The sequence below is a fragment of the Anabrus simplex genome, chromosome 5 (assembly GCF_040414725.1).
Source record: "Anabrus simplex isolate iqAnaSimp1 chromosome 5, ASM4041472v1, whole genome shotgun sequence".
NCBI lineage: Eukaryota > Metazoa > Arthropoda > Insecta > Orthoptera > Tettigoniidae > Anabrus > Anabrus simplex.
The window spans coordinates 120,976,203-121,264,560 of NC_090269.1; the positions used below are offsets into that span (position 1 = coordinate 120,976,203).

General features: G+C 40.3%; 1 protein-coding gene across 1 annotated transcript; it reads right to left on the reverse strand.

Moving 5' to 3' along the window:
- Nucleotides 1–6,231: 6,231 nt before the first annotated feature.
- Nucleotides 6,232–151,256, reverse strand: LOC136874390 (uncharacterized). Its single transcript, XM_068227783.1, has 6 exons — nucleotides 151,088–151,256; nucleotides 138,359–138,496; nucleotides 123,304–123,422; nucleotides 95,596–95,727; nucleotides 53,573–53,790; nucleotides 6,232–6,439 (listed from the first exon to the last, which is right to left on the reverse strand). Exons 1-6 carry the CDS (start codon nucleotides 151,254–151,256, stop codon nucleotides 6,232–6,234), a joined length of 984 nt encoding a protein of 327 aa, XP_068083884.1.
- Nucleotides 151,257–288,358: the final 137,102 nt, after the last annotated feature.

The following is a 288,358-nucleotide window of genomic DNA, read 5'->3' on the forward strand; positions in this document are numbered from 1 at the left end:
TTTCTCTCCGGGTACTCCGGTTTTCGCTGTCACCTTTCGTTCCAGCAACACTCTTCAATATTATTTCATTTCATCTGTCAGTCATTGCCCCAGAGGAATGAGACAGGCTTCGGCAGTCAGCACAATTCCTATCCTCACCACTAGAAGGGGACTTCATTCCATTCCTGACCTGTCGAGTGACTGGAAACAGGGTGTGGATTTTCACCAGATAGTGCACTGAAAAAACTACATCTCACCGGCAAACAGCAAATAGTTACTTTACCCATTATTCCATTAAATCTTGGCTGATTTCTTTAGTAACAACTCTGGTCCTTCAATCTGCCTACTCTTAATGCATGTTAGTTCTCAGGTTGTCCTTTGTTGGCATCCCATACATACAGGAAGTTGATGGTTTTAATAAATCATATTTCTCTCTAAGAAATGATAAGAATAATGTCATATAAGAAGAGACAGGAACTTGTATAGGAACACACATTAGGATAAACACAATAAGAGGTAAGCATGGGAATAGGGAGCAACAGAAAGAGGAGGCAATGTGTTTACAGTCATAATGTTTATCTTAATATATGTTCCTATCCACCACCACTACCACCACCACCACCACCATCACCACCACCACCACCATCATCATCATCATCATCATCATCATCACTATTTTACAGTTTCATTTTTCCGGGTACTGTTGGTGAGCCTCTTCCATTCTGTCTTATTGAGATATGTTCTGTTGTTAATGACATCCTCCAGGGTCCTTCCCCGATCTGCAATGTCCATCTTTACGATGTCCATCCAGAGAGTTCTTGGTCTTCCCACCAGCCATTTTCCTGCCATATGTCTCTCCAAGTTAACATATGATGTCCTTGTTGGCTCCATCCTCATTACATGCCCAAACCACCTCAATCTGAACATCCTGTCCTGATCTAACAATGTCATCTCAATCCCAGCTTCCTTTGCAATAGCAACTGCAATCACTTCCAACACTTATACAAGCCTCAGATATTTCTATCCGTATTGGAGGGTATATGTCACTGATATTTGTTTTTAATGGGAATAACTTACGATTATTGCAGTCCATTGGCTTGTTCTTAATGAATATGAAAGCCGTACATTCTCAACTGTTTTCAAATCTTAAAAGTTCCTGGCATCTGCATTGGTTTGTCACTTATTTGCTCCTTCCTTTAGCTATATTGGCCCAATGGGTTCCTTTACGCCTTCTGTGTTTGTCCTGTATCCCTAGTGTTCAACCACCTGAAATCATTTTATCCTTCTTTTCTGTTCCCTTTCCTTGTGTTTATTCATCACTCTTCTTATACTCCCTTTCTCCATCAAAAATGAAGATCTGTTGAGATGGCCTTCAAAACTATTGTTGATAGTTGAAACATTAAGAACCATGAAGTGGTATGTTGCGAGCTGTCAGTGGGGAGATGGCGTGGAATGACACTAGTAGATGAATAAGTTTGAGTGGTGTCTTTAAAAGTAGGAAAGATCACAGTATGAAGATAAAGCTGGACAAATTTGGGCAAATATTTGTTTATAGGAAGGGGAGTTAGGGAATGGAATAACTTACCAAGGGAGTTCAATAAATTTCCAATTTCTTTGCAATCACTTAAGAAATGGCTAGGAAAACAACAGATAGGGAATCTGCCACCTGGGTGACTGCCCTAAATGCAGGTCAGTATTGATCGAGTGATTGAGTAGCAATATTATGTCTACAGCATACAAGAAATGAATGAAGAATAATGTCATATAAGAAAAGATAGGAACTTGGATAGGAACACGTATTAGGATAAACACAATAAGAGGTCAGTATGGGAATAGAGAGTAATGGAAAGAGGAGGCAATTTGTTTACAGTCATAATGTAATCTGAACTTTAAAAAAAAGAAATTGATGATAATAATAATAATAATAATAATAATAATAATAATAATAATAATAATAATAATAATAATAATAATAATAATAATAATAATAATAATAATAATAATAATAATAATAATAATAATAACCGGGTGAGTTGGTTGTGTGGTTGCATCTGGGAGATAGTGGGTTCCAATCCCACTGTTGGCAGCCCTGAAGATGGTTTTCTTTGGTTTCCCATTTTCACACCAGGCTTCCTTCCCACTCCTAGCCCATTCCTATCCCATCATCACCATAAGACCTATCTGTGTTGGTGCGATGTAAAGCCACTAGCAAAGGAAAAAATAAATAATAATAATCACATGACCTCAGCTACCATGTGCCAGCATTTTAATTTGATGCCATATGGATGCTTGCTTGTCAATTTTGACATTCTGTTTTACTCTAGGCCTACTAGATGGCAGAGTAAACCAAATCTCTATTGGGTGGTGTCTATGGCTGAGTTTTAATTAATTTTATCAGGTTAACATCAAATGTGTTAACAGAAATCTTTTACATGCTGACATTGTAGGACATAGAGTGTTGAATGGACCTTTTTTCTGCCCTTCAAAAATCCAACTACCTCTGCTGGGTTTGAACCCACTATCTTGGGATTCAGAGGCCAGCACTCTATCAATGATGCACAGAGGGAGAAATTGATAAAGAAAGATTATTGAGGGGAGCCCATCTGTTTGAAGATGGCAGTGTACCAAGATGCAGAGATTGCCCATGCCCTGTTATGTTTTCATGTTTGTCACCGTCTACTCTTTCTGTTGCTCCCTCTTTCCATACTGATCTGCCATTGTGTTTATCCTGCTATAACTTTCTGTTCTGGCCTGAAAATTGAATGGATTCAGAATGTCTCACTCATAAGTTGGAGGAGGCAAGATATCAGGGCTCAGTCCATCAAGGTTCAGTGCTTATGAGATGTATGTAGCAAATAGGGTGCTTCCACTTACTTGCGCCAAGCTCTACTCTTCATCCTTCTGATCCTAATTTCCTTGGTCAACACTTGTTATTTTACAACACTGGCAGTATTGGATTTAGAAAGTTTAAGGTGTTTTCTATTTTTCTACCTTTAACTTCTCATCAAACTTACATAATCCACCCCGATAATTTTTTTAAATTGAAGCATTTATGGAGAAGGAAGTGGACAAGCTTGCTCTTATGTACCTGCCTCTCTCATTCTTTTGCTCTCCCTGCCATTTACAAAACTAAGGCCACTGAAACACTCATACTTGTGACAATGACTGCTCGCTTTAAGCCTGCTAGATAAGGTTCCAGGTTTTCAAGGCTGCCTTCCCTGACTTCACACACACATTATGCTAATTTTTTATGTCCAAGCTCTGTGACCACCCAGACAGCAATACTGCCATAGTTCAGACAACTGCATTACTAAGCACTGTCCTGCCATTTGGTGTAATTTTACAGTATTGCAGTCAAGGGTCGATTCAAGGTTACAGGGTACCTGTAATTTTCTCTAGTTAATTCTGTTGTTCATTATAATTACAATCTCAGACTTGAAACTTTCAGGATGAAGTTTGTACATTAACTTTCAATTTCTGGTACTGGTCTTATTTGTTCTGGAGATTTATTTTCTATTGGATTGAATTTTGTCAAGAATCTGAAGCTCTGTTTAAATCTATAGATGACATAAATTGCATCAAAATTTAAAAAAATTATTTCAATGACTCTTTGTATAAATTATGCTGCTATCCTTTATTCTGTTCCATTTGTAAATATAAGAACATTATGATTTTCTCTCTGTATACTGAGTAGCTATTATCCATTTTAAATAATATAATTATGCCTGGATGTATTTTAACTAAACTTTGTATTTATATTATATCTATTCAGGTAGAACATTTTGAGTTCATTGAAAAAGTAAAACAGTTAACTAATGAATATTTCTCAACTGATGGCAGAAGGACATTGCATGCATGCATAAAATGTGATGGAAAAGCCAGAAATCTAGTGATACTGGAGAAGGATACAAGCTCAATCTAGTGATACTGGAGAAGGATACAAGCCCATTTGCCATGGAACAAACAACTTAAATACTCCAAAAACCATAAAAGTAGTTAGTGGGACGTAAAGCAAAAAAAAAAAAAAAAAAAACCATGATTATTATTATTATTATTATTATTATTATTATTATTATTATTATTATTATTATTATTATTATTATTATTATTATTATTATTATTGTTGTTATTATAATTATTATTATTATTATTATTATTCATCGGCTGTAACTCGATCTGAGTATATATGGCTTCTTCCTGCATAAAGTAAGCAGTTCAACTCAATTTATGGATGTGTTTGCGATGACTAAACAGACCAATCTTGGCAGAATACATACGCCCACACAAATCACACTGAATGGATGCAGGAGGGCAGGGTTGTGATTGATGGAGCTTTCTTGCTTGTTGCTTGGCCTCTTGATGTCTACAGCATTCTCTATCGAACAAGTTGACAGCAGTGGATGTACACAAGTATGAAGGATGAGTTTTCCACCTAATCAATACTTTATTTTACAAAATGTTTAGAATTACTTACATTAAAAAACAGTACCAGTTTCGACCTGTAAATAGGTCATCATCAGCTGTTGATGAACCTGCTTAATAGTGATTGTACATAATAAAACAGTACTAAAAATTAATTAAACAAGAATGTAATATAATACTAATGTTAAGAGCTGATAGATTATAGCAGTGGATGTAGTGTTCCACCACAGTGAACGATCCACAGCACATTATTCCCATGTCTGTATATGTATACCAGTTGTCATCATGATGTGCTTCAGCTGGTCCTTAAAACGCTTAAGAGGGGCTCCACAAGGTCTACTGCCGGAGCATAGTTCACCATAAAGAATTTGGCGAGGAAGCCTGGTATCACTCATGCGGTAAACATGGCCTAACTATCTCTGTTGATGAGCAATGATTGTTGCCTCAATGCTATTTAGCTGTGCTTTGTCGAGAACTGCAGTGTTGATTACATAATCCTCCCATTTAATATTTAAGATGTATCTCATTTTTTGTTCGAAGCGCTCAAGTTTTTTTTATATCACGGCGATAGAGTGTTCAAGTTTCACAGCCATACAGTAGCGTGGAAATGACAACAGCTTTGTACACCATGAGTTTGCTATGCAGTTTTAGGTCATTATTCATGAAGACTCTGTGCATTAATCATCCAAATGCTGCATGAGCCCCAATTCTTTTATCAACGTCTTGTTCACAGGTACACCGTTTAGACAAGATGCTTCCAAGATATGAAAAGTAAAAGTGATCATCTTGCTCCAGTGTTGTGTCTAAGATGGGGCAGGTTGTGCAAGTACCTTTTTTTTTTTTTTTATGCATTAATGGCAAGACCAAAGCAGTCACTGGCTGTGATGACGATATAGAGAAAGCAGGTTTGGCAAAATCTCCGAGGTCACATCTTGACGTACCCAGAGGAAGACAGTCTACTCATCTGTGGTGTCTTTAATAATAATGTTATTGGAGTTACATCCCACTAATTACTTTTATGGTTTTTGGAGACGCCAAGATGCCGGAATTTAGTACCGCAGGAGTTCTCTGGTAAATCTACCGACATGAGGCTGACGTATTTGAGCACCTTCAAATACCACCGGACTGAGCCAGGATCGAACCTGCCAACTTTGGGTCAGCAGGCCAGCGCCTCAACTGTCTGAGCCACTCAGCCAGCAGTGGTGTCTTTAATGGGCACATTGAACAAAATAAGGATGGCTATAGATACCGTATGGAGTAAAGGCTGTGATACTCAAACTGATAACAGACATCATATCCTGAACTTTATGTAGGCAAATGACCTAGTCGCTGGCAACACTTCCTTTGGGTAGCAAAGTGGTCTCCTCACTACCTACACTAGTGGTGCTAGTAGAAGGCAGAATGATCTCATCCTAGTATGACACCGTAATTTTCAAGTAGTTACCTGTGAAGATCATACAATTAGACTATGTTACACCCCAGCATAAACTATTATATCACCGAGCTCAATAGCTGCAGTCGCTTAAGTGCGGCCAGTATCCAGTAATTGGGAGATAGTGGGTTCGAGCCCCACTGTCGGCAGCCCTGAAGATGATTTTCCGTGGTTTCCCATTTTAACACCAGGCAAATGCCGGAGCTGTACCTTAATTAAGGCCACGGCCACTTCCTTCCAATTCCTAGGCCTTCCCTACCCCATCGTCGCCATAAGACATATCTGTGTCAGTGCGACGTAAAGCAAATAGCAAAAAAAAAAAAAAAACCTATTATATCTGCCAACTTGAGGATCAGCAAACCCAGAAAAGGTGTATGTGCAGATGGGTCCAGAGAAGATCAAGTGGGGGAAATTATGAGACCAGAAGGCAGTCTCGGTGAGCAATATCGCATTTCCCCCAGTGAATTCAGATTCAGTTGACACTGCATGAACCAATCTCTGAAAATTTGTCGCTGCCACTGGTGGAGAAATCTTGGGCACATGAAAACCTGGGCACGACCAAATGGATGAGCAGACTTGGTTGTATGGCTCAGATACAGCAAAAATCTAGGAAGAGAAGCATGCATACAAAGACTGATTTGCTCTGAGATGAATGAGAACAGAGAATGATACATCATACCAATATAAATAGTCCATTATTGGACATTATGAATTTTCCAGCTAACTCATTCCTGGGGCGAAACCCTGGCAATCAGGAATTAGTTAGCTGGAAAATTTATAATGTTCAATAACAGACCATTTATATTGGTATTATAAATTTACTCATTCGGGACAAATATTTCAGGTTCCCTATGGGAATCAACATCTATATCAAATGATACTCATACATCACTATTAAACAAGAGGCAAGGAGGATTGTTGCTGAAACCAAAGCCGATCTACCTTAAAATGGATACCAAAGATATGAGAAAAATTATCTGCTGTCTGGCCAAAGCTGTAGCAAGATCATGAAACTCTGGCAACAGCACTTTGATGAGATATTGAATATAGAGTTGCACATCCACCATTCCCAGAAGGTGCTCAAACAAAAGACTTCACCCAACATATTTCAGCTGAGGAAGTTTCCAGGGTGTTAACATACTAGCGGCCATTCCTGTAGATTCTACGGGCTTCGATTCTTTCAAAATTGTCAAAGGTCATAACTTCTGTAGGCTTAAGCATAAGATATAATTTAAAATCCTTGTCCCCAGTATTTACGGGCTTGAAGATAGCTACATGTTCATAGTACTTAGTAAAAAATTCCATTACTAGATGACACTTGAGAGGAGTTTTCATTATATTTTTACAAAATGAGGATGCAGTGCAGAGAAGTGAAAGAAAATATATTAGGCCTATCTATGATTGTAGTAGCCAGCCCTGTGGTGTACGGGTAGCGTGCCTGCCTCTTACCTGGAGGCCCCGGGTTCGATTCCCGGCCAGGTCAGGGATTTTTACCTGGACCTGAGGGCTGGTTCGAGGTCCACTCAGCCTACGTGATTAGAACTGAGGAGCTATCTGAGGTGAGATGGCGACCCCAGTCTAGAAAGCCAAGAATAACGGCCGAGAGGATTCATTGTGCTGACCACATGACACCTTGTAATCTGCAGGCCTTCGGGCTGAGCAGCGGTTGCTTGGTAAGCCAAGGTCCTTCAAGGGCTGTAGTGCCTTGGGGGGAGGGGGCATGATTGTAGTAAAGATGATGCAAATAAACAATAGGAGAAGATGTTGAGCTAGTTAATGCAGAAAGTGAGAGAGATAACCCTGATAGTGAAATAGATGAAAAGGGAGTAAATCATAATAATTCGAATAATGACATGAGAGACAATAAAATAGACACAGATGACCCTGGTAGTGAAATAGATAAATTGTGACATACTACTAGTGTGTTTAAAGGTTATATATCGTAAATAATTTTGAGTACCAGTAGGCCTAAATTGTAATGTTTCATAAGGCTTCATAATGAAAATGTCAATGAACGGCACAATTTACCACTCCAAGAAACAATATGATAGCTTCTGAATTGGTGGATGAGATAAATTTTTTAATATGTAGCTTGTATCACTTTTATAATTTGTATTTAACAATAACAGAACAACAAATAGGTTGAAATTACTTGTTATTTTTTGGTTTATATTTTGATAGAGAGCACTGCAATATTTTCATACTATTCAGAATATTTGAATGCAGTATGTGAGATATAAATGTAGAAGATAAGACTTTTCAGTGTCACAAGTTAAGATCCATTGAGTAGTTAGAGAGGGGGAATTTTTTTAATATCGCCAAAGTTCCCTGGTTTCTGTGGACAGGTACAAAATATGGACTTGCTCCTGAGAGTGTAAAATGCATGAGAAATCGGAAATTGTTTGGACCACACAGCCTATCAGTAAACGTTTTGAAACTATGGGAACTTCATAGTACTACAATCAACTGGTTGATTGCTTTTTTCAATGCTACACTGGGCTCTGGCTACATCCCTTTTGATTGGACTATGAGCATTACTGTGCCAGTCTTCAAGAACAAGAGAAACCCAGCAGAATGCTCTGTCACCCAAACCACCTGCTCTCTCGTACAAAGAAAATCCTCAGTCAACACTTCTGTGAAATCAACAGAATCAGCATCAACAAATGTGAATACGTCCAGAGGACTTAAATTACTGATGCCATTTTTGTAGGACAAATGCCTATGGAGAAGTATCCAGAAAAAATAAAGCCATTGCACACTGAAATCTTCGACCCTGAGAAGGACTTCGACTGAGTTCCAACCCATTTTCATACAAACACCAGGAGTAGAGTAGGTATGTTCTGCTATTGACACTTTGGAAGGCTTTCCTGTGAATGTCAGCACCGACTAAGGCTTCGGATTGTCACAATTTTCTTTGTTTTCATTATGGACACCGTCACTCACAGCTTGCAACAGAGTATTCCTTGGACTCTTCTGTATGCAGATGATGTTGCACTTGCAGATGTAACCCAAACAAAACTGTGAAAGAACGGATCAACTGCCTCTCCCATCTTCTCCCAAGACCAGTGATACTTACAAATGAAACTTTTAGATAATTTTAGACTTCCTATTGACGCAGATTTTATCACAAAATTGTATTATTTAAATTTAGAAATGAGCCGTCTTAAACTTAGAATAAGTAGTGTCAAACATTGTAATATAGAAATCAAAAGAGTGTTAAAGGAACATCAAGACCAATGAACTATTAGATCATTTTAGACTTTTACAATTCTCATTAACGCATGTTTTATCACAACAATGTATCATTTAAACTTAGAAATAAGTTGTCCTAAACTTAGAATAAGTAGTGTTTAACATTGTGTGTTATTTTAACAAAAATCAAGGTTCTTCAGTAGCTGAAGAAGGCCTATTATAAAAGCCAAAACCAGTACTGAAAAATGTATTAAGTACTGTAATATAAATAAAAGTATTGATTAGGTGGGAAAATCCAGCTTTATAATTGTGATTATTGGAATCATCAATGCAGGACATGAAGCTAATAAACTATGACCTCCATCTGAATATCAAGCATGAAATGTCTAGAGACAGATCAAAATGATGCTAACATTGAAATCATAGGAGGGAACTTAATTAAGATGGAAAGGTTCTCATATCTTGGATGTTATCTGAAGAGCAATGGCAGCATCAGTAATGAAGTGACAAAAAGGATAAAGGTGTGCTAGATGGAGGTCATTAATGACAAAAGAATGCCGCGTTGCCTCAAGTGAAAAATATATAGGAGAGCGGTACAGCCAATTGTGGTTTGTGGAGTTGAATGTAAACCAGCTGACATAATCACTACATGCCATACAAATGAGAATGCTCCACTAGGTAATGGGGGTTTCCATTATCAACCACATCTGAAACCACACAATTCGGCAACAGATGGACATTTTGTCAACTATAGAAAAAATGAGAGAGAAGCACCTCTGATAGTACGACTACATTCAGTGTGCAGCATCTGGTACAGATGACACCTCCGTACTACATTTCGATGTCAAAGGACAATGCTCTAGAGGACCAAAGCAGTAATGGCAGGATTCAATGAACTTGGATTTAAAGATCATCAATCTGAACCTAGCAATGCACAAAATGATGTAAAATGGTGTTCATTGATCTGCAAAGTGTACCCTGTATCAGTGGAGCAGTGCTAAAAAGAAGATGTGAATGGTTTTTAAATTATGTGTTCATTGCCTTTCCCAGGATATAAAGAAGTCCAAGCAAGTTATCTGCATGGTAAAGGCCATCTAGTGGTACAGGTGTATCTCTTACATTCCTAGTCCATTCCAATCCCACAGCCACCAAAATCCTGTATATATAGAAGAGTGGCACAGCCAATTGTGGTGTGTTTGCACTCATATTAGTTACATGCATTATGTATTTTGTTTTCATCCCTGCTGGCTGCAAATACTTATATTCTGTGTTGTTAAATAAATAGCAGAAAAGAAAAGAGAGAGAGAGAGAGAAAGTGTATGGCAAAAGAAATAAAGAATGTAAACTGGCCTGTTCACAACTTGTGAAACATGTTTATTTTGTCCTATGCAAAGATCTGTATGAAGCCTCCATGGCTCAGGCGGCAGTGCGCCGACCTCTCACCACCGGATACCATGGTTCAAATCCTGGTCACGTGGTTTCCCATTTTCACACCAGGCAAATGCTGGGGCTGTACCTTAATTAAGGCCACGGCCGCTTCCTTCCAACTCCTAGGCCTTTCCTATCCCATCGTCGCCATAAGACCTATCTGTGTCGGTGTGACGTAAAGCCCATAGCAAAAAAAAAAAAAAATCCTGGTCATTCCATGTGAGACAAAGAGGAGGCGGGACAGGTATTTCTCCAGGTACCCTGGCTGGTTTTCCCTGTCATCTTTCATTCCAGCAACTCTCTCCATTAAAATTTCATTTCATCTGTCACTTATTTATTTGCCCCAGAAGAGTGCAACAAGCTTCGGCAGTCGGCACATTTCCTATCCTCACCGCTAGATGGGGGCTTTGTTCATTCCATTCCTGACTCAATCAAATGACTGGAAACAGGCTGTGGATTTTCAGTTTCAAAGATCTGTATATTTTTTAATTGACCAGAAATGAATCTATTACAAGACGATTTTATATATACAATTATGTGCCAATAGACAAAGACTGGTGAGAAAGGAAAAGACATGATATTTTTTGCAAGCTGTTTATGGGATGTGCCAGCCCTGTGGTGTAGGGGTAGCATGCCTGTCTCTTACCTGGAGGACCCGGGTTTGATTCCCGGCCAGGTCAGGGATTTGTCGTGCTGACCACACGACATCTCGTAATCTGCAAGCCTTCGAGCTGAGCAGTGGTCGCTTGATATGCCAAGGCCCTTCAAGTGCTGTAGTGCCATGGGGTTTGGTTTTTTGTTTATGGGATAAACTATCTTAGGGAGAGAGCTCTTTTCTCTCTGAACATACATTTTGTTTTGAAACAGACAATATAAATGCATTTTAATTATGTTATATAAATATATTTTATTTACATATACTCAAAATACATAACTGATACACAAATTTATCTGTTTACACTCACATTAGTTACATGCATTGTATATTTTGTTTTCATCCCTACTGGCTGCAAATACTTATGTACAGCTGTCAAAAAAAAAAGTGGCCGCTCTTAAACAGTGAATATATTCTAAGTTCCACTTCAGATCCCAGTGCTGTTACATGATGCATGTGCTTGTACAGTAGATGTGCAGCAGAAGCACTGTGAACTGTGCTGAACTATGGTGCTTAAGAAAGAGTTATTTGATATCTGCTTCTTGTGGAACAGCAGTAAATTACTCAGTGATTCGAAGTTTGCAAGTTTTGAGTCTTATTCAAGTAATAATTTTTATTGTATTATCATTCTTTAGTGGTACTGTATAAATAATTTAAATGTTAGGTCTGGAACAATACAGCTGCATAATATTAGTGGTAGTTTCTTCTTTTTCTTATATTATTACATTTTACTATCCTGTAAGGAAATAAGATGATACGTATGCTTGTAGATGCACAGTATCACTGTGAATGATGCTGAACTATGGTGTTTAAGAAGGAGTCATTTGATATTGGCTTCTTGTGGAGCAGCCACGAAGCTATAACTAAATGATTCAAAGGTTGTAAGTTTCAGCCTTTTGAAGTTATCATTTTCATTTAGTTATTACCCTTTAGCAATGTAAATAATACAAAGACACTAGACCAAATTCCCTGGGATTTGGTGATGATGTGCTGAATACAGAAGCTGAAATACAGAAAAAACTGACTGAATGGAACAATATGTTGAGTAACATTTAGCTGAAGATGAGTGAAACAAAGACCATACCAATGACCATCAACAGGAAAGGAACAACCTCAAACCTCATTTTGGAAGAAATAAAATTAGAATCAGTTTCTCACTTCATGTGCCTTGAAGCACTATCTTGAACGACAACACTGTCAAGCAAGAAATACTCAGCAAGACACATAAAAGCATCAAACGTTTACAATCAAGTCAGAAACCTAATGTGGGACTGCAAAATATCACAAAAAGCAAAAACAACAACCTTATACCACACCTACTTTGTACCAATTCTCACATATGGTTTAGAGGCTAAATAAAGACTATAGCAGAATTCAGGCAACAAATATGAGATTCATTAGAACTATGAATCAAACTATTCAAAAGGACAAAATCAGGAATGAAGTAAATAGGAGGGTATTTGGCATTGAGTTTCCTATTACCAGTGTAACAAAGAAAGGTAGACTTCAGTGGTATGGGCACATAATGAGAATCATGAATGAGAGATTTGCCAGAAAATACTTTGACTTTACTGTCCAAAAATACCAATGGGAAGGCCAAGGAAACACTGGATAGAGACAGTGAAATCAGATGTGGAGGAGAGAGGTCTCGGATGGGAATATGTCCTAGAAAAGAAGATGTATGCAGACAGGCAAAGATGGCAATTCCTTATACACCACGCACAGGAAACTGGAGTTGGAAAAATGATGATGATGATGATGATAACTTTCTTTTAAATCTTTGGAATTTATGCCTGCAAATAATATAGTAATTAATAAGACTCCAAATGTATTTATATCATTGATTTTTAAGTATAATAGTCTGTAACTGAGATTTTCAGCATCCGAAGCAGCTAGGCATATCCATGTTTCAGAAAGGACAACTTGGAGATGGGTGCAAAATTATCAGTGTTCAGGTATTTTTGCATGAAAATACAGGAGTATTAGAGGGAAAATTCAGCACCACAACAGGATGCCAGATTAGTGGCAGATGTTGAAAGGAATCCCTTTCATACTGCTGCTGCTTCGAAGGCAGATGTCAATTTGCCTGGTTACGACCAGACCATGAGAAATAGTTTAAGGGCCACCAATTTGAGATGTTGATGGTGCCATTCCTAGGGAAGTTCTTAAGGAGGAGCACATAGACAAGCATTTAGTGGGAAATTATGATCAGGATTGGAAAAGGGTAATATTTCCTGATGAATTCACTTTTTCTATAACAAAGGAAGGACCAACAGGATATTGAATTGATGGACTGGCCTCATTGATCTCTGAACTTGAACCCAATTGAGAATATGTGGTCACAAATAAAGAAGCATATGTGGAACAACTGGCCCATCCCTCTCCAAGATATTCTGATTACTGTATTTGCAGAAGTTCATCCAGGATGCCTGGGATGCCGTGGCTGAGAACAGTTGTTATTTGAAAGGACTAGTTGACTTCATGTCCACTCGACCGTAAGGTGAGATTGAGATGGGAGGAAGATGGATTAAATATTCAATTGTGGCTTTGTTTTTGTTTTGTTTTTATTTTAGTACCAGTACTTCCAATTGTTTGAAATGTCTAAGTTTTTGTTTATGCCACAAAATATATTTTTGTTGAGAGTTTAAAAAAGCCAAAATGCCACAATAAATAATGATAATGAATTCATGAACCTGGTGTTAATTACAAAAACAATCATAAATAAAAGACAGGAGCATTTATATATTTTCTCTCTTAATAAACATAACAAGCAGTAGGTTGTGTTCGAACATTTGACCTTGTGAATACCAGTCCAACTCGTTGCCAATAAGGCACAATAGTAGCATGTAGAACTGGTCCATCATATCAGGCCATATCAGACTATGGTCCAACAGCATGTAACGTTGCTTGTCTCTGAATAGTATTGAAGGGCCCTGAAGGGGACTTACATTCAAGAGAGCGGCCACTTTCTTTTTTGACAGCTGTACAGGACACATAAAGAATCAAAATACTGAATCATGAAGGGTTGACATGATCTGTGCACTATTCTTCAAGTTAAAAAGTTGAAGAGTTGTTTCTGTCACCTTATAAGAAATGTTTCTTCATATTGTTATCACAACCTTATTTTTGCCACAATCCTGTATTTACACGATACTTTCACCTTACTGTAACTTATCTTCTCTAGTTCCAACTAATAGAACTTCATCTGTCACTCTTCCAAATCTAGTAAATGTATTCCTACAAAGAATACATAAGTAAGGGCTCCTAAAACTGCTCCAATATGAGGCCCCAAAAGTGCAATCCAATATATGAACCTGTACCTGTAATGAAAGGAATAGTGTTTGGTAAGTCTGCAATCTCCATTAAGATGTACTGTACTGTCAGAAAACTGAGATGTCCAATTAAGTCCAAATTATTTAATACAACTACACAAAAGATAGTTACAGTTCCTAAGACAACATTTCGTTCTTATCTGATATTCAAAGACAAAAGGGAAATGTTAGACAATAAAATGTCATTTTTGGTAATTACTGAACCATTCTTCCATTTACTAGATGCCTGACTACATTTGTTCTCCATGTTAGTAGATTGAATTTTTGATGAGAATTGCTCCAGTTAGATTAATTATCATCAAACAGATTAAGCTGTGCAATTTTATAGAAGCAGTAATTAAAATAAGGCAAATTTTGTAAGTAGAAATCTATTTCTCAATACTCTATATGAAACTGATATTCCTAATAATTCATAAATACTTAGATAATATGCATATGAGACAGATGTAGAACAAGAACTTACTTGCTAAGCATGCGCACATACAGTATCTAAGAAAATACCACATATCCAAAATATTCAGCTGCAGTCTCCATTAGCAGATGGTAGAGAAAGGATGGCAGTGATAATTGTTGAAACCTAGACTATTACAGGGTAAAGACAGAGAAAGAAGAGAATGGGGAAAAAGAGCGCTTATCCCATGTTAAGGCTAGGATTCATATACATCCAGTGAAGTACAGGATTATTGCTTTTCTCAAAAGTCTATTCTGTTCTCCCAAAAACTTGGTTAGGATACCAAAATGTCCCATATTTTGTTAGGCAGGTGAAAATTTACTGCCATTTTCAATTTTGCACACTGCGACTTTAAAATAACCATTATTCAATTCTGAAAATGGAAGCCAATTGCAGGGAGGCTGGCAGTTATGCCACCAAGACACAACAATCACAGGGCAGAGGAGACAATGTGGACAGGGCCGGCAACAGGCAAACGGTTGAATTCCACAATACAGAAACTTGTAGAAGGTAGAAGCTGATTAACAATGGACCAGGTGCCTAGATTGATATGTAAAGCAAGAAATTCTAGAATCTTCCAAAAAGAGCACAACTAATAATAATGTTATTTGCTTTATGTCCACTAACTACTTTTTTACGGTTTTTGGAGACACCGAGGTGCCGGAATTTAGTCCCGCAGGAGTTATTTTATGTGCCAGTAAATCTACTGACATGAGGTTGACGTATTTTAGCACCTTCAAATACCACCGAACTGAGCCATGATGGAACCTGCCAAGTTGGGGTCAGAAGGCCAGCGCCTCAACCGTCTAAGCCACGCAGCCCAGCAAGAGCACAACTGGTGCACGCCAGTCAGTCTCGAATTTGCCAGTAACAATTCATCTTCAACAGACGACCACGAGTCAGTGATGAGTCATTCATTTAGTTGGTTACGCCGAGTTCAACAAGATTTCTATTGTGGACTGTTCTTGAAAGACAGTGCGTCGTGAGAAGCCGTATCCATGACCAGGAGATTGATGCACTGGTGTGCAGTGTGATTAGTCAAGTGTAATGGTTAGCACTATTAGCTGCCATCCTCGGTGGCCTGGGTTCAATTCCCGGTACTGCCAGAAATTTAAGAATGACAGGAGGGCTGGTATGTGTTTCAAATGGTACATTCAGCTTACCTCCATTGGGGGTGTGCCTGAAAAGAGATGCACTACCTCAGGATGAGAATACAAGCTTACTTTATCACTTTATCACTCAAGTGAGTGTGTTATTGTGTGTTATGGTCATGAGTAAAAACTGTGTGTAAAGCCAGGTCTTCTGCAATTTGTTTAAGGTTGTGTACTAAGTGTATTCAAGTTTATCTGTGATTTTTATTTTTTCAGTTGCTTTTTGGTAATTTTCATTGTTGATTAACTGGGTAGGATCTATTTTTCTTTTAGTTTATGGGCTTGCTTTTGTTGTCTCCTCTGGGAAGTGAGTTTAAATTTTATTTTAACTACATAGTGATCTGAACCTGTGTCTATTCCTCGGAGGACTTTGACGTTATAGATCTCTTTGTGGTGGTATTTGTCCATGCAGATGTGATCCAGTTGCCATTCTTCTTTAGTGTAGTCAGGATGTTTCCATGTTTTGAGTTTTTGAGGTTTTCTCTTAAAACATGTAGATTTTGAGATTAAATTATGGTTTCTACACAGGTCAACTAGTCTCTCTCTATTTTTATTTGTTTTCTTGTGTGCTGGCCATTTTCTGATGATATCACTGTATTTTCTTTATCTGCCTAGTTGAGCATTGAAGTCACCTATTGGGGATGTTATCTATGGTCTGGTCCAATAGGTCCCAAAATTCTTCTGTTTCTTCATGGTCTTCTGAGGAGTTGTTTTTAACATTAGTGGGAGCATGGGCATTTATTATAGTATAGATTTTATTAGATGCCTTTAAGGTGAGGGTTGAGAGTTGTGGAGACTGTGATTTGAATTCTTGAACTGAGTTTATTATTTTAAGGCTGACCAAATCCTGTTCAAAATTGTGGGACATTCTTCATAACTCTCTTCCCGGGTATACCTTTATAAAGTCTGTACCCTTGAGATGCCAAGGCATCCTGGTCAGTGTTTCTAATTTCTTGTAATCCCATGTTAAGAATTTTGTGTTGGTCCATTATGTCGGTGATCACTTTTAGTTTACTGGTTTGCATGAGTGAGTTTATATTGTTTGTAGAGAAGTAGGTTATCTGCTTTGGTTTGATTCATGACTTTGTCTCGTTTGTATATGTGGTACTGGGATATTTCCGTGCCTCTGACTTCATGGTATCTTTTAAGTGGTAGCCCACCATATCCGAATGCTGCCTTCTCTGAACTCTTGGTTCAACCGGTGGAGTATTTCTCAAAAGCCCTTCCATGGTTGACTGTCAAGGTGTCACCTGTATGGGACTAGGTCCCGAATTACAACTCTGGATGTGATCCAGTGAGGTGATAATGAGTACAGACGCCTTGTGCAGCTGCCCCTAACCTGGAGAACAGACGCTGCATAATCGATTCCAGTGGCATTTCCTCCACTGTGGGGACCATCACTCCACCTAAAGGGGCTCATTCACCCGAAGCCGTTGGCCCCCTTAGGGAGTCAGGTTATTTCCTGCCACCCAAAACTCGGCATTGGCACTTTTACAGCTGGGTGCCAGACTAGTAAACCCTTCTCCTTTCTCATTCCGGACTTGGGACCGGACAATGGCAGAGTTCAAATATTTCCTCTATTTATACATTTCTTTCAAACCCATATTGTAAGGCAGAAAGGATTTATCATACCAATATCACCAATAAAATTAGGTGGTGGGATTTTTATTTTAACAAGAAAGGACAGACACGTCAGCTCTTCGTAAGAATAATTATTGTGGGAGAAATAAAAAGCCTGGTGGTGGTGGTTATTATTTTAAGAGGAAGTACAGCTGGGCAACAGTCCTCTCTTAACTCTAATAATATGACAAAGTGGAGGAGATCTAACCTTTTGAATAATGAGGGTGTTGGCAAAAGAAAGGGAAGGGCTGTGAAAGGCATGAAAATGAGACATGCTACACTTCCTAAATCTGCCAGGGTTGGAAGAGAATGAGAATTGACCAACAAAGGTTGAATAGGAAGGATGAAAGTGAGGAGCTCAGTACAAGTAAATGGAAGCATTGCCAGACTGAACTAGTGGACTTATGGTTACCAACCTGCCGGCTCCATGGTACAGGGATAGTGTGCCTGCCTCTTGCCTGTGGGCCCTGGGTTCAGTTCCTGGCCAGGTCAGAGATTTTTACCTGGACCTAAGAGCTGGTTTGAGGTCCATTCAGCCTACATGATTGCAATTGAAGAGCTATCTGATGGTGAGATAATGGCCCCAATGTAGAGAGCCAAGAATAATGGCCAAGAAGATTCATCATGCTGACCACACCACACCTCGCAATTTGCAGTCCTTCAGACTGAGCAGTGCTCACTTGGTAGGCCAAAGCCCTTTGGGACTGTTGAGCTTTCTTTTGCCAACACCCTCATTATTCAAAAGGTTAGATCTCTTCCACTTTCGCATATTATTAGAGTTAAGAGAGGACTGTTGCCCAGTTGTACTTCCTCTTAAAACAATAACCACCACCACCAGGCTTTTTATTTCTCCCACAATAATTATTCTTACGAAGAGCTGACGTATCTGTCCTTTCTTGTTTTTGCTTTTTGGTGGTTATCATCCTATGCTACCAACTTGAGATCCCCTGGAGGTTACCCCCTTTAGTTACTTCTTAAAATAGACAGAAGATACCACCCCTACCCACATGGGAGAAGAAGACTTCCAATGCATCAAAGAATGAGGATATCAGCTAATGAAAGGGAAGGACCATGAAAGCTGTGAACATGAAATTTTCCCTAGGACTTACAAACCTAACACTGTAAGAATTTGAATGGAGCAAGAGTTGATGAAAGGAAGTTGAATATGAAATATGAAAGAGATGGACCTGGATTGAGCAAGTAGAAGTAAATCCAGACTCTGCTTTATTTAATCGTGTCAGAAACATATATTATATCTTACAATAACATCAGGATAATAACAAACCTGGTAATATAACCATTAATTATTTCTGATGATGGCAGGTAACAATGTTATTGAGCTCTGATTTGGCAGTGGCATATTGCCCGCACCCCATCTGACAGTATGTAAGCTGCCCGTTACCAGTGCAGAAGAAACTATAGTACATGGTATTCAGCTACCTTTAGCCCAGATCCATCTCTGGAAAGATTTATTTGTTTAAAGTAAATTATATATTCAGGTATGGACTAGAATAAGCTTGTTATTTTCATCAGTCACCCTCAGTCCCATCTTAAACTGTACCGGGCGGTACACCTCCACACCGCTAATTCAAAATGTGCGCCAGTTGAAACTCCTCTGTTGGAGGAAGTCTGAACGTTATCTACGCTACTAATTCTCTACTTTCTCTGAAGATGTCACCACATGGAAAACTTTGAGTTTTTGAACTGTGTCATTTTTGATGTGTTTTTGTTTCGCTTGAAGTAAGAAGTGTGAACTTTCTCTTCTAGAGGACACTACTGAAGATCAACAATAGTGCAACCTAGTGCGGAGTCAAAGAACTATTTTGTTGGAGAAATTTTTATTTCAAATGTTTGTTCTTTGCTAAATTTCTTTCTGTTATTGTTTAAGTTGGCTATATACCCCTCTTTTTCCCCTTGTTTTAGATTTATCCAATCCCGAATTTCTTTGAGTTATTTCCGACCAATCCGATGTATCTTCCCCCAACTTGGATATGTTTCTGTACCCTAGCCAATAAAGAGTTTGTGGGAGGGTGTTTTCATTCCCCTAACCCCTAGAACCTTCCGCGAGAGGATATAAACTGCTGATTTTAGGGTCTCCGGGCCACTTCTGTTCCATCTTTCAGTGTGTAAAGTACATAGCAGGGGGCGGGAAGCGCCTCTTTCTTCTCCAGCTGTTCAACACCAGGTAATGGCCTCTTAATAACTTCTTTTCTTGCTAGGTTGGCAGTTTAACTCTCGGAGCGGGTTCGAAGCGTTTCCACCATGTAACCTTTTCCTAAAAATGTAACCAATCTTTTCATCTATTCTCTTTTAAGCTGCATATTGGGATAGAGAGTGCTAACCCTCTCGAGCTCCCACTCACATTGTTTTGAGGTGAACTTATTTTCTCAACCTATTCTTCGTTAATGTAAAATCAATTGCTCTTTTCTAAAGTCACCTCTGTAGTATGGGATTAGCCCTTGCATTAGTGGCCTAGAGCCAGATTAGGTTTTAAAAACAAGTGTATTAGGAGTGCAAGATCTCCTCCTCTCAAATTGTTATTTTAGAGGTCATGTAATTGCCCCTTTTCATTTAATAGACCTCAGTAGGTTGGGTATTTTACCCCTGTGCCTGTGTCCAGTGAGGACAACTTGAAGGTGGAGTTTGGTGTGGCCTGGGCGAGGCTTAAATTTGAGAGCGAGTGGCTCTTTTGAAAATTGAGTGTTGTATGCCTCGAGGAGGCTTTTCAGTGTAATTTGGAGCAAGGGCTCCTAGGCATGAATGGGGTTTTCTGCCCCTCTGTTGAAACTTGTGTTTGGGGTAAAACTGAGCTGATTGCCCAAGCAGTGTACAGTCAGGGCGCGAAGCCCTAATCCTGTAAATATTGTAACTACCCTTTTGATTTACTACTTTGTACCTGCCATGCTTGTTATTTCTTTGTTTTTGAAAAGAAAATATAACCTTGTTAAATTTTACATTAACTTTGATTCCGTAGTTTGAGACCCGTTCACGCCCGCACCTTCTTTCACCTCTACCTACCACTAAAACACGGTAACAAGTGGTAGCAGAGCGTGGTTGAATGGGTCTCAATTTAGCCCCTTTTGACGGCTAAACATTGTTTTGTTCCGAACTCTAACAATTTTCTCAGTTGCTGGAATTTTTTTTTTTTTTGACTTTTTCAAAATTGTTCTGTCATCATGCCCGGCCCTCGCGATGTTCTCCATCTTAACTATTTGCGCAAGGAGGAGTTGATCTACGAATTGACTATTAGAAATGTGCAATCTGGAGGCACGGTTGCAGTAGATACAAATAAGCTTAGAGAGTCCCTTGATCTGCCCATTTCCATCCCCACATTGGGAGAGAAAGATATTGACGACTCTCTTTCCACGATCGTCGAGAATATTACTGGGCTAGCTTCTGTAGTTAGTTTTTTTGATGAAAATGATCCCTCTCCTAATCAAATTAAGCGTGTGCAAGCTAGGCTATATCATTTTTCGAATAGGGTTAACGATCTGTTGTCTCTAAAACTGAATGACGTTCAGAGGAAGGAAGCTAGTACGCTCCTGGAAAATATTTCCGAATTATCTAGTAAGGTCACTCAATTGTTAACTGGGGAAGTTCCTCCCAAATCTGATCAACCCACCATAGTGAATGTAGGTAGCGAGGAAGAACCTCCTAAGGGAGAAGTAAATAGGAAAACCATCGCTGCTCAAACTATCTCTGCCCCATTGGACAACGAGTCTGAACGCCATGCATCGTTGAGTAACATCCGTTCTGAATTAACTTCCTTGCCATTGAAACCTTTACCTACTATGTCACCCGGGTTTAGCAGCTTGCCTCATCCATTGGCAATGTTGCTCAGAGGAATCTCTAAGTTTTCTGTTAATACCACCAGTGATGTAATTTCATTTTTAAGATTTCTAGTTGAATTTCAGGATCAGGCACTTGTGTTTTCTCTTTCTCCATGTCAAATTTTGCAAATTATCTATCCGTATGCTATTGGTATTCTCTCAGATAAAATCGTAAGAGCCATTGCCGAGCAATCATCTATTGAGGATTTCCATGCCCATTTGCTAGCTAACTTCATCCCGGCTAGGGCCAGATCTTCCCTTATTCAGAAGTACTATTACCGTGTACAACGCTTGGATGAAAACTTGGCTGATTTCATACAGGACATTAAGTTTTATACTAGGGTGTTTGCTCTGCACTTCCCTGAGGACCAGATTGTACAGGCTATTGTAGAAGGCATTTCACCATCTTATAGGTCGTACTTGTGTTTCGCGGCGTGCCCGCAAACTTTCTCTGAACTTGAAGCGTTGGCCGTCTCAGCGGAAGGAGTTAGGTACGCTGACTCTTTGCATGTGGCAAAAGAACCTCCTCCGTCGTTTAGTAATACTCGGCCTCCACCTCGCCGACCAGTCACACCCCGTAAATGTTATGCTTGCGGGTCGCCTGACCATCTTCGCAATAAATGTCCATTGGTCAAAACTAGTAGGGCAAATAATGGAGCTGGTTCAGCACAAGGCTGTTTTAAATGTGGGGCTTTCTCACATATCGCCAAGAATTGCCCAAACTCGATTAGCACCCCCTCCTGCTCAACTTCTGGTGCAAATTCTACCTATGCCAATAATAAAAAGTGACTAGTGGCTTCAGCTGAGTCGACTAATCCATCTTCCCGAGACTCAGCCCCTAGTAAACAGGTTGTAAATTCAGGGAACGAGCAATTTTCAAATTTATCTTTTGAAGGCCCCAGAGAGTGTCTTAGGATTGCGGCGGATTCCCCCGCTCCGGTTCCTTTTCTTAAGATTGAGTTAAATAACGAGCCTATAACAGCTCTCTTAGATTCAGGCAGTGTTTGTTCGGTTATTTCGGCTGAATGGTATTCTAAATTGAAATCTGTTTGTGAACTACCTGACTATGTCTCATCTCCTGTTCAATATGTTTCGGCTAATTCATCCCCATTAGAAATTCTAGGTTCCTTATTGGTCAAAATTCGTATTTTTAAATTCACATGGAAAGTTAAATTGTTTGTGGCCAAGTTCTTGTCTTGCCCCATTATATTGGGAGCGGACTTTATTTCTCACACTGGTCTTGTGCTCGATCTTCAGAGTAGGTCTTGCACTTTCAAATTTGCCTCTAATTGTAATATCCCTCTACTAAAGTGTAATTCTGCATCATGTTCTTCTATTTCGCCTACCCAGGATGAGATGTTGTTAGACCTTAGACATCTACCTGAGGAGCTGGCTGATAGTATTCGTAAGCTGTGTCAGTCGTTTCCAGAGGTGTTTTCTGATACTCTTGGTGTTACTGACCTGATCGAATACAAAATTGAGGTCACGGATTCGATTCCTGTCCGTTTTCCACCGTATAGGCTATCTCCACCTAAAATGAAGGCTCTGAAAGAAATTATCGATCAGATGTTGAAGGATGGTATCATTAGGCCCTCTAAGTCGGCGTATTCTTCGCCTATTTTTCTAGTTCCGAAACCCCAAGGAGGCTTCAGGCCTGTCATTGATTATAGGGCTCTCAATCGGAAGGTGGTGTTGCAATCTGTGCCCCTTCCTGACCTTCATTCTTGTTTTTCATGGTTTCGTAAGGCCAAGTTCTTTACTATCTTGGACTTGAATCAGGCCTATAATCAAATTCCCCTTGCCGAAGAGTCTAAACACCTTACAGTGTTTGCCACGGACTGGAATTTATATGAATACAACCGCGTGCCTTTCGGGCTCCCCACGGGAGCAGCTGTACTCACTAGGCTACTAGATAGGGTCTTCTCCGACATCAAATTTGAGTACTTATATCACTACTTGGATGATGTCGTCGTATTTTCAGAGACTTTTGAAGAACATCTAGATCATCTGCGAGAAGTTCTCGATCGCCTTCGTAAGGCTGGGTTAACTGTTAAGTTGTCCAAGGTTGCCTTTGCTAAGCCCTCTATGTCTTTCCTAGGGCATATTGTGTCACCTGATGGTGTAGCCGTCGATCATTCTAGAACACAGGCCATCCGTGATTTTAAACCTCCCAAGGACATCAAAGGCATCGCCAGGTTCATTGGTATGGTGAATTTCTTCAGGAAGTTTATTCCTAACTTCGCTAATAGAGCGGCGCCCTTAAACCTTCTTCGTAGGAAAGGCGTCAAATTTGAGTGGGGACCTTCTCAACAAGCCGCTTTCGAAGACCTTAAATTAGCTCTTTGTAATGCCCCTGTACTTGCTATGCCTGATTTCTCGAAGAAATTCATTGTCCAAACCGACGCATCGTCGTCAGCAGTAGCTGCAGTCCTTCTTCAAGAGACTGAACTAGGGAGGCGACCCATCGCCTATGCGTCTAGGACATTGTCGGCTCAAGAAGCCAAGTATTCCATCTATGAGCTCGAAGGTTTGGCAGTCTTATTCGCCTTAGAGAAGTTCTGTCTCTATCTGGAACATGTTAAATTCGACCTGGAGACAGATAATCAAGCCTTAAGCTGGGTCTTAGGTAGGCCGCGTCGTACTGGTCGTATAGCCCGCTGGGCCATTCGTATTTCTGCCTTCCAGTTTGATGTTAGACATATCAGAGGTACCGAAAATGTTGTTGCTGATGGACTCAGCCGTATGTTTTCTAACGACGTCGAGACCCATGAACCGGTCGACAGTTCATCACCTTCCGAGTCCATACTATCTGAGGTTAACGCCATCCTAACAGATGCTCCCATGCTCTTTAGGGATATCGAGAAATACCAACGTGAAGATCCGACGCTGGCTCCGATAATGGAAACCCTTTCTTCTGGGGAACATGTTGTCCCTTATGTTCTGAGGAATGGTGTTCTATGTTGCCCTTCAAGGCATGATAAGATGATGAAAGTTGTTGTTCCAGTGGTTCTTGTACCTATGATCTTCAAGTATTATCATGAGACCCCATTAGGAGGGCATCTTGGTATCTTTAAAACTCGTGAAAAGATTCGTGAAATGTTCATCTGGAAAGGTATGGACGGTGAAATCCGTGAACTAGTAAAGGCTTGTAAATCCTGTTTGCTTAGTAAACCGACCATGTCCACCAAGGTAGGCCTCTTGTCTTCTCAGCAAGCGTCGCGCCCCATGGAACGCCTGTATATTGATTATGTAGGACCCTTCCCCCAGTCAAAGGGTAATGCTAACAAGTTCATCTTTGTATGCGTAGATGGTTTTACCAGATTTTCTTGGTTATTTCCGACTAAGCTGGCTACCGCTCAGTCCACCATTACTTGCCTAAATTCTATTTTTGCTTCTTTTGGTCCGTGCCAATATATTGTGTCTGATAATGCTAAGGCGTTCACATCAAATCTTTTTCGTAAATTCTGTTTTGACTTATCCATCTCTCATGTAACTACTTCTGCTTATTACCCTCAACCATCTCTGGCTGAACGGGTTAATCGTAATCTCAGGTCCGCACTTATTGCCTATCATCATGAAGATCATTCTAGGTGGGACACGTCCCTGCATTGGTTAGCTTTTGCTTTGAATTCGGCGGTTCATGAATCTCATAAGTTCACTCCAGCTTCCTTGATGTTCAAGTTTGTTCCCAACACGCCGCTCTCTAACCTCTGGTCTCTGAGTGACATTCTACCTGAGACAATAGATCCGGATAACATTAAAGATCTTTGGAAGAAGGCTAAAGCCAATCTTAAGGTATCTCATGAAAAGGTTAGGGAAAGGTATGATCGTGGACGGAGACCCACCACTTTGAAAGTAGGTGACCAGGTGATGGTCAAGAACTTTGTTCCCGCGGGCAAGCTTGCCCCCAGATTTCATGGGCCTTGTATCATTCTCGATTTTCTTACGCCAGTTACGTTGTTAGTAAGCAATCCAGCCACCGAGAGGATATTTAGGGTTCACCTGTCACAGGTGAAACCGGTGTAATTTCTGTGTTAACTTGCTTCATATTATTTTGAAAGGAATATGAAGGTTATATTTTTTTTTTGGAGTTTCACTTTTAAGGCTTTCTGCCCCTTCTATAAGATTTTGTTTTATATGTAAGCATTTGTGTGAAACCTCCCCCGATTTGTTAAACTGCCATCCTGTCCTTGCCTCGGCCATTACCACGCTCCCGTCTCCTGCTCCAATACACACTGTGGCTGAATTATATTAAATGCCATGGACATCTGCACGCCGCTGACCCCTCAACCTCTTCACCAAGCCTGTGCCCTCAAAAAGATGATGGTCCAACACAATTCTGTCGCCTAGCTTTAATGTTTCAGTGCCCCCGCTGCCGCGTGGCGCCGTGCAGCAACTGGGGCAGAGGACGGGCCCCCTCTTCTCCAGCGAGGACGTCAGGTGCACGGCGAGCCGGAGCTCTCCTCCCGGCCAAGGCTGATGTGCGGCGCACGACCTGCTACTTGCCCGCAGCCTGTATATGTTCACCGCGGGCGCGGCGTGTTTCAACACCTCTGCTCCCCTCATAGTGCGGGCGAGCGGTATCTCTGGGTACTTGAGGGGTCCGAGCGGCCTCCTTTGGACGCAAGCTGCAACGGCCGGTCTGGCCATCCAACTTCATCAACATCAACTACATGAACAGTTACTATAAGCAATGACTACACTTGGGAATTCAACAGCAATATTTGGTGGACATTGCAAAATTTTTCATCACTTTTGAGTATTAAAAGTTTATCTTCAGAATTCTACTTCTACAAACTTAAAGACTATACTTCACCTGCAACAACAAAATTTTGAAACTGAATCAAACCAAATTAAGAAAATCTTATACATTTTTTTTGGCAATTAATCTCCATATCTACATCAAATCTTGGACCTTGTTTTCAAACATTTCATGTGTCACCCCGGGAGGTACTTTTGGGGGGGGAGGTCTGTACCGGGCGGTACACCTCCACACCGCTAATTCAAAATGTGCGCCAGTTGAAACTCCTCTGTTGGAGGAAGTCTGAACGTTATCTACGCTACTAATTCTCTACTTTCTCTGAAGATGTCACCACATGGAAAACTTTGAGTTTTTGAACTGTGTCATTTTTGATGTGTTTTTGTTTCGCTTGAAGTAAGAAGTGTGAACTTTCTCTTCTAGAGGACACTACTGAAGATCAACAATAGTGCAACCTAGTGCGGAGTCAAAGAACTATTTTGTTGGAGAAATTTTTATTTCAAATGTTTGTTCTTTGCTAAATTTCTTTCTGTTATTGTTTAAGTTGGCTATATACCCCTCTTTTTCCCCTTGTTTTAGATTTATCCAATCCCGAATTTCTTTGAGTTATTTCCGACCAATCCGATGTATCTTCCCCCAACTTGGATATGTTTCTGTACCCTAGCCAATAAAGAGTTTGTGGGCGGGTGTTTTCATTCCCCTAACCCCTAGAACCTTCCGCGAGAGGATATAAACTGCTGATTTTAGAGTCTCCGGGCCACTTCTGTTCCATCTTTCAGTGTGTAAAGTACATAGCAGGGGGCGGGAAGCGCCTCTTTCTTCTCCAGCTGTTCAACACCAGGTAATGGCCTCTTAATAACTTCTTTTCTTGCTAGGTTGGCAGTTTAACTCTCGGAGCGGGTTCGAAGCGTTTCCACCATGTAACCTTTTCCTAAAAATGTAACCAATCTTTTCATCTATTCTCTTTTAAGCTGCATATTGGGATAGAGAGTGCTAACCCTCTCGAGCTCCCACTCACATTGTTTTGAGGTGAACTTATTTTCTCAACCTATTCTTCGTTAATGTAAAATCAATTGCTCTTTTCTAAAGTCACCTCTGTAGTATGGGATTAGCCCTTGCATTAGTGGCCTAGAGCCAGATTAGGTTTTAAAAACAAGTGTATTAGGAGTGCAAGATCTCCTCCTCTCAAATTGTTATTTTAGAGGTCATGTAATTGCCCCTTTTCATTTAATAGACCTCAGTAGGTTGGGTATTTTACCCCTGTGCCTGTGTCCAGTGAGGACAACTTGAAGGTGGAGTTTGGTGTGGCCTGGGCGAGGCTTAAATTTGAGAGCGAGTGGCTCTTTTGAAAATTGAGTGTTGTATGCCTCGAGGAGGCTTTTCAGTGTAATTTGGAGCAAGGGCTCCTAGGCATGAATGGGGTTTTCTGCCCCTCTGTTGAAACTTGTGTTTGGGGTAAAACTGAGCTGATTGCCCAAGCAGTGTAAAGTCAGGGCGCGAAGCCCAAATCCTGTAAATATTGTAACTACCCTTTTGATTTGCTACTTTGTACCTGCCATGCTTGTTATTTCTTTGTTTTTGAAAAGAAAATATAACCTTGTTAAATTTTACATTAACTTTGATTCCGTAGTTTGAGACCCGTTCACGCCCGCACCTTCTTTCACCTCTACCTACCACTAAAACACGGTAACATAAACTTTCACAATACAAACTAACTGGGGTATGAGTTATGTTAGTAGTACCATTCCTTATTCAGCCAGCTGCTGTGACATATGGAGTGTAGCTCTGGTTGGTGACTACAGTGTAATGGATTTGGTAGACTGATGTGTAAAAATACCTACTGGCTAGGTGAGGAAGGCAACAAGCAATTATTTAGCTCCTTATTTCCTGAGTTGGTCTCTTCAGTGATGTCTGGATTTTTCTATGACAGCTGATGGTAGAACTGTTGCTGATAGAACCAGGAAGTTGATCACAAATACAGTATATATATTTTACATAGTACAATTTCCTCCATTAGAGGCTGCCTGCAACACACACACACACACACACACACACACATGCGCGCGCGCGCGCGCGCGCGCGCACACACTGGTGGTGAAAAGACAACATTTTGGATGAACTGATGGGAACTTTCATTCATGAACTTTTGAACTTTGAAGAGTTGTTTCTATTTCATAAATGTAGACTTACCGAGCTCGATAGCTGCAGTTGCTTAAGTGCGGCCAGTATCCAGTAATCGGGAGATAGTGGGTTCGAACCCCACTGTCGGCAGCCCTGAAGATGGTTTTCCATGGTTTCCCATTTTCACACCAGGCAAATGCTGGGACTGTACCTTAATTAAGGCCACGGCCACTTCCTACCCATTCCTAGGCCTTTCCTATCCTATCGTCGCTATAAGACCTATCTGTGTCGGTGCGACGTAAAGCAAATATCAAGAAAAAAAAAAAAAAGGGACTTATCTAGAATGTTTTCAATTGACTGTTTTAAAAAGAAACTCTTATTCATTTGATTGTATGTAAATTTTATTTGGATCTTGTACAAAATTTTATCTGTTGATTTGAAGTTTCGGACTTTGGGAATGTGAAGTAGTTTGGCAAGAGTTGCTTCTGATTTCATAAGCTTGAACTTTTCTAGAACATTTCATTCTCATGGGGTCAGCAAGAAAGCAAAAATTTGATTGGAGAAAATAAAAATGTTTTTAATTGGTGAATGTTAGATCCAAAGGTTAATTCCGTATTCTGATTGGTTTCATTTTGTAGTTGCACCATTTCTTGTTTCTCGAACTTCATGGCTCCTTTAATGGGAGCTGAGTAGTGTTCATGTCTTTATCTTCTGATCACCTTAGCAAATTGACCTGCTTGGGCCAAGCTCCCCACTTGGAAGCCTGGCTCTCAGGATAAGAACCATTCCTTCCTTCAGGTTTGATTATAAAGAAACTTAAAATTTAAATGTAAAATTTGTCTTTACTATGCAGGAGTTCGCCCTTGGATTTCACCTTCATCGCTAATTTTTAACATTGCAATGACGGATTTTCAGCTAAGATCATTTACATTTTTGTTGGAGGGAAACCTTTTTAAAACTTTTCATTTATATTAATTCTAACTTATCCATTTGGTTTGCCTTCCTTTACTCTGTATAACCCAAGTTAAGTAATTATTTTCATGAATTCATACACATAAAGTGTTTTAGTGATGACACAGTTTGCGATTACCTCTTGATTGGTGTACATTTTTATAGAATGGAATTTGTATAGAATGGGACTAGCTCTTATTTTTATGGACGTGCATTGTCCAAGTATGGACAAGGCACCGGTATGTGTTAAAATTTTCTTCGCGTGTCATGAACATGCCCAGGTATGTCTAAGAACCTTTAATGTTTAATTTTTTGTACTTGTGTTTATTCAATCTCTTTAAGTTTTCAAACATGTTTATTTTAAAATAAATCTTTCCAAAATTTTATTTTGCAATAACAATACATTTTACTACCTTGCAGGGTTCCATGCCGCTTCCCTTATCCTTTCCGTAGATGTTGTGTTTCCTTACCTTGCTTTAAAAAAAAAAAAATTGTGTTGTGATGCATTCCAAAGATTCTAAAGTTATTCTCATGTATCAATGTTCTTTCAACATAATTGTGTTGTGTTAACTGCTCTCGAGAGGTTTCACATCTATACAAGTATCCCAAGAACTTCTCAATGTCTTGCTAACAAGACTTTTGAAAAGAGTAAGCACTCTTCTGATGTCACATGTTACATTGAGAGTGATATAATGCTATAACATCTTGGTGAACCAGATTTACGTATCAGGAGGCTGTTTGGGCTTCTAATCACAGTGGGTGTTTGTACAGCAGGAACAACCCATGAGGCAGATAGTACAATTTGTAATTTCATTTGAGTCTTTGATTTATGGTGGATTGGAAAAATCTGAACCCTTCTGATCAGACTTTATTGAATAATATTTTTAGCTACCAAACAGCAAACTACCCCCCCCCCCTTCCTCATTTCCTAGTTCACCTCATTAGTGACAACTGGTAGTATTAAACAGGTCTCAGAAAATAAAATGCAATTCCAATGTAATATTTGTTCCCAGTATATTAGGAATTGAAACCAGGAAGAAATTTGTTAAAACTTTTGTTTGGAATATGCTAACTTACGGTTGTGAGACCTGGACTTTGGGAAAACAAGCACATTCAAGACTAGAAGCTGCAGAAATGTGGCTCTAGAGAAGACTGATAGGGACGAGTTGTACAGAAAAGAACACTAATATCTAGGGATCTGAAAAATTAGCATCTATTTGTTTCAACATCAGCAACTATTTTTTCCAAAAAAAGCAAAATTTAAAATAATTACATGGTATTATTAATTTTAACAATTCCAAGTTTATGAAGTGCAGTTATTGTCCTTGGTTCACACACAATACAAATTCATTGTTGAAACGAAAGCATTGTCAGTACTTCATCATTGCTTTTTTGAAATTGCACCGTCTGTCTGTAACCACTGTGTTTTAATGAGACAACACGTGCTCGATATCTACATTGTTCATTGGGGTCCACAACAACTCAAGACAGTATTTAGAAAATATGCTGAACTCTGTCCGAACTGCAGTTAATGCAAGCATGACATCACATTTTTCACTTTCTTTCACCTGGGTTTGAATTGCATGTTTCAGAGAACAGTAACCAGACAAGATATCATTTCATGAGAGATCTGTTACTCCAAACAATTTCTCAAGCTCATCTAATTTATCAGTGCTATTCAAAAGTATATTTTTTGGATGCAAAGCTTGAGAAATTGACACAAAATGCTTATGGTTGGGGTCTTTAGCTTTCAGTGTGGCTAGCTTGCACTGTGAAGAATGAGCAGCTTTGACAAATGTGTCTCTACATGCAGCCTGCTGTAGAGGAGTGAGCTTAATCAAAGCATCATCAGTTGCAGCAGAAAAATTCCCCTCACAAATGAAGGTAAAACTGGTGTCAAGGTTATGCAGTTTGGGTAAAGGAGATGAGAGGTAGGATACAGAGACCCTTCAAGTTCAGTAAGGAGGTCAATCAATACAGCTGCATGATCTGTGACAAAAATCATGTGGGAGTGAAGCCTATTCACTTCTCGGTCACTCAGATCAGTCAGGTACTTAATACCACAGTTGTTGATGTCTTTCATGTCAGACATCTTGAAAAATGTAACATCAGTAAAGTAAACACTCAAATAGAAGACAGCCTGAAACCAGCTATTCCATCGGGTTATGACAGGTGCAGGAAAAAGCTTTGCTTCCTTTGAAGCACCATACTTTGATGTTAAGAATTGTAAATAATTATATTTTCGCTTTCTTGTGTTAAAAAATGCAGAATTTACCATCACAACCACATGATTTAAATCTGTCATCAGTGCAACCCAACTATTGCCAACCAAGCTGATCTCATGTGCCCAGCACTGTACATGCATTAAATGATCCCCTATGACCACACTTAATGTTTCATAACACCGGGTCATGTACGGGGCACTGTCACTAACAAATACTTTAACTGCATCATATGGTACACTATAACTGTCCAGAGCTTCTAAAACAGCACGAGGACAGTTTGTAGCATTTCTTGCATCAAGATAGTTCACAGAAACAACGTGCAGCTCTTCTTTCGATCCGGCTGGGACATGGAATATGATGATAAAAGCACAATGGCCCATTCTATCTGTAGTTTCATCACAGAGTATGTTGATGTTCTTCCCCACTAGAGCCTCTGCTGTTCTTTTCTGGTGGTCAGATGCAACTTCTAGAAAGGAAGAAAGATCTCAAATTATAACAAAAATTACTGGATCAATTGGGTACGGGTAAGATAGTTCGATACGGAAATCACACTCAAATCTGGTATCCTTCAATTTTGCACATGGTTTCGATGTCATAATACCTAAATCGTATCCGATCAATGAAATCAAAACTTACCTGGTAAATATACTTCACGTAGAGTTCTCACACATGGCAGCTCTTCATTTGAAAACTCAGTAATCCAGGCTCTTAGCTCTTTGCTTTCCAACTTTTCCAGAGGTATATTTGCTTTGGCAAATACTTCAACTGTGCGTTTCGAGAAGTTGCCTTTGGAAATTTTTCGTCTTTTACAACTATCTACCTTTGTAAGTATAGAAGATTGCTTTCTTTGAGACGTACTAGCAGCAGGGGTTGAACTTTCGTTATCGCGTTGCTTACCCACATGTTTTTCAGATTAAAATGTTTGACAATGCTATCTCTTTTTTCCCACCTAACTTGGCAATTACAATGCTTGCAAAACACTGTCACTGAATCTGTGGCATATAAACCATCCTTTGCATATTGCTGAGCCCTTTCATGCACAGTTTTTGTTGTGCGCCCCATAACCTAAACGACTGCTCGACTTTCTGCTCTTCACCACTAGTTTCAGTTTTGAACAACAGGAAAACAAAGCTGCATCTATCTCATTATTTCTGTGACACTCGATTTACATTTTGATAATAATCGATACAATCTTATTCCCCTTGCTGTTGCCATTGTAAATATCGATTAAAGTCAGCAAGCAGCAATCGATCGGCTACTTTTCTTCATAGATCGGAACGGTTAAAAGATTTATGTATCATATTTTGAGTATTTCTGACGATTTTGCCTAAATATGTTGTTTTTGCCAGTAAAATAGCACATTTTTGCAGAATTTGAACCAAAATAGCATATTCATATTAATTTTGCATTTTGGGTCACAATTTGCATTTTGTTGCACCTCTATTTATGCATAAAAATGATTTCATTCTGCATTAGAATTACCGTAGGCTTGGATTCAGTACAAGATTCAAAATATTCTCATTTATCGCAAATGCAATTTTTTCAGGTCCGTACTAATATCCAAATCTTGAATGACGATAATGAGAAACAGACCTTAATTTATTCAGCAGAGCAGAGGAAAGCTAATTTTCTTGGACACATGACACCTTTCTCCAGAATATCTTTGAAGGCTAGGTCCTTGTACCTTAGGAACATAATCACTCAGCTAGGTTTTGCTTCCTATATCACAATGAAAAGGACTGCTGAAGACTGTGGGATGTGGCTGCAGTGACAAGGCTTAGCCTTTGGATAATGGATGGAGTATATTAGTTTCAAAAGCAAGAATATACCGGACACGATTCGCCATTTGAAGAGTTGTGAGACATTTCAAGGCAACCTGGCATCAGCTAGTAACTCTTCTACTTCGTAGGCTGTGTTTGTAGCTTAAACTATGTTCTATTTTTCTTCATTTCTTTTTTGCAGAAAATTAGTTTCAATATTTCATTTAAATGTAAGAAAATCAGGAGAAAGCACAATTTTAAGTATTAACAACACTAAATTTTTATTTAATTGGAAATAACTTTCCATCTATTTTTAAGTGTTTCTAAATTGGGTTTTGCTCTATTTAATTTCTTTACGTAAATTAGTAATTTTGCTTATATTAACAAACAAAGAAGATCTACTATACAATACTCTCAGGGCAAGAAATTCTAAGCAGATGTTGCACATGTGTTGGAACAGATTAACTGAAAATGTGACCCTTTAAAACAATTTGAGTCCCGTGCTTCAAGAGGGAAAATTTACAATACATCCTAATTTACACACGCATGCAGAGAATGCAGTACTATTCACTCTGACTTGAGAGGTGTTGCAAGATTCTCAAAGTTTTGGTTGCTGGCTTTGAGACTCTTGGACAAGAAAAATTCCCATCGCTAATACGTATATAGGTTGCTTCAGAAGAATTATTACCTTAGATTGCATAAGGATATTTCAGTTGCTTTAATAATGAATACTGCAATGTATTCAAAATATTCTACCTGTAACATATTGTACATAAAGCTCCAACACAGGCCAAAATAATCAATATTCAGTTTTTGTTGTTTGTTTCAACGCAAAATTGGGAAGCAAGTTTGACTTTGAAAAATGTTTGTTCCAGCATTTGTCTTGAATCAAAATAGGGACTTGCAGAAAATCATGTCAAGGCTGACACTATTCAAGATTCTAAGAGCATTCACATTGGCAAACAGCACTTTTAACATACTGAGCTATTCTATTTGGTATTTTGTTGGAGTTCATTCATTCATATCCTAAAGGCAAGCCTTGTCGCTGCAACCACGTTTGTCTTTCATCTGCTGAGCGTTTCAGATCAACATATTTTTTTCAAATTCAGCCTGTCCATCACGGAACCCAGATACTTCTTCCTTGGTCTTCCTCTTCCCTTCTTACCCAGAACTTTTCCTTCCATCAGAGTCATGAGAAATGTGTTATGTCGAAGTATGTGGCCAAGGAATTTGGTTTTCCTCTTTTCTACAGTGTTGATCAATTCCCTTGTTTCGTTTATTTCCTTAAGGACCCTATTGTTTGATTTTTTCTCTGTCCAACTAATTTTCAGCATCTTGGTGGAGTGGTTGATCAAAAACTTAAATCCTCATTGGAATATCACAAACCATTTGATGATGAAATTCCTCTCTATTTCAATGTTTTGTCAAACACAGTATAATGAAAATCCACAGCCTGTTTTCAGTCATTCGACTGGGTCAGGAATTGAATGAATGAATGAATGAATGAATGAATGAATGAATGAATGAATGAATGAATGGAGCTCCTATCTAGTGGTGAGGATAGGCTGCCAAAGCCTGTCACACTCCTCTGGGAAAATGATTGATGACTGACAGATGAAATGAAATGATATTGGAAAGTGTTGCTGGAATGAAAGATGACAGGGAAAACTGGAGTACCCAGAGAAAAACCTGTCCTACCTCTGCTTGGTCCAACACAAATCTCACATGGTATTTAAACCGCGGAACCAGTGGTTAGAGGCCAGTACACTGCCGCCTGAGCCACGGAGGCTCTTCAAACATTGTATAATGAAGGCAAAACAAAGTTTCAGTTTAAACTTCATCATCCCATTTTACTTCCACAAGTCCTATCCTTCATCCATGTCATGGGAGATGGGCAATGGCATGAAGATGAGGGTTGCCTGTAAGGGCAAAGTACAGTGGGGATTATATGCTTTGTGACCACTATGGTAGCTCGGAAGGTCCTACAGAAACCCTGAAAAGTGTCAGTAATGGGACTCTGGCGAAGCCATGTTAGGCATAGGTGGCCAACGGTCGGCTGGGTATGCTTTCAAAAATATGAGCCTCAGATCAAAGAACTCAAGACAACAACAATGACAGATAGATGTGTATGACAGTTTAAGAAAAGGGACTTGAACAAGAGTGATGGTGGTGGTGATGGTGGTGGTGGTGATGGTGGTGGTGGTAGTGGTGATTGTTGTTTTAAGAGTATAACTGGGCAACCATCCTCTATATAACACTAATCAGAGGGGAAAAAATGGAAGGGATCCGAAACCTCAAAAAATGGAGGCAACGGCCCAAAAAAGACAAAGGCCATAAAGGGCAGGAAATTGAAACACTCCCTAGGCCTCGAGTGCTCTAATACCGCCAGGGTCGGAAAAGAACAAGCGTTGGCCAAGGAAGGTCAGACAGGATAGATGAAAGTAAGGAGCCCGGGGCACAAGTATGTGGAAGCAATGCCAGGACCAAGCCAAGGGCCCTATGGCTGCCAACCCACGCTCCCAAATTCAGAACCCCTGGGGCCCCCAAGGCAGAAAGGTTGGCTAGACAGGAAGAGGAATGAAATTCAAGAAGGTGAGAATAGAAGGGTAGAAATAGTAATGAAGAATAAAGAGCTCAGACACCTTGTTAGTCTGGCCCTACACTGAGGTCAATCCAGCATGGGTGTGGTGGCACAGCCCTCAGGATCAACAAGCACACCATCTCCCACACCAATGTCAAGTTTTTGGTGTCTGTAGAGGTGTGTGTGGTGGTGGTGGTGGTGGTGGGGGGGGGGGGGGGGTCGCACAAGATCACACAATATAGTTAGGACAATAAATATGGAGCTCACCGCCAACCAAGAAGTTTGGGAGGTTGTGAGTGATGTAAAAGAAATCCCCAGTGAAAAATAGGATGGAGACCATAGGCTGTTAGCTGCAAATATCACAAAGAGAATACCTCCTCCACGAACCTATTACGCTGGCGTAGCACGGGGAGAGGTGATAACCCCACGTGACGCGTCCCAGGTGACGGATAAGGGGGTCCTACCGGCTTGCTGGTAGACTTGAGCAAAATAAAATAACTCTTGCAGACCAAACACACAACCCTCTGTGGGTGGGGGACGCAGATGAAGAATACACCCACGGTATCCCCTGCCTGTTGTAAGGGGCGACCAAGGGATTGTCGAATTAGAACCATGAGACTACTTGTAATTAGTACCATCATGCAGGGAACACCATGGTTCACTTTTACTTGTGCTTAGTACCACTATATTAGGTACATAATAGGTTTGTGATTAGTAGCGACAGTGAGTGATTCAGGGTGGGTTTTACAGTACCTGTGATTTATAACACTATATGAGCGGCACCATGGGTCTGCCTTGCCAGTGATTAATACCCACTATGTGAGGAACACCATAGGTTTGCATTGCTTGTAAATGGTGCCGCAATGTGAGAAACACCATATGTTTGTGTTACATGTGCACATTACATTACCTGGTACTAACCATAATGTGTGGAATATTGTGAGTCTATGCTACTTTTGATTAGTACCACATGATAAATACCATGGTTCTACTTTCCTAGCAATAAGTACCATTATGAGGGGCCGATGACCTGGATTTTGGACCCCTTGAGACTACAAGCATCATCGATTCAGTATTGTGCTTTAGGAGCAGTCCCTTGGTCAGTAATACTATTGTTTAATGCTATTTCTCAGAATGTAGGGCATTGTGGGTCAGATCCACAGATTGTTTTAAATTCATACTCATTCATACATTCTTTGTCATCACGTTTTGAATTCTGGTCAGGGGATGATTTTGGACTTTTAAATTGTCATTACATTTCATCTCATTTCGTACCATTAAGGGCTGATGACCTAGATGATAGGCCACTGTAAACAACAAGCATCATCATCATCAGAATACCTCCTAAAGTCCAGATCACCAAAAATAAAAACTTGAAGTCTTTCTGAACCAAGAGCGAAGGGAATGTTTCAAGAGAATGTTTGAAGATGTTACCGAAAGAAGTTCTGAGATCTGCAAATGAGGAATGGTGTGATTTGACAAGAGCATTCGTGAAGACAGCTGAAAGAGTATGTGGATGACAAAGGCAAAGAAAAAAATCCAAAGCAACAGCAAGGTGGAATGATGACATAAAAACTGCTATCAAAGCCAAAATTGGTGCAAGAAGAGCTTCGTATCATGACGGAATGCTAAGAAATCCAAGTAAAATTAAGGATAAACTTATTTCACAGAGAAAAATTTATAGATCAAAAGAATACCCGGTAGTTGATATAGTTGAGAAAAAGAAATGCAAAGATCATCTTGCAAACAGAATAGAGCAAGGCAAACACAAGAAACTCCTGTATAGCATTGTTAAAAATGAAATTACCTCCTTTGGGTTGGGGGACGCAGCTGAGGAATACACCCACAGTATCCCCTGCCTGCCGTGAGAGGTGACTAAAAGGGGCGACCAAGGGATGATCAAATTAGAACCATGAGCCTACTTGTAATTAGTACCACCACGCGGGGAACACCATGAGTCACTTTTACTTGTGCTAAGTACCACTATGTCAGGTACTAAATAGGTTTATGATTAGTAGTAACGGAGTGCACTGCCGGCTTTTACAGTACCTGTGATTAGTACCACTATATGAGCGACACCATGGTTCTGGCTTGCCTATGATTAGTACGCACTATATGAGGAACACCACAGGATAGTACGAATCCCTGTGGTTAGTACACTTTTGTGATGAACACCATAGGTTTGCGATGCCTGTAAATGGTGCTGCAATGTGCAAAACACCATAGTCTGTATTACATGTGTGAATTTTATTACCTGTGAGTAGTACCATAATGTGTGGAATACTGCAAGTCTACGCTACTTTTGATTAATATCGCAACGTGACAAATACCTTGGTTCTACTTTCCTAGTGATAAGTACCATTATGAGGGGCCAGTGACTTGGAGTTTGAACCCCTTTAGACTACAAGTATCATCAGTTCAGTATTATGTTATAGAAACAGTTCCTTGGTCAGTAATACTGTTGTTTTATGTCAGTTTCTGTGAATGTTAGGCATTGCAGATCGAATCCACTTATTGTTAAAAATTCATATTCATCCATTCATTCTTTGTCCTCATGTTTTGAATTCTGATTTGTCATTACATTTCATCTCATTTCGTACCATGAGGGGCTGATGACCTGGATGTTAGGTCCCTTTAAACAACAAAAATCATCAGTACTATCATCACAGTCATCATCATCATCCTTTCCCTTCATTCAGCTCTTGCCGGATCAGAGCATTTACGGTACTTCTTCAAATTTCTCTCTCCTTCCACCATTCGTCTTCCATTATTTTGTCCCAGTCCAGCTTTCTTCTTCTTCTTGCACTCCTTTTTATTGAATCATTCCACCTAGTTCTAGGTCTCCCCCTCACTCTCTTTCTATTTAACTTTATTTCCATCATCTGTTTTGGTATTCTTTTCTCCTCCATCCTCTTTGCATGTCCGGAACATCTTAGTTTGCTCATCTATTTTCTCATTTAAGCTTTCTGTTACAACCTCCTTTCTTACATCTTAGTTTCTCAGTCTGCCTTTCCTTGTCTTTCTTATAGTACTTCTTAGGTATTTAATTTTGCTAGCTTGAATTCTACTCTCCTCCCTACTTGTCATTGTCTAGATCTCTGCTGCCTAAGTCAATATGGGTACATAACACATTTTGTTCATTATCTCTTCACACTTTTTGGTACTTCCTTATTCCAGACAAGGTTTCTTAATTTTGGTAGAATGCATTGTCATGTTGCACCCTATTGCTAATTTCCATGTCCACCCTTGTATTCTGCATTAATTCACTTCCTAGGTAGAGCTTCCAAATGGAGACATAACTAGAAATGAAAGTGAAATATTACAGAATTTCAGCAGATATTTCAGTCTTACTGAACTGTAATACAAATGATGACCCACAAGATGACCATCCAAACCCCATTAAAATATAATGCAGGAATTTTGACATGGGTGGAAATCGAGACAGGAATATGTAAAATGATGAACAAGTCTGCAGGAATGGATGAATTTAGTCAGCTATAGAGCTATAACCCTCGGGTTAAATACAAGTCCATACGGGAGAGAAACATTAGAAAATTTGTTGAACCTAAACTTCATGGGAAACTATTTGAAAAATATTTAGATAAGAATAAAATGGTTATAGTTGTATTCTTGGATACCAATAAGACATACTATCACATACCATATGGGAATGTTTAAGACATAAAGAACTGCTAGATGAGAGTAAAACAACTACCGTATATCAAGAGATGAAGAGCTATGTGCAAATTCAAGGAGGCAGGTCAAGTATTTTCTAAACAAAGAGCAGAGTCCAACAAGGAAGTTGTCTATCATCAACTCTCTTCATTATTCTAACGAATGGGGTTATAAAAGCAATAAAACAACATATCCACTTGTATTTATTTATTTATTTATTTATTTATTTATTTATTTATTTATTTATTTACCGTATGTCTTTTACTGCAAGGAGTGTTCAAGGACATGGTGCACGTCTTTCTATTTGACACCTACGTCGTCCTGCACGTCTGGATGCAGGATGATGATAATGAGCTAGAGAGAGGGTGAAATCTGATGTTGGCACATAGCCTACTCCTGTTGAATAACACAAAGGGGTCTGCTCAAGGCTTAACATCGCTATCTGACAGATGAATTGCCTCATTCTACATGAACACTGTGGGGAGATTTGGAACTGAATCGAATCTCTCTGCAGTGTTCGTGTGGATCATCAATATTCATCAATGATCAATGATCATCAGCTGAACTAAAGCCGTTGGTTTAGTGATGAGTCAAAATCTCAAAGCAGTCACTTCAGGGACATGCACTAGCGCGTCATGGTATTGCAATGGATGTGGCTGCAATCAGTGCAGTGGGATGGTAGTCACCTGAAACAGGAAATATTTTGATCCCATTTTTGTTTCCAAATTATTCAAATGAAACAGTAAAAACATTTTTTCGTTTTTACCTTTTGCTCTCAGGATCTCAAAGTGTCTTCATCACGGCTATCATTCATTCCATTTGTAGTCACTAGGCTGGTTTGAATTCTGATTGTTGTACTTTTCATTCCCAAAGAGATGTCATATAAGACTGAAGAGAATCTAAATTATCAAAAAATGTGTTCTTGTCTATATTGGAAGTGATTAGTCCCAATATATTTATGACCCATCAGTAACAAATTTAAATTTTTTGTTTAATCTGATGACCTTTTGTTTGTCATGTGAGCATTATTAACTATTCATTTTGTTGATGTATTTGTCCAATGGCAGAAAAATAAAATAAGGCATACTGGAAGAATAGGTGGATTGCTTTGTGACATTCATTTCTTTTTTAACAGCATCTGATAAGAGAGTGCAGAGCAGTTGAATGTGAACTTAGATTTCTGCTTTGATTTGAACTTCCGGAGCCTTATTCTACAATCACTAATCAGGCTTTCATTACATTTGACTCCATCTATCATTACTGTTCTATGATGTGAATCCCCTTTGAAAATTCACTTTTTTAAAAAAAAATTTATTTTTGCAGTATTTTCCCTTTAAATTTGCTGTTTGTGCTACAATGGTAGAAGCACCGTAGTTATGGGCAGTACAAAGAAAGTTTTAGTCTAAACAGCACTGCTGAATTGTGAAAGGTTCCTCCAGATGATTGTTCATAAAGGGTGCATTTTCATCACTTGTCTGTTTATTAATAATGTTATTGGTTTTATGCCCCATCTAACTACTTTTACAGTTTTTGTAGATATCACTTGTCTGTTTCTTAGTAGAAAAGCACTGGAACTGTAACATTCCCTTTGGTACATGAACTGCCCAATTTTGACTCATTTTAAATTGTACCCTTGTGATAACTAAGTTCTGCATTAATTGATAAGCTTTGAATTTCAGTCTTTGATGCATTACATTATGACCTTGTCTCCTTTTTCCTGTGACCTGCTCTAACACTTTTCTTCCTTATCAGCAGTCCCATACATTACTTTCTTCAAGCTACATAAATATTTATCATCTTCCTTCACTGTTGATTTTGGCCTTTGTTTTCACCAATAATGGTTGCACATCAGGCACGGTGCGTCTATGTTTGCCATGTTAGCCATCTAAAATGAAAATTCAATGAATACAACTACATAATGTTATGGCATATAAATTGTTTATTTAACACGTTGAGTGCCGAGCTGATTGTAGCACACTATTCCACTGGTGCCAGGCATGTATTTGAATAGTATTCTGCTGGTGCCAAAGCAATTGTACGCGTTGTAGGCTGTTTATATAATCTTGGGATGTATTCATATGATGTACTAAGTAAATTTTATCTCACCATACCAAGGTCATGTGTGACGCCATATGGTGTCACATAAATTTTTACGAAAGATGGAATATAGTGTGACGCCATATGGTGTCACAATTTTTTTGACATGGAATGTGCAATACAAATTTCAAATACGGGAGATTTATTTGCTAATTCAAATTAACACAATATTTATGGAAACCTAGTAAAATGCAGAACAAGTACTTGTATTACATTACCTATTGTTGTGAACAGTTTTCTGATAACTCTAAACAGTGAAAATATGAGTCTCGGCACGATTGGCAGGCAGTGACACTCGCGTTGCAACATAAGCATTAGACTTTCAACAACAATTAACCTTCAGTCACTCTTTGCTGTGAAATGATTCAAAGCACTTCAGACAAAGGAAAGGTGTGTCAGGACAGGTTGTACAGACAGTTGACACCCTTTTGCAGCAGAAGCAGCAGCCTTTCTGCCCAAGACCTTGCATAGTTGCTGATAGCAGCTTTGACACTGACCTCGAGCTTTCCTGCAATATTGAAAGGAAGAAATAAAAAAATAATTTTATAATTAGTAATTGACATCCTTCAGAAGTGCAATAATGTTGAACTTGATAACACTTACCTGGTACTTTTCTGTCCTTCCGTCTTGTTGGTTTCTCCAAGGTAGTGGTTCTCTTTCTTAGGAGTACGTCTAACAGGGTTGTTAGTTAGACAAAGTAGAGTGCTGACCACGTTCCTTCGAAACTCCGCAAGAGACATTTTCCGATGTCCAGTAACCCGCGTCTTATTGTACGGAAGCAGAGAATTTACAACAGCAGTACCAAAAAGAATGTCATCTGCAACTTTGTGGTACCATCAGATGGTTTTCCTCATTGCAGTGTGATACGAAGAAAGAGTGTCTGCAATATCTATTCCTTCTTTCATTTTATTGTACGTTATTACCATTTTCGGTTTAACCATATCTTCGTGTTTCCTGTTCTTTTTTCCTGTAGCAATTACATCATTAGAACATTTGGTTGACATAATCAGCACGTCCCTCTGATCTCTCCCCTTCATCACTGTCAATCTATTTTCATTCTCCATTGCAATGAGTTCTCCCTTCTTAAGCTTTGCATTTAAAATATCCTTTGGTAATCCTTTCTGATTTTTCCTAAGTGTGCCAGTGAAATGTGTTTTATGATCCAGTAGCACCTCAGCTAACTCAATTGATGAGTAATAATTGTCGGTGCAGAGAAAGCGACCACTGTCCAGATACGGGTGCATAAGTTGCATTACAACTTGAGTAGCCATGCTCAGTGTATTCTGAGCATTCAAGGTACCTTTACCAGCATATACTTTAGTTTTGTAGGTGTAGCCCATGTCATCGCACAGCTTAAATTGTTTAACACCGTACCTGTGTGCCTTACCAGGCATAAATTGCCAGAATGATAAATCACCCCTCCACGGAATCATTGATTCATCAACTACGAGGTTTTCACCTGGAGTTTTGATACTCATGAAGTTCATATGCATTATATCTAACAGTGGCTGAATCTTGTGCAACGTTCCAGCTAAAGCATCGTTTTGACCAAAGTGCCAGAATTGAAGTAGTAACTGAAAATGATTTCTTGGCATTGCCTTACCAGCTACACTATTTCCATACACAGAAAACTGGCTCCAGTAATTTGATAATGAAGGCATTCTTACAAGACCCATCCACAATCTCAAACCTATAATAACTTTCATTTCCTCCTTTGTAGTATCTACCCACTGCTTCAAATGACTAGACTGCTTAATATGCATAGACAATAGTGTTTGAGTTGCATTGATATTAGTTTGTAGTACCATCAAATCAAGAACTTCTTCTGTTAGGAACAGTCGGTAGAAGTAGAAGTTGTAGAAGTATCAATTTGAAGATTTAGGTGCTCCTGGCTTGTAAATGGAATAGCTTTCTGTGCCCCTACACAAGGACCCCAGGGGTCATTGTTCACATGATTGTCTACACCATTTGCACCAGCACCGTCCCTTGTGCCATCGTCTTCCGCATCACTCCATACATCTGTCATGCTGTCACTGTCACTGCACCCATCATCACTAGTGTTATATTCACTGCCATCAACACTTACATCTTCCTCTCCATCAGAATCCGTCAGTAATTCACAAATATCCACTACACTAATTCTCTTCTTTGCAAGTCGCTTACCATTTCTACTAAGATTATTACCAGTATCTTCCATTTTTTATATTTTTGCACAACTATACAAACCGAGTGATAATGCGTACGTAAACGAGGAATAAACAATGCCTGGCACGCTTTCACTTGTGACAATGACCACTGGCCAGTCAGTGACTTCGGAAGAATACTGTGGCACCATATGGTGGCACACAGTAGAAATACATAGCTGGAATAGACCCTGAAGTTCGCTCTTCACGTAGTACCAATTTTACGCACATAGATGTCACAGGTGATGATCTACGGCGCATCGCCTGAAACTCTACTGTGCCGCCATATGGCGTCATGTCAACTCTGATTTCAAGAACGGTGTGCCACCATATGGCGTCACGCCATCCCAAATTTGAAGATCAGCGTGACGCCATATGGCGGCATGTGGCACCCAACATGTCAATACCGCATAATGTATTATAACAACAATAAAGCCCAATTCTCTTATGCAAAAATATCACTTTAAGTGACAGAAGCTTTGCATCTGTCGAATGATGAAGATATGCCAACAGGGCGCTCTGTTTTCCATTTCACAGAAGCAAACATGAGGAGTTTGAATTTAGTCGGGGCACGCTTGCACATTCGATACACTCAGTAAAACAGCACAGAGCTTTCTTGTTGGCCTTGGAGCTGACAATGCTCGGAACTAGGCTCACGTGTTTGCCCCAGTCGAGAGGCTACTTTAACAGTAATCGCTTGCAGTGTTCAGTGGTGATCGTTTTGAGCGTGTTTTGTGCCTGCAATGGCTTTGTTTTTGTTGTTGTTGTTGTTGTTAAAGGGAGATTCAGTTATGATGAAGAACAAATGCTGCTCTGTTACTGAGGACATTAAAATACATTCCCTTACTGAACTGTTGCTGCTAAAATACAAATCATAGACAGTGGGAGACCCACTCCCAGTATATCAGTTATGGAAAGGGGAAAAATAGGCAAAGTGCATTGTTTTAATGATTCCTGGTACATAATTGATAAATGACTGTGTGGCTGAAGAAAATTGTATTCTTTGTAATGCTAGACTTACTTTTTGTTCTCAACAGACACAATGTTTGGACAATAAACAGAGTTAGTAAATTTAATTTCGTGTGGCTATTTCTAGCCGAGTGCAGTCCTTGTAAGGCAGACCCTCCATGAGGGTGGGCGGCATCTGCCGTGTGTAGGTAACTGCGTGTTATTGTGGTGGAGGATAGTGTTATGTGTGGTGTGTGAGTTGCAGGAATGTTGGGGACAGCACAAACACCCAGCCCCCGGGCCATTCGAATTAACCAATGAAGGTTAAAATCCCCGACCCGGCCGGGAATTGAACCCGGGACCCTCTGAACCGAAGGCCAGTACGCTGACCATTCAGCCAACGAGTCGGACAACAGAGTTAGTGATATCAACAGTTACTATATTCGTTCGTTCTTAATCTGTTTTCCCTCCAGGGTTGGTTTTTCCCTCGGACTCAGCGAGGGATCCCACCTCTACCTCCACATTTAAGGACAGTGTCCTGGAGCTTCAGACTCTGGGTCTGGGGATACAACTGGGGAGGATGACCAGTACCTCGCCCAGGCAGCCTCACCTGCTATACTGAACAGGGGCCTTGTTGGGGATGGGAAGTTTGGAAGGGATAGACAAGGAAGAGGGAAGGAAGCGGCCGTGGCCTTAAGTTAGGTACCATCCCGGCATTTGCCTGGAGGAGAAGTGGGAAACTACGGAAACTCACTTGCAGGATGGCTGAGGAGGGAATCGAACCCCCCTCTACTCTGTTGACCTCCCGAGGCTGAGTGGACACGGTTCCAGTCCTCGTACCACTTTTCAAATTTCGTGGCAGAGCCGGGAATCGAACCTGGGCCTCTGGGGGTGGCAGCTAATCACACTAACCACTACACCACAGAGGCAGACAACAGTTTTTATGTACTAAATAAAAGACCTACACAGTATGTAGACCATGTTAATTCCAAAATAGCTTTACTGAAGTTCAGTAACATTAGAATAGAGAAATCCCTAAATCTTGCCTTCAAAATCAATCGGGACAAACATATTGAAAAAAAATAAAGCAAACTGTTATATAGGGTCTACAGTAGTTAATTGTCTTATAGATGCTGTTTATATCGTGGTAAAGCAAGAGCTGGCTTTTCGCAGCCAAGCAAAAATCTAATTCAGCATTTTGCAAACCAACGTTAATGACTTAAGATATTGTGCTCTCAAAGTCGATGATATAAAGATATTTCTGAATTACAAACGTGATAAATTTTATTTGTTTTGGAAGCAGTGCACAGACGAACATTCATAAGTTTCACCAAATGAAGCTGAAGTTAAAATTCAGTAAATAGGTGATGTGGAAATTGAAAAACAGAAATCATAGTGCAGACTGTATTGTGAAGTACTTGATACAATAGTTCATTATATAACCTACCATTTTTCCCGAACTCAATAAGCTTGAATTTCTTTCTCTTTTGGATTTTGACTTGTTTGTAACATACATTGACTCTTTCCCTTCTCAGCCACACAAGTCTCAGGTTAGATCATATGGTAGCTGCTTCAACGTATTCCTCTTTCTGACAGTATATAACATGTTAGTTCCATCTCTTGATGAACGTCTGAAGTACATACTCAAATATACTCGCGCTCGGCTCCACGGCTGCGAGCCGTCAAACTTTGTTACATCCTGTGAACAATCGCACAGCTAGGAGCCATCAATATATGCCAATGAGTTAAGAGGTATCAGAAAAATTGATTATTATTTATTTATTTTGGCTCAGTTGTAACTTTAGACTTCGTTTCTTTCTTTACTTCACACCGATACAGATAGGTCTTATGGTGACGATGGTACAGAAAAGGCCTAGGAGTGGAAAGGAAGCGGCCATGGCCTTAATTAAGGTACAATCCCAGCATTTGACTAGTGTGAAAATGGGAAACCACAGAAAACCATCTTCAGGGCTGCCGACAGTGGGGTTCGAACCCATTATCTCCAGGATGCAAGCTCACAGCTGTGTGCCCCTAACTGCACAGCCAACTTGCCCGGTACTTTAGACTTCTAAACTATTTCTAAACACTTTTTAAACATATACTAGAAACTGGTAGAAATTTTTAACTTCTAAGTAGCAAGAGATGTTTTCTGATCATTAAACACAAGGACAGAGAAATATTCCCACAGCTATGACCGGTTTTATTTAAGATATGTTTTTTGATCATTAAACACATGGACAGAGAAATTTTCTCGTTGGTATGACCAGTTATATTTAAAATAAAATATGCATAATTTGACTTCATGTTCACATGAAAGTAAAAAATTAAGAGATTTTATATATAGTAGATAATGGCATTCATCCTAAATTAACAATTTCAAAGATAAAGTTCAGGGGAGAAATATCAAATGATGTTACAATAAATACAGGCCTCAAACAAGGTGGCTCTAGATTACATCATGAAAATTTGGCAAAAAGAAAACCCACCCAAAATCAAAATTGGAGCAAAACCCTCAATAAGGACAAACTGCCTAGGGTTTGCAGATGATTCTCTCTTAGCCCTTGACATGGAAGAAGCCTATGCTCAAATCACCAGTCTCCAGAAAATTGCATTAAAAATAGGATTACAAATATCCTTTGAGAAAAATGAGATCATACCAATGAAACCCCTTGACATAATTGAATTCATCATAAATGATTTTAAAAAAAAGCATAGTCCTACAATTTAAATATCTTGGAGAAATCATTATGCACAACTTAAGCAAAAAAGCAACATGGCTAAATAGAACCAACAATATGAAGAAAGCACAATTTCTAACCTGGTCAACTTATAACAAAAAATGCTTGTCAATAGCCACTAAGATCCAACACTACAAAACTGTAACTTTTCCTGAAGCCAGTTATGCTTGTGAAACCTTGTTCCAAATTAAAAATGAAAGAAGAACTGATCAGCTCCTCAAAAATGAAAGAAGAATTATCACAACTTGCATAAATAAAAAGTACCAGGTTGAAGGAGCCAGAGAATCCTCCCCAATGAAGCATCTATCAAGAGATTGACCCAGTTACCAGTATGATGAAAAAGAAAAGAATCTCTTATTTTTTCCCCATCTTACGATTAACAGAAAACAGGATTTTATGACAAATAGTGATGAAAAATCTGGGAAAGAAGACAGGAGGGCATTGGATCAAAGAAATTTAAGAGGATCAAGCTATGTTACATCCCGTGAACAATCGCACGGCTGGGAGCCATCAGTATATGCCAATGAGTTAAGAGGCATCAGAAAATTTATTTATTTATTTATTTATTTATTTATTTATTATTTATTTATTTATTTATTTTTATTTATTTACTTTGGCTCAGTTGTAACAATTGTTGTAACTTTAGACTTTGTTTTTTTCCTTTACGTCACGCCGATACAGATAGGTCTTATGACAATGATGGAATAGGAAAGGCCTATCAGTGGGAAGGAAGTGGCCGTGGCCTCAATTAAGGTACAGACCCAGCATTTGCCTGGTGTGAAAATGGGAAACCATGGAAAACCATCTTCAGGACTGTCGACAGTGGGGTTCGAACCCACTATCTCATGGATGCAAACTCACAGCAGTGCTCCCCTAACCGCATGGCCAACTCGCCTGGTAGTTTATAGTTACAAAATTATGGTGGAACACAATGAAGGTGCATTAATGACTTGTCATTATAAAAACAATGATACAAGTGAATTATAGATCTGTTGGTTCTACAATTATGTCTCTGAATGTTTATTTAATTTATTGTCTGTTTCTGTTTGTAAAAATTCCACGGGGTGGGGGTTCTATCTTCTAGTAATCCCCCACCAGCTATACCTCTAAAAAGAAGGTTGTGAACTAGTATAGCGGGAAGCACGTGCTGCATTCGATACACAGGCACTAGGTACGAAGTGCACAGACTGATAGAATGTTGTGTGTTGTTCAGTGTGTTACAGTAGCTATTTGTTAAACTGTTAAACTGTGTGTTATCAACCACATTGTTAGACATTATGAATATATTAAATATTGCAAACATGGTTGTCACCTGATTGGAAGAGGAAGGCTATGAAACTTCTAGTGTTTCAGAAACAGAAAGGGAAACTGCTGATGAAGTGTAAGATTTGTTAAAACGCTACATGTCGGAAAACATTGAAAGAGAAATAACTCGTTGGCTGAATCACAATAAGATGAAGATGAAGAGGGTGAAGTAAATGAAGACTCACCGGCGAAATCACCTACCAAAGGCCAGCAGAGTGGTTCTTAACATCAGTTATTGTATGCTCCTTAACAAATGAATGACAGTTGAACAAAATGAAGGAATTTATTGAACAGGAACAGAATTTTACAGAATTCCTAAAGTGGCATATAGTGAATCAAATTGTGAAAGAATTCTTTTTTTTCTACCGCTTTTCCCACACCTGTGGGGTCGCGGGTGCGAACTGTGTCGCACATATGGATTTGGCCCTGTTTTACGGCTGGATGCCCTTCCTGACGCCAACCCTGCATGGAGGGATGTAATCGCTATTGCGTGTTTCTGTGGTGGTTGGTAGTGTAGTATGTTGTCTGAATATGATGAGGAGAGTGTTGGGACGGACACATACACCCAGTCCCCGAGCCAGAAGAATTAATCACAAGCGATTAAAATCCCCGACCCAGCCGGGAATCGAACCCGGGACTCTCAGAACCGAAGGCCAGTACGCTGACCATTCAGCCAACGAGTCGGACAAATTGTGAAAGAATGTAACTTGCAAAAATTTGTGACATTAAAAGTGCACAAATTACAAATTGACAAAAACAAATTAAAGGCTAGTTCATCTTGGCTGCATTGTTTTAAAAAGTACTGTAATACTGTAAGCCATAAAATAGCATCATTTACAACAACATGGCAAATTTGAGATGAATTCCATCAAGAGCAAATAATACACACTTTTAAAAATGATCACAAATTTATTCTGGAGTCATATACTGAGAACCAGGTTTATAATGCCAACGAGTGTGTTTTTAGTAAAGAAATGCCCATGGAGAAAACTTAGAGTCTGTCTGATTAAAGAGAGCAGTGAATTGAAAAGGGGCAACCACACATTTGTATACAGCCATGCCTATCAGGGAAGGTAATGACAAAATTACTTGTGATTTTATACAAACCAACTGGCCTAAGTAACCACGCTCTGCCACCATCTGCACACATCCACACATGCAGGGGATACACACACTCTCTCTGCTACCGAAGACACATACGCACATACGCACACACATACGCACACACACTCTCACGTACATACACCGACAGGTCCGTGGGTACTTACCTACTTACCTTATATAATAGGCCGTGGATGGGCTGAAACAGACTAAAACAGCCTGGAGCTGAACTCGAGCCTGATTAGAGTAAGGGGAGGAACGGGAATGGAAAGAACCCAGAACCCCAACCCAGCAAAAGAGGTTTCTTTGCTAGTTGTTTTACGTCGCACCGACACAAATAGGTCTTACGGCGACGATGGGACAGGAAAGGGCTAGGAGTGGGAAGGAAGCGGTCGTGGCCTTAATTAAGGTACAGCCCCAACATTTGCCTGGTTGTGAAAATGGAAAACCACAGAAAACCATTTTCAGGGCTGCCGACAGTGGGGTTCGAACCTACTATCTCCCGAATACTGGATACTGGCTGCACTTAAGCGACTGCAGCTATCGAGCTCGGTAGCCCAGCAAAAGAAAGAACGGGATCAAAAATATGGGGGTTTATTGATAAACATAAGGCAAAACAAAATAGATTAAAAGAAAATGAATAGGAACAAATGTTACTCACTGAGGTTTACGTCAGGTGTCTATCTCATACATCCAATTGATACCAAGAGGCTCATCAAACACAAATCAAACACGGCCACATTCGCCTCTTACAATGCCAAATATCTCCCAACGTACGGTTGGATTGCCCCACCTTATTTCGTATGCGTGACATATGATGCGTCGCTCCCCACAGTGAAATAATAAAACGCACATACTCTAAAGGAACTTCACACACATCAAAAACATTAGATACATCCAGATCACGATTCAAATATCTCCGCATATAAGAATGAGCATCACCTGAGACGCAGTTCATCACAATAATCCCCCATCTCGAATACACAGCATCTCAGAGAACAAAAGAAGGATAAAAGATGGTTGCCATAGTTACGAGGCGAGTAAACAAATCTAACAATGAAAGAAAACACATTCAAAGGAACACAACAAACGTTACTAAATAATTAGGCCAGCAAATAGCCCAAAGAATGAAAATAAAGCAAATGTAAATAAAAATAAAAATGACACCGTGAGAAACGGAGAATGTTATTAATCAGGCAGACAGACAGCACAACCACACATGCACACGCACCATAGAGACTCAAGAGAAGTGTACGTAAATCAGAATAATCAGTATGTCCAGACACAAAACGAATATACAGTAATCCACATAGCAAGACATGTGCTTTCATGGACTCATGAGCTCAATACAAGATGCATAAGAATGATAAAGGATTGCCGCGTTGAGGTAAGGCATATCCCAACATAAATCACCGCAACATCATCATAACCAGCGCGCCCACGACCATCCATATCGCCTCGCCATGGACGAACATGAATACCAGTCATAGCGTCAAAACACAGCATCACTCATCCAAAGCTCGGCCATGAAAGAAATCGACGAATGATAAAAAGTAGTAGGTCTCAAGCATCATATCACATGCACGCAAATCACACAACAGACCAATATCATCCTCCATCCTCACAGGTTTATATGACACGAAAAATAGAGCACACAAAAATCAATGGAAACCTACAGTAAAATGAAACGTGAAATTAGCAGAAGAAATATATAACTAATATGCCCACGCAACCATAGCAAGCCAAGAAATGAAAATTACCTGAATAATCGGGCGGAGTGCAGTGCCTTTAGGTAGTCACAAAATAGCAACTCAAAGTAAGAGTCGGGCAATTGAGTGGATAAATCCATGGCAGGAAAAGCAAACGACACAGGTAAAATATTTCACATCTCAAGATGCTCATTGTTTTATAGACCGCCATGTTGTCTTCACCGTCTAATGATCTCATTCCAAAGAAAGTGAGCACAAGACTGCTGGGAGACACTTCAGCTGATGGCCGGAAGCGCTCTCTGTCAAGGAGAAAACAAGTCATACGTCACGTCCAGGGAATAGATCGACAAAAATGTCGATAGCGGATAAAGAATGTGGTATGTACTAAGAAGTGCGTCACCAAGGCAAACTTGGTGCGGCACACTGTACAGGGAGAATTTGGATGATAAGGAAATCTCATGACCTGTACCAACACTCAGAGAAAATCTCAGACATGTTTAGGAAAATATGTTTGAAATTTTATGGACATATTCTCAGAATGAGTAATCAGAGATTGACCAAAAGAATTCTGAACCTTGCTCTGTCAATAAAAGCAAAAACAATTGTTCTGCTTGAAGTTGTAAAAGATCTTCAGGAAACAGGCAGCACAGATGACAATGTGTTAGACAGGTCTAAGTTCAGAAAATTAGTCGACATCACCACTTTAAACATCATCCAAGCACTACCACCAACAAAACCTGGTCAGAAGATTGCAAGAAAAGCCACAGCAAGAGGAGATGAAGAGATTTTGGGAGAAGAAAAAGGGATTGACATCAGCTAAATAAGTTCAATAGCGGTTCTTAGTTAGGCACATCGAAGAAAATAAAAAAATTTAAAAAAAAAATAATAATAAGCATCATCATCATCATCATCATCATCATATGCAGTTTCCAGCTGTTGCCAGGGTGGCAATTTTCTAATTGAGAATACTAAAATATCTGTTCTAACAGCTAGATTCTTAGATACAAGTCCATTAGCCATGATGATGGGCTGTTTACTATTTTCATTCGGTTACTCCGCATCTCATAGGTGAATGTGTTCTGTGTCCAGCATGATGACTCCATTTTATGTGTTGTGTAGTGTGATGATGATGAGGAGGAGGTAGGAAGAGGGTGAAACCTTACGTTGCGCATAGCCTACTCCTGTCGAATTACACCAAGAGGTCTGCTCAGTAGTTAACATCCCCATCCAATGGACAGATCACCGTCAACAGCATCTGTTCTATATGAACATTGTGGAGAGGTCTTAGAATTGAATCCAGGCTATCAGCATGCAATCTCATGATCAGGATTTGTATACAACCACCTTTACTACCCTGCTGGCCAACATTCTAATGATGAAACTTTTTTCCACCATTGGGACTTAAACCAGCAAACCATGGTTACAGACAGTTAAGACTTGACACTTGATGGTCCTGTTTACCATGTGGGCTCGTTAATATCTTAAACAGTAAAACTCTAACAAGTTTAGCAAGTCATCATTATTATAGTGCAGTAAGTTTAAACAGTTAGAACATACAATTACTAGCTTGTTTCAGATTATTAAAATCCTATTTACTCTACCTTTTATTTCTGATATAACAGTCTCCTAATTATTCTTATAAACATTGTATGATGTATGTTACATAACTAGACTGGGATACTGGCCTGTCATTTTCAGTAACTGAGTAACATTAAATACTTATTAATGATTTAGCAAGCATTACCATAAATATCCATTAATTAAAGGACTAAGGAACATGATAACACACCATGAATAACATTAAAAAAATTATTCATATCATACATACTGACTTGGCACATTCTTTGCACTATAAATATAGACAAACATTAAGTCTGGAAATTGAATATCATATGGATAACTTCTTTATAACTAATTCAACACTTACGTGAATGGTGCATGTCCATAGCCAGCTACTGAGAGAAAGATCCTGGGAGCAAAGTCTCTTGCTGGATTAAGGGGAAAGTCATTATTAAATCCAAGAGACATGCCTAAGGCAGCAAATGTGAGACCAGTATATAAGGCATACAGGCTTCGATGGACCTCCATATTGCGTCTGTCCGTAACGGCGCACACAACCACCATAAGAACAAATGAACCCATTATCTGTGGACAAGCATGGATATCACACCAGTGTCTCAATCTTCAATATATTATAAAATGGGGTAATAAGGGGTATATAAAAATAAATTTGATTTACATAATAGGCTCGAGTTAATATCATCTGTTTACTTAATCCTAAGAGGTCATTGCTTCAAGGGTTTTAAAAAGTTATTTAGACTGCTTGCCGTTTGTTGCTTAATAAAGAACAATCTGTTTAAATCAACTTAAAATTACTTAATTTTATTGTACTCTTGTTTTTACAGGGAAAAGAAAAACAGACCAGCAATATGAATGTCAGGAAAGGGAAAATATTTTTAGCAAAAGAAGAAAATACATAAACATAAAGTATACAGCAATATGTCATGGGAAAGATACAAAATTATTTTCTAGACAGAAAGACACCACTGATTAAGATGACATGGAAGATGCAATTCTGAGATCAGAATTTGACAGGTGAATAGATCTGAGTAGGAACAAGTTACCTGGAACTGATTATATATGTTAACTGCTATCATCCAAATTGGAGTATGGTTCCAATGTATGGGACTCTTACCAGGGTTACTTGATTCAAGAACTAGAAAATTTCAGCAAGGTTTGTTCTGGGCAATTTCGAACAAAACAGTAGTTTAATGAAAATATTCCAAACTTTGGGCTGGGAAGACTTTGGAGTAAGGAGACGAGCTGCTCAACTAAACTGTCAGTGGAGAGATGGCATGGAATTACATTAGTAGATAGATAAGCGGTAATGGAATTTTTAAAAGTAGGAAAAATAATAATAAAGCTGGAATTCAAGAGGACAAATTGGGGCAAATATTCATTTACAGGAAGAGGAATTGGGATTACAATGGTTTACCAAGGGACATGTTCAATAAATTTCCAACTTCTTTGATATTATTTAAGATTAGGTAAACAAATGATAGAGAATCTTCCACCTGGGCTGCAGCCGTAAAGGCAGATCAGTGGTTATTGATGATTGATGATACCTGTAGGTTGTCTTGCGAGAAAAGAGCCATGACAAAGCTAATCTGACACATTAAAATAAAACAAAGCGAGGAAGATTACAGACAAAATTATTGAACTATATAAAGAGGAAAAAGGATGGTAAATTGAGGAGAAGAGGTACTTTTTTGTTTGTTTTTTTGCTGTTGGCTTTACGTCACACTGACACAGACAGGTCTTACGGCGACGATGGGATAGGAAAGGGCTAGGAGTGGGAAGGAAGCCACCGTGGCCTTAATTGAGGTACAGCCTCAGCATTTGCCTGGTGTGAAAATGGGAAACCACGACAGTGGGATTCGAACCCACTAGCTTCCAGATGCAAGCTCACAGCTAACCATACAGCCAGCTCGCCCGGTGAGAAGAGGTACTTGCCTATGTAAATATATGAGAGACACAGAAATATTCCCAAATTATCTACATTTCATCAGTCAGAGATAGGACTGTAGACAGAAAAAGAATGATTTTAGTGACCAAAGGGAAGATGGAAAGTTAGATAGTGATGGTAATTATGCATTTTCCAGGGAAGTACTATCATGCAATTATACCATCTTGACCCTAATCAGAAGGAAAAGAGGAAAGGGTCTGACTTTTTGAATGAAGATTGAAGATTTGGTAAAAGGAAGGGAAGGGACGTGAAGGGAATGGAAATGACACTCCCTAGGAAAGTGAAAATCCACAAACCTGTTTCCAGTCGTTCGACCGGGTCAGGAATGGAATGAATGAAGCCCCATCTAGCAGCGAGGATTGGAATTGGCTGCCAAGCCTGTTGCATTCTTCTGGGGCAATGATTAATGAGTGGCAGATGAAAAAAAATGATATTGGAGAATGTTGCTGGAATAAAAAATGACAGAGAAAACTGGAGTACCCAGAGAAAAACCTGTCCCACCTCTGCTTTGTCCAGCACAAATCTCACATGGAGTGACCGGGATTTAAACCACGGAAGTCGGTGAGCTTCCACCTGAGCCATGGAAGCTCTAAACTCCCTAAGACTCACAAGCAATATCATCAGGGCTGGAAGAGAATAAGTATTGACTGTGGGAGGGTGGATAGGATAGCTGAAAATGAGGAGTCTGCTTCAAGCAAGTGGAATCAATAACAGACTCAGATAAAGACTCTGTGGTTACCAATTCAGGCCCCCAAGTTGAAAGTCCCTAGGAGATGGAAAGAGGTATCCATGGAGGGTTTATCTAATGTCCATTGTTCTGTCCTACCGAGCGAGTTGGTCATGTGGTTTTATGATATTATCAGTAAAAAGTTCCACCTTTACAATACCACAATAATTTTAATCTTCAAAACAAAGTTAAAGGAACATGTTGTCCAGGAATTGAACCCATACCTCCAGGTGAGAGGCATGCCAGCTATCCCTACATCATTAGGCCAGCTGAAGGAATATGATACCTACATGAATATAGGATCCAAACATGAGAACAAGATAAGTAAACAAAGAAAAATATAAGCTAGGCAAAGAAAAAGTGCGTGTGACGCATGCGAGCACGCATAACCACCCATGAACACAAGAGTCAAAGTGTGTTCAAGCATTGTATTCATCATGTGCTGATTTATTTATGTTTGGCAGTCTTTTTGTGAGAAGGAAGTGTATATTTAGTGTACCGGGCGGTACACCTCTACTCTGTTTATTTAAAAGTTGCGCCAGTTGAAACTCCTCTTCTGGAGGAAGGTTGAACTTTATCTATTCTATTAATTCTCTACTTTCTCAGAAGATGTCACCACGTGGAAAATTTTGAGTTTTTGAACTGTGTCACTTTTGATGTGTTTTTGTTTCGCTTGAAGTAAGAAGTGTGAACTTTCTCTTCTAGAGGACACTACTGAAGAATTACAATAGTGCAACCTAGTGCGAAATCAAAGAACTATTTTGTTGGAGAAATTTTTATTTCAAAAGTTTGTTTCTTGTTAAATTTCTTTCTGTTATTGTTTAAGTTGGCTGTATACCCCTCTTTTTCCCCTTAGTTTGGATCTAGCCAATCCCGAATTTCTTTAATTAATTTTCCACCAATAATGTGTTTCTTTTTCCTCTATGTAGGGGTTTCTTTTCCCGAACCAATAAAGATTTTGTGGGAGGGTGTTTTATTTCCCCTAACGCCTAGAATCTTCCGCGAGAGGATATAAACTGCTGATTTTGGGGTCTCCGGGCCACTTCTGTTCCATCTTTCAGTGTATTAAGTACATTGCAGGAGGCGGGAAGCGCCTCTTTCCTCGGCAGCGATCTACTACCAGGTAATGGCCTATTAATATCTTCTTTTCTTGCTAGGTCGGCAGTTTAACTCTCGCGGCGGGTTCGAAGCGTTTTCCATCATGTAACCTTTTCCTAAAATGTAACTACTCTTTTCTTCTTTTCTTGTAAAGTACATATTGGGATAGAGAGTGCTAACCCTCTCGAGCTCCCACTCACATTTGTTTTGAGGTGAACTTATTTTCTCAAACTTTTCTTCGTTTATGTAATGTAAAGTGTTCTTCTCTAAGTCACCTCTGTAGTATGGGATTAGCCCTTGCGTTAGTGGCCCAGAGCCAGATTAGGTTTTAAAAGCAAAGTGTATTAGGAGTGCAAGTTCGCCTCCTCTCAAGTTGTATTTTAGAGGTCATGTATTAATCTTTTCTCACCTAATAGGCCTCAGTAGGTTGGGTATTTTACCCCTGTGTATATGTCCTTTGAGGACGACTTGAAAGTTGAGTTTGGTGTGGCCTGGGAGAGGCTTAACTTTAAGAGCGAGTGGCTCTTTTCTAAAACTGAGAGTTGTATGCCTCGAGGAGGCTTTGCTGTGTAATTTGGAGCAAGGGCTCCAGGGTTTGAGTGGGGTCTTCTGCCCCTTTTGTTGAAATTGGTATATCGTAAAGTTGAGCTAGTTGCTCAAGAATTGTACTTTCAGGGCTCGAAGCCCAAATTCTTTAATCCCTGTAATTGTACATTTCAAGTTGTATTTCGGCTACTAAGTACCTGTTCTATTTGTTGTTACCTAATTTTGAAAAAAAATATAACCTTGTTAAATTTTAAAATTTAATTTCTCTTTAGTAGCTTGAGACCTATTCACCACCCAGCACCTTCTTTCATGCTTAACTACCACAAAAACGCGGTAACAAGTGGTAGCAGAGCGTGGTTGAATGGGTCTCAATTTAGCCCCTTTTGACGGCTAAACATTGCTTTGATTCGAACTCTAACAATTTTCTCAGTTGCTGGAATTTTTTGAGTTTTTCAAAATTGTTCTGTCATCATGCCCGGCCCTCGCGATGTTCTCCTCCTTAACTACTTGCGCAAAGAGGAGTTGATATATGAGTTAACTATCAGAAACGTTCAATCTGGAGGCACGGTTGCAATAGACACTAACAAGCTTAGAGAGTCCCTTGATTTGCCCATTTCCATCCCCAATTTGGGAGAGAAAGAAATTGACGACTCTCTTTCCACGATTGTCGAGAATATTACTGGGCTAGCATCGGTAGTCAGCTTTTTTGATGAAAACGATCCATCTCCTAATCAAATTAAGCGTGTGCAAGGCAGGCTGTATCACTTTGCAAATAGAGTTAATGATCTATTGTCTCTAAAGGTGAATGACGTTCAGAGGAAGCAAGCTAATACGCTCCTTGAAACTATTTCTGAATTGTCTAATAAGGTCACTCAATTGCTAACCGGCGAAGCTCCTCCCAAAACTGATCAACCCGCCACGGTGAATGTAGGTAACGAGGAAGAGCCTCCTCAGGGAGAAGTCAATAGGATAACCGTTGCTGCTCAAACTATCTCTGCCCCATCGAACAACGAATCTGAACGCCGTGCGTCATTGAGTAACATCCGCTCTGAATTAACTTCCTTGCCCTTGAAACCTTTAACGACTATGACACCTGGGTTCAGCAGCTTGCCTCATCCATTGGCAATGTTGCTTAGAGGTATCTCTAAGTTTTCCGTCAACACCACCAGTGACGTAATTTCATTTTTAAGATTTCTAGTGGAATTTCAGGATCATGCCCTTGTGTTTTCTCTTTCCCCATGTCAAATTTTGCAAATTATCTATCCTTATGCTATTGGTGTTCTATCTGACAAAATAGTTAGAGCCATTGCCGAGCAATCTTCTATTGAGGATTTCCACGCCCATTTGCTAGCTAACTTCATCCCGGCTAGGGCCAGGTCCTCCCTTATTCAGAAATACTATTATCGGGTACAGCGCTTGGATGAAAACCTGGCAGACTTCATCCAAGATATTAAGTTTTATACTAGGGTGTTTGCTCTCCACTTCCCTGAGGATCAGATCGTGCAAGCTATTGTTGAAGGGATTTCACCACCCTACAGGTCATATTTGTGTTTCGCGGCGTGCCCGCAAACCTTCTCTGAACTGGAAGCATTAGCCGTCTCTGCGGAAGGAGTTAGGTATGCCGATTCCTTGCGTGTGGCGAAAGAACCCCCGCCTTCCTTTAGTAACACTCGGCCTCCACCTCGCCGACCAGTCAATCCCCGTAAATGTTATGCTTGTGGGTCGCCTGACCATCTGCGGAATAAGTGTCCTCTGATCAAGTCAAGTCAAGGAATGGAGTAGGGTCATCACAAGGCTGTTTTAAGTGTGGGGCCTTCTCACATATCGCCAAGAATTGCCCAAACTCAAATAGCACCCCCTCCTGCTCAACTTCTGGTGCAAATTCCAGCTATTCCAATAATAAAAAGTGACTAGTGGCGTCGGCTGAGCCGACTAATCCATCTTCCCGAGACTTAGCCCCTAGTAAACAGGTTGTAAATGCAGAGAACGACCAGCCTTCAAATTCATCTTTTGAATGCCCTAAAGAGTGTCTTAGGATTGCGGCGGATACCCCCGCACCTGTTCCTTTTCTTAAGATTGAGTTAAATAACGAGCCTATAACAGCTCTCTTAGATTCAGGCAGTGTTTGTTCCATTATTTCGGCTGATTGGTATTCTAAATTGAAATCTGTTTGTAAACTCCCTGACTATGTCTCTTCTCCTGTTCAATATGTTTCGGCTAATTCATCTCCATTAGAAATTATAGGTTCCATACATGTCAAAATTCGGGTTTTTAAGTTTACATGGAAGATCAAATTGTTTGTGGCCAAGCGTTTGTCTTGCCCCATCATATTGGGAGCGGACTTCATTTCTCACACTGGTCTTGTGCTCGATCTCCAGTGTAGGTCGTGCATATTCAAATTTGCGTCCAATTGTAGAATTCCCTTGTTAAAGTGTAATTCTGTATCATGTTCATCTATTTCGCCTACCCAGGATGAGATGTTGTTAGACCTTAGACATCTACCTGAGGAGCAGGCTGATAGTATTCGGAAACTGTGTCAGTCGTTTCCCGAGGTGTTCTCTGATACTCTTGGTGTTACTGACCTTATTGAATACAAAATTGAGGTCACGGATTCAATTCCTGTCCGTTTTCCACCGTATAGGCTATCTCCACCTAAAATGAAGGCTCTGAAAGAAATCATCGATCAGATGTTGAAGGATGGTATTATTAGGCCCTCTAAGTCAGCGTATTCTTCGCCTATTTTTCTAGTCCCGAAACCCCAAGGAGGCTTCAGGCCGGTCATTGATTACAGGGCTCTCAATCGGAAGGTGGTGTTGCAATCTGTGCCCCTTCCCGACCTTCATTCTTGCTTTTCATGGTTTCGTAAGGCCAAGTTCTTCACCATCTTGGACTTGAATCAGGCCTATAATCAAATTCCCCTTGCCGAAGAGTCTAAACATCTTACAGCGTTTGCCACGGACTGGAATTTATATGAATACAACCGCGTGCCTTTCGGGCTCCCCACGGGGGCAGCTGTGCTCACTAGGCTACTAGATAGGGTCTTTTCCGACATCAAATTTGAGTACTTATATCACTACTTGGATGATGTCGTCGTATTTTCCGAAACCTTTGAAGAACATCTAGATCATTTGCGAGAAGTTCTCAATCGCCTTCGTAAGGCTGGGTTAACTGTTAAGTTGTCCAAGGTTGCCTTTGCTAAGCCCTCTATGTCATTCCTAGGGCATATTGTGTCACCTGATGGTGTAGCAGTCGATCATTCTAGAACACAGGCCATCCGTGATTTTAAACCTCCTAAGGACATCAAAGGTATCGCTAGATTCATTGGTATGGTGAATTTCTTCAGGAAGTTTATTCCTAACTTCGCTAATAGAGCGGCGCCCTTAAACCTTCTTCGTAGGAAAGGCATCAAATTCGAGTGGGGACCTTCTCAACAAGCCGCTTTCGAAGATCTTAAATTAGCTCTCTGTAATGCCCCTGTACTTGCTATGCCTGATTTCTCGAAGAAATTCATCGTCCAAACGGACGCGTCGTCGTCAGCTGTAGCTGCAGTCCTTCTTCAAGAGACTGAACTAGGGAGGCGTCCCATCGCCTATGCATCTAGGACTCTATCGGTTCAAGAAGCCAAGTATTCCATCTATGAGCTCGAAGGGTTGGCAGTCTTATTCGCCTTAGAAAAGTTCCGTCTCTATCTGGAACATGTCAAATTCGACCTGGAGACAGATAATCAAGCCTTAAGCTGGGTCTTAGGTAGGCCGCGTCGTACTGGTCATATAGCCCGTTGGGCCATCCGTATTTCTGCCTTCCAATTTGATGTACGACATATCAGAGGTACCGAAAATGTTGTTGCTGATGGACTCAGCCGTATGTTTCATAACGACGTCGAGACCCACGAACCGGTCGATAGTTCATCACCTTCCGAGTCCATACTATCTGGTGTTAATGCCATCTTAACAGGTGCTCCCATGCTTTTTAGGGATATTGAGAAATACCAACGTGAAGATCCGACGCTGGCTCCTATAATGGAAACCCTTTCTTCTGGGGAACATGTTGTCCCTTATGTTCTGAGGAATGGTGTTCTATGTTGCCCTTCGAGGCATGATAAGTTGATGAAAGTTGTTGTTCCAGCGGTTCTTGTACCTATGATCTTCAAATACTATCATGAGACCCCATTGGGGGGGCATCTTGGAATCTTTAAAACTCGTGAAAAGATTCGTGAAATGTTCATATGGAAAGGTATGGACGGTGAAATTCGAGAACTTGTAAAAGCTTGTAAATCTTGTTTGATCAGTAAACCCACCATGTCCACTAAAGTAGGCCTTTTGTCTTCTCATCAAGCGTCGCGCCCCATGGAACGCCTGTATATCGATTATGTGGGACCCTTCCCCCAGTCAAAGGGTAATGCCAACAAGTTCATCTTTGTGTGTGTAGATGGTTTTACAAGATTTTCCTGGTTATTTCCGACTAAGCTGGCTACCGCTCAGTCCACCATTACTTGCCTAAATTCTATTTTTGCTTCTTTTGGTCCGTGCCAATACATTGTATCTGATAATGCTAAAGCTTTTACATCAAATCTGTTTCGTAAATTCTGTTTTGACTTGTCCATCTCTCATGTAACTACATCTGCTTATTACCCTCAACCATCTCTGGCTGAACGGGTTAACCGCAATCTCAGGTCCGCACTTATTGCCTATCATCATGAAGATCATTCTAGGTGGGACACGTCCCTGCATTGGTTAGCTTTTGCTTTGAATTCGGCGGTTCATGAATCTCACAAATTTACTCCAGCTTCTTTGATGTTTAAGTTCGTTCCCAACACGCCGCTCTCTAACCTCTGGTCTCTGAATGACATTCTGCCCGAGACAATAGATCCGGACAACATTAAAGATCTTTGGAAGAAGGCTAAAGCTAATCTTAAAGCGTCTCATGAAAAGGTTAGGGAAAGGTATGATCGTGGACGGAGACCCACCACTTTGAAGGTAGGTGACCAGGTTATGGTCAAAAATTTTGTTCCCGCGGGCAAGCTTGCCCCCAGATTTCATGGGCCTTGTATCATTCTCGATTTTCTTACGCCGGTTACCTTATTGCTAAGTAATCCAGCCACCGAGAGGATATTTAGGGTTCACCTGTCCCAGGTGAAACCGGTGTAATTTCTGTGTTAACTTGCTCCATATTATTTTGAAAGGATATGAAGGTTATATTTTTTTTGAGTTTCACTTTTAAGGCATTCTGCCCCTTCTGTAATATTTTGGTTTTAGATGTAAGCCTTATGCAAAACCTGCCCCGACCCGTTAAACTGCCATCCTGTTCTTGCCACGGCCATTACCACGCTCCCGTCTCCTGCTCCACTCTACACAGTGGCTTAATGAATACCATGAATATCTGCACGCCGCTGGCCCCTCACTCTCTCTACAAGCCTGTACCCTCAAAGAAAATAATTGTCCAACACAATTCTGCCGCCTAGCTTTAATGTTTCAGCGCCCCCGCAGCCGCGCAGCGCCGCGCAGCGACTGGGGAGGGGGATGGGCCCCCTCCTCTCCAGCGAGGACGACATGTGCACGGCGAGCCGGAGCTCACCTCCCGGCCAAGGCTGATGTGCGGCGCACGACCTGCTACATGCCCGCAGCCTGTATCTGTTCACCGCGGGCGCGGCGTACTTCAACACCTCTGCTCCCCTCATAGTGCGGGCGAGCGGTATCTCAGGGTACTTGAGGGGTCCGAGCGGCCTCCGTTGGACGCAAGCTGCAACGGCCGGTCTGGCCATCCGACTCAATCTACATCAACTACATGGACAGTCACCATAAGCAATAATTACATTTGGGAATTTAACAACAATATTTGGTGGACATTGCAAAAACTTTTCTTCACCTTTTAAGCATTAAAGGTTTATCTTCAGAAATTCAACTTCTACAAACATAAAAACTTTACTGCACCGGCAACAACAAATTTTGAAATTGCAACCAACCAAATTACTAAAATCTTATAAATGCTTCCGCAATTAATCTTAATATCAACATCAAAACTTGGACCTTATTTTGGAAACAAAGCTTATGTTCTTCTGTGTTACCCCTTGGAGGAACTTTTGGGGGGGGGAGGTCTGTACCGGGCGGTACACCTCTACTCTGTTTATTTAAAAGTTGCGCCAGTTGAAACTCCTCTTCTGGAGGAAGGTTGAACTTTATCTATTCTATTAATTCTCTACTTTCTCAGAAGATGTCACCACGTGGAAAATTTTGAGTTTTTGAACTGTGTCACTTTTGATGTGTTTTTGTTTCGCTTGAAGTAAGAAGTGTGAACTTTCTCTTCTAGAGGACACTACTGAAGAATTACAATAGTGCAACCTAGTGCGAAATCAAAGAACTATTTTGTTGGAGAAATTTTTATTTCAAAAGTTTGTTTCTTGTTAAATTTCTTTCTGTTATTGTTTAAGTTGGCTGTATACCCCTCTTTTTCCCCTTAGTTTGGATCTAGCCAATCCCGAATTTCTTTAATTAATTTTCCACCAATAATGTGTTTCTTTTTCCTCTATGTAGGGGTTTCTTTTCCCGAACCAATAAAGATTTTGTGGGAGGGTGTTTTATTTCCCCTAACGCCTAGAATCTTCCGCGAGAGGATATAAACTGCTGATTTTGGGGTCTCCGGGCCACTTCTGTTCCATCTTTCAGTGTATTAAGTACATTGCAGGAGGCGGGAAGCGCCTCTTTCCTCGGCAGCGATCTACTACCAGGTAATGGCCTATTAATATCTTCTTTTCTTGCTAGGTCGGCAGTTTAACTCTCGCGGCGGGTTCGAAGCGTTTTCCATCATGTAACCTTTTCCTAAAATGTAACTACTCTTTTCTTCTTTTCTTGTAAAGTACATATTGGGATAGAGAGTGCTAACCCTCTCGAGCTCCCACTCACATTTGTTTTGAGGTGAACTTATTTTCTCAAACTTTTCTTCGTTTATGTAATGTAAAGTGTTCTTCTCTAAGTCACCTCTGTAGTATGGGATTAGCCCTTGCGTTAGTGGCCCAGAGCCAGATTAGGTTTTAAAAGCAAAGTGTATTAGGAGTGCAAGTTCGCCTCCTCTCAAGTTGTATTTTAGAGGTCATGTATTAATCTTTTCTCACCTAATAGGCCTCAGTAGGTTGGGTATTTTACCCCTGTGTATATGTCCTTTGAGGACGACTTGAAAGTTGAGTTTGGTGTGGCCTGGGAGAGGCTTAACTTTAAGAGCGAGTGGCTCTTTTCTAAAACTGAGAGTTGTATGCCTCGAGGAGGCTTTGCTGTGTAATTTGGAGCAAGGGCTCCAGGGTTTGAGTGGGGTCTTCTGCCCCTTTTGTTGAAATTGGTATATCGTAAAGTTGAGCTAGTTGCTCAAGAATTGTACTTTCAGGGCTCGAAGCCCAAATTCTTTAATCCCTGTAATTGTACATTTCAAGTTGTATTTCGGCTACTAAGTACCTGTTCTATTTGTTGTTACCTAATTTTGAAAAAAAATATAACCTTGTTAAATTTTAAAATTTAATTTCTCTTTAGTAGCTTGAGACCTATTCACCACCCAGCACCTTCTTTCATGCTTAACTACCACAAAAACGCGGTAACATTTAGTATTAGGTCTTTAGGATCATCAATCCAGTAAAAGATTGAATGCGACTAATTAAGCATTAAAATCATGCTCCCAATCTGTTTCCACTGATGGAAGCAGTCCTGTTTGGCAATTTATGGGGTCACTTATAGTTCCTCTTATTTCAGTTTGTCTTCAGTTAACTGAAATTGTTGGCCATTCAGAGTGAATTTCAGTGTGGGGAATAGAAAAGAATCTGTCAGGGCTAAATTGGGTGAGCAGGGTGGATGAAGCAGCACAGTTGTCATAGTATTCATCAAAAATTCATGAATCAAGAGCTGGTGTATTTCATGGCTGAGACAACCAAAAGTTGTTTCACCACAAGTGTGGTCTTTTTCTCCTGCCCTTTTCTCTCAATGACCAGGCAGAAATTCATGGGATACACCACTGTTGATATCAAAATTCATCACCAACAACATTTTTACATTAGACCTATTCTAGCCACACTTCCTTTGGTCTCGGAGAGTTATTTCCATGCCTCTGTGATGATTGCATTTGTGTTTTGATATTGTATCCATAATCCCATGTTTCATCAGATCAATCACCTATTATGATTGTCTTTATAAAGTTCTCATATTCATTAGCACAATCCAGAACTTTCTAACAGCTGAAAACATGAAGGTTTCTCTGGTCCTCAGTCAGGGGACGTGGAATGGGCTTTATAGCTCTTCAATGCATTTCTCACTTTTTGATGAGAATTTCATGGCGTGATCCTGTCTAGATGTTACATTCTTCTGCTACCTCCCAAACTGTGGAAACACTATTAGAATGCTCAACTTCACCAATTTGTGCAACACAAGTGTCGGGACATGACACTGCGGGCTATCCTAAATGTGGGCCACCGTCTGTCAACTCTCCTTGCAGTAACTAACAGCTACTAAGTGACAGCTAGACCTAATTGTTTCTGAAATATGTGGCAAATAGCTATTTTCTTAGGAAGAACACTACTCTACAGCACGACTTAATGTAAATTTCTAAGACCTTGCATTTGCACAGTATTTTCAAAGTTCGGTTATCTTTTGAACAGGCTTTGTAATTCATAGCTCTTCTTTTTCTTTTCTAGTGTTTAGTGCTGCACTGGTGCAGGGTCTATTTTTAAATATGCCATCCTCCACTTCCTGCAGTTGCCTAGCTTTACTTCCTCTTAAAACAATAATCACCACCACCACCACCACTTCCTGCGGTCAAGGGCGTCAACATCAGTGATGTCTACAAGATGCATGTCTTCCTTGATGCAGTTGTACCTTCACTTCTTGGAATGACCTTGGGATCGAGAACCTGCAGGATTGAATTGGAGGGCAGTATGTATCATTGAGTCCGCAGGACTTTGGACAACATGACCGTACCATATAAGTCATGCTTCTTGCATCTTCTCTGGGATAGGTGCCACTCCCAATTGCCATCTTCATTTCTGCCATGGTCCAGTCTTGTAAGACCCAGTGACCAACATAACATTTTCATCTCCATACCATATAGAATCTGCTCATGCTTTTTAGTTGTAGTCCAGCATTCCAACCCATAGGGTGCAACTGGTCGGACCATGGATTTGTAGACTTTTCCTTTAAGGTGGGTGGGAATTTTCTTGTCACCTGACACCACTTCAGCCATGTAGCATTTACTTGTGCTTGGATGTCTGGTAATGTATTTCCATCTGAGGTGATGAGTGATCCAAGGTATTGAAATTGGTTGGCTTGAGATAGGTCTTGCCCATCGATGTGAATAGTATCAGCAATCTGCAAGTCACATTGCACATACTCAATTTTAGTGATGTTAAGGTGCAAGCCATATTCCCCTAAATGGTCTTTCCAAATGTTCAGGAGATTTTCCAGATTCCTCCAGGACTGATCCACAAAGAAAACATAGTTAGCATATAAGATGGTCCCTGGGTATGGTGTCTAGATATCAGATGTGACTGTATCCATGCATAGGATACATAAGAGAGGTGAGAGTGCTGAACCCTGATAAACCTCAACATTGATAAGAAATGAGGGTGAGATCCCTATCGGAGAGCGAACTACACTGGTGACTTTGTCATAGAAAAGTTTGGTCCATCAGACATAGGCTTCTGGAACATTACGGGATCACAGGGCTTTCCAAGTAAGCTTATATGGTATCCGGTCAGAAGCCTTCTCTAAGTCCTAAAAGGCTAGGCGTAGAGGTTTGTTTCTCTCTCTCTATGTTTCTCCGCCAGGAGATGGGCTGTATGAATAGTGTCAGTTGTACTGACCCCTTTGAACAAAGCCGCATAGGTTTGTAGAAATTTGTACGACGTTGCGTGACGATCAAGATTATGTTAAAAAATCTTCCTCGTCTGAAACTAAACATATTGGTCAGTAATTGATGCATCACCAACATCATCTTTGCCTTTCCAGATGGGAACAGTAGTGCTGACCAACCAAATTGCAGGTATGCTACCATCATGGAGAATTCTGTTAAACAGCTTCATGAAAATCTCAGCTCCATGCTCTCCAAGGATCTTCCAGATCACAAATGGTATATCGTCTGGTCCTGGTGCTTTGTTATTTTTCATGTTTTGCATAGCCCCTTAGACTTCTTAAATGTTAATGGCTGGTATAAGTCCATAAACTGGGCATTCACATACTATTGTTGGATGGAGAAATTCCACATTACTCAAACCCATGAAGTAATCCCTCCACCTGTGAAGGATGGTGGTCTGGTCACGTAGGGTTGTTTGATTGTTGTCTTTGATGTTTTTGACATGACCAACATCTTGGGTCGCTCTATGATGGGATTTGGCAAGGCGATAAATCTTGTTTGCTCCATCTGATGTATCCAACTGATTGTAATTGTCTATGTAATAGTAGTTCTTTGCAGTAGCGACTGCATGTTTAGCAGCTGATCTGATCATTTTATACTGCTGGAGATCCTTGCTAAGTCTTGTTTGTTCCCAGGTCTTAAAAGCTTCCCTTTTTGCTTTGATGGCTAGCTGAACATCCTCGTTCCACCACCAAGTTCTGCTTATCAATGAACCATTTCCTTGGCTTGGTCTTGCCAAGTGTTTCAGCTGCTGCTCGATGGTTTTGATCATTGATTTTATTCCACATGGTCACTGTTGGCTGGTCAGTATTTATGTCAAATGTACTTAGCTTTGGTATCAGTTGCTCTCTCTGCTGTGTTAGTTTCCACCATATTATCTTGTCTGGACCAATCATATAGACCTTTGTTGAATGTAGCTGCCTCATAGTTTTCACATCAAGAACAAGCAGGCAATGTTGTTGGGCTACATTATCAGACGAAATTACCTTGGCATTTGTTACTATCATGAGGTTTGCCTATGCATTGGCCAATAATCAATCTGAGTGGACTGTTCTCCACTGGTATAAGTTATGAGGTGAGTAGGTCTTTTCTTAAAGTATGTTTTGGCTATAAATAGGTCATGGGCTTCAGTGCAGTCTAGAAGTATCCTATAGCCATCATCATTTCTACTTCCATAGTCATAGTCACCGTGACACTGGGTGTACCCATCCTTGGCTTCTCCCATGTGTCCATTTAGGTCGTCACTAATCAACAGATGCTCCTCAGAGGGGACTGCTTGGATGTAAGTGCCAAGTTGTTCCCAGAAATCATCTTTATCTTCAATGAGGCATCCAGTTTGTGGAGCGAAGTAGGAGATTATTCACATATTCATTATTGGAGAGTCGATCCTAATTGACATCATTCAATCTGATGTACGATCAGCTCGAATCACATAGTCTCACAGCTTTTGACCAACAACTATTGTAACACCGTTCTAAGTTGAACTTGTGCCATGGTAGTTTGCCTTGTAACCTTCGACAATTTCTCTTGATTTTGAACCTTTCCATTTTGTTTCCTGAATGTAGGCAAAGTCTACATGTCGGTTCTTCAGCATTTCTGCGAGTTCACGGCTTCTTCTGGTGAGCAGTCCAACATTGATGATCGCTAGTCAGAGATGATGGACTCACTTCTTCAGCCCACTCCGTCCACGAGTGGGTAGGCCGTGCCCATTTTTTACGTTATTCAGGTGAGAACGATGTGAATTGCTTGAAATGGGGGGTACCCTAGCATTTGATCCATTTGGTATGGCCATTGTTTCACTGAAGCAACAAAAAACACTCCAACCGATGTGCCCCTTCACTTGTCACTGGAGACATTTTAGAGCTACTGCTGGCAAATCATTTGGCCACCCCTAACATGGAGTACAGACATCATTTGTTGCCACCTGATCCAGAAGAGACTCTATGACTGCTATCTGTCCCTTAATTGGGACAGATACCTTTAACTCAGTTCATCCTGAGCCCTGGGCTGCCATTTCTACAATCTACACTGTGCCAAAGACTTTCATCTCCACTGCAGATGCCATTGAGGTCTTTACTTATTACCCTGAGCTGGGGCCCTCCATATTTATGACACCTGGAGAGAGGGTGTCCCAGTATTATTAAGCCCCCAGGAATTGGGCTGCCTGTAGGTCCATGGGTTCATTTCTGGGGTGGCTGAATCAGTCCCCATTTCCGTGGGCCCGCTATCCACCACCTGGGGACGCACCCTCTAGAGGTTAACGGCTCTAATATTATAATTTTAAGAAATACAATTAACTTGAAAATGATCAAAATTGAGGTTGATGCCATGAAAACCAATCACAAATGAATATTAAAAATAACCTTAATCTTATAGCAACCGGGCGAGTTGGCCGTGCGCGTAGAGGCGCGCGGCTGTGAGCTTGCATCCGGGAGATAGTAGGTTCGAATCCCACTATCGGCAGCCCTGAAGATGGTTTTCCGTGGTTTCCCATTTTCACACCAGGCAAATGCTGGGGCTGTACCTTAATTAAGGCCACGGCCGCTTCCTTCCAACTCCTAGGCCTTTCCCATCCCATCGTCGCCATAAGACCTATCTGTGTCGGTGCGACGTAAAGCCCCTAGCAAAAAAAAAAATCTTATAGCAAGTAATAGCTTAGAATTTACATAACAAACCCCATGGCACTACAACCCTTGAAGGGCATTGGCCTACCAAGCGACCGCTGCTCAGCCTGAAGGCCTGCAGATTACGAGGTGTCGTGTGGTCAGCATGACGAATCCTCTCGGCCGTTATTCTTGGCTTTCTAGACCAGAGCCGCTATCTCACCGTCAGACAGCTCCTCAATTCTAATCACGTAGGCTGAGTGGACCTCGAACCAGCCTTCAGGTCCAGATAATAATCCGTGACCTGGCCGGGAATCGAACCCGGGGCTTCCGGGTGAGAGGCAGGCATGCTATCCCTACACCACGGGGCCAGCTAGAATTTACCGAGGTGGGTGAAAAATGTGTAAGATTATCCAGTCTTTTACAGTACCAAATGGTAATGGTGAAAATGTAAGACTGCTGAGAAAGTAGAATCCTCAATGGATATGAGAAGAAGTAAGTATTTTACAGGAGTGTAATAGCCAAGTAATATCATCACAAGCTTTATGCAAGACAGCCATGGTTCAAATCCAGGCCAATGCATATGAGATTTTTAAAATGAGAAGTCGTGTTCCTGTGGTTTATGTTCCATATAAAAACTAGAGGTCCCCTGGCTATCATCATGTAATCGATAATCACATCAAATTACAAGCTTGTTGCTTTAAGAAATTCATGAACATTTATGACATTTTACTTTAAGCAGTTTTGGAGTATAAGACATAATGAGTATAAAAAATCAGAAAATAACAAAGACTTGGAAGAAAATAATAGCAGCATATTTTAAGTATGATCACTGATAGTGTGTTTTGTAAATTAAAATCAATATAGATGAAAATATCACTGCAGATCTTTTTTTTTTTTTTTCATCCACATCTCTAATACAGACAAATTTTAGGGTAGCAAGTCTTCCCAAGTCTTAGATTAACCACAAAGGTGCCAGAGCCAGTGGCAAAGCATGCTAGTATCCACTGTTACCACTGGTAACAGTTTGAAAATATAAAAATAGAATATTCTTTAATATTAATATTTAATATTTTTGTTTCTTCGCCAGGATTTGTTGTGAGAACTCTATTGCATCAGATTGCCACCATCAAAGCTGAGCAAAAAGCTCTTACCACTCCATGCAGTGGTTACACTTTGAACCTTTTCTAACAGCTAGGCGAGTAATACTGCACTTGTGCCAAGCAAAGCCCCTCTCCCCTCGACACTGAGATGTATCCTGCAATGTTCTCCAGTTGTGTCACCACAGTGGAAAGTGAAAACAAAAGCTTATAACATAGAGCTTGGCTGTTCTGACCTTTCTTTCTGCTGCACCCAACAGTGCATTGTTACATTATTATGTTATTGTTTTCTATTATAATATGATGTGACTTCTCTTGTTAAAGTGTGAATTAATATTTAATTTATGTTAGGTAAGGATAGCCTGTAGGAATGCAAAACGTATTAAACATTAAAATGAGTGCTGTCACTTCATCATCATCATCATCATCATCATCATCATTTTTTCACTCCAGCAAGCTGGGTGCGGTTGTGTACGAGCTTCCTCCAGTTTGTCCTATCCATCCACAGATGCTGCTCATATATGCGTCGCTAGTTCACATCTCTAATGTCAAGGCCCTTCAATATCTGTTTTTCCCAAACATCACGAGGTCTTCCTCTTTCCAGGAACATTGTGGTCAAAGTATGTTCGAGGAGTCCTGTGAGGGTACATTCTTTTTATGTGACCATACCATTGCAATCTCTTCACTTCTAGAGTCTCCAGCAAGCTTCTTTCCAATCCAAGCTGTTGCTGGATATCCACATTCCTTATTTTCTCCATTTTTGTTTTTTTGTAGACAAGAACGGAGGAACTTCATTTCTGTTTCCTGAAGACGACTCTTTGTTGGTCCAGCAAGTGTTGCTACTTCTAGGCCATACGTCAGTATAGGTACTAGATATATTTTGTACGGAAATATTTCATCCCAAAGTATTTGATGAACAGCGTGATAGAATTTGGAAGCTTTCTGTATTCTGTTGCTAATCTCTTGATATATGGTATTGTCTGATGACAAAACACTACCTAAATACTGGAAGTTGTCTACAACATCCATCTCCTCATCTCCAATTCGTAGATGAACAGTTGGAGAGTTTCTACTCATCACCAAGCCAACTGCCTTCGTTTTGCTGATTTTGAGACCTGAGGTTTAAAAGCTTCATGCCAGAGATCTAGTCTAGTTTGTACTTCCGCTTCTGTCTCACCTCATACCATTCCAAAAAACCAGGGCATTAGTTGTTGGATCCTTTCTTTTATCTGCTTTTAAAACTTCATTCATTATAATTATGAAGAGAAATGGTGAAAGACAACTTCCTTGCTGGACTCCACTCTTCATTTCAAGCCAACCTGACCTTCCATCCTGGACCTGGACACAACACTTGAATTCATCATATAATCGTTGTACTCGTGCTATGATGCCATTAGGCACTTTCTCATGTCTCAAACATTCCCACATATGCCTGCGTGGTACATGGTCATATGTTTTCTTGATGTCCAGTAAAACAGTTGTAAGTGTTTTACCTTTCTCCGAGTACTTCTCATAGAGCATTCTGGTGGCAAAAATGAGGTCTATTGTTGATCTATGAGGTCTAAATCCATGTTGCTCCTCCTCAAGTGTAGGTTCAACATATTTTCTAATCCTGCTCTCAAGGATGGATTTGTAGATTTGGAGGCCATGTGACAGCAGGGTTTCACCTCTGTAGTTGGTACATTCCTTTCTATCACCTTTTTTCACAATGAGATGATGACTCCTTGCTTCCAGTCATTGTGGTATTATATTCTCTTTCCAGATTATATTTAGTACTCTGTACATCCATTGTTGTCCAACTTCTCCCTAGTGCTTTGATCATCTCAACACTTAATTCATCTGATCCAGTTGATGTGTTGTTTTTCAGCTTAGATATTGCTGTCTCTACTTCCAACCATGTTAGACTAGTGGTATTTGTGCTGCCAAAATCATAAGGTTAGTCATCTAATGGAGTGACATTTTCATAACAGTTCAGCAAAGTTTCAATGTGCCTTTGGAACTCCTGTAATATTTTGGTCTTATCCCTAGTCACCTCACCATTAGGAAGTTCTACAGATTGGATAGATTCATTTTGAGTTCTTGTATTCTTAACAATACTGTATAACAGTTTTTTTTAATTTCCATCCTGTGTTATTTTGGTAGCCAGATCTTCCTTGCATTTCTGCTTTCCAGCTACAACTAACTGTTTGACCTGTAATTTTTTCCTTCTGTAAAGTGATAGCTTCTCCTCTATTTCATGCTGATCTCCCCACATTCTTGCTTGATATAAGGATCTTCTTGCATGGTTTCTGTGATTGATAGCCTTTTTTAGTATCATCATTCCACCAGGCAGTTTCTTTAGGTTTTCTTATTTGGCTCTGCCGTCCACATACTTTTTCTGCTGTACCAACCACAACCTTCTTTAGAGTATCCAGTGCTGTTACTTCCACCTCGAAAATAAGTGAGTTGGTGGGCCCAGAATGTTCATGTATAATAGAAATCTTATTGAACATCCCATCTTCGTTAAGAAATTTGGAAGGAAAAGAAAAACATAATTGAAAAAGGTAGACACATGCCTTCTGTTAAAAATGTAAACAAGGAATTGAAAAGAACAATACAATATTTTCATGACTCGTGGTACATAAATCTCGACTGGTTGTGTGGTTGTGCAAAAGTGAATAAACTGTACTGTTGGCCATGTATTCTATTTTCCTCAGAAAATAATGCTTGAAATAAAGATGGTGTGGATAATTTAGGTAGTTTCAGAGTTTTAAAGAGACGCCACGAGGTGTCTCAAGCACACATTAACGCTGTTGCTGATATGATGAAAATGCTGCGGTGTGAGCGACAGTGTACTCTCAGAAGGAGTGTGATAACACTTTTCAAAACGTCATGCGTCGCCACTGACCAGAGCCATTGTCCAGATGCTCAGCAAGCAAAGCAAACATGTAGTTTTACGTGACCTTTGATATCATGATGCTGGCCATCCGGTTTTATATGGAATTCTTCTTGTGTCCTAGGGTGTGGTATCAAATTTACTGAGGTCAAAAGAACTGTGGATATTTGAGACAGGAATACCTTAAGATTACAATGTTATTAAGGAATCCTTATGTATACATTAGGAGTCCATAACCTAAATAGGTTAATTCTATCTTTTCTTTGTACAAAGAGTTTTAGATTTCACTTCTTGGATCACTGACTGGAGTACTGATTTTAGTGATGGAGAAACTAAAACTCAAGTTACCCGTGCGAAATCAACAGAAAGGATTTTCAGTCAAAAGCTGAAGCTAGTCGTTGTTATGTACATTTATTATTATTATTATTATTATTATTATTATTATTATTATTATTATTATTATTATTATTATTATTATTATTATTATTATTATTAATATCATGACTTTAACATATTGTTTTGGCCTCTTAGGACCATGATTAACACTTCTCAACCTTTCTGATTTCCAGTACTCCTTCATCTTGATGAAGAATGCAGTTCTTTGCTCTTCAGACCACTTTACGTCAGATCATCTACTCCCTCTTTCCGGAAGATCCCTTAACCCTTGTACCCTGTCCTGAACTTACTTCTTTCTTGAACCAATGTCTCAGAGACATCAGCCATATCCTGCAGGAGCAGTTGTCCATGGAGCGGTAGGTACATTTCCAAGTCTCAAGAAGATCAAGAATCCTTTGAGATATCCTAGTGTTAGGCATTTGAGTCCGATTACCATAAAACCTCATAACACATTAGAGTATTGCCCTGCATTTAACCTCAGGTGATATTTGCCCTCAGAATTTTCATGTGGACTGAAAATCTTTCGTAAGAATTTCCTCTCTTTCATTTGGATCCCCTCCATCTCACTGTGGCAAGTGAGGGCCAAGAGTTCAGCAGCATATAAGGCTTCAGGACATACTATTATGATGTAGCAGCATGGGGGTGGTTGAAGTATCCAACTGTTTATGGTCATTATCTTTGGTACAGTTAAAGAAGAAGAAGAAGAAGAAAAATCATCTCTATTACTGCATCAATTATGGGAAGCTGAATGGTGTCACCAGAGAGGACTGCTTTCCATTACTCCAAATAGAAGACACCTTATCTGGAGCCAAGTAGTTCTCATCCCTGGACCTGGAGTTGGGATATTGGCAGGTCATACTGTACCCAGAGGACAAGGCTAAGACAGAAAGAGAGTCCACCAATCTGGAAAAGCTAGAAGTCATGAAAGACTGGCCTGTGCTGAAGGACAAATAAAAACTGAGGAGTTTCCTCAGCTTGTGAACCTACTACTGAAGGTACATTGCCAAGCTTTGCCAATATCTCAGAACTACTCGTGCAGCTGATACAGGAGAAGAACCCATTTTGATGGTCACTGGAGGCAGAGGCCGCATTCTGGTCACACAAGGAGTCCCTGTGCTCAGCATCTATCATGGTTATCTCAAACCTGGTGAGAAGTTCACCATTGACATTCATACCAGCAATGTGGTGGTTAGTGGGGGTGCTATCACAGATTCAGAACAGACAGGTAAAGGTGACAGAAAACTACAGCAAGACATTGTCCAAGAGGAACTACTGACTGACTTGCTGTGAATTAATGGCTATCGTAAAGATCTTGGAGCACTTTCACAAATACCTGTTTGGTCAACAGTTCCGTTTGTGCATCATCTATTCTGCCTTGGCATGGCTTCTTAATTTTTAAAATCTAGAAGATCAGACTGCTCGGTATGTGCAACACCTACTGAAGAATGACTTCACTGCCAAACACAAACAGGGAAAGAAACATTGCAACACAAATGCCCTGTTCAGGAGACCATGCCCTGTGAACTGCAGTCAGAATGTTGAGAGGCAGGCCAGTATAGTGGACATCTGCACCATGAGTGCCGTGGCAGCAGAATACTGAGTCCATAACCTAAATAGGTTAATTCTATCTTTTATTTGTAGGAATAAACAACTTGCAACTTGAGGAGGAAGCAACTTGCGAGCAACAACATTGGACAGACCCTGCAAGAAGTTGATTCTGCACAGTTACCAGGGCAGGAACTTCAAATTGATACTAATGAAGGAAGTTCTGCAGCGTCTCGGTGTACCAGACCTGAACGACACCTCTCCATTCAAAGTGAACAGTGTGGTAGAATGGTTCGTTAAGACAATTGAGGTGGTGTCGGCATCCCAGAGGGACTGGGATGAAAGGATGCCTTTCTTCCCGATGGGTTAACATGCATCCACTTACGAGATGACAGGCATGACATCTGCCAACATGGTCTTTGGAAGGGAGCTATGTCTGCCACGTGACCGAATGTGTTCAGGATGGCTCTGGTGAAACAATAACAGGAAACAGGCTATGCATGGTGCATCAGCTTAACAACATTCACAAATATGCCTAATGACACCTGAAGGTAGCTAGCGACTGGATGAAGGTCTGATGTAACCTATAGGTGAACTAGGCAGAATTTCAAAAAAGTGACCAAGTATGGATGTACCAACCCATTGGAGGGAGACGTCACTAAGGAACGGTCTCTACACTGTTATCGCCAGGATTTAGGATGTGGTCTCAGCTTGCATTCAGGAGATAGTCGGTTCAAACCCCACTGTGGACAGCCTTGAAGAGGGTCTTCCATGGTTTCTCCTTTTTCACACCAGAAAAATGCTGGGGCTGTTCCTTAATTAAGGCCATGGCCACCTCCTTCCTATTCCTAGCCCTTTCCTATACCATCGTCACCATAAGACCTGTCTGTGTTGCTGCGAATAAATCAAATTGTGAAAAATTATGACGTGGGGTACAGGATTCAGCAGCCTCCTCAAGAAAAATTTATGATAGTCCAGTTACACCAGATTGCACCTTAATCATGGAGCTACTCAGGATGAACAGCTTTAAAGTGGAAGCATTGTGACAATGAAGGCTGACTCAAGACTGTTGGTAAGAATGCTAGCTTGAGGAAGTAATTGCGGCACAATGATGACAATGTGGACAAGGCCAAAAGCAAGCGCAACAATAATGCCAGTGAATTGTAGAAGCTCACAGTGAAGCTCCTGACAGAAGCTGGAAGCTGATTAAAGATGGGAGAGGCACCCAGAATAACCTGGAGGTAGAAATTACTAGAATCCCCCGCTTGCCTATATAAAAGCGCAACTGTGGGAGTGCAGACTCAGTTAGTCTGCAGTCGATCTCAAGTGAGGCTGTTTAGAGTGCGTTGATGGCAAGTGAGTGTAAGCAGTACAAGATGGTCATGAGTGAGTGATGAATCATTCATCAAGAGCAAGTCCGTTAGATATCAATGCAGAGTTCAACGAAGCTTGCTAATTGTGAATTGTTCTGGAAGGACACTGTGCTGTGAGAAGCCATGTGGAGGACAGGAGTTTGACGTGCTAGGGGTCGGGTGTGTGTTAGTGTATGTTATGAACCTGAGTAAAAACTGTGTTGAGTGGATGACTCAAATGCAAGTGAACTGGTGATTAAGTAGTAGTTCAACAAATTGAGTGGATAATAAAACACACTAATAATAATAATAATAACGTTATTGGCTTTACGTCCTACCAACCACTCTATTGGTTTTCGAAGATGCTGAGGTGCCGGAATTTTGTCTTGCAGGAGTTCTTTTGCATGCCAGTAAACGTACCGACATGAGGCTGATGTATTTGAGCACCTTCAAGTACCACCGGACTGAGCCAGGATTGAACCTACCAGTTTGGGGTCAGATGGCCAGTGCCTAAACCGTCTGAGCCACTCAGCCCAGCATAAAACACACTACCTCTCTACATACAGTAGTAGTTTTAGTTTTAAGGACCCCAATAACTTTGAGGAAGATGAAGAATCTGCCCCTTCAAATAATGAGGCTGTCAGCTAAAAAAATGAGAGAAGACTTTTTTGGAAGAAAGAAGAGACTGTAATACACTTGGAATAATTTATCAACAATTAATTTCATGATAATTACATTTCAGTATGGTACATCAATTTCATTTTTCACTATATATACTGCAGCACATCACTTGCAACTCTTGTTTATACTGATAATTGATAATTACTTGCTCATGCTTATCAGTTTTCGAATTGCATATTTTCTAAGAATGGTGTCCTTATAGTTCAGAACATAGCTGAAGATTGCAAGTGGTCTTTTAGCATTCCAAATATTTTTTCTGCGTTTCAGCATACCAGTAGGTTTATTTTCTGTTGTTAGGGAGTTTAGGATTCTTTCTAAAAGCATTCCTTATTCCTTATTTTCTGTTAGACTCTTTAGTCTTTTCTTGGTAACACATCTTCTTCCAGAAACGCTACCACCTGAAAAACAAATTTTACTGACTGGATAAATTAGAAATATCTTAAATTTGTGACTTTATAAGAATTTTCTTTAAAGGAAAACAAAAACAGGAATTTTCTGAACTAGTTAATAAAGTTGTGTAAAGGAAAGTGGTGATTTTTGTTTTAAGGTGTAAAATACAAAGAATATCAGCATTTTGTTACATTCCTATACTTTGAGGAAGACAAAAAATCTACCCCTTCAAAGAATGAGGCTATCAGCTAAAAAAAAAAAAGAAAAAAAGAAGGGCATGAAATGAAAGGCTCCAGTTGCTTTGCAAAATACTGTTTTTGGGTAAGAAAAGAAAAGGGCAGGAAATATTAGACTCTGTTGGCTTTGTGAATTACCATTGTGATTGGAAACTCAACTGAGATCCTATAATTACCATATACAGTATATCTCATAAGCTGTGAGCCCTTGGGAAGTTTACAAAGAAAAATAACCTCTTAAAGTGGGAAGCAATAAAGAGCTTGCTTGATGCTGAAGAGATAATACCGATGTCAAAGAACTATGATTGATGAGTGGTGAGCCCATTCATCGATGCAAGAGTAATGGACTAGTATAACTTGGAAACAATTCTCTAACCCATGGGTAAATAGTGGAAATATCAAGCTCAGTTTGTAGGTATTATTATTATTATTATTATTATTATTATTATTATTATTATTATTATTATTATTATTATTATTATTATTATTATTATTATTACGGAGTTATCCGTGGTAGTTAGAGGTGAAAGAAGGCGCTGGGATGAATAGGTCTCAATCTACGAAATTAAAGTTAATTTAAAATTTAACAAGGTTATATTTTCTTTTTAAGATCAAGAAATAACAAATATAACAGGTACTCAGTAGCCTAGCAACAAATCGAGCATGTACAATTACAATGTTACAGGATTTGGACTCCGAGAGCCAGACACATAATTCTTGAGCAATTAGCCCAACTTTAGCCAGATACCAGGTTTGACAAAGGGGCAGAAAACCCCAATCATGCCCAGGAGCTCTTGCTCCCAATTACACAGTAAAGCCTCCTCGACGCATGCAGAAACAAGTTTTTTGGGAAGAGCAACCCGCTCTAAAAGTTCCAGCCTATCAAAGGCCACACCAAACTCCACCTTCAAGTTGACCTCCAAGCACATGAAAACAGGGGTAAAAATACCCAACCTACTGAGGCCTACTCAATAAAGAAACAGGACAATTACATGGCCTCCAAAATACCAACTTGAGAGGAGGCGTCCTTGCACTCCTAATACACTTTATTTAAAACCTATTTGGCACTAGGCCGCGTATGCAAGGGCTAATCCCATACTAAAGAGGTGACACGATAGGAAAACTTATTACATTACGAAACAAAGAAAAATGGTTGAGAAGACGTAGTCACCTCAAAAACAATATGAAAGGGAGCTCGAGAGGGTTAGGCACTCTCTATCCCAATTTGTAGTTTAAAGAGATAGAATTTATACCAAGAGTCTTTTACATTTTAGAGGAAAGTTACATGGTATGAGGTATCGAACCTGCCCCGAGAGTTAAACTGCTGAGCTAGCAAGAAAAGAAGTTATTAAAAGGCCATTACCTTATTGAAGAACTGCTTCCCGACGAAAGAGGCGCTTCCCGCCCCCTGCTACATAATTTACACAATGATAGATGTTACTGAAGTGGCGCAGAGACCCGAAAATCAGCAGTTTATATACCCTCGCAGAACATTCGAGACCTTTCATGAATGATAACACCCGCCCACAAGCATTTTATTGGACGGCCAAAAGATTACAAGTCAAAACTGAAGAAGACATCTAGGATTGGTGGAAAATTAATTACAAAAATTTATGATTGGCCAATTTCAAAACTGGCAGAAAGAAAGGGTTAACGTTGCCAACTTAAAAAATGGCAGAAAGAAATGTAATAAAGAACAAACTTATAAATACTAAATTTCTTCAAAAAAAAAAAAAAAAAAGGTTCCTACACTTCGCACTAGAGTGCACAATTGTAGTTCATGAGAGGTGCCATCTAGAAGAGAATGTTCACACTTCTTGCTACAGGGAAAACAAAAATACATCGAAAACGACACAGTTCAGAACACTTCAAAATTTACAAGTAGGGACATCTTCTGAGAAACTTGAGACTTAACACGGTAGTTAAAGTTCAGGCTTCAAGCCTTGAAATTATGTTAAAGTTCAGGCTTGAACATAATTTCAAGGCTTGAAGCCTGAACTTTAACTACCGTGTTAAGTCTCAAGTTTCTCAGAAGATGTCCCTACTTGTAAATTTTGAAGTGTTCTGAACTGTGTCGTTTTCGATGTATTTTTGTTTTCCCTGTAGCAAGAAGTGTGAACATTCTCTTCTAGATGGCACTACTTAAGAACTACAATTGTGCACCCTAGTGCGAAGTGAAGGAACTTTTTTGAAGAAATTTTGTAGTCATAAGTTTGTTCTTTGTTAAATTTCTTTCAGTTATTTTTTGGGTTGGCAGTATAACCCTTCTCTTTCCGCTTGTTTTGAATTTAGCCAATCCCGAATTTCTCTAATTAATTTTTGACCAATAACGTATGTCTTCTCCGATATGGAGATGTTGCTTTATGCTACCCAATAAAATTGAGGGGGGTGTGGGTTCTCATTCTTGAAAGGTCCCGAATGTTCCACAAGGGTATTTAAACTGCTGATTTTCTGGTCTCCGGGCCACTTCAGTAACATCTATCCTAGGTGATTATGTAGCAGGGGGCGGGAAGCGCCTCTTTCTTCGGGCAGCAGTTCATCCATAAGGTAATGGCCTTTTAATAACTTCTTTTCTCGCTAGCTCAGCAGTTTAACCCTCAGGGCAGGTTCGAAACTTTTATCATGTAACTTTCCTTTAAAATGTAAAAGACACTTGGTATAAATTCTGTCTCTCTAACTACAAATTGGGATAGAGAGTGCCTAACCCTCTTGAGCTCCCACTCATATTGTTTTGAGGTGACCACGTTTTCATAACAGTTTCCCTTCTCTTCGTAATGTAATAAAGTTTTCCTATTGTGTCACCTGCGTAGTATGGGATTAGCCCTTGCATAAGCGGCCTAGTGCCAAATAGGTTTTAAAAAAGTGTATTAGGAGTGCAAGTTACGCCTCCACTCAAGTTGGTATTTTGGGACCATGTAATTGTCCTGTTTCTTTACTGAATAGGCCTAAGTAGGTTGGGTATTTTTACCCCTGTTTTTGTGTGCCTGGAGGGCAGCTTGAAGGTGGAGTTTGGTGTGACCTTTGAATAGGCTTGAACTTTGAGAGCGGGTTGCTCTTTCTTAAATTTGGTTTCTGTGTGCCTCGAGCAGGCTTAACTGGGTAATTGGGAGCTAGTGCTCCTTGGCATGATTGGGGTTTTCTGCCCCTTTGTTGAACTTTGTACATAGGTAAAGTTGGGCTCATTGCTCAAGGATTGCATGTCTGGGGGCTCGAAGCCCAAATCCATGAACAAATTGCAATTGTACATTCTTAATTTGTTGATATGCTACTGAGTACCTGTTATACTTGTTATTTCTTGATCTTGAAAAGAAAATATAACCTTTGTTAAATTTTAAATTAACTTTAATTTCGTAAGTTGAGACCTATTCATCCCAGCACCTTCTTTCACCTCTGCCAGTCCACAAAACATCGTAACAATTATTATTATTATTATTATTATTATTATTATTATTATTCACGTAGTTGTGTATGGACTTTACTTGGTATAAATCGTAGTTGTATCATTTATTATTTGTGCATATTTGCGTGTTGTATGATCTGTCTTTTGTAACAAAACATGTGAGGTTATGTCACGACATGTCTGCTGTACACATAATTAATAGTATATAATTTATTATTACCTGTAAGTATGATGCATAAATCTGATATAATGTTGTGCAACACCACACCTTTGTAACTAGAGGTTTATTGAATGTTCAATCCATTTGTACATAGGTTATTGGAGACATGAGAAAATGCGAGAAAACATGTTGTTTCATGCTTTTCTAGAAGTCTGGCCAGGCAATGTATATAAAGAGGCAGTCTTGGGAGTTGGAGTTGAGTTGTTAACGAGAGTTGCTAGTCAAAGTCGTGAACTCATGTTGTGATTTTCTTGTGTTGTTTGTTGGTTGACATGCTAATGTTGCAGTCTTCCTCTTCTGCTCCTTCGTAGAAGTGTTTTGTTCAAAATGGTGGATTATTAATGTGTGTGTATAATATGTATATAATTTGTAAATAAACCAGTGTACACAATTGACAGTATCGCGTAGTTGTAGTTACAACACCATAAAGATGGCACAGTGTGAAGATGTAGAATTTGTCTTTGTCCTTTTGTGTTTTCATGTTTGTCTTTTTTTTTCCTTTCTGTTGTTCCCTGTGCCCACACTAGCCTGTCATTATGTTTATACATTTGCATGTTCATATCCTCCTTCCTGTAGTTTCTTCCTTTTTTACACATGCTCAGTAGGTTGATTTTGGAAAGGAGTACCTCTCACCTGGAATTTCCATTTTTCCATAATGGCATCAGGAAGAAGAGGTTAATTGAGAAATGTGTTTGCGGAGGACAATCGTGGCTGGTGGCCATAATTATTAAGTTGTCAAGTCTGCAGGGTCTGACACCGTGGTTAGATGGTTCGAGTCCCGTTTGTCAAAAAGAAATTTCACCATTGAAATGATGGCTGGCACTAGACTGCGTGCTAAAAGCGGGGATTAAATTCCAAACCTCTCTGCAGTGTTCATATGGAGTGAGGGCATATGATGCTGTTGATAGTGATTCATCCATCGGATGGGGACATAAAGCCTTGAGCACACCATCTGGTGCTATTCGACAGGAGTAACCTGTGTGCCAACACCAGGTTTCACCTTCTCCCTTCCTAATAATATCATATATAACGTCATTAATTTCATCTCATTAACTCCTCTGATGAGGTTGATGTCAGAAAGGGCACCCGGTCATGAAACCCTGCTATGAAGATCATCTCCCTTCATACCGAACCCCATAGAGAAACGGGACAAGGGATGGACAGACAATCGTAGCTGGATGGCCATAGGTGACACTGATTTTACTTAGGAAGAGTTCCTTTATTGTCTTCTGCGACCTTTTGTGAGGCCTCTGGCAAGCAGTTTGCAAGGTATAGTGTTCCAAAATTGATTCTGTAGCATATTCTCAGCTATAACCTAGCACCTTGCTGCTTGCAGTTTCAGCTATAGTTTATCTGATCACAGTAGAAGTGGCAATGAGAACATGGGGTCGGTACCGTCACATACTCAGCAGCTCCATGAAATCTCAGAAAAAATTGGTATGTGATAAATTTTAGAACAATCTAATAAGAAAATTGCTTTCATTTCAGGGCAAAATTTATTTCCTACCTGATATATATTACTCATGCACTATATGACAATGAAACTGATGGTATAGCTAGTGACTATAAAGAAAACATCACTGCACCACCTTTTGCTACAGCAAGTTACCACACTGAAACACAGTTCACATTCTAACAATAATTAAACACAGTGTGGTAGATCTTAAAACACTCGCCTTCATGCAATGGCACCTTACATTTATCATATTCATAATAGGATACACCCCTGTTCTTTCATTTGGGATTTTTCCCACAGCAGTTGTGGCAGACCTTGCACCTTTTAGAGGATGATGCCTTGCTTGATGTTGGTATTAATTCAATAGGAAAGTGATTCCAATGCTTGCCTTGTAAACTCACTGGTGTACTTCCTGCACTGGGCTAGCCTCTGGTTGGGTATCAGGCAGAATAACATCCTCCAAAATTTGCTCTGCAACATCAACCCTGCAACTGGAAAAGCTGGTCCTTCTTTTTCCAAGGTTTAGCATGTGATGAGCGACACTAGCATTTTGCATTGTCATATCAAGTACATAGAAATACTTGTATATTTTCTTGTATCTTTTGGCATATCATTTCAATAGGGGGTATGATGCAAGGCATTGATCATGTGAATCAACACCCCCCACAACCATGTTTCATTTCAGAACAAGTTTGTCCCTTTTGTTTCTAGTTTTCACAAAATTTGGACTTTCATGTACTGTCGAGAGAAGATGAACATTTTTTTTTTTAATCCACCCATTTTTGTGGCCAAGATTCCATTGCTGAGGCAGAAGTCATTTCCCCCTTCCTAAGGTTGTTGCTGCAAAATTGAGTGGCATGAAAATTTGAATTTCCTGTTTGGACATACAGTTCCAATGGCATTGGTATTTCCAAGTAGCAAGTCCCTGAAAAGAGTAGATAACTATACTATTTGTCCATATAAATAGTCTTCCATGATCCCAGCACTTCATCACACAGTTCAAGAACAACTGCCTTGCTACCCAGCAGTGTTCTGGCATCACCTATCCCATCCACATACCAATGTTATTTATCAACATATATACAAAACTTCCAGCAGGAGTTTGTGTCAGAGCAACAAATTTTATAGAATCTTATTCCAAAATAAGCTCTTTTTGAAGGGTTGAACTGCACAAAAGATAAGCGCCCCCTGAACTTCATCAAACTTTCACCATAATCATTATTTTTGCCAGGCACATGACACCTTCTGCAGCTTGTCCAACAGTAGCTGGAAAACAGGCCTGACTTTCCAGACCTTATCACACAGGGTTTCTAGAAAATCAAAGGCAAAACGCAAATATCTAGATATGATACTGAATTGTCTATGAGACATAGTTTCCAAATAAATTGATGTTTCTCTAACCCTTCTCTTGGTCCAATATTCTTGAACCGAAGACTTTTCATAAAGCAATATGAGCCTTTAGTTCATCTTTTATGACAGTAAACCAGTTCTCCTCATCATACGTTTTCTTTTTTGTAGGGTTACTTTAAGTTATGTGGAGAAATATGTTGCATTAGTGTTAGTTTCATTCTTGACATGTTCCCAAAATTCGTCAGTTAAAAACTCACCTTGCACTTCATCCTTCCCTGCATTCTTGCCTAATCTTTTTGCTACTACAACATTCAGTTCTCCATCTATATTACACCGCATATTATTTGGTACATTGTTTGTTTGTGTCCACTTCCAGTCTTCGAGGTTATGCACATGCCCACCTGCATCCCCTTCTTCATTTTCTTCAATAATGTTATGTACTGTCATTCTTCAGAATTCCTACTGCTAACATAACTCAAATGTCTTTCATAAGACACATCATCACTGACACACTTTCCTCTAAGAAATGTAATATTCTATCTTCATCCGACTCGGCCATGATGTTGACTTCATTTTTGTCAGATTTTTATGCAGCAATTGACTCGAACAAGTTTCCACTGACATGTGTAAACTCTTTGATGGTGAAATACGTAGCAGGTGTCAGGAAAAAATCAAGGTGGAAAAGTTTTTTAACAGGATGGAGGAAACTAAATGAGAAGGTTTGGACCTGTTAAGAGGATGAAAGAGAGAAGGACACCAAAGTGGATGATGAAGGCTAAGACTTTCAAGAAGGAGGAAAAGAGATAGACATAAACTAAAGGCATCTGGACTCTATCAAGAACAGCATAATATGTGGTGGTGGTGGTGGTGGTGGTGGTGGTGGTGGTGGTGGTGGTGGTTATTGTTTTAAGAGGAAGTACAAATGAAAATGAAAGACCCCGTCTAGTCGGGGTTGGAAAAGAATAAGAGTTAACCAAGGTAGGTCGGATAGGATAGATGAAAGTGAAGAGTCTGGCACAACAAAGTGAAAGCAGTACTATGATTTAGGTAAGGGCCCCGTAGTTGCCAACCCATTAGTACCATTATGTGAGAAAAACCACAGGTCTGGGCATTGCCTGTGATTAGCACTACTATATGAGCCGCACCGTGAGTGTGCGTTGCCTGTGATTAGTATCCACTGTATGAGGAACACCACCGAATTGTATGGGTCTCTATGATTAGTACCACTATGTGAGGAACACCATGGGTTTGCATTGCCTATGAGTGGTGCTACACAAATTTCTTATTGGCATTACACATTGTTGTCAAATAAATGTGTGACAAGCGTTACATGTTCTACAAAATTTTTGGGCAATACCATCTCAGGTGCACTACACAGCAAGAAAGTAACATTTTGTAGCTGAAATATGATATTTTGGTATCAGTTTTCATTGCTGTAATTATTTTTCAATAATTTGGTGCAGGTCATTTATGAGGAGTGTGTTGCAGTGTAGTGAGAGACAGTAAGGGCAAGCATTTGTTTACGGCTGTGGCATGTTACACTCAACACAATAAACTGCTGCTATTCAATCAAGTGTCAATTGCTCTGCATAGTACAAATTGTAAAAACAAACTATGTCGACTGATTCTACAAAATCGACCTGATCATTTCCGTGCTGAGTGACACTAGGCTAGATATATATAATTTCTCTTTTTGCGCGAGGAGTCTGTGGGGCCCCTTAAAGGCCCGGGCTTGCCTGCATTGCAGACCCTCCAGGCCCTAACGTTATGCCCCTGATTGTTTGGAAGAAAAAGATAGTCGCCATGACTTACAAATAAACCCCCTTAGTAGTAGTAATCTTAATAATCTTTCAATTGCTATCATAACCACGATACACGATCTGGCTCCTCTTTAACCATATCTCTCAGGGCTTACAAACCTTCCTTTGTAGTTATTGCCGCTTCTTCTTTCTTTTTCTTTTCTAGCCTATTTCAGTCTACTGCTGGATGCAGGCCTCTTCCATGTGCTTCCATCATCTTTGGTCTTGAGACTCTTGGAGCCATTGTGTTCCAGCCAACAGCTCTATGTCATCGAGCCATCTCTTCTGGGGTCTTCCAATGCTTCTCTTGTGTTCCCAGGGTCTCCAGTGAACAATCCTAGAGGTCCACCTGTTGTAGTCTTGTTGAGCTATGTGTCCTACCCATTGCCATTTTGGTCTTGCTACTCTCTCCAGGATGTCTGTTACATTCGTTCTTCTCCTGTTGTCCTCTGAATGGATCTTATCCCTAAGGCTGATCCCTAGCATCTGTCGCTCCATGGCTTGTTGTGTTTGCTGAAGCTTGCGAGCACTTGCCTTAGTAAGAGTCATTGTTTCCAGACCATAAGTAGTAACTGGCAGCACGTACGTATTATAAACCTTAGTCTTTAGTTTAATTGGAACAACCTTGTTGGTCAGGACGAATCTTAGTTTTCGGAATGCTATCCAACTCATACTTATTCTATTGCCGCTAGACTGTGGAATACCCTCCCTGCTACCATTAGGGATTTGCGTTCTCATAGGAGATTTAAGATGGATTGCCGAAATCACTTGCTGATTACTTCTAGCTGACTTGTATGATGAGTGAAGTTTGAATGAGTGCGTGAATGAGCATATTTTCATAAAAATTAGAAATGTATTTGCTAGCTATAGATTTTTACTGTTTCCTTTTTATTATTAATACTATTGTTAGTTTTATAATTATTATTATCATGTTAATTTATATTGTCATGTTGTACATTCTATAATTGTTTATTTTATTACTATCTCCATATTTGTTATTAATACTATATTATTTAAAAAAAGATTTGTTGTATTTAAAAAAATTATTTCTGTTAATTATTTTAAATGTTGTGATTAAGTGTAAGAAAAGGCCTTGAGTCCTAACTTCATCATGAAGGTACTTACTTACTTACTTACTTACTTACTTACTTACTATAGATTTGAGGAGACACTGGGATGCATGAATTCTGTCTACAAGGAGTTCCATAACATTTTGAAAGCCAGTGGCACAGCATTGCCATGTTTAAACATTCTCAAATGCCACTGGTCTGGGCCAAAATTGAATCTGTTTTCTTAGAAACAGAACAGCTTATATATTGAATATTCACACACTTACATATTGAAATAACAAAGGTTAAGTTAGCTTACCAGTTTTGATTTCTTCAGTGGCAGGATATGTAAAACAAACTTTCTGATTTAATTTAAAGGCACCTCATTCATACTACTAATTTATACTAAATCCAACTCCATGAATTCCATCTTCTGTGTACCCATAATGAAGTGTCACTGAAACATCTCAGTGTCATGATAAAATATAAAAATATGGAGTTGTAAACTGAGATTTTGGAGCTATGATGGTTAAGTGATATCATCACTAGTTTTTCAATAAGATGGCCATAGTTTAAATCTTGAATGTGGGTTTTAAAAATGAAAGGTCACATTCATGTCATTCTGCATAAAACTTAAGATCAAGATCCTGTAACTAATGATCACAAGATTAGCAGTCCCAGAAAACTTATATGTTTTGTCACCTTGTACTTTACAAACTTCCATCCATAGTACTTTCTCTCTCAAGTTCCTGCAGTTCTCAGCAGCAAAGCACTCTCACACTTGGATTCACACAAAATAATGTTACTAGAAGACATCCTGAAGTGTTTTGAAATTCGTCTCTGAGGACTGACAGATCTTTAAAAGTTACGTGTTTGTTTATAGATTAACTAGAATATTACTTCACTTTACACATTCTTACCTTTACTGAAAAATACAGAGACTATAAGGTTTTGAAATTATTCTGAACAATGTTCACCTCCCATTTTCTCATCTCTAATGTTTCATGTCTTTTCTTATTCAAACTGTTGACTAGAATATTGCTGATATGATCTAGCTTCTCAGAATTTTGACATCTTAACTAATAATGTTGTTTATAGTAAGTCAGGCTATTGTGTGACATCCTAAATTGCTGCTCATCAGCTGTACTCATTACAGATCACAACACTGTTCATTGGTCTAAATCATGTGATTCTCTCTTGGAGTATAACATTTATTTTTAGCTTCCCACACCAAAATAATCTATCTAGTGTTATTGCTAAGTTACATAGGCATAAATTTGTCATGATTCTTTTGGGAGATTTGAAAAAATACAGAGCTGGGGAGTGAGGCCCTCTTCATCACCCCATTACTTTTTAATTATTTATTGCCGGGCTGAGTGGCTCAGACGGTTGAGGCGCTGGCCTTCTGACCCCAACGTGGCAGGTTCGATCCTGGCTCAGTCTGGTGGTATTTGAAGGTATTCAAATACGTCAGCCTTGTGTCGGTAGATTTACTGGCACGTAAAAGAACTCCTGCAGGACTAAATTCCGGCACCTCGACGTCTCCGAAAACCGTAAAAGAGTAGTTAGTGGGATGTTAAGTAAATAACATTATTATTATCATTTAATTATTTATTCAAGAGAGACATGAAAATTGTTTGAACACAAACAGTCTATATTTCCATTCTCCCACTGTTTTCTAAATAGTTTCATATTTTAACACTTTATAATGATCCTTCTAAATTAAAAAGAGCAGCAATACAGAAAGGAGTGAGACAAGCCTGCAGTTTGGCCACCCTCCTTTTCAATGTTAACTTAGAACAGGCGCTAAAGCCAATCAAAGAGGAATTTGATAAAGGCATCACAATCCAAGGAGGGAAAATCAAAACTCTGAGATTTGCTAATGATATTGTTATTTTATCCGAGTCTGCAGATGATCTAGTGAAATTGCTGTATGGTATGGACAGAGTATTGAAGATGGAGTACAAAATTAAAAATAAATAAATCCAAAACAAAAGTAATGGAGTGCAGTTGAATGAAGTCAGGTGATGCAGGAAATATTCAAAGCCTTAAAGGAAGTAGATGAATATTGTTACTTGGGCAGTAAAATAACTAATGATGGCAGAAGTAAGGAGGACATAAAATGCAGACTGGCACAAGCAAGGAAGGCCTTTCTTAAGAAAAGAACTTGGCTCACTTCGAACATTGGTGTAGTAACTGCAGTGGCGTATACTGAAGGCTACCAAGGCTATCGGTGAAGCCCAAACCTCAATTGAGAATGATGGAAGTCTAAAGCACATTATAGTGTAAGCATCTGACACATTGTTCCATTTACAAAACTTAAAAGCACTGAGAAAAAACATCGCACACATTTCTGAGAGCTAAGCATCGGAGACTGCTATCGCAGCCCAGACTCTCGTCCCTCTCCCCTAGACCCAATTCACGCAGCTTGCTGACGTATGTCCGATAGGTGCTGGGACCGGGGTGATAGCTGTGCTAGGCTTCGTTCCACCAGATCACCACTGCTAACTGTCAACCATGCGTTACTCATCGTATATACTTCCTCACCTCCATATGTCTGGCATAATAATATAGATAACAGAGTGCCAGTATTTCACTCCCGTTTACTTCTACATCCTTGTAGGAAGACACTGCAGGGCTCCTGTTATAGGAGTAATATACAGTAGTTTTCTTTTTATAGGTAGATCCGCTAAAATGAAATGCATTCTTTCAGGCTTAGTGTTCTCGTTTGTTGGTTGGAATCAAACCCGTGATCGTGGGTGGGACACCACCACTGATCTCCTGAGGAAGCTAATAAACCAGTGAATGATGGGTACTGTAAAATTCAACATGTTTATTTATAATAATAATAATAATAATAATAATAATAATAATAATAATAATAATAATAATAATAATAATAATAATAATAATAATAATAATAATAATAATAATAATAATAATAATAATAATAATAATAATAATAATAATAATAATAATAATAATAATAATAATAATAATAATAATAATAATAATAATAATAATAATAATAATAATAATTGTACCGGTTGGTTCACCTATACGCCGCACATTTGAATTTTCCGCCTTAAATTACTCCTCTACACCTGAAACTCTGAACTTTAAAACTGAATTAATTCAACCGTTTATCTGAAGATGTCACTGTGTTACTTTCAAATTATTTTTGTTTACTAATTATCAAGAAGTGTGGACGTTCTCTCACAGATGTCTCTACCAAAAACTATGATTAGGCACCCTGGTGCGAAGTGAAGGAATAGGGGATAGAGAGTGCTTTACCCTCTCAAGCTCCCCTTCATTTCGACTTGAGGTGACTATGTTTTCGTAACTGATTTTCTAATCTTTCCTAATGTGCTAAAATTTTCTTATACAAGTCACCTATATAGTGTGGGAATAGCCCCTGTGTATTGGCTTAGCGCCACTTAGGTTTTAACAAGCTTTCATGTAAGAGTGCAATTACTCGCCTCCATTCAATCTTGTATTTTGGGCCATTAATTTAACCTGTTTTTGTTTTCCTTCCTGCGTAGGCCCAGTAGATTGGGTATGAGGAACCCCTATTCCATTATAAGTTGTGCCTTGATGGCAGTTAAGTGTAATTAGCTGTTATTGCCTTTAATAGGCTTGGACGATTGAGAGCGGGTCAGCTCTTTCTGGTATTTTGAAAGGTGCCTCTACGAGGCTTGACATTACGAGGTGGGAGCAAATGCTCCGTGTAATTAGGGGTTTTCTGCCCTTTGGTGATTTGTGGTTGTGAGCTGAGAGCTCAGAAATTGTTAAACTTTGGGGCTCGTAGCCCAGAATTGTAAAAACCTCTTAACTTGTGCTTTCGTTTGTAAAGTTGCATTGTACCTGATTTTTCTTTGTTATTTCACCTAGTGAAAATTGTTAAATCTTGTTATCAGTTGAAAATATAACCTTTATTTAAATTTTAAATTCATCTTTCGGACTTGTAGTTGACCCATTCCAGCCCGCACCTTCTTTCACCTCTGCTGATCCACCAAAACATGGTAATAATAATAATAATAATAATAATAATAATAATAATAATAATAATAATAATAATAATAATAATAATAATAATAGTACCGAGCGGTACACCTCTACGCCACACATTTGAATTTCCACCTTAAAGTACTCCTCTACAGGAGAAACTCTGAACTTTAACAACTGTATCAACTCATAAGTTTCTCAGAAGATATCACTACCATAAATTTTGTGATTACGAAGTTGTCAGTACTATGTGGAGTTCAACTTGTTTTGTTTTCTATTGATCAAGAAGTGTGGACATTCTCTGATAGATGTCTCTACAAAGAACTATGACCATGCACCCTGGTGCAAAGTGGAAGAACTTTATTTGAAGAAATTTTGCATTCATAAGTTTGTTCTTTACTAAATTTCGTTCTTTCATTTGTGGGTTGACAATATAAGTCTTTTCTTTCCGCCAGTTTTGAAGTTAGCCAATCAATTATTTCTGTAATTAATTTTTGACTAATCGTGTCTTTCTTCTTCAATTTTGATGTGTAACTTTTAGCCAGCCAATAAACGACTGTGGGTGTGTCTTAATTATTCATGAAAGGTCTCGAATCTTCCCCGAGAGTATAAAAACTGCTGATTTTTGTCTCTCGGCGACTCGAACAACATCTAGCCTAGTGTATGGAAGCGTAGCAGGAGGCGGGAAGCGCCGCTTTCATCCGGCAGCAGCTCTTCAACAAGGTAATGGCCACTTAACATCTTTATTTCTCGCTAGCTCAGCAGTCTAAACCGCAGGGAAGGTCCGAAACCTTTACTATGTAACCTATCTTGAAACATGTAATTTGCCATCGCTTTTGTAAAACTTCACATATCTTTAACTGTAAAACGGGGATAGAGAGTGCTTTAACCTCTTAGCTCCCCTTTATTTTTGGTTTGAGGTGACTACGTTTTGTAACTGTTTCTTCCCTTCTGTAATGTCTTAAAGTTTTCTCATACGAGTCACCTCCATAGTTTGGGATTAGCCACTGTTTCTTTGGCCTAGTGCCTTTTAGATTTTAAAAAGGTTTCATTTAGGAGTGCTAGTACACGCCTCCATTCTGTTTTGCATTTTGGGCCATTTACTTAACCTATTCTTTTTCAACGAAGTCCCAGAAGGTTGGGTGCCTTGAGGGCTGTTGATAGTAATGTTTGTTGTTGCCTTTGATAGGCTCAGAAATTTGAGAGCGGGTCAGCTCTTTCTTGTGTTTGGAAAGTGCCTCTGGGAGGCTTGAGGTTAAAAGTGGGGAGTAAGTGCTCTTTGAATAAAGGGGTTTTCTGCCCTTTGAACGAATGTATGCCTGGGTAACCTGGGCTAGTAGCTCAAGAATTGTAAATTGGGGCTCGAAACCCAGAACTCGTTAAGATCCCTGAACTTGTGCTTTCACTTGTAAAAAGTATACCTTGTACCTGATTTTTCATTGTTATTTCACCTAGTGAAAATGTGTTAAATCTTGTTGTCTATTGAGAATATAATCTTCGGTTAAATTTTAAGTTTTGTTTTCATATTCTGGATAGACCCATTCCAGCCCACACCTTCTTTCACCTCTGCATTCCACAGGTAACTCCATAACAATAAAAAATAATAATAATAATAATAATAATAATAATAATAATAATAATAATAACAACAACAATAACAATAACATCTGTATAGGCTTGGTGGTGACCTAAGGAGGAATGGCGAAGACATCATAAATACCCAGTCCACAAGCCAGGGGAACTAATAGTGTGAGGGGTTGATTCTGAAAATTGAACTGGGGCCATCGGACCAAAGGTAAGCACTCTGTCTATTTAGCCACAAAGCCGGACTTTAATTTGCTAAACCTTAGGATTCCATCTCCATTTATCAGGTGTTGAGTAATGACAGTAGCAGAGGCCAGGGCAGTAGCTCGTGAAGCTGCCTTCACAACACAACAGGCTTCTTCGTTGGCTATTGGCTCCAGCTCAAAATGTTGAAGGCTTCATGTTCACTAAACCAACTATAGAAAAGGGGTAACCTAAGTCAAGTGTTAGCCCACGTCTTGATCCCAGCATACGCCACTGAGTAACTGGAAAGAGATTTTTGAAGACTTTCATCTGGAGCATGGCATTGTGTGGAGTGAAACATGGCTGATAAGTAGCTCAGAAAGTGGTGGTGGTGGTGATTATTGTTTTAAGAGGAAGTACAACTAGGCAACCATCCTCTATATAACACCAGAGAGAAAAAATGGAAGGAATCCGACACTGAGAAATGAAGATATCAGCCAAAGAAAGACAAGGGGCACGAAGGGTGTCAAAATGAAGGACTCCCTAGCCCTCGAATGCTCTAATAGTATTGGGCTCAGAAAAGAACAAGAGTTGACCAAGGTAGGTCGGATAGGATAGATGAAATTGAGGAACCTGGTACAAGTAAGTGGAACCATTGCTGAGACTCAGCTAAGAGCTCCATGGTCGCCAACCCACGCTTCTTACAGAAGAATGCCGAAGCTGAGATTGGTTGATTGAATCACAAATGAAGATACTGAATTGAATCAGTGAGAAGAGAATGATTTGGCGAAATTTGACCTGAAGAAGAGATCTCTAACAGACTTCAGAAAATTGAAAGGAGGACAGCAAGAACCAGCATCAACAAAAAATACCAGAAAGATGGACAGTGGCGGATAATACCTAACAAAGTCATGTACAAAGAGCTAGAACCCATTACAGATAATATGCATAAGAGGAGACTGGGATTCTTTGGATATATCATGAGGATGCAGGATTCGAGACTTCTGAAACAACTAGTACAACACAAAAAAATACCACAACAGGATGTAAATGGATCAGAGGAGTAAGACAGAATCTAAAGTAAATAGGCCTTACAACAGAAGACACCACAAATAAGATAAAATTTAATACAAAACTCAAGAATACAAACTTCCGTTTTACCGTTACATGAACCAAATCAACAACGTGCACATTTTCAATCAAGGAAAGGACACAGAGATCGGAGTGTCTGAAGGAGTTTTGGGAGAACCACAAAGCCCGAACAATCCCTTCAAAGAGACTTGAACAATGGTCTGACTAAAGTGATCCAATGCAGTCATAAAACAAGAAGAAGAAGAACAAGAAGAGATAGAATGATAGGACTCATCTTAAGACACCCAGGACTTATTTAGATAGTTTATGAAGGAAGTGTAGGCAGTAGGCAGTAAAAATGGCAGGGGTGGATCAAGGTATGAATATGACAAACAGATTAGAGTAGATGTAGGATGTAACAGTTACGTAGAAATTAAAAGGTGAGCACAGGATAGGGTGGCATGGAAGGCTTCATCAAACCAGTCTATGGACTGATGATCCAAACTCTCCCTCTCTCTCTCTCTCCGATCCTTCAGCAAATTGTTTTCAGATTCTAGTATTAGAGAAAGCTAAATCATGAGAAAATTTGTTGATTTAGTGTCTTAAATTTGTGATATCAACAATTGAGCTAATCAATCAGAATGAGTGGTTATCTACTCCTAACATTTGTAGTCAATAAAAAATTATAATTATAAGAAATCATGGTTATTAATTAATAGGCCTACCTTTGACTATTACTTGCCTCATATAAGATTTAACAAGGTGTACTTATTTGTTAGATTGTTTCTAAAGTAGGCTAGCATTATGAAATGGCTTAAGGCATATTATGAACACTTGTCTACTGTTCTTCAGCACAAGTTGATTGGAATTACTCACTGTCAACTGCTGAGAAAACTTGTCTTCTCTGGAAAATTTCCCCTCATTTCTTACATTAATATATTTTATGCTTTTCTGCTTGCTTATTTCAATGAACTTATATTTTTCCTCTATTTCTTTGCTGCATTCCATCTGAAAAATATTGTATTGAAAATGTAGTAAATAGCCTATGTGTATAAAATAGAAATATAAAACTGAATAAAACAAATAAAATAATTTTATAAATGAGTAGGTGAATTTCAAAACTCTCCTTTTCCAAAATGTAAATTAATTAGCTGTCTAATATGATTGAGATGCACTTCCTACAGCTATAAATGACCATAATATATTTCAAAACTTTTATCCAATACAAATGGCTTGTGAAGTATGCATGTTCATTTTAAAACTATCATTATCCAAGCCAGTTTTTCAACAGTAATTTCCTTTTCCACCTGAAATGTATATATTTTCAAAGCTTTCATTATTCCAACATTACTCTTGATCAGACAACACTGTTGTTCAGAACCAGCCTTATCCAAAAGAATACTGTTTTGTTAAATTACCTTAGATTTTGTGGATTGGATGCTTCTTTTGAGAAATGTAAAAGGAAAATTTCATTTTGTTATTTTTTGTATATTGTTTGAGGCTTCCTGCCATTTTCACTATCAGCTGTGAACATGTGGTGTAGTGGTTAGTGTGATTAGCTGCCACCCCTGGAGGTCCGGGTTCGATTCCTGGCTCCGCCACAAAATTTGAGAAGTGGTACAAGGGCTGGAACAGGGTCCACTCGGCCTCGGGAGGTCAACTGAGTAAAGGGGGGGGGGGGTGTTTCAATCTCCTCCTCAGCCATCCTCGAAGTGATTTTCCGTGGTTTCCCACTTCTCCTCCAGACAAGTGTCGGGATGGTACCTAACTTAAGGCCACGGCCGCTTCCTTCCCTCTTCCTTGTCTATCCCTTCCAATATTCCCATCCCTCAGCAAGGCCCCTGTTCAGCATAGCATTTGAGGCCGCCTGGGTGAGGTACTGTTTCTCCTCCTCAGTTGTATCCCCCGACCTAAAGTCTCCCGCGCCAGGACACTACCCTCGAGGCGGTAGAGTTGGGATCCCTCGCTGAGTCCGAGGGAAAAGCCAACCCTGGAGGGTAAATGGGTTAAGAAAGAAAAGAAAAGCTGTGAACATCATATTGTGAGAAGCTAATCTGTTTGTCCTCATTTATACAGTATTTTATCAAATCTTGTGAGAAAATCAACAGAACCATTTTGTTCTATGTCCATATTTCCTATTAATTTCCAGACCCATACTGTTCCATGTCCAAGAATCACAGTACCAGTGTAACATCAGACACATGTCCATTGCCTTAATTATTTTTTTGGAAAGTGTCAACCATAACATAACCATTATAAAATATAAATACCAAGAACCTGGTCATAGGGGGTTGAATTCATATATCCTATTGTAGGTCATTCCTTCCTCCTAACAGTGTGTTTAAGAGAATAGAGAAAGTAATTAGGCACGAAGGGATAATACATATTCCTGACAAATACACTAAAAATCAATTTTTCAAGAGTTTGGGAAAACGAAGAAGCTAGGTTCAAACTTGCTTCTCTATGACTGGCGAAGGAGTAATCAAAAATGCAGGACAGTGGCACTTTAAATCTTTTTGTGAAAGGCTGTATTAAATGAAAAAAACAAATGGACATGTTTTGGTGTGAAGTGTGAGGTGTGAGGTGAAGTCCACTACAGATGTGACAATGGAGTTCCAAGATCAATTTTTGAGGAGAAACAAGAGTCTAAACAATATAACACTGGTTCAACCAGACAACAAAGTTCCAATTAAACATGTCAAAATGGATGTTGCTTATCTTCTTACAAAACATTTTGGAGGCTTTTTTGGTTTCATCTTCTGATGTAACTTTGATTGACCGTGAGAGATCCAGGATCTAGTTTGGTCACCTACTTGTGTAGACTATCAGCCGTCCTGCAAAAGCAGTCCGTTGCTCAGGGTACTCCATGAGGAGGTTATCTACACATCGCTCAACGTTGTGTTCTGCCAACAAAGAATTAAACGTAATTTCAACCCCAAGTATCTTGGCATCACCTTAGACCGTTCTTTAACATACAAAAAACACCTGGAAAATACAAGTCAGAAACTTAAGTCAAGAAACAACATCATGAAGAAACTAGCTGGTACGACATGGGGAGCTGATGCATCCACACTACTGGTTTATCCAGTGGCTGAATATTGTGACCCGGTGTGGCAATGTAGCGCTCATACTAGGAAGATCGATGTCCATTTGAACGAATGTATGAGAACGATAACAGCGCACTAAAATCCACCCCGATCCCGTGGCTACATACTATCAGTAACATACAACCTCCAGACGTGAGACGACAGGAAGCAACTATACGCGAGTGGAAAATGTTACACCATCCTGATCATCCACAGAATCTCCTAATCCATGAGGTCCTTACTGACCTACCTCCTTCTCGTCTTAAATCAAGGAACCCAATATGGCATGACATAACTGGCTTCAATATCCAGGAAAAATGGCATCAGAGCTGGAGCTCTGCATGTGTAAAACACCAAGGCATCCACGACCTCACAACTGGACTCCCAGGATTTCACCTGAAGAGACACCAATGGTTTAAACTCAACCGTTTAAAAACAGGCCATGCTAGATATAATGCCATGCTACATAAGTGGGGACTTCAAGATTTCCCTACCTGTGACTGTGGAGCCCCTTTCCAGTCAGTGCAGCACATTATTTAGGAGTGCCCTCTGAGGAAGTATGGTGGACCAGCCCAAGGTGTCATCAGTGCTACACCCCCCTTCTTATAATGGCTACAGCAACTTGACATTGATTTGTAAATGTGAACGCTACCAACATTCTTGTCCTTGTATATAGTGTAAATTTTCTTTTTCTTTTGTATACTTGCCATACGATAAATAAAAAATAAATAATTTTGGAGGCAACTGTAGAGATTGTGATGATCTTGTCTACTACAAAGCCATGATAGATGATGAAGAAAAATGTGAAGTTTCAGAAGAAATTGAGGATTTGACTATTGACAATGTTGATGTAGTACAAGAACTAGTTGTTTAAGATTTGTATAAGGCAAACTATCCTGTATTTTGTTAACACCTAGACACTCAGTAGTATTTTTCTATTTTGTTATATTATTTATTCAGTAGGCATGTAGAAGTAAAGTTTAAGAACTCTTCCAATTAAATATTTTTCTTCAAAAATATTCTTAACAAAACTATTTTATGTAAGAAAAGGAAGAATCCCATGACAGATATTTTCCAACCTAGGTTTTCTACTTAACACTAAATGTAATCAATATCAGGAATGAACATTTTTCTTAAGAACTGCTAATTATTATGCATGGTGGGAGTTCTTTACACTTTCCCACAAATGAGTTATGGTGGATAAGGAGAGTTTTGAAATTCACCTGCTCAAATGTTAGAATATCATCTGTGATTTCAATTCATTGTTACCAATAGCTATTGTTCTTTCTTAATCTGTTTACCCTCCAGGGTTGGTTTTTCCCTCGGACTTAGAGCGAGGGATCCCACCTCTACCACTTCAAGGGCAGTGTCCTGGAGCGTGAGACTTTGGGTCTGGGGATACAACTGGGGAGGATGACCAGTACCTTGCCAAGGGAGCCTCACCTGCTATGCTGAACAGGGGCCTTGTCAGAGGATGGGAAGATTGGAAGGAAGGAATCAAACCTCCCTTTACTCAGTTTAGCTCCCAAGGCTGAGTGGACCCCGTTCCAGCCCTCGAACCACTTTTCAAATTTCGTGGCAGAGCCACGAATTGAAGCTGGGCCTCCAGGAGTAGCAGCCAATTACACTAGCCACTACACAACAGAGGCGGACAATAGCTATTTTTATCTTGTATTTTTTTAAATGTACAAAAATAAAATGTCAAATCTTTTTTTCTAAAGAAAACTGATACAATTAAAATTTCATATAAATTAAAGCATATAATTTATTTGCTTTGGCATACCATATGCTTTTGCAGTTTCCATCTTCTCACTGATTTTTTTTTCTTACTATTTGCTCTTTTCACTTCCCTGAAAGCCAATGATAACAACTGCAAGTAACATAAGCCAAACCACTTATTTAATCTGTCAGTAAGTAGGCTAATAATTTCGGAGAATATTAACAATGGGACCTAATAATACAACATTGCTTTTATTTATTTTGTAAGTGAATTACTACCTGGCATGTTTTTGATGCTAATTTTCAGTAGCCTTGCAACCTAGAAATCAGCTATATGTAGGAAAATTCACAAGGTCTGCTAATATATATAAGCATCAATACTAATAACGATACAACTAACAGTTTTATTAGCACAATTAATTAATTTTACAAAGATGATTTGAAATAAGATTGTTATTTATATTTAGATAGCTTTATGTAGGTAAATATAAAGAAAAGTAATCTTACCTCTTCATCACAAATGCTGCTGAATACTGTCCAACTCTTCTATTATGTAGCACTTGTTTTTTAAATTGTTCACCCAACTCCTTAGTTTTGAATTCAAGGAAGAATTCTCTCTTGATCTTCAAGTCAAATATCTTAAAAGGTCAGTAAATATATTTTGCCTGACACTTCCTTCACCTTGAATAGTGGCACTAAATGGGCAGAATGAAGCCATGGGCAGTACTTATATCATTTTCTGATACAAGGTAGCAAGGAAAATGTCAACAAGCCTATCCAAAATCCAAGGTCAAGACAAAGTTTGCCACTTTAGGATGTAAAACACCTTACTCTAAGAAAAGTTGCAGTTTTCTACATTTTTTTTGATTAATTATCCTTCACTAGTGATGAAAATGCCTAGTTCAACCTCCACTGGTGATGGTGGTGATGGTGGCGGTAGTTAGAGAGAGACAATTAACTCTCAAGATAATCATGGAAAAAGGCAAATTGAATGTGACAATGGAGATTGTTGTTTTAGGGTGCAGAAAAATGGGATTATCATCTGTAGAAGGGGACACATAGGAGAGCCAGTAATAAATAAATTCTTCTGGATTTTGCCAACATTGCAGTCATTAAACGCGCTTTTTATGGATATGGGTTGCATGAAAATGAAAGACTCCCTAGCCCTCAAATGCTCTAATAGCATCAGGGTCGGAATAGAACAAGAGCTGATGAACGGCGGTCGGATGGGACAGATGAAAGTGAGGAGTCTGGCTCAAGTGAAAGGAATACCAAGACAGCTAAGGGCCCCATGGTTGCCAACCTATGCTCCCAAGTTGAGAGCCCCTGAGGCCCCTTTTAGTTGCCTCTTATGACAGGCAGGGGATACCGTGAGTGTTCTTCTACTGCCCCCACCCACAGGGGGAGGAAAGGAAGAAGAAAGTGGTGGTGGTGGTAGTGGTGTATATACAGGTAACAGGTATTGTTCACAAGAGAAACAGCAGGATATTTGGTGAATGCTTAATCAATACTGTGCAGAACTTGGAATAGAGTCCTCGGTGTGAGATGAAGCTGACAGAAAGGTAATGGCATGCTTCAAATGACTATAAATCTAGTGGGTTTGCTTTCTTGGAAGATCTTGGGTTATATAACCACCAACATGTGAAAGAATATCAAGTCAGACACTTACATCTGAATAGTTCTATGCTCAATTCTGTCTTAGGAAAAATATTTCCATCATTTTACTTGCATTATATTAGCCTACTCTTAATAGGACTAAGTATAGGTTAATTTTTAATCATTCTAATACTAACAACTATACTAACAAGTATTTTTGGGAAAGATGTAAGCATATTCTGATCTGGAAAGTTTACAAAAGCTATTAAAATTAAAAAGGATCACATTACTTAAACATTAATATTCAAGAAATAAATAATACTCTCATATCCGACACATGAACAAACTGGAAGAGTGTTAGAATTCATTTTCCTTTCAGTTTATTCTAAGAGAACAGTTATGAGCAGTCATGGCTCCTATCCGCACAGCATGAACCCCAAATAATACTGTGATTGTTTTTCTGAGCTGTGAAAGCATCAATTGAATTATTGGAAGAGTATTTTGCACTCTCATCTATATATCTTACTCATTTCAGGAATCTGTATTGTTGAGATTACAATTCAGAGTTCTTTGGATTATTCTTGTTTCGCACCAATATGGGTTGATTATTTTCGATATATTGTCTCTGTGCCTTGACAAAGTGCTATGTGACATTTTGGCTGAAAATGCAAATGCAGCAGAAATTTGTTAGAAACTGTCTCTTACAATACAATATGCGAATACTCAATGGTTTCCTATAAAAGGGAAAAATAAAAACCACTGTGTACAATAACGTTAGGAATGATCCTCTAATCAACTATGTGAACAAAGCTGCACATATTGGACTTTCCAGTCAATACCGCCATACAACCACTGCACGTCATGTTGACACATAGCACTTTTCCAACAAATGAAGTGTGCCTTCACTGCATTATTAGTGAGGGCAGCAAAGCATCTTCTTAGTAATACCACAAAGTCTCCGTCAATAATGAAATTCTGCTGTTTACAACAGCTATGAACTATCAGGCCTTCAGTACTGCACAATGTACAGCAGAGGAAAGAAGCTGGTGTAGTTGGCACTTGAGGCTACGAGGATTAATGAAGGACCGAGCAAGTCGGCTGTGCGGTTAGGGGCGCACAGCTGTGAACTTGCACTTGGGAGATAGCGGGTTCGAACTCCAATGTCAGCAGCCTTGAAGATGGTTTCCTTTGATTTCCCATTTTCACACCAGGCAAATGCTGGCGATGTACCTTAATTAAATCCACGGCCACTTCCAATTCCTAGAGCTCTGTGCCATCCCATTGTCATCATAAGACCTATCTATGTCGGTGCGACGTAAAGCAATATGTAAACATAGAATAATAATGAAGGCTTGAATGATATTACATTGGGCATGCATTTTCATCATTTTCAGCCATCTCATTTATACTTTACTAGCATTTACGTGCAGCTTCGCTCACGTGGATTTTGTAATTTGTTAATTGTTCTTCGGTACTGTACTAAGACATTATATGAAAATCATAAAGTATAAAAACTCACAGAAAAATTTTCATTTACCCCAGAAACTCTTTGTAAACCACGTCTGTGGTATTGCCCTTTGGGGCTAAGATGACCATGTGACATAGAGCTGTACATGTGAGAAAGATCAAGTCAAAAAATAAATTAAAAAAAAATAAAGCTTCTTTATTTTAAAACGAGATTCCAAATACCTATTTCCACATCTGTAACATCTTCAGTTTTTGAGATATAAGTATTCCCATAAAAATAATTCAACCTCTTTATCAGTTCCCTGGAGACAGGGTACGAAATCAAATTGATTTTAACTTGATCAGAAGTCGTTGGAAGTCATCTGTTTTAAACAGCAGAAGTTACCCTGGTGCTGAATGTGGTTCAGACCATATCCTCGTCATCATGAGAATGCGACTAAAACTCAAAACCACAACAAAGGTACGGGAAATGAAAGTTGATGATAGAGCTCTATGTAGCTTCAGTGAGGCTATTCTTCACAAACTACAATCATTAGGAATAAATCCCACTGACACTGCAGATTCAGTATGGAACAACTTGAAGACTGCTGTGAGTAGTGCAAGCAAGGAAATACATGGGCAGAATTCATTTCCTAGGAAGCCATGGTTAAGCACCAAAACTTTGAGCCTAATAGAGGAAAGGAAACAGCTGAAAGGAAACAATTATGAAACTGATGAATATTTTAAAATGCACGCATCACTATCTCGGAAAATTCAAAAGCAGTACAGATTTGATAAGGCAAACCAGATTCATGAAATCTGTGAAGAGATTGAACTGCATAAGCAGCACTGTCTACCTCGTGATCTCTTTATGAAGGTAAAGAAAATTACCCGTGACTTCAAGCCCCGTTCATGGGTTGTGGAAGATGAAGATGGCATCCTCATTGGAGAGAAACAACTGGCCATTGAAATGTGGAAAAGATACTGTGAAAATCTATATGCAGATGCGACCACCAGGAATATTTGCAAAAAGTACAACCCTCATCAATCTAACTCTGAACCAGAGCCTTCAATATTAAGGAGTGAAGTAGAAGATGCAATTAAACACCTGAAGAATCATAAAGCACCAGGAAGTGATGGTATCACTGGGGAAATTATTAAGGAAATGGGAGAAGAAGGGGTACGTTTAATGCACTTCATCTGTTACAAGATATGGGACAGTGGTGTATGGCCACGAGACCGGCTCATTTCCATCTTCATTCCACTTCACACAAAAGGATCAACAAGGAACTGCGGGAATTATCGAACCATCTCACTAATATCATATGCAAGTAAAATATTATTGCATATCATAAATGAACGTTTGAAACCTTACATTAGATATCAGCTTCCGTCAGAACAGGCTGGCTTTGTCAAGGGAAGAGGAACTAGCGAACAGACTCTAAATATACGTCAGTTGGTTGAAAAGGCACATGAATTCAACATTCCTTTGTTTCTGTGCTTCATTGACTACCAAAAGGCCTTCAATTGTGTTTTGTGGCCGAAGTTATGGTGTGTTCTAGAGGAAATGGGAATTCCATCTCATCTCATTTCACTTATAAAAGGCTTATACGATAACAACTTGGCCAAAGTCAGAGTTGATGGTGATCTATCATCAAGTTTCAAAGTCTCCAAAGGTGTGAGACAAGGATGCATCTTATCACCTCAACTGTTTAACATCTCTGGTGAATATATCATGAGACATACCCTCGACAGTTGGGAAGGAGGATTTTTGATTGGTGGGAAGAGAATTAATAACCTCCGTTTTGCAGATGACACCACACTTGTAGCCAGCAGTATACAGCAGCTTGTCGAGATAATGGATCGTGTACAACAGGAAAGTCACAAACTTGGCATGGAAATTAATTGGAACAAGACAAAACTAATGATTGTCAATAAAGGTGCAGAAATTCAGCTGCCACAGCACCTTAACAATCTCCAAAGAGTCTGTCAGTTTCCTTATCTTGGTTCAATAATCGAGGATAAAAGTAGCTGCGAAAAAGAAATCAAACATCGCATCATTCTAGGACGTACAGCTATGGCAAAATTAAAGAAGATCTGACAAGATAGAGCAATATCTATGAATACGAAAAAAAGATTAGTCCATTCACTTGTGTTCTCGATCTTCCTGTATGGATGCGAAACTTGGACCATAAAAGCTAAAGACAGGAACTGAATCAACGCCTTTGAAATGTGGTGCTGGAGAAGGATGTTGCAAATACCGTGGAAATTGGAATACAAGAAAATTTATGCCAAGTTGTGTACCAGAGAATCCTGCAATTCTTTGGTCACATTATGAGAAGAGAGGATGACAACCTGGAAAAATTAATTGTCCAAGGAAAAATTTCTGGCACAAGGATACAAGGACAGGTTGCAAAAAGATGGGTTGAACAAGTAAGAGAGATCATGGATTTACCATGGAGAATTACTATCCGGAAAATACAAGTACGTACAGAATGGTATCAGCTTATAAAAGAAACAACAAAGTCCTTGGGTTACAATACTCAGTCATGAGTGGAACGACTGGAGAGAGAGATCAGTCCTTCCCCACCCTCACCTAAGTGGATTTTGCAAAAAATAAATACATGTTTCTTTATTTTTAAAGGAGATTCCATATACCAATTTTCATGTCTGTAACATCTTCAGATATAAGCATCCTCATAAAATAGAATTCAACTCTTTTTTCACTTCATCTCACCCCTGTCAAGTGCCTGTTCCAAAAAAAAAAATACATATTCCTGTATTTTTAAAGGACTTTCCAAATACTAAATTTCATGTCTGTAACATATTAAGTTTTGACATATACTGTAGATATACCAGTACTCATTTTCAAAATTCACCCGCTTTTTTACTTCTTTTCACCCCTCCCCAAGTTGATTTTCCCCCAAAAATGCGTGTTTCTTTATTTTTAAAGGAGATCCCAGATATCAATTTTCATGTCTGTAACATCTTTAGTTTTTTTAGAAATAAGTATCCTCATACAAATAATTCAACTAATTTTTCAATTCTTTCACCCCTCTTAGGTGAATTTTCAAGAAACAAAAGAATACACGTTTCTTTATTTTTAACGGAGATTCCAAATGCTAATTTTCATGTCTGCAACATCTTTAGTTTTTGATATATAAGTATCCTCTTACAAAGAATTCAAATAATTTTTCAATTCTTTCAGCCCCTTAAATGGATTTTCCTTTCTTATTTATTTATTTTTGAAGAAGACTCCAAATACCAATTTTCACCACTGTAACATCTTCAGTTTTTGAGATATCACTATCCTAATCACCCATCCATTATTATTATTATTATTATTATTATTATTATTACTATCCTAATAAAAAGAAAACAAAAAATGTTTGTTTATTTTTAAAAGAGATTAAAAATACCAATTTTCAATGCCTGTAACATGTTAAGTTTATGAAATGTTCTGTAGATATTCCCATTTGAAATATGTACTCCCTTTTTCAGTTCCCATGAAGTGGATTTTCTGAAAATAAATTATCTATATTTCTTTACTTTTTACAGGAGATTCCTATTACCAATTTTCACATCTGTAACAATTTACATTCTGAGATATACTGTAGATAGTCTTTTTCTAAATTCACCCACTTTGTCACTTCTGTTCATCCCCCATTAACTGGATTTTCCAAAAACAAAAATATACGTGTTTCTTTATTTTTAAAGGAGATTCCAAATACCAATTTTCATGTCTGTAACATCTTTAGTTTTTCAGATATAAGTATCCTCGTAAAAGATATTCAACCTCTTTTTCACCTTTCTCACCCCCCTTGAGGGGATTTTCCAAAAACAAAAACAAAATATGTTTATTTTTAAAGGGTATTCTAAATACCAATTTTTACATCTGTAAACTTTTAAGTTTTTGAGATATAGATTTGCTCATTTAAACAATTCACCCCCCTTTTCACCCCCTTAGCAATGGGATATCCAAATACCCTCTTTTAGTGAGCATCTTCACTGTGTAGGTATTCTCTTAGTGAATTGTTTAAAGGAGTATATCTATATCTCTGGGGCAAAAGATCTATATGGGTCTACGCCCCAAACAAATGGCATTTTTAATAAAAAAATTAAAAATATCTATATCTCAAAAACTTAACAGTTTAGAGAAGTAAAAATTGTTATTTAGAATCTCCATTAAAATTAAAGAAATGCATATTTTTTCGTTTTCTGAAAATCCTCTTACTGGGAGTGAAAAGAGGTAAAAAACGGATTCCATTCTTATTATGACGATGCTTATATGTAAAAAACTGTAAACTGAATATATTAGAGACATGAAAATTGGTATTTGGAATTTCATTTAAAAATAAAGAAACACATATTTTTTTGTTTTTGGAAAATCCATTTAAGGGGGATGAAAAGAAGTAAAAAGGGGTAAATTTTTGAAATGAATAAATTTACAGTTTATCTCAAAAACTGAAGATGTTAGATGTGAAAATTGGTATTTAAAGTCTTTAAAAATAAAGAAACACTTATCTTTTTGTTTTTGTAATATTCACTTAAGGTGGGCAGGGCGGGGGGGGGGGGGGGCAAAAAAGGACTGGAAAAGGAGCTGATTTACTTTTATAAGGATACTTATATCTTACAAACTGGAGATGTTACAGACATGAAAATTGACATTTTGAATCGCTTTTAAAAATAAAGAAACACATATATTTTTGGTCTATGAAAATCCACTTAAGGGGAAGTGAAGAAGGAGATGAATTTTTTTTTTTTTTTTTGTAGAAAACTTAAATTTCCAAAACTGAAGATGTTACAGACATGAAAATTGGTGTGTGTGTGTGTGTATGTATACATAAATAAGGCAATAGGCAGCCACTAAGGAAGAGTTTCAAAAACATTCCACCCCTAAGAGGATGAAACTGGGGTAAAATCCTAAAAACAATAATATTCATTCCTCCGAAAGCATTGACAAAGCAAAATTGAAATCGCACTCAGTGATTGCTTCTTTATGTACCAGATGTTAAATACAACAAGTTTAGAAATAAATTCAGCCCTTAAAGGTAAAATGGGGGTTCATACCTGAAAACAAATACAATGTATTCCTTTTTCTATGAAACCGTTTGACATACGAGGTTGAAATTTAACATGATGGTTCCTCCTGTATGTGTTATATATTTTCAATAAAAGTCTTAAAAATAATACACCCCTAAGGGTTTTTGGACTGGGAGTGGGGGCTAACAACATACATATTAATTTTTTGCCAACCGTTTGGGACATATGGGCTTGAAATTTCACATGATGGCTGTCCTATATGTCTTAGATTTTGAATAAGAAGTGGTTTTAAACAATACACCCCTAAGGGGATGGGGGTTGACTAGGGGGTGAGGTCTTGGCCACATAAATATTCATTTCTCTCAAACCACTCAGCATACGAGTTTGAAATTTCATATGACGGTTGTTCCTATATATCTTGGATTTTAAACAAAAAGCAGTCTTAAAATAATACACTTCTAAGATGTTTTGGCTGGGGGGTTGATGACTCGTTTTACATATAGATTTCTTCCATTAATATAGGTCTATGATAATGAATGTTAAATTCCAGATGACAGCTGCATTGTCCTTCCTGTGTACCCAGATCCAGTACCTACACCTGATAACCGAAGATACTGTGCTATACGGAAATCGTATTCGTGTCAGAGATCCTTCTGATTGTTCACATATTATTCCATCTTCTATACATCTACATCTATCCGGACAATAAAATGTAACAATCTACAAAATCCTGTTGTCATCTGTGGTGGAGACCAATGTGACATGCACATACTGGCATGTGAAATACCTTCTAATGTAAATGGAGATTCAGCCAATAAGCTATCAGATTCTTCTGCCATTTTGAGCAGCAGAATTGTGAGGTCTCAACAAGAGAAACTGCACATAATTTTGCTGGAAACTCAAGAGAAACCATTGAAGAAAGAGAAGAAGAAAATGAGAAAAATTATGAAGAAGACATCTTACATAAGAAGAATTCTGATAAACTGAACAAACTTCTGAGACTCCACGGGAAAAAATACCAGGGTAAAAGACTTGAAGATAACAAAAACGTTTTAGCCGAGCGTACAGAGCATAAATTACTTCTGGCAATGTGCTCACACAAGGAAGGTAAAACATTAAGTGAGTACAGTTTTAGTTGATGAAAATTAGAGAGCAATGATTCAACTCGTGGGATCAAAAGAGAACATAAGTGTGCGGGTTAATGATTTCCCTAAATGTTTTAAGGAGAAGAAATAAAAGTATTGAAGATGCTTCAAAGAAAGAGTATGGTTACGACTGTTATTTACCAACAGAGGATGGAGAGGACATGATGGTTTGCAAAAACATTTTTCTAGCCACTACAGGTTTGAAGAAGGATGATTTTGATGACTGGGAAAAATGTTTCTACAGTAACAATGAGGAGGAGGAATCAAAAGAAAATATGAAAAGAGAGCTTCCTCAAGACAGTGACAAAATCAGTTCAGAAAAGCTCAAATTTGACTCAGAAGACAATGGCTGTTGTTAATTCCTAAAGTGCCAGGTTGTTACTGGTGATCTAGTAACTGAATTTACATTGAGCCTTCTTTGAGATAAATTAATAACATGCATGAAATTTACTAGCAGTTGTATCAGAAGCATGATACAGCTCATGTAGAAAGGAAGAGGTTCTGTGAAATTCTGGGGGAAAAGAAACTCTCGGTGTTCAAGCTCAGAGTAAAGATGACGAGTTCAATGTCCATGTACAAAAGAAAGGGGAAGCTCATAAAGCAAAGGAAGAAGCAGAGTTATCCATGTCAGAAGCTACACTTGTTGCATCTATGGATGTCCAAAGTGTACTGCTATGCCCCAAACTACTGGTTTTGAAACAGTATTATAGCCAAAAGCTTCAAAGCTTTTAGCCACTACAGATTTAGAAGGATGATTTTGATGACTGGGTAAAATCTTTCTACGGCAACAATGAGAAGAAGGAATCAAGAGAAAATATGAAAAGAGAACTTCCACAAGACAGTGACAAAATCATTTCAGAAAAGCTTCAAATTCACAATTTCAGCATCTATGTCAAAAATATAAAAGATGATTACTTCTATTTTTGGCACGAAGGCAAAGGGAAAGTTTCAGCCAATGAATTCGCAAGCTGCATCAAAACTTTCATTGGGAACAATTCTAGTAGACTTATTAAAATTGTTCTCATTTCTGATGGGTGCCAGTATCAGAATAAAAATAAGGTTCTAGTGAGTGCTCTGACAGACATACCAGCCGAACTAAGCATTGAAATTGAGCATGTTAGAAAAAGTTCACACAATGGTGGAAGTAGATGGTGTCCATTCTACTTTGGATCGCCTGTTCACTCCACCATCTATTCACCTGCACATTATCTATCCAAGGTAGAAGAAGCTAGAAAGACTCAACCATACAATATTCACTACCTTGACCACAAATTTTTTTAAAGACTATGAACAGCTGCCAGCAAACTTCTCTCCCATTCAGCCTGGTAAAGAGAAGGGTGACCCCACCATGACTGACAGAAGAGGACTGCTCTACAGGAATGGCAAGTGTTCTACAAGATCAGTCTTTCAGATGAATGGCAGGTTCTTCCTCAGAGAAGGCAGAAAGGAAGTCAAAGTGAGCCACAGCTTCTCTGTCATCAACTTCTCAAAATTGAAATGTCAAAATTTGACAGTTTGCAAGGTTTGAAAATGTTCTTACATAAAGATTATCATTACTTTTATGGCATTCTGAGTTACTAACGTCCAGTGTTCATAATGGCCCACTTCGTTGTTGTTAATTTTGTTTCATTTTTACGTTGTTCATTTTAAAAAGTGAATTTTCATCATTTTCTTATATCAATCTGAAGGTTTCTGAACATCTGAGCAGTGATTCATGTATCTCTGCTTTTTGTTCACTATAGCATCATTTTTTTTAACAGTTTGAAGATCATACTTCTCTTCGTTCTCAATAAAGAAGTGTATTTCATCTTGTCATTTATATAGCTAGAATTTTGAATAAAATTATTGAGATATAATGGTTCTGAATAAAGTATTTTTATTTGAAGCAAATAAAAACAACAGTTTTTTGGGGGGGGAAAAGTAGTCCATTCTACAAAATATGTAATTTGAACATTTTCAAGAATATATGGACATAAACAAGAATATTTAAGCATAATTTCAAAATTAAAGAGACATGAGAAAAATCAGTAAATAGCTTTCTTTGTAAATTATTGCTATGCACCAAGAAAGACACAATAGGAAATCTGCTATGTGCCATGAAAGTACAAAAAATAAGCATTGTTAAAGCATGTTCCATAAATCCCGAGTAAATAATAATATTTACTGAGGAAATCGACATACTCTAAGACAGTTTCTGCATAAATTTAACTATTGTATGAAAACTGTTAATGTTTTATGCTTCTGCTAAAAAGTTGTGATTTTGGCACGCAGCATTCTTTCGAAGTGCAGTGACAATATCAAACAATTTCACTTTGTACAGTTTCATATTCTTTTGTCCAGTCAAGTATATAATTGGCTGTACTATTAATAAACTGACTGTATTGAAGTTGTTGTGTTGCAATCGATTCTCCCATTGGTGAAAAAAATTTCACCATGAGAATGTTGGTCGGGAGGGTAGGAAAGGAGGTGGTAGGCCTACGCAATTTCTAATCACTAGGTTGCGCGCCAAAAGCCTTAGCTCAATTCCAAACCCCTCATCAGTGTTCAAATGGAGCGAGGGTATATGATGGTGATTCGTCCATGGGATGAGGACGTTAGGCCTTGACCAGACCCCTTGGTGTTATTTGATAGGCTATGTGCTGACACTGACTTTCACATCCTCTCCCTACCTCATTATCATCACCATCCCACATCCAGACATACAGGTTGCCCACGAGACAAAAAATAGAAAGACCAGCCCCAGGTGAGCCAAATATGTCCTCAGACACTCCTGGCACTAAAAGCTATAAATGAAATAAATAAATAAATTAATTAAAACATGCTTGTAAAATTGCCCAAATTGATAGATTCAATGGGGTATCGAAAAGTGTACATACGTGATTTTTTAAAATCTTATATTTACATCAGTCGATGCAGCAAAATATCAGATATCTTTGTTCAATGACACCAATTTTAGTAATTGGAACTTAAGAGTGAAGAATTTGCTACATGAAATGGTGTTGTAATCATTTGTAGAAAAATAGTATTCTGATTGGATAGAATTTGCTAGCGGAGATTCAGCAGAGTAGCATGCTATACAATAAATAATTTTGTGTGGCTATTTCTAGCCGTGTGCAGACCTTGTAAGGCAGACCCTGCGATAAGGGTGGGCGGCATCTGCCATGTGTAGGTAACTGCGTGTTATTGTGGTGGAGGATAGTGTTGTGTGTGGTGTGTGAGTTGCAGGGATGTTGGGGACAGCACAAATACCCAGCCCCCGACCCACTGGAATTAACCAATCAAGGTTAAAATCCCCGACCCAGCCGGGAATCGAATCTCGGGCCTTCTGAACCGAAGGCCAGTACACTGACCATTCAGCCAACGAGTCGGACCAGTAGCATGCTGAAAAAGAAGCAATGATTAAAACGTGTAAGTCTCAGGAGATTCAAAAAATTTCCCATAAGTAATTTAGAATATGCTAAAGACAAAGAATCTGTTTTTGATTTATGCGTGTCATTTTATTTAAAGAGAACTGTGTGGGAAAGAGCGAGAGCAGCCTGCGTGTGGAACAAGAGGGAGGCTGAAAAAGAGATGGAAATACTGTACAGAAGAGGGCATGAAGGAGAATAACGAGGATGTTGTGAACGGGAAAAAATGGAGAGGATAGGTAGGAACAGTGACCCCTACTTAAGAATGGGAAAATGCTGAGAAGAAGGAGAACAAGAATAACAAGAAGAAGAGAATAAAAGCTATGTGATACTTTTGAGTGGAAAGGAATAGGGAATCAATTGCTGATATGGAAAATGTATTTAACCCTTAAGCTCAATATGTTGAATAATATATTGGTTGATCATTTCCTTCAATTTTGTACACCAATTTGGGATTTACTTTCGACTGGGGATAATGTTGAGGAAAAACTGATATTGTCTGTCATTTATTGCTTACTATATCATCTGAGTATTACATGGTTGTTACTGCTATGTTGTCAGTTAAAGATTTGACAGTGAATTTTGTGAAGAACAGGCTTCTAGATGAGGTACTACTGCAAAAAGATGTCAACAAGAGGAATCAAGTAAAGTTTCTGCTTCCTTACATTAAGTAGAAAGAGTTTGAAAAATGATATACAGAAGCTCTTGGATTTGGTTACCCCATTAAAATCAAGGTTGCAGAGTCAGGAATATATCATCAAGCAAAAGTGGGGATATTGAAGTTCCTAATAGTGTAAATGGAGTGGTAACTCCAATCAACGTAGAAAATGAATTGTCAGTACCTAGTCCCATCTACAATATCTTTTCAGAGCAAAAAATGGAAAGGGCTGGTTATTGAGTGATTTTTACTTTTATTTTTTATTATTTTTTTGGTTCAATTCATCATGGAAATCATATGGTTGCTGTAGTAGAAAGAAATGAGTCTCAGCTGTACGTCTTGAATTTTTGGCAGAATAATGCTTTATTCAGTGGTGGGCTTTAAATAATGTTATAAAAGTATAGGATAAAAGGTTAGGACATCTAATTATGAAACCATTAACAGGATTCAACCACAAGTCAATGGGAAGAATCTAGATGTGATAAAACTGCCTGCAGACAAATGCACCACCTGTATAAACAGACCCAGCAGCCACACAACAAACTTGGGCACTTGCTACAAGACTGCTTCAACTGGTACACAGTTATTTATTTGGACCAGTGACATCCGAGTCTAATGACAGAAAGAAATATATATGGTACTCACATTTTGTTGATGATTTCCGAATACCACAATATGCATAATATGTGGGGCAATAAAACTCTCACCAATGCATTGGCTCCCACTGCTCACAGACATAATGTCTCCTGATTTGTACACAACTACTGCCCTTATCAGGGAATTTCATAAAATCTGTGATAATTCTAAGCTACCTGTGCATAGAAATCTGCTTACTCTCAATCACAGCAGACTAAAGTCACATTGCCCTCCTCTGCGTGAAGCACTGACATGGTTACGAGAAGTTTTAAACCTCTTTATAAGCTATAAATTTCATTTTTGTTCCGTTCTGAAGTGCAATTATAAGAAATAAATTGACCTTTTCAATACAATATATCAATTAAGTGATATTACATCAGTCTTGCAACTGGTTTCAGCCACTTAGTGGCTATCTTCAGCCAAATAAAATTTAACAGATTATTTGATAACTAAAACATACGTATAACAGACAAAGACAATGTTGCAGGAATAATTATAACATTAAATTACATGAAAATAACCTGCTTTCTAGTCATTGACCGGGTCGGGGATGTAATGAATGAATCATATGTAGGCTATTAGTACGATGGGGTCGCCACTCCCAAAGTGATTCGTTTTAATGACTGATAGATGCTATGAAATGAGAATGGAGAGTGTTGCTGGAATGAAAGATGACAGGGAAAACTGGAGTACCCAGAGAAAAACCAGTCCCGCCTCTGCTTTGTCCAGCACAAATTTCACATGGAGGGACCAGGATTTGAACCACAGTATCCAGCAGTGAGAGGTTGATGCGCTGCCATCTGAGACACAGAGGCTCACATTAAATTACGTATAATAACAAAATTTATGGTTATGATCTTCTTGTCATGATATGATGTCTTTTAGTTCACTTAGGACCTCAGGCAAAGATGTAAATCTCTACTGTCTGATATGTTTTAGTTATCACATAATCTGTTAAATTTTATTTGGCTGAAGATAGCCACTAAGTGCCTGAAACTAGTCCCAAGACTGACGTAATATTATTTACTTGATATATTGTATTGAAAAGGTCAATTTATTTTTTATAAGTTTTAACATCATCAAAGAATGGAAGAATTGGTGGGAAGCAGCAACAAAGGTGCACCTACACATCTTCCCAGGTGCCAAATTGGCAAGTGGATTTGAGCTACCATGGAAAATCTGGAATGCCTGAATAGAATTAGAGCAGGCCATGGCAGGTGCATAGACAGACTACATAAATAATGAAACAAGCTACTGATTCCCACAAGTGACTGTGGAACTCTATGTCATACCATTCACCATGTTGCAGTGGTGGTGCATGACCCATATCAATGTGTTAGCACACTAGTTTGTAAAAACATGGATAAAAACGATGTATGGGTATTAAAGCTCAAATAGGAAAATGCATTTTTAAACTTACACAAATCAGTCCTCTCCGTACATCTGCATATATTACATCTTGTAACACAGCTCTATCCGGCAATTTTTGGCAGCATAAATGTCTATAACAGAATCATGGGAACCTCAGATTCATCCTACAGCTTTTCAAGAGGTTCTTCTCAATTGAAATTAATGACAATTTTAATGATCTTTCTTTTGCTTGAGTACTTCTTAAGTAAGATTTTATCCGCTTTACTGCCGACAAAGATCATTTGACAGAAGCGTTAGTAGCAGGAATAGTCAACATTAAAGAACAGAGTTTGGTTACTTCAGGTAATGCCACATTTAATTCTGAACATATATTTATAAAGTTGTAGTATGCAGGACTTTTAAATTCTGTTGGTGCGAAGATGGCCGGCATCTCGAATTTGAGTACCAGGGCATGGAAGTAGCTACCATGTGATTTAAGGGACACTGGGACTGAAGTTAATGAGGTCCAGCTTTGAAATTTTATATGCTTATGAACAGTCATAATATAAACCGCTGTGGGAAATTTGCGCATTGCATGTTGATTAGTTATTGAAATATTAATTATTTTGTACATTTTCATGGGCAAATTATTCAAGATTTACAAAGGTCTGCCGCATTAAACCAACCAAGATAGTGTAACTTTTAGTTAATATTCTATTGCAGTAAAACATTTGGAAGAAACCTACAGATTTGTTTTTGAATTGCATTAATGAGTATGAAGAAATATTTTTTTTGCCATATCCAAGTTTTATTCTACAAAAAATCTTCAATTTTTTAAGTTTGAAATTTTTTTTGCAGCCAGACCAAAAGTGCAATCCTAAAATAGATCCATAGGTTCATAGTCATTGCGATGAAGATAATACATGCACATTTTGAAAGCAATATCGTAAGATTTATGATGCGTGTAACGTTTTGAATGCCTGAAAAAGTGAATCAGATAAAAAAGCAATTTTCTAAAATAATGGACAATTTACAAGGTTTCAGGTTACCAAAGATATTAGAACTGTCCTGCAGCATAGGTGACACCCTCCTTCTTCTGTTTTACAGCCTCCTTCATTTTGGTCAGTTTCACCTTCCGTCGACATGCCTTTCGCTTCTCCATTGATGACCGCAGACTTTCATACTTCCTGCGACTGTCGCATCTTTCAAGTGGTTTGTTGTGACATGAGATACTGAAGTTTGTGTTATTCCTGATTTCAACCCTCTTATTGCACTAAACCCCATGTTGAATTCTGCTACAGCATTACAAACAGCAATTTCAAGTCTCCTCCCTGAAATAAAAATCTCTTTTGGGCACTTCCTCCAGATAACAGAATGCAGAGACTCATTCTGATTTTGAGTAGCACCCCGGATGCATCTGTATAGTAGCTCATGTGATGCAACCCTTTCATAAATACGCATAATCTTTACAACTAAAGGTTCTAAAAGCTTTACAGCCATTTTGTCATGGCTCTGTGGGGTTTTACTGCCATGTTACTTGATTGTAAAAGCACCAAGACTCAGAACCTTCAGGGCACTTCCTGGGCTGGGGCTTACTGCCAGTTGACATGTAGTGGCATAGAGTGGCAAACACTGCTTTTCTTCATATCTGCAATATTAGTTATGTTCTGTACTATTGCATTCCTTTAATAATTTGTAAGTTTTGTTATCGTGGCATTAGTAAGACCAGCTGTACAACCACCAAGTTGTACATCTTTCAACTTCCAAGTCTGTACCACCTGTCACAAGCTTGTTCCCATTCTCTTTGCTCCATGGTTGACACATTCCTCCACTAAAAACAACACAGTACAGACCGAGAGATATAGGAGGCCTTTTTGAATCACTCCTATGAAATGAAATAAAGAATTCTGCTTGAATCCACCATTAATTGTCGCTGTTTGTGAGTTGAACGAAAGTGGGCATTTAAAGGACTGCACGCCAGGCATTTAAAAACAATGCTAGAGCTTTAAAAATGGCGGAATTTGGATAAAAACACTGCTATCTGATCCGCAGGGGTTAGGGGTGTATTAATATGGAAAAAACTTAAAATCAATATTTTTTCATATATTTCACCAAAATTTCAGTCCCAGTGTCCCTTAACCAGGGACTCACATAGCTGAGCAGGAAATGAGTCCATGCATGGTTCAAACAAGTCAAAATCAAAAAGAGAAAGAAATTCCAGCTTATTCAGTTGGGAAAAAAACGGTACATTATATGTCGAACCATTGTATCAAGTACTTCACAATACAGTCTGCTGTATGATTTCTGTTTGTCAATTTCCACATCACCAATTCATTGCCTTTTAACTCTAACTTCATTTTCATTTGACGAAACTGATGAATGTTTGTCTATACACTGCTTCCAAAAAACTTAAATTTATCAGGTTTGTCATTCAAAAATGTCTTGAATTCATCGACCTTGGCAGTACAATATCTTATGTCATTAATTTTGGTTTGTAAAATGTTGAACAAGATTTCACTTGAGATAATACAGATGAGAATAAATTTAAAAGAAAAATATATTCAAAATCTTGTATAGTGGCAGAGAAGCCTCTCCAACAGATCCTTGTTTTACTGTTCCATTCTTTGGTGTTGCTTATGACTGACTTGAAGAATGTCTTCAGGTCCATTTTTTACTTCTGATATTTCTTCAACCAAATGATCTGTATATATTCAACGGGTCAAGACAACTGATGGCAAATGCTTAGTAGTAAATGCCTCAAATGCTGCTTTTCTCTTTGAAGATCCTGAGAAAATTTGCGATCCCAGTTAGAGCTTCAAAGAATACATTCCTTAATGCCTTTAACAGATTGTTTTATAACTAGGTTTAGCTTGTGAGCATAGCACTGCATAAATAGGGCTGACTAATATTTGGCAAGACTAATCTGTTGTAGACTGTTGTGTTCTCCAACCCTAACAGAACACCCATCGTACTTTTGAGCGACTAATTTGTCACTAAATTAGAGTTCATTGATTAAACTGAAATCATGCCCAGCCAGAGTAAGAACAGAGTGATCGGTACTTACACCAATGAACTGAACAAATCTCTCCTGAATATCATCATATGTAACATAACGAAGCACAGATGTTCTAAGTCCATGGCCTCATCTTTTACCACAGCTAAAAATAGTGTTTCTTTGGTCTCGTCTTTTATTTTATTTAACAAAACAGCTGAGACTGAATTGATTAACTCATTCTGGATATCATGGGAAATACCAAGAACAGATGTTTCGAAGTAGTTCCATCATTTTTCATCATAAGTGGCTCTATAGTGGAGCAATTCAGCAAAATTTCCTCTATTGATTGAGTTGTGGTTTACAGTATGGCTCCTAAAAGGCAGCTCTTGCTCCACCAGGAAACAAACAGTATCTATTAGACAACTAACTACAGTATATACCTGTTTGCTTTAATTTTTTCATTAGGTTTGTCTCAGTTAACTTTGAACTCTCCAACAGATTTTCTTTTCACCATTCTGTTCTTTGGTGTTGCTTATAACCAACTTGAAGAATGTCTTCAGATCCATTTTTTTACTTCTGATATTACTTCAACAAAACAATCTGTATATATTCAACGGGTTGGGGCAACTGATGGCAAATGCTTTTCTCTTTGAAGATCCTGAGAAAAAAAGTTGTGAACCCAGATAGAGTTTCAAAGAATACTTTCCTCTAATCTAGTGCTACCAAACTTCAGTAAAGCTATTTTGGAATTAACATGGTCTGCAGACTGTTCATGTCATTTCTTTAGTACATGATAATGCTATTAACATCACAAACTCCCTTTGTTATCCAAACATTCATGTCTGTGTAAAATAAAAGGCAAGGCCAGCAATACAAGGAACACTACTTCTTACAGCCACACAGGCATGTATCATTTGTGCAACAGGAATCATTAAACCATCATATTTTGCCTCTTCTTCCTGTTACCATAGCCTTCCATTTTCAATGATTTGTATCTAAGCAGCAAGAGTTCGGCTGGATAATGAATTAAGTCCTCAATAACACAGCAGCGTTCATCCTCCTTCATAACTGAATCTCCCTTTAACCACAAGAAAGCCACAGCAAGCACAAGACATGCTCCTAACAATCACCACTGAACACTGCAAATGATTACTGTTAAGTTAACCTCCTGACTGAGGCAAACACGCAAGCCTAGTCGCCAGCATGGTCAGCTCTGTTGCCGTATTTCTGAATGCATCGAATGCGCAAGTGTACGCCGACTGAATTCAAGCTCCTCATGTTTGCCTTGGAAAAATGACAAACAGAGCACATATCTTCATCATTCGACAGAAGTGAAACTCATATACAGATAAGAAAGGATTTCCACCTTATCAATACAGTTTATTGTAATTTTTATATATATACATATATACAAAACTATGTTCAGCAATGATGATCAGATAAGGTCGAAACTTGTACTGTGAGATAAAAAGAATTTTTACAATAAACAGTATTGACAAGGTGGAAATCCTTTCTTGTCTGTATATGTGTAATCTGTCAATACGGCATGAAACTCATAAATCACGAGATGTGAAGCTTTTATTACTAAAAGTGGTATTTATGCAGAAGAGGTTTTATGGTTGTTATAATACAGTATATGGTATTAAATAAACAATTTATATGCCATAATATTATGTAGCCATATTCATTGATCTTTCATTTTAGATGGTGTTAGCCCAGCTAACACGGCTAACATGAGCCCACCTTAGCACACTGGGGCGAAACGCTAGCAACCAAGAATGAGTTACCTGGAAAATTTTTATGTCCAATAACAGACCATTTATATTGGTATTATAAATTGACTCATTCGGGACAAATATTTTAGATTCCCTATGGGAATCAACATCTATATCATAACATAGACCCGCCGCATCTGCTGTGTTGTCAATGAATGTGCTATCCACGCATCTCAAGGAAGTCCAAAGGAATTTCTTATGGCAACTCTAGAAGCTGTGCAGTGCATTGAGAACTTTGACATTAAGTCATAAGAAACCAAAATCCTTGCTTATTGGCCATTTTTCTTTGCTGTGTACAGCTCTGTATAATATTGTTTATTTCAAGAAGATTATTTCCCAAGATACATCTGTATTAGCTATACTCTAAATAAATGACTATAACTTACTCATTTTATGGTGACATATGTTTCATAGGCCAAGTCAGAAGTTCTTAGATATTTTAAGTTGTACTTTGCACTCATTTCAGTGCAGAGGTTAGTAGTTTTCAGTGAGACAATGGACATGAATACTGTATGTCTTTTTGTTGAAGAGTATAGAATTCAGTACAATTCAACAATAAAATGATGTTGCAGAATGAATGAACTGCACAATCGTAAAGAAAGTTCATTACAAGTCACTTCATTCTAAGCTCAGTAAAGTTTTTTGAATGGAAGCTGTTCATACAGTGGTTCATCTGATTAGTTGGCATCCTGCATCTGCCCTACAGGAAAGCTACCCTCAGATCTTCAGAACATGCAAAAGCCAGATCTTGCCAAGATTTAATGTTTTTGCCAACTGCTTCATTCTTAGAAGTGTAAAACATAGGGTTAAGAGGGAATTGTATTAGTGTTTATTCACATCCATATTTAATGATTTGGTTTTTGTCAAGTGCGTGTTAAGAGAGACTTTATTTTTAAATATATTTATTCATTCAGATCTTAACAAATAATATTTTGACATAGTGTGAGACATGGACACAAAGCCTAGAATATACCATTTCCCTGGGTTGGATGGACTTAAAAGACAAATAAAAGATTACATGGCTTACTTGGATGTGTTATGCCTTTGCTAGTGAGATGTAATGCTTACAGTGCACTATGTCTTCTAGTATGGGCTAGAATAAATTTGTTACTTTCATTGATCTGTCTCAGTCTCATCCTTGGCTTTGACAACGTGAAAGTGACCAAGGTATGAGTGATGCTAGTAATACCATTCTTTATGCAGCCAGTACTTGTTATGAATGTATCGTTATAGGGTTGGTTGTTGCATGCATTTCAGTGAGCGTGGCAGACTGATATGTAATAGTAACTTCCGGCTTGGTGAGGAAAGGAACAGGATATTACCTCACTCCTTATTTCCCTAGTAAGCCTCTTCAGTGATGCCAGGCTATCTATGACAGCTGTTGGCAGAGCTGTGGAGGATCAAACCAGCCTTCAGGATGAATACCTAACATACATACTTGGATGTGTAGCATAGTTACTCATATTGAAGGTGCAGAGAATTACCGAGTGAGTTGGCCGTGCGGTTAGGAGCGCGCAGTTGTGAGCTCGCACCCGGGAGATAGTGGGTTTGAACCCCACTGTCGACAGCCTTGAAGATGGTTTTCCTTGGTTTCCCATTTTCACACCAAGCAAATGTTGGGACAATACCTTAATGAAGGCCATGGCCACTTCCTTCCTGTCCCTGTCCCATTGTCGCCATAAGACCTATCTGTGTCAGTGCGACGTAAAGCAAATAGGAAAAAGAAAAGCAGGAGCAGAGAATTTAAAAAAATTGACAGTTAATCTTTGAAATGCTTTTCAATGGATTATTGTCCAAATGGCTAAAAAAAAGGGAAAAGAATATTTTAGGCAAATATGTGATCTTCAATTAAGGAAAAGAGAGTAATGGGCCATGGAAGGTGGAAAAAAAAAAGGAAAGACCCGACAAATCCAATACCGTCGATCAGAAGAGAGCAAGAGTTGAGTTGACCAAGGGAGGTAGGATAGGGAAGATGAATGTGAGGAGCCTAGTACTAGTAAGTGAAAGTATTGTCAGACTAAGTTGGGAACACCATGACTGTCCCATGTTCCTAAGTTGAGATCCACTGCAGGGCTCACCTCTTTTGACCTCTTTTGTAAATTTGGATGTGTAAGAAATATTGGGAGAATTGTATGATGTTTACAACTGCTGTAAGAAAGATGATACTCATCCAGATGAGTGCAGTCCAACTTCAGTCTCTATCACCATCTTAAGTACCTTGCTTTGCTTAGTTGAACATTCATGCATTACTCGTACACTTTTTAGTGATAGATGGATACCCTAGTGCTGAATCGGTCGACCTCGGCAATCTTCGAGATTCGTATTGGCAACCTTTGAAACACAAACTATGAATCGCTTATGCATCGCTGTACGACATCTGGCGTACACTTTACGTAATATTACTGTTGTTGTTTACACAGCAAAGCCAAACTATAGAATCCATGCTAGGAATAAGATTTGCATCAAGAAATGTTATATAATGTGTGTGTGACACAGTCTTGGCTTAAGATAATAAAGGTTTAGAAAATTCATATTGATCGATCGATTATCGATTCAATTCAGATTTAATTTCCATTCAGTTGGCAGTATTACTGGAATCGGGAGAGCTCCCTCCTTACTCCTCACCCCCGTGCATAAATCTATCACTAAAAAGTGTGTGAGTAATACAGTATGCGCAACTGTTAGTGATACCTGGTTTTGCGGTGGTAAGGAGTAAGGAGGGAGCTCTCCCGGTTTCGGTAATACTGCCAACTGAATGGAAATGAAATCTGAATTGAATTGAACCGAGAGTATGATCGATCGATAAGAATTTTCTAAACCTTTGTTATATTAAGCCAACAACTGTGTCACACATACATTATATAACATTATATAACATTTCTCGATGTGAATCTTGTTCCTAGCATGAATTCTCAGAAATATCACTTTGGCTATGCTGTGTAAACAATAGTACTAGTACGTAAAGTGTACGCCAGATGTCTCAAGGTGAAGCATACTCAATTCATACTTTATGTGTCAAAGGTTGCCAGTACGAATCTCAAACATAACCGAGGTCTACCGATTCAGCACCAGGGAGTCCAGGTATCAATAAAAGTTGTGCGTACTGTACACAACTATTGATAGATAGATAGATAGATAGATAGATTGATAGATAGATAGATAGATAGATAGATAGATAGATTGATTGATTGGAGCCTCTGTGGCTCAGACGGCAGTGCGCTGGTCTCTCACTGCTAGGTTCTGTGGTTGAAATCCCGGTCACTCCATATGAGATTTGTGCTGGACAAAGCAGAGGCGGGACAGGTTTTTCTCCAGGTACTCTGGTTTTCCCTGTCATATTTAATTCCAGTAACACTCTCCAATATCATTTCATTTCATCTGTCATTCATTAATCATTGCCCCAGAGGAGTGCGACAGGCTTCGGCAGCCGGCACAATTCCTATCCTCGCCGCTAAATGGGGGCTTCATTCATTCCATTCCTGACCTGGTCGAGTGACTGGAGACAGGCTATAGATTTTCATTTTCATTTTCATTTTCATTGACTGATTGATTGATTGATTGATTGATTGATTGATTGATTGATTGATTGATTGATTGATTGATTGATTGATTGATTGATTGATTGATTGATTGAATTACGTATGTCTGCGTGACCTTTTTTTTAAGGATTAACATTATGAGGCTATTCTTTTTTAGTATATATAATAAAATAGTAACTGATTTTTTACCTGGTCCAAGAATAAAACGCCTTTATTAATATCATCTCGTGGAAATGTGGCAAATATACCAGCTGTCGCATTATCACCAATAATTTGACGTTCTCCACTATCAAAATTGTAAATGGCATCTGAAAGGCAAGAAATTGGTTGTAAATATCATTTTAATAGACATTTACAATGTAGAAATGTAACAAAGGGGTGAACTGGGAAAAAAATTAAAATATATGGAAATAATTGAACTGATCTAAGTCTGAGTATAATTGTAGTGAATCCTCTATGAGCTGGGATATCCCTGCAACAGAGCTTGGGGTCCAGTGGCCAATGTTGTTGCTTACTTAGTACTACCCAGGAGACACATTTAGGGCACTTTAAGGTTATACCTACAGACGTGAAGCAACCATGTCTCTGCTAGGTTTCAATTTAGTTAGAAAGGCATGGACATCTTTAAACAGAATTAGGACAATTCACAGAAGATGTAAATTTTGGCTTCACAAGTGGAGAAAAGCTGAAAAATCATAGTGCAAGTGTGACAATGTTCCCCAGACCATCCAACACGTTGCTACGGAGTGCCCAAGAAGAAGATTTGAAGGAACTGTTCAAGATATTCACATTGCCACCAATGAGGTTGTGAACTGGTTGAATACACTGGACATTACATTTTAATTTACCTGGATCTCTAAATACTATATATAGCTTATAATTATTATAAGATATTATATATAATATATATAATTATATAATATATATAATCATTTTTTAGCTATGAGTGAGCATCACAAAGAATCAGTCATGAATATACAACAATAGATAAAGACCTTAAAATCTTGCATTATGAGCAAAAAGGCACCTTGCTCAACATTCTCGAGAGTATCCATATTGATATAGATCAGTTTAGGAACCCTCTTATAATTTAAATGAAATCAATGGGAAGAAAAGAACATTCTACTTAAAACATTAGTTCTATATATTTATCAGCACTTCTATAATAAAAATAAACCCTGCCTCCATCTCTCCAACTCAATACCACTCCTCCCTCCTCCTCTCCCCAACAGCTCAGCACCTCCCTCCCTTTCTCCCTTCACTCCTCCCATCCTCGCTGAGCCAGCAATGGACACGATCAGTGAGAACGGGACCATTAAATTGAGAAGGTCAGGCTGTTTGAGAGGGTAATTATTTAATAAGTAAGTTTAAAGTTTTCTTCACACTTATTTTTTACTTATTAGCCCAAGTTTTTCCATTACAGACTTGAACTTCATTGGCGGTTTTCACTAGGAGTCACGTACATTTTACCTGGTATTTGTTTTACCTGGTATTTGTTTTCTTCTCAAACATAGTTTCTCAATTTTTCACTGCCCTCTTGACTGTGATAGCAACTCAATGAAGACAGACTGTCGTTTTAAATTTTCTAATTGTAACACACTGCACGTTTAGACTAAGAGATCCACAATGTCGCCATAATCACTCATTATTTTAATTCCAACATGCCTCATTTGTTTTCATTCTTTTCTTCATTGTGTTTTAACATAATTTTTTAGCATCAATTATGTAAAAATGTTAACCCCCTTTTTTCACTGAAGATGGCTCAAATGAGTTGAAACATGTATGACTAATATTACTCCATCTAAAGGTGGAGATGTGTATGTATGAATAGGAGGACATATTAAAATTTCCTTTGTAAAGCTTATTCATCATCATCATTGTACAGTTCCATTTTCCTGGGTACTGTTAATGAGCCTCTTCCACTTCTTCCTGTCCATATATAGTACAACTTGTCATGGAGAACATCATCCACTGTCCATCCTCTGGAAACTAGATCAACCTTGATCATGTCCATCCATCGGGTTTTAGGTCTTCATACAGGTCTTTTCCCTTCCACCTGTCTTTCCAAATTTATTCTGGCTGTTCTTGTAGGCTCCATCCTCATCACATGCCCGTACCACCGTAGTCTGGATGTGCCGATTCGGTCTAATAGGGATGTCTTTATTCCAGCTTCTTTCCTCACCTTATTTCTTAACGTGTCCATCTTGGTCTTCTGGATGGTGGATCTAAGAAATTTCATCTCTGATGCTTGCAGTCTTGATGAATCTCTTTTTGTGAGAGTGCATACTTCAATCCCATAGGTCAATTTTGGTATGAAATAGCTGTTAAACATCATCTGTTTGGCCAGTTTTGGAATCATGTCATACCATAAAAGTGTTCTTACTTGTTAGTAGAATTTTGATCCTTTTTGCACTCTGTTTGTAATTTCCTTTCTGACCAAATTATTCTAGGTAAGGGAAACTATCCACACACTCTAGCTGATGGTCTCCTAGTTTTACACTTGCTGGACGCCCTTCTCTGTTGACTGCCATCAACACTTTCTTGGTCTCGCTGATGTGTTAAGGTTATATTCCTGGCACTGGGTTTTCCACACGTTGAGTCTGGTCTGTACCGGTACTTCCTCTTTTGTTTCACCCCAAATCATGATATCATCAGCAAAGGCCACTGCATACAGTTCACCTAACTTTTCCTTGATGTTCTTCATTATATTGTCCATAACAGTGACGAACAGTAGTGCAGACAGTGCACTTCCTTGTTGAACTCCACTCTTGGTATCAAACCATGATGATAGACCTTCCCCAATTTGTACACAGATAGCACAGTCTTTGTACAACATCTGAATTTTCCTTACCAGTTCTTCAGGCACATTTCTTTTCCTCAGGCACTCACAAATCTTATCTCTTATAACATTATCATAGGCCTTTTCTATATCCAGAAATACAATGGCCAGGTTCTTGCCTTTCTCCCAATACTTTTTCATCAGTATGTGGGTGCTAAAAATTAGATCCATTGTTGATCTGTTACTTCCGAATCCATATTGCTTCTCCACTAACTGTGGTTCAATGATGGTTCTCAATCTCCTTTTTATGATCTTCTCTAGAATTTTGAGCCCATGAGACAGCAGTGTTATTCCTCTATAGTTCGTGGGTTTCTGTCTGCTGCCTTTCTTAAACAGGGAAATTATAACTCCCTTGCTCCAATCTGCAGGTATATTGTTGTCTGTCCATATGGCATTTAGTACTCTGTGCAGCCATTGTATACCTTGGATGCCTGCTGCCTTTATCATGCCCGCATTCACTTCATCTGCACCTGAAGATTTTCCTTTAGGTATGGATTTTAAAGCTGTCTCAGTTTCTGTCCAAGTGATGGGAGGTTCGTCATTGAAGGCTTGGATTTCTGCTTCTGTATTTTGTTCTTGAACTTGTCTATTCAGTAGGTGGTCGAAATGGTTCTTCAGGACTTCTCTCATGTCACTTTCTGTCCTAATCAGATTTACATTTTCATATTCAAGTGCCTTTATGGTATTCATTGGTTTCCTTTTACCTCTGATAACATTATACAGTAGTTTCTTATTGCCTCTGCTGTCTTCCTCCAGTTTCTGAGTGAATATATTGCATGCCTTGGTCTTTTCTTCTGTAACTGTTCTTTTAATGCCCAATTTCTTGTTTCGGTATAATTGTTCGAGGTTTCTGATCTTTGCCTTGTCTCTAGTAAGATCTGGTTTATTTTTCTCCCGATCCCTTTCTTTCCACAAGAGATTTCCTTCTCTGATTGCTGCTCTCACTCTTTCATTCCACCACAGTGTTTCCTTCTCCCTTGTTTTCATACTTGTCTTTCCACAAACTTCAGTTGCTTCCTTAACCAATGTGTCCCTTAGTCTGGTCCATTCTGCCTCTCTCCTTTTTTCCTTTCTTCTCTTGGTGACAGGGCTTTTATCTGGTTCTGATACTCAGTTCTCTTATCTGTTTTCTGGAGTTCTCATACTTTGATTTTTGGCATTTTCCTGTTCTGTACTTTTGGCACATAGATGTTTCTCAGGTCCACTACTAATAGATGGTGGTCACTGTCAAGGCTCTCGCTGGATGTTACTCTGACATCTGTTACCATTCTGCTCCCTTCTTCATCTGAGATGACATACTCAATTACAGTCTTTTGTAGTATATCCCAACTGTACCGTGTTATCTTATGGCTCTGTCTCTTCTTGAACCACCTATTTTTCACCACCAACCCATTCCTCATACAGAAGTCAAAGAGATGTTCACCTTCTATATTTCTTCCACCATATCCATGAGGTCCCATTACGTTCTCATATCCTGTTCTATCTGTCCCAATCTGTGCATTCAGATCTCCTATAATGATTACTTTCTCTTTACTAATAACTTTTTCAAATCATCAAGAAATTGGTTCTTATCCTCTTGACAACATCCAGTTTGAGGTGCATACTCCTGTACCAAAGTTAGTTTTTCTTTCCCTACATGCACAGCCACTTTTATTATTCTCTCACTGACATACTGAATGTCAGCAACTCCTAGATCTTTACTCATGATGAACCCAACACCATTCCTTATCTCTTTGTCATTTCCATGTCAATACAGCGTATACTCTTTTCTTAATTTCTTAATTCCTTTCCCTCTCCATTTGGTTTCACTCAGCCCCAATATCATTAATTTCCTCCTTTCCATGAGGTCCACTAGTTCTTCACATTTTCCTGTGAGACTGAGTAAGTTGATGGTCCCAATCCATGTTAGTCTCCTCCGAGATTTTTGCAAGAACCTATCTATCATCAGGTCATAAACCATCATCCCTGACATGAGTCTGCTCATGCTGACGTCTTAATTTAGTTGATAAATGCCTTCCGAGGCTCTTGTGTGTTGTGAAAGCAACAACAAATAAGCTCTTTTACTGGCTTGAGGATTTTCTTCTGGGGTTTATTCCCTTAGTCTTTGAGGATCCCTTCTTATCCCACAAGGCAGGGTATCCATCTGTACTACCCCCCAGAGGAATGGGTTGCCTCCCCTGCCAGCTCCGAATCATATTCTCTTCTTTTGCTGGCGTTGAGGTCTTCACTTGTTACCCTGAGCTGGGACCCTTTACCAGATGTTACACACCGGGTCAGTGTGCTCTGGGACTCACATAGGCAGGGGCGCCACTCCCTGGGCAGGGCTGCCTCTAAAAGGGTCCCTACCTGTGACCTATTGTAAAGCTTATTGTAATATTTAAATTTCCAATGTATCCTTATTTTGCCAAACAAAATAATAATAATAATAATAATAATAATAATAATAATAATAATAATAATACAGTAGAGTCTCGATTATCCTACCTAAATGGGACCTGGAGTACGTTGGATCACCGAAAATGTCGGATAATACAGAATAACTTTGAAAATGAACTAAAACAAACAGGAAGGCTACACTGTATTACTATGTTTTACGGTACTCTATTTATTGACTTATCAGTTCAATTGTATTATACAGTAGATGCAGTATTGAACGAAAACATGATAAATGTCTTACGAAAAGAAACTTGTCAACAATGTCTTCTTGCCTGCTGATTCGCGTTTTCTTGCTGCGAGATCCCGCCATCGACGATAATCCTTCACTGTGAGTCGTTTTCTCCTTTTGTTCTGCAATGACTCGTTCTTCTTCTTCATCATCCTATTTTCGTTAGCATTCACAAGCAACTGATCTTGTGCAAACCACTTACATCTTGAGTCGTAGCATCCTCACAGCCAGGAATGCAATTCAGTAAGGGAACAATGCTTTCCATGTCTTCTTGTACCACCTCCTCTCGATGTTCAACTTCACTCAACAGTTTGTTCCATGACTTTCTAATGTCATTGTTTCAACTTCTTCCCAAGACTGCGCTATCCAGTATACCACGTCTTTCATGTTGTTTCGCTTTAACTTTTCTATCATGTCATTGCCATTGTCCATTTTCTCTATCAGGGATGAAAGGAGTTTCTGTCGATATTTCCTCTTCAATGTTTCCAGCACACCTTGGTCCATTGGCGGCATAATGATGTCACATTAGGAGGGAGGAACATGACTTTGATGTCACCACTTCTAAGTTGCTCTTCAGTTGGGTGTGATGGGGCATTGTCTAGTAGAAGAAGTGCTTTTCTAGGGAGATTGTTCGAAGCTAGAAATTTTTCTACATCTGGAAAATTTTTTGTAAAAAACAGTCTTTTAAGAAGTCAGCAGACATCCAAGCAGCCTTCTGATTCATGTAATGGACTGGAAGAGCATTAACAGAATGTTTTTAAATGTCCTAGGCTTCTTTGCTTTACCAATCATAAGCAATTTTGCTTTCAAGTTCGCAGTAATATTACCACAGGCAAGGACAGTAACTCTTTCCTTACTACGCTTGTAGCCAGGTGCAGACGTCTTGGCTTGGGCTGCGAGAGTTTTGATGGCAGCATCTTGAAATTCAGTCCAGTCTCATCACAATTAAAAATCTGACCACCAGTTAATCCTTCAGCAAGAATTATTTCTTGATATTCCTTTTTAAATTTCACAATCTCACCGGATTTAGCTGACAGTTTTTCTCCACAGATATTAAGCTGCCTAATGTTGTACTGTTTTTTCCACCGATCAAGCCACCCAGCACTAGCAGTAAAATTAAGGTCCCCTTCATAAAACTCCTTCTGGAAATACACCGCCATTTCTTGCAGAATGGGGCCAGAAAACAGGCTAAAATAAGTAAATCCATCTTCCTTCCCATTTCACCACCCCATTCAACCATCCACATTAATTTTAATTTATTTCAATTTTAAAATTCATATAGATTTTAAGTAAAACAAGATACTTATTAAGATTTGATAGGATTTGATAGGATTTGATACAGGAAATGAAGCTGATTTCTTGCAAACGATAAACTTAGTAACAAATTTCTCTTTGACTATGTCATAAATAATAGTGTAATACCAAAGGAATGGAAGGAATCTATAATAATACCAATTTATAAAGGAAAGGGTGATAAAAGGAAACCAGAGAACTACAGACCAATCAGCCTGACCAGTATAGTTTGTAAAATTCTGGAGAGTTTAATATCGAAGTACATCAGAGGGATATGTGATGATAAAAATTGGTTCATGAGGAGCCAGTATGGATTTAGAAAGAAATTTTCTTGTGAGGCACAACTGGTGGGATTTCAGCAGGACATATCAGATCAGTTGGATTCAGGAGGTCAGTTAGATTGCATAGCCATAGATCTTTCCAAAGCCTTTGATATAGTGGAACATGGAATATTATTAAAGAAATTGGAGGGAATAGGATTGGACATAAGGGTTACACGTTGGATAAAAGCATTTCTAAATTCAAGGGTTCAGAAAGTCAAAGTAGGAAATAATGTATCGCAGGAAGAGAAAGTTTGGAAGGGAATTGCACAGGGTAGTATAATCGGTCCGTTACTTTTCTTAATATACGCAAATGATTTAGGGAACAATATAACATCAAAAATAAGATTGTATGCAGATGACATAATTGTTTATAGAGAAATAAACAACATTGAGGATTGTTCAGAATTACAAAGAGACCTTGAAAGTATCCAACAATGGGTTGAAGAAAATAATATGAAGGTTAATGGAGGCAAATCAACTGTTACAACTTTTACAAACAGGAGCTTTAAAACTGAATTTGAATATACTTTGGATGAGGTAGTTATCCCAAAAGATGGCAAGTGCAGATACTTAGGTGTGAGATTTGAAAGTAATTTGCACTGGAAGGGTCATATTGATGACATTGTTGGGAAAGCATACAGATCATTACATGTCATAATGAGGCTACTTAAAGGATGCAACAAAGAATTAAAAGGAAAAGTTACTTGAGTATGGTTCGTCCATTATTGGAATATGCAAACAGTGTTTGGGATCCTCACCAAGAATACCTAATAAAAGAAATAGATAGTGTGCAGAGGAAAGCAGCAAGATTTGTAACAGGGGATTTCAGGAGAAAGAGTAGTGTATCAGAAATGTTAAAGGAACTTGGGTGGGAAACTTTAAGTAAGAGAAGGGAGAAAACTAGACTTACAGGATTATATAGAGCCTATACAGGAGAAGCAGCATGGGGAGATATCCGTGAGAGGCTTCAGTTGGAAAATAATTATATCGGCAGGACTGACCACAAATATAAAATTAGAAGGAATTTTAGCAGAAGCGATTGGGGTAAATTTTCATTCATTGGGAAGGGTGTGAAGGAGTGGAACAGTTTACCAGGGGTAGTGTTTGATCCTTTTCCAAAATCTGTACAGATATTCAAGAAGAGAATAAACAGCAACAGAGAAAATAAATGAAGTGTTAGAGGGCATTCGACCGGTGGAGGTTATTGTAAATAAAAAAATGTGTGTGAATAAATTAATTCCATCCCCTGGTCTAAGGAGTTTGGACAGCCAAAGTAGGGGACTGCCTGTAGGGGTGAAGTACAGTGGAGACTTCGAGGGCCCTGGGACCGCTACGGTAGCTGTGAAGGCCCTTCAGGAACTCTGAAAAGTGGTGGCAAAAGAGGCTCTGGTTAAGACGCAGCAGGTCGTTATGCTACTTAGGATCCAGAACGGGTAAAAAAAAAAATAGTAAATAAATAAATGCAATGTAAATATTAATGTTATACCAGTTTTATAGTATCATTTGAAGCAATTCCACATACTGTATATCAGTTGACTATATTTGTAAGTAGTACAGGAGATATTATAATTAGAATTTTGTAAACAATATAAATTTATTAAGGATGAGCTGTGTGTTTAATAGAAAACATTATTAGCGTAAATTGTATAATATTGTATTATAGGAAAAATTTTCTTCTCTTGTTAATTTAATATTTAGTGCTTGACAATAATGTATTTTAGTGTACCATTTGCCACCGAGGTAGACACCTCATTTGCAAATAAAGAGATTTTGATTTGATTTGATGTTCTTAAGAAGATAAATACTTTGTAATTTCACCTAAGTGTTGTAATGCAGCTGAAGATGTTCCAAATGGAATGAAACATGTACTGTATATGATTAATTGATATGCTTAATGCAAATATAAGTATAAAAAGGATGGAAATTTACTGTTATTGATTCATTGTAAATAGGATTTGATACAGGAAATGAAGCTGATTTCTTGCAAACGATAAACTTGGTAACAAGTTCGCAGTTGTTGGACTCAGGAGTAAATAACGGTAGGGGACATGACAAGTTTAATTGCAACCACAAACTTGTCAACGTTGTGATTCACTTGTGGTTGTTATTAAATAAATAAATAAATAAATAAATGAGTAAATAATGGTAAGGAACATGGCATGTTTAATAACAGTCAGAAACTTGTCAACGTTGTGATTCACTTGTGGTGTTTACCATTATTTCATCCCAAGCAGTGGTGTACAATGAACTCCAGCTTCCTCAGTGCTGCAGGGGAAAATACTGTATTTACTTATTATTCCTTAGAACATTTCTTTATTAAATTAAAAAAAAAATCACAGCTAAGTCAAGTCAGCTGTCTGATAACCCGCTCGATCTACCACAGCCCAGGTCTCTCCAGAGAGCTGGGCTTCTTTGCCGGCACGAAAAAGAGCTACCCCAGCAAAATTCAAGTTGCTGGTTTACGCATACGCTTTAAGCCTCCTTCTCTGGGGGAGGTGGGGTGCATGTTAGTTGAAATAGCTAACATTTGAAGTGTTCAGCACCACACACCAGAGACTACAATAAAAAACAGTATAGCCATTTGCATAAATAGTCTTGCTAATAAAAGTAGCCATTTTATGGAAACAATTGTAATAATGGTATTTATTTACTTTTGGATTTTGGCATATATAAAGTTTTCAGGAGCAATTCATTGACGGTACCTGTAGAATATTTTTTTTGATGCATGCGGAAAAATATTTAGGTTGCCAAGAATGAACACAGAGCCAAGTGCAAAGTAGAAGAATTTTGTATTTGGTTGCTCTCTATGAATAGGTTTGCCTGCAATGGTGGTACATAGTAGATTTTTGTAGCATTGCCTTTGATTGTAGGTGAAGTTCACGTGAGGTCTGTGTCATTCTCCATGATTATGACAGGGGTATAGGTTGTGAGGATTTCCCTCGTTTGTCTTTGCTGTACCTACACTCGGTAAGCGAGTGAAACTGTAAAACTTTGGCAATGGTAAAATACTTGCAAAATTTTGTTCTTTCAGTTTAGGTTAGGCTTTTTAAGCTAAAAAACAAAATGTTAGTCCCAGTACATTTCTGTGGAAACCATAACAATATTATAAAGCATCGGTGGGTGAAACTGTAAGTACATTGTTTATAATCTGCTGTAGCTCAGTTATGATGGTGCCATCAGTGCTGTGAATACCAATTTGGAAAAATGTGCAAGTATGTGGTTGAAAATATCCTTATTCAAGTGAGTTATAATTTAATAAGTTCTTTAATACCTAAATTGTCCTATTTATGTATTTATTTGTTCATTTATTAATAGTTTAATCTATTTGCTGGTTATATTTCCACTTAGTTATCTAGCAAGCTTATAAAATAACAATGTTAGCTTTAGAGTTTTTTTTTTTTTTTTTTTTTTTTTTTTTTTTTTTTTTTTTTTTTTTTTTTTTTTTTTTTGCAGCTGGGGTAACAAATGTTTTCACCGTATGCCACAGTGCCCAAGCCCCTCAGTTAATAAAGTGAATATAATATTTTAGAACGAATCCTGCCAAATGATAAACTAAACATCTCTCTGTATTATCAAGTCCAGAAATGGGCGTTTCTAATTCGGATATGTGACCTTCCCAATATTTACACTGCAGGTTTGAATCCTGAATTTTGATCTTTCACCACCATAAATTGCACCTTTTCTGGAGACCCGTGAGGCCTGGCAGGGAAAGGGAACTGTCCAACGATGACTCCGAGTAGTGCTTGGTGTCCGACGAAACTGTGTGCAGCTCAGAATGTTACCGTAGTTCTCTTGTGCTTTTCTTATTGTATTTACACTGAGTTAACTATGTATTTTGAAACCTGAAAGAAATTCTGCATATTTTGTATATACGTCAGTTATTTTTTTTAATAGGTGTTTTTTTCAATAGTGATTAACATGAAAATCTGAATAATAAAACTGTAGTTAGTTTTTCAACATTTTGATAGACTGATACTCACCAGCAGTGGCAGTCGGTAGATTCTCAGGTCGGGGGGTAGAGCCACAGTAAATTTTTCCACAACTCTTTCTTTGCTACTCACCGGTACCACCGCATCCATTCAAGTCTTCTGTGCAAACACAAACGAATTCACTACTACCGACCCTCACAAAACACAGGATGCAAGCCAGAGGCCCAATATGAATCTGAATTCCTGGTCTTAAATGTTACATTTCAATATAATAATAATTTATTATTTTTCTTCTTAAAATGTAAATAATAGGGCAAACAAGGTCATAAATTATTATTTAATTTCATTGTATGCAACCATGGAGATTTGGCTGGTGCATGCTTCTGTAGGGGTTTGTAAGGACATCTTTGCTGCTACACTGCTACAGACTCCGCCCAAGTGAAAGCCACATCCCGCACTCTTCCTCCCCTGCCCTCCCCCCTCAAACTGTCGCTTCCCCCTTACATCTCAACCCCTCACCCACACTATATCCTCGGACGGAAGCTTGAGAGTCCGTGCCTTATCTTCAGCCTGAAAACATTAATAGTAAACTGCGTGCTGAAAGTCACTCACCTAAGTTTGATAACTTATTGCCGAACAGTCTTCCTTATTGATGAGAATTTACAGTTTTACAATGAAATGTAATTTTCTTAGCATTATTCGAGTTCAATATTTGACTTCAAATGTCGAGAGAAAATAAAACAACCTTTTCGTTCTTTAGGGAGGACACCGTCCGGCAGTCCTTAAGGGCCAGCCACTACTATTCACTCGATATACTTACTGAAGCATATAAAATAGGGTTTTCTGAGTAAAATGGTGTACAGCGTGTCAAAAATTTCTCTTTCTAAGACTGATTTAATATTTGTTTAACCCCTTATTGGTTAGGTAGCCACCGCTTTTGTCTCTGTACGCTCAACTTAATTTTTCTCAGGAGTCTCCAAGATATTGCATTAGTACAGTTTGTATGGGTGTAATTTTGATCGGACAAATGTATTTTGACTGCTTATTATGATAATTGCTCCGGTACTGGGTGTCTAAATATTTAACCACTATTCATCCAGGTTCAGTACGTGAAAGATGGTCAAAAATATGTGGACTAAGTGTTCACATACTGTACCAGGAAAAGTTGTGGGCAAAGGGCATGAGTAGGACCTCAGGGAGTGGAGCTTGGTTTTGGAGCCGATACAGAGTAGGATAGACTCGCAGAGCGAATAATAGATGGTTAAAAAATCTTTTTCAAAACAATTTATTAATTCTTCACCCTGCGATATGATTTTTGATTCAAATCTGGCATTGAAATTAAAAGTTTGAAAGTAATCTTCCTGAATTCTGTTCATGAAAATGGCATAAATACTACTGATTTCAAAGTCTTTCATATGTGAGAATATGAGGTATTGAATTTCCACCTAAAGTCTTTCTAAACCTAAGCACACATTTATAATTGTAAGTTGATATGAGAAATTAAATCCTGGTTAATAGTTTTCAGTTCTCAGTTCGTCACCCTTGATATATAGCACACTTGAAAAGCCTAAAGTCTTTCTACGAGATATGAAACTGAAATTTGAAATTAAATTAATCACTTCTGAGAAATTATGAGAACTCTGAAATATTTGTTCACACACGGCACTGAAGTTTCCACTGTTCACAAATTAATAAAAAAAAAAAATTTAGTCAGTTTGTTACTACTCACTTATGGCAAGAAATGTTGCTACAAAATGTCGAAGGATGGACATCTGGAATGTTCCGTGGAGAATCAGGATCGGCGATGTTCCCTTGACACACCATGTTGACGTTCCCGATGAGGTGATGACGGCTGGAACTGGATCATGTAGAATTGCAGCTCGTTAGGGTGATTTTTCGCACACGAAAAATTCACTTAGTGCGAGTAGTTAACACTGACACTGTCATTGACTGTTGAACACTATTTATGGCGTAATTGAAAGAATCACAGTCCTTCCTGTATGAATTACTATTTACAGTCGTTATTGAAACGTTCATAAATGCACAGTTCACACTTGAAAAGGCAAGTCGATAATCACAGTCTTTGAACACAGTCATTAAGTCACTAAGAATTATTTTCTGCTTATCCTGTTATTATAATGTTATATTACCTCAGAAAAGTTCTTAATTTTCACTCAAATTACTGTAAGTCGTATACTGACGTGGCATGAATAAAGGAATACAGTTCAATACTCGGAAAGAAACGAGTTCTGGTGATTCTACACATTAGTTTCTGCAGAAGTTCAAAATCATAAATCTACACGTAATGACATATTCTGTGAACGTAAAATAGTTAATGTTTGCACTTCAATAAGTTCACTCGTATTATATTCTTAAATGTCTTTAGGATTGGACTGTAGTCGCGACGCGATATACTAAATATAGTGCGACGTCTTTTATAATTCTGTCGGCGATATAACTTTGCGTTCCGGAAATACGACGGAAAGTACTTTCACCGTGACTGCGCGAACATACTGTACGCGGGCCGGTCTCTCCTCTGTCTCACTCACACAGCTGTCTACTCGTCCTTGTACTGGCTTGCTGGCTGGCTGGCCTTGGCATATATAGATACCAGCGCTGAGAGGGGTAGCATCTCTCTCGGCCATGTGACCGTGATTACGTAATTTCGTTGAAACTTTAAATTATTATAACTCAACAACCATGGGCTGAATTAATTCGAAATTCACAGGGATTAACTTTTATGACGTCCGCTATAATTCAGCGTTTGTCCCGTTGAAATTGGTTAAGGTGTTAAAAAGCTGGTAAAAGAAAAATTCTTTCGAGAAATATCTCTAGTGGAGGTGAGCTTCAAGCGACAGGTGACGTCACTTGACTCCGCCTAGTGCACTCGTAGGGTCTGGCACATACTGGAACATTCTTTACATAGATGTTCGTACGTCGGTCGGATCTTTTATGCTGAAGTAATGTTTCTTTAAATTAATATGGACCAGGACCTAGGCTTTCCTGGTACAATACGTAGCTACCAACGATCTATGCAAAAAATGGCATGAATAAATGTGAGCATCAAGGGGTTAAATCCGTGTGCAATTCCTCAGTAAATGGCCTAGCATTTAGAGAAAAACACTTGGCACTTGAAAGGTTAATTTATTAGAAAGAAAAGAATAAAAGCTATGGGGATCATTCTGTCAATGTTTTAAATACTTTGTACATCTGTCAGTATATCTCAAATATTAATGGATTAACCCATTACTTGGCTTTCTTTTATAGCGGAAAGAAGAGATAAAATCAAGATTGGCAATAATGCAACAAAAGTGCAAAGGGCCACAGAGAGCAAGGAAATGTGTACGTCACAATGAGCCACTGACAGGGAGAGGCATGTCCACTTACGTGCTCTGAATCTGGGCAACAATATTACGGGTAGACCAAAATGTCATCGTACATGTTCTAAGTTATTGTCCTGTCAACGACGGGTACTGGTGGCCTTTTATATGATCAGGGATATCTGGTGCTTTGGCTGAGGTGGTGGTGGTGGTGGTGATTATTGTTTTAAGGAGAAGTACAACTAGGCAACCATCCTCTATATAACACTAATCAGATGGAACAAATTGAAGGGATCCGACACTTTGAAAAATGATATCGGCCAAAGGAAGACAAGGGCCACGAAGGGCGTGAAAATAAAAGACTCCCTAGCCCTCGCAAACCTAATAGCGTCGGGTCGGAAGAAAACAAGAGTTGCTTTGGCTGAATGGTCAGAGTACTGGCTTTTGGTTCAGAGGGCCCTGGGTTTGATTCACTGCTGGACTTGGAAGATTGGTGTTCATGTTCATTTTAATACATATCTTCACATTACAACACATCATAAAACAAACCATCAAAGAAGCACATAATAGTAAATACATCTCTCCACGTAGGGTTGGCATCAGGAAAGGCATTCAATTATAGGCTACATCCATTCAAAGAGCCAAACAAAGGTAATTAAGAAATTAGGAAAAAGTCAGGAAGAAGATCTGTATGATCAGGGAAGTAAGATAAATAAACAATTCATGTCTTCCCATCAGTGAAGTTATAATCTTTCACTGAAAAGGAACAGAATTTGTGCCTTGAAAATCATTAGTTCAAGGTCATACTACAAGGGAAAAAGTTATAGATGAACTGAATAATGTTAAGAATGGAAGGATGTGAATATTGAACTTACCTGAGTAAACTGCATATGTGAAAAATGCTGCGATGAATGCACCCAGATACTGACCAGTGAAGTAAGTACATATCTTGCGGCATGGTACTCTACCTATTAAAGCAAATGCTAGAGTTACTGCAGGATTGATGTGGCCTCCTATAACATCAGAAAAGCATTTCAGTGAAATAATTAAGAGTTAAGAAATCTTCAAATACGGTGGAATAAAGACATTATCTTTCAAAATAGAAAGGAAGAAAAACCTATCAATGCAATGTGATAGACACACAATTTGTACAGTCATTTGTCATAAAAATTTTAATGTGTGTGCCCTTGATGTGCATCATTGATTATTAAGGGCAAATCTATACAGTATCTTTAACAATTAGGCTGTTTTACAGCTTTCTTCTCTCTCAACAATAGAATGCACAATTAACAAGCAAACTGTTATATCAACTAGCGAACACTTTCCAGATATTTCCATGCATTTTGTACAGCACAGAAACACTACACAAAGTAAAAACGAAGGAAGTTACAAAATACAGGGATGAACTAGAGTTATAAAAGCAGATTGGACTTGAAAAATTGTATTTAAAAAAGTTAAACATTATAACATTACTTCAACTTTGAATTAACAGTAAGTAAATTAAGTAACAGGTAAATCTTTAAAATAAATAAAAACGTATCTAATGAAAATAAACCACAAACTTTTACTTTGAAACTCATTGGAAACAAAAATTTAATACTCGTTGGAACAAAAATTTAAGCAAATAATTTTACAATTTATGAAGTTCACATATGTATGAAGGTGTTCGCAGGCACTTAAAATCATGGTCCTGCCTTCATAATTCACGTGACGTACACAGCTCAAGAAAGCACCATCTGCTTAAAAACTGATATGTAAATGGATTTAAAATTTCAACTTTAAAATTCAATAAGCTAAGTTTACTGTAAATGGTAAATTTAGAAAACTCTAAGGTAAAATGAACATCAAGGGGATTTTTAAAACACTAATGTACTATGAAACACCTTCACATAATGGATACATGCTGTGAGACAGTAGCATGTCCAATAACAGTCCTAAAGTGGAATTGAAAATTCCTTCGTACAGTGGGCTGGCCCCATTCTACAAGAGTAAATAAAAGAGATATTAAAAAATTTAAGTTTACAATAATTACATAGAGAATTCACAAACCTACTGTGGAATAAGATTCCATTTTACAATGGGCCACTCCCATGCCACCAGGAACAGGCAAACAACAACTCGAAAATCTTACGTAATGTTTAGATTATTGGTTATACAAAAAGGTTTGCTGGATCTGTACTAAAATGTGAATGGTAGTGCTAACAAGCACTACATCAATAAATTAATCAACTATGATTCTGAACTAGCCCAAGGAATTCTACAGGAAGTGAAAGTTACTTTCAAACATTAAAACAAGAGCTTGACCGAAAGACATCCAGCTGGAATGAAACCACAAATAAGAATGATGGGTAATCTCATATGCACGTTGCACACTTCTGGAACAGCAGAACATGCAGGGTTTCAAACAGGGCAGCCCCCTGCATCTCCTAACTTGAGATTGGAGTTTTCCAGTCTCTGCCAAAGAACAAAGACACAAAGAATGTAGGATTCCTCTTAGCTTCAGAAAATGTAGAGGAATGAAGCATGTGGATGTTTCAACAGGTCCCTTCACTATTTTACTGTGTAGTTCTGAAATGATGCCGTCCATTTCGACTTGCCACTTCAAATATTATTACACTTTTACTTGCCAAATAAAGACACAAACTTTACACTAGTTCAAATTATTTTTCTTACTTAAAAAACTTCAGTGCCCAATATGGCAGCTGTATACTGTGTGCACTGCTTTATCTTTATTTCAGGTGAATTACATAAATATCAATATCATTCAATGACTCTTTCTTATTATGCTTATAGCTGCCTCTGTGGATCAGTGGTAGTGTCGATCTCCGGATCCCAGGATAGCGGGTTCAAACCCGGCAGCGGTAGTCGGATTTTTGAAGGGCGGTCTGCGATCTAGTGGGCCTAGAGTAAAATGGAACATCGAAATTAATGAGCAGACAGCCAGATGGCGTCAAATTGAAATGTCTGCACACAGTAGCTGAGGCCATATTATTATTATTATTATTATTATTATTATTATTATTATTATTATTATTATTATTATTATTATTATTATTATTATTATTATTATTATTATTATTATTATTAGAAGAAGAACTAAAGCAGAGATCAACTACCATGGAGAATAAAGAATTGTCCAACACATCACCAGTGACAAATGATTCAGAGGAAGATCAAGGAAAACGTTTCTATCCAAGAAGAAGAGAAAGAAGAAAAGTGAGGATAGGATGCACGAAGATATCCCGACGAAACAGGTTGGTAATGATCTAGAACGTACAGCGTTTAGCGAAAGTGGAAAACAACCTCATTCTAAATCTAGAAGTCGTTCAGAAGACATAATCATTAAACCAATGAAGGTAAGACTTTCGCTAATGTTTTCAAGGATATCAGGAACAGGGTGAAGCCGGAAGACAGTGGAGCAGGCATTCGATTTATCCACAAAACAAGAGCTGGAGCTGTTCTTTTTGAATTCAATAAAACAACGTCCTTCGTCAGGGAGATATTCAGTAATTCTCTGAGAGATGCCCTTGGACGAGATGGCGATGTAAAGGCTTTAATCTCCCAAACTACACTGGAGATTCGAGACATGGATGGAGCCACTACCACTGCAGACGTGGAGGAAGCTGTAAGATGAGATTCCAGCAATCCACATGGAGAGCTGAAAGTATCGGTCTCGAAACCCAACAGCTGGGGACAGAAACTTGCCATCTTCGAAACCAAAGATGAGGATGCTCAGAAACTACTGGAAGCAGGAATAATTAAGATAGGATGGCTATACTGCAAAGTAAGAGCTAGAACCATGTTACCTCGCTGCTTTCGATGCCTATCATATGGACACCTGGCAAGAAACTGCACAGGCCCCAACAGAAGTAAGCTGTGTTTTAAGTGTGGAGAATCTGGTTACTAGGCAGTGGACTGTAAAAAGAATAATCCACGATGCATGCTTTGTACAGACAAGGGTGTCGATGAAGCTAAACAAAATCATGTTCCTGGATCGGGAGCATGTGCAATATTTCGTGAAGCTCTGGAAAAGGCCAAAAATCACAGTAAATGATGCGAATCCTTCAAGCAAACATGCACAGGAGTCAAACAGCTAATGATCTTATGACACAGCTGATTTATGAGATGGAAGTAGACATCGTTATTATTAGCGAACCATATCAAGAGAGGGACCATTCAGGGTGGTTTGTGGATAACCTCGGAACAGCTGCAATTTGGAAACCAGATCTAGGAAAAGTTTCAATAACACAGCATGGACGCGAAGATAGTTTTGTTTTGGGTACAGACTGGGGGAGTCACTATTGTAAGCTGTAATTTTACGCCAAATGTATCTGTTTCCAACTTTCAGATTAAACTTGATGGCCTTGAGGATGTAATATGTGGAATGGAAAACAGACTAGTGGTCGCTGGTGACGTAAATGCTCAAGCGTCGGAATGGGGCTTGCCACAAACAGACTCCAGAGGATGGCGTATAATGCAGATGGCATCCAGAACGGGTTTGGTGGTCAACAACATTGGAAATGTGCCAACATTTTGACGGCCAAGTTGCCAGGGAACAATACCGGATGTAACCTTCTCATTGGAGGATATTAAGATTACTGAATGGCAAGTGATCGATAACTATATGGGGAGTGATCATCAATATATCATCTTTTGACTGCTCCAAGAATCTCCTCAAGAAAGAAACATCTTGCGCAGGCCAGCACAGTGAAACGTAGCCAGTATCGACAAGGAAAAGTTCATTGATGTAATATGGAATGGAATGGAGTACATAACAGAAAAATGTTTTGCTCGTAGAGGGAAAGAAGCAGCTGGTGTATGTGTTGAACTCACCATGCAGCTAATTCATCAAGCATGCAACGCCTCAATGTCCCGAAGAAGACCGCGAAATGGCAAGCACCCAGTGTACTGGTGGACCGAAGAGATTGCTGAACTGAGAAGGAATTGTCTGCGACTTCGACGCAGGGTTCAGAGGATGAGAGGCAGTCAAGAGAATACCTCAGTCACAGCGGAGTACAAGTCAGCGAAGAAGGAGCCTTGTAATGCAATTAGAAAAAGTAAGGCCGATAAATGGTGGGCACTAGCTAAAGAAGTAGAAGATGATCCATGGGGACTAGGTTACAAGATTGTAATGAAGAAACACAGGACATTTTCAACCCCGAGTGCGGATCCGCAAACCATTAAACAAATTGTGGATACACTATTCCCAGACCATCCAGAGAGGATTGAGTGTGATGATGAAAAAGAACTGGATGATATACCCCCTTCACAGTAGAAGAGCTGAATAGAGCTATTAGCTCTCTTAGAAACAAGAAAACTCCAGGACCAGATTTTTTTTGTTTTTTTTCTAGTTGCTTTACGTTGCACCGACACAGACTGGTCTTATGGCGACGATGGGATGGGAAAGAGCTAGGAGTTGGAAGGAAGCGGCCGTGGCCTTAATTAAGGTACAGCCCCAGCATTTGCCTGGTGTGAAAATGGGAAACCACGGAAAACCATGGACCAGATGGTGTACCTACAGAAGTACTAAAGATAATATCAGAACTCTGTCCAGAACTGTTGCTGAATATGTACAATCATTACCTGCAAGCGGGTGTTTTCAGTCCCCGATGGAAAATGGCCCATTTGGTTTTGATCAGCAAAGGAAAACTTGGAGGTTATAGACCTTTATGTATGCTGGACACAGCTGGAAAAGGCCTGGAGAAACTTTTGCAGCCCAGAATCCTCTCAGCAGTTCAACTAGTAGGAGATCTATCTGTTCATCAACATGGATTTCGGAGAGGACACTCGACGCTAGATGCAGTGTGGGAGGTGGTGAATACAGCAGAAAGAGCACAAACAGGCAACCATCATTCCCGTACATTGACACTTCTTGTGACCCTGGATGTGAAGAATGCCTTCAATTCGGCAAGGTGGAGCGACATGTTGGTAGCTCTTGAAGAAACTTTCAAGCTACCACAATATCTTATACGCATAATGAGAGATTACTTCAAAGATCACACTCTGCTGTATGATACGGAAGATGGACAAAAGACAAAATATCTGATGGCTGGTGCAGCACAGGGATCGATCCTTGGTCCAGATCTTTGGAACATAATGTATGATGGCTTGTTACGTTTGGAGATGTCAGAGGACACGAAGCTTGTGGGCTACGCTGATGATGTGGCCGCCTTGATAGTAGCTCGTAATGTTGAAATGGCTCAAATCAAACTGAACCAGGTGATGCGGCGCATACAAGAATGGATGATGAGCCACAGTCTAACACTAGCCGAACACATAATGGAGATAGTTCTTCTGACGAGGAAAAGGATTGAAACTCTTGTACCAATGACTGTTGGAGACTTAGTGATTGAAACATCTGTCAGCACAAAATATCTAGGAGGGACACTTGACTCCAAGCTCACATTCTGGAATCATATTCAGAGAGCGACAGATAGGGCAGTAAAATACATGACTGCACTTAGCAGACTGATGGGAAATATTAAAGGTCCGAAATCCAGTATACGACGTCTTCTCATGTCGATGGTTCAGTCAGTGCTCCTATATGGCTCTGAAATCTGGGCTGAATCCTTGAGATTTGCTTGGTATCGGAGAAGGATAGCTGCCGTACAACGGAGAGCAGCTTTACGTATTGCATGTGCACACCGCACAGTTTCCGAACCTGCAATCCTCACAGTGGCAGCAATAGCCCCAGTAGACCTACTTGCATTGGAGCGACATGAAATCTGGCGTACCCAAGGAGAGCTGGGAAAGAAATGTGCAAAGAAGCATGCTTTCAATCAACGGATGAGGCGATGGCAACTCAGATGGGAAAGTGACCCTCGGGCTAAATGGACCAAGCGACTGATACCACGCTTGGATATCTGGGTTGAAACGGTCCATGGTGAAGTAAATTACTATCTCATGCAGTTTCTAACAGGACATGGATATTTTCGGAAATTCCTGCATAAAGTGGGCAGAGCGAGTGACGCAGCATGCATATACTGTAATGACATCGACGACGTAATTCACACCTTTTTTGTGTACGGCCATTGGGCAACACAGAGAAGATGTGTGGAAACTGAACTAGGAGAATTGACAACAGATAGTATTATTTCTGCGATGCTATGAAACCACTAATCCTGGGATCGCCTGGCAGTGAATGTGGAGGATGTCCTTCGTCAGAAGAAATATTTGGAAGCGTACGAACGTTCGTAAAGGAGAAATGAAGAAATAAGTCTGAAAGACAAAGCACGATATCACCCTGAAGTAATGCAAAAGCGTTTCCGGGGTGATGACACACATCGTGGGAAAAGGGTGTGTGGATTTTAGTGGGTAAGAATCCCACACACTCGTGGAGTGCGGGCCCTTCACAAGTGTCTTTTGAAGATTTTCCACAATCCCTCATAAATTTTTTTAAAAAATTTATTATTATTATTATTATTATTATTATTATTATTATTATTATTATTATTATTATTACCATCCAGAGAGGATTGACTGTGATGACGAAAAAGAACTGGATGATATACCCCTCTTCACTGTAGAAGAGCTGAATAGATCTATTAGCTCTCTTAGAAACAAGAAAACTCCAGGACCAGATGGTATACCTACAGAAGTACTAAAGATAACAGCAGAACTATGTCCAGAACTGTTGCTGAATATGTACAATCATTGCCTGCAAACAGGTGTTTTTAGTCCCCGATGGAAAATGGCTCATTTGGTTCTGATCAGCAAAGGAAAACTTGGTGGTTATAGACCTTTATGTATGCTGGACACAGCTGGAAAAGGCCTGGAGAAACTTCTGCAGTCCAGAATCCTCTCAGCAGTTCAACTAGCAGGGGATCTATCTGTTCGCCAACATGGATTTCGGAGAGGACACTCGGCGCTAGATGCAGTGTGGGAGGTGGTGAATGCAGCAGAAAGGGCACAAATGGGCAATCATCATTCCCGTAAATTGACACTTCTTGTGACCCTGGATGTGAAGAATGCCTTCAATTCGGCAAGATGGAGTGACATGTTGGTAGCTCTTGAGGAAACTTTCAAGCTACCACAATATCTTATGCGCATAATGAGAGATTACTTCAAAGATCGCACTTTGTTGTATGATACGGAAGATGGAGAAAAAACAAAACGCCTGACGGCTGGTGCAGCGCAGGGATCGATCCTTGGTCCAGATCTTTGGAACATAATGTATGATGGCTTGTTACGTTTGGAGATGTCAGAGGACACGAAGCTTGTGGGCTACGCTGATGATGTGGCCGCCTTGATAGTAGCTCGTAATGTTGAAATGGCTCAAATCAAACTGAACCAGGTGATGCGGCGCATACAAGAATGGATGATGAGCCACAGTCTAACATTAGCCGAACACAAAACGGAGATAGTTCTTCTGATGAGGGAAAGGATCGAAACTCTTGTACCAATGACTGTTGGAGACTTAGTGATTGAAACATCTGCGAACACAAAATATCTAGGAGTGACACTTGACTCCAAGCTCACATTCTGGAATCATATTCAGAGAGTGACAGACAAGGCAGTAAAATACATGACTGCACTTAGCAGACTGATGGGAAATACTAAAGGTCCGAAATCCAGTAAACGACGTCTTCTCATGCCGACGGTTCAGTCAGTGCTCCTATATGGCTCTGAAATCTGGGCTGAATCCTTGAGATTTGCTTGGTATCGGAGAAGGATAGCTGCCATACAACGGAGAGCGGCTTTACGTATTGCATGTGCATACCGCACGGTTTCCGAACCTGCAATCCTCACGGTGGCAGCAATAGCCCCAATAGACCTACTTGCATTGGAGCGACATGAAATCTGGTGTACCAAAGGAGAGCTGGGAAAGAAATGTGCAAAGAAGCGTGCCTTCAGTCAACTGATGAGGCGATGGCAACTCAGATGGGAAAGTGACCCTCGAGGCAAATGGACCAAGCGACTGATACCACTCTTGGATATCTCGGTTGAAAGGGCCCATGGTGAAGTAAATTACTACCTCACGCAGCTTCTAACAGGACATGGATATTTCCGGAAATTCCTGCATAAAGTGGGCAGAGCGAGTGACGCAGCATGCATATACTACGATGATATTGACGATGTATTTCACACCTTTTTTGTATGCAGCCATTGGACGATTCAGAGAAGATGTGTGGAAACTGAACTAGGAGAATTGACAACAGATAATGTTATTTCGGTGATGCTGCGAAACCAGGAATCCTGGGATCACGTGGCAGTACATGTGGAGGACATCCTTTGTCAGAAAAAGAAGGATTTGGAAGCATACGAACGTTCGTAAAGGAGAAATGAAGAAAGAAGACGTCTGAAAGACAAAGCACGATATCACCCTGAAGTAATGCAAGAGCGGTTCCGGGGTGATGACACACATCGTGGGAAAAGGGTGTGTGGATTTTAGTGGGTAAAAATCCCACACACTTGTGGAGTGTGGACCCTTCACAAGTGTCTTTTTGAAGATTTTCCACAATCCCTCATTTAAAAAATTATTATTATTATTATTATTATTATTATTATTATTATTATTATTATTATTATTATTATTATTATTATTATTATTATTATTATTATTATTATTATTATTATTGTACCGGGCGGTACACCTCCACGCCGCTAATTTAAAATGTGCGCCAGTTGAAACTCCTCTGCTGGAGGAAGTCTGAACTTTATTGACGGTATTAATTTTCTACTTTCACAGAAGATGTCACTACCTGTAAATTTCGGAGTTTTAGAACTGTGTCATTTTTGATGTGTTTTTGTTTTGCTTGAAGTAAGAAGTGTGAACTTTCTCTTCTAGAGGACACTACTGAAGAACTACAATAGTGCACCCTAGTGCGAAGAAAAATAACTGTTCTTTGGAGAAAATTTTATTTCAAACGTTTGTTCTTTGTTAAATTTCTTTCTGTTATTGTTTAAGTTGGCTGTATACCCCTCTCTTTCCCCTTGTTTTGCATTTAACCAATCCCGAATTTCCGTTATTAATTTCTGACCAATCATAGGTATCTTCCCCCAACTTGAATATGTTGCTGTATCCTACCCAATAAAAAGTTTGTGGGAGGGTGTTTTCATTCCCCTAACACCTAGAACCTTCCACGAGAGTATATAAACTGCTGATTTTAGGGTCTCTGGGCCACTTCTGTTCCATCTTTCAGTGTGTAAAGTACATAGCAGGGGGCGGGAAGCGCCTCTTTCTTCTCCAGCTGTTCAACACCAGGTAATGGCCTCTTAATAACTTCTTTTCTTGCTAGGTCGGCAGTTTAACTCTCGGGGCGGGTTCGAAGCGTTTCCACTATGTAACCTTTTCCTAAAATGTAACTACTCTTCTCATCTATTCTCTTTTAAAGCTGCATATTGGGATAGAGAGTGCTAACCCTCTCAAGCTCCCACTCATATTGTTTTGAGGTGAACTTATTTTCTCAACCTATTCTTCGTTAACGTAATACAAATTGTTCTTTTATAAGTCACCTCTGTAGTATGGGATTAGCCCTTGCATTAGTGGCCTAGAGCCAGATTAGGTTTTAAAAAAAAAAACAAGTGTATCAGGAGTGCAAGTTCGCCTCCTCTCAAATTGTTATTTTAGAGGTCATGTAATCAACCTTCTTTTCATTTAATAGACCTCAGTAGGTTGGGTATTTTACCCCTGTGTCTATGTCCAGCGAGGACAACTTGAAGGTGGAGTTCGGTGTGGCCTTTGAGAGGCTTAAAGTTGAGAGCGAGTGGCTCTTTTGTAAATTGAGTGTTGTATGCCTCGTGGAGGCTTTTCAGTGTAATTTGGAGCTAGGGCTCCTAGGCATGAATGGGGTTTTCTGCCCCTCTGTTGAAACTTGTGTTTGGAGGTAAAACTGAGCTGATTGCCCAAGCATTGTGTTTTCAGGGCTCGAAGCCCAAATCCTGTAAATATTGTAACTACCCTTTGACTTGCTACTTTGTACCTGCCATGCTTGTTATTTCTTTGTTTTTGAAAAGAAAATATAACCTGGTTAAATTTTAAATTAATTTTACTTTCGTAGTTTGAGACCCGTTCACACCCGCACCTTCTTTCACGCATAACTACCACAAAAACACGGTAACAATTATTATTATTATTATTATTATTATTATTATTATTATTATTATTATTATTATTATTATTATTATAATAGTGTTTTAAGTATACCAAACAATTAGTTTACAAAATTGTGGGCATATTGGAATGTATTATAGTCCTGATACTAAACTTAAACGAGCACAAGATAATCATCTTGATCTATGTTCCATCAGAATCGAATCAAGAAACTGAGCTTGAATATTTCTATGAAACACTAGAGAACACACTAAATAAACATAGAACTCAAACCAACATGATCACAGGTGACTTCAACAGCAAAATAAGCATAAGAAAACAAGATAATTAATCAAATATAGGCCCTTATGGCAAGTCTTCAAATTTCACATTTTTTCCTGGAGAAAATTTGTCTCTGGTACGGCCCTGGATTTAATCACTTGTCCGCAGAAATACCTGGAGTTTCAGTATTCATTATTAATATGATTTTATGTGAACAATAACATTCTATAACTTTTAACTTATCATCTTTATATGAATACAAAACGTGGCATTTATAGTGTCGCTTCAGTGTGCTCTCTGGGTGCAGTCTCTTTGGTCTACTTGCACTCATGTGCAGTGTGTTCTTTGGATACATGTACATGTCAGTTCTGCAGCATGTATAGTACGCAAACCTTTTCTTGAGTCCTGAGCTCCATAGTGCTGAATGGGAACTAGGGCTCAAGAAAAGGTTAGCGTACTATAACTTCTGCTTAATTTGCAGCAGGTTACAGTGTCTGTAAACACATGATACATCTGCATAATGATGAACGTTGTTAGAATAGTGCGTAAAGTTTGAAAATGCTTAAGAAATGAAAGTGTTCAGAAGAAGTTTCCTTCTCTCCACTGAGGAGTAAATGAATCTGTTGCAATTTGTTCTTTATGCTAAACAACCTTTTTTTTTTTTTTAATAACAACCATTTTGTCGGGAATGTGATGGTGGTGAAGATGGTGATTATTGTTTTAAGAGGAAGTAAAACTAGCCAACCATCTTCCATATAACACTAACCAGAGAGAAAATCTAGAAGGGATCCGGCATCGGTCAAAGGAAGACAAGAGCTACAAAGAGTGTCAAAATGAAAGACTCCCTAGTCCTCGTAACCTAATACTGTTGGGGTCGGAAAAGTACATGAGCTGACCAAGGGAGGTCAGATTGGGTACATGAAAGTGAGAAGCCTGGCACAAGTAAGTGGAGGCAATGCCAGAACTCAGCTCAGGCAGTGGTGGTGGTGATTATTGTTTTAAGAGGAAGTACAACTAGGTAACCATCCTCTATATAACACTAATCAGAGAGAAAAAATGTAAGGGATCCGATACTTTGAAAGCGCTCGGAAACCTAATAGCGTCGAGGTCGGAAAAGAACAAGAGTTGACCAAGGGAGGTTGGATAGAATACATGAAAGTGAGAAGCCTGGCACAAGTAAATGGAAGCAATGCTAGAACTCAGCTGAGAGCCCCGTGGTCGCCAATCCATGCTCCAAAGTTCACAGTCCCTGCAGCCCCTTTTAGTCAGCTCTTATGACAGGCAGGGGATACCCTCGGGGGGGGGGGGGGGAGGAGGACTCAGCTCAGGGGACCATGCTTGCCAACCCATGCTCCTTAGTTAAGAGCCTGTTATGACAGGCAGGGGATACCATGGGCATTTGAACTGAACAAAGGAAAACCTCTGTTATATAATACATGGGGAAAGAAAAAAGTGAAAGTGCTTTGAGTTGTTAAAGTGTTAACTTGAGGTAAGTTAAGTAGTGTGCAAGTAGAATGTATATTTTTGGTATGTAAGTAGAATGAGTACTTTTATCCATTAAAATTCACTTAAAATAATATAACCTAATGGCAGACTAACATACAGCACAATGCAACAGCATATTTTACTTTTGTTTATATCTGTCCCCAAAACTCATGAAAATACAGTAATCTTGCCATGTAGATTAGGTTGTAGAGACAGAAGAGGGGAGAAGCTAATCTGATTTACACAAAAATGCAACTTAAAAATATTGTTAATTCATGTTTTAGGGGAAAACCCCCAGCTCAATGGATTTGGTGCACTCCAAACGACAACATTAAAAATGAAATTGGACTACATCCTACGTGATGATATGGGTTGCATAAAGAACATTCAAATGATAAGCAACTGAAAATTTTACATGGACCATAAAATGGTTAGATCAACAATGACAGACAACAAGAAAATACACCATCTGCAACTAAATAAAATGTTGAATCTACATTAATTGAATATTATGCAATACATTGGAGTAACACTTAGCAAAAGCTTGCATGCAAAAGCATGAAAAGAAAAATCAGGCACAGAAAACAAACTTGACCAGGATATTTTTTTTTTTTTCTACAATTTGCTTTATGTCACACCGACACAGATAGGTCCTATGGTGATGATGGGATAAGAAAGGGTTAGGAGTGGGAAGGAAACGACTGTGGCCTTAATTAAGGTACAGCCCCTACATTTGCCTGGTTATGAAAATGGGAAATCAAGGAAAATCATCTTCAGGGCTGGCGACAGCAGGGTCTGAACCCACTATCTCCTGAATGCAAGCTGATAGCTACATGACCCAAACAGTACAGCCACTTGCTCAGTAGATATGCAGTATTCTTGTCATCAGTTAGTATGAACTGGACAGTTTCCTGTTGGCTGAAGGTCCATCTTAGACCAAAGAAATCAGCGCACCCTTTGAGGATGTGGGCCATGGTGTATTCTGCACCACATGAACACACTGGAGGGGGGGAGGGGTCTTCTCTTTTAAAGATATAAGAGTGAATAGGTCATCTCTGATCAATCCTCAGCCTACACAAAACTACGGCCTGTCTCTATGAAGGCCAGAAAGAGGAGCGTCACATAGCAGTTGTCTTCTTAATTGCTCTCAGCTTGTTGGGAGTTTGCATAGCTAGCCATTACGATTACCAGGACACCAAGACAGTTTGATGTAGCAGTTAAGTTCATACTGGGCGAGTTGGCCGTGCGGTTGGGGGCGCGCAGCTGTGAGCTTGCATCCGAAAGATAGTGGGTTCGAATCCCACTGTCGGCAGCTCTGAAGATGGTTTTCCATGGTTTCCCATTTCCACACCAGGCAAATGCTGGGGCTGTACCGTAATTAAGGTCACGGCTGCTTCCTTCCAACTCCTAGGCCTTTCCTATCCCATCGTTGCCATAAGACCTATCTGTGTCGGTGCAACGTAAATAAAGTCACTAGCAAAAAAGGTTAAGTTCATAGGTATTCGAAGTAAAAGTATCAATTCTTTCTCAGCTTCGTCCACAATTCCGGTGCCAGCATCACATAACCTGGCTAGAAGATCTGATAAACCAGTGGGTGTTGTGGGAAACATGTATCAATAGACTGTTGAAAATGTAGCAAGTCAGTGCGCATGAGAAAGTGGCCTCATTCATGCCTCAGCGCAAACTGCAGAGCTTCTAACATGGTGAAGAGTTCTGCAGTCTATACGCTACAGACACTATGAAGCGAGATATTGGTGCTGTTATCATTGGAAACAAACATCCAACATTCTCTCCTATCTTTGAAGCTCCCTCTGTGGATCAGTGGAAAAGTGTCGTCCTCCAGATCCCAAGATAACAGGTTGAAATCCGGAAGAGGTAGTCTGATTTTTGAAGGGCTGAAAGAAATCCATTCGACACTCCATGTCGTACAATGTCGACACATAAAAGACATCTGGCGACATATTTCGTGCTCACCCGACAAAATTAATTAAAACTCACCCATAGACGCCTGAGAGAGATTTGTTTTTTCTGCCATCTAGTAGTTCTAAAGGGAAACAAAACATCATAATTGATGCACAAGCACCAAGATGGCATGAAATTAAAATGCTTGTGCATGGTAGCTGTGGCCATATTATTATTATTGAGTGATGAGTTAGGCCTCTCTGGCTATTTAAATCAACTGCCAACTATATTATAGTTTAGCCTACTTCAAAACGCATGAACTCTGTGTTGAAGGAAGTTTCAACTCTAATGAACAGATGTCAATACTGGTTATTCTCTAGTGCAGTCTAGTATTCAAGGCCTTTAACTAATATGAAGAAAATTTTTGTTTCTAAGTTTGATCATGTAATCTGTATTCTCTTGTTTCTGTGTTGCCATCCCTGCTAGTAAAGTGGTCCTCCAATTCTATTGCTATCAACCAATCACGTCTTCTCTTTCTTTTTCCTTCTGGTATGTTCAGCTCGGTAGCTATTTAAGGGAGGATTTTGCTATATTTTTTTGTCTTGTCTAGCGGCAGTGAAGCTTGTATTGTGTGACTGAGAGGCGAGTCCTCTAAAAGGGGAATTATGGAAGTGGGGTACTGGCCGGCATGAGAAAATTAGTTATAAGATAGGCAGAATACCAACTATGTGATTGATCTGCATGTGTACTTAAGGAAGATTTCTATGGCCTCTTTTTAGAATGTAATTTTCTGTTTCTGACCTTTTCAAATTCTGAATGCGGGGTTTTTCTCTGGTAAACTTTAAATTCATGTAGGCCTCCATTCTCCATCTTTGGACTTTGAATTTTTCCCAGATGGATGTTTGTAATATATAAGGAAGCAAGAGTGATGTACCCTCATTAAACTTCCTCTCAACTTAAATGATTTGGTGACTAAATTTACTTTCTTCCTTTCGGCTTATAACATGTTCCCCATAACTTAGTCACCGAGTAAGTATAGATTAGTTTCTACTTCGTCGGGCCTTACGCCCAATTAGGTAATAGGTGAATTTTCTCAGAGTGCATTGCTTTTGCCTCCATTTATTTTGGTTTCTAGCCCTTTTGTAATATTTAACCTTTCTAGTTCTTCTCTTCTTGTTTCTTCTTGTTTCTTCTCCATTTTTGTGGCCATGTAGTATGGACCTTCTACTCCTGTTAACAAAGGATTGTTAGATCTTATTTCTTGTGTATTTTCTTGTCCTGTAAATAAGGAGTCTACTTATATGTTTCAAGCAATGGATTGTTTTCCTTCAAATTACAATGTAAAAACTTCTAGCCCATTCATGGACATCATTGTAAACATTGTTAACTGGACTCCTGGGTTTAAGACCCATGGAATATTTTGTAAATGTAACTACTGGGGTCAGGAACATAGGCACTCATATGCCAGTTTTCAGGGGTGGGGGCCTAGACTTGGGGGTATTTAGTATTTTTAATATTTGGAAGTTGGATGGCGACTTGTATTCCACGGTAGAATAACACCCATGGTATCCCTTGCCTGTTGGTGGGACTTGTATTCCACGGTAGAATAACACCCATGGTATCCCTTGCCTGTTGGTGGGAGCGGGGGGTCGGTATTACCACTTCTACGCAATACAGACTTTTAAACCATTTTCTTGAAAGAAAAACAACTGACTACATTATAATGTTCCTTTTCCTGAGAGCTAGAGGGGGAGCGCGGCCCCCCTTGCCCCCGGGCATGGGCGCCCTTGGACAGAAATGGTAAATTATGTCAGAAGTAGCAGATTCTTTTTCGAATGGTATTTAACAAAGTGCTGGTGTTGATTATTGTTTTAAGAGGAAGTACAACAAGGTAACCATCTTCTATATAACACTTATCAAAGAGAAAAAATGGAAGGGACCCGACACTTCAAAAATGAAGGTATCGGCCAAAGGGGTATTTAACATATTTCACTGTACATGTTAGCCTAACCTCTTATATTGTGGCATGTAATGTCAAACACTTGGAGTGTAAATCTGTAAGCTGTGTGAACTTCTGTGTTCTTGAAAGTAAATTTCTCTGAGCTGTTGAAATATTTCTTGTGAGTAATCCTTGAGCTTTCGAGCTCCTCTTGTTAAAGAGGTGACGAGCTCTCCTTTGGAGTTTGTATTCCATAATTTTGTAATATTTCTGAGCCTAGTGCTTTACTTGTTGTTGCCTGAGCTTTTGCTTTTTCTGGTTATTATTTTGGTGTGAAAAGAAAGAAAATTAAAATTTTTCAAATATTAATGATCTTTCTTGAACTTCAAATTTTGCTTCATCTCCCCATTCACCTCTCACTCTTCTTCCCCTCTCTGCTCCATGGAAATAAATGTAACAATTATTATTATTGTTGAACCATGCATGAAGACAAGTGTCATGTACAGATACTGGTAAATGTGTGAACACACTTCTTTCAGCTGAACTGAATTCAAGAAACTTCTTCAAGTGCTAGTATTTTAAATGTTTCACCTGGTCATTTGTGAAGTGCATTCTTCAAATTGTAAGAAAACTTTGAGAACTTACACAAGACGTGTGACTGTGATGAGAGTTTAACTTTCAACTCTTTACTTGTCTTGCACCTAATATCAGGAACACATGCTTGCTTCATAAACTTTATCTATCTATAATTCATGTCCTGCCTTAACTTTAATGATTTTGACTGATGATGGTCTGTAGCAAGACTGAAACTTGTTTCATCAAATATATGTAACTTTTCTTAGGTTACAATGAGTAGTATTATATAGGTGGAAAACCTTTTAGCTTTTGTTTTATATTACAAGCTATCAGTTGGAATCCCAACTGGCATTCGGACAGTTTTCGTAACTCTGGTCATTACATTTTATTCCATTTTAGCCAGCTGAAACTAGGAATTATAAAAGAAAATCAATTTGTACAAGCCCTGTTGTCTTATCAGCTTATTCTTTACTTTACTTTAATTATTAGCGGAAATACACACAAAATGTCGTTCGTCGCGGCTAACTAATTTGTATAGTGCCACAGCAAATAGTGGAGACTTTGTATGTGCTGTGAGAAAGGGTAACAGAGGTATATTATTTTGCCAAGATCATGGACACTTAGGTATAATTCACCCGCTTGCCACACGCAATTCGTCATTCTGGTAGTCTCTTTAGTGTCTGTTTGTTTCTTAATGTGTAGTCAAATACTAAATTATGTTTAATTGTATAATCATGCCGTACTTCTATTTAATTGTGATACATGTGTATATTGTCCCTTTGGTGAAAGTTTTATTGTATAGTCTAGTATTGAATAAAAATCTCAAAAACTATATTAAAGCACATACATTGGTACAACCATTACTTGCCTGTGGGAATTCGCTCAGAGAGCATAAAAATATTGACCACTTTGTAGATTTTTTTTCCCCGTTTTCATGTACAGCAGCCAGGTCCTGCCCCACCCCCCATTCCCACGGCCACTATATTCCACTAACCCAGGTCATTTTTGTTGTTCCTACATTTGTTTTTGCCCCTTCACTTTTAATTCCCAATCGCCGCTACTGCCTCTGGTGGTATTTGGTATCAAAGGCATTGATAGTTTCGATGTGGCATCAATCAATCAATTAATCATTCAATGATAAGGGCTGTTAGCCAGGTGGCAGATTACCTAGTCATTGTTTACTAATCCTTTTCTTAAATATTTTTAAAGAACTCTGAAATTTATCAAACATTTCCCTTGATAAATTACTCCAATCCCTTACTCTTTGTCCTATAAATGAATATTTGCCCCAGTTTGTCCTCCTGAATTTCAACTTCAAATTCATATATGATCTTTCCTACTTTTGAAAGCTCCACTCAGGCTTATTCGTCTACTAATGTCATTCATCGCCATCTCTCCACTGACTGCTCAGAACCTATCACTTAGTCAAACATCTCATCTCCTTACTCCCAAGTCTTCCCAGCCTAAAGTTTTCAACATTATCATAACACTACCCTTTATTCAGAAATTGCCAAGAACAAATCATCCTGCTTCCCTTGATCTTTTTCTGTTCTCATATCAAGTAGTCCCATGTGGGTCCCATACACTAGAACCATATTCTAATTGGGTTCTTACCAGAGACTTATATGCCCTCTCCTTTACATCCTTACTACAACCCATAAATACCCACATAACCATGTAAGAGATCTGTAACCTTCCTTTCCAACCTTGTTAATGTGACTACCCCAATGAAGATCATTCCTTATATTAACACCTAGGTACCAGTACTTACAATGATCCCCATGAGGTATTATCACCCCATCAACACAGTAATTAAAACTGAGAGGACTTTTCCTCTTGCTGAAACTTATAAACTGACTTTGCATTCCATTTTTATCATCATACCACTTTTTGCTATCCATCTCACAACATTCTCTAGGTTTTTTTGGAGTCACTCACAATCCTGTAACTTAAATGCTACTCCATACAGTATAACATCATCTGCAAATAGTCTTATCTGTGAGTCTAGTTCTTTAGCTCATATTATATACAGTATATAAGAAAACATAAAGGTCCAATAATGCCATCTTTTGGGACTCTCCCTCTAATCATTATAGGATCAGATGACACTTCACCTACTCTGATTATCTGAGTTCTGTTTTCTAGAAATTTACCCAGCCACTCAACTAAGAAATCCAACAGAACTGATTGTCAGATTAGTGATACAAAGCTGGAACAGGTAGATCATTTCAAGAATTTAGGTTGTGTGTTCTTCCAGGATGGTAATACAATACATGAGATTGAATCAGGGTGTAGTAAGGCTAATGCAGTGAGCTTGTACTTGCGATCAACAGTGTTCTGTAAGAAGGAAGTCAGCTCCCAGACGAAACTATCTTTACATCGGTCTGTTTTCAGACCAACTTTGCTTTGCGAGAGCAAAAGCTGGGTGGACTCAGGATATCTTATTCATAACTTAGAAGTAACAGACATGTAGTGAAAATGAGTGCTGGTACAAAGAGGTGGGAACAATGGCAGGAGGTTACTCAGAATGAGGAGATAAAGGCTAAGTTAGGAACGAACTTGATGTATGAAGCTGTATGCATAAACCAGCTTCAGTGGTGGGGTCATGTGAGGCAAATGGAGGAGTATAGGTTACCTAGGAGAATAATGGACTCTGTTATGGAGGGTAAGAGAAGTAGAGGGAGACCAAGATGATGATGGTTAGACTCAGTTTCTAACAGTTGAAAGATAAGAGGTATAGAACTAAATGAGGCCACAGCACTAGTTGCAAATAGAGGATTGTGCCAACATATACACTCATGCTCATAAATTAAGGATAATTGCATATTGTGATGCCACACAAAACTGGTGCTAATAGCATAGGTACATAGTGAACACAAACGAAACATATCTGCAAGTCCACGGTATTGGTGATAAGTTGAGAAAACCGTCCCAAAACACATGTGCTACAAAACGCCACTGTTTCCTGCGCATGTACCCCAACATCAATATCGGATATGGTCACCATGCATACGTACACAGGCCGCACAACGGGTTGGCATACTCTGGATCAGGTGATCGAGCAGCTGTTGGTGTAGTGTCCTAGGGGTTTGAAGACGTGCAGCGATACGTCGACCAAGAGCATCCCAGACGTGCTCGATGGGGTTTAGGTCTGGAGAACAGGCAGGCCACTCCATTCACCGGATATCTTCTGTTTCACGGTACTCCTCTACGATGGCAGTTCGGTGGGGCCATGCATTATCATCCATCAGGAGGAAGGTGGGACCCACTGCACCCCTGAAAAGGCGGACATACTGGTGCAAAATGACGTTGCGATACACCTGACTTGTTACAGTTCCTCTGTCAAAGACATGCAGGGGTGTATGGGCACCAATCATAATCCCACACCACACCATCAAACCACTACCTTTCAAGGACATTACGGGGTTGGTATCTGGTTCCTGGTTCACGCTAGGTGAGAACCCGGTGAAAATCACTGTTCAGACTATACCTGGACTCGTCCATGAACATAACCTGGGACCACTGTTCCAATGACCATGTACTATGTTCTTGACACCAGGCTTTACGGGCTCTCCTGTGAACAGGGGTCAGTGGAATGCACCTTGCAGGTCTCCGGGCAAATAAACCATGTCTGTTCAGTCGTCTGCAGACTGTGTGTCTGGAAATAACTGCTCCAGTGGCTGTGGCAAGGTCCCGAGCAAGGCTACCTGCAGTACTGCGTGGCCGTCTGCGGGCACTGATGGTGAGATATCGGTCTTATTGTGGTGTTGTACACTGCGGACGTCCCGTACTGTAGCGCCTGGACACGTTTCCTGTCTGCTGGAATCGTTGCCATAATCTTGAGATCACACTTTGTGTAACACGGAGGCCCCGCGCTACGACCTGCTGTGTTTGACCAGCCTCCAGTCGCTCTATTATTCTAACCCTGATAACGTCATCAATATGTGTTCGTTGAGGCATTTTCACCACACAGTCACCATTAGCACGTCTGAAAACATCTGCACACTTACTCTCTGCACCGTACTCTGACATGCACCAACACACCTCTGCGTATTTGGACTGCTGCTAGCGCCACTGTGGACGACCGCAGGTCAAATGCACCACATGGTCATACCCCGAGGTGATTTAAAACCGCAAACCACCCACCATAGCGTTGTTTCACCATGTATCAGCATTATCCTTAATTTCAGAGGCTTGCAGACCGAACGCTGCTAATGTCGACAGAAGTGTACAGTTGAGGTTTCCTCTGCTGAAAATGAATACTGTGTTGTAGGGTCTGTCTCTCGAGTCGATTACTAGCTTGTTGCAGCTGTCTCTCAACAAACAACATCATTCCTATGTTGAAATGTACCGGGCAAGTTGGCCGTGTGGTTAGGGGTGCGCAGCTGTGAGCTTGCATCTGGGAGATAGTGGGTTCGAACCCCACTGTCGGCAGCCCTTAAGATGGTTTTCTGTGGTTTCCCATTTTCACACCAGGCAAATGCTGCGGCTGTATCTTAATTAAGGTCATGGCCGCTTCCTCCCCACTCCTAGGCCCTTCCTCTCCTATCGTCGCCATAAGACCTATCTGTGTCGGTGCGACGTAAAAAAAAAATCATCATCTCCACCACCACTCCTTGAGATTATATCTGTGAGTGTTTGTTCAACCAGTTTTCTTGTATTTTTATCTATCCCTAATTTTGCTAGGGTTAGCTATTGGGTATGCCGGCCCCATGGTGTAGGGGTAACGTGCCTGCCTCTTATCCGGAGGCCCCGTGTTCGATTCCCGGCCAGGTCAGGGATTTTTACCTGGACCTGAGGGCTGGTTCGAGGACCACTCAGCCTACGCGATTAGAATTGAAGAGCTATCTGACGGTGAGATAGCGGCTCCGGTCTAGAAAGCCAAGAATATCGGCCGAGAGGATTCGTCGAGCTGACCTCACGATACCTCGTAATCTGCAGGCCTTTGGGCTGAGCAGCGGTCGCTTGGTAGGCCAAGGTCCTTCAAGGGCTGTAGTGCCATGGGGTTTGGTTTGGTTTTAGCTATTGGGTCCTTCCCAACTAGCATCACACCACAAAGTTTGAATTACCTAACTCATTCGGTCACCCTAAAGATAGGCAGCCTAAATAAACGGCTTCCAACTGGGAGCCGTCACGAAGCAGAATGTGCGAGAGCAGACAAAAGAAGGAAGTCTGCGTATCGTCGACCTCCAGGTGCATCACGCACGAAGATGATTTCAGCTTACCGGTACTGTATATTGAGGGAAGGAAAAAGAGAAACTAACAAGCAGCTCAAGGGTTAATGTTCGCATTTCGTTTGCACTCTCATCCATAGGAAGTCTGATTTATTGAGTCAACGGTGTATATAGTCTGTTAGTTGTTAGTTTTATTAGACACGCTCTACCGCTCACATTAATAAAGCAACATTACAATGTTTATGCCCGCTAGCTTGAGAGACATTCCGTTCCATATGAAGGGAACATTATCCAATAAAACGCCCACGTTGCTTTGCCGCCGTTGCGTGTCATGTGCAGCTCGCTAAGGAGTTCAGGCTCGTGTTGTAACAGAAAAACAGGCGGATATCCCTTGGTTTTGTACGCACATAGCCGACCTCAGTGGCGCGGTCGATTAGTCGTTGTCCTTCTGTTCCAATTAGAACGAGTTCAATCCCTGCTGAGATCTGTGGCAGTTAAGGATGGTTAAGTGTGACAACTCCGTGTTGAATTCCAGCATATTACAGAGCCCTTGAATGACAGACTTCAGTCAACCTAACGTCTCTTGAAATCTTAAAAACCGAGTTCGATAGCTGCAGTCGCTTAAGTGCGGCCAGTATCCAGTATTCGGGAGATAGTAGGTTCGAACCCCACTGTCGGTAGCCCTGAAAATGGTTTTCCGTGGTTTCCCATTTTCACACCAGGCAAATGCTGGGGCTGTACCTTAATTAAGGCCACGGCCGCTTCCTTCCCACTCCTAGCCCTTTCCTGTCCCATCGTCGTCGTAAGACCTATCTGTGTCGGTGCGACGTAAAACAACTAGCAAAAAAAAAAAAAAAAAAAAAAAAATCTTAAAACTTTAAATCTATATATATAAAATAAGAGTTTTGTCTGTACATTGCTCAGAATTTAAAAAGAATGGTATTTCTCCATCGGTCATGTCCATAGTAACAAGGAAATGCCCTTTTTAATTTTCCGTAATTTCTGTCTGTCTGTCTGTCTGTCTGTCTGTCTGTACACGCATCACGAGACAACGGCAGAAGAGAATGTAATGAAAATCGGAATGTAGTGTCCGGAAATAAGTCGCTACAATCTAGGCCATAAATAATCTTAGTCACGCTGAGAGAAATGGTAGTTTAGGGGAAGGCTTAAAATTTAATACTTAAATATTTATGTTATTAGTGGTCCTATCTTAATGAAAATCGGCATTCAAAGTCGGGAAATAAGTTGCTACAATCTAAGCTATACATAACCTCATTCACGGTGAAAGAAATGGGAGTTTAGGGGAAGACCTAAACTTAAATTCTCAAATTTTTATGTTCTTAGTGGTCCTATCTTAATGAAAATCGGTATGCAAGGTCGAAAAATAAGTCGCTACAATCTAGGCCATAAATAACTTTATTTACGCTGAGTGGAATGGTAGTTTAGGGGAAGGCCTAAAATGTAATTCTCAAATATTTGTGTTATTAGTGGTCCTATCGACAAATACCACATTACTTAAGTTTATTACATTTCCGATCATTTATGTCTTACACATTTTTACCCTACCGGCTATGATAACAGATATATTCATGCATTTGGATTTTTGTTGTTAAGTCCATGACAGCGCCAAGTCACGAGAAAACGGGTAAACAGAATTTAACGAAAATCGTTATGTAAAGTCGGGGAATAAGGAATTACAGTACGCTATGTTATATCGTAAGACGCCCTAATATCACAGAGTTGAAAGAAAACTAAATGTGAAGGCCTACAGCTCATAACATTGAACAACAATAACATTACTTTGACCATTGTTTGTTGTGTCTTCTGTTGCCAGCCATGTCCGATAGATGGGATTGCTGCTGTATACCGAGTATTTTTTTAAATCTGCTTTACGTCGCATCGACACAGACAGGTATTATGGCGACGATGGTATAGGGAAGGGCTAGGAGTGGAAAGTAAGAGGCCCTGGCGTTAATCAAGGTACAGCCCCAGCATTTGCCTGGTGTAAAAATGGGTGACCACGGAAAACCATCTTCAGGGCTGTCGACGGTGGTTTTCGAACCCACTACCTCCAGAATGCAAACTCACAGCTGTGCGCCCCTAACCGCATGGCCAACTCGCCCAGTCATACCGAGTATAACAGCCTGCCTGAATATTGGCGAGAAGTAGCTGGGGAGTTAGATAACTTTCTTCTTAAGCATGCCATTCCTCTGGTTCATAAATTTTCTGATACTACTGGTACGTAACAAACTGGTTCATCATAGTATTCGAGCTATTCAATCCCTACCCTGAGGCACTGATTGGATTGAGCAGTGTGTATATTTAACGGAACAATGGCAGAGGAGTGTTCACGGCTGTTTGCGGCCTGGCCATTCCAGCACTGAAACTTTGGACTGTAAGATCGGCTGTTCGTTAAAAGTGAGAAAATGTGCGGTTTTTAATTTGAGCGAGTATTTCATATGATAACATTGCTTTTAATCCCTACCTTCCTACTGACGTTTTTTAATGGCCTAAGTTAACTATAGTTAGGAAAACCACAAAGATAGTCTTTCTGAGAATCCCGTAGCGAAGCACGGGTGCATCAGCTAGTAAATAATATGATCGTTATACTTTTATGGATTGTGCACCCGTACGGTTTATTTTAAAGAGCCAACATTGAAATATATCTCAACTGTTCGTAATTCGTTCACACGCTTTCTTGTATAGGCCTATAAGCTTTACTTTGTGCCCAATCACTTGTATCTGTATTATATACAGTTAGATTATTTCATGTTCCAGTTGTTTTCCGTCACCCCACCCCCCCTCCTCCCCCTCTCCCCCGGGTGAATTATATCTTCGAAGACTAGAGAGGTGACCGCAAAGCTCTCGCTGATTCTAGCATTGCTTCCTTTTGTGCCAGGCTTCTCATTTGCATTTTTCTATCCGACCTTCTTCAGATGACCTCTCGTTTTCTTCCGACACCGAGGATATTAGTTTGCGAAGCCTAGGATGTCTTCCAATTTCACGCCTTTCGTGACTCTTCTTTCAATATCGTCAGTACCATTATTCTTCCGAGGGTTGGGCCTTTTTTTCTTTCTCCTATGATTAGAATTTAGATGGCATACTTTTTGTTTACTGTTCGTTTTACGTCACAGTGGCACAGGCAGGTTTTATAGCAACAATGACATAGAGCAGAGCCAGGAATGGGAAGGAAGCGGCCGTGGCCTTTATTAAGTTACAGACCGAGCATTTGCCTGGTGTAAAAATGAGAAACTACGGAAGAACATCTTCAGGGCTGCCGACAGTGGGGTTCGAACCCACTATCTCCCGAATACAAGCTCGCTGCTATGTGATCCAAACAAAGTGACCAATTCGCTTTGGTTGGGATACTTGTATGTATGTTCAGTCCGTCAGCGATGCAGCTGGTGGGATCCTCAACAGCTCTGCCATCAGCTGTCATAGATGGCTTAGGCATCACTGAAGAGGCGTACTGGGAAAATGAGGAGTGATGTAGTTTCCCGTTGCTTTCCTCACCGAGCCAGAGTTGCTATTGCATATCAGTCTGCCAAGCCCACTGAAATGCATACACCAACCGACCGTATGAGCAACATTTTCACACCATTCATAGCAGGGACTGGCTGCATAAGGATTGGCATTACTAGCATCGCTCATACCTCAGTCACTTTCATATTGTCAAAGCCAAGGATAAGACAGAGACAGATCAATGAAAGTAACAAAATTGCTCTACCCTATACCAGAAGACATAGTGCACTGTAAACACTAGGTCCTGCCAGCAAAGGCATTTGGGATACTTACCTCATGGAATTTCCTCTTATAACCCTAATCACCATCACCAGTCTACCTCCATAGTGTAACGATTAGCATTATTAGCTGCCGTCCTCGGGGGTCCGGGTTCGATTCCCGGTACTGCTAGAAAGTTAAGATTGGCAGGAGGGCTGGCATGTGGTTAAAATGGTACACGCAACTCACCTCCATTGAGGGTGTGCCTTAAAAGAGCTGCACCACCTCGGGATGAGGACACGAGTTTACTTTATCACCACCACCTGCTCCAGTCGGTGCAGACTAGTCCACAAGACCACACTAAAGGGTCATCCACCTTCATGGGGTAAGAGTGTGTAGATCTTCCATGACCTATACTTAGCTTACACAAACTACGTCTTCTTTCCGTGAAGGCCATAAAGAAGACGGCCACAAGGTAGCTGCTACGTCCGCAAGTTCATTTCCCGCAATCCTAATGTGACTTGGAAACCACGCGAAAATGATTCTGGTGCCAGCATCACACAACCTGGCTAGACGGTCATGAATCTGCTGTACCAGTGAATGTTGCGGAAAACAGGTGTCAATAGACTGCAGAGATCATAATGAGTCGGTACACACGAGAAAGTAATTTCTTTCATCACCCAGACCAAACTGCAGAGCTTCTAAGCTGGTGAAAAGCTCCACAGTATACACGCTACAGACACTAGGAAGCGAGAACTTCGTGCTGATATTATCAGAAACGAAGGGGTATCCCGGCATTTTCTCCGATCTTAGAACCATCCGTGTTCGGCCGGATACTGGTGGACTAAGTCGTGGAAATACCTCCGATGAATAGAGGCCTCGTGTTCACATTGGATTCACGTAGTAGATCGAGCCGTATATCCGGTCGCTGAACTAACCACGGAGGTACCACGTAAACAGTCCGCTCAAGACAACCACCGATAGCTACATTACAGAAAGCTCACGTTGCCAGCCAAACGCCACTACGAAGAACAATATGAAGAGGGTTCCGTGTAGATCTTGATGCTGAACCACAAGCCGCACTACCACAGTTAAGAAAGGTCCGAAGCCGTCTAAAAACGTAGCCCCCCCCCCCCCCCCACGAGGTGCCACTGAGACTTTTACATGTTAAGTCTCTTTATACAGGCTACCTACAACTGACGAATGTGGGTCTGCCACGTTAATCTCTTATCAAAATGGAGACCTAGTAACCTGCAGGTGTCTACCGCTAGTAAGTCACTATTTCACAAGCGGAGTTCTGGTTCAGGATGCACAAGCCGACGTGGACAGAAGTGTACAACATACAGTAGGTTTTTGCTTCTGAAAATCGAAAACCATGTTGCAAGGCTCATCTGTCAACTCGGCTAATAGCTTGCTGTAGCTGTCTTTTAGCAACTGCCATCCTTCTGGAGCTGAAATGTAGAGCCACAGCGTCTACATACAGTGATGATTCTACTACGGGTCCAGCAGCGGTAATTATGCCGTTCATGGCGATTGCGTAAACGGAGAAATTTTCGAACTCCTGAACTTAAAAAAAAGGAAATTGTAAAAAAAAAAGCTAGTTAGTACAACTTCGTACACCGTGTTTCCTGTTGTAAATTGTATTTTGTTCAATAGATTGTTGTGAGATTTGGATTATAATTGCAGTGATTAATTCCAATAAAATGATTCTGTCTTTCTTTAAAAGTTGTTATTTCTCATGCGAAACCTTATATGATTATCCATGATGTGATGAGATTTATTTCTTGCCACACAATTGGCCATTCCATACTGTAACTTTGAATCTGGTCACATTTTCATAGAAATATACCGAAATATAAGCAATGATTCAAAGTTACCAGTTAATATGGGCAGTATTTATATCACAATAAAACTTATAATAGAATCATTAGGTCATTGGATTATATACACATACATTCCTACTAATCCACACACCGTCTTTAAAGAGTTTTATTTACTTTCCGGCATTTTAACGTCTCTGAAACAGTGTTTCTTCTAATTTTTTATTTATTTCTTTACTATAGAAGGCCATGACTGAAGAGCTGGTGTCTAGGAAGAGTCTTGTCTTCGATTGTTTCAAACAAGACCGTCTACAGTATCTCAGACCAGGACGAATAGAAATTTCTATTCGTTCTGCTGGGAGGAAAATTCGTAGGGGATGTGTCGTTCGCAAATAACTTGCTTATCTGAAAAAAACAAGTTTGAAGTCTGCTAAAAGGAAGCTACAGATAGGCAAGAAGCAATTAATTGCATTAGATGGGGACAACGGCCGAATTACTGATAGGGAAGAACTTCTTGAGTTAATCAGAAACTTTTATAGCAGGTTGTATGAGAAGGCTGATGATAACCTGTCTTTGCCTGACTTATCCAACATTTCCCAAGTCCCGGAAGTTCTCCCATCTGAGATCAGACATGCTATAAACAGGATGAAAAAGGATTCAGTCGCAAGTAGCGATAACCTTTCAGTTAGCGTTCTCAAACTTGCTGGTGATGAAACTTAAGCCACTTGGCAAAAATATTCACGTCTTGTCTACGCACTATATTCATCCCTCCGTCTTGGAACAGAGGAATGATAATTCTCCTCCCCACAAAAAAGGGAACATACATGCCATCAGAAACTATCGCCCTATTAGCTTGCTTTCTGTCCTTTACAAGGTTTTCACCAAGGTACTGACAAATAGAATCAGTTCAACGCTTGATTTTGCCCAGCCATTTGAACAAGCAGGTTTCCGCCGAGGTTTTGGAACAATCGACCACATACTCACCCTTCATGAAGTTATCAGCAGAAGTAATGAATATCAAATGCCGCTCTATCTAGCCTTTGTGGACTCTGAAAAGGCTTTTGACTCGGTGAGCCACGCTGCTGTTATGCAAGACTTATCCGAACACGGCGTCGATGCTGCCTACATAAGAGTACTCCAGCATATTTACGAAACCTCTTCAGCCTTCGTGAACGTCAATGTGCCAACCACGGATTTTCCCATTCAAAGAGGTGTAAATCAAATCGACTCCATATCTCCCAAGCTGTTCTCAGCAGTATTAGAAATGGCCATATCAAAAACCAACTGGCAAAGTACGGGAATCAAAATCAATGGGAGAAGGATGAATAATTTAAGGTTTGCAGACGACATTACACTTTTGGCCAACGACATCGATGGACTACAAACTCTAATACAAGATCTTGTCTGAGCCTGTCAAAAAGTGGGGCTATTCATGAACCTTTCTAAAACCAAAGTAATGCTTAAGAAATGGGCCCCAGCAGGAAAGCTGCATATGGGAAACTCCACATTGCAACAGGTCAATGAATATGTCTGTCTTAGGCAGCTTGTAAACATGAAAGGGGACTTAAGACCGGAAATCTTCCGTCGTATCAAATTAGGAGGGGCAAGCCTACGGAAGAAATTCTCTAATCTTCAAATCCAACATGCCAACTCACCTAAAGAAGATAGTCTTTGACCAGAGTTCTCCCTGTACTGACTTACGGTTGTGAAACCTGGACATTGAGTGAGTTTGTTAAGCAAAAACTCAGAACAATCCAAAGAGCTATGGAACGGTTTAGCTAGGCTTCAAGAAGAAAGACAGGAAGAGAGCAGATTACATCAGGTCAGTCACACAGGTCAGTGACATTTTAGAAAGGGTGTTTACTCTAAAATGGCAGTGGGCAGGCCATGTTGTTCGGAGAACTGATGGTAGGTGGACAAAGCTTGTGCTTGAGTATAGTCCGAAAGATCATCTGAAACCTAAGGGAAGGCCACCGGACAGATGGGATAAAAACATCCTGAAGATTACTGGGATCAATTGGCAAAACATCTCTCAAGACCGTCCCAGATGGAGAGACCTCATGAAAGCCTACCTTGCTTCGGACTTACAGAGGCCACATCGTAAAAACGATTGAATATGGCTGATAGTGACATATGCGATACAAATGTTATTTCGACCATGTTATTGGAGTATGTACTGGGTAAATTCGCACTCTTAAATGGGTTATTGGTCTATAACGTTAAAAGTGAACATATTAAAATAGCGTAAAATGGGTATACTCTACATTATTTTTTATAGTTCTGGAAGAATTACTGCTTTATAGTGCCGTAATTTTGCATCTATCGAAATGCTTTTCATCTTGCAGTGAGCTCACGTTAGCTTGTAGGCCTTCTGTAGCTTGGTGATTCTTTGCCCATTGGCGATCCGGTTTAGTCCCGAGGACTGAGGTGCATATTGTGTGATTAAAGGGGATTTTCTGGCCGTCATTTAGAATACTGGGTTTTTTCATAAGGTGGTGGTGATTATTGTTTTAAGAGGAAGTACAACTAGGCAAACATCCTCTATATAACACTAATCAGAGGGAAAAATAGAAGGGATCCGACATTTCAAAAAATGAAGATATCGGTCAAAGAAAGACAAGGGCTACGAAGGGCGTGAAAATGAAAGACTCCCTAGCCCTCGCAAACCTAATAGCGTCGGTGTCGGAAAAGAACAAGAGTTGACCAAGGGAGGTCGGATAGGATAGATGAAAGTGAGGAGCCCGGCAGAAGTAAGTGGAAGCAATGCCAGGACTCAGCTAAGGGTTCCGTGATCACCAACCCACGCTCCAAAGTTCAGAGCCTCTAGGGACCCTTTTAGTCGCCTCTTACGACAGGCAGGGTATACCGTGGGTGTTATTCTACCGCCCCCACCCACAGGGGGAGTTTTCTCATAAGAGATTTGTAGTCCGGTTTTATGCGCAATCATGTAGCTTTTCCACTGCGCCTATCGTTTCAGTTCCGTTGTCTGTAATAATCGCAATGTCGTCCGCGAAAGTGAGACACTTTATTATAATTCGGTTCTCTCCTTTTTTTTAATACCTAGTTGGATGCCCTTTACATGAGGTTTCCATAATCTAGTGATCTTTTCTAGGACAATATTGAAAATGATAGGGAATAGTCCGCCCCCCTGTCGGACTCCAGTTTTTATTTCAAAGGGCTCTGATATTTCGCCCATGAATTTCACTTTGGACCAGTGGCGTGCAGTGAACACATACGTTACCCCAGCCGGTAAAATAAAATAAAAAATACCGGGCGAGTTGGCCGTGCGCGTAGAGGCGCGCGGCTGTGAGCTTGCATCCGGGAGATCGTAGGTTCGAATTCCACTGTCGGCAGCCCTGAAGATGGTTTACCGTGGTTTCCCCATTTTCACACCTGGCAAATGCTGGGGCTGTACCTTAATTAAGGCCACGGCAGCTTCTTTCCAACTTCTAGGCCTTTCCTATCCTATCGTCGCCATAAGACCTATATGTGTCGGTGCCACGTCAAGCCCGTGGCAAAAAAAAAAAAAAAAAAAAAAAAAAAGGGAGCAATCGCAGCCCCACCACTCTCTCTAAAGCCAATACTATTTTATAAACTTACTCGATAACTAAGTGGAAATAATCCTAAAAATGTATGCCTACTGCCCGAATCCATTTAAGTAAACACAAGTAAGGCCAGAAAGCAAGTAGCAGCAAATTGTCTGATTCTCGCTGTACACCTTCACTGTATCAGCATCTTTAGTTCCTCCTACGGAACAAATGCAAAGTAGGGTACGGCATAATAGATAACGATCGCCACCTAGAGTACCGAAGGTGACTCATATATGAACAATTTAGCAAGACTGTCCGAAGAATCTATCTATTTATCTAATGGTATATATAAAATAAGAGTTTTGTTTAAACATTGCTCAGAATTTAAAAGAATAAAATTGTATTTCTGAATCGGTTGTATCCACTGTAATAAGAAAATGCACTTTTTAATTGTGTGTCATCTCTGTATGTATGTATGTATGTATGTATGTATGTATGTATGTATGTATGTATGTATGTATGTATGTATGTATGTATGTATGTATGTATGTATGTATGTATGTACTAGCTGATGTACCCGTGCTTCGCTACGGGATTGGATTCTCAGAGAGACTGACCTTGTGGTTTTCCTAACTGAAGTCAACATAGGCCATTACAAAAACGTCGGTAGGAAAGTATCGATTAAAAGCAATGATATCATATAAAATACCCGATCAAAGGAAAAAACGCACATTTTCTCACTTTTAACGAACAGGACTACACTGCCGATCTAATAATCCAAAGTTCCAGAGCTGGAATGATCAAAGCTGCAGATAGCCGTGATCCGTGAACACCCTCCGTCTTTTTTCGGCAGGGAGGGGGTCGAAAAGTGGAGACTCCCACGGCATAAACTATTCCCTTCTACTAATCTGTTTCCTAGGAGTACCCGATGAGTCGGAAAATCTTAATTCACTAGACTGGCGGCGGAAAAACTATCTGACTTGGAGGCAAATTTTTCCTCCAAGCCAGAGGAGAAACCCTCTCTTCACTGCTAATTTGGAATAAAATGAATGTAGAATTTAATAAAAGTAAAGAGGAAGAAGCTTTAATTAAGAAACGGCTCTTTTCAGGGTCGAATTTTGAGTTATTTAGTGAATTGTGGTGTTATAATTTAGAATAGGCCTAAATTGTTATTCTATATCAGGCCATACTACTACTACTACTACTACTACTACTACTACGTGAGCCTCTGCCTTAATTATGCACACTGCTCATTCAAAACAGCGCGTCAGATTAGGGATCGCATAGCTGGAATACTATGATGAACCTGTGTGTTACGTACCAGCTGTATCAGAAAATATATGAACCAGAGGAATGGCATGCTAAAGTTTTTTAACTCCCCAGCTATTTCCCGCTAATATTCGGTCAGGCTGTTATACTCGGTACGCAACAGTTATCCCATCTATCGGAGTTGAGAGGCAGCATAAGAGACAAAGAACATCACATCAAACAATAGTCAATGTTATTTTTGATCAATGCTTTGCGCTTTTGATATTGTAGGTCTTCACATTTAGTTTTCTTCCAATTCTGAAATACCACTCTTACATAGTCGGTACGGTACGGTAAAACTGATTAAAACATAAATGATCGGAAATTGTATTCCCTATAACTTTTGTTATATAATACTCTTCGATAGCACCAATAACATAGGTATTTAAAAATTACATTTTAAGCGCCTTCCCCTAAACTACAACTTCATCCAGGGTGAATAAATTTGTTTATAGCTTAGACTGTTGTTTCTCATTCCCCGACTCTATATAACGATTTTCATTAAATTCTGTTAACCCATTTTCTCGTGGCTCGGTGTTGAAATGGACTTAGCAACAAAATTACAATTTCATGAATATCTGTGTTATCACAGTCGGTACGGTAAAAATGTATAAGACATAAATGGTCGGAAATTTAATTCTATATAACTTTGGTTATGTAGTATTTATCGATACGACCAGTAATATGAGAATTACATTTTAGGCCTTCCCCTAAACTACCATTTCAATCAGTGTGAATAGAATGATTCATATCCTAGATTACAATGGCTCATTCTCCGACTACGCATCACAATTTTAATTGAGATAGGACCACTCATAAAGTAAATATTTAAGAATTACATTTTTGGCCTTCCCCTAAACTACCATTTCACTCAGCGTGAATAACGTTATTTGTAGCCTACATTGTAACGACTTATTCATGGGCTTTGAATACCAATTTTCATTAAGATAGGACCAATAATATCATACATATTTGAAAATTAAATTTTAGGCCTTCCCCTAAACTACTATTTCTATCAGCGTAAATAAAATTATTTATGGCCTAGATTGTAGCGACTTATTCCCCAACTTTGTATACCGATTTTCATTAAATTCTCTTCAGCCGTTTTCTAGTGATGCGTGTACAGACAGACAGACAGACAGACAGACAGACAGACAGACAGACAGACAGACAGACAGACAGACAGACAGACAGACAGACAGACAGACAGACAGACAGACAGACAGACAGACAGACAGACAGACAGACAGACAGACAGACAGACATTACGGAAAAGTAAAAAGTGCATTTCCTTGTTACTGTGGACATGACCGATACAGAAATACCATTCTTTTCAAATTCTGAGCAATGTACAGACAAAACTCTTTATTTTATATATATAGATGTATGTAAGTATGTACGCGCATCACGAGAAAATGACTGAAGAGAATTTAATGAAAATCGGTATCTGAAGTCGGAGACTGAGGCGCTACAATCTAGGCTGTAAATAATTTTATTCGCGCTGAATGAAATGGTAGTTTAGGGGAAGGCCTAAAATGTAATTCTCAAATATATATCGTATTAGTGGTCCTATCGTTAAATACTACATAACTAAAGTTATATAGAATCAAATATCCGATTATTTATGTCCTATACATTTTTACCGTATCGGCTATGTTAACAGAGATATTAATGAATTTCAATTTTTGTTGCTAAGTGCATATCAACGCCGAACCATTAGAAAATATGTGAGCAGAATTTAATGAAAATCGGTATGTAAAGTCAGGGAATAAGGTCCTACGATCGGGGCTACAAACACTTTTATTCACGCTGGATGAAATGTAATTTTTAAATACCTAGGTGTATGTTATTGGTCCTGTCGAAAAGTACTGCATAACAAAAGTTATCGAGAATACAATTTCTGATCATTTATATCTTATGCAGTTTTACTGTACCGACTATGATAATAGATTTGATGAATTTGAACTTTCGTTGCGTAGTCCATATCAACGCCGAGCATTGCTAACATGGGCATATTGTCCAATGGCAATGGTTTTTATCATGGTGGCTTAAGGTGCAAAACTACTTGTTCATCGGTCCATATCGACAAGGAAAATTGTGAAGATGATTATAAGAAATGAGAAAAAGCCTTAAAGGAACGATCGCTTGAAGAATAAGACAAGAGGGAACCACGCAAGGAGTAAGAAAAAAACCCTACAATATCGAAAGATTATAAAACTGATCAACAATAGCATTACATTGACCATTGTTGTGATGTTATTTGTCTCTTCTGCTGCCACTCATCTCTGATAGATGACCGCTGTGTCCCGAGTAAACCAGCATGTATGATATTGGCGGAAAGTAGCTGGGGAGTTAGTTAGCTTTGCACGTGCTATATGATTATCCCGTCGGGAATAAATCCTGAGATATGCAAATAGATGGCAACAATAACAACGACCAATTTCAAAAGCTTGAACTGGAAGTCCTTTTTGTTTGAAAGGAGAAACAAACCATGTGCTCTGGAAGCATTAGTTGAAGTTTTATATCAAAGCAGTTGTCCGGCTCCATGGCTAAATGGTTAGCGTGCTGGCCTTTAGTCACAAGGGTCCCGGGTTCGATTCCCGGCAGGGGTGGGAATTTTAACCATTATTGGTTACTTTCGCTGACACGGGGGTTGGGTGTATGTGTCGTCTTCATCCTCATTTCGCCCTCATCACGACGCGCAGGTCGCCTACGGATGTCAAATCAAAAGACCTGCAGTGGGCGAACCGAACATGTCCTCGGACACTCCTGGCAAAATAAAAAAAAGCCATACGCCATTTCATTTTTGTTTTCATCAAAGGCCTATGATGGCCTTGAATTAGAGCCACGAGTGTAGCGATGTTTCGGCTATTTCGTTTAGAGATTTCGCCCAGTTGCAGGTAACAGCCCATTTCAGTGGCCATAGAAAGGATGGTGGAAGATAATCTTCCATGTGTTTGATTCTCTGTGTACAGTATTTTCTTAATATCTACTTAATAAATGTTTATCACTTCTTCTGGCAAGTATGCATATCACAAGCGCGTGAACTGGGAGTAAGCTGCATTGCGCCCCTCCTATCATGTTAACAGGATGTAATTGGAACGTGGCATGGTGCAGCCAGACAGGAAGTGGCGCAACATGGATGGATTAGGTTTCTTATTAAAATTAAGTTTCAGAGCAAGTTTGCTTTTATTTTCTCAATGCTTGTTCTTTGAAGGATCTAAGGATTTAGACCTTTAGTATTGTATAAAAAACTGTACAAGAGAACTTTTCCTAGAATAACGTACCAATTTTAAAGCATACTCCTTGTCCTAACTGGAAAAAAAAAATATTAATGATACGAAACTATTTTAATTCTTCTCGGGTTTTTCATTCTGTGGTGAACAGTCTCATGCCATAGTTCAAGCAATCTCCATTATTCATAACGCTATTCTGTACGGCTGACGGTATTTCAGAAAATATGATTTTTCCGAGAATCATACTTCACGAGATTACCATCAGAGGGCGCGTGATGTACAAAATGTTCGTTACAGAACTCCAGATAGGCTTGGAATTTAAACTGAGTGGTTCAAACACGGATCGTAGCAAATTCGAAATTTCCCTTGCAAATATTTTTTACTTCAGTTGCCTACAAGCACATCGAAGCATACAGAACAAAAACATCGCTCCATGACCTATGTTCACTGTACTGAAAATGATTAAACGCTTGTTTTATACCTTGCGAGCTTTAATTTCCCTATTTGCTTTACGTCGCACCGACACAGATAGGTCTTATGGCGACGATGGGAGAGAAAAGGCCTAGGAATGGGAAGGAAGCGGCCGTGACCTTAATTAAGGTACAGTCCCGGGATTTTCCTGGTGTGAAAATGGGAAAACCACGGAAAATAATCTTCAGGGCTGCCGACAGTGAGGTTCGAACCCACTATCTCCTGGATGCGAGCTCACAGCTGCGCGCCCCCAACCGCACGGCCAACTCGCCGGTGGCTTGAATTTCAAAATAGTAAACAACTGTAATATGCACTCCAAGTGAACACTTGTTTTATAGAATTTTTCTGTGTTAAGTTCGGAAATATTTATAATTCTGCACGCTTGACATATTTGTAAGAAGAAAAATGTCAATGGTGCTCAGTACCGAAGTGCAAAAATATTGCAACGCAAGTAAAGACAAGCTTATACAGCATTCTAAATGACTAGCAACGGCAAGTACAATACGTTTTTTTTAAAATCAGCAATGAGGAATATTCGGAATGTTTAAAAAAAGGAACATCTGTACTATTCAAATTAGCTACTGGTATAGATCTAATTATAAAATCGTGAGTCCTACAACTTTTTAATATTTTTTTAGGGCCGATGAACTTCAATGTTAGGCCCCTTTAAACAACAAGCATCATCATCATCATCATCATCAACAACAACATTTTTTTCTTTGCAAATGAATGGACTGTATGCTGCAGAACAAAGGATCTGTTAAAAAGAGATGTCATACATTTAAATAAAATTTGTTCAATATGTAGTGTGCACTTAAAAGTTGTTTGATTTCTATTTATTTTCTAACAAACCAATCGGAAACTACACGCTCTCTCAACATTTTTCGACTCACTAAATGAATGGAAAATAAAGCACTCACAGAGAAAAACAGTGAAACATGTCAAGTGGCTTAAAATTGCCTTCTTTATTATTATTATTATTATTATTATTATTATTATTATTATTAAAACATGTGTTATACTGAGCTATAGTCCTGGGTCTCATTAAAACCATTTGTGTCAACCTAACTTGAATGAAGACTCAATTCAGTGGGCACATATATACCTGTAATGAATTTAATATTCTTTCTTCTAGGATTAAAATACGAATAGAATTTTTTAATGCTATTTGTTCGGGGCGTCGACCTATAGAGATCTTTTGCCTCTACTTGCACCATGTGATACGAGCCTGCGTATAATTGAAATGGAGGAAGTGTGGAGTGAGGAAAGGAACGTTAAGGACGACACAAACACCCAGTCCCCAGGCCAAGGCTATCAATCATTTACACCGCAGGGCCGGACGGTAGAAATGCTAGTACCAGTACTAATACCGTATCTGAAATTTCTTCAGAGTGTTCTGAAACAATTATGCCTGGTGGAAGCCAAGTTGATTTATCAGCTCGCGGCACTAAGGAAGAACAATTGAAGAGACAATTACAATTGCTCGCTGGAATAACCCGAAATTTACAGAATAGCAGAAGACAATAGGCCTAGTGATTTTAAGCTTGCGGGTATAAATGGTGATCAGTTTAAAGTTTATGTGTTAAATGTTTATATAAAGGTTTGGCACAATTAGAGAAAATCCTAATGGATTTAAGAAATCATAGAAGAAAAACATGTGGTGTCCAATAAAATTCAAAACTATGGCTCTGATTCTAAGTCTTAATACTAATAAATATACTACATTTCACCAAGGTATTTAAAATGTCTTATTTATGCGATTTTACCTTATTGTGTGATTAAAGGGGATTTATTTTCTGGCTGTCTTTCCGTATAATGGGTTTTCTCATAAGGGATCTGTAGTCCGGTTTTAAGCGCAATTTCATGTAGTTTTTCCACTGCGTGTATCGCTTCAGTTCTGTTGTCTGTAATAATGGCAATATCGTCCGCGAAAGCGAGACAATTATAATTCGGTTCTCTTTTTTGATACCTAGTCGGATGCCCTTTACATGAGGTTTCCATAATCTAATGATCTTTTCTAGGACAATAGTCCGTCCCCCTGTCGGACTCCAGTTTTTTTTTCGCCCATGAATTTCACTTTGGACACTGTTCCTGTATCTTGTCAATGATGTTTCGAGTCTTTCTGTCCATCCCGAATTCTTCCATGATTTTGAAGAGGGTTTCACGGTCTACTGAGTCATATGCGTTTCTGAAGTCGATAAATGTAATTACTGTATTTCTGCATTTCCTTATTTCCTTCAAGCTCCAGATCTGTTCAGCACATGATCGCCCTTTTCAGAATCCGGCTTGGTAGTCACAAATTAGTGGATTCGCTTGCGGTTCTATCCTGTTTAAAAGTGCTTTGGAGAGGATTTTGTAAACAACTAGGAGCAAGAAGATTCCTATGTAAATGTTGATGTCCGTCTTATCACCCTTTTTGTATATAGGGTAAATTAGTGCACATTTCTAGTCTTCTGGTATACGCTCTGTCGTCCATATGCCCGAAAATAGGTTATGAAGTTTATGCATTAGTGTAGGATTGTTTAGTTTCCAAAGTTCAGCAGTGATCTCATCTTCTCCTGGTGCTTTGTTGTTTTTAAGCTGCTTGATGATCTCTTCAATTTCTTCGAGGTCGGGGGCTTGTGAGTCCGAGTTTTTCTTTGGGTGGTTGGCAGTTAAGAAGGGATTTTTCAGTTATTGTTTGTGCCGTCGGGTTTCTTGAAGCACTTGATATCCCTGTAGATTCTCTCTAAAGTCTTGTAGAAACGTCTTGTATTATTTTTGGTCAAATCCTGCTGAATTTCGCGGAGTCAGCTGTTACCATATCCTCGTTTTCCTTTCCTAATTATTTTTGAGGCATGTTTTTGAATTTGAAGAAAGTTCTCCCAGTTTTCCTAGGTCTTGCGAGTGCTAAACTTCTTCCACGCAGTTATACGGTTGTCAATTGCCTGATTGCAAATTGCATTCCACCAGCGATGTTTCCTGATGCGAGGGGGTTGTCCTAGTTTCATGACTTCCTGAATTTTCTCTGTTATTTTCTGCCAGTCTGTTGATTTCTCCTGATTAACTTCCATGAAGATTTCTTCTTTATTGAGTTTCGAGTACTCTGGATCTCGTTTAATAATTTTATGTGGGCTTTTTTGTCTTCTATTGGGTTGGAATTTCATCTTTATTTGGAGAAGATAATGGTTCGATTCAAAGGCTCTTTTGTGAGCTCTAACATCAAGAATTTCTTGTGTGTTTTTCTTTGAAATAGCTACATGGCCAATTTGGTATTCACCCTGTCGAAGACTGGGTGATCTCCATGTTGCTAATTTTTGTGAAGGTTCCTGAAATTGGGTACTCATGATTTTAAGTCCGAAGTTTCTAAAGAAAGTCAATTTTTCACCATTCTTGTTGATACGCTTGTGCTTGGTATGGGGCCCTGTGGTATCTCTGAATTTTCATTTTTACCTAGCTGTGCTGTTCTCATTAACGACTTCCTCCGTGATCACGATATCGCTCGACCTATCGAACATGCCTGGGATAAATAAAAGAAGGCTGTTTATGGACGTCACGACCTAGCAACTACTCTTCGAGATCTATGCCGAATCACCATTGAGGAGTGGGGCAGTTTGATCCAACATCATATCAATGAACTAGAGGACGGAATGCCAAGACGAATTCAGGCATGTATCAAAGCTTACCCGGTATTAAAAGTACTGGTGTGTGCTGTATTCAATAATTGAAATAGAAAAAGCAAAGCTGTTTTATTGTAGAATCTCCCTATTTGTTGTTTAGCTGATTAGGTATCTCTCTATGTCTGTTTATATAACGAGTCAGGAATTCTTTGGTCCGAGGTGATGCAACACTTTTTTGAAGTATGAAATATTAACTCTTTCTAACCGAAGTTTTCTCTATGGGAGCAAAATTATTATACTTTCCCATTTGAAAAAGCACGTATTGGTGAATATACGAACATTTAAACAATGGTGTGAATATATCCCTTACAAAATATATCAAAGGACAACATTAGGTAGGTACTTAGGGCAAAAGCTTAAAAAGAAACATCATCTATACGTTTAAAAACAATTCTTGACGGATGCACTTGAAGAATGGTGGCACAAATGTGTCAAAATACGTGAATTGGCCCCCTATTTCACTAACATTACCAAAATAATAATATAATATCATATAATAATAATAATAATAATAATAATAATAATAATAATAATAATAATAATAATAATAATAATAATAATAATAACAATAATACAATGAGGCTGCGACAAATTCAATTTACGAGCCATTTGGAAAGAATGAATAGCAACAGACTTACTTATCGAAAACACAAATTTTTGCAAATCAAACGCACGAGATCAAAATGGTATAAGGAAGTAGGAAAAGACCTCACTGAATTAGGAGACACCAAATCTGCAAGATAGGAATATAATCAGGAAAATTGTTCCCACAAGGGGATGTGAGGAAGACGAGAAGGAACCAACACGACGTACTTGGTCGGAGGAACAGAAATCACAACAATCGATGAAAATGAAGAACTATTGGGCAAGGAGGAAAGCTTAAGGGGATCGGTACAGTAAACAACCTTCAAAAATTTGATTTTTCGAAGTATTTTTTAAAGCTTAACTGCACCCTTCTAGTTAATTTTGGTGAGAGAATTATTTAAATATCTGTTCTAGTTTAGGAGTTATGATTTAAAATGCTAGACATTGCATAGGCTATTTAGAGAACTCTGCGGCATGCACACCAATAGAGCCACGCCCACATAGTGACTATTAACTTTCATGCCCATTTTCGTGGGATTGTTGTTCTGAAAGTGGAATATCTTATACATATATGCACTTTGTGTTGAATAGGTGGATATTAAAATAACACTTCTAACATACTTTGTATTTATAGCGAAAGCTTATCCGAAAAAACATTCACTTTCTCTTAACAATAGTTGATTCCGCGTGGTTCTAAGTGACCCATTCGTGCAGCAGAAGAAATAATAATAATAATAATAATAATAATAATAATAATAATAATAATAATAATAATAATAATAATAATAATAATAATGGAGCTACACAGTGAAATATACTTTTGCTTAACTTTGCAAAAATCAGAATATTGTAAAAGTGATAAATTAATTAATTTCATAAATTTAAGTTGTAAATTAATGAAATTCACATACAGTAGAAGCCTAATATCTAAACAGGGACGAACTGCTCAAATTAAACATGACACGCGCATGGTCTCTCCTTATTTAAATATCACCGAGTGAGCTGGCCGTGGGGTTAGGGGCGCGCAGCTGTGAGCTTGCATCCGGAAGATAGTGGGTTTGAGTCCCACTGTCGGCAGCCCTGAAGATGGTTTTCCGTGGTTTCCCATTTTCACACCAGGCAAATGCTGGGGCTGTACCTTAATTAAAGCCACGGCCGCTTCCTTTCCATTCCTAGCCCTTTCCTATCAAATCGTCGCCATAAGACCTATCTGTGTCGGTGCGACGTTAAGCCAATTGTAAAAAAAAAATATTTATTAAATATCTATTTCTAGTAAACATATATAAATATATATAAATATGTTAATGTTATCGAGCCTCTGGAAGATGTTACAAAACTATATCAGACCTTTAAATATTTTAAATAATTATTGTGAACAATTATTTTGGTTATCATGATTAAACAAATGGCAGAACATTTTGTCTCGCGCTGCACGCACGCGGTATAGCGCCCACTACACAGTGCAACTTTGAATTAATTGACTTTTCTACTTAAGAGTTATGTTTGAAAACTGTTTTATTGGATAAAACATATTTAAGTCCGACTCCTTGACTGAATGGTCAGCGTACATCCCTTAAGGGTCCCAGCTTCGATTCCTGGCAGGATCGGGGATTTTACCGTAATCGCTTCTGATTTCTTCTGGCTCGGGGACTGGGTGTTTGTGTCTGTCCCAACACTCTCCTCTTCATATTCAGACAACACACTGCACTGCCAACCACCACAGAAACCGCACTAGTGATTACATCGCTCCATATAGGGCTGGAGTCAGAAAGGGCATCCAGCCGTAAAACAATGCTAAATCCACATTTTACGTAGTTCTCTCCCGACCCCTCAAGTGTGATAAAATCGGAAGAAGAAGAAGAAGAAGAAGAAGAAGAAGAAGCAACAGATTTTATACGCTTTTTTTCATCTACAATTTTCCTTTTTGAAAGCCCCCACCCGCCCTCTCCCCGCCGAAAATAATTTCTAGTTGTGGACATCTCTCATTCGACAGAACCATACTCTCTCTTACCGTTGCGAAAGGAAGAAGGTAGGATGCGGTGAAATTCAATGACAACAGGTCGAAGAATATTTCCTTTCTTTAAAATCATGATTATTATTCAGAAAGTTTCAACCCCATTTCTCCAATGAATTAATGCTTACTCATAACAGAAACTGTATGGAACGAGAAGCGCAAAGAATGTGAGGAAACATTTGAAGGAAAAAAAGAGGCATTTTCTTGCACTATTTGCTTTCACCCCGAACCGCGAAGCCAACTCACTCCGTAAACTTCTGTTTTCATCCAATCCCTACGTCAAAAAGTTTGTGAGCCTTAGGGTCTCTTACCTTTACCCACTTTTCATGGACCTTTCCATACCGTTGCTGAAACTCTCATCTTTCGAAACATCGAAACAGGGTCCACTCAGCCTCGCCAGGTCAACTGAGTAGAGGGGGGTTCGATTCCTACCTCAGCCATCCTCGAAGTGGTTCTTTTACCACTTCTTCTCCAGGCAAAATGCCGGGATGGTACCTAAATTAAGGCCATGGCCTCTTCCTTCCCTCTTCCTTGTCTATCCCTACCAATCTTCCCATTCCCCCACATTACCACTGTTCAGCATAGCAGGTGAGTCCGCCAGGGCGAGGTAATGATTCTTCTTCTCAGTAGTATGCCCTAGACCCAAAGTCTCACGCTCCACAACACTGTCCTCGAAGCGGTGGACGTGGGATCCCTCGCTGAGTCCGAGGGAAAAACCAACCTTGGAGAGTAAAGGGATTAAGCAAGAAATAATAATAATAATAATAATAATAATAATAATAATAATAATAATAATAATAATAATAATAATAATTATAATTGTGGTGGTGGAAGTGAAGATTTAAGAGGAAGGCCAACTAGGTAAGCACCCTCCCTAAACAAATCAAGAGCAAATAAATCAAAACTATTTATTCAACTCACTCCGTAAACTTCTGTTTTCATCCAATCCCTACGTCAAAAAGTTGAATTAAAAATAAAACAAAAAAGATTTTATAAAGCCGAAATGGACACAAACATATCAAAAGGGAATTTAAGTTTCCTGAGTAACAGAACACTTGAAATTTATATGTGCTTGATTAATTCATTCTCACGCATTAAGTGAATGACACGAGGTCACAGTATTCTCATATTATTATTATTATTATTATTATTATTATTATTATTATTATTATTATTATTATTATTATTAAAGTTTATTATATGCTATTTCCAAAATCAATTAACTTCATTTAAATACAAAACTCCACAGAGTTGGCGATGTAGTATGTAGTTGTAAACATGCATTCGGGATATGGTGGGACTGAACTCTACCGTCGGTATCCATGAAGGTAGCTGTCTGCGGTTTCTCCTTTTCATGCCAATAAATGCCTGCCGTATCTCATGTATGGACACGACCACTATATTCCTATGCCTAGTTCCTAGTTCCTCTTTCAGCGTAGCTGAAACTCTACCTGTTTAGCAGGACGTTAAATACCTAGGAAAAGAAATCCCGCGGGGGAAAATTCCGGCACCTTCTAGTTTTATGAAAATGTAGAAAGGGGAGTTAGTGGGGCCTAAACCAATAACAGTTTTATTATTTCTCCCCTTCAGTCTATAATAATAATAATAATAATAATAACAATAATAATAATAATAATAATAATAATAATAATAATCATAATAATAATAATAATGTCCGACTCGTTGGCTGAATGGTCAGCGTACTGGCCTTCGGTTCAGAGGGTCCCGGGTTCGATTCCCGGCCGGGTCGGGGATTTTAATCGCTTCTGATTAATTCTTCTGGCTCGGGGACTGGGTGTATATGTCCGTCCCAACACTCTCCTCATCATATTCAGACAACATACTACACTACCAACCACTACAGAAACACGCAATAGTGCTTACATCCCTCCATAGAGGGTTGGCGTTAGGAAGGGCATCCGGCCGTAAAACAGGGCCAAATCCACATGTGCGACGCAGTTCGCACCCGCGACCCCACAGGTGTGGGAAAAGCAGCAGGAAAAGAAGAAGAAGAAGAAGAAGATAATAATAATAATAATAATAATAATAATAATAATAATAATAATAATAATAATAATAATCATAATACGGGCGAGTTGGCCTTGTGGTTAGGGCCGCACAGTTGTGAGCCTGCATCCGGGAGATAGTAGGTTCAAATCCCACTGTCGGCAGCCCTGAAGATGGTTTTCTGTGGTTTCCCATTTTCACACCAGGCAAATGCTGTAACTTAATTAAGGCCACGGCCGCTTCCTTCCCACTCCTAGGCCTTCCCTATCCCATCGTCGCCATAAGACCTATGTGTGTCGGTGCAACGTAAAGCAAATTTTTATAATAATAATTGTACCGGGCGGTACACCTCCACGCTGCTTATTTAAACTTTGCGCCAGTTGAAACTCCCCTACTGGAAGAAGTCTGAACTTTGTCTTATGTGTTAATTTTCAAGTTACCCTGAAGATGCCACTACTTGGAAATTTTGAAGTTTCTGAACTGTGTTGTTTGCGATGTAATTTTGTTTTGCTTGTAGTAAGAAGTTTGAACTTTCTCTTCTAGAGGACACTATTGAAGAACTACAACGGTGCACCCTAGTGCGAAGTGAAAGAACTGTTTTTTTTGGAGAAAATTTAATTTCAAATGTTTGTTCTTTGCTAAATTTCTTTCAGTCATTGTTTAAGTTGGCAATATTAACCCTTTCTTTCCCCTTGTTTTGAATCTAGCCAATCCCGAATTTCTTTAATTAATTTTCCACCAATAATGTGTTTCTTCTTCATATTGTGTAGGGGTTTTCTTTATCCACCAATAAAATGATTGTGGGCGGGTGTTTTCCTTCCTGAAACGCCTCGAACTTTCCGCGAGAGTATATAAACTGCTGATTTTAGGGTCTCTGCGCCACTTCAGTACCATCTTTCAGTGTGTAAAGTACATAGCAGGGGGCGGGAAGCGCCTCTTTCTTCGGGGAGCAGTTCAACAGCAAGGTAATGGCCTTTTAATAACTTCTTTTCTTGCTAGCTCAGCAGTTTAACTCTCGGGGCGGGTCCGAAGCGTTTCTACCAGGTAACTTTCCCTAAAATGTAAAGAATCTTTGTATCTATTCTCTTTCAAGCTTCATATTGGGATAGAGAGTGCTTAACCCTCTCGAGCTCCCTCTCATATGGCATTGAGGTGAACTTATTTTCACAACCGTTTCTTCCTTAACGTATTGTAAATTGTTCTTTTCTAAAGTCACCTCCGTAGTATGGGATTAGCCCTTGCATTAGCGGCCTAGAGCCAGATTAGGTTTTAAACAAAGTGTATTAGGAGCGCAAGTTCGCCTCCTCTCAAATTGGTATTTTAGAGGCCAGGTAATTATATTTTCTCACTTAATAGGCCTCAGTAGGTTGGGTATCTTTACCCCTGTGTTTATGTCCTTAGAGGACAACTTGAAGGTGGAGTTTGGTGTGGCCTTTGATAGGCTTAATCTTTGAGAGCAAGATCGCTCTTTTGAAGTTTGTTTCTGCGCGCCTCGAGGAGGCTTTTTGATGTAATTGGGAGCAAGTGCTCCTGGGCTTGATTGGGGACTTCTGCCCTTTTGTTGAATTCTGTATATCGTAAAGTTGGGCTAATTGCTCAAGAATTGTGTGTCTGGCTCTCGGAGCCCAAATCCTGTAATTGTACATTCTCGATTAGTGGTTTTGCTACTCTGTAACTGCCATTAATGTTATTTCTTATTTTTGCTAAGAAAATTAACCTTGTTAAATTTTAAATTCACTTTAATTTCGTAGCCTGAGACCTGTTCACCCCCCGCACCTTCTTTCACCTCTAGCTACCACAAAAAAGCGGTAACAATAATAATAATAATAATAATAATAATAATAATAATAATAATAATAATAATAATAATAATAATAATAATAATAATAATAATAATAATAATAATTGTGGTAACTTCATTTAGGAACTGTACCGGGCGGTACACCTCCACGCCGCTAATTTAAAAGTTGCGCCAGTTGAAACTCCTCTGCTGGAGGAAGTCTGAACTTTATTGACGGTATTACTTTTCAAGTTTCTCAGAAGATGTCACTACCTGGAAATTTTAGAGTTTTTGAACTGTGTCATTTTCGACGTATTTTTGTTTTGCTTGTAGAAAGAAGTGTGAACTTTCTCTTCTAGAGGACACTACTGAAGATCAACAATAGTGCACCCTAGTGCGGAGTGAAAGAACTGTTTTTTTTTTAGAAATTTTTATTTCAAAAGTTTGTTTCTTGTTAAATTTCTTTCTGTTACTGTTTAAGTTGTCTGTATACCCCCTCCTTCCCCTTGTTTTGTACTTAATCAATCCCGAATTTCTTTTATTAATTTCTGACCAATCCGAGGTATCTTCCCCCAACTTGAATATGTTGCTGTATCCTACCCAATAAAGAGTTTGTGGGAGGGTGTTTTCATTCCCCTAACGCCTCGAACCTTCCGCGAGAGGATATAAACTGCTGATTTTAAGGTCTCCGGGCCACTTCTGTTCCATCTTTCAGTGTGTAAAGTACATAGCAGGGGGCGGGAAGCGCCTCTTTCTCCGGCAGCGGTCATCAACCAGGTAATGGCCGATTAATTACTTCTTTTCTTGCTTGCTCAGCAGTTTAACTCTCGGGGCGGGTCCGAAGTTTTTCCATTATGTAACCTTCCCTAAAATGTAAAGGAACTTGTATCTTTTTTTTTTCTAGGGGCTTTACGTCGCACCGACACAGATAGGTCTTATGGCGACGATGGGATAGGAAAGGCCGAGGAGTTGGAAGGAATCGGCCGTGGCCTTAATTAAGGTACAGCCCCAGCATTTGCCTGGTGTGAAAATGGGAAACCACGGAAAACCATCTTCAGGGCTGCCGATAGTGGGATTCGAACCTACTATCTCCCGGATGCAAGCTCACAGCCGCACGCCTCTACGCGCACGGCCAACTCGCCCGGTGAACTTGTATCTATTCCATCTTTTAAACTGCATATCGGGATAGAGAGTGCTTAACCCTCTCGAGTTCCCAATCATATTGTTTTGAGGTGAACTTATTTTTCTCAACCTATTCTTAGTTAACGTAAAATAAATTGTTCTTTTCTAAAGTCACCTCCGTAGTATGGGATTAGCCCTTGCATCTGTGGCCTAGAGCCAAATTAGGTTTTAAAAACAAAGTGTATTAGGAGTGCAGATCGCCTCCTCTCAAATTGTTATTTTGGAGGTCATGTAATTACCCCTTTTCATTTAAAAGACCTCAGTAGGTTGGGTATTTTACCCCTGTGTCTATGTCCAGTGAGGACAACTTGAAGGTGGAGTTTGGTGTGGCCTTTGAGAGGCTTAGAGTTGAGAGCGAGTGGCTCTTTTTTTTTTTTAAATTGAGTGTTGTATGCCTCGTGGAGGCTTTTCAGTGTAATTTGGAGCAAATGTTTCTGAACATGAATGGGGTTTTCTGCCCCTCTGGTAAAACTTATTTTGAAGTAAGGTTGGGCTGATTGCCCAAGCATTGTGAAGTCAGGGCTCAAAGCCCAAATTCTGTAAATATTGTAACTACCCTTTTGACTTGCTACTCTGTACCTGCCATGTTTGTTATTTCTTTATTTTGAAAAGGAAATATAACCTTGTTAAATTTTACATTAACTCTGATTCCGTAGTTTGAGACCCGTTCACGCCCGCACCTTCTTTCACCTCTACCTACCGCTAAAACACGGTAACAAGTGGTAGCAGAGCGTGGTTGAATGGGTCTCAATTTAGCCCCTTTTGACGGCTAAACATTGTTTTATTCCGAACTCTAACAATTTTCTCAGTTGCTGGATTTTTTTTTTTTTTTTTCAAAATTGTTCTGTCATCATGCCCGGCCCTCGCGATGTTCTCCATCTTAACTATTTGCGCAAGGAGGAGTTAATCTACGAATTAACTATTAGAAATGTGCAATCTGGAGGCACGGTTGCAGTAGACACAAATAAGCTTAGAGAGTCCCTTGAGTTGCCTATTTCCATCCCCACCTTGGGAGAGAAAGAAATTGACGACTCTCTTTCCACGATCGTCGAGAATATTACTGGGCTAGCCTCTGTAGTTAGTTTTTTTGATGAAAATGATCCTTCTCCTAATCAAATTAAGCGTGTGCAAGCCAGGCTATATCATTTCTCAAATAGAGTTAACGATCTGTTGTATCTAAAGCTGAATGACGTTCAGAAGAAGGAAGCTAGTACGCTGCTTGAAAATATTTCGGAATTGTCTAGCAAGGTCACTCAATTGTTAACGGGGGAGGTTCCTCCCAAAAGCGATCTACCCACCACAGTGAATGTAGGTAGTGAGGAAGATCCTCCTAAGGGAGAAGCAAATAGGAAAACCATTGCTGCTCAAACAACCTCTGCCCCATTGGACGAGTCTGAACGCCGTAACTCATTAAATAATGTACGTTCTGAATTAACTTCCTTGCCATTGAAACCTTTACCTACTATGTCACCAGGGTTTAGCAGCTTGCCTCATCCATTGGCAATGTTGCTCAGAGGTATCTCTAAGTTTTCCGTTAATACCACCAGTGACGTAATTTAATTTTTAAGATTTCTAGTTGAATTTCAGGATCATGCCCTTGTGTTTTCTCTTTCTCCATGTCAAATTTTGCAAATTATCTATCCTTATGCAATTGGTATTCTCTCTGACAAAATAGTAAGAGCCATAGCGGAACAGTCATCTATTGAAGATTTTCATGCACACTTGCTTGCAAATTTTATTCCTGCTCGCGCGAGGTCATCTCTGATTCAGAAGTACTATTACCGTGTACAACGCTTGGACGAAAACTTGGCTGATTTCATACAAGACATTAAATTTTATACTAGGGTGTTTGCTCTTCACTTCCCTGAGGATCAGATTGTACAAGCCATTGTGGAAGGTATCTCACCACCCTATAGGTCATATTTGTGTTTCGCGGCGTGCCCGCAAACTTTCTCTGAACTTGAAGCATTGGCCGTCTCAGCGGAAGGAGTTAGATACGCCGATTCTTTGCGTGTCGCGAAAGAACCCCCTCCTTCTTTTAGTAATCCTCGGCCTCCACCTCGCCGACCAGTCAATCCCCGTAAATGTTATGCTTGCGGGTCGCCTGACCATCTTCGCAATAAGTGTCCACTGATCAAGTCGAGTGGGACAAGGAATGGGGCTGGTTCATCACAAGGCTGTTTTAAATGTGGGGCTTTCTCACATATCGCCAAGAATTGCCCAAACTCAAATAGCACCCCCTCCTGCTCAACTTCTGGTGCAAATTCCACCAATGCCAATAATAAAATGTGACTAGCGGCTTCGGCTGAGTCCACTAATTCTGCTTCCCAAGGCTCAGCCCCTGACAAAAAGGTCGTGAATTCAGGGAACGATCAGTCTTCAAATTCATCTTTTGAATGCCCTAAAGAATGTCTTAGGATTGCGGCGGATACCCCCGCACCTGTTCCTTTTCTTAAGATTGAGTTAAATAACGAGCCTACTACCGCTCTATTAGATTCAGGCAGTGTTTGTTCAATTATTTCGGACCTATGGTATTCAAAATTTAAGTCTGTTTGTAAATTACCTGACTATGATTCATCTCCTGTTCAATATGTTTCGGCTAATTCATCCCCATTAGAAATTCTAGGTTCTGTAAATGCCAAAATTCGTATTTTTAAATTTACATGGAAAATCAAACTGTTTGTGGCTAAGCACTTGTCTTGCCCCATCATACTGGGAGCGGACTTCATTTCTCACACTGGTCTTGTGCTCGATCTCCAGAGTAAGTCGTGCACATTCAAGTTTGCGTCCAATTGTAAAATTCCTTTGTTAAAGTGTAATTCCGTATCATGTTCATCTATTTCGCCTACCCAGGATGAGATGTTGTTAGACCTTAGACATCTACCTGAGGAGCAGGCTGATAGTATTCGTAAATTATGTCAGTCATTTCCAGAGGTGTTCTCTGATACTCTTGGTGTTACTGACCTTATTGAATACAAAATTGAGGTCACGGATTCGATTCCTGTCCGTTTTCCACCATATAGGCTATCTCCACCTAAAATGAAGGCATTGAAAGAAATTATCGATCAAATGTTGAAGGATGGTATTATTAGGCCCTCTAAGTCGGCGTATTCTTCGCCTATTTTTCTAGTCCCGAAACCCCAAGGAGGCTTCAGGCCTGTCATTGATTATAGGGCTCTCAATCGGAAGGTGGTGTTGCAATCCGTGCCCCTTCCTGACCTTCATTCTTGTTTTTCATGGTTTCGTAAGGCCAAGTTCTTTACTATCTTGGACTTGAATCAGGCCTATAATCAAATTCCCCTTGCCGAAGAGTCTAAACACCTTACAGCGTTTGCCACGGACTGGAACTTATACGAATACAACCGCGTGCCTTTCGGGCTCTCCACGGGGGCAGCTGTACTCACTAGGCTGCTAGATAGGGTCTTCTCCGACATCAAATTTGAGTACTTATATCACTACTTGGATGATGTCGTCGTATTTTCAGAGACTTTTGAAGAACATCTAGATCATCTGCGAGAAGTTCTCGATCGCCTTCGTAAGGCTGGGTTAACTGTCAAGTTGTCCAAGGTTGCCTTTGCTAAGCCCTCTATGTCATTCCTAGGGCATATTGTGTCACCTGATGGTGTAGCAGTCGATCATTCTAGAGCACAGGCCATCCGTGATTTTAAACCTCCCAAGGACATTAAAGGTATCGCCAGGTTCATTGGTATGGTGAATTTCTTCAGGAAGTTTATTCCTAACTTCGCTAATAGAGCGGCGCCCTTAAACCTTCTTCGTAGGAAAGGCATCAAATTCGAGTGGGGACCTTCTCAACAAGCCGCTTTTGAAGATCTTAAATTAGCTCTCTGTAATGCCCCTGTACTTGCTATGCCTGATTTCTCGAAGAAATTCATCGTCCAAACCGACGCGTCGTCGTCAGCAGTAGCGGCAGTCCTTCTTCAAGAGACGGAACTAGGGAGGCGACCCATCGCCTATGCATCTAGGACTCTATCGGCTCAAGAAGCCAAGTATTCCATCTATGAGCTCGAAGGTTTGGCAGTCTTATTCGCCTTAGAAAAGTTCCGTCTCTATCTGGAACACGTCAAATTCGACCTGGAGACAGATAATCAAGCTTTAAGCTGGGTCTTAGGTAGGCCGCGTCGTACTGGTCGTATAGCCCGTTGGGCCATCCGTATTTCTGCCTTCCAATTCGATGTCAGGCATATCAGAGGTACTGAAAATGTTGTTGCTGATGGACTCAGCGGTATGTTTTCCAACGACGTCGAGACCCATGAACCGGTCGACAGTTCATCACCTCCCGAGTCCATACTATCTGATGTTAATGCCATCTTAACAGATGCTCCCATGCTCTTTAGGGATATCGAGAAATACCAACGTGAAGATCCGACGCTGGCTCCGATAATGGAAACCCTTTCTTCTGGGGAACATGTTGTCCCTTATGTTCTGAGGAATGGTGTTCTATGTTGCCCTTCGAGGCATGATAAGATGATGAAAGTTGTCGTTCCAGCTGTTCTTGTACCTATGATCTTCAAGTATTATCATGAGACCCCATTAGGAGGGCATCTGGGTATCTTTAAAACTCGTGAAAAGATTCGTGAAATGTTCATCTGGAAAGGTATGGACGGTGAAATCCGTGAACTAGTGAAGGCTTGCAAATGCTGTTTGCTTAGTAAACCAACCATGTCCACCAAGGTAGGCCTTTTGTCTTCGCATCAAGCGTCGCGCCCCATGGAACGCCTGTATATTGATTATGTAGGACCCTTCCCCCAGTCAAAGGGAAATGCCAACAAGTTCATCTTTGTATGCGTAGATGGTTTTACTAGATTTTCCTGGTTATTTCCGACTAAGCTGGCTACCGCTCAGTCTACCATTACTTGCTTAAATTCTATTTATGCCTCTTTTGGTCCGTGCCAATATATTGTGTCTGATAATGCTAAGGCGTTCACATCAAATCTTTTTCGTAAATTCTGTTTTGACTTGTCCATCTCTCATGTAACTACTTCTGCTTATTACCCTCAACCATCTCTGGCTGAACGGGTTAACCGTAATCTCAGGTCCGCACTTATTGCCTATCATCATGAAGATCATTCCAGGTGGGACACGTCCCTGCATTGGTTAGCTTTTGCTTTGAATTCGGCGGTTCATGAATCACATAAATTTACTCCAGCCTCTTTGATGTTCAAGTTTGTTCCCAACACGCCGCTCTCTAACCTCTGGTCTCTGAGTGACATTCTACCCGAGACAATAGATCCGGACAACATTAAAGATCTTTGGAAAAAGGCTAAAGCCAATCTTAAAGTGTCTCATGAAAAGGTTAGGGAAAGGTATGATCATGGACGGAGACCCACCCCTTTGAAGGTAGGTGACCAAGTTATGGTCAAGAACTTTGTTCCCGCGGGCAAGCTTGCCCCCAGATTTCATGGGCCTTGTATCATTCTCGATTTTCTTACGCCGGTTACGTTGTTATTAAGTAAACCAGCCACCGAGAGGATATTTAGGGTTCACCTGTCACAGGTGAAACCAGTGTAAATTTTGTGTCAACTTGCTTCATATAATTTGAAAGGAATATGAAGGTTATATTTTTTTTGAGTTTCACCTTTAAGGCTTTCTGCCCCTTCTATAAAATTTAGTTTCATATGTAAGTATTTTGTAAACCCTCCCCGCACCGTTAAACTGCCATTCCGTCCTTACCACGGCCATTACCACGCTCCCGTCTCCTGCTATACACACTGTGGCTTGCTTATATTAAATGCCATGGATATCTGCACGCCGCTGGCCCCTCAACCTCTCCACCAAGCCTGTGCCCTCAAAAAATGATGATGGTCCAACCATTCTGCCGCCTAGTTTTAATGTTTCAGTGCCCCCCGCAGCCGCGTGGCGCCGTGCTGCGACTGGGCTAGAGGATGGGCCCCCTCTTCCCCAGCGAGGACCACATGTGCACGGCGAGCCGGAGCTCTCCTCCCGGCCAAGGCTGATGTGCGGCGCACGACATGCTACTTGCCCGCAGCCTGAATATGTTCACCGCGGGCGCGGCGTGCTTCAACTCCACTGCTCCCCTCATAGTGCGGGCGAGCGGTATCTCAGGGTACTTGAGGGGTCCGAGCGGCCTCCTTTGGACGCAAGCTGCAACGGCCGGTCTGGCCATCCAACTTAATCAACATCAGCTACATGAACAGTTACTATAAGCAATGACTACACTTGGGAATTCAACAGCAATATTTGGTGGACCTTGCAAAATTTTTCTTCACTTTCAAGTATTAAAAGTTTATCTTCTGAATTCCACTTCTACAACCATAAAGACTTTACTTCACCTGCAACAACAAAAATTTTGAAACTGAATCAAACCACATTAAGAAAATCTTATAAATTTTTCGGCAATTAATCTCCATATCTACATCAAAACTTGGACCTTGTTTTCAAACAATTTCATGTGTCACCCCTGGAGGAACTTTTGGGGGGGGGATGTCTGTACCGGGCGGTACACCTCCACGCCGCTAATTTAAAGTTGCGCCAGTTGAAACTCCTCTGCTGGAGGAAGTCTGAACTTTATTGACGGTATTACTTTTCAAGTTTCTCAGAAGATGTCACTACCTGGAAATTTTAGAGTTTTTGAACTGTGTCATTTTCGACGTATTTTTGTTTTGCTTGTAGAAAGAAGTGTGAACTTTCTCTTCTAGAGGACACTACTGAAGATCAACAATAGTGCACCCTAGTGCGGAGTGAAAGAACTGTTTTGTTTTGGAGAAATTTTTATTTCAAAAGTTTGTTTCTTGTTAAATTTCTTTCTGTTACTGTTTAAGTTGGCTGTATACCCCTCTCCTTCCCCTTGTTTTGTACTTAATCAATCCCGAATTTCTTTTATTAATTTCTGACCAATCCGAGGTATCTTCCCCCAACTTGAATATGTTGCTGTATCCTACCCAATAAAGAGTTTGTGGGAGGGTGTTTTCATTCCCCTAACGCCTCGAACCTTCCGCGAGAGGATATAAACTGCTGATTTTAAGGTCTCCGGGCCACTTCTGTTCCATCTTTCAGTGTGTAAAGTACATAGCAGGGGGCGGGAAGCGCCTCTTTCTCCGGCAGCGGTCATCAACCAGGTAATGGCCGATTAATTACTTCTTTTCTTGCTTGCTCAGCAGTTTAACTCTCGGGGCGGGTCCGAAGTTTTTCCATTATGTAACCTTCCCTAAAATGTAAAGGAACTTGTATCTATTCCATCTTTTAAACTGCATATCGGGATAGAGAGTGCTTAACCCTCTCGAGTTCCCAATCATATTGTTTTGAGGTGAACTTATTTTTCTTAACCTATTCTTAGTTAACGTAAAATAAATTGTTCTTTTCTAAAGTCACCTCCGTAGTATGGGATTAGCCCTTGCATCTGTGGCCTAGAGCCAAATTAGGTTTTAAAAACAAAGTGTATTAGGAGTGCAGATCGCCTCCTCTCAAATTGTTATTTTGGAGGTCATGTAATTACCCCTTTTCATTTAAAAGACCTCAGTAGGTTGGGTATTTTACCCCTGTGTCTATGTCCAGTGAGGACAACTTGAAGGTGGAGTTTGGTGTGGCCTTTGAGAGGCTTAGAGTTGAGAGCGAGTGGCTCTTTTTTTTTTTTAAATTGAGTGTTGTATGCCTCGTGGAGGCTTTTCAGTGTAATTTGGAGCAAATGTTCCTGAACATGAATGGGGTTTTCTGCCCCTCTGGTAAAACTTATTTTGAAGTAAGGTTGGGCTGATTGCCCAAGCATTGTGAAGTCAGGGCTCAAAGCCCAAATTCTGTAAATATTGTAACTACCCTTTTGACTTGCTACTCTGTACCTGCCATGTTTGTTATTTCTTTATTTTGAAAAGGAAATATAACCTTGTTAAATTTTACATTAACTCTGATTCCGTAGTTTGAGACCCGTTCACGCCCGCACCTTCTTTCACCTCTACCTACCGCTAAAACACGGTAACAGGAACTATTGTACCTTAGAATACTCCAGAACTTAGTTAAGCATCATCGGAGCTAACTAGGCTTCTTTATTTGTTATTAAAAAGAGATTCATTTCCCAAAGTGAAGTGTTATATATATACAATTCTAACGCTCGTACACATACTGACTCCGTTAAGGGCGGTACCCTTCCCTGTTGAGAATCGATATTTTCTCCTCAAAGCTGGTGTTAACCAGATATATGACAAGACGGACAAGTGGCTCTAGTGCAGTGAAGCCTGTTTTTGAGACACTATTTTTAGTTCGTGTTATACAAGCAATGTATACGGCTTCACTTCGTGTGGTAACTTGAACTCTTCGTATTCTGTGTTCAGTCGCGGTGTCTTTAAAAGAAAAGTTGATAAAAGTTAGTCGAGATAATACATAAATAACATTTTTATGGTTATTTTATTTACGACGAAAGGTGCAGAGAACTAAAGCAAGCAAGTTTGTAGTTCTACGTGACTGTTGATATCGTGGTCATAGCTACGGGACCTCAATTTTTTCTTGGAATTCGAACCACGGGGACGTGACTTCTCATTTCAAAAATCCACGTGTGCTGCCGGGATTTGAACGCGGCCACTCGGTGAAAAGTCAGTGATCATGACATCGGCTATCACGTCCCTTCTATTGTAAAGGGGGCCATGGGAATCATTGTTATGATCCGCCCGGCTCCGTGGCTAACTGGTTACTATGGTGGCACGGAGCTCGATAGTTGCAGTCATGTGCGGCCAGTATCCAGTATTCGGAAGATAGTGGGTTCGAACTCCACTGTCGGCAGCCTTGAAGATGGTTTTCCGTGGTTTCCCATTTTCACACCTTAATTAAGGCCAGGGCCGCTTCTTTCCCATTCCTAGCCCTTTCCTGTTCCACCGTCGCCATAAGACCTATCTGTGTCGTTGCGACGTAAAGCAACTTGCAAAAAAAAAGTATGGTGGCCTTTGCTCCAAGGGTTCGATTCACGGCCGGGTCGAGGATTTCAACTTTCATTCGTTATTTTTTCTGGCACGGAGATTGGTGTTTGTACCGCCTTCAACGTCAGATTTCATTCTAGGTAGGATTCCATTTTCATAGATGAGCAGGTGACCCAAGGGTAGTGATGGTATAATCGAATACAAAATACTTATTCGATTACATTTCCCATTCGATTATTTTTCGATTATTCTGTCCAATGAATGAGCCAATCGAATAGTGATTTTTTTCATCCGATTATTTTTTCGATTGCTGTATTCAGTTTGAACTGCATTCGAATGAATGAGGCCATTGAACAGTGAATGCTTTCGAAATCATCGAATGAAAAGTGATGTTATTAAGACAATTAATTCACTCATTTAGTTTCAACATAAGAGTTTTTCATAAGAGTTCATCTATTCGCTTATTTCAATCGATTATCGATCCGACACACTTAAACGGATGCGATAGAACTGAATGATATTTGAAACTCATTCGATTATTTTATTCGATTATTTAATCGATTATCTAAGTAATCGGATGGAGGTTATTCGAATATTAAATATGTTCGATTATGCCATCACTACCCATGGGTGTCAGATCGAAAGACCTGCACTAGGCCTCCCCGGAGGCCTTACGCCATTATTATTACTGTCATGATCTAGGGATTAGCGTAGTAGCTTCACGTCCTGTGGACCCATGTTCAATGTTCATCTCTCTCAAGATCTGAAACTGGAATGATGGAAATGGGGGGGAGAAATTAAAAATCCTGTTGTCGGCCAACCAAGATTTCTTTTTCTGTAACGTTTTCAGTTCTGTTCAAGGCCAATGCCAGGATGTTCCAGAAATATAGAGATTACTTTCTCCGTTAAATAAATAATAATCACTTTCGTAATATATAAGCCATAGCTTTTTTTTTTTTTTTTTGCAAGTTGCCTTACGCTACACCGTCACAGATAGGTCTTATGGCGACGATGGAACGGGAATGAGAAGGAAGCCGACGTGGCCTTAATTAAGGTACAACCCCAGCATTTGCCTGGTGTGAAAATGGGAAACCACGGAAAACCATCTTCAGGGCTGCCGACAGTGGGATTCGAACCCACTATCTCTCGGATACAAGCTCACAGCCGCGCGCCCCGTGGTTATGTTTTAAGAGAAAGTACAAACTAGGCAACCATTCTCTCTTATTACTAATGAAAAGGAAAAATGGAAGAGGTCCTATACGTCGAAGAATAATGGCATCGGCAAAATAAAGAGAAGGGCCACGAAGGGCGTGAAAATAAAAGATCCCTAGGCTTCGCAAATCTGATACTGTAAGGATCGGAAAAGAACAAGAGTTGACCAAGGGAGGTCAGATAGAAAAGATGAAAGGTGAAGAGCCTAACACATGTAAGAGGAAGCAATGGCAGACTGAGCTAGGGGATCCGTGGTCGTCAACGCACGCTCGCGAGGTGAAAGACCCTGGCCCCCTTTTACTACAGACAGGGTCCGGCTCCTTGGCTAAATGGTTAGCGTGCTGGCCTTTGGTCACAGGGGTCCCGGGTTCGATTCCCGGCAGGGTCGGGAATTTTAACCTTAATTGGTTAATTTCGCTGGCACGGGGGCTGGGTGTATGTGTTGTCTTCATCATCATTTCATTCTCATCACGACGCGCAGGTCACCTACGGGTGTCAAATCGAAAGACCTGCATCTGGCGAGCCGAACTTGTCCTCGGACACTCCCGGCACTAAAAGCCATACGCCATTTCATTTCACTACAGACAGGGAATACGTGGATATATTGTACCACTCGTATCCACGGGGTAAACAGGGTTGTTGATTCTGCTGTTCCATTGTTGGATGCGCTTGTGAATGGTCGGCTGTTGAGTGATAAGGTGGTTAAAACCTATTGAAATTCTTTAATGTTTTCCGTGTATGATGCATTTAGTGCTATTTATATATTGGTGTTTAGTGTGCTTGTTGGTAGAAATTGGGAGTAGTGATATTTATTTGAATTTTGTAACAAATAGTTCAGTTGGTGTTCAGTAGATTACGGTTTCTGGGTTAAGTAGGCTAGCTAGGTGTACCTTGTTTCGAATTTAGGTTTAGGAAATACTTTCGGTAATAATATTAAATTTAAAAAAAATATTTTTAAATATCTGTAGGTTCGTTGGTATAACACTTACAAAGACAGATTATCATAACGAGATGTAACTTCCGCAACTTTTCCGGTACCGGTATTCCGTACAGATATCCTTTCAAACTATCACGAAGGTAATACTTTATTACATTAAATAACACGATACGCCTGTAAACTTCGATTTTAAAAGAAGTTAAAGAGAATACACGGTATTTCACTGGATGATTTTGTATGCTCTTAGTTCCAAATGTAAATCTCTGAAATTGTAAGAAATTAAGTCAGCAAAGCGTTTGGAATACTCACTCCGTTCATAGGAAGTTAGAATCAGGGAAGAAACAGAAACATATTACTTATAGAGTTGGCGTCAGGAAGGGCTTCCGGCTATAAAAGAGGGCCAAATTCACATGTGCGACACAGCTAGTACCTGCGACCCCACTAAGGTGTGGGGAAAGCAGAATTAGAAGAAGAAGCAGAAGAAGAAGAAGAAGAATGGTGTACCGGTATTTTATTTGAAGTGGTGTAATTAATAAACCAAACCAAACCAAACCTCATGGCACTACAGCCCTTGAAGGGCCTTGGCCTACCAAGCGACCGCTGCTCGGCCTGAAGATTACGAGGTGTCGTGTGGTCAGCACGACGAATCCTCTCGGCCGTTATTCTTGGTTTTCGAAACCGGGTGTAATTAATAGCTGGCGTTATTAACCAAAAACCAAACCAAACCCCATGGCACTACAGCCCTTGAAGGGCCTTGGCCTACCAAGCGACCGCTGCTCAGCCCGAAAGCCTGCAGATTACGAGGTGTCGTTTGGTCAGCACGACGAATCCTCTCGGCCGTTATTCCTGGCTTTCTAGACCGGGGCCGCTATCTCACCGTCAAATAGCTCCTCAATTCTAATCACGTAGGCTGAGTGGACCCCGAACCAGCCCTCAGGTCCAGGTAAAAATCCCTGACCTGGCCGGGAATCGAACCCGGGGCCTCCGGGTAAGACGCAGGCATGCTACCCCTACACCAAGGGGCCGGCCGTTATTAACATTACTCCAAAATAAAATGTAATAATAATAATAATAATAATAATAATAATAATAATAATAATAATAATAATAATAATAATCGTCATCATCATCATCATCACCGTCATCATCATCATGTTGTTGGTTCGTCCGAAGCCCCCCTGATGACCATGGTCTGACACCGTGAAAAAAATTTCACCATCAGAATGTTAGCCGGCAGGGTTGGGGAGGTGGTGGTATACAATTTCGAATCACTAGATCGCGTGTCAAAAGGCTGGAGTTAAATTCCAAACATCCGCAGTGCTCATGTGGAGTGAGGACATATGCCACTGTTGATGGTGATTCGTCCGTCAGATGGAGACGTAAAGCCTTGAACAGACCCCTTGGTGCTATTCGACAGTAGTAAGCTATGTGGCAACACCGCGTTTCACCCTCTTCCTTCCAATCACATATCACGTTATTCATTTCAGCTTATTAACTTCTCTGATGAGGTTGACGTCAGTAAGGGGATCCGGTTCATACCCTACCCCGCAGAGAAACGGGACAGCTTGCATCCGGGAGATAGTGGGTTCGGCAGCCCTGAAGATGGTTTTCCGCGGTTTCCCATTTTCACAGCAGGAAAATGTTGGGACTGTGCGTTAATTAAGGCCACGACCGCTTCCTTCTAACTCCTAGGCCTTTACTCTCCCATCGTCGCCATAAGACCTATCGGTGTCGGTGCGACGTAAAGCCACTAGAAAAAAGAAAAAAAAAAACAAAACAACGAAACGGGACAATGGTTGGACATACATACATTGGTTTAACGTCCCACTAACAACTTTTACGGTTTTCGAAGTCACCGAGGTGCCGGAATGTTGCCCCATAGCAGTTCTTCTACGTGCCGGTAAATCTACCAACACGAGGCTGGCGTATTCGAGCACCTTCAAATACCACCGAACTGAGCCTGGATCGAACCCGCTAACTTAAGCTCAGAAGTCCAGCGCTCTACCGTCTGAGCTACTCAGTCCGGCATAAAGAGAAGAAAAGGTCCAATGAGCTGACTGCCAAGAATACAAGGCGGTACAAAAGTTCCCTCATGCTCTATCTGCCCCTAAGGGGCTGACATTCTAAGAGTGGTACCTATCAGCTTGCATTCGGTAGACAGTGGTTCCGAACAGCACTGTCGGCAGCCCCGAATATGTTTTTCCGTGGTTTCCCATTTTCACACCAGGCAAATGCTGGAGCTGTACCTTAATTAAAGCCACGGCCGCTTCCTTCCCACTCCAAGCCTTTTCCTATCCCATCGTCGCCATAAGACCTATCTGTGTCGGTACTATGCAAAGCAAATTGAAAAAAATAAATCAAGAGTGGTACTCGTCAGACACTCAAGACGCTGCTGAAACTGAACCGAAGTGCTACACAATCGTCCTACGAGGATGAATGGATGGCATCGTTCTGATAACCATTAGAGAATGATGCTTTACTGTTGCCATTCGTTGTCTCTAGCGTGGAGCTAAAATGGCGTCCCTTTTACATCTTAGGACACCATTTTAAGTTCCTTGTTGCTTTCTCCTCGCAACCTTTAAAACGTCGTTTCATTTATTTCTCTGTTGTCTCCTGATGAAGAAAGGCAAGGTTCCTTTTGAAACGCGTAGAGTGTGTTTATAATTAATTACACGGCATAAGCCCAAAAATATACTTCATGAATAGTTTACACGGGCCATGAAAGTCTAAATGATAATATTAGTAACTATCTTGTTTGGTAGAAATGAGAGAATACTATTAGCGGCTGTTCTTTCCTTTCTGGAAATATTGGATACTCATTAGTAATTTCTCAATAATGTCTTTCGCCTTTGACAGCTATGTTGTCATGTGCATTACGGCATTACGCCTAATGATCACTCTCTGACAGGCTTGTAACCGAAAGAGCCTAGAGGGCACTACTTAAAGAAACTCTGTAAAAAGAAAAGAAAAACAACGTGTTTTGATGGATTCAAATCTTGCTTTTACATCAAGCACCAGAGCAGCATTATTGGTGTAATAATCAGACTGTTGCACTTCCTTAAATCTACACCACTTTGGCAAAGAAACAGAACAAAACTTCAGTATGTGATTTTGTATATGTATACAGCTTGTCTCATAAACTATGGAATAATAAACTATGGAATAATTGGCCATAGCTGAGGGAACTTTCTTATATACACGAGGGTCGAGTCATAAATCATGACAATTTTTTTTCTCGCAAACAGGAGACAACACGGAAAATCTAAGATATGCATTTGGAAATATAGGGCATGTACTTATGCACAGTGCCTGAAGACAAATTCTGACTTCAGGAGATTCTCGTAGGAAAATGGCAGAACACAGGCCATTGGTAAACAATGTTTTATTATGGTATAAACAGCAAATACACAAGACTACGTACAAAGGACAGGTCTCCACTGATTACAGACCTTCGAAATAATCACCCAAGGTTTCCACTGTGCGTTGCCAGCGGTGGGGCAGGCGCTGAATACGATTCGCTGCATGTGTATCGCTAACGTGTGGAACCTCTCTCCGAAATGCTGTTACGATATCCTCTTTGTTAACAAACCATTGTCCACGCAATGGCTTCTTGACTGTGGGGATTAGATCACAGTCATATGGGCTCAGATCAGGCGAATAAGGCGGGTATGGAAGAACCTCCCATCCCCACCGTTGTAAGCGACGCTGAACGAAGGCTGCTGTGTGAGCTGTCGCGTTATTGTGTAGGATTATGGCGTTGTCCAAAAGATCTGGACGTTTGGTTCGCATTGCACTGCGCAATTGGTACAATAAAAAGGAATTGCAAATCGGCATATACTCTACCCTGTTTGAACGTCTCCACCCACCTCGCCACTGTTCTATAGGGCATGGCATCCACACCGAATGCTTCCCGCAGGTCTGCATGGCATTGGCGTGCATTTCTGCCGAGGAGAACTGCTATTTTAATACACGATCGTTGCTCCTGTTTGTTGACTTCAATTTTGTGACGCTCTCACTCACACACTGAGCTTGGAGGCATGCTTAGACCCACACTGTTGTGTACATACAACATCTAGTGGCATCATACGCAAGTACATACCGTACGTTTCCTAATGCATAGCCTATCTTAGATTTTCCGTGTTCGCGAGAAAAACAAAAATTGCATGACTTATGACTTGACCTACGTAATACAGGTTAACGGTTTTAAAATATCGTTCTTCATTTTCATCTCAAAGCTTACTTCTATGCAAATATACAATCCATTTAACGACAGAATTAAGGATCACGCTTTCATCAGAAAACGGTCTTAATTTTCCCTTTTTTTCGTTGTCTTTTCCCATCCACTAGGATATAGGCTACATCACTCTTCTCCTGAACCAAAATTCCAGTTTCATCCGTAAAAACACTGAACATTCAAGTGTAAATTATGCGAATATGACGATGTTCATTGTGCGAGCACAGTGTGGAACAAATTAATACTGCAAACAGTGAGCCGTAGTTATTACCAATAACGGCTCACAGCATGGTTCAAACAGACTTATTTAAAGTGTTTATCAATTTGAATGAATATCTTTGTACCGGGGTACACATTCTCCGTCTCGTTAAACTGCGCGCTTCTATAAGGCCATCTGTGTCATGAAACTGGAACCAGTGTAATATAAGATACTTGGACTTTCAACCATTAGATGTCTCTACCATCGGCCTATGTACCCCCTCTGGCGGGATTAAGGATAAACCGGTAATTAAGTAAATTTTTACGGGTGGTTAATCTTACGTTTTTGTAGACTGTTTTTTCATGTATCAAAGTTGTCAACACTCCTACTGCTTCTATTTTCCTTAGTTATTAACCAATCAGGAATTTTTGGAATATTCTCTCTAGCCAATTAAAATTGGGTGTGTGTACAGGCATCCAGTCTATCTGAAAAGAGCTCTGGAAACTTCCCCTCGGAAATACTATGAAAGCTGGGCGCTTTAGGGCCGTATTGTCATATTCATCGCTACGATCTAGTGAGTGCGGCGAGTTATGCGGAGGCAGGGGCTGCAGGGCGGCGTATGGAAGGCATAACTACTCAAGGTAATGGCAGAAATTTCTTTACATGTGATAGCTCCGGACAGATAGCTTGAGGGGAAGGTTTCAAACTTCTTTAATTTTATCTAAAGCCCTAATTTAAGGTTTTAAATTTAGATATTCGGCAAATCTGAGGACTGTGTTCAAATCCCTGCTTGAAAACATGTAAATTAAGGGAATGAAGTGTGATCTCATTCTGTTGATTCCCATTCAACTTGGTATGGGGTGTCTCAATAGTTCTAAACCTCTAAATTCTTAATACTCCTTCGGCATTTAATAATACTCGTTTAGTCACCCTCCGTAGTATAAGCTTAGCCTCTGCTACTTCGGGCCATAAGCCCATTTAGGGCTTAAAGAATTTTTCCTAAAAGGAGTGCAAGTGTTTCGCCTCCTAGCATTTTGTCCACGGCCGTTCGTGTTAATCCTTTTATTTTTACATCAAGACCATTTAGAATGGGCACTCATTGCCCCTGCTTATTTGGTAATTGTTTATAGACGAGTGTGTAACAGACTGTTGGGCAGAAGTGACTATACGCAGTAGTTGAAGTTTGTAAGGCATAATTTTATAAGAAGCTTGTGCCTTTACAGGCTGGACTACAGTAACCTTTTGAAGCTCAGTTTCCTAGAATGTAAATGAGTGGAGCAACCATGCTCTTGTAAAAGTGTACTTCTTTAGAGCTATGTTGCTCATCCCTTATAGATTATCGTGTCGATAATTTTCTCTAGTTTGTATCTGATTTTTGGACTTATAGTCTGCTTTTGTTATCAGAGCTGACGAGCTCATTTGTTGTTGTTTGTTCCAAAACTTTCAATCAAATTTTAAAATAAAAAGGAAGGAAAGAAAAGTTCAACATTTAGTGCTTTAACTTATACTCTGGTCATAAAATTCCTTTCATTTCTTAACATGTGATAGCTCCGGGTAGATAGCTTGACGGGAAGGTTTCAAATTTCTTTAATTTTATATAAAGTCCTAATTTCCTTGTCCCGTTACCTTCTTACACCTGTCTGTTCCACGATATTTCCGTAACAATTTTTATGAAAAGCTTTGTGGTAATGTCACTTCTGACACAAATTACAGCTGTAACTAGTAAGTAACTGTAAGGACTCCTCCGGAGTGAAAAGAATAAGGGAACTTTCAGAACAAACAATACGTTGGATGTGGACTCCCCCAAGCAATCCTTTAGAACTTTACGTAAAGCAACTAGCAAAAAAAAAAAAAAAAAAAAAAAAAAAAAAAAAAAAAAAAAAAAAAAAGAACTTTACGAAGGTGAAAGAAAGGCAAATATGATTTCCTTCAGGATTCATATTCAATATCTCCACACCAATTTTGATCTTCAGGGTTCATATTCAATATTTCCACACCAATTTTGATCTAGATGCCCCATTATTCTCAGAAACACGTTAGTCCGTGTCCGGATACTCCGGTTTCTTTAAGAATGTACCACTTGCTTCTGTTTATAATGGCTCAACATGCCATATTTGTTTTTTTTTAATGTCTTCCTGCATTAATAAAGTATTGACATGAAGTAATCTATGTAAGCATGTGAATAATACCAGGAAATGAACTCAAAGATGGGAAGGTCTGTGAATGGGCTAATTATGACTTTATATCTTATCTTTCTTTATTGTCTTCTATCATTGTGTAATGCGAATTGTGAATCACTCGCCTTCCCACTCATAGACATGCAGAGCCTGTCACAAGGTTATGAAGAAGCGCTTTCACAATTTTATGAACAATAAAACGATGGTTGGTTGACGCAGGAACCTTTCGTGCTTGCAGTTTCGCGCGGAAATGTCTTAACTGTTAGACGCATGGCAACAGTTAGCAACGTACAACATTATTTTAGACATAACGTTGAGACATCTTGTGAGCTCCCTTGGTCAATGCGATATAAGAAAGAACCTATACCACTGTGTATTTTATATTTACAACAGCAAATCTAGAATATATTTTAATATTTGCTTGATACGTTTGAATAAGAATGCAAATGTTCTCAACTTCTTCTTAATCTGTTTACCCTCCAGGGTCGGTTTTTCCCTCGGACTCAGCGAGGGATCCCACCTCTACCGCCTCAAGGGCAGTGTCCTGGAGTTTCAGACTTTGGGTCGGGGATACAACTGGGGAGAATGACCAGTACCTCGTCCAGGCGGCCTCACCTGCTATGCTGAACAGGGGGCCTTGTGGAGGGATGGGAAGATTGGATGGGATAGGCAAGGAAGAGGGAAGCAAGCGGCCGTGGCCTTAAGTGAGGTATCATCCCGGCATTTGCCTGGAGGAGAAGTGGGAAACCACGGAAAACCACTTCCAAGATGGCTGAGGTGGGAATCGAACCCACCTCTACTCAGTTGACCTCCCGAGGCTGAATGGTCCCCATTCCAGCCCTCATACCACTTTTCAAATTTCGTGGCAGAGCCAGGAATCGAACCCGGGCCTCCAGGGGTGGAAATGTTCTCAACTGCCACTGTAATTTTCTTTCTATTCATTCTTGGCATTGTGACAATTTCAAGAACATTTCATTGAGCACGTATGAATCATTTCAAGAGTTACAGAAATGTGAAAAGTATTAGTCTCAAGACCTACAGTATCCTGAGCATTTTTGCGTAATTCACTGCTGGAACCGAACACCGTACAGTTTGGTACTCCAATGGCATTCTTTCATGATTTGCCTACTAGTTTGGGTGTCCTGCTTAAAATAAATCGTTTTCTAGAAATATAACTATGGTAATAGCTTTCCTGCCGGCGCCGTGGTATAGGGGTAGCGTGCCTGCCTCTCGCCCGGAAGCCCCGGGTTCGATTCCCGGCCAGATCAGGGATTTTCTCTCGACCTGAGGGCTGGTTGGAGGTCCACTCAGCCTACGTGATTAGAATTGAGGAGCTATCTGACGGTGAGATGGCGGCCCTGGTCTCGAACGCCCAGAATAACGGCCGAGAGGATGCATCGTGCTGACCACACGACTCCTCGTAATCTGCAGGACTTCGGGCTGAGCAGCGGTCGCTGGGCAGGCCAAGGCACTTTCGAGGGCGTTTAAGTGCCGTGGGGTTTGGTTTTGGATAGCTTTACTAATTTAGACTGCTGCGAGTTCTTTTGTGAAGTCTTTTGTTATGTGATAATAATAATAATAATATATTTTGAGCTCGTTTGTGTCCGACTCGTTGGCTGGATGGTCAGCGTACTGGCCTTCGGTTCAGAGGGTCCCGAGTTCGTTTCCAAGCTGGGTCGGGGATTTTAACCTCCATTGGTTAATTCCAGTGGCCCGGGGGCTGGGTGTTTGTGCTGACCCCAACATACCTGCAACTCATGCACCACACATAACACTATCCTCCACCACAATAACACGCAGTTACCTACACATTGCAGATGCCGCCCCACCCTCATCGGAGGGTCTGCCTTACAAGGGCTACACTCGGCTAGAAATAGCCACATGAAATTATTATATTAGCTTGCTTGTAATATTATAATGTTTTAGGTTTCGTATTTTAGTGATTTTAAAATTTCTTCAAGGGTAGGTTGGGGATTTTTCAATTGTGGGACTAATAGGATCGACTTTTTTTTTCTAGTGGCTTTACGTCGCACCGACACAGATAGGTCTTAGGGCGACGATGGGACAGGAAAGGCCTAGTAGTTGGAATGAAGCGGCCGTGGCGTTAAGTTAGCTACCATCCCGGCATTTGCCGGGAGGAGAAGTGGGAAACCACGGAAAACCACTTCCAGGATGGCTGAGGTGGGAATCGAACCCACCTCTACTCAGTTGATCTCCCGAGGCTGAGTAGACCCCGTTCCAGCCCTCGTACCACTTTTCAAATTTCGTGACAGAGCCGGGAATCAAACCCGGGCCTCTCGGGGTGGCAGCTAAATCACACTAACCACTACATCACAGAGGCGGGCAGTCAAATACTAAATGATTTTAATAGTATAGTCACACCGTACTGCTTTTTAATTGTATTAAATGCGTAATATTGGCCCTTTGATGAAAGTTTTATTGTATAGTATTGAATCAAAATCTCAAAAAAAAAAATATTATTATTATTGCACTTGCATTGGTAAACTGTGAAATTCGCTCAGCTACCCTTTTGTAGCTTTTCTTTTTCAGTTTTGATGTATATCCCCCCGCCGCTATATCCCACAAACCCGGGTACTGTTTGCTATCTGTATTTCTTTGCCCCCACACCTTAAATCCCCAATCGCCGCTACTGGGTACAAATAGAGCAATCCGTCACGGTTAATGGGCACTTAAGTAAGCATAGATCTGCAGAATTATTCAAAGGTCCGTTTTCAACTCTTCAGAGTGGAATTCTGGACGTTAGGAAGAATCGAGAAACTGGAAAGGAAGAATCAAACGGGAAGGCAAAGTTATGTGGCACCCAACACTATTTTCAACTGAACGAGAGCGAGACGTATAATACTTACGTAACTGCTAGTCATAGCAGTGCCCAGAAAGACTGATCCTCTGAATAACTGGACTGGCGAGAAATAGGCTAATGACTTTTGTATGGCCCCTATTTTTAACTAACACTGCATCCTGGACCTTTCCAGAACCACATCATTGCATGTGCTATTTACGATAAGTCAGCATCTTTCTCCTTCTGCCTATGTGGTTTTGTCCTGGCCCTTCATACCACGCCTTAACCACCTTACCAACAGAAAGTCTGCCTGGTAGGATGTCTGACATGGAAACAGGCCGATACTCCTGTAGTCGCCAATTGTTGGGGGGGGGGGGGGGCGAGGGGGGGAGGAGGCGAAGAATCGATCACAAGCCTCAACCCCCCTCCCGCTCCGAAAAAAGTACTTAAGGCAGTGGGGGCATCTCTTTCTACGCAACGCTTCCCCTCTGCGAACACCTTCCACGTTTGAGGCCACTGTACGTTTTTACGGTCGGATGCCCTTCCTGACGCCAACCTCAGTTGAGGAGCTAATGAAGATCAAATGAATGATGGTGAATGAAGTTGGATAAAAGGTGAAATGAATCGGATTTGGTCATCAATAGGAACTGTACCGGCATTTGCCTGGAAGTTAACATGGGAAGGGGCTGCAGTCCGGATGATGGCTTAGTTGTGTTGATATTACTGTAACTAACTCCCGAGGACATGCAGCTCTCTCTGTATAAATGATGTACTGATGATGGCTTCCTTCCGGGTAAAATATTCCGAAGGTAAAATAGTCCCCCATTCGGATCTCCGGGTGGGGACTACGCAAAAGGCTTCAATCATCAGAAAGATGGATAGTGATATTCTGCAAGTCGGAGCGTGGAATGTTATAAGTTTGAATCGTTGTGGTAAGTTAGAGAATCTGAAAAGAGGGATGGATAGACTAAAGTTAGATGTAGTTGGTATAAATGAAGTATTTTGGCAGGAAGAGCAGAATTTTTGGTCAGGTGACTGCAGAATTATCAACACAAAATCAAACAGAGGAAATGCAGGAATTAGTTTAATACTGAATAAGAAAATAGGGCAGCGGGTAGGCTACTACGACCAACATAGTGAAAGAATTATTGTCGTCAAGATAGACACCAAACCAATGCCCACCACAATAGTGCAGGGCTATATGCCTACTAATTCAGCGGATGATGAAATCGAAAAAAAAAATACGAGAAGATAGAAGATTTAATACAATACTAGCTGATGTACCCGTGCTTCGCTACGGGATTCTCAGAAAGACTGACTTGGTGGTTTTCCTAACTGAATTCAACATAGGTCATTCATTACAAAAACGTCAGTAGGAATGTAGCGATTGAAAGCAATGTTATCATATAAAATATTCGATCAAATGAAAAACCGCACACTTTCTCACTTTCAACGAACAGTACTACGGTGCCGATCTAAGAGTCCTAAGTTCCAGAGCTGGAATAACCAGGTCGCAGACTGCCGTGAACACTCCTCTGTCATTATTCCGTTAAATATGCACACTACTCATTCCAATCAGTGCCTCAGAGTAGGGATTGAATAGCTCGAATACTATGATGAACCAGTGTGTTACGTACCAGATATATCAGAAAATATATGAACCAGAGGAATGGCATGCTAAAGAAGAAAGTTATCTTACTCCCCTTCTGGCCCCAACTTGGCAGGTTCGATCCTGGCTCAGTCCGGTGGTATTTGAAGGTGCTCAAATACGTCAGCCTCGTGTCGGTAGATTTACTGGCACGTAAAAGAACTCCTGCGGGACTAAATTCCGGCACCTCGGCGTCTCCGAAAACCGTAAAAGAGTAGTTAGTGGGACGTAAAACAAATAACATTATTATTATTATTACTCCCCAGCTACTTCCCGCCAATATACAGGCAGGCTGTTACAGTCGGTACGACCAGGCGAGTTGCCTGTGTGGTTAGGGGCGCGCAGCTGTGAGCTTGCATCCGGGAGATAGTGGATTCGAACCCCACTGCCGGCAACCCTGAAGATGGTATTCCGTGGTTTCCCATTTTCACACCAGTCACACCAGGCTGTACCTTAAAGCCAAGGCCGCTTCCTTCACACCACTATTCATTTCCTATCCCATCGTCGCCATAAGACCTACCTGTGTCGGTGCGACGTCAAGCAAATTAAAAAACCTCGGTACGCTGCAGTAATCCTATCTATCGGGGATGAGAGGAAACAGAAGGCAAAAAGCACATCACAACAAACAATGGTCAATGAAATGTTATCGTTGATAAAGTTTATGTGCTTTCTATATTGCAGGTCTTCACATTAGTTTTCTTTCGACTCGGTGATATTAGGGTGTCTTACAAAATTATTTATATCGTAGACTGTAGTTCTTTATTCTCAGAATTTACATACAGATTTTCACTAAATTCTGTTTACCCATTTTCTCGTGACTCGGCGCTGATATGGACTTAGTAACAAAAATCCAAATTCATGAATATCTCTGATTATATGCGGTACGGTAACAATGCATAAGACATAAGTGATCGGAAATTTAAGAACTTTTTACATAACTACTACTAACTTACGACATAACTAAAGTTATGTTAGTTATGTAGTATTTATCGAAACGACCACTAATAACATAAATAACTTATTTGAGAATTACATTTCAGGCCTTCCCCTAAACTACGATTTCACTCAACGTGCATAAAATAATTTGTAGCCTAGATTGCAGTGGTTCATCACCCGACATTACATACCGCTTTTCATTAAATTCTCTTCAGCCGTTTTCTATTGATGCGTAGACAGACAGACAGACAGACAGACAGACAGACAGACAGACAGACAGACAGACAGACAGACAGACAGACAGACAGACAGACAGACAGACAGACAGACAGACAGACAGACAGACATTACGGAAAAGTAAAAAATGCATTTCCTTGTTACTGTGGACATGACAGATACAGAAATATCATTCATTTCAAATTCTCAGCAATGCACAGGCAAAAAAACTTATTTTATATATAGATTACATTTCAGTCCTTCCCCTGAACTACCATCTCACTCAGTGTAATAACATTATTGATAGCCTAGATTAAAGGGACCTATTCCCCGACTTTGCATACCAATTTTCGTGAAGATACGACCACTAATAAAATAAATATTTGACAATTAAATTTTAGGCCTTCCCTTATACTACAAGTTTTCACAGCGTGTATAGCCTATATTGTAGCGAATTATTTGACATCTTTGTCTAGTGATATTCTTTAAGACACGACCACTAATAACATAAATATTTGAGAATTAAATTTCAGGCCTTCCCCTAAACTACCATTTCGCTCAGCGTGATTAAAATAATTTATAGCCTAGATGTAGCGGTTCATCACCCGACTTTACATTCCGATTTTTATTAAATTCGCTTCAGCCGTTTTCTCGTGATGCGTGTACAGACAGACAGACAGACAGACAGACAGACAGACAGACAGACAGACAGACAGACAGACAGACAGACAGACAGACAGACAGACAGACAGACAGACAGACAGACAGACAGACAGACAGACAGACAGACAGAAATTACGGAAAAGTAAAAAATGCATTTTCTTGTTACTGTGGACATGACCGATACAAATTCTGAGCAATGTACAGACAAAACTCTTATTTTATATATATAGATGTAAAAGGTGACGAGAATTTAATTGTGATGGGGGACTGGAATGCAGTGGTAGGCCAAGAAAGAGAAAGTAATACAGTAGGAGAGTTTGGATTGGGACAAAGGAATGAAAGAGGAAGTCGGCTGGTTGAATTTTGCACCGATCATAATTTAGTCCTTGCTAATACTTGGTTCAAACACCAAAAACGACGGCTGTATACGTGGGCAAGACCTGGAGACACTGGAATGTATCAAATAGACTAAATTATGATTAGGCAGAGATTCAGAAACCAGATGTTGGATTGCAAAACATCCCCAGGAGCAGACATGGACTCTGACCACAATTTGTTGGCATGAAATGTCATCTGAAGAAATTGGAGAAAGGAAGTAATACAAGGAGAGGGGATCTAAACAAAGTGAAAGAAAAGAGTGTGAGGGGCTGTTTCAAGGAACATGTTGCACAACGTCTAAACGAAAAGGCTTAAGGAAACACAATAGAGGAAGAATGGACAGCCGTGAAGAATGAGGTCTCTAGGGCTGTGAAGAAATGTTAGGAAGAAAGGAAAGGTCAACTAAGAATCAATGGATAAATCAGGAGATTCTAGACCTGATTGATGAACAACGAAAGTACAAGAATACAAAAAATGAAGAGGGCACAAAGAAATACAGGCCATTAACGAATGAAGTGGATAGGAAGTGAAGGACAGCTAAGGAAGAACGGCTGAAGGAGAGGTGCAAGGACGTTGAAGGTTGTATGATTCTAGAACAGATAGATGCTGCATACAGGAAAATCAAAGAAACTTTTGGTGAAGTTAAAACTAGCTGTATGAATATTTAGAGCTCAGATGAAAAACTACTTCTAGGGAAAGAAGACAAGACAGAAAGGTGGTAGGAACAGATCCAACAGCTGTAACAAGGTAAAGACGTAGTTGATATGATTTTGGAACAAGAAGAGGCCGTTGATGTTGATGAAATGGGAGATCCAATTTTGAGTTCAGAATTTGACAGAACTTTGAGAACCGAGCTCGATAGCTGCAGTCGCTTAAGTGCGGCCAGTATCCAGTAATCGGGAGATAGTAGGTTCGAGCCCCACTGTCGGCAGCCCTGAAAATGGTTTTCCGTGGTTTCCCATTTTCACACCAGGCAAATGCCGGGGCTGTGCCTTAATTAAGGCCACGGCCGCTTCCTTCCAATTCCTAGGCCTTTCCTATCCAATCGTCGCCGTAAGACATATCTGTGTCGGTGCGACGTAAAGCAAAAAGAACTTTGAGAGACCTAAATAGGAACAAGGCACCTGGGTTTGATGACATTCCCTCTGAATTACTGACTGCCTTAGGAGAAACCAGCATGGCGAGGTTATTCCATTTAGTGTGTAAGATGTATGAAACATGAGAAGTGCCGTCCGATTTTCGGCAGAATGTTTTTATACCTGTTCCCAAGAAACGCGGTGCTGACAAGTACGAAAACTACCGCACTATTAGTTTAGTATCTCACGCCTGCACAAATTTAACAATATTATTATTTACAGAAGAATGGAAAGACAAGTTGAAACTGAGTTGGGATAAGATCAATTTGGCTTCAGAAGAAATGTAGGAACACGTGAAGCAATCCTGACTTTACGTCTGACCTTAGAGATCGAATAAAGAAGGACAAGCCCACCTACATGGCGTTCGTAGATCTAGAAAAAGGCATTTGATAATGTTGATGGGACCAAGCTATTTGAGATTCTGAAGATGATCGGGATCAGATACCGAGAACGAAGAATTATCAACAATCTATATAAAAATCAGTCCGCAGTGATAAGAATCGAGGACTTTGAAAAAGAAGCAGAAATCTGGAACGGAGTGAGGCAAGGTTCCAGTCCCCCCCCCCCCCTGCTTTTCAATGCTTACATAGAACAGGCAGTAAATGAAATCAAAGAATTTGGCAAGGGAATCACAATCCAAGCAAAGGAAATCAAAACCCTGAGATTTGCTAATTATATTGTTATTTTATGCGAGACTGCAGAAGATCTGGTGAAATTGCTGAATGGCATGGACATAGTCTTGGGTAAGGAGTACAGGATGAAAATGAATAAGTCCAAAAATAAAAGTAACGGTGTGCAGTCGAACGAAGTCAGATGTTGCGGGAAATGTTAGATTAGTAAATGAAATTTTAAAGGAAGTAGATGAATATTGTTACTTGGGTAGTAAAATAACGAATGACGGCAGAAGTAAGGAGGGCATAAAATTCAGACTAGCACAAGCAAAGAAGAGTTTTCTTACGAAAATAAATTTTCTCGCTTCGAACATTGATATAGAAATTAGGAAGATGTTTTTGAAGACTTTCGTATGGAGCGTGGCATTGTATGGAAGTGCCAAGGAAGGTTAAAGTCCCCGATTCAGCCGGAAATTGAACCCGGGACCCTCTGGACCGAAGGCCAGCACGCTAACCATTTAGCCCGAAGCCGGGCAATGCTGAAGGTAAACTGGATAGATCGAATCAAGAACGAAGAGATACTGAATCGAATTGGTGAGACGAGATCGATTTGGCTAAATTTGACCAGAAGAAGGGAAAGAATGATAGGACACATCTTAAGACACTCAGGACTTGTGCAGTTGGATTTTGAGGGAAGTGTAGGTGGTAAGAACGGTAGGGGTAGACCAAGGTACGAATGTGACAAGCAAATTAGAGCAGATGTAGGAAGCACCAGTTACGCAGAAATGAAAAGGTTAACACAGTATAGGGTGGCGTGTAGAGCTGTATCAAACCAGTCTATGGACTGGTGACTCAAACAACAACAACAAACCTCAGCATATGGCACGATAGTGGCTTAACAGTTGGCTTTCCACCTCGATGGACGAGATTTCACTCCTAGTGATTGTAGGGAGTAATTAACGGCTATAAACAGCTATAAACTTCATTTTGTGTCAGGAAGGACATTCAGTTTTAAACTTCCCACCAAAAATCAGTGTTGGGTGGTCGAGCCGAGTGGCTCAGATTGCCTTCTGATCCAGGATTTGAATACGCCAGCTTCGTATCGGTAAATTTACCGGCAAGTAAATGAACTCCTACGAGACAAAATTCTGGCACCTCAGTGTCTTTGAAAGCCATAAAAGTAGTTAATGGGACGTAAAACCAATGACACTGTTATTATTATTATTATTATTATTATTATTATTATTATTATTATTGTTGTTGTTGTTGTTGTACCGGGTGGTACACCTCCACGCCGCTAATTCAAATATTGCGCCAATTGAAACTTCTCTACTGGAGAAACTTGGAACTTTAACTACTGAACTAATTCCACGGTTATTCAGAAGATGTCACTGAGTGTTTTTTATTTGCCTTTTGTTTTTCAACGATTAAGAGGTGTGGACAATCTCTAACAGATGTCTCTACCCAAAACTATGGTAACACACTCTGGTGCAATGGAATGAACTTTCTTGAAGAAATATTGTATTCCTAAGTTTTATGTTTACTAAATTAAGTTCTGTGGTTTGTGGGTTGGCAATATAAATCCTTTCTCTCCGCCCGTTTTGAATGTAACCAATCAGGAATTTATGTAATTAATTTTCCACCAATAAGGTGTTTCTTCCTCGTCTTGTGTATTAGTTTTTGCTGTTATCCAATAAAAGCGAAAGGGTGTGTCTACTCATTCCTGAAAGGTCTCGAATGTTCCACGAGGGTATATAAACTACTGATTTTCTTGTCTCGGTGCCACTTCAGTAACATCTAACTTAGTGTGTGTGGAAATGTAGCAGGGGGCGGGAAGCGCCTCTTTCTTCAAGCAGCAGTTCTTCTACAAGGTAATGGCCTGTTAACATCTTCATTTCTTGCTAGCTCAGCAGTTTAACTCTCGGGGAGGGTTCGAAACCTTTAGTATGTAACCTACCTTTTTAAAATGTAAATTATTTTCTGTCTATGTAAATCTATAAATTATAAATCTATAAATTATAAATCTATAAATTACTGTAAAGCGGGGATAGAGAGTGCTTTACCCTCTCGAACTCCCCTTCATTTGGAAATCGAGGTTACTACGTTTTCATAACCGTTTCTTCTCTTCCTTAAAATATTAAAGTTTCTCATACGGGTCACTTCCTTAGCTTGGGATTAGCCCCTGTGTTTCGGCCTAGAGCCACTTAGGTTTTAAAAGTGTTTAGGAGTGCAAGTTCACGCCTCCAATCTGTTCTGTACTTTGGGCCAGTAACTTAACCTGATGTTTTGTTTTCTTCATGCGAAGGCCCCGTAGGTTGGGTATTAATTACCCCTGTTTCCTTGTGTGCCTTAAGGGCAGATAGAAATGAAGTTTGTTGTAGCCTTTGATAGGCTTGTAAAATTGAGAGCGGGTCTGCTCTTTTTCTTAACATTGTAATTAGGAGCAAGTGCTCCTTGTACTTAGGGGTTTTCTGCCCTTTAGCAATTGTGGTTGTGAGCTGAGAGCTCAGGAATTAAACTTGGGGTTCGAAACCCAAATCTTGTAGCGAACTGTAATTTGTTAATTTGTTGATCTGCTACTTGGTACCTGTTATACTCTGTTAATTGTTGATTTTGAAAAGAAAATATAACCTTTGTTAAAGTTTTAAATTAACTTTAATTTTGTAGTTGAGACCTATTCCAGCCCGCACCTTCTTTCACCTCTAACTACCACGGATATCTCCGTAACAATTATTATTATTATTATTATTATTATTATTATTATTATTATTATTACTCAGGGTGGGTCCGACTCACTGGCTGAATGGTCAACATTGAGGTCTTCGGTTCAGAGGATCCCGGGTTCGATTCCCGGGCGGGTCGGGGATTTTAATCGGTGTGATTAATTCTTCTGGCTCGGGGACTGAAGTTTGTGTTTGTTCCAACACTTTCGTCTTCATATTCGGACAACGCACTACACTACCAACCACCACAGAAATACGCAATAGTGATTACATCCCTCCATATAGGGTTGGCGTCAGGAAGGGCATCCGACCGTAAACAGGGCCAAATCCACATGTGCGAGACCGTTCGCATCCACTATCCCACAGATGTGAAGAAAGCGGTAGAAGAAGAAGAAAAAGAATAAAAAGAAATGTTATTACTCAGGGCCGTTCCGGTGGTCGCAGAACAATTTCGGAACTTTCCACTGTCTCGAAGCTGAGTTTTTAACGCTCAGATCTTTAATCTTTTCAAAATTAGACTATCTACAGCAATCTATAACAAGCCCAGTATAATTCAACATTCAAGAAGTGGATGTGGCAACTTACGTTGCAGCTGGTGAAAGGGAACATGTGTTACTGTGCAAACGCGGATACACGTAAACAAGGATGTCGCCTGGAGGCTCGAAAAGTGTTTCCTTTTTTACGGTAGAACGGAACGCTCTTTTATAGCATGTGCCAAGTACCAACACACGGATACCCTCAGAAAGAAACGTGACTAGACCAGGAATCCAAGTTAAAGAAGTCGACCTGAGACGTGTGAAAGTGAGACAGGAAATCGGAACTGCTGACGTTCTCTACGAGGAACATGCTGACGACACAGTCTGCAGTATTTGAGGCTATAAGGTACTGTATAAGGACTCCGAACGGGGGGCTGGTGGGAATATAATGTAGAATTGATGAACTGCAGTTTGCTTTTTCCTGTCTCAATAATCTGTGAGGTGTTAGAAAGAGGAGGACCGAGTTGGCCGTGCGGTTAGGGGCGTGCAGCTGTGAGCTTGCATTCTGGAGATAGTGAGTTCGAAACCCCCGGTCAGCAACCGTAAATATGTTCTTCCGTGGTTTCCCATTTTCACACCAGGAAAATGTACCTTAATTAAGGCCACGGCAGCTTCCTTCCCATTCCTAGCCCTTTCCTATCCTATTGTCACCATCACAGCACTCTGTGTCTGTGCTACGTAAACCAAATTGTAAAAAACAAAGGGGGGGGGGGAGTAGGGAATGGAAGGACAGAGTTTGGGGCAGGATTATTCTTCACAAATACAATTTCACGTAACATGGCTTCTGTTTGGCTCGTAAATGAGCGAATGATGTGGGCAGATATACAGTAGTACTTGGAGGAATTAGGACGAGAAATGTTTCACTCTATTCACCATGTGCCAACGGCCGTAGCCGTGTTGAAACACCGGATCCTGTGAGATCACCGAAGTTAAGCAATATTGGGCGTGGTCAAGATTTGGATGGGTTGCCACGCGCTGTTGGTGGGGGGTAAGGGACTGGAGGAGCGGAAATGAACTGGCCATCCTACCGTACGTAAACTTCGGCTCAGGCACACCTCTGCGGAGGTTCAGACCTGCCTTCGGGCAGAATACGCCCGTACCCTTATTCACCATGTGAGGGCACAGATGAAGGTGAAGTTGACAACTTACATGCAGCAATGAGTGGTATCGTAGTTAGGGTTAACAGCAGGGATAAGATAGTTCTAATGGGCGATTTCAGTGCGAGATCTCTCGCGAGATTGGAAATAGAGCTGAAGTATGATAAGATGGTGGGTAAATGTGAGGAAGATATGAAAGTTAATACAGTAGAAATGTGAAGCGTTTACTAGACATCTGTGCTAGTGTTGGATTAGTAGTGACGAATACATTCTTCAAGTATAAGGCTAATCACCACTTAATGTTTGGAGGGTATGGCCACCATATCCATAGTAGATTACTGTATATTATTTATCATAACCGACTTTGAATTCAGGGAATCTGTTAGTAATGCGCAAGTATTCCGGGGATTTTTCGGTGGGTACTGACCACTGTTTGTGGGTTACTGTAGTCACGTCCTAGTTCGTGAACCATGGGCAACGGCTGAGTGGCCTAGTAAGTGGTCCTGAGAGTCGGGATACCAGTTGCTATGGAATGGGAGTGGGCATCTCGGACATATTCTGAGTCGTGGCCCTCCTTGTGCTCAGGCGGCAAGGACTACACAATTCACCGGTGGTCCATAACCCGTTAGAGGAGAGATCCTCACTTGGACTATGTGCAAGTAGGGCAGCATCCTGCTTCATGAATTTACCGAGCTCAGAACACTTTAAGCAAGCCTCGGACCTATGGGAGTAATGGAGTCCCACTCCCATTTGACAGGCGAGGGACTCCTTGGAAACAACTTGGCGAACGAAATGGAATTCGATGGGGAGCTATCAATATTAATGGGGCTTATGGAAGAAAGAAGGTAGAACTTGCTGAGTCAGCAAAGAAGATGCATCTGGATGTGCTAGGAGTAAGTGATATTCGGGTAAGGGGAGATAAGGAGGAAGAGATAGGAGATTATAAAGTGTACTTGACGGGTGTTAGAAAGGGAAGGGCAGAGTCTGGGGTAGGGCTCTTTATCAGGAATACCATTGCACGCAACATAGTTTCTGTTAGGCACGTAAGTGAGCGAATGATGTGGGTAGATTTGTCTGTGGGAGGAATTAGGACAAGAATTGTGTCCGTGTATTCACCATGTGAGGGTGCAGATGGGGATGAAGTTGACAAGTTTTATGAAGCATTGAGTGACATCGTGGTCAGGGTCAACAGCAAGGATAGAATAGTGCTAATGGGCGATTTCAATGCGAGAGTTGGGAATAGAACTGAAGGATACGAAAGGGTGATTGGTAAATGTGGGGAAGATATGGAAGCTAATGGGAATGGGAAGCGTTTGCTGGACTTCTGTGCTAGTATGGGTTTAGCTGTTACGAATACATTCTTCAAGCATAAGGCTATTCACCGCTACACATGGGAGGCTAGGGGTACCAGATCCATAATAGACTATATCTTAACAGACTTTGAATTCAGGAAATCTTTTAGGAATGTACGAGTTTTTCGGGGATTTTTCGATGATACAGACCATTATCTGATCTGTAGTGAACCAAGTATCTCTAGGCCTAGGGTAGAGAAAGTGAAATCTGTCTGCAAACGAATAAGGGTAGAAAATCTCCAGGACGAGGAAATTAGACAGAAGTACATGGATATGATTAGTGAGAAGTTTAGAACAGTAGACAGTAAGCAGGTTCAGGATATAGAAAGTGAATGGGTGGCATACAGGGATGCTGTAGTAGAAACAGCAAGGGAATGCCTAGGAACAACTGTGTGTAAAGATGGGAAAAGGCGAACATCTTGGTGGAATGATGAAGTGAGAGCAGCCTGTAAACGTAAAAAGAAGGCTTATCAGAAATGGCTCCAAACAAGGGCCGAGGCAGACAGGGATTTGTACGTAGATGAAAGAAACAGAGCGAAACAAATAGTTGTTGAATCCAAAAAGAAGTCATGGGAAGATTTTGGTAATAACCTGGAAAGGCTAGGTCAAGCAGCAGGGAAACCTTTCTGGACAGTAATAAAGAATCTTAGGAAGGGAGGGAAAAAGGAAATGAACAGTGTTTTGAGTAATTCAGGTGAACTCATAACAGATCCCAGGGAATCACTGGAGAGGTGGGGGGAATATTTTGAACATCTTCTCAATGTAAAAGGAAATCATCATGGTGGTGTTGCAAACAGTCAAGCTCTTGGGGAGGAGGAAAATGATGTTGGTGAAATTATGCTTGAGGAAGTGGAAAGGATAGTAAATAAACTCCATTGTCATAAGACAGCAGGAATAGATGAAATTAGACCTGAAATGGTGAATTATAGTGGGAAGGCAGGGATGAAATGGCTTCATAGAGTAGTCAAATTAGCGTGGAGTGTTGGTAAGGTACCTTCAGATTGGACAAAAGCAGTAATTGCACCTATCTATAAGCAAGGGAACAGGAAGGATTGCAACAACTATCGAGGTATCTCATTGATTAGTATACCAGGCAAAGTATTCACAGGCATCTTGGAAGGGAGGGTGCGATCAGTCGTTGAGAGGAAGTTGGATGAAAACCAGTGTGGTTTCAGACCACAGAGAGGCTGTCAGGATCAGATTTTCAGTATGCGCCAGGTAATTGAAAAATGCTACGAGAGGAATAGGCAGTTGTGTTTATGTTTCGTAGATCTAGAGAAAGCATATGACAGGGTACCGAGGGAAAAGATGTTCGCTATACTGGGGGACTATGGAATTAAAGGTAGATTATTAAAATCAATCAAAGGCATTTATGTTGACAATTGGGCTTCAGTGAGAATTGATGGCAGAATGAGTTCTTGGTTCAGGGTACTTACAGGAGTTAGACAAGGCTGTAATCTTTCACCTTTGCTGTTTGTAGTTTACATGGATCATATGCTGAAAGGTATAAAATGGCAGGGAGGGATTCAGTTAGGTGGAAATGTAGTAAGCAGCCTGGCCTATGCTGACGACTTGGTCTTAATGGCAGACTGTGCCGAAAGCCTGCAATCTAACATCTTGGAACTTGAAAATAGGTGCAATGAGTATGGTATGAAAATTAGCCTCTCGAAGACTAAATTGATGTCAGTAGGTAAGAAATTCAACAGAATAGAATGTCATATTGGTGATACAAAGCTAGAACAGGTCGATAATTTCAAGTATTTAGGTTGTGTGTTTTCCCAGGATGGTAATATAGTAAGTGAGATTGAATCAAGGTGTAGTAAAGCTAATGCAGTGAGCTCACAGTTGCGATCAGCAGTATTCTGTAAGAAGGAAGTCAGCTCCCAGACGAAACTATCTTTACATCGGTCTGTTTTCAGACCAACTTTGCTTTATGGGAGCGAAAGCTGGGTGGACTCAGGATATCTTATTCATAAGTTAGAAGTAACAGACATGAAAGTAGCAAGAATGATTGCTGGTACAAACAGGTGGGAACAATGGCAGGAGGGAACTCGGAATGAGGAGATAAAGGCTAATTTAGGAATGAACTCGATGGATGAAGCTGTACGCATAAACCGGCTTCGGTGGTGGGGTCATGTGAGGCGAATGGAGGAGGATAGGTTACCTAGGAGAATAATGGACTCAGTTATGGAGGGTAAGAGAAGTAGAGGGAGACCAAGACGACGATGGTTAGACTCTGTTTCTAACGATTTAAAGATAAGAGGTATAGAACTAAATGAGGCCACAACACTAGTTGCAAATCGGGGATTCTGGCGACGTTTAGTAAATTCTCAGAGGCTTGCAGACTGAACGCTGAAAGGCATAACAGTCTATAATGATAATGTATGTATGTATGTATGTACTGACCACTGTCTAATCTATAGTGAATTAAGTATCTCTAGCCCTAGGATAGATAAAGTAAAATCTGTCTGCGGACGAAAAAGTGTATAGAATCTTCAGGGCGAGGAAATTAGACAGAAGTACATGGATATGATTAATGAAAAGTTCCAAACAATAGGCAATGAGTAGGTTCATGATATAGAAAGACAATGGGTGGCATAAAATGGTGCTATAGTTGAAATAGCATGGGAATGTCTAGAAGCAACTGTACAGTACGTAAAGATGGGGAATGATGGTGCGGTGATGAAGTGGCGGCAGCTTGTAAACGTGAAACAATTACTTATCAGAAATGGCTTCAAACAAGGACTGATGCAGACGAGGAATTATTCGTAGATGGAAGAAACAGAGCGAGAGAAGTAATTGTTGAGTCCAGTGGTGGTTCGTGCATGAAGGGCTTTTGGGCGTCGCCCCACCGCCTTTTCAAAAACATTTAACGTTGTTTCACACTGTAACTGATTACCTACATAAAGAGATGGACAAATAGTATTTTGGGGGAATCAGGTGATGAACTCACAGTAGATACCTGGGAATCTCTGGACAGGTGAAAGGAACATTTTGAAAATTTTCTCAACATGAAAGGAAATCTTTCTGCTGACGCCGCGGACAACGTATCTCATGGGGAGGAGATCAATGATGTCAGTGAAAGGATGGTAAATAGACTCCGTAGTCATAAAGCAGCAGAAATACGTCACACTAGATCTGAAGTAGTAAAATATTGTGGGAAGACAGGGATGAAATGGCTTCAAGGAATAATAAGATTAGCATAGACAGATAGTAAAGTGCCTTCTGATTGGACGAAAACAGTAACTGCGCCTGTTTATAAGCAAGGGAATTGGAAGGATTGCAACAACTATATAGGTATTTCATTCATCAGTATAGCAGGCAAGGTGTTCACTGACATTTTGGAAGGGAGGACGCGATCAGTGGTCGAGAGTAAGTTGGATAAAAACCAGTGTGGTTTCAGTCCACAGAGGGGCTGTTAGTATGCGCAAGGTAACGGAAAAATGTTTTCTTGGATCAAGAGAAGGTATATCGCACCCGACAGGGACATCATCTAAGGACTATAAGATATATGGGAGAGTTTACTTTATTGTTTGCGAAAGAAATTTGCGCGATTTTGAAGCGTGGAGTGCTAAGAAGCGTCACCCAAGCCGTCCTCAAAGCAAGACATAGAAACAACAGAACGAACCAGGGAATCCCGTAGAGCGAAGGAATGGCTTAATCCAGTTACGAGCCCTCAGACAGCGAATTAGAGACCGAACTCTCTACCCCCACTTTAAAACAGTAGGATCAACTGTGATTTTCTTCCTTATATTTAAATTATCTCGTTTCCACATCGTGGGACATGAAATCAGAAAGTCAAGATATTAATATTTAAATCTCTAAGGACCATGTACAGGCTCTGTTGTACTACAAATGATGATAACATGTGTATATTATATAACAGTGGAAATTTTCACGGGGCCGTCTGGCAACTTGCCGTGAGGCACTTTAGAAAGGGAATTCACCTCGGAAAGACAATGGCGCTATACTTGTAACTTATTATTCTACAGTGGCGGCTCGTGAAAAAATCGTCCTACGTGCTACAAAAAACAAGCTAAATACGCTGTTTTAAATCTGCATATTGCCATGATGAACAACGCATACTACTACTACTACTACTACTACTACTACTACTACTACTACTACTACTACTACTACTACTACTACTACTACTACTACTACTACTACTACTACTACTACTACTACTACTACTACTACTACTACTACTACTACTACTACTACTACTACTACTACTACTACTACTACTACTACTACTACTACTACTACTACTACTACTACTACTACTACTACTACTACTACTACTACTACTACTACTACTACTACTACTACTACTACTACTACTACTACTACTACTACTACTACTACTACTACTACTACTACTACTACTACTACTACTACTACTACTACTACTACTACTACTACTACTACTACTACTACTACTACTACTACTACTACTACTACTACTACTACTACTACTACTACTACTACTACTACTACTACTACTACTACTACTACTACTACTACTACTACTACTACTACTACTACTACTACTACTACTACTACTACTACTACTACTACTACTACTACTACTACTACTACTACTACTACTACTACTACTACTACTACTACTACTACTTTTCTCACAATTTATAACTCAGAACAAACAAAAACAACATTAATTTGGAAGCAGATGAATTCTTCGACAACTGTCTACGAGATACCGGTAAATAATTCATTGGAGAAATATTGTTTTTACTAACCTAATGGCGCAACTTACATCAGTGCAAATAGAATCGTGGGAATATAGATCCCCACTAAGAACACTAATTTAATTTCACTTTATATACACTGCAGTGGATAAATAATTTGATAAATCTTCGTATAAACTTTAGCACTAACACAATGACAGAAAAAACACGCACCAGTAATATAACCGCGAGATTAAAAACCGCACAAAGCAACTGAAAGAGCTGCCAACTGATTCATTGAGACCTCCCCTATTACCAGAGTAAATGTCCGGCTCCATGGCTAAATGGTTAGCGCGCTGGCCTTTGGTCACAGGGATCCCGGGTTCGATTTCCGGCAGGGTCTGGAATTTTAACCATCATTGGGTGTACGTGTTGTCGTCATCATCATTTCATCCTCATCACGACTCGCAGGTCGCCTACGGGAGTCAAATCAAAAGATATGCATCTGGCGAGTCGAACATGTCCTCGGATACTTCCGGCACTAAAAGCCATGCGCTATTTCATTTCACCAGAGTAAATTACATTGTAATGCGGGATAACATTTAGGGTGAGTCATAGATTCTTTGACTCACCTACGAATTCATTATTTTTGACACAAAAGGAAGATGGATATTTTAATAAGCATGTGTGAGATAGATTGCCTCCACTTACTCTTTACTTTCGAAACCAGACGATGCTACTCTCTAGTGGCAGATTCGCTTACCACGTTCAACATAAGCACGGCCGACTGGATCCCTCGCTGCGCTCCGGGTAGCAGGAGACATCGAGTAATTCTACCCCCTTGCGGGAGAGGAAGTAACTATAAACGGGATCAGTGAAAGTTGATCCCGGTTTACGGTAAAGCTCTATAAGATGGGTATGCTTAGCCGCCATTTTGGTTCATACATGCGCAATGGGCCATGTGATCAAACTCTAGTTTCTCCTACGAGCGCTCGCTTCGTCACATCGAACGTATTGCCTTAATCACCGCGTGCAGGGACAGAATAGTGCTATATTTGTGTGGATATTTATTACATAATGGTGGGTTGTTCTGCACCTAATTGCAGTAATGTCTCTGCTGTGGGATACAGGTTGTTTGGATTCCCTTCTGGTCTGCATTATGCCTCCACTGCCTCTGCTACACCTTCTACTTTAACTGTTGACTTAAACCTGCATCCAGCTCCCTCTGACATTACTACACCCCTTAATTTAGTCAGACTGATCGTTCTATATTCAGTTCTGCCCACAAAGTCCGCCAACAGGAGTTCAACATCCAAACACCACAGTTACAATATTTGTCAAAACTAACTTCATATGACAGAAATAATTTTTTAAACTTCGGTGTCATTGCAGCAAATGCGTTATTGAAAACCAAGATCTGTGGTTGGCCTATATGCAGACAGAACTATGAGCTTTCTGACGCAAGCTCCGAAACATTCGTATTTTTCATTTGGCTGGTCTAAAGAAACCAAATTTTGAAGTTATGAAATTAATTTGCAACTATGAGGACTTCTATAGGGAGTATAAGCATTGTATAATACATAATGCAAAATGGTGCAAATCTTGTAAAGGAGATAATTTTCAATGACAAATGAACCAATACATGTTCTCCAACGTGCTGTAATTTAAAAGAAAAATTGTTAGACACTTCTTCAAAATTCGATACTATGCTGTTGTGTACTTTAACAAAAATATACGGAATGGAATATTATTGTTTTGTAAATACTGTAATAAAAGGAGACAGTAAATTTGTAACATATTACTTAAATATAATTTTTTTAAATGTGCTGCCTGGGCAAGTTAACCAATGTTGCAACCTTTTGAAGTTTAATAAGGTGAGTCATGTTAAGAAATAATACTACTTCTTCTCAAACCAGAGGAATCTCTGTAAAGAAAAAAAGAAGTACTCTTAACTTTGCCAAAGTCAAAAATTTTCAATATTCTCCACACCTCGTGGGTCACTCCCCCTTGCAAGTCACTGGTAACTGATTATCAGTGCAATACTTCAGGTTGGGAGAGAAGATTCAGCTATAGAAGTAGTTACTCTATTCCTGTTTTCTTCCCGAATGTAATTTATAATAACATAACATTTGTTTCATGAATGTTCGGTTAAATAAACTAAATTTTTTTTTTTGCTATTGACTTTACGTCGCACCGACACAGATATGTCTTTTTTTTTTTTGCTAGGGGCTTTACGTCGCACCGACTCAGATAGGTCTTATGGCGACGATGGGATGGGAAAGGCCTAGGAGTTGGAAGGAAGCGGCCGTGGCCTTAATTAAGGTACAGCCCCAGCATTTGCCTGGTGTGAAAATGGGAAACCACGGAAAACCATCTTCAGGGCTGCCGATAGTGGGATTCGAACCTACTATCTCCCGGATGCAAGCTCACAGCCGCGCGCCTCTACGCGCACGGCCAACTCGCCCGGTCACAGATATGTCTTATGGCGGCGATGGGACAGGAAAAGGCTAGGACTGGGAAGGAAGCAATAATAATAATGTTATTTGTTTTACGTCCCACTAACTACTCTTTTACGGTTTTCGGAGACGCCGAGGTGCCGGAATTTAGTCCCGCAGGAGTTCTTTTACGTGCCAGTAAATCTACCGACACGAGGCTGACGTATTTGAGCACCTTCAAATACCACCGGACTGAGCCAGGATCGAACCTGCCAAGTTGGGGTCAAAAGGCCAGCGCCTTAACCGTCTGAGCCACTCAGCCCGGCTGGGAAGGAAGTGGCCGTGGCCTTAATTAAGGTACAGCCCCCGCATTTGCCTGGTGTGCAAATGGAAAACCACGGAAAACCATCTTCAGGGCTGCCGACAGTGGGGTTCGAACCTACTATCCCCCGAATACTGGATACTGGCCGCGCTTAAGCGACTGCAGCTTTCGAGCTCGGTAAAATCCTCTGTTCATTACAAACTGCATAAGCAGATGAGATTCATAACACTCACCAAAAATTAAGTTTATTTTGCACATAGAATGTCTTTTTTTAAAATACTGGTAAATAAGAAAAGGGACTAAATTTTAGAAGAAAGAAATAAACTTAAAGAATCCCAGTTACTTGGGTGCGTTCATCTTCGTAGATCACATTTCAGCGTTATTTTTGTTCGAAGAATATTTTTCTTAGTATTTCGACAACATTGAAAATAGCACTGAATCAATTTCACACAAGTATGATATACCGATTGAGATCATATGGTATCAAAATCTTGTATCACAATTTATATATCTTCGACACTGGCCGATTACCACGTCAAATTCCACGATTTAAGAATGACAGTAGACTATATCAATACCACGGTGTCCCTCATTTCATTTGACGGTACCACGGCGCATAGCTTACGAACAACTTATTCTACTTATCGATAATATAATAATAACCGATTTATTAGTAATCTATTTTTTCTAATATTTGTCCAGTGAGAGTATATGCCATGTTTGTTTATTAAAAGGCAAATTATCAACGACCTTGCTTTTACAGTCACCGTCTCGAGTAAAAATTACACAATAATGTACAAAATATACTAATATTTATGATGAGTAACCGTTTGAGTAATACTGAGAATGAGTATTTGTACAATATGTTAGTTTAGCATTACTTTCTAGCGTGGTGAACAGTAAAGAAGAGGGATATACAAGGCTGGAGCGGTTAACTGCATTACCAACGCAGTGCAGGAATGAACCATAATGGCGGGCGAGCATACCTGGTCTTTAGAGAGCCCTAGTTTACGGTATACTCCGCCGGCTAGGGGGAGTGTTGCAAGCTTGGCTGCGCCTGCGTGTTGCTTCCTTCAGGCTACAGGCAAGGGCTCACTTCACATGAGCACGAGCCTTGTTCCCCGGGAGAACGGCGCTAGGTGTTCGACAGATCTCGTCCTGATTTGCACAAAACACAAATTCATATCGTACTCAAAACAACGAAAAGGCACCGGGATAATTGTACGGTACATAAATAATATTCCTTACAGTTCCAAGCTACGTGCTGGAGCCTGGTAGCACGTACTGACCGGCCGCCACTGTTATTCTATAATCGGGTTCTTTACGGACCTGTATTTCCTATGTCTAATAATCTTGGCTACCTGACTAACTCACTATTTCATTTGTAACGCCCCGTGGATAGGGGTAAGGGGGAGGTTATTGTATTTATGTCATTTCCCCCCTACATCTCATATAAGTATCCAGTCACCCTTTCCAAAACACTCGGCTATTTTACCTCGAGTGCGACACGTATCTCAGGACCGTTTTACTTTGTTAAGACTTATTCCGTGAACATTTTGAGAAATTAATATCATTTTAATGACATAGATTCATTAACTAGTGCCCGGTAAAGAACCCGTATGCGCGAACAGATTATATGGTTAACTTTATACACGAACTCATATTATTATTATTATTATTATTATTATTATTATTATTATTATTATTATTATTATTATTATTATTATTATTGTACCAGGTGGTACACCTCCACGCCGCTAATTCAAACTTTGCGCCAGTTGAAACTCCTCTACTGGAGGAAGCCTGAACTTTATCTACAGTGTTAATTCTCAAGTTTCTCAGAAGATGTCCCTACTTGTAAATTTTGAAGTTTCTGAACCGGGTCGTTTTCGATGTATTTTTGTTTTGCCTGTAGTAAGAAGTGTGGACATTCCCTTCTAGATGGCACTACTGAAGGACTACAATTATGCACCCTAGTGCGAAGTGAAAGAACTGTGTTTTTGGAGAAATTTTGGGTTCATAAGTTTGTTCTTTGTTAAATTCCTTTCAGTCATTGTTTAAGTTGGCAATATTAACCCTTTCTTTCCGCCAGTTTTGAATTTGACCAATAAGGAATTTCTGTAATTAATTTTCCACCAATAAGGTGTTTCTTCTTCGTCTAGTGTAGTAGTTTTTGCCATTATCCAATAAAAGGCTTGTGGGTGTTCTCATTCCTGAAACGCCTCGAACTTTCCACGAGGGTATATAAACTGCTGATTTTCGGGTCTCCGCGCCACTTCAGTAACATCTATCATTGTGTAAATTATGTAGCAGGGGGCGGGAAGCGCCTCTTTCTTCGGGCAGCAGTTCAACCACCAGGTAATGGCCTTTTAATAACTTCTTTTCTTGCTAGCTCAGCAGTTTAACTCTCGGGGCAGGTCCGAAGCCTTTTACCATGTAACTTTCCTTTAAAATGTAAAAACACTTGGTATCTATTCTATCTTTTTAAACTACAAATTGGGATAGAGAGTGCTTAACCCTCTCGAGCTCCCACTCATATTGCTTTGAGGTGAACTTATTTTCACAACCGTTTCTTCCCTTCTATGTAATGTAAATCGTTTTCTTATATAAGTCACCTCTTTAGTATGGGATTAGCCCTTGCATTAGCGGCCTAGTGCCAAGTAGGTTTTAGTAAAGTATATTAGGAGTGCAGTTTCGCCTCCTCTCAAGTTGGTTTTTTGGAAGCCACGCAATGGTCCTGTTTCTTCACTGAATAGGCCTCAGTAGGTTGGGTATTTTTACCCCTGTGTTATTTGTGTTTGGTGGTCAACATGAAAGTGGAGTTTGGTGTGGCCTTCGATAGGCTTGAACTTAAGAGCGGGTCGCTCTTTCTTAAAATTTGTTTCTGCGTGCCTCGAGGAGGCTTTACTGTGTAATTGGGAGCAAGAGCTCCTGGGCATGATTGGGGTCTTCTGCCCCTTTGTTGAATCTTGTATATCGTAAGGTTGGGCTTATAGCTCAAGAATTGTGTGTCTGGCTCTCGGAGCCCAAATCCTGTAACACTGTAATTGGACACTCTCGAATTGTTGCTAGGCTACTGAGTACCTGTTATAATTGTTATTTATTGATCTTGAAAAGAAAATATAACCTTGTTAAATTAACTTTAATTTCGTATTTTGAGACCTGTTCACCCCAGCACCTTCTTTCACCTCTGCACATCCACAATACTCCGTAACAAGTGGTAGCAGAGCGTGGTTGAATGGGTCTCAATTTAGCCCCTTTTTACGGCTAAACATTGCCTTGTTTTCGAACTCTAACAATTTTCTCAATTGCTGGAATTTTTTGATTTTTCCGTTTGTTTTCAAAATTGCTTTGTCATCATGCCCGGCCCTCGCGATGTTCTCCATCTCAACTATTTGCGCAAGGAGGAGTTAATCTATGAATTAACAATTAGAAATGTGCAATCTGGAGGCACGGTTGCGGTAGACACAAATAAGCTTAGAGAGTCCCTTGATTTGCCCATTTCTATCCCCACTTTGGGAGAGAAAGAAATTGACGACTCTCTCTCCACGATCACTGACAATACTACTGAGCTGGCATCTTTAATTACCTTTTTTGAAGAAAATGACCCGTCGCCTAATCAAATTAAACGTGTGCAAGCTAGGCTATTTCATTTTTCTAATAGAGTTAACGATCTATTGTCTCTGAAGTTGAGTGACATTCAGAGGAAGGAAGCTAGCGTCGTTCTTGAAAGTCTTTCTGAATTGTCCAGTAAGGTTACCCAATTTTAACTGGGGAAGTTCCTCCCAAAACCGACCAACCTGCTACGATAAACGTAGTTCAAGAGGAAGAGTCTTCCAGAGGAGAAGGAAATAGGAAAGCTGTTGGAGCGCAACAAATCTCTGCCCCATTAGACAACAATTCCGAGCATCGTACCTCGCTGAACAATGTACGTTCTGAATTAGCTTCTTCGCCACTTAAACCCCTACCTACTATGTCACCAGGGTTCAGTAGTTTGCCTCATCCATTAGCCATGCTGCTTAGAGGTATTTCGAAGTTTTCTGTTAACACTACCAGTGATGTTATTTCATTCTTAAGGTTTTTAGTTGAATTTCAGGATCATGCCCTTGTCTTTTCTCTTTCTCCGTGTCAAATTTTGCAAATCATTTATCCCTATGCAATCGGTGTTCTCTCAGACAAAATTGTTAGGGCAATAGCGGAACAGTCATCTATTGAAGACTTTCATGCACACCTTCTTGCAAATTTCATTCCTGCTCGTGCGAGGTCATCCCTGATTCAGAAGTACTATTATCGTGTACAGCGGTTGGATGAAAACTTGGCAGATTTCATCCAAGATATTAAGTTCTATACTAGGGTATTTGCTCTTCATTTTCCCGAAGACCAAATCGTTCACGCTATTGTGGAAGGTATTTCACCATCCTATAGGTCATATTTATGTTTCGCGGCGTGCCCGCAAACCTTCGCTGAACTTGAAGCATTGGCTGTATCGGCCGAAGGAGTTAGATACGCCGATTCCTTGCGTGTCGCGAAAGAACCCCCTCCTTCTTTTAGTAATCCTCGGCCTCCACCTCGCCGACCAGTCACACCCCGTAAATGTTATGCTTGCGGGTCGCCTGACCATCTTCGCAATAAATGTACATTGATCAAATCGAGTAGGACAAATAGTGGAGCAGGTTCATCACAAGGCTGTTTTAAATGCGGCGTGTTCTCCCATATTGCCAAGAACTGCCCTAATACCAACAGCACCCCCTCTTGCTCAACTTCGGGTGCAACTTCCAACGACAATCAAAAGTGACTAGTGGCTTCAGCTGAGTCGACTAATCCATCTTTCCGAGGCCCAGCCCCTGGTAAACAGGTCGAAAATTCAGGGAAAACTCAGTCTTCAAATTTATCTTTTGAATGCCCCAGAGAATGTCTTAGGATTGCGGCGGATCCCCCCGCACCTGTGCCCTTCCTCAAAATTGAATTAAATAGTGAGCCTGTAACAGCTCTATTAGACTCTGGCAGTGTTTGTTCTATCATTTCGGCTGAATGGTATTCGAAATTGAAATCTATTTGTAAACTTCCTGACTATTGCTCATTTTCTGTTCAATATGGTTCGGCTAATTCTTCTCCATTAGAAATTTTAATTCCTTATATGGTAAAATTCGTATTTTAAAATTTACTTGGAAAGTTAAATTGTTTGTGGCCAAGCACTTGTCTTGCCCCATCATATTGGGAGCTGACTTCATTTCTCACACTGGTCTTGTGCTCGATCTTCAGAGTAGGTCGTGCACTTTCAAATTTGCGTCTAATTGTAAAATACCCTTATTGAAATGTAATTCTGCATCATGTTCATCTATTTCGCCTACCCAGGATGGGATGTTGTTAGACCTTAGACATCTACCTGAGGAGCAGGCTGATAGTATTCGTAAGCTGTGTCAGTCGTTTCCAGAGGTGTTCTCTGATACTCTCGGTGTTACTGACCTGATCGAATACAAAATTGAGGTCACGGATTGGATTCCTGTCCGTTTTCCACCTTATAGGCTATCTCCACCTAAAATGAAGGCTCTGAAAGATCATTGATCAAATGTTAAAGGATGGTGTTATTCGGCCCTCTAAGTCGGCGTATTTTCATCCATTTTTCTAGTTCCGAAACCCCAAGGTGGCTTCAGGCCTGTCATTGATTATAGGGCTCTCAATCGGAAGGTGGTGTTACAATCTGTGCCCCTTCCTGACCTTCATTCTTGTTTTTCATGGTTTCGCAAAGCTAAGTTCTTCACCATCTTGGACCTGAATCAGGCCTATAATCAAATTCCCCTAGCTGAAGAGTCTAAACATCTTACAGCGTTTGCCACGGATTGGAATCTGTATGAATACAACCGCGTGCCTGTCGGGCTCCCCACCGGAGCAGCTGTGCTTACGAGGCTACTAGATAGGGTCTTCTCCGACATCAAATTTGAGTACTTGTACCACTATCTTGATGATGTCGTCGTATTTTCGGAGACTTTCGAAGAACATCTAGATCATCTGCGAGAAGTTCTCAATCGCCTTCGTAAGGCTGGGTTAACTGTGAAGTTGTCCAAGGTTGCCTTCGCTAAGCCCTCCATGTCATTCCTAGGGCATATTGTGTCGCCTGATGGTGTTGCAGTCGATCATTCTAGAACACAGGCCATCCGTGATTTTAAGCCTCCCAAGGACATCAAAGGTATCGCCAGGTTCATTGGTATGGTGAATTTCTTCAGGAAGTTTATTCCTAACTTCGCTAATAGAGCGGCGCCCTTGAACCTTCTTCGTAGGAAAGGCATAAAATTTGAGTGGGGACCTTCGCAACAAGCCGCTTTCGAAGACCTGAAATTAGCTCTCTGTAATGCCCCTGTCCTTGCTATGCCAGATTTCTCGAAGAAATTCATCGTCCAAACCGACGCGTCTTCGTCGGCGGTAGCTGCAGTCCTTCTTCAAGAGACTGAACTAGGGAGGCGACCTATTGCCTATGCATCTAGGACTCTATCGGCTCAAGAAGCCAAGTATTCCATCTATGAGCTTGAAGGTTTGGCAGTCTTATTTGCCTTAGAAAAGTTCCGTCTCTATCTGGAACATGTCAAATTCGACCTGGAGACCGATAATCAAGCCTTAAGCTGGGTCTTAGGTAGACCGCGTCGTACTGGTCGTATAGCCCGTTGGGCCATCCGAATTTCTGCCTTCCAATTTGACGTTAGGCATATCAGAGGTACTGAAAATGTTCACAGATGGACTCAGCCGTATGTTTTCCAACGACGTCGAGACCCATGAACCGGTCGATAGTTCATCACCTCCCGAGTCTATACTATCTGAGGTTAATGCCATCTTAACTGATGTTCCCATGCTCTTTAGGGACCTTGAGAAATATCAACGTGAAGATCCAACGCTGGCTCCGATAATGGAAACCCTTTCTTCTGGGGAACATGTTGTCCCTTATTTACTGAGGAATGGTGTTTTATGTTGCCCTTCGAGGCATGATAAGATGATGAAAGTTGTCGTTCCAGCTGTTCTTGTACCTATGATCTTCAAGTACTATCATGAGACCCCATTAGGGGGGCATCTAGGCATCTTTAAAACTCGTGAAAAGATTCGTGGAAGGTTCATCTGGAAAGGTATGGACGGTGAAATCCGTGAACTAGTAAAGGCTTGTAAATCTTGTTTGCTTAGTAAACCAACCATGTCCACCAAGGTAGGCCTTTTGTCTTCTCATCAAGCGTCGCGCCCAATGGAACGCCTGTATATCGATTATGTAGGACCCTTCCCCCAGTTAAAGGGAAATGCCAACAAATTCATCTTTGTATGTGTAGATGGTTTTACAAGATTTTCCTGGTTATTTCCGACTAAGCTGGCTACCGCTCGGTCCACCATTACTTGTTTAAATTCTATCTTTGCTTCTTTTGGTCCGTGTCAATATATTGTGTCTGACAATGCCAAGGCTTTCACATCTAATCTATTTCGTAAATTCTGTTTTGATCTGTCCATATCTCATGTGACTACTTCTGCTTATTATCCCCAACCATCTCTTGCCGAAAGAGTCAATCGGAATCTCAGGTCGGCCCTTATTGCCTATCATCACGACAATCATTCAAGGTGGGACACGTCCTTGCATTGGTTAGCTTTTGCTTTGAATTCGGCGGTTCATGAATCCCATAAATTTACTCCAGCTTCTTTGATGTTCTCAAGTTTGTTCCCAACTCGCCGCTCTCTAACCTCTGGTCTCTGAGTGATATTCTACCTGAGACAATAGATCCAGATAACATTAAAGATCTGTGTAAGAAGGCGAAAGCCAATCTTAAAGTGTCTCATGAAAAAGTTAGGGAAAGATATGATCGTGGACGGAGACCCACCAATTTGAAGGTAGGTGACCAGGTGATGGTCAAAAATTTTGTTCCCGCGGGCAAGCTTGCCCCCAGATTTAATGGGCCGTGTATTATTCTCGATTTCCTTACACCCGTTAACTTATTGCTAAGTAATCCAGCCACCGAGAGGATATTTAGGGTTCACCTGTCACAGGTGAAACCGGTGTAATTTCTGGGCTAACTTGCTTCATATAATTTTAAAAGAAATATGAAGGTTATATTTTTTTTTTTGAGGGGTTTCACTTTTAAGGCCTTCTGCCCTTGGAATCTGTTTCCTTGTATGTAAGCATTTTTGTAAAACCTTCCCCGAACCGTTAAACTGCCATCCTGTCCTTGCCATGGCCATTACCATGCTCCCGTCTCCTGCTAACATAAAACTGTGGCTTATTGGATTGAAATAAATATCTCCACGCCGTTGGCCCCTCAACCTCGCCACAAAGACTGTACCCTAAAATAATTATGGTCCAACAAAATTCTGCCGCCGAGCTTTAATGTTTCAGTGCCCCCGCAGCAGCGCGGCGCCGTACCGCCACTGAGGTGGGGTATGGGCCCGCCCCTCTCCAGTGAGGCCAACCAGTGTACGGCAAGCCGGAGTCCTCCTCCCGGCCAAGGCTGATGTGCGGCGCACAACCTGCAACTTGCCCGCGACCTGTATGTTCGCCGCGGGCGCGGCGCGCTTCAACTCCACTACTCCTCTCATAGTGCGGGCGAGCGGTATCTCAGGGTACTTGATGGGTCCGAGCGGCCTCCTCTGGACTCAAGCAGCGGCGGCTGGTCTGGCCGTCAAAGTCATCGGCAACTGATGTACTTAATCAGCTACATGGACATTTCACATCAACAATTACTACATTTTTTGGATTTTACTGCAATATTTGGTGCACTTAGAAAATTGTTCTTCCCCTTCAAGAATTAAAAGTTTCCTTCTGAATTCCACCTGTACAAGCATAAAGACTTTACATCTAAAGTAACTACAAAGTATTTTGAAACTGGATCCAATCATTTAAGAAAATTTGGTTGTAAAGACTTTTGCAATTAACTTCTATATCAACATCATAACTTGGACCTTATTTTAAAACAAAAGTTTATGTTCTTCTGTGTTACCCCTTGGAGGGACTTTTGGGGGGGGGGAGGTCTGTACCAGGTGGTACACCTCCACGCCGCTAATTCAAACTTTGCGCCAGTTGAAACTCCTCTACTGGAGGAAGCCTGAACTTTATCTACAGTGTTAATTCTCAAGTTTCTCAGAAGATGTCCCTACTTGTAAATTTTGAAGTTTCTGAACTGGGTCGTTTTCGATGTATTTTTGTTTTGCCTGTAGTAAGAAGTGTGGACATTCCCTTCTAGATGGCACTACTGAAGGACTACAATTATGCACCCTAGTGCGAAGTGAAAGAACTGTGTTTTTGGAGAAATTTTGGGTTCATAAGTTTGTTCTTTGTTAAATTCCTTTCAGTCATTGTTTAAGTTGGCAATATTAACCCTTTCTTTCCGCCAGTTTTGAATTTGACCTATAAGGAATTTCTGTAATTAATTTTCCACCAATAAGGTGTTTCTTCTTCGTCTAGTGTAGTAGTTTTTGCCATTATCCAATAAAAGGCTTGTGGGTGTTCTCATTCCTGAAACGCCTCGAACTTTCCACGAGGGTATATAAACTGCTGATTTTCGGGTCTCCGCGCCACTTCAGTAACATCTATCATTGTGTAAATTATGTAGCAGGGGGCGGGAAGCGCCTCTTTCTTCGGGCAGCAGTTCAACCGCCAGGTAATGGCCTTTTATTAACTTCTTTTCTTGCTAGCTCAGCAGTTTAACTCTCGGGGCAGGTCCGAAGCCTTTTACCATGTAACTTTCCTTTAAAATGTAAAGACACTTGGTATCTATTCTATCTTTTTAAACTACAAATTGGGATAGAGAGTGCTTAACCCTCTCGAGCTCCCACTCATATTGCTTTGAGGTGAACTTATTTTCACAACCGTTTCTTCCCTTCTATGTAATGTAAATCGTTTTCTTATATAAGTCACCTCTTTAGTATGGGATTAGCCCTTGCATTAGCGGCCTAGTGCCAAGTAGGTTTTAGTAAAGTATATTAGGAGTGCAGTTTCGCCTCCTCTCAAGTTGGTTTTTTGGAAGCCACGCAATGGTCCTGTTTCTTCACTGAATAGGCCTCAGTAGGTTGGGTATTTTTACCCCTGTGTTATTTGTGTTTGGTGGTCAACTTGAAAGTGGAGTTTGGTGTGGCCTTCGATAGGCTTGAACTTAAGAGCGGGTCGCTCTTTCTTAAAATTTGTTTCTGCGTGCCTCGAGGAGGCTTTACTGTGTAATTGGGAGCAAGAGCTCCTGGGCATGATTGGGGTCTTCTGCCCCTTTGTTGAATCTTGTATATCGTAAGGTTGGGCTTATAGCTCAAGAATTGTGTGTCTGGCTCTCGGAGCCCAAATCCTGTAACACTGTAATTGTACACTCTCGAATTGTTGCTAGGCTACTGAGTACCTGTTATAATTGTTATTTATTGATCTTGAAAAGAAAATATAACCTTGTTAAATTAACTTTAATTTCGTATTTTGAGACCTGTTCACCCCAGCACCTTCTTTCACCTCTGCACATCCACAATACTCCGTAACAATTATTATTATTATTATTATTATTATTATTATTATTATTATTATTATTATTATTATTATTATTATTATCACTCGTGACAAAGACAGTGATGTAAGGTTTTGAGCTGGGATCATTACTGGCAGAATATAAGCAGGGATAGACACTAGGACGTAATCACACGTGAATGATTAATTAGAATCCCTAATTTGGGAATCTGATGTTGGGGACATTGTATCAGGGATATCCGTGACATAAAGTGCGCGTTAGGAGGCGTTCGAATGGGAGATAACCATATGTGTTCGTTGTCGCAGCAATAGGATTAGACACTAAGGACTACAGGACCATGGACTTACGCGTCGGGACCCAGAACAGGGACCAACATGGACCTCTAGACGTGAACGAAAGCATCCAGAGGTCTGAGGCTAAGTACAGCTCTATTTATGGCATGGACATGTACTGTAGAGTGACGGGTTTTTCTTTTAAATTCACTACTGTGTAAATATTTAATTGTTAAATTCAATAATTTTGTAAAATTTTGAAAGCTAAGTTTTCGACTAAATGTGCCTATAACAATTTCTACCTTGTGGTCATAAAGTTGTTTGTTTTCGTATCAAGCGCAAATCAAGCGGTATGCAACCCCTCTTAAATATTCTTAGGGGCGTTTTTCAGCACCCCATCTTCAATCGCCGGCGACTGCGTGCTCGAACCTCGTTGTCAGCTGCATTTGCCTCGCAACCAAATGTATGCATTATGTTTGTATTCTTTTGTGTGCTTTGTTTTCTATGTGGTCAGTATGCTTATGGATGACACAATTTCTACCTTGTGGTCATTATTTTGTTTGTTTCCGTATCCTGGGTTCATCGCGACCTAGGGCATTTTGGTAATTTTATGTTGTTCGTTTAGGGATATTGTAGTGTATTCCATAGGGGAAGAGGTGTGATGGTGTAGGTCCCTCACTCACATTTGCTTATTGTTTTGTAATGTAATCCCAGTATTAAAGGGATCATCTAACTAACTTGTTTCCGCACGCTTAATGGTCATGATAAGAACATTTTTTAAGGTTGTATTCCATCTTACCCTCGACAACACAATTCACAACTTTTTTTTACCGGACGAGTTGGCCGTGTGGTCAGGGGCGCGGCCCTGAACTTACATCCGGGAGACAGTGGGTTCGAATCCCACTGGCGGCAACTCTGAAGATGGTTTTCCGTGGTTTCCCATGTTCACCAGGAAAATGCTGGGGCTGTACCTTAATTAAGGCCACGACCGCTTCCTTCCAACTCCTAGGCCTTTCCCTCTCCCATCGTCGGTGCGAGTGCGTCATGATTATATTCTCCTTCTTTCAGTAAATCTGTCCTTAGACAGATATTAACTTGGCAGGTTCGATCCTGGCTCAGTCCGGTGGTATTTGAAGGTGCTCAAATACGACAGCCTCATGTCAGTAGATTTACTGGCATGTAAAAGAACTGCTGTGGGACTAAATTCCGGCACCTCGGCGTCTCCGAAGATCGTAAAAGTAGTTAGTGGGACGTAAAGCCAATAACATTCTTCTTATTATTAGACAGGTATCAAATGGATGTGCCCCATTTCTCCCTGCCCTGAGCATCTTCCTTCATTTGCTTGTAACTTCTTCCTGTCGTCACATCTGTCAGCATTCCAAACTTTCTTCTTCCTCTTCCTCTTTTACCTTCAACTTTTTCCTCCATGATTCTCTGTAGTAGACAATTTCTACGTAATATGTTACCAATCCAAGAGGTTTTCCTCTTCTGTATCACTATCATGAAGTTCCTCTCCTCTCCTACCCTACTCACCATCTCCTCATTACTCACTCTGTCGGTCCATTTCATTTTCTCAATTTTTCTCCATAACCACTGTACCGGGAGGTACACCTCTAAGCCGCACAATTAAATCTTGCGCCTAAAAGAACTCCTCTACAGGAGGAACAGTGAACTTGAATCTAGACCTACTTAAACCATTATTCAGAAGATGTCACTACAGTAACTGGACGTACTTTTGTTATTGTGAAGTTTCCAGTACTGTGTAAATTTTAACTTGTTCTTGTTTTCCGTTCATCAAGAAGTTTGGACATTCTCTCATACATGTCACTGCTAGAAAACTATGATCATGCACCCTGGTGCGAAGTGAAAGAACTGTTTTGAAGAAGTTTTGTATTCATAAGTTATTTTTTTACTAAATTATGTTCATTCAGTTTTGGGTTGGCAATATTGATCTTTTCTTTCCGCCAGTTTTGAATTTTACTAATCATGAATTTCTGTGATTAATTTTCAGCCTATCATAGGCTTCTTCCTCGATTCTGAGTGTCACTTTTAAAATTGACCAATAAAACCCTGTGGGTGTGTCTTGATTATTCATGAAAGGTCTCGAACTTTCCACGAGGGTTTATAAACTGCGGATTTTCACGTCTCTTGGCCAATTGATCGTCATATAACTTAGTGTGTGTGTCAAGCAAGAGGCGGAAGGCGCCTTCTTCATCAGGCAGCAGTTCTTCAGCAAGATAATGGCCATCTAACATCTTACTTTTTTGCTAGCTCCGCAGTTTAACCGGAGGAATAGGTCCGAAACTTTAACGATGTAACCTACTTTTCTGTAAATGTAACTTCTGCCGGCTTATGTAATAACTTCATAAATCTTTAACTGTGAATCGGGGATAGAGAGTGATATACCATCTCGAGATCCCCTTCATATTGGTTTGAGGTGACTACGTTTTGTAACTGGTTTTCTTCCTTTTCGTAATGTGTTTAATTTCTTCTTATACGAGTCACCTCCGTAGTTTGAGAATAGCCCCTGTTTCATCGGCCTAGTGCCCCTTAGGTTTTCAGACTTCATATCTTGGAGTGCAGATACACGCCTCCATTCTATTTGTGTTTCGGGCCATTTACTTAACCTGTTCCTTTCTACTACGGCCCAATAGGTTGGGTACTAGATACCCCTGTTTCAAATTTTGTTGTGCCTTGATGGCAAGTAATTGTAATTTTCTGATATCGCCTTGCATAGGCTTGGAAAAACTGGGAGCACGTCTGCTCTTTTCTAGTGTTGTAAAAGTGCCTCTGGGAGGCTTGATATTGTGTGTTGGGAGCAAGCGCTCCAGGTATTTTGGGGATTTCTGCCCTTTTGTAAATTTATGCCCTTCTGTAAAGATTGAGCTGGAAGCTCAAACATTGTAAAACTAGGGGCTTGTAGCCCAAGGGTGTTAAAGTTTTGACACCTTGGATTTTTCTAAGTCTTGTTCTACAGTAAATTGCTATGTCATTGTTATCTCACTAAGTGAGAACTTGTTAATTTTTTTTTTTTTGAAAATATAACCTTCCATTTCAGTTTAAATTCTTTCTTGACATACTAGTTAGACCCATTCACCCCGGCACCTTCTTTCACCTCTGCTGGTCCACGGGTAACCCCGTAACAACCACATTTCAAAACTTTCTAAATATTTTAGTTCTTTCTGTCTGACTGTCCACGTTTCAGAACCATATGATTATATTATTCATTACGTATTTATTTTGGTTGATTTAATGCCCTTTTTCATACTTCACCAAGAGGTAACAAACCTTCATTTTCAGCAGTTATGCGGATTCTCATTCCTAGTGGTTAGCTGCTACCCTTCTCTTGCCCTCCTAGGCCCATATGTTTAGAACACTATCCTTAACACGGACTGAGCACCATCCTGAGTAATGCCGGCAAGCTGGCTGGTGTAGTAATACAGAGTACTGAGGGAAAAGATGTTAGCTGTAGTGAAGGACCAGCAACCAGAGGTACTTAAGTTGACATATGGGTTGCAGTGATAATTTATGATAGAATGAGCTCTTGGTACTTACAGGGGTTAGGCAAGGCTGTAATCTTTCACCTTTGCTGTTCGTAGTTTACATGGATCATCTGCTGAAAGGTATAAAATGGCAGGGAGGGAATCAGTTAGGTGGAAATGTAGTAAGCAGTCTGGCCTATGCTGACGACTTGGTCTTAATGGCAGATTGTGCCGAAAGCCTGCAGTCTAATATCTTGGAACTGAAAAATAGGTGCAATGAGAATGGTATGAAAATTAGCCTCTCGAAGACTAAATTGATGTCAGTAGGTAAGAAATTCAACAGAATTGAATGTCACATTGGTGATACAAAGCTATACCAGGTCGATAATTTCAAGTAGTTAGGCTGTGTGTTCTCCCAGGATGGTAATATAGTAAGTGAGTTTGAATCAAGATGTAGTAAAGCGATTTGCTAGCTCACTCTCACGCAGTAAAAAACCTAGAACTTAGGAAATTTCATTTTTATTAGTGGTAAACCTTTTTCTGAAGAGTGTCTTTTTAAATGTACCGAAATTTTCACACTTCAGCTGGTTTCTCCTCTACTGTAATCTAATTATCAGATGCTTGTAAATATGTTCTCTAGCCAATCAAAACCAGGGTTGTGTACAAGAATCCAGCCTATCAGCAAAGTGTTGTTCAATTTAATCGGGAAGCTTCCCCTTACGGAACTACATAAGCAGGGCACTTTCGGGCCATCTTGTCTGAATTGCTCAAGCGCTTGGAGTGTGACTTGACGGAGGCCTAGGAGGCAGGGGCGCGGCCTACTCGAAGAACATCCAGCGATACAATGTAATGGCAGAATTTACCTAAACATGTGATAGCGCCTGCGGATAGTCTGAGGGGAAGGTTTTATTTAGCCGTTTTCTTTTAATGCAATTTTGTAAACTGGTGGTTTAAATTTAGGATTTTCGGCGAGGTCTGAGGACACTGTTTCTATTCACTACCGGAAAATATGTAATGTAAGGGAAATATGAGTGGTGACCCTCTGGCGTCTCCCATTCAACCTTCCAATTGGGTGACTAAAGTTTTCAAACTCTAAATTTTGTAAATCTAGTCTTGGCTTTAAAGGTTTCTCCTTTAGTCACCCCCTTGTAGTATGGGATTAAGCTCTGCACTTTTGGGCCGTAAGCCCACTTAGGTTTTTAGTAATTTCTATAAGGAGTGATGGTGTTTCGCCTCCTTGCCTTTTGTTAATGGCTTGTTATGTGCGACCTTTTCTTTTTTCTCTCAAGCCATGTAGAATGGGTAATTATGCCCCTGTTTATCTTGTATCAATCAATCAATCAATCAATCAATCAATCAATCAATCAATCAATCAATCAATCAATCAATCAATCAATCAATCAATCAATCAATCAATCAATCAATCAATCAATCAATCAATCCTGATCTGCATTTAGGGCAGTCGCCATGGTGGCAGATTCCCTATCTGTTGTTTTCCTAGCCTTTTTCTAAATGATTTCAAAGAAATTGGAAATTTATTGAACATCTCCCTTGGTAAGTTATTCCAATCCCTAACTCCCCTTCCTATAAATGAATGTTTGCCCCAGTTTTTTCTCTTGAATTCCAACTTTATCTTCATATTATCCATAAGGTAACTGTTCTTCGTTTTTGTGTCTCTTTTGGGAACATTGACTACTACTATTGTTGAGCAATGATGAAAACTTTGAAGTGGAGTCACCCGATGGGTTGCCTTGTCCAATTTTAAGTGCGGCGTAAGAAACTGATCGCCTTTTCGAGGCTAGACTCTTGTATTTTGGAGCTCAGACTCCTGTGATGTGTACCTGCTCGGAGCAAATCTTGCTCTTTCAAGATATTGTACCTGCCAGGAGCAATAATGCTCTTCTCTATGTAAATTAACGACTAGGTTTTAGACCTGATTTCAGGACTTCTAAATCTAAGATATTGTTAGAGCTGACGAGCTCATTATTAACCTATTCAACAGTGGCGTATACTGAGGGCTACCAAGGCTATCGGTAAAGCCCAAACCTCAAATGAGAACGATGGAAATCTAAAGCACATTATAACGTAAGCATCTGACAGGTTGTTTCATTTACAAAACTTCAAAGCAATTTTAAAGAAAATGTCGCATATATTTTTGAGAGCAAGGAATCGGAGTTATATCTTGCAGCCTAGGCTATGTGTCCCTCCCCCCTCGACCCACCTCGCGCCTTGCTGGTGTATGCCCGTTAGGTGCAGGGACCGGGGGGATAGGTGTGCTAGGCTTCGGTCCATCAGATCGCTACTGCTTACTAACAGCCTCATCATATATACCTCCTCAACTCATAGATAAGAGTGCTGATATTTCACTCCCGTTACTTCTATGTCTTTGTAGTAAGACACTGCAGGGCTGTTGTAGGAGTAATATAGTTTTCTTTTTATAGGTAGATCTGCTAAAATGAAATGCAATCTTTCAGGTTTAGTATTCTCTTTTGATAGTTGGAATCGAACCCGTTCTCATGGGTCGGACACCCCCACTGATCTCCTGAGGAAGGTAATAAACCAGTTAACGATGCGTACGACCTCTGGTAATGTTGTAAACTTCAAAATTTGGATATAATAATAATAATAATAATAATAATAATAATAATAATAATAATAATAATAATAATAATAATAATAATAATAATAATAATAATGGTGCATGGCATCTGTATAGGATTTGTGGTGCCCTAATGAGGTTGAAATGAATGGCGAAGACGTCATAAACACCCGGTCCCCAAGCCAGGGGAATTAACAGGGATTTAACTGAACCGGGACCATCGGACCAAAGGCAAGCATTTTATCCATTTAGCCATAAAGCCGGACTTTAATTTGCTAAACCTTAGGCTACCATCTCCTCTGATCAGGTGTTGAGTATTGACAGTAGCAGTGGCCAGGGCAGTAACTTGTGAAGCCTAGACAACACAGTAGGCTATTCCGTTGCTATTGGCTGCAGCTCAAAACTATTAAAAGGCTCGACATTCACTAAACCAACCATCGCAAAGGGGTAACCTAAGTCTAGTGGTAGCCCACGTCTTGGACTCAGCATACGCCGCTGCTTCAAGTACTTTTACTTTCTGAGTAAGACTATTTCATTGACAATGAAGAGAGCACCGACCAAGGTCGCTGAACTCCAAGGACTGTTGACAGCGCTAAAGCTTGAAGGTTTATCTGCGTAGGTGGAATACAAACGGCTGATTCAGACTCTGTACAGTATGTGAGCTACGTCACCCACAGGCGCGTCTGATAACGTCATTTCATCACCACTCCCACTAATTTTTGTCCAATAGCCACCGTTGGCGTGAAACGAATTGACATGTCCCGTAATTATTTTCTACTTGGGGAGCGTAGCCAAATAGGCTACGGACGTAGTCTGACCAGTGTTGCCAACTTAGCGGATTATCCGCTAAATTTGGCGGAATTAGAAGAGTGTCGGCGGAGAAATATATCATTTAGTGGACAGCGGATATTTTGGCGGAATTCTAGATTTATTATAGCGGAATTTAGTGTTTTATCCATTTTACGTTTTTTAAAAATTTGTACTCCAGTCTATCTCCGAACTATTCCGTATTTCTTGTCAGGAGCTAGCAGTCACATGAGGAAAACATGTTTTTTTGGATTTGATGTTATGAGATCATGGTATCATAAATTTGTAATGCGTGGGGAATGGGTACTTATCTCTTAGTTGAGGAATGACGACAGATACTGAAACTGGGAAAGAGTAGCATTTATATTTATGTATGAAGGAAGACCGTTTAATGAACTGGCCTGTTCTGTGTGTGGCCCTTGAGGTAGGGAATTCACCTAAATTGTACGCGGCAGTAAAACGCTTACAAATTTTAGCTCGCCGAGAGGGGGTTAATCCCAGGTAACCGGGCAAGTTGGCCGTGCAGGTAGGGGCGCGCGGCTGTGAGCTTGCATCCGGGAGATAGTGGGTTCGAACCCCACTGTCGGCAGCCCTGAAAATGGTTTTTCGTGGTTTCCCATTTTTACATCAGGCAAATGCAGGGGCTGTACCATAATTAAGGCCACGACCGCTCCCTTCCCAGTCCTAACCCTTTCCTATCCCATCGTCGCCATAAGGCCTATCGCTGTCGGTGCGACGTAAAGCAAATAGCAAAAAAATCCCAGTGAAACTCACAGATCAGATGACTGTAGACATTTACTTTTTATTATTAGTAGTATATTATTATTATTATTATTATTATTATTATTATTATTATTATTATTATTATTATTATTATTATTATTATTATTATTATTATTATTATGTACGACTCGTTGGCTGAACGGTCAGCGTACTGACCTTCGGTTCCGAGGGTCCCGGGTTCAATTCCCGGCCGGGTCGGGGATTTTAACCTTAATTGGTTAATTCCAATGGCACGGGGACTGGGTGCATGTGTTGTCTTCATCATCATTTCATCCTCATCACGACGCGCAGGTCACCTACAGGTGTCAAATAGAAAGACCTGCACCTGGCGAGCCGAACCCGTCCTGGGATATCCCGGCACTACAAGCCATACAACATTTCATTTTATTATTATTATTATTATTATTATTATTATTATTATTATTATTATTATTATTGCTCATTATTTGAGATCGGATTTCTTGGCGGAATTTTAGCGGATTTTTAGTAGTATTTAACGGATCTTGAAAATATAAGTTGGCAACACTGAGTCTGACGCACAGATCTCTGTTCTTAGCGAGTATTGGTGTGTAATGTTACTCCTTATCTCCTTATAAAAAGATAAGCCTCGAATACACGGCATATGACTGAAGTCATTTTTCACTTCCACAGGTTTTCATACGCTCGTTTTTGAGGGTTGTAATTCCTTTCTAGAAAATTACAAAATTTAGAAATTACCGTGCTAATAAGTCCTAACACAAGTTGTTTGTTATTCCTTTCCAGACAAGCTCACATTGAAAATAGAACGAACTGTGCACTAACGGAAATCTTGACTTTCACTTGTAGTTGGTGGCAATGTTACAAAGAATCTCAAAAAGGCGAAGGTAAAATGGAAATGGAAATGGCGTATGGCTTTTAGTGCCGGGAGTGTCCGAGGACAAGTTCGGCTCGCCAGATGCAGGTCTTTTGATTTGACTCCCGTAGGTGACCTGCGCGTCGTGATGAGGATGAAATGATGATGAACACGCCACATACACCCAGCCCCCGTGCCAGCGAAATTAACCAATTAAGGTTAAAATTCCCGACCCTGCCGGAAATCGAACCCGGTACCCCTGTGACCAAAGGCCAGCACGCTAACCATTTAGCCATGAAGTCGGACAAGGCGAAGGTGAGTACAGGAATGTGGAGATATGTTTTAAAACTGACAGAACTATAATATAATATTTCACAATCTGCACTGTTTGCGAGAAGAGAGAAAGAAGTGACAGTTCACTGTGATTTGTGCGTCTCAAGATGCTGTAAGCTTTCGTAACATTTACTTTTGGGTGCTCTCAAGATACGAAGTTAGTTCAAGAAATTCAAATTCCTATCATGGTATATGTAATCTATTTGCTCCCACTGTATGCCTATAAAGGCCCAGTTTCATCAACGTGGGTTAAATATACTCTAACCCTGGGTTTGTTAACTTACAGTTAATATTTTAACTCATTCTTACGAGTCACGCATTTCACCAAGCTATTTCGACAGAGGGTTAACCAACACCGTATTAAACCCTCGCCGGAAACAGCTGCCGTACCGATCAAGGAGTCAGTGACTAAAAATCAGAGATTATGAACATATTTCTTGCGTAGTTCTTTTGTTTAGGCCTATTTCTTGCGCGGTATTTCGTTTTCTTCCTCAATTCCGTGGTAGACATTATTCTTTTGAGATCGTGATAGAACTGATTGCAGTGATCGAAAAATGGAAGAAGTTCAGAAGAGAGGGGCACGAATTTTTCTGCTTTACAAAAAAGCATTACCGTACTTATTTGACGGTGTAAAATTAAAAGAAAAGGAGGACACATGGAAAAAGAATAACAGGGGGATTTAATAGTATTGCCCACGTTACAAGCCATCTTGTAACTATATAATGAATTTTGAGGTTAGAATCGGTGATTACTTGACAACTGACAGAAAAATAACCCTTGTTGTCTCAGTCCATTATATGAAATGAAATGTCGTATGGCTTTTAATGCCGGGATATCCCAGGACGGGTTCGGCTCGCCAGTTGCAGGTCTTTCTATTTGACCCCCGTAGGCGACCTGTGCGTCGTGATGAGGATGAAATGATGATGAACACGCCACATACACCCAGACCCCGTGCCATTGGAGTTAACCAATTAAGGTTAAATCCCCGACCCGCCGGGAATCGAACCTGGGACCCTCTGGACCGAAGGCCAGTACGCTGACCGTTCAGCCAACGAGTCGGACAGATCATTATATGAAACGACCCTTTAGTATGAAACTATAATGACCGGGCGAGTTGGCCGTGCGGTTAGGGGTGCACGGTTGTGAGCTTGCATCCGGGAGATAGTGGGTTCTAATCCCACTGTCGGTAGCCCTGAAGGTGGTTTTCCGTCGTTTCCCATTTTTAAACCAGGCAAATGCTGGGGCTGTACCTTAATTAAGGCCATGGCTGCTTCCTTCCAACTCCTAGGCCTCTCCTATCCCATCGTCGCCAAAAGATCTATCTGTGTCGGTGCGACGTAAAGCCACTAGCCAAAAAAAACCCTTAATGCGATCAATACCTTCAGTATAGGAGAGAGAAAGAGGCCTATTTCGGTCAGGTGTATTCTAAACTCTCGCGAATTTTATCGATGACTTTATTGACGACGGTTTTTGACAGTCTATATCTCTTCAGAAATTGTTCCTCAGATAGATTTTGAAAGTCGTTTCTTCTTTTTATAGGCCTATTTCTGTTAGGGACACAATTTAACAAATTTAAATAAAGCAACACTGCTTCAGACGCATGAATTACGTTGTCCATTTTGCTTTTAACCTAGAGTTAACAATTTATCCCTGGTGAAAGGAGGGGTTAACTTAACTCTGGCCTTAACCTAGAGTTGAAATTAACTCTCCTTGATGAAACAGAATGAATAATCAAATTCAGAGTTGAAACTGTATAACTCGAGGTTAAGGTTTAATCCACGTTGATGAAACCGGCCCTAAATGAGTTATATTTAACGCTACACTTTTAATTTAATTTCGTGCGGCTATTTCTAGCCGGGTGCACCCTGCGATGAGGGTGAGCGGCATCTACCATGTGTAGGTAGCTGCGTGTTATTGTGGTAGAGGATAGTGTTATGTGTGGTGTGTGAGCACGCTAACCATTTAGCCATGGAGCCGGACAACGCTACACTGGAAAGGTACCTTACTGTAAACGTTTCATTCTGAACATGACATCTTTAACTATGTATATTTTGTTGTGAACTAGTCCGTTCGACAAACTGAAAAGCTGGTTATGTCTCAAAACTCACGAGTTTCAAAACTCACGGGCTAAAATTAGTTACAAATAGTATCAAAACTCACGAATACAAACTGGTTGCTAAAGTAAACATTCTAATGAGTCTCAAAATTCACGGCTCCGGACAGCAGGTGCTTGCGATTACCGCAGGAGGGATGAGGTGCGCGGTGACTCATGCTTCCTCTACGACAGACAGGGTATATTGTGGAAGTTATTCTGCCATCCCGACCCACAGGGGAAGAATAATGGCTGGTGAATTAAAGAGACTGATGTGTATTATTATTATTATTATTATTATTATTATTATTATTATTATTATTATTATTATTAAAATATTTTGCTGTTGTCGTAAAGCTGATTTTTTTTTTTTTTAACCTTTCACCGGGAGGTCTGGTGCAGGTCTTTAGAGTTGACGCCGTACAGGCGACCCGCACGTCTGTGAGGATGAGTCCCTACCTAAAAATAAAGTCTAATGCTGAAGGCGGCACGAACACCCAGGCCCCGAGCCATAGGAATTAACTAATGAAAGTTAAAATTTCTGACCCGACCAGAAACCGAACCCCGAACCCCCTTGACCCCATGGACCAAAGGCCAGCATGCTAACCATTTATGCATGCAGCCGGACGACACAAAATTAAAGTAGGTATATAGTATTGCCCGCTGCAAGTTAAAAGAAACTGTCAGTTGATAGTACTGCGACTTAGTTCCATTATGCGGCCAGAAGGCGGCAGTTACTTGAATGAGGAATTTCATTTAGAAATATTTAAGATCAAGACAGTTAATTCACTCAGTTTCAATACTTGGAGATTCACTTGAAACAAAAAGCGTATTTCTATTTTTCGTAAGAGTTCCTCTATTCGCTTATTTCAATAGATCATCTACCCGACACACTTAAACCGAAAAATATTATTCATGACGCATTCGATTATTCTGCGCGGAATAACTGAATGATATCTGAAACTCATTCGATTATTTAAATTGATTATTCATTCGATTATTTAAATAATGTATGGAAGTTATTCGATTATTAAAAGTATTCCATTATCCCATCACTAATAGGGTGGACATTTATCCATTCAAAGAAGAACTCGCCTTGCTCGTGAGTTTTGAGACTGGCCCAGGTAGAGAAACCTGTTCTTACTAATCCTCTTCCTGGAATTCGTGAGTTTTGGGACTCGTGAGTTTTGAGACTCGTGAGTTTTGAGACGACACGAAAAAGCTTTTATGTTACATTCTCTTTTTTTTTTTTTTTTTTTGCTAGGGGCTTTACGTCGCACCGACACAGATAGGTCTTATGGCGACGAAGTGTTACATTCTCTACATTCTTCCAAAATAGATGGCGATAGGAATGTTATACTGTACATTTTTTTAAATTTCTTAATTGAAGTACCAGGAGGTAAAATACAGTATATTTTTTAATGCACACTAAATCTTCTTGCGCCGTGCGGTTAGGGGCGCGCAGCTGTGAGCTTGCATCCGGGAGATATTGGGTTCGAATCCCACTGTAGGCAGCCCTGAAGATGTTTTTTTCCGTGGTTTCCCTATTTTCACACCAGGCAAATGCTGGGGCTGTACCTTAAGGCCATGCCCGCTTCCTTCCAACTCCACCGAGCTCGATAGCTGCAGTCGCTTAAGTACGGCCAGTATCCAGTAATCGGGAGATAGTGGGTTCGAGCCCCACTGTCGGCGGCCCTGAAGATGGTTTTCCGTGGTTTCCCATTTTCACACCAGGCAAATGCCGGGGCTATACCTTAATTAAGACCACGGCCGCTTCCTTCCAATTTCTAGGCCTTTCCTCTCCCATCGTCGCCGTAAGACATATCTGTGTCGGTGCGACGTAAAGCAAAATAGCAACAACAACAACCTTCCAATTCCTAGGCCTTTCCTATCCCATCGCCGTTGTGTCGGTGCGACGTAAAGCCACAAACAAACCAAAACAAATTATTCTTGCATTCCTAATCTCAGACATCACCTTTTTGGAGTGGCCTATGAAAACTGCATCCTCTTCATTTAGTTCTTTAAGCACTATATGTTGTTATTTCAAAGTTTGCCGGCATTAACTTCACCACTTCCTTCTGATAAAATACAGCTGTAAAATCATTCAAACGCTAGAGATGGCTTTCAAAATGGTCTTTCGAGGATTCACACGATTACATTCCGCCTGTGGGGGAGACGCTAGGATACACCCGACCGAGCTCGATAGCTGCAGTCGCTTAAGTGCGACCAGTATCCAGTAATCGGGGGATAGTGGGTTCGAGCCCCACTGTCGGCAGCCCTGAAGATGGTTTTCCGTGGTTTCCCATTTTCACACCAGGCAAATGCCGGGGCTGTACCTTAATTAAGGCCACGACCGCTTTCTTCCACTTCCTAGGCCTTTCCTGTCCCATCGTCGCAATAAGACCTATTGTGTCGGTGCGACGTAGAGCAAATAGAAACAAAAAAGAATACATCGCGGTATCCCCTGCCTTTTTAAGAGATGACTAAAAGGAGTAACCCCCATGGGCTCTGATCTTGGGAGCGCGGGCTGGCGACCACGGTGCGCGTAGATCGGTCTAGAATTGCTTCTTCTTCGGACAAAGAATCGATTGCAGTTAAAACAAAAAATCAGTATTATAAAATCGGGATGCCTTTATGCAGCAGAATGCTCAGTCTTAAACAAGAAAGAAGAATTTGAATAGCTAGAGAAAAAGGAAAGGAAATTGCTAAGGAAGCTACTTGGACCAAGAAAAGTTGAGTTCTTTTGCCGATAAGCTCAATCTTCGAGGGATCGATCCTGTTCCACTTTTTCCTCTGATTAGTGTTATCAGAGGACGTTTGTCTAGTTGTACTTCCTCTTAGGACGACAACCGCCATCACCACCGCATTTCGATTTTCTCCTAGCGGTTTAACATTGGGCTAAACACACTGAAACCGGGAGAGTTGGTCGTGCGGTTAGGGGCGCGCGGCTGTGAGCTTGCGTCCGGGAGATAGTGGGTTCGAATCCCACTGTCGGCAGCCCTGAAGATGGCTTAGCGTGGTTTCCCATTTTCACACCAGGTAAATGCTGGGGCTGTACTTTAATTAAGACCATAGCCGCTTCCTTCCAACTCCTAGCCCTTTCCTATCCCTTCGTCGCCATAAGACCTATCTGTGTCGGTGCAACGTAAAGCCACTAGCAAATTAAAACACACACACACTGAAGGTTATTGGCGATGCAACGATGAGAAACGGCTAGGAGTGGTGGTGGTGATTATAGTTTTAAGAGGAAGTACAACTGAGCAACCGTCCTCTATTAACAGTACTCAGAGGGAAAAGTGGAAGGGGTCCGACACTTCGGAAAATGAAGATATCGGACAAAGAAGGACAAGGGTCACGAAAGGCGTGAAAATGAAAGACTTACTCGGCCTTGGATGCTCTAATACCGTCATGGTCGAAAAAGAACAAGAGTTGACCAAGGGAGGTCCGATAGAATAAATGAAAGTGAGGAACCGGACACAAGTAAGTAGAAGCAATGTCAGGACTCAGCTACGGGCCTCGTGCCCGCCAACCTATGCTCCCAAGCTGAAAGCCCCTGGAGCCCCTTTAGTTGCCTCTTACGACAAGTAGGGGATACCGTGAGTGCTATTCTACCGCCCCCACCCACAGGGAGAACGAACAAAATTCCTGAAGGCATCTGATCACTTTTCAGTTCGTCTGTAAATGTCTTTATTACTTTTTCACATCCAGGTACTCCCAACTTTTCGTGGTCCAAGTATTTTCCTTAGTAATTTCCTTTCCTTTTCCTCTAAATATTCAGTTTCTCCCTTTTCCTTTAATATTAAGCATACTGCTGCATAAAGGCATTCCAATTTTGTGACAGTGTTGTAATGTTGAGCCGGCCCCGTGGTGTAGGGGTAGCGTGCGTAACTCTTACCTGGATGCCCCGGGCTCGTTTACCGGACAGGTCAGGGATTTTTGCCTGGATCTGAGGGATGGTTCTAGGTCCACTCAGTCTACATGATTAGTATTGAGGAACTATCTGACGGTGCGATGGCGTCACCGGTCTAGAAAGCCAAGAATAACGGCCGAGACGATTCGTCTTGCTGACCACACGACACCTCTAATCTGCAGGCCTTCGGGCTGAGCACCGGTCGCTTGGTAGGTCAAGGCCCTTCAGGAAGTAGTGCCACGGGTTTAGTTGTAATGTTAAATTTTTGTTTTAACTGAGAGTGATATTTTTACTGTATTTTGTTAATTGATAAGCAAATTCTATTTTCTGAGCTCTATTTTTGTTTGCTTCTTTGCTTAGGCCGTTTGGTTGTATGGCATATTTCCTATATATACTTCAATTTATTCACTCTACTGATTCTGCCGTATCTTGTGTTAAGAAATCTGTGAGCATTGTTATTGTTCGTTACGAATTGCATTATTATTATTATTATTATTATTATTATTCAACGGTAGAAATATAATACGGTCCGCCTCTGTGGTGTAGTGGTTAATGTGATTAGCTGCCACCTCCGGAGGCCTGAGTTCGATTCCCGGCTCTGCCACGAAATTTGAACAAGAGGTACGAGGGCTGGAACGGGGTCCACTCAGCTTCGTGAAGTCAACTGAGTAGCGGAGGGCTCGATTCCCAACTCACCCATCCTGGAAGTGCTTTTCCGTGGTATCCCACTTCTCCTCCAGGAAAATGCCGGGATGGTACCTAACTTAAGGCCACGGCCGCTTCCTTCCCGTTCCTTGCCCATCCCTTCCAATCTTCCCATCCACCCACAAGGCCCCTGTACAGCATAGCAGGTGAGGCTACCTGGGCGAAGTATTGGTCCTCTTCCCCAGTTGTGTCCCATCAACCAAACATTGCCCTTCAGGCGGTAGAGTTGGGATCCCTCGCTGAGTCCGAGGGAAAAACCAACCCTGGAGGGTAAACAGATTAAGAAAGAAAAAAAAAAAGAAGAAATAAGAATATGAATGGTAGTTTTAATTTTAACTAAAGTAAATTTGTTAGCCTGAAGTTTACCGTTTCTCATTATCACCAATATATTGCAGCAAGTACCCATATCCGATATAACGGTCCCTTATATACTGCTATCACTTGAAGTACAATGGGTGGTTACGTTATCGTAGCCACACCACAATCAACGCTAACACGCGCTTGTAAATGAGTGCGCTTCAAGATAATTATGGTCTCGTACTTAGCATGGTACAATTGAATTCCTCTTTGAGACAGAGCTTATTCGATCTTAGGACTGCAACATATTTTCATTATCGTCTAAGCGGTTACACTCATTTCTATTCTAAGTGAGATTCTGAAAATGAAAGATTCTCTAGGTTGTGAAAACCTAATGCCCTTGGGGTCGAAAGAGAATACAAGTTGACCAAGAGAGGCTAGGGAAGATGAAAGCGAGAAGTTTGGCACAAATTAGTGTAAGAAATACCGATTAAACTACGGTTTCTGTAGATACTGTATCTCTCACGCTCTCAATTGGGAAAATATGTGGGGAAGAGTTCCAACGTCTCGAGCAAATAGAGTTTTCCGTGGTTTCCCACTTCTCCTCCAGGCAAATGCTGGAATGGTACCTCACTTAAGGTCACGGCCGCTTCCTTCCCTCTTCCTTGTCTATCCTTTCCAATCTTCCCATCCCCCACAAGGCCCCTGTTCAGCATAGCAGGTGAGACCGCCTGGGCGAGTCACTGGTCATTCTCCCCAATTGTATTCCCCGACCCAGAGTCTGAGGCTCCAGGACACTGCCCTTGAGGCGGTAGAGGTGGGATCCCTCGCTGAGTCCGAGGGGAAAACCAACCCTGGAGGACAAACAGATTAGTAATAATAATAATAATAATAATAATAATAATAATAATAATAATAATGGCGTGTGACCTCCACGAGGCCTGGTGCAGATCTTTCGAGTTGATGCCGAATAGGCGACTTGCGCGTCCGTAAGGATGATGGGTTCTAATGATGGAGACGGCCCCCGAGCCATTGGAATTAACCAAGGAAGGTTAAAATCCGCGATCTGTCCGGGAATCGAACCCGGAATCTCCTGGACCAAAGGCGAATACGCTAACCATTTAGCCAAAACTGAGAGCCGGACAATAGAGTTATTAAAGAACAGCGATAAGAGGTGAGAACATTAGTTGGCAATTTATTCCCTTTCTATACTTTCTCAGTCCTAATCTAGAGCACAATTATTATTGTTGGCATTAGGATTAATTATACGCAACCGATGCAAATAATGAAGGCGAAAAGAAATGAGCAAGTTCAACTTTCTAAATGGAATTAGATTAGGTCACAAGAGAACTGGGCTTAAATTTGAATGCCTCGCATTTGCAGATGATATAGTCTTTTATGCAGAGAATTTGCAAAATGCAACTAAGCAGATTGAAGTCCTCAGAGAAACAGCAGACAAGAAAGGATTGCAAATATCTTTTGAGAAGATAGAGTACATGAACATAAATACCACTGACCCAACCTGGACAATGAGGACCAAGTACGGTGACATCAAAAGAGCTACAAAATTCAAGTACCTAGGAGAGATTTTGACTCCATACATGAATGAAAAAGCAGCAATTCAAGAACGTCCAAGAAAGATAGAAAATGCATTTAGAGTATGTCAAAACATCTACAAATCTAAGTCACTCTCCTACCAGCCCAAATTCAAGCACTACAGCACGATAGCCACGAAGTGACTCTCATCTTTGGAAATAAAGAAAAGAGGTTCCTTAAGATTCTTGGAGCCAGAAAATCATCAGACAAGTTTACGTTTCGCATGAAACCAAACCAAGAACTATGCCAACAAGTTGAAAACATCACCACCACAATGAAAAAGAGGAGATTGACGTTCTACAGACATATTAAAAGGATGCGATCAAAGAGACTCTCCAACAGGATCCTCACCTTCCAGGAGAACAGGAAGACAGAAGTCCCATGGGTAAAAGAAGCCCACCGAGATTTAGAAAATGTGGGATCATTGCAGAAAATAAAACAGGAACATCTTCAGGCAGAGAGTTGCGGAGGTGAAGGAGCTAGCTGATGAAAAAACGAGGAAGAATAGAGTATTCCCGGCAGAAGAACGAGCACGAGCAAACCAACGGATGAAGGAATACTGAAGAAAGATGGAGAAAGAACTTGAGAAAGCAATGGAAGTTGCGTAATCGCAGCCCATAGATAGCTGAAACGAAAATAATAATAATAATAATAATAATAATAATAATAATAATAATAATAATAATAATAATAATAGTAATAATAATAATAATAATGGCATATAGAAAAATGTTAATACTGAAAATAATATATTAGATAAATCGATTAGCTGTTCAGTGTCATACCAATATATCGTCTACACTGTGGGTGAAGGAAAGGTAATTAAAAAGGAAAACATGAAGAGAAACAACGAGGCAAGGGGTAAGAGAATGAATACTGTAAAGGAAAAGGAAAGAAGAAGACGAAGAAGAGAAGAAGAAGATGAAGGAGGAGGAGAAGAAGAAAATGCGGTTTTTAGAATGATGATCTAACAAGAGAATCGTTCGTTCTTTTCTCGAACACCTCTATCCCAATACATTTGATAGCTGTGTTAGTAAACGTACCACTGACTAGTTAATGTTCACTAGCAGGAATCCTATCGCCGGACTGTAGCAACAGGGAATGACTTACAAGTTAGTGAGAGCTGGGATTCATGGACGGGAAAGATTACTAATGCCTCTCACAACCATCGGGGTCGGAAGTGAACAAGAGTCCACCAAGGCAAAGAGAAAGAGTAGTCTCTAAAGGAAGTAATGCGAGACTAAGCAGGGGAGACAAAGTTTGGAGAAACAGTATTTTATGAATAAAAGATGAAGGTTTCTTGTACGTATTGATATCCTTACTAAGACCTAGATCTATGCGCATATAATGTAAATTACAGCTAAGTGGGATACCTACACCTATACCATAATTCGATGTTACGAAATATTTACTGATCTTGAAATAACTTCAGTGAGGGACTGATATGCCATTGTCCGTCTCCTTGACCGTACACACCTTCATAGGGTCCCAGGTTCAATTCCTCTGGCTCGGAGACTGGGTGTTATTGTTCGTCTAAATACACATCTCCTCATCTACATACAGCACACCACATTACTAACCGCCATAGAAACACACAATAGTGAATACACCTGTCCATACAGGATTGGCGACAGGAAGGGCCTCCAGCCGTAAAAGTGGACAGAAATCTACGTCATATACCGATTCCAAAGCGAAGAAGAAGAAGGAGAAGGAGAAGAAGAAGAAGAAAGACTGATATGCCGATATTAAAGTTAAATCTGTATTTACAAGTCTTAGGAATAATAATAATAATAATAATAATAATAATAATAATAATAATAATAATAATAATAATAATAATAATAATAATAATAATACCCCACCCCATGGAGCAACAGCCCCGAAGGGCCTTGGCCTACCAAGCGACTGCTGCTCAGCCCGAAGGCCTGCAGATTATGAGGTGTCGTGTGGTCAGCACGACGAATTTTCTCAGTCGTTATTCTTGATTTTCTAGATCGGAGCCGCCATCTCACAGTCAGTTAACTACTCAACTGTAATCACGTAGGCTGAGTTGACCTCGAACCAGCCCTCAGATCCAGGTGAAAATCCCTGACCTGGCCGGGAATCGAACCCCGGTGATGGTGGTGGTTATTGGTTTAAAGAGGAAGTACAACTGGGTAACCAACCTCTTTGAACAAATTAAGTGGAAAAGACATTTAAAATAACACACTATTTTCAACTAGCAACTTCAAAAGGAATTAAAAATAAGACAGAAATATTGTAGTAAGCTGAAAAGTCACACACGCATCAAAAGGGAATGCAAGTTCCCTAGCCTACGAGAGAACAACTGAGGAGCTGCCTGAAGGTAAAATAGCGACCCCGGTCTTCAAAGCCAAGAATAAGGCTCGAGAGGATTCGTCGTGCTGACTACGTGTAACCTCCTAATCTGCAGGTTTTCGAGATGAATACCGATCTCTTGGTAGGTTCATGGCCCATCGGGGCTATAGCGGTATTATATAAACCCAGAAAATTAGCCACCGAGCTCGATAGCTGCAGTCGCTTAAGTGCGGCCAGTATCCAGTAATCGGGAGATAGTGGGTTCGAGCCCCACTGTCGGCAGCCCTGAAGATGGTTTTCCGTGGTTTCCCATTTTCACACCAGGCAAATGCCGAGGCTGTACCTTAATTAAGGACACGGCCGCTTCCTTCCAATTCCTAGGCCTTTCCTATTCCATTGTCGCCGTAAGACATATCTGTGTCGGTGCGACGTAAAGATATAGCAAAAAGCAGCGAAAATTACCCAACCCAGAACCAATATGAAGTAAAAGAATCTTTAAACAATATTATTTATAAACGGAGATTTGTGAGTTACGTCAATAGTTGTGGGGGTCATCAAAGGAGATATTCTATAACCTATGTATAGTTTTACCAGTATAGTATACCTATGTATAGTTGTACGAGAAAGTCCTTGAAGAATCCATACCATGCTAGGCTCCAGTAGACAGATATCTCATTAAGCTCACGACTATAATCGAGCGAAAAGGATTTGCAAATTGAACTGTGTGTTAATGTAATGTTAACTTGTAATATTGCATTAGAGTCGGAGAATCCCTTCATAACATGACTTGACGGGTCACTGATTTGCTAGTTCCGTTGGGAATCGAACTAATGTCGTGCGAGCTTTATCGACGTGCTTCCATGCTGAGCACAAAACAAGGTTACATGCTGACATGAATCGTGAGTGGCTTGATGAGCTCATACAGGTTGGAGGGATTACGTCAATTCAATAGGAACGTTGGAGTGCCTTGAACAGAGCGATTCTCAGAAACCTGGAAGTCTCTGATGGAAACTCTTAGTAATAACTTCCAACCAACCGTAAAGTGCATCTACTAATAATCGAGTTAGTTAAAATTTATTTACTGTTAGTGAAAGATTCTTGACAGCCCGACTCATTTACTGAATGGTCAGCGTTGAAGCCTTCAGTTCAGAGGGTCCCGGGTTCGATACCTGGCCGAGCCGGGAATTTAATTGCGTCTGAATAATTCCCCTGGCTCGGGGACTGGGTTTTTGTGTTTGTCCCAACATTTTCCTCTTCATATTCAGACAACACACTTCACTACCGACCACCGCAGAAACCCGTAATGGTGATTACATCCCTCCATATAGGTTTGGCGTCAGGAAGGGCATCTGGCCGTAAAGGAGAGACACATCCACTTGTGCGAAACAGTTCGCACTTGCCACCCCACAGACATGGGAAAAGCGGTAGTAGAAGAAGTGAAAGCTTCTTGATAAAATTCATAGCTGCTATTGTGGTTGTGTGATGAACATAGTATATATTACCTACAACTCAAGTTTTCATTCCTTTCCCCAAATGCGCTATGTAGCTGGTCAAAACCAGCATTCAATTACTATCACAGTATTATGTAATTGACTCTTGTACAGGTTTATTTTGGACATGTCTACTGTAAAGTTGACAAATAATCTCGACAAAAATGCCTGTAGGCTAATGCGTATGTTTCCTTTACTCAATTTCTAAATGCCTCAACTGATTTGCTAGTGGCTTTACGTCGCACCGACACAGATAGGTCTTATGGCGACGATGGGATAGGAAAGGCCTAGGAGTTGGAAGGAAGCGGTCGTGGCCTTAATTAAGGTACAGCCCCAGCATTTGTCTGGTGTGAAAATGCGCAACCACGGAAAACCATCTTCAGGGATGCCGACAGTGGTATTCGAACCCACTATCTCCCGGATGCAAGCTGACAGCCGCGCGCCTCTACCCGCACGGCCAACTCGTCCGGTGGTCGTAACTTAAGAGCACGAGGATTATTATTAATTTACTTATCGTTGCCAAAAGACTTGTCTGTGTCGCTGCGACGTAAAGCAGACTGTAAAAGAAAAAGGAAAAACTACTTTATAACCGCGGCTTCACCCGCGATCACAGTTTTCAATTGAAAAACAAGTAGATTTGAAGCATGCTGGTTAGCATACAAATGTACGGACATCCAAGGTGTGAAGTATACTGAAACCATGACCTTTGTGTCATAAGGAACCAGAGTCCTAAAGTCATTACGTGAGATCCCATATCAATTTCAAGTCAGGAGCTCTACCTACATTTTTGATCTCTGACCATGGACGGCACGTGGAGAAATTACGTCACCTGCACGTGTAAAAGGAGCATGGATGTGTTGGACTATTTCTTCTAATAAAAAGTACATTTTCAGAAAAATTGGCGACGAAACTGCCATAGTAAATGTTAGGAAATTGTAAGTGAAACAATTTGGTCATTTAGACCGCTAAATAGCTCCAGAAGGAAATTTGTCAAAAGACGGGTCTGTTCGTTCAAACTCTGTTAGATTGACCAAATTTAATGCCTATCTTACGAAGTAGTTTAACAATTTAGTGGGTTAAGAGAAATCCTTAAATGGTTATCAATAACACTGCTACTAGATTATACAACTATACATTTTTATGGGGTAGGAAAAGTGTCTGTAAAATTTTTGGCGGTAAACGAAAATGGCATGAGAGTGGGAGTAAATGGTATAAAAGAGCGACGCGCCATCTTGCAAACTTGCATTGTGTCCACTGAATTCGATGCGAGTCTACGTATTTCAGAGTAACCTTATAAACCAGCTTATGAAAGGCTAAGTTCTAAGGGAAGATAGGTTTTGGCCGAAAGTGGCTGTAATATCATCTCCAAGTGGAGATAGGTTTTTAAAGTACGGCTTTGCAAACATTCTACGAACTGCAATTTAAACTGCTGTGTTATAGGATTGAGGTCTGCAATTGCCTAAAGGTTGCAGGACATAAAATCAATCAGTCAAAGTATTCTTCCGATAGAAGTAATCGACGGTATTCCAAGTGAGGAATCATCACGTCATTTTTCAGGGACAGGTAACAGACGGTCATTCTAATGCCGCGATCCTGCAATTCCTGCAATTGAAGTTGTAAATATAATTGTATTATTCTAAGGTATTGCGTGTGCGGGTCGGTGTTCGACAGACGTGTTCGGTCCATGCAAGGAAGAGAACGTGTGAAGGGCATTTTTTGTTTATGTCATTATTTTCAGGTGAATGGAAATAAAATAAAAAATATCTGTCGATGTGGGTAAATAAAAGATTGAGAGGCTGGTGGATCTGTAAAGATGGGAGACGACGTACGAATACAGGTATATGAATTACCACCTTTCTAAAATGCTTTTATTTATTTCATGATGTCACTCTTTTTTATTGTGTGTGTACTGTGACGCGTTTTGATCACCCTTTTATTTCGTGAAAACGTCAGAGGAATATGACTAAAGGCCATTTGTTTAATGTTTTTTGGAAAATCGGGAAAGTCGTGAAACTAGCGTGTGAAGTGTTGTAGAGTAGTAGATTTTGATGGTTGAGAAACGAATATAATGTCTAAAGTAAAGGATCATTTCCGTACGTTTATTTTATATATTTGTGGTTTGTCAAAGTTAAGATATTAATTTATCGTAAAATTCTGTTCGACATAAAGATGAAATTCATGTAAGCGTAATCCGTGGTTAAGCGATCTAAATTTTATCAAGGGAAGTTACGAGGCGAGATCGATAAAATTTGTTACAGGGATTGCTATTCCAAAGTCTGTTGAAATCTGTGTAGAATTAATGAGAGGAAAATAACGGTAAAATGGTGTAAGTCAACTTTGTGAGTTTCGATTGGGAAATATTAGCTCAGATATGCGGGGAGAGATGGTTAGTTGTCACGAAGTGTTTGTGTAACAGCATTGTGGGTCACCCAAGCGAAATGGGGGAGGAATAAAGGATTGTGGATCAGGTTGTTGAAATCCTGTAGTGTTGATGCCGGGATGTTCAGTGTAGGAAACCCGAGGAGTTATTTTGTGTAATTTATTGAGATGGGAATAGGGTCAGTCCATAATTAGGATTCGACGTGAAACCGTAGGACCGTGATGGATAAGAATATTTGAGTGACGTTTTAAATTAAATCCCTTCGCATAATCTATGTGGGTCAAGAATTATATTTCATGTGAATTTCCGGCGAAGCAAGTTTTTTCCTTTCATTTGACGCAGGTTAAAATGCGAATAACATGTGTTTCATCGCAAGATAACGTGGGGATACTCGTGTTCCATTACTCCAGCCACCTGTTAGGTAGTCGATTTAGCTCGCTACTAGAAAGACACTAACTGTAACTGAAATTTGTTATGTGTAGTAAAATGTTTGGAATTAGACTTTGTTTTTTAGAAGAGACTCGTTTTAATAAAGATTTGAATTCATTTTTAAAACGACGGAAGGGTCGGAGATAACAATTTTCAGGGATGTCAAAATTTGAGAATCGTTAGTGATGTCTGGTATTATTCGAGGGTTGTACAAAGTCTTATTTTGAATGTCACAAAGCGATGTAACAGGGATTTGTTAGTTTGCGTTGTGTGTTAATTTATGCAGATTGTAGGATTTAATGTTAGGATTATCCAAGCCATTTTCTTAATAATTGTTAGTGTTATTGTAAGCTTATTGAGTGACGTCATGAAATAAATAAAAGTACTGGTGACTATAAAATGTGTTCGATTTTTAGCTGCGGTGAAGAAAGTACGAGCAATAAGACAATTGTGTAATTAAATAATTAGGGATTTTAAAGAAACCATTCGTCCGGGATAGATAACAATTTTGGTTAATTAGGATTATGAGATTACTTCAATTTATTAAATTATTAAATTCAGTGAAATCGTATTTTGACAATTAGCTTCAAACCAAGTGACTAACTTGAAAATGTATTCTGGAAATCTTAATTTTATTTGCTGGGAAATCTCAACTTATTAACGTAGCCATTAAGGGGACATGTCCGATGGCAAAGGACTTTACTGCCACAAGTGTTGTGAGCGTTTGTTGTTGTTGTTATCGTTTTGATTTTGATTTTGTTGAGCATCACATGTGCTGGGTATTTATAAATGTGGAAACCTTTGTCATCAACTACTGTAACTTAATTGTGTTCAGCCTTCAGCTTAGAAATTTGAATGGTTATGTTGTCATCAACCTCAGTGACTTAGATTAGGGCCATCTGCCATTATAGCGTCATTTTCCTTGCGGTCAACATCCACAATGGCTTTAACGTAAATTACAAAGTTAAATATCGGTCCATGACATAGTCGCAGGTCACATCGATTCAATTAAGGGTCCATGCCGTACAACCACTGTGTGGCACATACCGATTGGACTGCCTTGATTATACCAAGAGTCCAGAGCTCATGCTGCGGGGGCTGGATCATCACGAATCATTATGATGGTACATGCAGTGTCACATGGAAGCCGATCGTAGGGATCTACAGACTTTCTTTATTTCACTCTTAACTTAAGACAGTGGTTTCTAGTAAGGATGCCCCTCAGGCAGTTAAGTTAAAATCTCCAAAGCCAATATCTATAATCAGCATTATTATTGTTATTATTTTTATTACGGACGAGACTAAGTTCGTTAGTTGAGTAATGTTAAAATGTCATGCATCTCTTCGACCTCCTTTTAAATTACACTGACTGACTGTGACAATGCAACACCAAGGAGGAGTGGTTCGAAAGGGATGAAAGTTGGGAAAAAAACAGAGACGGCACGGACGAATAATTGATGTTTATTTCAAACCGATATGCAGGTTAAACAATGCGCACGGCATCGACTCAGTAGGATGTAGGACCACCGCGAGCGGCGATGCACGCAGAAACACGTCGAGGTACAGAGTCAATAAGAGTGCGGATGGTGTCCTGAGGGATGGTTCTCCATTCTCTGTCAACCATTTGCCACAGTTGGTCGTCCGTACGAGGCTGGGGCAGAGTTTGCAAACGGCGTCCAATGAGATCCCACACGTGTTCGATTGGTGAGAGATCCGGAGAGTACGCTGGCCACGGAAGCATCTGTACACCTCGTAGAGCCTGTTGGGAGATGCGAGCAGTGTGTGGGCGGGCATTATCCTGCTGAAACAGAGCATTGGGCAGCCCCTGAAGGTACGGGAGTGCCACCGGCCGCAGCACATGCTGCACGTATGCACGTAGCGGTGGGCATTTAACGTGCCTTGAATACGCACTAGAGGTGACGTGGAATCATACGCAATAGCGCCCCAAACCATGATGCCGCGTTGTCTAGCGGTAGGGCGCTCCACAGTTACTGCCGGATTTGACCTTTCTCCACGCCGACGCCACACTCGTCTGCGGTGACTATCACTGACAGAACAGAAGCGTGACTCATCGGAGAACACGACGTTCCGCCATTCCCTCATCCAAGTCGCTCTAGCCCGGCACCATGCCAGGCGTGCACGTCTATGCTGTGGAGTCAATGGTAGTCTTCTGAGCGGACGCCGGGAGTGCAGGCCTCCTTCAACCAATCGACGGGAAATTGTTCTGGTCGATATTGGAACAGCCAGGGTGTCTTGCACATGCTGAAGAATGGCGGTTGACGTGGCGTGCGGGGCTGGCACCGCTTGGCGGCGGATGCGCCGATCCTCGCGTGCTGACGTCACTCGGGCTGCGCCTGGACATGTCCCTGCGCCAACTATCTTCGCCACAGGCGCTGCACCGTGGACACATCCCTATGGGTATCGGCTGCGATTTGACGAAGTGACCAACCTGCCCTTCTCAGCCCGATCACCATACCCCTCGTAAAGTCGTCTGTCTGCTGGAAATGCCTCCGTTGACGGCGGCCTGGCATTCTTAGCTATACACGTGTCCTGTGGCACACGACAACACGTTCTACAATGACTGTCGGCTGAGAAATCACGGTACGAAGTGGGCCATTCGCCAACGCCGTGTCCCATTTATCGTTCGCTACGTGCGCAGCACAGCGGCGCATTTCACATCATGAGCATACTTCAGTGACGTCAGTCTACCCTGCAATTGGCATAAAGTTCTGACCACTCCTTCTTGGTGTTGCATTTGCTCTGTCAGTCAGTGTATATAAATAAATATCTTTTTTTTTTTTACTCGATTCCACTCATTTAGTAGGTAGTTTAAGTTACTGAAACCCTCCTCTTACCTAAGCAAGTGACGAAGAACCCGTAGACGACCCGAGAGAAAGATCTCATACCAATTTGCTAATAGGTAAGGAAGGTAGGTATCCTGCGAAGGACTTTAAAGGGTTCAATACGTGGACACATTTATGAGAAAAAATAACAATTCGTCTTTTCAACACAGCAGTGCTGTGTCATATCATCAGGATCAATAATCCACTGTATATCGTAAACGTGTATGACAGAATGAGATTTCGTATAAAAGTACACAGTGCAAGCAACATGCGACACGGTAAAGATACAACCTCATGCTATGTAACTTTCATTTCTCAGGAATTGTTGACAAGTAGAACACGTAACTACAGTCGTAAAGAGATGCTAAATATCTGACTTTATACTTCGTTAACGCTGTTGTACGTGAGAAGAAGCGCAGAATCTTCGCAAACGACGAGTCACGAAGAAAATACATTTGAACATTTTTCTGAAACTTAATTCTTTATTCTATACTTGGTCTCCTTTTCTGATAAAGCTAATTGTTTGCCGGCTATTTTGGTGATAATCAGGCAAAACAATTAAAAGCATATTTTCTTGGTAAACTGTTAAGAGTTAAGAAATAATGTATATGAAATTCTTTTATAAGAAACTGAGTTCTAAGTACACTTCGTAGGTTCCAATTTTTTAGGTCTAACCGTTAAGGCAGCGTATTTACTTTTAAGGGTCCCAAGCGGACAAATGTCTTCCCACTTGCTTTTTTCTCTATAATGTCCCCTTGAGGAACAATGTGATAGTAAGTACTAGGTCCCCTTTGTGAGTACTATTTAAACCACATACATCAAGTCGGCCAGACGTGATAGTTCCACAAACACCCAAACGTCCGGCTTCTAGGCTGAATGGTCAGAGTACTGGTCTTCAGTCCAGAGGGACCCGTGTTCGATTTCTGGCCGGGCCGAGGGCTTCAACTGCGTATAGTTAATGAAACTTATATTATAGGCATACAGTATTACCGTTATCCCGTCAGATACTGAACCCAATTATGAGTCCCTTGATACCATTACTGTAAACGAAAACAGTATGTCGATATCTTGAGCGGTTCACGAGTTGAGGTGGATATACTAGCTGAATAACGCTGTATAATATATGCATGACAAGAGTAAAGAACTGTAATCACAAAGGTTTTTTTTTACGGATGGATGATGTTATACAGTATAGAGCAATAAATAAGTAACAGGATTGTGAGATGGACAGCAGACAATGGTATACCGGGTAATGGCAAACGGGGTGAAATACCAGGCTGTTTTATCAAGAGAAAAAAACTCTTTCAGTTATAATTACTGAGCTAATAGGGAGAAAGTACCTATAATATAAGGAAAGGTCCGCATTGGGGTAATTACTTTAGCAAGGTTTTAAATCAAGGTTACAAATCTTTTCAAATGGTTATGAGGGGATTTAGGGGGTACGGAAGAAGTTATGGAGAGGGCCCACAAATCACTGGTAAGACCCCAGTTAGAGAATGGTTTCCTCCCTGCAGGTGGGGGAGATAGAATAACACCCACAAACTCCCCTGCCTGTCATAAGAGGCGTCTAAAAGGGGCCCCAGGGCTCTTATCTTGGGAGCATGGATTGACGACTTGAATCCTGGGATTTCTTCGACTTACTTGTGACAGGCTCTTCACTTTCATCTATCCTATCCGACCTCCCTTGGTCAACTCTTGTTCTTTTCTGACCCGGACGGTGTTAGACCATTCGAGGCCTAGGGAGTCTTTCATGTTCACGCCCGTCGTTGCCCTTGTCTTTCTTTGGCCGATAACTTCATTCCTCGTAGTACCGGATCCGGTGAGATCTCCTAAGTTAAGCAACATTGGGTGTGGTCAAGATTTGGATGAGTTGCCATGCGTTGTTGGTGCGGGGTGAGGGAATGGAGGAGCGGAAAGGAACTGGTCACCCTACCGTACGTAAACTCGGCTCAGGCACACCTCTGCGGAGGTTCGAACCTGCCTTCGGGCAGAATATACCCTTACCTTATCTCATTCCTCGACGTGTTTGACATCTTATGTTTCCCTTTTGATTAGTGTTAACAGAGGATGGTTGCAAAGTTGCACTTCATCTTAAAACAATAATTACCACCACCACCACCACCACTTAGTACGGTTCTAGGGAGCCGGGCTGAGTGGCTCAGACGGCTGAGACGGTGGCCTTCTGACCCTAGATTGGCAGGTTCGATCCTGGCTCAGTCCGGTGGCACTTGAAGGTGCTCAAATACGTCAGCCTCGTGTCGGTAGATTTACTGGCAGATAAAAGATCTCCTGTGGAACTAAATTCCGCATCTGCGAAAACCGTAAAAGTAGGTAGTGCGACATAAAGCAAATAACACACGAAGGCTAATCAACAAAGACAGACTGATTTTTTTCACAGATGTTTATTACTCCGTTTCAATGTTTACATGATCTTTTTCAAAGTAGTCCCCTCCTACTTCAATGCACTTTTTATAGCGTCTCTGCCAGTTCTTGAACACATGCTGCAGTCCATTCTTTGTCAGGTCCTTGCGAATCGCCTCACTTTTCTGGAGCACTGCTTCAGAGTTCTCAAATCCAATGCCCCTAAGCTTTGCCTTTAGCAATGGGAATAAAAAATACACAGGGTGCAAAATCAGGGATCTAAGGTGGATGCGGTGCACAAGTAATGTTGAATCGAGCCAGAAACTGCATGACATGATTTGCGACGTGAGGCCGTGCGTTGTCATGATGAAGTCGCCACCCAGTCCGAAAAAGCTGTGGTCGTTTCTTTGCAATGTGCTTCCTCAGTGTAGCCAATACTGACATGTAGTAACAGTAGTGTGAGGGAAGACTGCACGCTGGTAAATCATTCCATTGCATCCGGGAGATAGTAGATTCGAATCCCACTATCGGCAGCCCTGAAGATGGTTTTCCGTGGTTTCCCATTTTCACACCAGGCAAATGCTGGGGCTGTACCTTAATTAAGGCCACGGCCGCTTCCTTCCAACTCCTAGGCCTTTCCTATCCCATCGTCGCCGTAAGACCTATCTGTGTCGGTGCGACGTAAAGCCCCTAGCAAAAAAAATCATTCCATTGCAGTAAAAAAATATGAGCACCATCACTTTCCCTGCAGACGGAACAACTTCTGCCTTTTTTTTTTTGGCGATTTCCACACTGTAGTGGCTTGTTTTCTTTCAGAATCATAATGATGCTTCGCTTTTCGTAAGTTTCAGTGGCTGTATGGTTTTTTAAACGAAAACAGAATTTGATTGCGCTGTACTGCTCCTCGCGTCTCCTCCATTGTCTGGTATGCGAAATGCACGTAGCATCTACAAAATAGAGCATTACTACCAATCTACCGATACGAGAGTGTTGCCACTTAAGGACATTATACATAAAAACCCGCTCTGTTCATATATTTATGTTACAGATATGAAACTATCACGGAAGCTCCAGGAAAAATCACTCTCAGTCTTTCTAGTGTAAGGGACTCTCGCTAGGATTACTTGATTCAAGAACTTGAAAAGACCCAAAGGAACGCAGCACGTTTTTTTCTGGGTTGATTTCCGACAAAAGAATGGTGTTATGAAAATGTTGCAAACTTTGAGCTAGGCAAACTCGGAAGTTAAGGAGACGAGCTGCTCGACTAAGTGGTATGTTCCGAGCTGCAATTAGAGAGATGGTGCGGCATGACATTACGAGACGAATACGCTTGAATGGAGTTTTTGAAAGTAGGAAAGGTCACGATATAAAGATAAAGTCGGAATTCAAGAGGATAAATATATATATATATATATATATATATATATATATATATATATATACAGATCTGTTCGTAGTATTGTGGAAACTGAAGTGAAAGCATTTCCACGCGCTTTGTTGTGTGCTCATGTTAACAGTCAATCTATTGTAGCTCACCATGATGAACTGAAATCCATATTTGAAAACAGTTTATTTAATATAATTGCTGTAAGTGAGAGTTGGTTATGTAGTTCAATTCCTTCCAGTATGGTTGAAATACAAGGGTATCGTATTCATCGATTTGATAGGATGAGCAGGCGTGGAGGTGATGTTGCGTTGTTTTGTAAGCTCAATCTTAGCAGTACAGTGGTAAAAATTTCTACCACTACTACAAATCCTGTTCCTGAATTTATGTTTGTTGAAATTATTATAGACACTGTTGAAGTACTCATTGGGGTTGTATATAGGCCTCCAAATGCAGGGGGCATTGGTGAGTTAGAGAAAAATTTAATGAGACTTTTACCATCTTATGGACACGTGATTATACTAGGTGACTTTAATACAAATTAGTTAACTCGGACTAGTGAAACAATACGTTTTCGAAATATTTTTCTCTCCTGTGACATGACAATATTGTTCTCGGAACCAACTAACCACGTTCATACTTCCACCGTCTCTTCTGATACACTCATTGATCTCATGATAACCAATAATCCACACAAGGTTCTTAAACAGGGTCAAATACCTGTTCCTGAAATATCAACTCATGACCTTATATTAGCGTATTCGCTACGAGCTCCTAAATATAGGTCGATATGCGTGACTCTTATAGACTTTAAAAATATAGATTTCCATCACCTAAAAGAAAATGCATGCGAAAGTCCTTGGGATGACATAATACTACTGAATGATATAGATGAAAAACTGGAAAATATTAATTTAATATTCATGGACTTAACAATAAGCATGCTCCTAAGCGCTGTGTGAAAGTAACACGCCTGCCCTGTCCGTGGCTGACAACTGAAATTAAATCTCTGATGGCTCAGCGTGATTCGTTATATAGACGTTACAAACGAAATTTATCAGCTGACACATTTGAACAATACCGTGTACTGCGAAATCGATTTAAACAAATTATCAGCAATAAGAAATTCGATTACTTCCGACGTCTATCCAATAATATAAACGCTGGTAGTACTTGGCGACAACTTCGTTCATTGGGTGTTGGAAGGCCTCCTGTGAACCATGCTAAACCAGAAATACCGCTTGACGAGATTAATAGACGCTTTTCAACAGATGCTTTTACTCCTGAACAGGATATAGTGCAGGCCACCATCAAGTCTGTAATACGACAACAATCATCTGATCGCCCATGTTTCGAATTTCGAACTGTTTGAGAGTCTGAAGTGAGACGATAACTGATTTAAATTAAATCACATGCAACGGGGGCTGATGAAATCCCTATTTTCTTTATTACTAACATTATGGATATAATATTGCCGGTTATTACTGACTTATTTAATGCATGCCTCTCTCGTAGTTATTTTCCGACAAAGTGGAAAGATGCGCAAGTTGCCCCAGTTCCAAAAAGGTTGCCAGCTAATGTAGCATCTGACTTTCGTCCTGTATGCATTCTTTCAGCACTGTCTAAAGCTCTAGAAAAATTGATCTATAGCCAACTTGAACAATACCTAGAAAAATATTATCTGCGTGACCCCTTCCAATCTGGTTTCAAGAAAGGACATATCACAGGGACGGCACTACTAAGAATTACATACGACGTTAGACGAGGTATAGATGGGCAGAAAGTGACTATACTTATTTTACTTGACTTCAGTAGTGCGTTTGATACAGTAAATATTGACACATTACTAGCGAAACTTCAAAGATTTAATCTGAGTCCCTCTGCTATTCAGCTCTTTCCTTCATACCTCATCAATCGGCGACAACGTGTTGTCGTAAACGGTATGACCACAGACCGGAAGAAGAAGAAGCAAACAGGTGTCCCACAGGGATCTGTGCTTGGACCTCTTCTGTTTACTCTATATATCAATGATATATCTTCTCAGTTCAGTAACTGTAAGTATCATTTATAAGCAGATGATCTACAAATATAGTATCACTGTAAAGCTGATGATATTGAGTTTGGAATTCATCAGATGAATTCTATTTTAAATCTGATTAGCTCCTATTCTAATAAGAACTGTTTATTAATTAATCCTAAAAAGACACAAGCTATTATAATAGGGCAACAAAGGCAGTTAAATATTCTTAATAAGAAGTTATTGCCTTCACTTTTGCTTTGTGGTGTAGCTATACCATTTCAGAATTCGGTAAAAATCTTGGGATTATCATAAGCGACACACTAGATTGGAGTGAGCACATAGCAAGCATCTGTCACTTCACCCTCTCAAAACTCGCCAATCACTTCTTCCACAAAATTTGAAAATTAAACTTATCCAGATCTCATATTTCCCACACTTAATTATTGTGATATTGTAATGATAGATGGCACCATGGAACAGACATTAAAATTACAGAGGGCAATGAACTCATGCATTAGGTTTATATTTTCAATTACAGTAAATTTTCAACTCATATCTCCCCCTATTATGAGATTCTCTCCTGGTTAAAAATCGATAAACTACGACATCTTCATATTGCAACTCTCGTATTTCGTCTGTTGAATGAATCTAAACCCCAGTATTTATCCTCAAAGTTTAATTTACCCTTCTCCTCCTCAAAACATATTACAGGCGTTTCTTTAATATTAATCCTAGAGCATGTCCTAGTAATAATGTTAACTTAGAAGAAAGGAGAGGTAGAGGATCGAGAATTAAAAAACACACACAGAAGATTCAAAGTACATCATCTTTATTAGTACATGAATTAAAGCTGTTATTAAAACCAAGCCATTTAACATACAGTTTATTCCCACGACGTCGAATAACATGTAAAGCAAATTGTAAAACACAATGAAAAAGGTTGTTTTACTGACACGGCGTCCAGCTCCATGACTAAATGGTCAGCGTACTAGCCTTTGATCACAGGGGTCCCGGGTTCGATTTTCGGCAGGGTCGGGAATTTTAACCATCATTGGTTAATTTCTCTGGCACGGGTGCTGGATGGATGTGTCGCCTTCATCATCATTTCATCCTCATCACGATGCGCAGGTCGTCTACGGGTGTCAAATCGAAAGATCTGCACCTGGCGAGCCGAACATGTCCTCGGACACTCCCAGCCTGAAAGCCATACGCCATTTCATTTTCACTGCCACGGCATCTTTAGTATCCCCAGCTGATCACCGGCAAACAACTACTGAATGTTTTATCCGACATCTTTAACCGATTGTCACCTAATTTACGTCATGTTGACATTACTGTATACTGTCTGGCAGACGAAGAACCACTCTACCTAGGTCAATATCAATTTGATGATTTCGCACAAGAAATTATGAACTGAAGTAGGGCCTATATTTTTATACATTCCTTTTCTGGAAGCTGAACTCAAAGTTTGGATACTATATCATAGCATGTAGTTTCTTGAGTTCATTGCTCTTCTGACTAACAAATATGAGAAGGCAGAAACAAATTAAAGTTCTTCTCACTACATTTTGTCTCTTTAGACTCATGTTAATGTAGAATGGCAATGAAAGATTTTCAGCTTAATTAGGAAATTTTGAGATAGTAATCCATGTGCTTTTTTTAAAAAAGATTCAATTTTTTGTGTTTTTCGAAAGAAAGAAATTCGCAGAAAAAAAGAAAGTGAAATAGGCCTATATATTTTATCTTATGAAACATATTGGGATTCAAAATTAGACTAGCATCTACTTTTCATGTTTATCGTTATTGACAAGGAAAACTACAGTCCATATTGTACTGCGTCACATCTACTACTCTAATAAATATCTGAAAATGTCCACCTACCAGACGCACCACCTGACACCAGAATGCCGATCATGTACGCTAGACCATAGGCTAAGTTGATGGTTAACATATTTCCATAAAGGTTTCTACTGAGAACCGCTTGGGCTATTGCACAGTTACCAATAAACTGAAACAAGAAGAAACAGTGTTCGTGTATTTATATCAAAATCAACACATGAATATTAAAAAGTCTATCATATTTAATAATTACAGTATTCACCCAATAAGGACTGTGTTATGACTTGCAAGTGAAGGTGTTTAGTTCACTTCTAAATACAGTAGATACATTCTTCTTCACAGGATATTAAAATACACCCTTAGGAATGTTTTCTACTGGCCATCAGATGTTTGAGTTATAGGAACACTGATAATCTAATTATTAAACTCCGAGTGATGAAGGGCAAGGGTTCTTAACGCTCGAGGAGTGTGGATACACATAAGAGAAAGCAATAAAATACAAAGGAAAAAATAAAGAACGTGACTCCAGGAAGCGTTATCCACTACCATAGCATCTTTCAAGTTAACCATTCCTGTTGGTTACTAAGTGGCATTGAACGAATGGCATCAGAGCATATACGATTCTATGGATGAAGAATGTAATTTCTTTTCTCAGGACAGGTACAATGCTGAAGTGAACATCTCCAGTCAAATCTAGAGGGTTCGTCAACCCAGTGGTGCTCAGCTGGGCGCCCGTTGAGGCTAGCTCTGTGCGGCCGGGCTAGCGTGACGTAAATGCGGGCAGCACACGTCACAGCGAAGCGAGAGAGCGAACACACTTTGCAGGGAAGCAGGGAGCATTGACGTTCGACTGCCATTATGAAACTCTCCTCCACTACTCAGCGAAGTGCTGAATGGGATACATTATTTAAAATAAAACTCTATTATCGCAACAAAAAAAACCTGACCTTTTCAAGATATTCCGGTTTGATTTATACTGCGCTCGATATAAAGAGTCAATTTTATTTTCTAATATTCATTCAAAAAACTGACACATGATCATTTTTGTGTTACAATCTACAAAAGTACAGGGTTTAAGCGTACAAGCTACGATTTAAAATTCCATGGATGGGAATGACAGTATTTACATTTTTAAAAACAGTACAATTCCTGTTATTCATTAAGCAAAAAGTAATATAATTGGCGGGACAGGTTTTTCTCCGGGTACTCCGGTTTTCCCTGTCACCTTTCATTCCAGCAACATTCTCCATTATCATTTAATAGGATGTATCAGTCATTAATAAATCACTTTGGAGTGGCGACCCCATCGTAATAATAGCCTATATATGGTTCATTCATTACATCCCTGACCCGGTCAAAGACTGGAAAACAGGTTGTAGCTTTTCATTTTTCAATGCAACAATGATTTTTCACTGCCTTGCAGTTTTGTAGTGTTGTGTGACTTGCCCTGTTCACTGAATTTCTGAAAACAATATTTAAAATTGAACAGGCGTCCGGTGATAATAGCTAGCCTCAACTATTTTTTTTCAAGTTGCTTTACGTCGCACCGACACAGATAGGCCTTATGGCGGCGATGGGACAGGAAAGAGCTAGGAGTGGGAGGGAAGCGTCCGTGGCCTTAATTAAGGTAATTAGTGTCCGACTCGTTGGCTGAATAGCCAGCGTACTGGCCTTCGGATCTGAGGGTCCCGGGTTCGATTCCCGGCCGGGTCGGGGATTTTAACTTTCATTGGTGAATTCCAATGGTCCGGGGGTTGGGTGTTTCTGCTGTCTCCAACATCCCTGCAACTCACACACCACACATAACACTATCCTCCACCACAATAACACGCAGTTACCTACACATGGCAGATGCCGCCCACCCTCATCAGAGGGTCTGCCTAACAAGGGCTGCACTCAGCTAGAAATAGCCACACGAAATTAATTAATTAATTAAAGGTAATTAGTGTGAAAATAGGAAACCACGGAAAACCGTCTTCAGGTCTGCTGAAAGTGGGGTTCGAACCCACTATCTCCCGAATACTGGATACTGGCAACACTTAAGCGACTGCAACTATCGAGCTCGGTAGCTAGCCTATAAATGGCGAGAGGGAGTTTCATTACGAATGAGGACATATTTGTTATCCAAGATTAAAGTACAACAACAACAACAACAACAACGTAAATGTATCTAGCAAACATATGCACAGTATGCCATCAAATAAATAACCTCATTGATTTTGTTCCCGGTAAGCATGATTGAATTGTTCGTGAGGTTGTCTCAAACAACCCAAAGCCACAGCTTATCCACCTTAAATCCGTATTATATTAGAACTGTTTCTAAACCACCTCTTAAAATGCAATAGTAAAAATTGTGATTCATTACGTACATTATAAAAATCTTTGAGGTTGTAGGCCTAACTCTTTATCGTATCTGGTCAAAATATATAAACTGCAAGGAACACAACTTACTTCTTACAACGTGAATTGAAAATGACGTGGATTTCTGCCCTCTTTCTTTCATTATTTTCTTCGTCCGTTTCAAACTCGGGTATCGCCGCAGTGATCGAGAGTGACTGGGAGAACTTCGCCCTACCTTCACGACATGTGACGTAGTCACGTCACTGTGGTTGAATAGCATACGCGGCGCTCATCGCCTGCCAGTCCGCCCGGTTACAGTGCTGGGAGCCTGCGGGACGAAATGCCCAGCGTGAGCACCTCTGCTCTAACCCGAAAGCAAACATGGATGGCATATAAATTAAACGCAAGTATTCGAATTTTCATCCGTCTGACCTTGTTCTCCCTGCTGTAATAAATTATTACATCAGGTCTGTACAACTAGGCTGCCCTCGGGCAGCACCTATGGGCAGCAATAGGCTAGTCTTGTGCGGACCACCGCGCTAGTTCGCACAATGCTGTCTGCACGGAGGAAACACTGGATGGAATTATTGGAACACTTGCACGGAGCCTTTCACTCAATTTAACAGTAGGCCTACTTGGCGAGTCGGAGTAGGATGGTGACATTTGAACGGAGCCGTGATTTTCATATACCCTAGTGTTAACAGACACGTTCAAAACATCAAGGTTTTTCTTTGTAATCACGGTACTGAATTTAGATGCAATTTATAAGTGTTAATGTTATAAAATATAAGAGACATTTAGCCGACTTTGCGACATTTCCACGGACCATCACGGGGAGGCCGTCTTTATGCGTGCCCCATAAGTATGTTTGTTTACTTTGTGTAAGTTCGTCAACTTTTTCTTGTTTCTATTTTTTATGCTAATACAAAATAATTACAAATTTACGTGATTATCCAGTGATATTCCATTGCCATTCCATTTATATTTCTTAATTATGATTCAGAATACGTTTATGTTTATACTAGTGTCCCAAAGTTAAGCATAAGTTACGAGAAATCAGGGCAACAGGAAATAGACCGCAAATCGTACGACATATGCACCTACCAACCTTACGTGTTCGCTCTATAGGAAAGGAGTGTTCCCTGCTTTGACTAGCGGAGTAACTACAAGGTAAACACAGCCAGTGCATGCGCATCATTTTTCCTCAGTCGTGTTTGCCCTCGTGGTGAACGTGACAACATAATGGCACAACGACGCCATTTGGACCCCGTTTTGCAGGGTAGAATACTCGCCCACCTGGAAGCAGGCCAGACACAGACCGAAGTCGCCGTATCCTTGAATGTTCCACAAAGTGTCATTCCCAGGCTTTGGAGACGATTTCGAGACACAGGAGATGTTAGTCGTAGGCCAGTACCAGGTCGAGTAAGGGTAACTACCCCACAGCAGGACCGATATCTGGCCTTAACTGCCCGACGAAAACGGAGTGCATCTGCAAGACAATTTTTGGCGGAATTTGCAGCCGTCTCAGGAGTTGCCGTTTCCCGGAAAAATGTGTACCGGAGGCTCAGAACAGCAGGGCTGTTTGCCCGACGTCCAGCGGTGTGCGTCTCGCTCACTCCAGCACAGAGATGGGCCCGTTTACTGTGGAGCCGTCAACATCGAAACTGGACCATGAATGAATGGAGGTATGTGCTCTTCACAGATGAATCCCGCTTCAGTTTACAGAACGATTCCCGTCGCACATTAATCTGTAGAGAACCGGGTAGCCGATACAACCACAGGAACATCGTGGAACGGGACCAGTATGGTGGTGGTGGCGTCATTGTGTGGGGCGGCTCATGTTGAATGGCCGTACGGACCTGCACATCTTCATGGGTGGTCCGAGGAACACTATTAACGCTCGGAGATACAGGTATGAGGTGTTGAGACCACATGTTCGACTCTTCAGAGGTGCTGTTGGTCCAGACTTCCTCTTAATAGACAATAATGTCCGACTGCACCGCGCTGCTCTGGGGGATGCATTTCTGGCTGGGGAAGATTAATCGCATGGACTGGCCAGCGAGGTCTGCGGATCTGAATCCTATAGAACATGCCTGATATGTATCGGGGAGGCGAATTGCATCCTGTCAGCCTCCACCAAGGACCCTCGAAGACCTTTGCATTGCCCTTTCGGAGGAATGGGATCGACTGCCACAAGAACTCTTGCACCATCTGGTAGAGAGAATGCCACGTCGTTGCGAAGCATGTGTGGCCGTTAGGGGTAACCATAGACCCTATTAACAGCATATTTTGTCGTGAAAGACATTGCCAAGTTTTTTAGTTGTTGTCGAAGGTGTAGCTTAGCTATCAGAACCTTTCTGACACTGTTCTTTTGGACAAATTGTGTGACATATGGTGTGTGATTCAGCTTACGTTTGTTCAGCAAACCGTCTGACATTCCTAACAGGCGGTATGGCCTCGTTTAGTGATTATGCTTAACTTTTGGAAACTAGAGTATTTATATGATTTGGCTATCTAGCCAGGTTCACCCTGCTATGGTAATGGAGTAGACCGTACAGCCAGCGTCTCATCGCCGATTGTCGGGCGGCGTAAAATAACCCGATGCCCTAGGGGACCAACGGCTTTGTGCGGACGAGTCCTTTACGTGGGTGCTGGACTCATCAGTGGAGGAAATGCCACTGAAATTCAGCATGTAGCGTCTGTTCTCCAGGTTAGGAGTGGCCTAAAATAAACTCTGGAGCTCACAACCCCAGTTTTAGCTCTGAGGAATGGGCTATACCCACCCTCCCAATTATCTTCAAATTAATGCATGATGGAAACACTTTCGGTAAAGACTACTCCAGGAGGTAACCAGAAATGGAAATCGGTGCAACCAGGCCGTCGGATTCTGGAGGGTCTGGAACATCATGTAGGGAAGATTCGGAGCTTCCCAGAACGTCAACGCAGAAGATTCAAACCAAGCAAAAACACCAGCTTGGAACGCTGAACTTCAATACACTACTGAAGATAGGAAAATTAAAACAAATAATCATCATTTTGGAAGACAGGAACATCTGCATACTGGCACTACAAGAGGCCAGATATCTGGATGGAATTCGAATAGATTGGGAAAGGTTCAGAATCTACAAGGGTAAACCCGTGATAAAGAATAGCTCCAACATAACGATCCTAGGTACACCTTTTGTAGTTAAAACGAGCATAATGGATTCCGTTATCAATTTCACTTCACCATCAGAGAAGATCGCCGGCCCCGTGCTGGCCTTTGGTCACAGGGGTCCCAGGTTCGATTCCCGGCAGGATCGGGAATTTTAATTTTATTTGGTTAATTTCGCTGGTACTGGAGCTGGGTGTTTGTGTCGGCTTCATAATAATTTCATCCTCTTCACGACGCGCAGGTCGCCTAAGGGTGTCCAATCAAAAGACCTGCATGTGGTGAGCCGAACTTGTCCTCGGACACTCCCGGCACTAAAAGCCATACACCATTTCATTTTTTAATGAAGGGTACGAACTGATTGGTATTGGTTATATGCTGTACCGGGCTAAGTAGTTCAGACGGTAGAGCTCTGGCCCTCTGAGCTCAAGTCTGCGGTTTCAATTCCGACTTTGCTCGGCGGTACTTGAAGATGCTGACATACGAGAGTCGCATTTCGGCAGGTGTATCGGCACATGAAAGAACTCCTGTGGGACAAAATACCGGCACCTTAACGTCACAGAAAACCACAGAAGTGGTTATGGGAGTATAATAATAATACTAATAATAATAGTAATAGTAATAATAATAATAATTGTTACGGAGATATCCGTGGTAGGTAGAGGTGAAAGAAGGTGCGGGTGTGAATGGGTTTCAAGCTACGAAATTAACGTGCAATGTAAATTTAATTTAAAATTTAACTAGGTTATATTTTCTTTTCAAAAACAAGAGATAACAATCATAACAGGTACAGAGTAGCAAAAAAGTAGGCACAATATTACTGGATTCGGGCTCAGTGCCCTTACTTCATAACTCTTGGGCAATCAGCCCCGCCTTACTCCAAAAAAAATTTTAGCCAAGGGGCAGAAAACCCCATTCATGCCCAGGAGCACTGGCTCCAAACATTACACATAAAGCCTGCACGATGCATACAGAAACAAATTTCAAAGAGCGATCCGCTCTCAAAATTGTAAGCCTATCACAAGGCCACACCAAACTCTACCTTCAAGCTGTCCTCTAAGGACGTATTCACAGTGGTAAAATACCCAACCTACTGAGGTCTATTACATGAAAAGAAGGTTGATTACATGACCTCTAAAATAACAATTTGAGAGGAGGCGAACTTTCACTCCTAATACACTTTGTTTTTAAAACCTAATCTGGCTCTGGGCCACTAACGCAAGGGCTAATCCCATACTACAGAGGTGACTTAGAGAAGAACACTTTACATTACATAAACGAAGAATAGTTTGAGAAAATAAGTTCACCTCAAAACAAATGTGAGTGGGAGCTCGAGAGGGTTAGCACTCTCTATCCCAATATGTAGCTTTACAAGAAAAAGATGAAAAGAGTAATTACATTTTGGGAAAAGGTTACATGATGGAAATGCTTCGAACCCGCCGCGAGTGTTAAACTGCCGACCTAGCAAGAAAAGAAGTTATTAATAGGCCATTACCTGGTGTTGAACGGCTGAAGAAGAAAGAGGCGCTTCCTGCCTCCTGCTATGTACTTAATACACTGAAAGATGGAACAGAAGTGGCCCGGAGACCCTAAAATCAGCAGTTTATATACTCTCGCGGAAGTTTCTAGGCGTTAGGGGAATGAAAACACCCGCCCACAATGTTTTTATCGGATAGGACCCCGCAATCGATTCAAGTTGGGGGAAGATACATCAGATTGGTCAGAAATTACTAAAAGAAATTCGGGATTGGATAAATCTAAAACAAGGGGAAAAAGAGGGGTATACAGCCAACTTAAACAATATAAGAAAGAAATTTAACAAGAAACAAACTTTCGAAATAAAAATTTCTTCAACAAAATAGTTCTTTGACTCCGCACTAGGTTGCACTATTGTTGATCTTCAGTAGTGTCCTCTAGAAGAGAAAGTTCACACTTCTTACTTCAAGCTAAACAAAAACACATCAAAAGTGACACAGTTCAAAAACTCAAAATTTTCCACGTGGTGACATCTTCTGAGAAAGTAGAGAATTAATAGAGTAGATAAAGTTCAACCTTCCTCCAGAAGAGGAGTTTCAACTGGCGCAACTTTTAAATAAACGGTGTAGAGGTGTACCGCCCGGTACAGACCTCCCCCCCCCAAAAGTTCCTCCAGGGGTGACACATGAAATCAGTTTGAAACAAAGTCCAAGTAATGATGTTGATACGAAGATAGATAGCAGAAGCATTTACAAGATTTCTTAATTCAGTTTCAAAATGTTGTTGTTGCAGGTGAATGAAAGTCTTTAAGTTTGTAGAATTTGAATTTCTGAAGATAAACTTTTAATACTTAGAAGTGAAGAAAAATTTTTTGCACGGTCCACCAAATATTGCTGTTGAATTCCCAAATGTAGTTATCTCTTATAGTAACTGTCCATGTAGTTGATGTTGATGAAGTTGGATGGCCGGACCGGCCGTTGCAGCTTGCGTCCAAAAGGAGGCCGCTCGGACCCCTCAAGTACCCTGAGATACCGCTCGCCCGCACTATGAGGGGAGCAGAGGTGTTGAAGCACGCCGCGCCCGCGGTGAACATATACAGGCTGCGGGCAAGTAGCAGGTCGTGCGCCGCACGTCAGCCTTGGCCGGGAGGAGAGCTCTGGCTCGCCGTGCACATGTCGTCCTCGCTGGAGAGGAGGGGGCCCATCCCCCTCCCCAGTCGCTGCACGGCGCTGCGCGGCTGCGGGGGCGCTGAAACATTAAAGCTAGGCGGCAGAATTGTGTTGGACTATCATCTTCTTTGAGGGTACAGGCTTGTGGAGAGGTTGAGGGGCCAGCGGCGTGTAGATATCCATGGCATTTACTATTATGAAGCCACAGTGTAAGGTGGAGCAGGAGACGGGAGCGTGGTAATGGCCGTGGCAAGAACAGGATGGCAGTTTAACGGATCGGGGTGGGTTTTACAAAAGGCTTACATCTAAAACCAAAATATTATAGAAGGGGCAGAATGCCTTAAAAGTGAAACTCAAAAAAAATATAACCTTCATATCCTTTCAGAATAATATGAAGCAAGTTAACACAGAAATTACACCGGTTTCACCTGGGACAGGTGAACTCTAAATATCCTCTCGGTGGCTGGATTACTTAGCAATAAGGTAACCGGCGTAATAAAATCGAGAATGATACAAGGCCCATGAAATCTGGGGGCAAGCTTGCCCGCGGGAACAAAATTTTTGACCATAACCTGGTCACCTACCTTCAAAGTGGTGGGTCTCCGTCCACGATCATACCTTTCCCTAACCTTTTCATGAGACACTTTAAGATTGGCTTTAGCCTTCTTCCAAAGATCTTTAATGTTATCCGGATCTATTGTCTCGGGTAGAATATCATTCAAAGACCAGAGGTTAGAGAGCGGCGAGTTGGGAACAAACTTGAACATCAAAGAAGCTGGAGTAAATTTGTGTGATTCATGGACCGCCGAATTCAAAGCAAAAGCTAACCAATGCAGGGACGTGTCCCACCTAGAATGATCTTCATGATGATAGGCAATAAGTGCGGACCTGAGATTACGGTTAACCCGTTCAGCCAGAGATGGTTGAGGGTAATAAGCGGAAGTAGTTACATGAGAGATGGACAAGTCAAAACAGAATTTACGAAATAAATTAGATGTAAAAGCCTTAGCATTATCAGATACAATGTATTGGCACGGACCAAAAGAAGCAAAACTAGAATTTAGGCAAGTAATAGTTGACTGAGCGGTAGCCAGCTTAGTCGGAAATAACCAGGAAAATCTTGTAAAACCATCTACACACACAAAGATGAACTTGTTGGCATTACCCTTTGACTGGGGGAAGGGTCCCACATAATCAATATACAGGCGTTCCATGGGGCGCGACGCTTGATGAGAAGACAAAAGGCCTACTTTAGTGGACATGGTGGGTTTACTGATCAAACAAGATTTACAAGCTTTTACAAGTTCCCGAATTTCACCGTCCATACCTTTCCATATGAACATTTCACGAATCTTTTCACGAGTTTTAAAGATTCCAAGATGCCCCCCCAATGGGGTCTCATGATAGTATTTGAAGATCATAGGTACAAGAACCGCTGGAACAACAACTTTCATCAACTTATCATGCCTCGAAGGGCAACATAAAACACAATTCCTCAGAACATAAGGGACGACATGTTCCCCAGAAGAAAGGGTTTCCATTATCGGAGCCAGCGTCGGATCTTCACGTTGGTATTTCTCAATATCCCTAAAAAGCATGGGAGCATCTGTTAAGATGGCATTAACACCAGATAGTATGGACTCAGAAGGTGATGAACTGTCGACCGGTTCGTGGGTCTCTACGTCGTTATGAAACATACGGCTGAGTCCATCAGCAACAACATTTTCGGTACCTCTGATATGTCTAACATCAAACTGGAAGGCGGAAATACGAATAGCCCAGCGGGCTATACGACCAGTACGACGCGGCCTACCTAAGACCCAGCTTAAGGCTTGATTATCTGTCTCCAGGTCGAATTTAACGTGTTCCAGATAGAGACGGAACTTTTCTAAGGCAAATAAGACTGCCAAACCTTCGAGCTCATAGATGGAATACTTGGCTTCTTGAGCCGACAATGTCCTAGACGCATAGGCGATGGGTCGCCTCCCTAGTTCAGTCTCTTGAAGAAGGACTGCAGCTACAGCTGACGACGACGCATCCGTTTGGACGATGAATTTCTTCGAGAAATCAGGCATAGCAAGTACAGGGGCATTACAGAGTGCTAATTTAAGATCTTCGAAAGCGGCTTGTTGAGAAGGTCCCCACTCGAATTTGATGCCTTTCCTACGAAGAAGGTTTAAGGGCGCCGCTCTATTAGCGAAGTTAGGAATAAACTTCCTGAAGAAATTCACCATACCAATGAATCTAGCGATACCTTTGATGTCCTTAGGAGGTTTAAAATCACGGATGGCCTGTGTTCTAGAATGATCGACAGCTACCCCATCGGGTGACACAATATGCCCTAGGAATGACATAGAGGGCTTAGCAAAGGCAACCTTGGACAACTTGACAGTTAACCCAGCCTTACGAAGGCGATTCAGAACTTCTCGCAGATGATCTAGATGTTCTTCAAAAGTCTCGGAAAATACGACGACATCATCCAAGTAGTGATATAAGTACTCAAATTTGATGTCGGAAAAGACCCTATCTAGTAGCCTAGTGAGCACAGCTGCCCCCGTGGGGAGCCCGAAAGGCACGCGGTTGTATTCGTATAAGTTCCAGTCCGTGGCAAACGCTGTAAGATGTTTAGACTCTTCGGCAAGGGGAATTTGATTATAGGCCTGATTCAAGTCCAAGATGGTGAAGAACTTGGCCTTACGAAACCATGAAAAGCAAGAATGAAGGTCGGGAAGGGGCACAGATTGCAACACCACCTTCCGATTGAGAGCCCTGTAATCAATGACAGGCCTGAAGCCTCCTTGGGGTTTCGGGACTAGAAAAATAGGCGAAGAATACGCTGACTTAGAGGGCCTAATAATACCATCCTTCAACATCTGATCGATGATTTCTTTCAGAGCCTTCATTTTAGGTGGAGATAGCCTATACGGTGGAAAACGGACAGGAATCGAATCCGTGACCTCAATTTTGTATTCAATAAGGTCAGTAACACCAAGAGTATCAGAGAACACCTCGGGAAACGACTGACACAGTTTCCGAATACTATCAGCCTGCTCCTCAGGTAGATGTCTAAGGTCTAACAACATCTCATCCTGGGTAGGCGAAATAGATGAACATGATACAGAATTACACTTTAACAAGGGAATTCTACAATTGGACGCAAATTTGAATGTGCACGACCTACTCTGGAGATCGAGCACCAGACCAGTGTGAGAAATGAAGTCCGCTCCCAATATGATGGGGCAAGATAAGTGCTTAGCCACAAACAGTTTGATTTTCCATGTAAATTTAAAAATACGAATTTTGACCAGTACGGAACCTAGAATTTCTAATGGCGATGAATTAGCCGAAACATATTGAATAAGAGCTGAGACATGGTCAGGTAGTTTACAAACAGATTTCAATTTAGAATACCATTCAGCCGAAATAATCGAACAAACACTGCCTGAATCTAAAAGAGCTGTTATAGGCTCGTTATTTAACTCAATCTTAAGAAAAGGAACAGGTGCGGGGGTATCCGCCGCAATCCTAAGACACTCTTTAGGGCATTCAAAAGATGAATTTGAAGGCTGGTCGTTCTCTGCATTTACAACCTGTTTACTAGGGGCTGAGTCTCGGGAAGATGGATTAGTCGACTCAACCGATGCCACTAGTCACTTTTTATTATTGGCATAGCTGGAATTTGCACCAGAAGTTGAGCAGGAGGGGGTGCTATTTGAGTTTGGGCAATTCTTGGCGATATGTGAGAAGGCCCCACACTTAAAACAGCCTTGTGATGACCCTGCTCCATTCCTTGTCCCACTTGACTTGATCAGAGGACACTTATTCCGCAGATGGTCAGGCGACCCGCAAGCATAACATTTACGGGGATTGACTGGTCGGCGAGGTGGAGGCCGAGTGTTACTAAAGGAAGGCGGGGGTTCTTTCGCGACACGCAAAGAATCGGCGTATCTAACTCCTTCCGCTGAGACGGCCAATGCTTCAAGTTCAGAGAAGGTTTGCGGACACGCCGCGAAACACAAATATGACCTGTAGGATGGCGAAATACCTTCAACAATAGCCTGCACAATCTGATCTTCAGGAAAGTGCAGAGCAAACACCCTAGTGTAGAATTTGATATCTTGAATGAAATCAGCCAAGTTTTCATCCAAGCGCTGTACCCGATAATAGTATTTCTGAATAAGAGATGACCTCGCGCGGGCAGGAATAAAATTTGCAAGCAGACGTGCATGGAAATCTTCGATAGATGATTGTTCAGCTATGGCTCTTACTATTTTATCTGAGAGAACCCCAATAGCATAAGGATAGATAATTTGCAAAATTTGACAAGGGGAAAGCGAAAATACGAGGGCATGATCCTGAAATTCAACTAAAAACCTTAAGAAAGAAATAACTTCACTGGTGGTGTTGACCGAAAACTTAGAGATACCTCTTAGCAACATTGCCAATGGATGAGGCAAGCTGCTAAACCCGGGTGACATAGTAGGTAAAGGTTTCAATGGCAAGGAAGTCAATTCAGAACGGATGTTACTCAATGATGCACGACGTTCAGATTCGTTGTCCAATGGGGCAGGGATAGTTTGAGCAGCAACGGTTATCCTATTAACTTCTCCCTTGGGAGGCGCTTCCTCACTACCTGGATTCACTATGGTGGGTTGATCAGATTTGGGAGGAACTTCCCCAGTTAACAATTGAGTGACCTTATTAGATAATTCGGAAATATTTTCCAGGAGCGTACTAGCTTCCTTCCTCTGAACATCATTCAGTTTTAGAGACAACAGATCGTTAACCCTATTCGAAAAATGATATAGCCTGCCTTGCACACGCTTAATTTGATTAGGAGACGGATCATTTTCATCAAAAAAACTAACTACGGAAGCTAGCCCAGTAATATTCTCCGTGATCGTGGAAAGAGAGTCGTCAATTTCTTTCTCTCCCAAATTGGGGATGGAAATGGGCAAATCAAGGGACTCTCTAAGCTTATTAGTGTCTATTGCAACCGTGCCTCCAGATTGAACGTTTCTGATAGTTAACTCATATATCAACTCCTCTTTGCGCAAATAGTTAAGGAGGAGAACATCGCGAGGGCCGGGCATGATGACAGAACAATTTTGGAAAACTCAAAAATGCCAGCAACTGAGAAAATGGTTAGAGTTCGGATCAAAACAATGTCTCGCCGTCAAAAGGGGCTAAATTGAGACCCATTCAACCACGCTCTGCTACCACTTGTTACGGAGATATCCGTGGTAGGTAGAGGTGAAAGAAGGTGCGGGTGTGAATGGGTTTCAAGCTACGAAATTAACGTGCAATGTAAATTTAATTTAAAATTTAACTAGGTTATATTTTCTTTTCAAAAACAAGAGATAACAATCATAACAGGTACAGAGTAGCAAAAAAGTAGGCACAATATTACTGGATTCGGGCTCAGTGCCCTTACTTCATAACTCTTGGGCAATCAGCCCCGCCTTACTCCAAAAAAAGTTTTAGCCAAGGGGCAGAAAACCCCATTCATGCCCAGGAGCACTGGCTCCAAACATTACACATAAAGCCTGCACGATGCATACAGAAACAAATTTCAAAGAGCGATCCGCTCTCAAAATTGTAAGCCTATCACAAGGCCACACCAAACTCTACCTTCAAGCTGTCCTCTAAGGACGTATTCACAGTGGTAAAATACCCAACCTACTGAGGTCTATTACATGAAAAGAAGGTTGATTACATGACCTCTAAAATAACAATTTGAGAGGAGGCGAACTTGCACTCCTAATACACTTTGTTTTTAAATCCTAATCTGGCTCTGGGCCACTAACGCAAGGGCTAATCCCATACTACAGAGGTGACTTAGAGAAGAACACTTTACATTACATAAACGAAGAATAGTTTGAGAAAATAAGTTCACCTCAAAACAAATGTGAGTGGGAGCTCGAGAGGGTTAGCACTCTCTATCCCAATATGTAGCTTTACAAGAAAAAGATGAAAAGAGTAATTACATTTTGGGAAAAGGTTACATGATGGAAATGCTTCGAACCCGCCGCGAGTGTTAAACTGCCGACCTAGCAAGAAAAGAAGTTATTAATAGGCCATTACCTGGTGTTGAACGGCTGAAGAAGAAAGAGGCGCTTCCTGCCTCCTGCTATGTACTTAATACACTGAAAGATGGAACAGAAGTGGCCCGGAGACCCTAAAATCAGCAGTTTATATACTCTCGCGGAAGTTTCTAGGCGTTAGGGGAATGAAAACACCCGCCCACAATGTTTTTATTGGATAGGACCCCGCAATCGATTCAAGTTGGGGGAAGATACATCAGATTGGTCAGAAATTACTAAAAGAAATTCGGGATTGGGTAAATCTAAAACAAGGGGAAAAAGAGGGGTATACAGCCAACTTAAACAATAACAGAAAGAAATTTAACAAGAAACAAACTTTTGAAATAAAAATTTCTTCAACAAAATAGTTCTTTGACTCCGCACTAGGTTGCACTATTGTTGATCTTCAGTAGTGTCCTCTAGAAGAGAAAGTTCACACTTCTTACTTCAAGCTAAACAAAAACACATCAAAAGTGACACAGTTCAAAAACTCAAAATTTTCCACGTGGTGACATCTTCTGAGAAAGTAGAGAATTAATAGAGTAGATAAAGTTCAACCTTCCTCCAGAAGAGGAGTTTCAACTGGCGCAACTTTTAAATAAACGGTGTAGAGGTGTACCGCCCGGTACAATAATAATAATAATAATAATAATAATAATCTTTCTATCAATTTGCCCTCCAGGGTTGGGTGTTCCCTCGTTCGCAGAAAGGATCCCACCTATACCGCCTCAAGGACAGTGTCATGGAGCGTGAGACTTTCGGTCGGGGATACTTTTTTGTTTTGTTTTACGTCGCACCGACACAGATAGGTCTTATGGCGACGATGGGATAGGGAAGGTCTGGGAGTGGGAAGGAAGCGCCCGTGGCCTTAACTAATGTACATCCCCAGCATATGCCTGGTGTGAAAATGGGAAAGCACGGAAAACCAACTTCAGGGCTGCCGACAGTGGGATTCGAACCCACTATCTCCTGGTTAAAAGGCCCTGGGCCCCTTTTAGTCGCCTCTTACGAAAGACAGGGGACATCGTAGATGTATTCTACTGCCTCCACCCACAAGGGGATTCGGGTTACGAGAGGTACACAGCAGAAGATAATGGGAAACAACCTCTGAAGAAATTACCAAGACAACTCTATGATGGCTCCATAACTTTTAGTCCCTAGACTAGATCTTCGTAGAGGACAGTATTGAGAAAATCCCTGGTGATTTTAAGATATAACTTCGCATTATGTAACATGGAATGTCCAAGAACTATTCCAGATTGGAAAACTGGCCGTTGTTGAACAAGAAATGAAGAGCCATAATATGAGAATTATGGAACTTTGTGAAAAGCATTGGCATGGTAGTGGCCATTTCACGACTATTAACGGAAATATTGTATATCTTTCTGGTCATAACACTGAAAGGCAGAATGGAGTAGTCAGACGCATTCCCAAGATGTTGAACAGTGCTGTTATAGGATACCGCCCTATTAATTATGGGATTATGAATAAAAAACTTGAATTCAGATCCTTATAAAGAAAACATAACTCAAGTACCTACACCAACATATTGAACCATTTTGTTCATGGTCCAATACAGGCAATATTTATTGCATTGGTAATGATTATATGAGCCAACAGGAAAAAGGGCGTGAACTGTAGACAAAGCGCGTTTGGGAAAATTAACGCGCCAGTTTTGGGTGTGGCGCTGTGTTTGAGAAGGGCGGAGAGAGGTGAAGCTACCCACATGATGTCAGGGGGTTTACTTATGCCAATGCACTGACAAGAAAAACGGGAGAATGCAGGGTTGACGAGACAATAAATAAAGATGTATCTTCGCCCACAGAATTAATCTAGAGAATACAAAACAATGGAACTTGGCGTGGCCTGTAGACCCAATAAATACTGAGCTCTGGGAGCAGAGAGCCCATTCTATACTCAACATAGATCCTGGAAGTGCGTAAAGGGTGTCGGTCGCGCTGAAGCTTAATTTGTGTAACAAAGTGAAATTATTTGAACAGTGTTCGATAGTTTGAGAACTATTCAATTGTTTGGACGATTAGAACACCGATCAGCTATTTCTAAGCTGAATAGTAAAGCGAACAGCAATCAGATAATCATCTTTTGAGATAAAAACTTCTCGATCTAGCTAGAGTCGTCCGCTGTGCAGGCTTAAATACAGTAAAGCTAGACTGCTAACTTCGGTCGAAGGAACTGTGCTAACTTATGTCGAATCACACGAATTAGTAGTCTCAGTAATTGCGCTATTCATTGTGGACAGGAAATAAACTGCTGAAGCTTAGGGCGATAAACTAAATGAATCTGGAACTGTGTTCATCAATTGCACCAGCATTAGTAAGCATAGCTGTAGGAGGAATGAACTAGCATCAAACTTTGTTTTGTAGCTTGCTAGGATAAGGGTGCGTGTGCGGTTGAACACAAGACATTGCCAGAGAACTTTACGGAAGGGGAATAGTAGGAGCAAGTATGCCATGCTACAGTAAGGGGAGATAAATATAGACGAATATGAACGTTAATTCTGTGTCTCCTTACAGAACATGTTAGCACCGAGCAAATATAACCGTCAGTTAGTGCTGATGTCATACTGTGCATCTCAGTCGTACGTGAGGGCGTGAAGAAGATAACAGGTGCTGCCGGGAGAAGGAGATCGACGGATCAAGCAGAAGCCAGCAGCAGAGAATTAACACAGTCAAGCAGAAGCCAGCAGTAGAGGGTCAACACGGTCAAGAAGACGCAACACCATAGTGCAACTGAAGGTGATGAACCGAGGATTGTGGACCTGTGACGACAGCAGCACCATGGAGGGCTAGGCGCCTCTGGTCCGAGATGGAAGATCGCTGAAGGTCGATAACAAATAAGGTTGGACAGTCTCTATTTTTATTGCATGGATTAAGGACATGATAGCTTCGCCTATGTTTGTAAATAATTAGTTTAAGCCCTTCAGGCAAGAATGTTGTATTTCTCACACTCAGGACTTGCATGCGTAGGAAATATGGATTTATATCAGGGATTGTTAGTTTGTTTTATGATAGACTTAGGTTAGACATAGTGTTGTTTGTGTAAATAGATTTGTGGGAGATGTCTTGCAGCACAGGGTCATTAAAAGGAATGGGACCAGTACGGTCCAGTAACATAGTTACATAGACCTCGTGAACTAAGTGGGCTACTTAGATATAAAATTTGCATGCACATGAATTCCAGGTGCAGTTATAATAAGATCACATGTCCTCAACGTTGTAGTCAGTACAGTCATCGCTATAGTTTCGAGTTTCCCTTAGATGTGAGCATGGCACGAACTGCGGACAACAGAGTCCAGAGATATGGTGTGCAAACCAGATATAGTGATATTTGATTGGCCTGTAGATGGCTTGGATGAGAGACCCATTGTTTGCGTGAACACGCAAGAGATAAAGGAGATAATGAATACGTAGCGATATTAATTGGCCTGCAGATGGCTCGGCATATGAGTCCATGATTTGCGTAAATACGTAAGAGATGTGTACTTTGTGATATGTGATAGCGTATGAATGGTCAGGCAGAGAAGCCTCATAGTTTGCGTGTGTACGCAAGGTAAGGAAGTTGTTAGGATATGTAACGGGCCAAGTGGAAGACGAGCGTTGTGAAGGGTCTGTATTTTATGGCAGTCCGCTCAGCTGTTTTAATGGTTGCCGTGGTGACGTGTGGAAGAACTCGGGACGAATGGGGAGCTGTTGATGACGTCACGTTTGTTTTGGTCTGGCGACTGAGAGAGGCGAGCCTCTCACCCCACAGCAAGGCCGGTCATTACCCCCAAAGAATTCAGGGGCTGGTCCAGATAAGACGGTCTCTGTTATTTCTTTATGCTGCAAGAACTCCATATTTTATAATTGTACATCTCTTACAGGTTTATTGAAGCTGTATTCATTTTGTATGTGTTGTTATTATTTTGTTTCACTTTGAGTTGATTTCACGTGTAGAGGTGTCGCGCGGATACCAGATGGGATCTCGTGTTCTTAGCTCTGCGTGTCGTAACGTCTGTGTGTGTAGTTTATAAATATTTCCGGGGAGTATCCAGTCCTGTAATGCAGTGTAAATATTTCCCAACATATGGGAACTGATGGTGTAAGTCGTGCGAAGTAATTCCCTCCCTAATCTCATGTTTATTTTGTTCAAGTGTTTACCCGTAATGAATTAGAATCGAGGCTGTCGAAGCTTAAAATCATCTCCAGCACTAATGAAACTTCTCCGGCGGACGCAGAGGAAGACTGTTTTAGCCACTTCATGGCTGTACAAATTGTACTGTGTAAATTGTATAAAGATTAATGTTTACTCAGGCGTTTACCATTAACCTTAATGTTTGTAATAAATTACTATTTTTTATAAGATCCTTCTTTAATCACACGAGTGTAAGCAATAGCCCTAGGTTAGACTCTTGTCCCTCTTAACTTCATTTTATAAGTCACGCGGACGTTTTCAACGGATATCTCCTACTGTTCAGCCCGGTGCAGAAGTGAACAGGAATTTATGGTAAGCTATGTGCCACTATATTAACGTCTC

Bases quoted from the DNA above. Each gene is read 5' to 3' on its own strand.
- LOC136874390 (XM_068227783.1), bottom strand. From the start codon at position 151,256: ATGGCCCACATCCTCAAAGGGTGCGCTGATTTCTTTGGTCTAAGATGG. The intron at 123,423-138,358 runs GTAAGTTCAATA...CTTGCCTTTCAG, and splicing joins CACATATGCAGTTTACTCAG to ATGCCATTTACAATTTTGAT. The intron at 95,728-123,303 runs GTAAAAAATCAG...AATATTTTTCAG, and splicing joins GCGTTTTATTCTTGGACCAG to ATGGAATGCAGCAAAGAAAT.